The sequence below is a fragment of the Martes martes genome (genome assembly GCF_963455335.1).
Source record: "Martes martes genome assembly, chromosome: 6".
Lineage (NCBI taxonomy): Eukaryota > Metazoa > Chordata > Mammalia > Carnivora > Mustelidae > Martes > Martes martes.
Window position 1 is genome coordinate 74463058 of NC_137893.1, and position 205908 is coordinate 74668965.

Consider the following 205908-nt stretch of genomic DNA (forward strand, 5'->3'; position numbering starts at 1 on the left):
ATGTGGGTAAATCTCAATGAAGACTGACTACATAAAATCAATAGATTGAAGACTGAAATAGGGAAGACCCAACTAGACAAAAGGAAGCACAGGTCAAAGCATGAAAACTGAGAGCATCATTCAGGGAATGATGGGGATTCTCTCTTGGCTGCACTGAGGTGGGAGTGGGGGGAGACAAAGAACCATGCAACAGTGGGCTAATGCCAGACTAGGAAGTTTCAGCCTTGGAACAATGAGGGTGTAAAAGAGAAATGAGGGGCGTCTGGGTGGCTCAGTGGGTTGGGCCTCTGCCTTTGACTCAGATCATGATCCCAGAGTCCTGGGATCAAGCCTCACATCTGGCTCTCTGCTCAGCAGGGAGTCTGCTCCCCACCCCCCAACCCTTCTTCTGCCTGCCTCTCTGCCTACTTATGATTTCTGTCAAATTAATTAATTAATTAATTAATTTTAAAAAGAGAAATGAGCTTTTTGGGAGATTAAACTGACACCAGGGTAAGACACTAAGAATAATTTAAGACAAATTTAAGACAAAGAAACAGGTAAAATGTCCAAGTACTAGGGATGGTATTTTGAAGACTGCAGCCTAACCACTCCATTCTCATTGCACTGCTGGACTAAGGCACACAACCTCCTTGGCCTCTTTTTCCACTCCAGTATTCCTTCTCTGGTGCTCCAGAATTCTCCTTCTAAAACACAAATGATTACTAGTCACTTACTGGTTTAGAAAGAAAAAAAAATTGTCACTTCCTGGCTTAAGAGTCAATGGCTCCCCCATTAAATCTAAAATAAAATACCAATTCCTTGCAATGGTTTCAAAACATTCCAAACTCTGGATCCTACCCACCTCTCTAACCCCACTGCCCATTACTTCATCCTCACTCTCCACATCCCACAAACCACCATAATCAACTCCTTCCACTTGTTTTTGTTTCCTACTGAAGTGGGCTTTCCAATCCTCTTTATCCACAAAATAGCTCTTCTTCAATTAAGATCTATTAAAATATTACCTCCTCCATGAAATTCTACGCCTCTACACCCCTATCTTGCCAGTGCACCTGCTCAGCAAAACATTAATCCTGAATCAATGCCACAGCCTTCCTTCACTGCTCCTAAGGCCAGTGAATTGCACACAACTGAAGAAAACTAGAGAATCTCAGCACAATTACAAAGACATGGTCATCACCCTAGCTGGATTTCCAGCATTGCTCTAATACCTGTGTTCTCAACGTTTAACTTGTCAGCTCCCTCTTTTACTCTCAATGACTATTTCAAATTTAACTATTTTTCCCCAATGTCTCCACTCAACTGCTTGGTCCCTGATCTCTCAAGAAACAACCTTGACTCATTCATAACCTAGGAAACAGACCCTCAGGCAGCTACCTCATTTCCAGCTTAACTCTCCTTGCCCACTCCCCCCCTTCTAGTGAAAGGCCAACACCTCCCACTGTGCCTTTATATCCACTCTCCCCTTCTGTTCAGCCTGTGAACTCTGCTTAACCCTAGGCCTTCCTCAAACCGTTAACCAATCTCTACTTTCCCTTCTTACGCTCTAGGTAAGAGCAGTCTATCTCCCCTTCCTCATTTTCCAGTGACCATTAAATCAAGCAATCTAGCTCACCACCCCACTCCAAAACTCTACACAACAGTATTAGCAAAATTCCTAGAACTTTACCCTCCTGATTTCTGTGCCCACAAAGTCTTTCTCTTCTGACACCTGCCAATCCTCTTCATTAGCACCTCTTTTCTCACTTCCCCCCACTATCAATACTTCCAAGCTCCTGTATTTGGCCCCCCACTCTTTAAACATTATGCCTTCTATGAATAATTTCACTTCCTCCCCTGATGTTCATATGCAGAAGCTTTCAAACATCAGTCCAGACCACTCTATTGTACTCCATGCATAGTCCTAAATTCAATGCCCACCCCCCCGCCCAACGCCATCCCCGGTCATCTCCACTTGATATTACAGAAACACATCAAATGCAGCATAACCAAAATTTAAATCTTTCATCTGCCTGTGTTCTACATTTTAAGTGGAGATGCAACCCAGGAGTCATCCTTGACTGGCCCCTGTCCCCCCATATTCAAGCATCAAGTGATGATGATTTCATCACCTATGTATGTTCCGTCTATCCCATGCTTTTACCCCTGCCTTAATTCAGGCCTTCTTATTCTACTAACAAGACTATTTCAACAGGCTCCTAACTGTCTCTGCTTCCAGACTTATTCCTCTCAAATCTATCCTCATTATTGCTGCCAAAGTGATTTTTTTTCTTAAAAAAAATCTTCTTTGCTCAAAACTCTTCAATAAATTTCCCTTACAAGCAAATACATTTTCTCTTCCCTTCCAGCATACTCAAGGCTTTGCATTTTCTGGCCCCTATCTACATCTCCTGCTGTTTTTTTTGTTTTTTGTTTTTTGTTTTTGTGACTCTCAGCTACATATTTCATAATTCAGAAATACTGAATTGTAATTCTAATTTATTTATCCTTGGCCTGGCTAACTCCTACTCATACTTTAGTTATTGTTGAAGTGTCATATCCTCATGCAAGCCCTCTTAAAGGCCAACATCCCCCACTCTTCAGGTGGATCAGATTCCCCTTCTTTGCTCTCGTATCGCCCTACATATCTACCACTGCACTTACAAATGTTATTTCTTAAAATGTTCATACATCTGCTCGGACCTTAGCCTAAACAGTAAGCTCCTTGAAGACAGAAACCGTCTTTACCATCTCCATATCCCCAGCGCCCAGCACATGCAATTACAAGCACTCTGAAAATGTTCTGGAATGAATGAAACACTATTCCCAACTTCTCCATCATCTAACCCCTGCCACCAACCACCACCACCAGAAATCCCACCCTCCTCCACGGGCTCTGACCTGCATATTTGCCACTTAAAACACCGCACTGAGCATTTCCGTTAGCTGACTCTATTCTCTGCTGGGGGAAGAGCTCCTGGAGCGAGACGACGGGTCATACCCACCGGCCTAACTCCAATACCTGACGCATGGGCAGAAGAATGAATGAAAATGCTTGGCAAGTCTGTGAGAGTCTGTCTTGGACTTCTCTCTCAAACACCCTCCGCCGAGCTAGGATCCTTCCCAAGGCCCGAGGGACCAGGGACGCGTGATACCTCCGACAAGCAAACACCCCCGGATCCCTGCTTGCTCAAGCTGAGATCTCCGCCGCCCGCACATCAACCCCCACTGTGCCGTCCTCTCCCGTCAAGAAGTTGTGGAGGGCGCTGCGGGCTCACCGGCAAGCGGAACTCCAGGTGCTCTTGCGCCATGAGCAGCAGATACCTATTCAATGGGCACGATACCGCCATTGCAGCCGCCCACGGTGCGCCTGCGCGATGCGTACAGTTTCCCACCTCTCTGCCCCGTCCCGCTCACGGCCTTTTCCGCTGAGGCGGAGCCTGAAGGGCCGGAAGCGGAAGCTGGGCGAGGTGGACGCTGTCTCGAGGTTCCTCGCGCGGATACGTTGAGCTTGGAGGGGCAACGCCCACTGGGAGGTACTTTCTGGTAGAAATGCGGAAGTATGAGGAGCCGGTGTGAGTTGCCTTGCTGTGTTGAGCAGCAGGTTGCTATAAAACAAGTTCCCATTGGTCCTCCGACCAGGAACGTACTTCCAGCTTCCTCTAGGAACGCTTCAAATCCTAGTTCTTCAAAACTGGACTGGAATTTCACCTTTTCCGTATAGACCTCTCTGTCCACCTCAAGCTTGGAGGACCTGGTCCACTCATCTAATATTTAATATCCTTTTTGTATTTTTGCAATATCGTTTCAAGGGTACATGCCCCCTAAGCCAGTTGGAATGAGCTGTTGATCTAGGTAATCTCTTACGGTTCATTCTGTACCTCATAGAAAACAAAATGGCGTCCTCAATAATTTACTCAATAATTAGAAGGTTGTGATGTTAGGCTCAGGCACGGTCCATAGCCAACTCTATATTAATAAACAATGATGGAGGGGCGCCTGGATGGCTCGGTCCTTAAGCCTCTGGCTTGGGCTCGAGTCATGATCCCAGGGTTCTGCGATCGAGCCCACATTGAGCTCCTGCTCTGCGGGAAGCCTGCTTCTCCCTCTTCCACTCCACCCTTTTGTGTGCCCTCTCTTGCTGTCTCTGTCAAATAAATAAAATCTTTAAAAAATAAAACTGATGGAAATTGCTTCTAAATATTCACACTGGCACAGGTTTCATAGCACATAGCATACCGTAAATTTTTAAAATTTTCATAGTTATGTATATGCATTATTGCTTTTGTCTTATTGAGAGCAGTTTCTTTTGCATCCCATCATAATATTGCACAAACTACAAGAGTACTACGTATTACAAGCACCATGTGCTGGGAGCATACTCCGTGCTTCATAGTGGTGATTAAGAACATAAGCTGTGATGTCCATCTTGGGTTCAAATCTCAGTCCCACTATTTACGATCTATATGCTCTTAAGCAAATTTCTTAGGCTCCTTTAACAGCAGTTTTATCTAAAATGGAGTAGTACTGTCTCCCTCCAGGGATTGTTAGGATTAAGTAGAATAATGTACAGAAAGTGTTTAATATAACACCTGGCATATTGTATGGGGCCAATAAATGGAATTAAAGGAGACTTCTTTTTAAAAAATATAAGTATGAAAATTTCTCTTAACAAGCACTCTGCCTATGTTAGGAAAACTCTTGATAAGTCCACTTAAGATAAACAATAAAATGAGTCTCTGAGGAGTACAGATTTTTCTTGGCCCCAAGGCTTCAGAAAAGGGATAAAAGTATGAGACATGAGAGGTCAAGGTGGGACAGAGAACCAACGAAATATTAGGGGAATGATGTGCAGTGCTTGATATGCCCCATCCCCAAAGCTTGTCAGAATTACCAAACATTAATTTGTAATCGGGCAATTTTTTAGGGGCTATCATAGAGATGCTGATTTTCATGCCTGGATTAATAGGATGCTGTGCAGAGACAGCAAATGAGAATACACAGCCTAGGAGAACCCAGACAAATTCAAGGTTCTCTGATTTTTCCCATGAACTTCCTTTACTTCCTTAAAGCTAAGGTTCATGACTAAATCCCTACTAATTCTCCACTCTAGAAATGAGCAGATCACATACACCAAGAATCTCAAACCATTGGATACATAATCCGGGGAAGTAGAAATTAACCCTGCACAGGCCGGGCCATTAGGGTTAGTGTGAAACTACTTGTGAGATCAATTAAACGTTGAAGAAGTCACACCAGAGCTGTTCCATGTTCTTGAGCTTACTAAAGTCCTTAAGGAGCAGCAAGAGGGTATGGCCTTGATGTGGTTAAACTAAGATCTAGAGACTGGCAATTGTTTTTGTTTTTTTAATTTATACTGGAAGGAGCAAGAAAGTTCATAGTCCGTCCTTTGGGAACTGATCCAAAGCTGCATCCATGCTTCAGCTACCAGGGCAGACTTCATAGAAACTTGGCTCCTCCTGTGAGATTACTATTGTGCAAGCTTTTGAGTCTCTGCTCTAGCCTGATGATTACTGAAAACTAGAATCATTCCTAGATAGTTAGGATCCGAAATAAGGAAAACCTTGAGTTCTGGTTATAAGAGGCCCCTATACTGTTGAGACTATTAGGGCAGAGTCAGTGAAGAAAGGAAATGAGTCGAGAGTTAAGAGGTCCCAACAGTAGAAGTCATGTGTAATGTTAAAACTGTCTGTACCTCTGCCTCAGGCTGAGCATCTAATATTTGTCAGTGGGTTGGGTATCACAGAGAACCATAGACATTTGTGCACCAGTGAGGGGTAGGAAACTTCTCTGCTTATGTATTAAGACTAGAAGATTTTTTTTATTTTTTTTTTAAAGATTTTATTTATTTATTTGACAGACAGAAATCACAAGTAGGCAGAGAGGCAGGCAGAGAGTGGGGGAGCGGGGAGCAGGCTCCCTGCCGAGCAGAGAGCCTGATGCGGGGCTCGATCCCAGGACCCTGGAATCATGACCTGAGCCGAAGGCAGAGGCTTTAACCCACTGAGCCACCCAGGTGCCCCAAGACTAGAAGATTTTTTTTAAAGATTTTATTTGTTAGAGCGAGAGCACACAAGCAGGGGGAGCAGCAGGCAGAAGGAGAAGCGGGCTCCCCGCTGAGCAAGGAAACCAGTGTGGACTCAATCCCATGGTCCTGGGATCATGACCTAGGCCGAAGGCAAATGGTTAACCAACTGAGCCACCCAGGTGTCCCAAGACTAGAAAATTTTTCCAATGAGTAAAAAACAAGGTTTTTGAACAGTTTAAAGAATAAAATTTTGTTGGAACGAGTTATATAACAACTACAGGGACTTGGTGAAGTATTCTTGACTGAGTTCTAATTTCATGAAATGCCAGAAGGGTCTCCAGTATCCTCAATCTAAATGAAGATAATGGAGGAAGAGAAGAAGAGAGGACAAACACTGGGTGCTCTCGGCAAACAAACCTGAACAAATTGGGACAAGGTGCCAGTTCAAAATTAAGCAGCTGCAGTTGATTTAAATATGACTCAAGATCTCCAGAAGTAGAGAAAAGTAGAGCTTGTCCTCTGATCAAAAAATTCTCCCAAACAAACCTGAAATCCTAGTTGTAAACTAGACCTACTAATTTGCTACCTATGAAGTAGGTTCTGTGCATAGAAAAAATGTGAAGGAAAATGGGCTGGAGATTCATTGTGTCCTGGCCATCCTTAAACTCTAATGCTGCCACAATTCAAATAAACAAAAGCCATACATTTCCAGACAGATGTAAGATGGCAGCCTGATTGAGCTAGGCTAGAGAACAACTCTTACCATATCTTAGCAACTGACTGAAATAGAAACCGAAAGGAGCCTAACCTAGGGCCTATCAAAATTAGGGATGACTTCTCTCCTTGGGCGGGTACTTAATTTAATTCTTTTGATGGCAATGAGATTGAGATCATAAGATACCAAAAAATGTTTCACTCTACTTTTATTCCACTCCAAATACGAGGCCAAGGAAGACCTGTATATCATCCACTCTGCTCCAGGCTTCAGCTTTGTAGCTTACATGGCTTTGCACATTTTTGAATGGAACTCCATTTATTACTTCTCTTGGGCAGAACTTGTGAACCAGAAGTGATGTAAGTTCACAGTGCATTTGCCACATTTGAGCCAGGTCTTTGTCCTTCCTCCTTCCCCGCTTCCCACTTTCCTTCTCTCCCTTTCTTCTTTCCTTCCTAAAATGTAAATAGCAAACATGATTTCTAAACAAAGGAAGGCTCTTGGCAATATGCAAGTATTAACAGTCCCAAAGTAAGTGTGCAACTTACCTTCTAGGAAGGGACCCACAGATCCTTATTTAAGCACAATTCCCAGTAATCACCATCTCTTGATCTTATTTGCTTCTCATGAGAGGAAAAATTATTACATATAAAATAAATGGTCTCAAGTCCCATAAAAGGCATCTTCCTGAGAACTACTTTAACTGGGCCATTGGAAGAGTTTTACTCAATCCTACAGGGCACAGATTCTTAAACTTGGATGCATGTTGGATTACCTGAGGAATTTTCAAAAATATGAGGCCTGGAATCTGTCCCCAGGGGTTTGAATTTAATTTGGGTTGTGACCTAACATATTTTTAAAAACACTTCAGTTTTTTGTTTGATGGCAGCTATCAGAAACATCATCACCTAAGAACCACTTAGAAATGCAAAGTCTTGCATACCCCCAAACCTGCTAAATCAGAAACTCAGGATAGGATCCTGCAGTCTGCTTTAAGCAGGGCCACCAGGTGCTCCTAATGCACACTGCAGTTTGAGAATCATTGCTGGGAGAGAGGAGTATGGATAGATAGGCTTTGAGTCCCAGTACCACAATAAATAGCATGTTTGCCTTCCTCTTACCCATGCTTGGAGTGAGAATTTTATGGATAAACTGGCAAAATGCCACAAAAATGTTTCTCAGCAGAAGATGTAGCCAAAAGAAAATATTCCTCTCTTACCAGCTAGATTGAGAATCTCACAAAAATCTCCTTAGCTGAGAAAATATCTAGAAAAGCCTACTTAAGTTAGGTGATTTCTTGTGGGTCATGCATATTGGCCAGAAGAAAGGCTTTACAGAGAATTTTAAAAATTCTAATACAAAAAGAAGAGAAATATGTGCTAAAGGCAAAGGGAGAAGTCAAGAAAATCAGCAAGATGGCAGGAGCTAGCAGATACTTTACCATTGTCCTGCAAGTTTGGTCATTAAGTGCTTGAACTGCTGGTATGGGTGAATTCTTCTGAAACTCAAAGTGGTTTTATGCCTAAGTTATAATGGTCATGCATACTGCCATGAAGAACATACGGCCATGGAGACTCAGAGGATATCTAGGTTATACTCTTTATTTTTAGACTGAAAGTAGTTGGAATTAGGGATATCATGGTGCTCAATTATATTTTAGTTTGTTATGGTAACATTTTAAGTGACTCAGAGATTAAAACAAAATCTTTATTGACCAGTAATATAAATGAGTCTCTGAATTAAGGCAATGGGGATACAAGGTAAAAAAATTAGCTCCCCAGCTCATAAAAAAAGGTCAGAATCCAGTGGTAAGAGATATCCCCCTATTTCCCAGTTAGACTGTGTAAGGTCTGTGCTAAGAAAATAAAATATCACAGACTAGAGCTAAAGAAACAATAGTGCTGTGGTTGTGGGCAGGAGTATCAGGGAAGACTTCCAAGAAGAGATAACATTTTAACCCAGCTTTTAAAAGTGAACAGATTTCCTAAGCTGTGCTCTGTTTAGTTGGAATAGTAAAAATGGTTAGCATATGGGATACAAGAGCAGGAGATGAAGCCTGCACAAGCTGATGAATAATTTTGAGGGAAAACAGTGAGGTTTTCACAAGCAAGAAAATGACATAACGAGGTCATAATTTTGAAAGAACTCTGATGGTGGCTGTGCTAGAAAGGAAGCAACTGGAAGCATGGGGTCCACTTGAGTGGTTCTAGCAACATTCAAAGCATGAAAAGAGGAGTGTCTGAAAAGGCAGACACTGCGTATTGAAAGGAATGAATTGATTTTTGTTTCAGGTCCCTCAAGGTAACATCACGTCTGAGGGCAAAGTGCTTGGAAAATGTGGGCTAAGAGAACATTCAGACATACATGTCCTCTTTGTTGAATATACAAATGTGTTGAGAATAGATAGGGTAGACCCAGACCAAAAAACAAACAAAAAAAAAGTGTGGAAGCCAACTGCAATAATTTAGACAAGAGATGGTGAGAATCTGGCCAAGATGACAGAAGTACAAGTGGGGAGAAGTGGCCAAATCCTGAATATATTTTGAGAATACTGCTGATAAGGTTTGCTAAGGGGTTGGATATGAAGTGTGAGAGACAGGAGTCAAGAAGAACTGCAAGATTTTTGGCCTGAGCAACTGAAAGATTGCAGTTGCCATTAACAAAGATGGAGAAGATTGAGAGGAGTGCAGAGGGGAGAAGGAAATAAGCTCGAGGTGCCTGTTTTACATCAATAGGAAATATAATACATTTACCTGAAAGATATTTGACTTAGGGATTGGTTTAATTAATGGATGATGGTTGATTGTGGATCCATCTCCACCTATGTGACTTTAAATAATCATACAAGGATTTTTTTTTCTTTTTTAAAGATTTTATTAATTTATTTGAGAGAGAGGAGGGGGAGGAGCAAAGGAAGAGGGACAAGCAGACTCCACACTGAATGTAGAGCCTGACAGGGGGGTTGATCCCATGATCCTGAGATCATGACCTGAGCCAAAATCAAGAGTCAGACGCTTAACCAACTGAGCCACCTGGAAGCCAGATTGGATTCTTCTTAATCAGAGGTAGACATAAGCATTTTAATTAAGTTTATTTAAGCTGAATCAGAGATGTTTTTTGTATTTATATTGCAGAAAACAACTGATTCATAACCAGATACATCAAAAGGTATCATTTTCATTTTTAGTAAACTAGAGTAGTGGGCACTTAATGAAGGCATGGGCATCAACTTTTGTAGATGGTTTTTTGATATCAAAATCTAGAAGTGTGTGAGCACTGCAATAATAAAGACTATGCTCTTGACCATGTATTCTTACAGAAAGAAGTATGTCTACAACTCTGACAGTGAATCTTTCATACATTAGGTCCAACCAATTATTAAACACTTGGCAAAAACAAACAGATCAATGGAACAGAAAAAAGAGAGCCCAGAAAGAGACCCATATAACCAGCTAATCTTTGACAAAGGAGCAAAGGCAATACAATGGAGTAAAGATAGCCTTTTCAACAAATGGTGCTGGAACAATTGTACATCCACATGCAAAAAAAAAAAAAAAATCTAGACACATAACTTACAACCCTCACAAAAATTAACTCAAAATGGATCAAGGGCCTAAATGTAAAATGCAACACTATAAAACGCCTAAAAGATAACAAGAGAAAACCTAGATGGATCTTCAGTATGGCAATGACATTTTTAGATACATCACTGAAGTCATGATCCATTAAAGAAATAACTGATAAGCTGGATTTCATTACAATGAAAAACTGCTCTGTGAAAGATAGTGTCAAGAAAATGAGAAAACAAACCACAGACTGGGAGAATATATGTGCACACATGATAATGGACATTATTACAAAATATACAAAGAACTCTTATATCTCAACAATGAGAAAACGACTCAATTTAAAAATGGGCCAACAACCTTAACAGACACGTCACCAAAGAAGATACACAGATGGCAAATGACCATATGGAAACATGCTCCATATCATATTGGTATCATCAGAGAAAAGGAAATTAAAACAGTGAGACAGCACTGCACACTTAATAGACTGGACAAATCCCAAACACTGACACCACCAAATTCTGGCAAGGATGTGGAGTAACAAGAATTCTCATTCATTACTAGTGGTATTGGAAAATAGTATAGCCACTTTAGAAGACATTTTGGCAGTTTTTTATAAAACTAAACATATGCTTATCATGTGACCCAGTAATCATGTTCCTTGGTGTTTACTCAAAGGCACTGAAAATTTATGTCCACACAAAAATTTGCATATGGGTGTTTACAGCAGCTTTATTCATAGTTGGCAAAACATGGCAGCAATCAAGGTATCTTTTAGTAGGTGAATGGATAAACTGTAATATATATAGACAACAGAATATTATTTAGCACTAAAAAGAGATGAGCTATCACACCATGAAAAGACAGAGAAAACTTAAATGAATATCACTAAATGAAAGAAGCCAATCTGAAAAAGCTACATACTGTGTGATTCCAATTATATGATATTCTGGAAAAGGCAAAACTACACAGACAGTAAAAAGATCACTGCTTGCCAGGGATTGGTGGACTAGGGATGAACAGCCAGAGCACAGAGGGATTTTAGGGCAGTGAAAATACTCTGCACGATACTATAGCAATAGATACGTGTCATTATATATTTGCCCAAACTCATAGAATGTGCCACACCAAGAGGAAGCCCTAAGATAAACTACAGACTGGGTAATTATGATGTTTCAGTGGAGGTGGAGGTTTATCAACTGCAACAAATGTACCACTCTTCTGAGGAATGTTAATAATCAGAGAGGCTATAGGGGAAATCTCTGTACTGTCTGTTCAATTTTTCTGTGAACCAGAACTGCTCTAAAAAATAAAGTCTATCTCTCTCTCACACACACACATACACACACACAAAGTCCAGAGAGTCAAAACTTGACACAGTATTTGTCCATATTTATTTAGCTTTCTTTCGGCTAAGTAAGCACACAACTTACCAATCACTTTACAATTCTGCAGTTCCAAATAATATCATAACATGCAAAAATAATGCTCAAGATAGTACTTTAAACATTTTAAAGATAAGTTATAAATTGGTTTTGTGTTGAGCTAATGGTTTTAGGTAGCTACTGAGTTACCAAATACTCTTTAACTACTGAAAAAGCTGAGTGAATTTTAATTGTAGTAATTTATTAATCTTTACAAGTAAATGAGAAAAGCTGCTAAGAATGTGAAGATCAAGGGTTTTCCAACAAAGAAGGAAAACTTAACTATGACAGGGTATAAACCTATATAAATTAAATCAATTGGCTAATCATGTATTTGAGTAAGTTCATAAAGCATTTGAGAATTCCTTACATACCTCCATGTTATTATCATAATAGTGTCAGTTATATCATTTCAAGTTCACATAGTACAACATGTTGTACATATAGAAAATTCCTTTTCCAAAGCTGGTCATATTTGAGCTGATTTCTACAAACTTGCAACTGCTAATCTGTGTAGGTGGGTCAGTGAGCTACTTAACAAAGCAGTGCTGAAGAGCCTGGAAATCTAATTTTGAGAGCTCCAAACCCCTACTTCCACTTCCAGTGACTAAAACGGAATGTGAACATTCATTTCATTTCTTTTTTTTTTTTTTAAGATTTTATTTATTTATTTGACAGACGGAGATCACAAGTCAGAGAAGCAGGCAGAGAGAGAGGAGGAAACAGGCTCCCTGCCGAGCAGAGAGCCCAGTGTGGGGCTCGATCCCAGGACCCTGAGATCATGACCTGAGCCGAAGGCAGAGGCTTAACCCACTGAGCCACCCAGGCACCCCGTGAACATTCATTTCAATTGTAAAGTAAATAATAATGGAAGCAGAACTCAGGAACAGTACATGTGGGTCTCTTGGCCTAAACTTCCACTGTCTACCTGACAAACACTGAGTCTTAAATATTCAGTCCCACTGCCACCTGCTCTCAAAATTGTGTCCTTTCTACAGTCTCTTCTGTGAACATTACAGCAGTTAACACACTAAGCTGTAATCACTGGTTTTGTCTGACCCTTGTATTAGCATGAGAAGGCAGACTATCCTTTCTCACCTATATTTCCTGATCATCGCATATTAAATATTCAGCAAATGTTTGTTAAATGGATAAATGGATGAATATTTATTTTAGATGTTTTAACTAAATATCCCAGATGTTTAATTAAACATTGTAATAAGTATTTAATTACTTAAAACTATGTTTAATATCATGCCAAAAATAAGAACAAAACCTAATCATCTCAGCCTACTTCTAATATCAATACTTTAATCCTTGTGTTCCTCTATATTTATGCACATGGTGTTACTATACACTGACACAATGTAGGATCAGCCTTCAGTACCTTACTCTTTATTCACATTCGCTATTAGTGTAGATCAACACAATCCTTAAAGAAATATGTCTCACAAAATGATGTATCAGTAATGCTAACACTGAGCTATTAAATTTTCTCATCCAAGCTTATCTGTTCCTACTTTCAAATCAGGATTTCTTCATGATAAAAGCCAGGCCTAAAACTTTTTAATTCTACTTTTCCTTTGGTACAGTAAATCATAAAACAATAATTTCCACCAGTTTGTTATACATTACAATAACTGTTTTATGTTTCTTCCCCACTTATGTTCTTGCAGGTAAAATGCCATTACAGTGAATTCTCTTGGATAGCCAAATTGTTCTTATAAATCCACCATTAGAATTTACTTTATGTATATTTTATAGCTTTCAGGAACAATTTATCACAAAAATGTTAGGCTTCAAGAAGTGAAAACCAGCATCTGAAATCTGAGTAAAAAGTGACACAAAATAATTCTTTCAATCAACAAGAACATAGATCACTATGTAGTATGGTACTTTTCATTTTGAAATTTTGTGTGTAAACTTATATAACTGTCAAGAAATATTTTAATTTCTGTCTCCCCTTCATAGTAATAAAGGCTCCAATAAAGTACTTTCCATACCAGTTTATTCTTCATAAATAAATCACTATTATAATAGACTACTGAGAAATGAAAATATTTAAACTTTTTGAAAAAATAGCCCTTCCTGATTAACGGGATTTGTTTAAATGGGATTTAATCTACAGTATTTTATACCTTAAACAAGTAACCATTAAAATAAAGAAGCCAATGACAAAGTATCCATGGGATTGTATCACATATCTCAGGAAACAGACATTCAGAAAAGATTTAAGGCTAGCCAGTAATAGCCTCTCATAAAACCCAATGAACCTTACAATTGTAATTAGACTTCAAAAGAACGAAAATATTAGTTTATGTTGAGCCAAGATTAGGAAAATCTTCCACTGTTGACATTTTCATATTCTTAGTTTTTCAATCAAACAGTCAGCCTGTAATTTTGAAAAAACAACATATTTTAAAATTCTGGTTATTATAGCCTACATGAAATAATTCTACTGGCACCCGTCAGTCACAGCAGAAGAACTGGATATTACATACTCTGTTCCTAAATATATCTTATAAAAAATTTCTCAAGTTTTATAAACTACAGTAAAGGCATTCCAATATACACAGGCAGATTTTTATCCTATTTGTTAAAAAGCTTCAATAAGAAAAGGAAAATAAATATAATACTAACATTTTACAAAGTAAATTAGATGTGGAGGAACCTTAAATACATATTACTAAGTGAAAGTAGCCTATCTGAAAAGGCTAAATACTGTATTGTTCCAATATGACATTCTGGAAAAGGCAAAATTATGAAGGCACTAAAGACATCGGGGTTACCAGCAATTAAGGGAGAGGGAGAAATGAATGGGTTAAGTACAGAGAATTTTATTATACCATCATGTTGGATACATGTTACTACACATTTGTCCAAACCCATAAAATACAGAACACCAATAATAAACCCTAGTGTAAATCATGAACTTTGGGTAAAAATAATGTGTAACTATAATTTCATGGATTATAACAATTGTATCACTGTGGTGTAGGATGTCTGTAGTGGGAGACTGTGAGAATCTGGGGGACAGAGAGTATATGGGAACTCTCTGTACATTTCCAGTCAATCTGGATGTGAGCCTAAAAGTGCTCTAAAAAAATAAAATATATTTAAAAAATTAAAAAGTAAACCAAAGTCTGTTAGTTATCATTATTTCAAATACTTTTCCCAAACTTCTTATATATCTGAAACATTATAAAAGAGATTTTAAAATAAATCTTAATGTCTTTATCTTGATTTTTTTTCAAAGTCTCATAATATATGCTGACAGATCTAAGGAGATTTCAGATCCACAGAATGAACCAATAACAGATCTTATAACTTTGTTCATTCATTTTTTTCTAGCTAAATATTCATGTAAGGAAATATAGTTAAAAACATTACAAAAAATGTATTTTTAGTTACTTTATTATAAAAGCATGGAGCACATAGAAACTTAGAAATACAAATAAGGAAAAAAAAATCCCTTTTTTAATCACACTGAATTTTTAAAGAGACCACACCAACTGCCCTATCGAATAGTCTACTAATTTTTATTTCGGACACACACACACACACACACACACACACATAAATATCTCATTTTTAAATTAAATAAAATCATCTGGACAAGCTGAAAAGAGGGATAAAAGTTTGAAGCATGAAGTTTCTAGAAATCATGCTTTTTAATTTCTTGGGTACCATGACTATAATAATAATAACATGCATTAACAGCAATTATTCAATTTGTAATTCAGTGATTACTTAAATATAGCAACTACAGGTCTCCTTACCATCACGGATACATAGTGATTGGTAAATTATTAGTCAAGTGGCTCTGGAAGGACAGTCACTTAATAACTAAGGCTTCACTGTCAGGCAACAGACCTGTAATCAGCTTGAATTCGATTCTACTTTTGCCCTAGCAAAGCAGAATTCTGCAATTTTTTAGGTTCAATGGCTTCAACCTCAGATCTGACAGCTGATGCTACCAGGGAAGCCCTTTTCTAAACTAGAAAATTAGAGAAATTCAATTTCTACAATAATGTTGGTGATGATAACAGAGGCAACAGGTGATAATTACTAGTACTTACTATTTGCAAGGTACAGTTTTAACTGCTTTAATATAAATTATTTTATCAATCCTCTTATCCACCCTATAGGTGGGCAGTATTCTTTATAGGCAGGAAATAGATAAAGAACTTGGGTCTGAAAACATTTAAGTAACTTGAAAATGGGTCCTCAAGTAACTGATGGAGCCACAATTTCAATGCAGATAGGACTCTGGGTTCTGAACAGCTAATGCCACAGCTCTTCTATATCATATCCTCTGCTTGCAATGGAAAGACTTAACTGTAACTTCTCTTCCTACAGATTTGATAACCTGGAAAACCCCTTAAATTAAAAGTATTACTTTGGGTATGTGCAAGCAGTACATTAAAGGAGAGGATCAAACCTACGAAAGCTGTTAAGTGCCTACTGTTGCCAAGAAAAGAAGAACTAGACCAAAAGGACAACTACTGTAAATATTTTTATATAATGCTACTAAATAATAACACTTACTGTGATAAACCAATAGGAATTCACTCTATAAACCAATTTTGATAAGAAGCCAAGTTGATCAACAGGTGCCAGCACATGAAGGTGCAAGTGGGAGATGGAACAAAACGGCGGCATGTGGAAACCCATTCTAAAACAAAAAGGTAAGAGAGTTGACTAGTCGATTCTACAATAGTTTAAAGCTATTTTTTCATGCTAAAACATATAAATATTAAAGATATTCAAAATAGGTTACCTAGGGTAGACAGATTGCCACTCAATCATCACTTTTACTGCTTTATATGCTTCTCAGTATTTACACACTTCCTTGTCTTTCTGTGCTGAAGTTCACAGTAACAAACTCTTCATCAAGGAAGGGCTTAAGAGCATATAACATCTCAGTAAATCTTTTATTAATTCTGAGTTGGCATTATGTTTTATCATCTCAGTCCTTATCAATTTTAACCTTTAATTCTAAGATATGGCTCTGCAATGAATCTTTAAAAAAAAGTTACAGGGTACTTCTGAGACCTTTAACTTTCAGACTGTATAGCTGAGGCATAAAGTTGTTTGCTGTGTACTATGCTTGGCATAAATTCCACCTTTTTCTTTAAAAAAAAGATTACATGACACTCAAGTAGAAGGGTTTCTTTATTCCAAGACATAGCCAGTAGATGGTGTGCCTTCTCCTTTAATAAAGTAGTCATTTTCTCATCAACCCATCTTCCAGTAGTGAGATTACTTATATCATTATTAAAAAAAATCATCATCACTCAAATTTCTTGCTTAATACTGAAAATAAGTAAAATGATAATTATTCATAATTATCTGCTTTATAAAAACATTTGTAAGAGAATTCCTTTGACTACTAACAAATTTCTACTAAGGAATTTTTAAAATATGATTCTATATCTTAAAAATCAGTTCACAATTTTATAAATCCACTTAGAAATTCTGAGTGGAGCAAGGCACACATGTAACAATAATTCAAGCCAAAAGCCTGGAAATATTTAGCCCCTCAAACTATAAGTGAGTCTCAATTTAAAAAAAAAAAAAAAAAAAAGGAGTGCCTGAGTGGCTCAGTCGGTTAAGCTTCTGCCTTCAGCTTGGGTCATGATCCCAGGGTCCTGGGATCGAGCCCCACATCGGGCTCTCTGCTCGGCAGGGAGCCTGCTTCTCCCTCTCCATCTCCCACTCCCCCTGCTTGTGTTCCCTCTCTCGCTGTGTCTCTCTTTGTCAAATAAATGAATAAAATCTTAAAAAAAAAAAAAAAAGCAAAGAAGATTAAAAAAAAAAAAGACTACAGTGAGAGGGAGTGTAAGAGGGCATAGGAGATGTGGTCTATTGCAGCAACATAGGACTGATAATGGAGAGTCAGAAACACAACACATACTGAAAAGCTTCCCCCACTACAGGAAAAAGGCTGAGTTTTCCTTCTGGGAAACAGGAGTCAGGTAATGTACAATCAAGTAACCTAAAAGCTAGAAGCAATCCAAAGGTTCACTCAACCCTTTCATTTCAAAGATGGGAAAGCCAAGATCCAAAAAGTAGGAGACTTCTCAAGGTCACAAAGTCAGGTGGTAGTAGAGCAAGGATTGATACTCTTGGTCCAATGTGTTCATTCTTCTACTAAACACTCCTCTGACTGGGAAGGGAATGTATTGCTTTTGGCCAAAGGGTCTCAAATACCATCTGTCCCTTACACTTGAATAGCACTTCATAGTTTTCAGAGGATTTTCACACACACAATCTTATTTGAATCTGTATGTAGGCAGAACAGGTATTATCTTGGAGAGCTTAAATGCCTCAAGTATCATAGCCAGTATGAGCCCAGTACACAACAAGTAGCATGGAAAGCGTTAGAGCTCAGGTCTCTTTAAATTCCAGGTCAGATGTTAGGAGTAAATCTAACCGAAATCTAACCACTGGTCACACAGGACAAAGTCCGAAGTCTTTTAAAAAGGAAAACACACTACTTAGATTAAGTAAAATAACTGCCACATTGAACATTATATTTTTTTTTAAAGATTTTATTTATTCATTTGTCAGAGAGAGTGAGCACAGGCAGACAGAGAGGCAGGCAGAGGCAGAGGGAGAAGCAGGCTCCCTGCTGAGCAAGGAGCCCGATGTGGGACTCAATCCCAGGACCCTGGGATCATGACCCGAGCCGAAGGCAGCCACTTAACCAACTGAGCCACCCAGGCGTCCCAATATTATATGCTTTTTGCTCAAATTTTGGTGAATGCCAGAGATCAGCTCAGCAGGCAACAAATTCAAGTTAATTTCACACTAGAAGTATAATATTTTTAAATCACATAAAATAAAATATTTTCTAAAGAAAGAAATTCAATTTACATACAATTTTCATACAAATAGACATACCGAACAAAGAAAGGTGGGCTTGTAACTATGTTAGGTAACACTGCTTAAATAGTCTTGTCTGCCCAAACTCCAAGTGGTGATTATTAGATGCTGAGACATGAGACATGAGAGGAAGAAGTTTTATTTATTAAATTTATTAAATTTATACTACCAATGAACAATGTATGCTCACTTTCAGGAAAACTGTACTTAAGCCACCTCCCCATTTTCCAGGAGGGAACAACATTTCAGAAAACCAACTACATATATTGGTTTCTAAGTGGAAGTATACATACCTCGCATTTTTGAAGTCAGTGAAATTATTCCTTTCAAGAATAGTTTTTCCAACAGTCACCATGCTCTCAACTAAAAAACATGAAAGAAACTACATTACACCGTAGAAGACATTACTAAATTGTAATTAATTTTAACTTTTCTAATCAAAAGTCATGTTCAGTGGGTAAACATTTAAAGACCTGTTTAACAGTTCTAAGTTACTGAGAAGTTTGCTCATCAACACTGACATGAAGGTTCAAGCTATCACAAAGTACAGTGTGCAGGCTGACTTTGAACAGCTGCTGAAGAGTACTAATAAGTGACTACTTAGGACCTCTGATCCTACTGAGGTCTAATTCTAATCATAAGGAGACCAAGTAAGAAACAAAAACATGTTTGAATCAAAAAGACAGACAGGAAAACTGAATTTGTCTTTCAGCCCAAATTAAGGATATGATAGTCCTTTATGTCAGCCTACCTCTGACTAGCTAAATGTTCACATATTTGTTTTGGCTTCTGAACTCTATCTGCCTTAGCATCTTTATTATCTTGGTGCTTTATGGCCTTCGAATAGGAATGCATTTCCAGATGAGAAAAATTTGGTAACCTGCAATCTCCTAAGCACAATGCCAAACTTTAGATCTCGTTTCCAAATGGTGTAACCAAGTATTTGTAAGGGGGAAGAAATGAGAGCATCTATAGACGATGGTTGTTATAAAAGAAGTTCATAAAATTGTTGGGAATGTTTAGGTCTCTAAATCAGGCTTGAGCAAGGAGGATGACAGACTTCCATGACAAAGTCAGTACCATATAGTCTAAAAAAAAAAAAAAAACTCATTACTTCAAGCAAGACCGTATCTTGTTTTCTTTTAAAATATTCCCAAGATCCCAGACATGGAAGAAATGTTTTCTCTTATTTTTTTTAAAGATTTCATTTATTTATTTAAGATTTTATTTCTTTATTTTACAGAGAGAGATCACAAGTAGGCAGAGAGGCAGGCAGAGAGAGATGGGGGAGAAGCAGGCGCCCTGCTGAGCAGAGAGCCCGATGTGGGACTCGATCCCAGGACCATGAGATTAAGACCTGAGCTGAAGGCAGAAGCTTAACCCACTGAGCCACCCAGGCACCCTCTTAATTTCTTTAAAAGACATATGACTGGGGCGCCTGGGTGGCTCAGTCATTAAGCATCTGGCTTCAGCTCATGTCATGATCCCAGGGTCCTGGTGTGGAGCCCCACGTAGGGCTCCTTGCTCAGCAGGAAGCCTGCTTCTCCTTCTCCCACTCCCCCTGCTTGTATTCCCTCTCTCGCTGTATCTTTCTTTCTTGTCAAATAAATAAATAAAATCTTTAAAAAAATAAATAAAAATTTAAAAAAGACATATGACTGCTTAATGCAATAATTTTAACAATACCAAGATATTATAAAGTATGTAGATATAATATATATGACAACAATAACACAAAGTATACTAAAGTTTATCACATTTTTCATGAATTGATACAATGTGAATTCTAATTAGGCTATGATAATTATGCTAGTATTGTAATATCTCTAGAGCAACCATTTTAAAAATCTGAAGAGGCATACATAAAAAGGCAAGAAATAAATTAAAGTAGAATAACAAAAAATATATTTGATCAACCACAAGAAGGCAGGAAAGAAACAGAGCAATAACAACAAAAAATGGGACAAACAGAAAACAAATGGCAAGATAGAACACCTAAATCAAACTGCATCAATAGTTACATTAAAGGTTTATAAACTAAACAATTCAATTAAACACCAGAGATTTTCACACTACATTTAAAAAATAATAACAAATAAGCAAGATGCAACTATATTGCTATCTTCAAGTCTTTAAATATTAATATTCACTTTGGTTGAAAGTATAGAAAAAGACACCCAATGTGGACAGCAAGTAACAAGAAAGTTATAGTAGTTAAATTCATGTCTTACAAAATAGACTCAAGAAGTATTTCCAGAGATAAGGAGGGACATTTTACAATGATAAAAAAGGATCAATTCACTGAGAAGACATGACAATTGTAATTATGTATTCACTTAAAATCAGATTCAAAATACATGAAGCAAAACCTATTGTCTCCTTTGTATCTCACCATTATCTACTCTATTATTTCTTTCTTTATACTTATTTTGGTCTGATTCGCTTGCCTATTTCTAGCATCCTAAAGGAGAAACTTAGGTCATTGGTTTTAAACATCCTCTTCTAACATAAACATATACAGCTATAAATCTCCCCATAGGTATTGCTTTGGCTACATTACACAAATCTTGATATGTTGTATTTTTGCTATCAATTCTATATTGTTGTCTATACTTATTTGGAAATTATTAAAAAGTGTGTTAATTTAAAAATATTTAGTACATTTCCAGGTTTTATTATTTTTCTACTTTGCTTCCATTGTCATCAGAGAACATATGTTACAAGATTTCAATAATTTGAAATGTATTTAGACTTACTTTATTGCCTAGAATATGGGCTATCTTGGTGAACGTGTGCTCTTAACAAAATGTGGATTTTATAGTTGGGTGGAGTTCTAAAAATATCAATTATAATTACAGTGCTTGATGGTCTTATTGAGCTCTTCCACATTATTATTATTTTGCCAACTTCATAGATTGTATATAAATACTAATTGCAAGAAACTTTAAACTTATTACAGAAATATTAAAATACAAACAAGATCAGAAAGAACAGTATAATGAAATCCCAAATACCCACCATGCTGCTTCAAAATTGGTTAACATTTTATTTGCAACAGTTATAAAAACTTTCAATAAAATAGAATGCTAGAAAAAGAAAACCAAGCACATATTTCTCCCTCCTTAAAAAACATAAAAAGGAAATACTTAAGGCATGGTGGCTGCTGCTTGATACTAAATATTGCAAAAATACTGGCCTTTATCTGCTGGAATAAATATGAAATGTACTCACAGAAGTAAAGATGACTAAGAAATTTTGCAATATTAAGAAGAAACAGTTGAAAAACTGGTAATTCAATAGTCTAAATACTAAATGAACTACACATCAAAGTTTTCCATCAAAGAATTTCTTATTCACCTCCAAAAAATCTGGCCCAATCTATCTATCTTGTCAGCTACTTAAATTATTATTATTTTTTAATTTATTTGACAGACAGAGATCACAAGTAGGCAGAGAGGCAGGCAGAGAGAAGGGGGGAGGCAGGCTCCTCACTGAGCAGAGAGCCTGATGCGGGGCTCGATCCCAGGACCCTGAGACCATGATCTGAGCTGAAGGCAGAGGCTTAAACCACTGAGCCACCCAGGCACCCCAGCTATTTAAATCATTAACCAAACTAATCCCAGGCCCTGGAGACAAAGGCTATGAAAGCAGATATGAAGTGAACTAAGAAATGTCTTAGGAAATGATAACTGGTAAGTCACAGAAATCATGAGTAGGAAAATATAGGATAATCCTAAGAGACATGATTCAAACTCTTCTTTTCAGAAGCTAAAAAGTCATTGCTTAAATCTCATCACTAAACTTTGGTGTTAGCTCCTCTACACAAGCAACTTACAAGACAGGTACCAATATGGTCTCATTTTTGATAGCACCTCCCATTTTCAGAGTCAAGGAAAGCCATCATTTTAAAACATAAAGAGGCATTATCTTTTAGAGATTTTAAAGATTAAATAACATGATGTTTAGAATTCACTTTAAATCCACTGTGGGAGAAGGTTAATAGATGAAAAAGACTGGCCACAAGTTAATAAAAGTGGTACTTGGGTGATGACCACATGGAGATAAAACTATTTTCTGTATTTTTGTACATATTTGAAATTTTTCATAATAGAAGTTTCACAAAGTCATAATGCCCCTCTTTAGTTAACACCTGGCTAGGTTGTTTCTTTTTATTGTCACTGTCACTACTATCACTCATGCCAATTCAAGATGATATAACCATGAAAAATACTGTCCTCATCTTACCCAGTTCTATATGATCTTTCTTTAGCTCTCTACAGTTTCCAAGATGCTTCTTTGGTACCACAAGATAATGATGAGGTGCTGCTGGTCTGATATCTTTGAAGCAAACTAGGTCTTCATTCTGAAGGAAAAAACATCATTTGTCAGTGAATTTTTAAAAAAGAATTTCCTAATGCCATTCTGGCATGTCTTACACACCATAAATCTCAGTCTGATAGGGAAATGGTACTTATGTTATACAACTAATCCCAGCTGAGCATTAAGTTTATAAAGACATGCTTTAGCATTCTTCATGAGATGCTCATTAGTTAGCAATAAGCAATGTTGAAGCCTTATACAAAGCAATGTTGAAGACTTATATAAAGCTAATTTCAGGAAAACAATTATCAATGAACTTCAATAAGACTTCATTACCAAAGGGGTGCCAGGGTGGCGCAGTGGGTTAAGTGTCCCACTCCTGGTTTTGGCTCAGATCATAATCTCAGTATCGTGATCTCAGGGTTGCGAGATCGAGCCCCATGCCCATTTTATGCCCAGGGCGAGGTAGGGGGAGTCTGCTTGAGATTCTCTCTCCCTCTTCCTCTGTCCCTCTCACTCATGCTCTCTCTCTCATATAAATAAATTTTTTTAAGATTTTATTTATTTATTTGACAGAGAGAGAGAGATCACAAGTAGGCAGAGAGAGAGGCGGAAGCAGGCTCCCCGCTGAGCAGAGAGCCCGATGTGGAGCTCGATCCCAGAGCCCCGGGACCATGACCTGAGCTGAAGGCAGAGGCTTTAACCCACTGAGCCACTCAGGCACCCCCTCATATAAATAAATCTTTAAAACAAAGCACAACAAAACAAAAAAACTTCATTACCAACAATCCCAAGGTTTTTTAAAATTTCTTTATATATTTCTCCATCTCTACCTATCTAAGGGTTTTTCTTAATATGTACTTTTAAAGGTCTGACTACAGAAACATAGCAAATTTGACAAATTCTTTTTTACATTTAATTTTTTCCAAAGTGGCACGTTCCATAATTAAAACAGGAAAATAATCTAGCATCCATATATCCATAGGTTGCCTTTCTATACATTTTTTACAGCACTTATACACAAATACTTTTTTGTTCTGTTTATAGCATTAAAAGCCCTTGAAATGCTAAAACAAACTCCAGTATAGTACACTTAGTGTCCAATCCATTATATTAGTTTTCTGATTTACATTCTCCACATAGTTATGAGAGGAAAAAAGAAAAGAAGTGAAAAAGGGAGTCTTTCAACCTACTGACACTTGAGTTTCAAGCTTTTCCAAAAGAAAAATCAATATTCCCTAAATATCCTTATTCAATATCCTATATACAAAAATTTTCAATGGCTAAACCACACATGAAAAGATGCTCAATGCCACTCATCATCAGAGAAATCCAAATCAAAACCACAATGAGATGAAATTTCATACCAGTCCAATGTTAGTATTAAAAAGACAGGAAATATGTGTTGGCATGTATGCGGAGAAAAGGGAACCCCTGCACACTGCTGATGGGAATGCAAACTGGTGCAGCCACTATGGAAAACAGTATGGAGATTCCTCAAAAATTAAAAACAGAAATACCATATGATCCCCAGTTCCACTACTGTGTATTTATTTACCCAAAGAAAATGGAAATACTAATTCCAAAAGATGTATGCACTCCTATGTTTATTGAAGCATTATTTGTAATAGCCAAGACATGAAAGCAACCTAGGAATCTATCAATAGATGAATGAATAAAGGAGATATGATGTACATATACAATGAAATATTACTCAGTCATAAAAAAGGACGAGATCTTGCCATTGGTGACAACACAGATGGAATGAGAGGATATTATACTAAGAACAAACTGGTAGCTGCTAGAAGGAAGGTTGGGTGGAGGCAAAACAGGTGAAGAAAAACCTATGCATTTTAGTCAGCCAATGCAATCAATGATTGAATTAGATTTTCATTAAGCTTTCTAAAATATTGAAATTGGCCCTCTGATGTTACTCTCTTTCCTGTTGCTACTACTGAACTAGCCATTATTTAGACTCTTCATTTTAGGACAGACTTTCTCCTATTCCAACAATACAATGACAAAAAATATGAAATGATACATGTACAAAGCTATCCTTTGCAGCATGATTTGTAATAGCAAAAAAATGAAAATAACCCAAAGGTCCAAAATTCAACTAGGAGACTAGCTGAATAAATTATAGCAAATCCATACAATGAAGTACTATGTAGCTATAAAATATAGGAATGAAGATCTTTATATACTTAAAAATCATTTCTGAAATGTACATTGAAGTTAAAAAAATTAAGGAGCAGGAGAGTGTGGAAAGGCCATCTTTTATATAAGAAAAGGGAGTACAAATATAAACATACAAATGCAAATTCTCACAATGGAAGGATAAACTAAAAATATATTTTTTAGTTTCTTGTGAGGGAAGAGGAACAGGGTAAAGATGATAAGAGAACAGATGCTAGACTTTTCCAAATGTACTGAGCTTTACAATTCTGACATTAAAAACATGAATATTTAATACTCTTTTGGACTTCAAAATAATCCCTATGAATTGAAAACAAACAGAAATAAATAAACCTAACTATCTGTCACCTTTATAACATAACTACATAAAGAAAAGACATTTCTTTTTTTAAATATTTTATTTATTTGAGAGAGACAGAACTAGAGTGCATGAGAGAGAGAGCACACGAGTTGGCAGGACGGGCAGAAGGAGAGGGAGAAGCAGATTTCTCCTTGGAGCAAGAAGCCCAAGCAGGGCAGCTCTCAGGATCCAGGGACCATGACCTGAGCTGAAGGCAGATGCTTAACCAAGTAAACCACCCAGGCACTCCCAAAGAAAAGATACTTCAAGTGACTTTAAAACACAGAATTTTGGGGCGCCTGGATGGCTCAGTGGGTTAAAGCCTCTGCCTTCGGCTCAGGTCATGATCCCAGGGTCCTGGGATCGGGCCCCGCATCAGGCTCTCTGCTCAGTGGGGAGCCTGCTTCCTCCTCTCTTTCTCTGCCTGCCTCTCTGCCTACTTGTGATTTCTGTCTGTCAAATAAATAAATAAAATCTTTAAAAAAATAAATAAATAAATAAATAAATAAAACACAGAATTTTGACTACCCATCCCTAATGACAACTAAATGAAAACTTTTCACTCAATGAAAACTTTTCATTTATGCTTTCAATGCAGATCAGAAGCAAGCTTCTCAAATGTGGAACATGCCATAGTTATCCTTGAACTACAAGTGAATAACATACAGTAAACTTGAAAGATTGCTTAATAAATAAAAGATGCTTAAATAGAAAAATAAAGCTACCAATGCTCCCTTCTCTGCTCCTTAAAAAAAAGTGGTGTCATTATAGTTTTCACTACTTTCCAAGATCTTTCAGTCTGTCCTCCAAAACACATTCTTTTTTTTTTTAAGATTTTATTTATTTATTTGACAGAGAGAGAGAGATCACAAGTAGGCAGAGCAGCAGGCAGAGAGAGAGGGAGCCCTATTCAGGGCTCGATCCCAGGATCCTGAGATCATGACCTGAGCCCAAGGCAGAGGCTTAACCCACTGAGCCACCCAGGTGTCCCCAAAACACATTCTTAAAGTTGGAATCATGGCCACTGTTTGATTTTAACAGTGTTTCTCAGCCTTTTTTCATTACCATCCCCCTAAGGAAACTTTTTAGATTTTTTTCCCCTAATGTCTGCCCTCCCCCTGGATATTTTAATACCACAGCCAAATTGTACATGTGTTTCTATCCTAAGTGCTATACATACATTTTATATATATATAAATAACAAACTTTCTTTTGCCCCTGCTCCTGCCCCAGCCAAGAACATCAATTGTTACCCCTTTTGAGAATGCATGGATTAGACAAACAGCTAGTCCATCTTCATTATCAGCACTGAATCCAAGCATCTATTAAATATGACAAACTATGGTAAAAAGAGTAGATGGGCACTCAACCCCCATTCCAAATAGTTCTGTGTCTTTAGTACTGCAGAAATTTAAAAAGCTAAAGCTAAAACCCCAGATGGAATTTAGATCTTGCAAACTAGATGTACTTCAGACTTCAGTGTCAGTGCTTTGACAAGGCAACCTGAGAAAAAGCCATCTTTCTGCAGCTTCCGCTAGTTCCACCAGGCAAACATGGTCAGCTCTAAGGATACCGACATTGTTTTTTCTTTCTTCTCTGCCCTCATTCCAATGTCTGGTCAATTGCAAGAGACAGACAGGAGACATCCACATTTCCGGTGCCATGAGCTACCAGCGCAGACCCAGGAGGTACAGTGTAGCTCTGAACCTGTTATTTGCCAAAGCAGAAATATGTAGGTGCCACAAGCATTTAGCGCCCAGAGGTCAGAAATGGGAAACATCCTACAACAGGTGAAACAGCCTGCACAACAAAGCAGAATCCAACCTCAAATTCCTCAACAGTGGTGGTCACACTGCTTCCTCACCTCTGAGTCACATCTACAGAGACATCTTCCTGAAGTCTAAGTTCCAATGGCAGTCACCTGATTCCTAACTTCCTGGCTGTGGCAGAGGAAACGGGTCCTCACCATGCAAGTACTGTTCTGGATGTCTTTTTTTTTTTTTCTTTTTTTTTTTAGATTTTTATTTAAGGACACCTGGGTGGTTCAGTGGTTGAGCATCTGCTTTCAGCTCAGGTCATGATCCCAGGGTCCTGGAATCAAGTCCCACATGCATGTGCATGTGCGTGTGCTCTCCCTCTCTCTCTCTAAAAAATAATAAAATAAAATTAAAAATATATTTTTATTTATTTGACGGACAGAGTGAGCACAAATGGGTGGAGTGGCAGGCACAGGGAGAGGAAGAGAGAGAAGCAGGCTCCCCACTGAGCGGGAAGCCCAGTTCGGTACTTCATTCTAGGACCCTGGGATCATGACCTGAGCCGAAGGCAGATGCTTAACAACTGAGCCACCCATGCACCTCCTGGATGTCATTCTTCAAGGCTATTCCTTCAACCCTTGCAATGAATTTTTAGCAAATAACTCCCTATATTAAATCCATTTCTGCTTTAAATAGCTAGTTTTTCTTTCTGCAACTAACCCCATTGATATCTAAAGCAAGTAAGTAACATTTGAAAGAACATTTCAGTACCACCCCATCTGAAGTGAAGGGAAAATTTGGTTAAAGAAGAGGGAGGACTACCCTAAAGATACAAACGTGGTGCTCCGAAGGGGCACGTGCACCCGAATGTTTATAGCAGCAGTGTCCACAATAGCCAAACTATGGAAAGAACCTAGATGTCCATCAACAGATGAATGGATAAAGAAGATGTGGTATACATACACAATGGAATACTATGCAGCCATCAAAAGAAATGAAATCTTGCTATTTGCGACGACGTGGATGGAACTAGAGGGTATCATGCTTAGCAAAATAAGTCAATCGGAGAAAGACAACTATCATATGATCTCTTTGATATGAGGAAGTGGAGATGCAATGGGGGGAGCTAGGAAAAGAAAAAATGAAAAGATGGGATTGGGAGGGAGACAAACCATAAAAGACTCAATCTCAAAAAACAGACTGAGGGATGCTGGGGGGAGGGGGGACGGGAGAGGGTGGTGGGGATATGGACATTGGGGAGGGTATGTGCTATGATGAGTGCTGTGAAATGTGTAAACCTGGCGTTTCACAGACCTGTACCCCTGGGGATAAAAATACATTATATGTTTATTAAAATAAATTAATTAATTTTAAAAAAAAAGAAGAGGGAGGACATTAGAGTTAAACTAGTATTTCCTCTGTGTGGCCTCAAGCAAGGTGAAAATAAACATCGAGCCTGGTATTTCTCAACCATGTTTTCACTATCACCGCTTGGAAGACATTCTTAAGACTCTCTTTCCCAGTTCTACTCTCATGATACTTTAATGCCACAGACATACTCTTTATCTGTTTATGTCCACTATGTTTACTTTTGCCTGACACACAAAGAGTAAGATACTGTTACCCCAAAACCAACTTTTATCCCTCTCTGAGAATGCATGTCCTAGTATTAGCTTAGTTTCAACTCTGCAGTTGAATACACTATACGGATACACTATACGGATGCTTATAGAGTGAGGAGTCTTCTCTAGTTTTTGCCAGAAAGATTTCCCGGACTAAACCCACATGATGCTGGTAACTCCAATTATTCCAAATCACATTTTCTCCTCTGGACTTAATTATAAGTCTACCCTACTTTATAGAAATCCAATAGTTTCTAAATATTTACAATAAACATAATATGAATGAATATAAGAATAGACTATATATATATATAATGCAAAATACACAAATTAAAGATTAGATTCTCCTTTTAAAAAGATAAACCTTTGAGCTCTTATATACAAAATCATCTTAGATTCAATTTTAAGATCTGCAGCTTTTTGAGGCATGTACAAACATGTGCATCTTGCTTATTGTTCTGTATTATATGGACTACTGTATATATTCATCCTATGCCACCTATGTAGGGTATAAATTAGTTAAAAGTATTTAATGTGTCTAATTTCCCCTATAAAAATGTTCCAGGCTTTTCACATAGTTCACGCTGAGAATGTTCTTCATAAAGAAAAAATCCTGACCTTTGGCCTGGAAAAACCACAAAAGAATTCTGGACCATCCCAACCCCTACGGGTGACCGTTTTTATTTTTTATTTTTAAAAATTAATTTATTTTTTTCCTAAGATAATTTCTTTATTTGAAAAAGAGAGAGAAAGAAAGAAAGATCGATCATGAGCCCAGGGGAAGGGGAGGGAGGAAGGAGACTCCCAGATGACCAAGAAGCCCAAGGCAAGACTCAATCCCAGAACCCTGGGATCAAGATTGGAGCAAAAGGCAAACACTTAAGGACTGAGCCGCCCAGGTGCCTCCCTCCGTGACTATTTTTAGACAAAACTTTATACATTATTAGTACCTATTATTTACTAGTTTTCCTCAACATTGGTACTGGAGTGTGCATTTTTTATGTGGTGAAATCTTGACTCTGGCTCAGTTTCAGCAGAGGCCGGCTCTACAGACAACTAATGTACTGATCCCTCTCCCCGCCAACCGCTTCCTCTCTTCACTCCTTCCCCTATTCAAGCACAGATTTCAAGGTCTATCACTTCAGTCCTTCTCTCTAGCCATAAATTCTTACCTTTGTCTCCAACACTAGGTGGTTAGAACAGATTCAATTCACTTTTAACAAATGAATTAATGATTACTAACAACCAAAAAAACAGAATCTTTGGATCTGATCCTCTCCAAAGGCTGTTTCTTTAAAGGCAAGTAGAACCAGCAGATGAAAATGATTTCCAGATACCCGTTTTCAGGTACCTGAGCAAAATCTCAGTGCTCTGAAAACGTGCATACATCCCAACTGACAACGCCTGTGCGAACTTTACCCTTCAGTGGAAATCTGGGGCTTATTAAGAAATAGTTTGACCTCGGCTCCACCCCCGCCCCCTGCCTAACTTCTGTCAGTTCAACGAAGCTTTCCCCTATTATCATCATCTCCTTTCCACCAGTTTTTCTCCTCAGTAGCAGAACTAGAGTGTGCAGAATTGAAAAGCAGTGTCGAGAAGCGCAGGGGGTGGGGATGCAGGGGTGGGCGGAGGAATTCCTCCAATAACAACAGGCGACAAATGTTATTTTCTGCCAAATACCTCGTACCTGCAGACAGAAGTCCCAGTGTCTGGCTTTATCGCTACACTGTCCCCCCGCTCCCCACCCCATCGGCACAGCAACAATAATGCTGGAGACAGACCCCACTCGCGAGAAGCAAATCCGTCATTAACACCAGGACACCCCCCCTGCCCCACTCCGGTCCACACCTGCGACGTCTCCCTCCCGGGGGCCTGACACGACCCTACCGCGGTCCGCCACGGCGCGAGGCCTGCGTCCCTGCCCCGTCCCACGCCCGGTCCGCACGCAGCCCACCTCGCAGTACAGGAGCTCGGTGCCGGGTTCCTGCTTCGCCGCGATCCGGCAGAACACGCACTTGCTACTGTAGTCCTCCGCCTTCGATGACGTTGCGACAACATCGGCAGTCTGCGGTGAAGACACCTTAGATTCTTCAGGCTTCACTGCCTCAAAACCAGGTTCGGATTCGACTCTACCGCGCATCGGCTCCTCAGCCATCCTAGCCGCCTCAAGGTGGACAAGAACCTAGACTGCTCTCGCGCCGCTCGCCCTGGGCTGAGTCCGCCTCCTGCAACGCCTCACTTTTCCCTGGAGGTGTCGCCCTCCGCCTGCCGCTGGGAAGGGCAGGGAGTTGGGCGCACGCGCAGATCAGTCTTACAGTAGAGTGAGGGCGACGACGCGACCGGCCTCACAGCCAGAGGCCAGGAAGGGGAAGCACGAGTACGCACGTGGGCGCGACCTGGAGGTGCTGGCGGGGGCTTACGGAAGTCGCTCCGCCCCCTGCGTCTCCTTGGTAAAGACGCAGCACGTCCTTCGAGACGCAGGAGCGTGCACCGTCACGGTGACATCACCCGCGCGCCCTAGTGACCGGCCAAGTGGAAGCTGGTGGGTATGCTGGAGGTCTTTCGCCAAGCTGCAAGTTAGTATCTCCCAAGAGTGTATTGTGTTGTTAAAAAAAAGTTTTTTAAAAATTCATAGGTTTTAATAGAGAATGAGCACAATTTCTAGAGCATTCTTTTCAACATAGATTATGTTTGATGTTTCGTGTGTACATTTTCAGCCACGACAGTTTTAGGTCCCTAAGATCAAAATATCCAAAACTGAACCTCATATCTCTTTTCTTTGTTGTTGAAAGCATTAGCTAGTTCAAAATAGCGGCCTTTAGCTCACATCCCTTAGACACAGGTAAATGCGGAGTCGTTAAGTTTATAGTCTAATATTCCAGGAATTCGTTGCTCGTGCTTCTTACCTCAACCACTACAGTACCCTGTTCCCCACCTTGACTCTCTTGTCACTCAAAAACCCTTAAGTAACCATCGCGCCCAAAAGAAAAGTCTCAGTTAACTTGGTATTGGAGGTGGACTCTGATTTGACCGCAGCTTTTCATTTTATCATACTTGGTATTTGCTGAACACCTAAAGTGTGTCATGTATTTTCTCAACCAAACAAGAATGGTTTTACAGTCCTCATTACAGAGATGAAGAAACAAACTAAGAAAAAGGGTTGTCTAACTCCAGAACCCACCAGCCTTTTTGAACACAGAACTCTTTTTTTTTTTTTTAAAGATTTTATTTATTTATTTGACAGACAGAGATCACAAGTAGGCAGAGAGGCAGGCAGAGAGAGAGAGGGAAGCAGGCTCCCTGCTGAGCAGAGAGCCGGATGTGGGGCTCAATCCCAGAACCCTGGGATCATGACCCGAGCTGAAGGCAGAGGCCTTAACCCACTGAGCCATCCAGGTGCCCCAGAACTCTTTTTTAACACTGAAAAATTTCTTAAACTAGCTCATTGTAGTATCCTTGTTATTTGTTGACTTAGAAAATACCTAACAGCAAAGTCTTATTGTGAATTCGGTCCTGTTTTTGAATGATTTCTATTGTATTAATCGAAAGCATTTATATATTTTTAAAGTAGTTGTACATAGGTGTTCAAGACATTTTTCATTCATTTTGCAGTTTGCCAGTGGTGTGGGGGACCACTATAATAGCTTCGTACCCCGTTGGGAATCCAAGGCAGGGTTCAGAATCAGTATCTTACTTTGCCTTACTAACTATCCAGTATTTCCGTGCACTGTACTACAGACACCATATCACTTTTTTAATCCACGCTGTTCCTTCTGAAATATCTTTGTTTCCATCTCTGCACATCCAAGTCCACCTTCCAAACCACTCCTCAACTGCTCTCTACTTCATGACATTTTTTTTAAATTAACCAAACTGAAATAAGTACTTCCTCTTGTGAATTCACAGAGTAGTTTTTCAGTACTTTTCTTGTAAAACTTACTACTTTGAATTCTATACTATTTACATGCATATATTTCTTACTAGAAATCATGTTCCTTGGTAAAGAATGGGTGTCTTTGAACCTACTGTAGTGCCTCCTCATACAGCGCTTTGCATGTAGGTAGATCCTCAACAGTTGTCTGATGAATAAAAGAATCATTAGGAATAAGGTTCCCGCATGCATGGGACTGTTCAGATCGCACACTGTAGAAGAACACTATAAATAAGAATATGCTAATTTACATTGTAGATAAATATTACATTACATAAAGTCACAGGCAGGCCTAAGAGTTCTGGAGCAGTGAAGAACTAACTCCTACAAGAACCCACATTCGGTACGTGTGACCACATGCACACACTCCAGAGACCATTCATTCACCTACATATTGGTGCACATTTGCACAAGTTGTACCTATCCTGACTACATTCCTAGTGACAACTGTGATTGGTCCCTCACTTGCCTGGCACTTTCAAAGACTTGCTTCCCATTCACCAACTTTGAATTTGATATCGTTGTCTATCATGGAAGTGGGAGAAGCAACACAAACTATGTAAAACTTGTCTGAAGTAGTGGTGAGGGATCAAGCAAAAGCCTGGGCAGTTGTGTGCACACACAGGCACACACAGGCAGAGCTGCTACCTATTGGTCCTCTGGTTAGCTCCTCTGGGAAACCATCATTTGGGTCTTGTGACACAAACTACATTTTACTTGCAAAATGGAATGTTTTCTGATTTCATCAGGGCACCATATGGGCCAGTAGCAGCCCTGCTTCAAGCATGCTCTGGAGTCAGACAACTCTACAGCTTACCATCTGTGAAGATTTGAGCTCAAGTATTTCTCTTTCTGTGTAAAGGCTGTTTCTTCATCTATAAAATGAGGATAATAACAATGCTTAATGCACATATTATTTTGAGTACTGAAGCCTGGCAGCCTGGCACAAAACTCTCAACAAATGATAACAGTTATTACTGATAGGTAGTGATGGTATGTAAAACAATTTAAGGGATCAGATGGTTTACCTGAATTTAAATTCAGAAGCTTCAGTGCTCCAATCGAACACAGACTGAGTGAGAGTTTGTAAAGTCATTTCCTCTTCTCCCTCCTCCCTTCCCCACTCATCTCTCGCCCTGACATACAGAAAGATACACATATCTGGTAAGATTCTTTTCTTCAGCTACACTCACTGTCTTGGTAATCTCGCATAGTTTGTGGCTTTGAGCACATATATGCCAATGACTCCCAGATTTAAATCTCTAGGATAGACCTCTTCCCTGAACTCCAAACTGCCAATTCAACCACCCCACACATGTATCTACCAGATATTATGTCTGAAACTAGGCTATGGGGAGAGCTCTTTTTCCCCTCCCAAAACCTGCTACCATCTTACTTGAGGGAAAATTCCGTTCTGCCATCTACTGAGGACAGAAATTTTGAGACCATATTTGATGCTTCTCCTTAACTCTTCATATCCAATCCATCAGGAAATTTAAAATACATCCAGAATCTGATCTCATCACCACTGTCAACCTTGACTGAGCTACCATCACCTTTCATGTGAATTATTCAGTAACCTAACTAGTCTTCCTACTTCAGCTTCTTCCCACTCCCTTTACCATGTAGTCTTATCACAGCAGCCAGAGTGATCCTTTAAAAATGTAAGTCAGATCACATCTCTCCTCTGTTCAGCATCTTCCAGTGGTTCTGTATCTTACTGAGAGTAAAAGCCAAAGGACTTAACTATTAGGACCCATAAGTCTTGACATTGTATACCACCTACCCACCTCCTTCCATTCTGACATTAGCGACCGTCATTTCCATGGCTTACTCTGCTCCAGCCACACCAGACTCCTTGTTGCTTATGCCAGCCAGGCTTGTGCCCACATCTGGGCCTCTACACTGGTTGTCCCTCTGCCTAGAATACACTTTCTATTACTAGCCATGCAGATTTCTCCTCTCACCTTCAGGTCTTTGCTTAAATGTTTCTTCCCCAGAGGAGTCAATTCTGACCACCTTGTCAACCTACCCCCTCATTCTCACCCCTAGCTCTTCCTTTCCCTTGTTCTGTTATTTCTATTGCACCTATTATCTTCTAGATACTTATGTTTAAATATTTAATGTTACATGGTAATATTATTACAATAAGTGTTTAAATATTACATCATTAACTTACTGTGGTTCTTTATCATTGTCTGTTTCGTCCTCATTGAATGTAATCTCAACAGGAATTTTTATCATTTTTGTCGGTTTTTAGTTCATCAAAGTATCCCCAGTGTCTACATGTGGAGTATGAGATACCAAGTGTAACCAAGGACAACTCAGAGGTTCTTAGTCTGAAAACTGGAAGGTTGAAGCCCATGATTACTAAAATGGAGAACTCTGGAAGAGCAGGCTTGGGAGCAGGGAAGACCAGGCATTCAGTTCTGGGTATACTAACTTGAGATGCTAGCTCAGTCTCTTTAGACTAAGTCTGTTGCAGTAAGCAACTCCAAAAATTTTCATGCCTTAAAACAAAGGTATATTTTTTACTGACACTTGTGTCTGTTGCATGTTGGCTCTGACTCTGCGGACCTCATCCCGTGACCCAAGGTGAGGGAGCAGGGATGGTTCTGGTGTCAGAACAGAGGGAAGACAGAGTGCATTGGAGCCACATGATGGCCCTGATGGCTTCTCAGGACTAGCACAAGTCACTTCTGCTCCTATGTCTTGATCACAGCAAATCACACGGCCAACTCTGACATCAGTGGACCAGGGTTAAATATCTAGGACTGGAAAAGGCAAAAACTTTGGAACAATAATACAGTGCACTGCAGATACCTATTTGACATTTAAGTGGCAATATCATTAGGTGACTAGATTCTTGGGCCTTAAATTCAAGAGAGAAATCCAGGCTACATGTATGAATTTTAGAATCTTTACTATGTAGTGTTTACATTCCTGAAGTTAGAAAATACCACCAAAGGAGTAAGTATAAGCAGAGAAGAGAAAATTTCAAAGGACTGAGCTAGGGAAACTAGGCTTTTAGAAATCAGAGTTGTGAGGACAGGCCAAACATGCCTGAGAGAAAGTGGCCCCAGGAGAAAGTGATGTGCTGGAGGGAAAACAAAGATGGTCTTGGAGGAGGAGGAGGGAACAATTAGCTCTGTCAGAACCTGCTGATGGGATGCAAAGAGGACCGGGAATTGAGTGGAGCTTTTTGGTAAAGTGGAGAGAAGCAGTTTTACTGCTGTGTTGGAGAAGAATCCTTATTCTAGTGGGTTTAAGAGAGAAGGGTAGTAAATGAAATAAAGGGAGCAAGTATGAACAGTCCAAACAGATTATTCACAGGAAAAAGAAAGTACTGAAAGAATGCCAAAGACTACAGGTGCATGTAAAGATCAGAGAGGCAGAGATGCTGGAATGTCTGAGCACAGGAACAGAGTGACGATTGCCAACTCAAAGTAAATACACATCATTTAAGGTCATCTACTCAAGTGTCTCCATTCTTTGCAGTCTGAGGAAGTGACACTAACTCACCATCCTTTCTCCACCAATTAACTCTACTTTTATCACATGTTTTAACAGAAGGAGGGGGTTCCTGGGAGAGGGAGAGCCTGGGGCCCAACTCAAGGCTTGAACTCACAACCCTGAAATCATGACCTGAGTCAAAATCCAGAGTTGGACTCAACAAACTGAGCCACCCAGGCACCCATACCTGTACATTTTAAATTCTCTTTCCTTGTACATCTTTTCTAAACTCCTAGTGTTGGATGGAGTGCCCCGGGGCTTACTCCTTGCTATTCTTCTCAATCTATATTCACTTCCTTGATTTTATCCAGTCTCAAAGCTTAAAATACCTATACAACGGGGTGCCTGGGTGGCTCAGTAGGTTAAAGCCTCTGCCTTCGGCTCAGGTCATGATCCCAGGGTCCTGGAATCGAGCCCGGCATCGGGCTCTCTGCTCGGCGGGGAGCCTGCTTCCTCCCTTCTCTCTCTCTGCCTGCCTTTCTGCCTACTTGTGATCTGTCAAATAAATAAATAAAATATTTAAAAAAAATATCTATACACCATGGCTCCCACATTTCTAGCTTTATTTTTTTTAAGATTTTACTTATTCATTTGACAGAGAGAGCATAAGCAGGGGGAACAGCAGACAGAGGGAGAGGGAGAAGCAGGCTCCCCACTGAGCAAGGCTTGATCCCAGGATCCTGGAATCATGACCTGAGCCGAAGGCAGATGCCTAATGACTGAGCCACCCAGATGCCCCCATTTCTAAATTTATTCATACTTTTCTCCAAGTCAGAATCCAACTTCATATTTGATATTTCCACTTCGGTGTTTAGTAACTTGAACTGCTACTCTCCCCAATACAAACCTCTTACTCACAGACTTCTGACCTTGGCTGACAGCATTCTAATCCTTCTAGCTCTAGATTCTGTGACTTCACTGCTCAGAACTTCCATTCCCATTGGCAGAGTGATTAAGAAACTTGCCCTGTGCCATCCCATTAGTCAGCAACAGAGCTGAGACCCCCAACCCTAGCAGCCTGTTGGGAAACTGTGCTCCTCACCACGGTCCTTTGACACTCACATCTGTTCAGTAGCTTACACGATGTTATGTCTAGTGTGAGTCCACATTTGTTATATATACATAAGGATTTGTAAGAAGATGCTGAAGAGACATATACACCGATAAATTTGCACTGTGATCTCTGGATGGATAAATGATGGCTTGATGTTTTTCCTTAATTTTGTTGGTGTATATTTTATATCTTCAACAATGAAAATATATTACTTTTGTCAAAAGAAAAGCATCCTTGCAGATTTTTTTAAAATTCAGGATTCCAGATGAACTTCATTTCCTTTAATCATTCTGTGTTTCACAACATCCCATTCCATAAATTTTTGAGTTGTTCAACCCCGAGGTCAGAAGATACAGGACATTTTCAGCAAATTTCTTGGTATTTCTGGCAGAGATGGGCTACAGAACTGCTACATCTATGTGTCTGATACAGTGTAGTGTTTCTTTTCATTTTTCACTGAAATACAGAAATTGTATTGAGGAATTTATCTTAATCTCATAAAGTATCATCTCCACAGTAGATACCCTTTTTCACATCCTAAATAGAAATTTCCTAAACATAAATACAAAGACCTTCCATGACTTCTGTTTTGTAAATGGAAATAACTTTTTGTTATTTCACCAAGTCTCAAGAATGTTAGATTTTTCTGAAGGTAAAAGACAAGCATGAACACATTTCTCCTTTCTTAAGAAAAACAGTATAAAAGGAAATACAGGCTAAAGTGACTATTGCCTGGTACTAAATATTGCACGTGTATTGGCCTCCACCTATTAGAATGAGTGAAATGTCTAGGCAAAGGAAGGGGAGGGAAGAGCGCTTATATGTGGGAAAGGAGAGAAATTTCTAGTTTCTGACTATGAAGCTGTCTTACTTAGAACACTTTTTGAATAAGTATTGGCAAGTGGCCCAGAGTCCCAACTTGTGGCTATTTGAGCTTTGCTAAAAGACTTTAAGGAAAGATCCGAACTGTTGTTCTGAAGTGGAAACTGTGTAAATCATTTGTAATGGAAAGAATGACAAAAGAGAAAAAAAATCTTGCATAATGACTTTTGCTTCTAGCTATTTTCCTGATGAATTGTTTTATGTACAGAATATAATACAGACATTTCTGGTTTGTTTTTTTTTTTCCATAATGCTTTCCTGAAAGCCATGTCTTCAAACAAATTGTTAATAGTAATTCTTACTTTTATCAGGAAAGAGGCTACACTTGAACTTTGTATTTCTGGTAAAGAGTTCAGTATAAACACAGTTTGATATAATTAACATTATAACAGTACTAACTTACCTTCATCTGGCATTTTTTTTTTAAGATTTTATTTATTTGAGAGAAAGAGAGAGAGCAGAGCAAGAGAGAGCATGAGTGGGGAGGAGGAGAGGGAGAAGCAGAAGCAGGCTTCCTGCTCAGATGTAGGGATCCATCCCAGGATCCAGGAACCATGACCTGAGCAGAAGGTAGATGCCTAACTGACTGAGCCACCTGGGCACCCCAGTCTGACATTCTCGAAGACACTTCTTTTTTTTAAGATTTTTATTCATTTATTTGACACAGAGAGAGATCACAAGTAGGCAGTGAGGCAGGCAGAGAGAGAGGAAGGGAAGCAGGCCCCCCGCCGAGCAGAGAGCCCGACGTGGGGCTCGATCCCAGGACCCTGAGATCATGACCCGAGCTGAAGGCAGAGGCCTTAACCCACTGAGCCACCCAGGCGCCCCTCAAAGACACTTTTTAAACCTACATTAATTTGATTCTCTGACAACTCAGAGAGGTAGATATTCCTGTGCCTGTTTTAGAAATAGATAACATGGGACACAGAAGAGGAATCAACCTACTCAGGATCATTTAACTGGTGGTTGATAGAGGGGGGCATCCTGCAGTCCTTTTAGTAGCATCAGAGGCACGTTCTGTCCCCCCAAATCGACAGAAGACAGCAGGTGTGTAAATCAGTACACCCCCTCCATCTTGAACTTAATTTTAAGTCAAATTCAGACCTGCATTTCTTTAGAACTTCAAGGTAAAAAAAAATCTCATCTATACCGTTCATTCTTGTTCTTATTAGTTACCCTCAAACTCTTTATTCATACACAAATTACCTATGCTTCTTTTCCCCCAGCTTCTTTCCACTACCAACCTCTTTGAAATTTTCCACTGCAAAACCCACAGTTTCACTGTAAGCATTCTGTATCCTCAGTGTCCTCAGAGAATCATATCTTCTCTTTCTTGCCTTAAATGAAATCTGGCATTCCCCCCAAAGACATAACTTCCCCTGAGCCTTGACAAACAAAAACTGCTTTTTCTCCCTGCCTTTCAAAATGCTGAGAGAGATTTGAAAGGAGTGTTGGTATTCTTCTAGCCTATAACTGCCAGTTCGAGGTGATTCCATGCCTATCTGTTTGTAACTCCCCCACACTCTGCCGCCTTTTGAGTCTCATGCTGTAGCATGAAGCATAGTCATCATCGTTCACCAACTCTAGGTCACTTGCCTGGATTCATAGAAAGCTTTAGCACCTGGGCCACAAATGCTGCCAAACTCCCACTGTAATCTCAGACAACCTGAATGTCCATGACTCAGCTCCTCCAGCACCTGGATTCCATTCCCCCTTAACACAGCTGGCAAAACCCTAACTTTACATTTACCCAGATGCTCTTAAAACCTAGAGACTCTAGGTGACCTAGTAACTCTTCACACCTCTGGAAGCACTGTCCCAGAAACTTTGAAATTCTCCTGACTTCTCAGTAATTTCTGTTCTTGATCTTTCTTCAATTCCTTCAGTTGCCCTCCCATCTTCAACTTTTATCCCTGCCCAGAATAGAACCCAAAGGGCCATCAGTACCCTGAATAGTTTCTGGGCACCCACCATGCCCTCCCTCCATCTTTGCTATACTCCCAACCAACTCCTGCGGTTATCTGAGTGGTTAAAGGCATGTGCTAAGGAAGCCTTTTTCTACCATTTGAAGTCTATTTCTGTCATTTAGTAATTCTACCTTGGACAAGTCATTAATCTTTCAAGGTTTCCATTTCCTCAGTTGAGACATAGACATAGTAGTATCAGTCTCCTGACCATCATAAATTATCATGAAGATTAATTGAGATAATATGTGTAAAGTGCTTAGAATAGTACCTGACTCATAAGCACTCAATAAATGTTTATTATTGTTATAATCAAACTGCTTGCTGATGTTTCTTAAAAAAAAAAAAATCACAGGGGTGCCTGGGTGGCTCAGTTGGTTTAAGTGTCTGTCTTTGGCTCAGGTATAATCCCAGGGTCCTGGGATCGAGCCCCATGTTGGTCTCCCTGTTCAGAGAGAACCTGCTTCTCTCTCTCCCTTTGCCTGCCGCTCCCCGTTTGTGCCCTCCCCCCATCAAGTAAATAAATAAAATCTTCTTTAAAAATCACAAAACCAAATTAATAAGCACCGATACATGCCCAAATCTGCCAAGTAAATCACAATCCAACAAACATCCTCCTTTTTCACCCCTTCCCTAGATATTCCCTGTTGCAGGGAGACTTTTGAGAAAATACCCATATAGGACCTGGGAACCTCAGATTTCATCATATTAATTATTTGTCCTCCTCATCAGAAGCAGATAGGATTAGCAGGCTGACTAATGTCTATTATTTGTAAGGCAGGAATGGCAAAGATTTCATGTGACCACTTCCCAGAAGACAGACTAGAAGAAACAGGCATCAAATAGACATCTCACAAGAGAGAAAACATGAATGAGCAAGAAACATATTAAAAGATGCTCATCCTCATTAGTAGTCAGGGAAACGTAAATTAGAACTACAATGAAATAAATTTGCACACTATTGAAAATGGCAGAAATGAAGAAGGTTAATATAAGATGTTGAACAAGGTATTTTTAGAACGGGCATATAAATGATACAGTTGCTTTGTGAAACATTGTGGGGTATCTTGTCAAGCCAAATATTCACATGCTGGAGGGGCCAGTAGTTCCATCCAGTGAGTGTTTTGTTGCTAAAACAAAATAAAAAGCACATCCACTGACAGGAGAATGGATAAATAGTGGTATAGCGATACATTCACCAGAGGAATTTTTTTTTTTTAAGATTGATTTACTTGAGGGAGAGAGAGAACAAGCGAGCAGAGCATGCACACAGAGGAAAGCAGAGGGAAGATTCTGCTTGAGCGAGAATCTCAAGCAGACCCCCCACTAAGTGTGGAGCCTGAGGTAGGGCTCGATCTCACAACCCTGAGATCATGACTTGAGCCTAAATTAAGAATCCGAATGTTTGGGGCACCTGGGTGGCTCAGTCGGTTAAGTGGCTGCCTTCAGCTCAGGTCATGATCCCAGGGTCCTGATCAAGCCCGGCATCAGGCTCTCCACTGAGCAGGGAGCCTGCTTCTCCCTCTCCCTCTGCCCACCGCTCTGCCTACTTGTGATCTTTATCTCTCTGTTGAATAAATAATAAAAATCTTATAAAAAAAAAAAAGAAAAAGAATCCGGATGTTTAACTGACTGAGCCACCCAGGCAACCCCTCCCCAGAAGAATATTAAACACACTCAATAAAATATAGCTGCAGTAACAACCTGAACAAATCTGAAGGGTAAAGAGAAAACAAGTAAACATATCTGTTATAATGACACTTTACTTATATTAATCAATTTCATTCTCATAACATCTCTTTGAGGAAGGTACTATTGCTCACATTTTACAGATGAGGAAACTGAGTCACAGAGGAAACAGTTACAGGTAAGTGACTTACTAATAAGTGGAGGTTGCAGGATCTAGCTAACATTTACTACAGGCTTACATAGTATTGGGCACTGTATTAACTTGCCTAGATTATCTGTTTTATGAAAGATGCTCTTAAAAAATGTCCTTCTTGGGGCGCCTGGGTGGCTCAGTGGGTTAAAGCCTCTGCTTTCGGCTCGGGTCATGATCCCAGGGTCCTGGGATTGAGCCCCGCATCAGGCTCTCTGCTCAGCAGGGAGCCTACTTCCACCTCTCTCTCTCTCTCTCTCTGCCTGACTCTCTGCCTGCTTGTGATCTCTGCCTGTCAAGTAAATAAATAAAAATCTTTATAAATAAATAAATAAATAAATAAATATCCTTCTTGTTTTGTTTTTGTTTTTGTTTTGCGTGGGGAGCTGTTGCTGATAAATCTCCCTAAACCTAGGTAATAAGTTAGACTGAAGAATCCGGTTTATCATTTGGCTTTGCACTCTTCTCTCAACCCCTTTCACCTAAGTGCAAACTCAATGGATAGTTTGCTCTTCATTTCAATGGTCTTCTGTACCATTTTCTAGCTTTCACTTTTAGAAGTTTAATGTAACTCCTAGGCAATGTCCTAAATCACTGAAGCCCTGGAACTTCCCTTCAGTCTACATTTTTCAGAATGCCAATAACTGAGAGATCTGAAAATGAAGGCGTTCTTTCCCCAAGGTCAGCTACACATGCCACCATCACCACCACATCCCTGAAATCTCTTCTCCAGTCTTCTTTCATTTATACCCCTAAGACTTGAGCAGCTTGAGGAAGAACTTGAGCAGCTAGAGGAAGGATCATTCCTTTCTGCACCACAACCTTAAGAATCATGCTTGCAAGTTTGTGGCTGCATATACAAAGAATGCTTACAAATCAGTAAGGTGATTTGTATGGACATGGACGGAACTGGAGGGTATTATGCTAAGTGAAATAAGCCAATCAGGGAAACACAAGTATCACATGGTTTCACTAACATAAGGAATAGTGGAAAGGACAATAAGTGTGTGTGTGGGGGGGGGGAACTGAATGGGAAGAAATCAGAGAGGGAGACAAACCATATGAGACTCTTGACTCCAGGAAACTGAGGGTTGCAAGAAGGGAGGTGGGTGGGGGGATGGGGTAATTGGGTGAGGGGCATTAAAGAGGGCACATAATATGATGAGCACTGGGTGATATACCGAACTAATGAATAATTGAACATTACATCAAAAACTAATTATATACTATAAAAATCAGTAAGATGATGAAAACTTAATAGAAAAAATATAAAGGACTTGGATAGAACATTCAGGAAGAAAGACACAAAAATAGCCAATCTGTGGGAAGTTTTCAACATCATTGATGATTAGAAAATGAAAATGAAAAAAAGATACCCTTTTAGCAAAGATTAAAAAGAGATGGCCATAATCTCTAACTAGTGTTGGTCAGAGTATGAGGGAACTGGCATACTCATACACGGTTGGTGTAACCAAGTTAGTATAACTTTTATAGAGGAATAATTAGTATCCTTTAAATAGAATGTATGTAACTCTGACTCACTGCTAAAAATTATCTCAGAAATATGTCATTCATAAATGCACCAAGTTCTATATAGAGATGTTACTCAGAACTTTTTAATAGTCAAAAAAGTTCTATTAATGAAGAACCATTTAACAATGATAGACCCATGCAATGAAGAATGAGGTAAGTCTATATATACTGTTACAAAATGTTGTCCACAGTCTATTAAGTTAAAAAGACAACTGAAGAATGGTATATACAGTATGCTTCTGTTCATGTGAAGAATTTATAAATAAGTATATGTGTATAGAAATGCTCTAGAAGGAAACCCAGGAAAGTTTGATGGTTGTTATCTGAGAATATAGAGAGGAAAACGTTTGCCTTTTACTGAATTGCCTTCTGTACTCTTTGAAAACGTTTCCATAAACATGTATTATTTTTGTAATTAAGAAAGGAAACAAATCCTTAATAAAAATATCTTAAGAGGAAATGGGAACTATTGCAATGTGTCTGAAAGTAGTTTTCGTAACTAAATGAGTTGCTGTCTTAGAAAATGAAGTTTCCTTTGCAACTCTCACATTATTAGTTTTCTCCATTTGAAGGGGGGGAATTCCTTTCTTGTTTAGTAGTGCTTACTTTATGCTCAGCACTACTGTAAGTGCTCTAATCATCATACAATCCTGGGTGGTCATTATTATTATTCTCACTTAGTAGATAAGGAAAGTGAAGCACATGGAAGTTACATTACTTAACCAAGTTCACATAGTAAGCTCTAGAGCAAAGATTGAAACCCAGAATGTTCACGCCATGGGCACTATGCCAGCTGCCTTTTTGAAATGTTTAGAAGCTTTGAGTTCTACCTGGGTGATCTGATGATATGACCCATGCCAAATGCCCCCAATTCTTCCTCATGGACTCCAGGTCAAACCTATCCACTTTTCTGACCCTTTGGAGAACCTAATAGGGAAACAAGATGCTGCAAGAGAACACGACTAGGCCTTGCTGAGTATGGAGTAATGGGCCTTTTAACAACTCCCAAGGTTGACACAACACCTCAACACAGCCTGTCTTTGAAGAAAGACTCTTACTGTTAACTCAAGTCTTCAAAGATGAAAGAGCTGATCTCAGTCAGCTGTTAGGTAAAAATATCATTGACCCATCAGCTCGTGGAGAACGAGGTTAAGCCAAGAAGGATTGCTGTAGGGATTAAAAGCTGAACTGATCGGCTGAATTCCAGTGTTTTCAGAGTATGTCAAGGTAAGGATTTTTTTTTAGCTGTGGAGACATGAGAAAACATGCCTTATCATCCAAGTTTATTGAACATGAGTGTGTTTCTTGTTGGTGTTTCCTGTTTAATGTTGGGTTATGTTAAGAAGCTAAATCAGTTACTTTTTGTAACCCTAGAGGTGAAGTGGTTGATCAAATGATGGGCCCTTGTTGATGTGTACATAGGACACTAAGATTATCCAGTGGTCTTCAATGCTTTTTGATCATCCTTCATTCTAACAGGTTGATACTGAAAACTTTGTCCATATGCAAGCAGGTTCTCTCAGTGTGCATGTAGCTAGTGGGCATCCCAGTTGACAAGCTTAGTAAAGAAGATTGGTCACCAAGTATAACTATTTGGGGCACTCTTGGTGATTCATTATTCTTTGATGATTCAGAAGCTGGATATACAGTTCTGTGTAAGCAATACATTGTTTTTCCTTCCTGTGGTTCATTATGCATTTTGGACGGATGTCTGATGAGGGATGTGGCATCCTACGGGGCTATTATGAGCAGCAGAAATGTCCAGTGCAGGAACAAAACACATGCTAATGGCCAAGGCAGAAAATCCCAATTTGAAACAAGGCCTGGGAGAGGTTTTCATTATCTTTGGTTAGCAATGGAGATCAATAATCCTGTAGAGATTCAACTTTTCAGCTTGGAAAGATTCAGAGAACTCGGTCCTCCGGTCACTTACCTAAAACAGTAAGACACACACTGTTACTTTAGGTGGTGCCAAGTTGTGTGGATAATGGCAGAGATAAATAAAAGTACTCAGAACGCAACGTTCTCTTCTGGTGAAGGAATAATAGTCTGAGTTCATAGCTGATGAAGTACGATTTGGCTGTGCCAAATCTTGATCTAGAGCTGTGCTGTTCACGATGGCAGGGGCTGGCCGCATTTGGCTAAATTTAAATGAAAGTTAAAATTTCAGGTCGTCAGTCACTCAAGTCACATTTCAAGTGTTCAACACTAGTATGGTAGCTAGTAGCTACCGTAAGGGATAGTGAAAAATTCATGGAAACTTTCCATCATCATAGAATGTTCTATGGAGCAGCACTGACCTAGAAAAATAAATAATAGGTCCTCAAAGATATTCTATCAAGAAACACCATTTTGGTGGTTTGACTGACCACACCACGGAGGCCCTATCTACTTTTTATTCTGAATCACTAAATTTGAAATAGAAAGGCAAGCAGTAAATTGGAGTGAATTTTAGTTTTTGGAGTGAATTGTAAAGCCTAATTTTCTCAGTAAAGACACTTCTGTTAGGGGATCACTATGGATAACAGTCACAGGCAAGGAGGTAGGAGCAGAGGATGTGATGCTCTGAGGTTAGGGTTTCCTCTGAATGAGAAGAAGTATGTGACCTGATTGGGCAGAAGGAAGTGGTCAGAAGCACTTCTGATATTTGCATAAGGGGTGAATATAACTGACCTAGAATTTCTGGAACTGCCTTTGGTTTAGACTGCCTTACCTTTCTTATCTGATTATGTTGGTAAAAATAAGTTAGGCATCCTCAAAAGTATAGGAATCTTAGCTTCCCTTTCTTGTTTAAGGGATTCTCAGTGCCTTCCTCAAAAGGAAGGTAGTTCTTTTACTAGTCTTGTTTCGCATGCCTTTAGAAGTTTAGAGGTCATTAAAGAAAAGAACATCAAATGAAGGACAGTAATACTTCTCATGCTCATCAGGATGTCCCTGGTGACTCGTAGCATGGGGATATATCTAAATCATTTTCAACAGAGTCTAGTGAGCCATTAGGTTGCCCCCTCCCACTGTAGTGGTATTTTTTTGTGTTTTGTTTTTTAAAAGATTTTATTTATTTATTTGACAGATCACAAGTAGGCAGAGAGGCAGGCAGAGAGAGAAGGGAGGAAGCAGGCTCCCTGCTGAGCAGAGAGCCCGATGTGGGGCTCGATCTCAGGATGCTGGGATCATGACCTGAGCCGAAGGCAGCGGCTTTAACCCACTGAGCCACCCAGGCGCCCCACCACCATAGTGTTTTAATGTAGACTCATAAACTGAGGAATTGAGAAGCAGTGAAGATTGAGGTCTTCATCTTTAGGGCTAGAAGACAGGATGCCTGGGATCAGAAAAACTAAGAGGGTAAGATCCTTCATGGATATTAGGAGGTAGATCAAGAGAGATGTTAAAAAGAGGAGGTCACTTTTCAAAGAACAGCTAGAAGGATTAAGAACAGAGAAACTGGCTCAAGAACTAACAGGAGTTTTAATGAACTGATGAGAGAACAAGAGGGTGGCTAATGGGAAAAAAAAGGGGCTTTCCAAGGCAGCAATAAGAACATGAGCACTGGACCTTATTTAATTTTGGATATTTCATCATCCTCTCACACACAGAGAACCTCTAGCATCCAATAAATACCTGTTGAATTAATCCTCGGGAAAGAAATCACACTGGATGCATAAATTCCTTTATTGAAAATATTGGGCTAGCACTGCATTACATATACTCAATATCCATAAATGAAGGGCCACACATTTCTGATTGGACAATACTGTTTTAAATAGAGAACACAGCATCTGGATATGCTCTCACAAGTATAGTATCATGGACTAAAACTAGGTAGGAGTGAACTATATGCAAAATGACCATTTTGTTCGTTAATAGCCTATGGTTGCCAATGGCGTAAATGCTAAACTTGATCATTATGAGACATTCCTGATATCTCACACCAACACATCATTTAACAAGCAGATTAAGGTTAAACTGTCAATATGTTGTTAATCAAGAGTTCTCAATAGGAGAACTTGGGTGAAAGCACACCCAGGCAACATATTTAAGATTTAACAGAATTCATTTAAACTTGCATGGAATGTGAGTAGGATAAATGAGTTGCTGATCTGACAGGAGGCCACTTGGTAATTTTTTCTCTTTCATAAATATCCAAACATAAGAGAATAATCTAAAGGAAATTTTCTGCCAGCTTAAGGCTAACATTCTATAAAGATGGTGTTTTTTTTTTTTAATGCAGGTATATAAATCCTACTTGTTTTTAATTTTTCCTTTCAGAGATCACTGGGGATATAATTTATGACAGACTACTTCTCAGCTTTGGCTATTATTTGAAAACTTTTTCCATTAGCAGTCTTTGGCTTTCATAAAAGTTTGGCAATCGATAATATTGTTTAATTTTTAACAAGGTTTTTTAAATCATTTTTAACAAAGAGTATTTTATGATATGAAAATGGGTTTTTAAAAAATAGGGTTTTTAAAATTCCAATTTTGGTATGAATGTACTTCTTTGCATTGCTTTTTCTCAAACGAGTCTAGAAACCAAGACAATTGGGCTAATTTGACATTTTTCATTTGATATAAAATATGCAGAAATTAAAACATTCAGTTTCTTTTAAAACAGAGGCCTATTCATTAATTTAAGAAGTTGGGGGAAATTATGCACAAAACACTATGAAAATAAAGTTTTTGTTATCAATACACGATTTTGTGGGAAACAAAACATTTTCTTTTCAAAAGCAGGGATTGTTCTAAGTCTAGATTCAGAAAGGTACCCATTTCTGTGAATACCAACTTATGACTGTGAGAAATGGCTGCTGCTGCTGCTGCTTCACACTCAGAGTAAGTAAAAATGTACCTTTTTAATGACTAAATGGAAGGCTGGCCTATAATAGTCAAATCAATAAACATTGGTAATGAGTTTTTAAATTTCAGAATTATGCATATACATATGCTGCTTAAGACCTATCACCCTAAACAATCAGGGCAAAAAAAAAAATTCAATATAAAACTATAGAAATCAAATGGGTTTGTTGCCAAAACATAGCACAAAATGTATACATTTCTTTATTCCAAGATTTGCACATTAAAAGAAAAAACTGCCAACACATTTTCGACAATATACTAGAAATAATAAATAAGACAATTTTTTAAAAAATCATATATTCCCTTTAAGTGCCAAGCACTTTCAATTTTTCTAAATGAGACTAATCTTTTCCATGGCAAACAATAGTATGCTGTACATTTTGGTAATGAAAATTATGTTGATAAATACACAAGGCATGTATGTATTTCCACAGTATCTTTTTTTTTCACAGTTACCAAAAATAAAAATTGCATTCAACTCATACATCTATAAATATTCTGATTCCTCGCTGTATGGATGTGAAGGAAATGGGAGTACAAAGTCTTTCAACAATCTAGACTTCAACTCTCTTTCTTCGTTGTCTGCCCTCCACGTGTCCCTTTGAGAATCCCTCTGCGGTGTGGCCATGCTCTGAGACGATGGCGGAAAGAAAGCAGTATGGATGAGGCAGTCAGGGCCGGGGCTTGTCTTCCAGCCAGCTTTAGGAAGGCTGATGGAACCCGATCTTTTTAATGTGGCATTTTAAGGCAGTCTGAGTGAGTTTCACTCGAATGTCCATACCTCGAGGTCCTGAACTATGAAGTCTTCCTTTTTGGAAAGGATATCATTATTGAAAGTGCTGCAAGAGTTGCTCCGTCCATGGTATAAGTCAGCATCTAGCCATAAACCAAATCGTCCCCTGAAATAATCACAAATACAAAAAGGTGAAAACACTTCAGTCTCATGTGACACGCTTTCTGCCCTCCCTTCCCCCACCTTCTTTTCTTTATGCTACCAACAGACAAAACCCTAAACTGCTGGGAAAACAAAGAATACATTTCCTTTATTACATTTAAATGACCCATCTTTCCTAAAAGACAAATGATAACAGTCCCTCATTTAGACACATAAATAAATCATTTTATCTTTGACTCTGAGGTTCATGCATTGGGCCACTGTCCTAATGAAGCAGATGGCCTAACTGAAATCACCTGACACGAGGTATTGGTTACCCGGGTCAAAACAAACTCTCACAGGTCAGGCAGTGAATTGATAACAACAACAAAAACCTTACCCTCCACCACCAAGTTCCAAAGAGCTTATGTCTCCATTGATAAAGTATGAGTTTTCTCCACTCCACTTAAAGACCTTAGGATAGAAACACAAGACAGAGAACAGACACTTCAATCTGGAGAATCAGGGAAGAGGGAATTATTGGGATAGTACATCTGTGTGGAAGGAAACTAGCCCTTGACTGAGGAAGCTCCAGATTGCCAGACCTTTCCTATACCAGGATGAGATCTTCAAAGGAGTTATAAAGTAGGAAAGACCTCTTCAAGCACATGTTGGCTCTGACCTGCTATCATACCTCCCCAGATCCCAGAACACGTGAAAGAGCAGTTTTCAAGGCCCAAGGAGGGACCCTAAAAGCAGTCTGTGTGCTATAGCCATGAAGAGCAGACCCAACCTAGCGTGAGCCCAGATAAGGTTATGCAACAGCTGCTGCTCCAGTATCGTCCCCCAACTCCAACCCCACCCATGATCCTGACAACGCAACAGTGGGAGGTTGGGTATTTCTCCCATTTAGGTACCTTGAAATTGGGGCTAAATGTGTACAGAAAAGTTTCGCCTGTGCCATAATAGTGGTCACTGAACTTGAAAGGATGAGTTGCATATGCTCCAAAAATCTGTCAAAAGAAAACAGAAACATCTTTTTTCAAACCAAACCTCCCAAAGAATGGCTTTCTGAAATACTCCAACACAATCCTGTTCTGAGATATCATTAAACCTCTTTCAGCAAAGACCATTACTAAATTAGAGCTCTTAAGTTAAAAAGACAACCAACCAACCAACAAAATATCCTTATTCCTAACTGGAACTCAAGTGGCTCAGAGAATGTATTTGTCAAAGGCCAGCAACTGTTCCAATTTTAAAACACTTCTGAAGTTCCCTATGGGGTCAGATTTCCTCCAGTGAATACAGATGACATACCGGGAACATTAAACAACAAGATGCATCTTGCGCACAGAAGTGAGTGGTTGAAAGAACAAATCATGTGTCGTGTGTGTTTTGTAAGTGCATTCATGGCCAGACATTTCCCCAGAGAAAATAAATTTTTCTTTCAATTTATAAAAATGAGTTGGCAATATGCTTATTAAGATTGTGTCCTTGGGGCGCCTCGGTGGCTCAGTGGGTTAAAGCCTCTCCCTTTGGCTCAGGTCGTGATCTCAGGGTCCTGGGATCAAGCCCTGTATCGGGCTCTCTGCTCAGCGGGGAGCCTGCTTCCTCCTCTCTCTCTCTCTGCCTGCCTCTCTGCCTACTTGTGATCTCTCTCTGTCAAATAGGTAAATAAAATCTTTAAAAAAAAAAAAAAAAGGATTGTGTCCTTAACATGACTGATCTAACATCTCTTGGCTCAAGATGGCTTTTAAGAAAATAATAACAATGCCATAAGACTATGGACTTTCAGGATGATTTAGATGTATTTGAACCAATAACTTTTCTGGGTTTTTTTCTCACTGTCCTTGTTTCCTATCTTCCTGCTCAGATCCTGACCAGTGCTTGCAAAGGGTAAGAGCTGGCAAGAATGAACATATATATTTTGAAAACATCCCTAAGTGATTCTGATACACCTCCTACCTCAGAAACCCACTGGAGAAACACTGCTTTAAATGGAGGTTATCTGGGACACCTGGGTGGCTCAGTTGGTTAAGCAGCTGCCTTCGGCTCAGGTCATGATCCCAGGGTCCTGGGATCGAGTCCCACATCGGGCTCCTTGCTCGGCGGGGAGCCTGCTTCTCCCTCTGCCTCTGCCTGCCACTCTGTCTGCCTGTGCTCGCTCGCTCTCTCTCTAACAAATAAATAAATTTAAAAAAAATTTAAAAAAAATGGAGGTTATCTGAAAAATGTCATAACTTTTGAAAATTATTTTATTTATTTTTTAAAAAGATTTTATTTATTTATTTAACAGACAGAGTTCACAAGTAGGCAGAGAGGCAGGCAGAGAGAGAGGGGGGAAGCAGGCTCCCTGCCAAGCAGAGAGCCCTATGCAGGGCTCAATCCCAGGACCCTGGGATCCTGACCTGAGCCGAAGGCAGAGGCTTAACACACTGAGCCACCCAGACGCCCCTTTTGAAAATTATTTTAATTGGATTATCACCACGGTAGAATCTCTCTCTTCTTCACCAGTTACACTTAGTTCCTGGCAACTTGAAATACTAAAAATTAGGTAGGGGAGAAGTCTAGAAACTCTTTCTAACTAACGTTCTTCATACTTCCTGCTACTAAACCCTTCTCTACAGCTGCTAAGAACAAACAAAAACAAAACACTAACAAAAACATCAAAAATCCATTTTCCTTCTCCTGGTGATCTTTCAGTAAAAGAACTGAAATACAACTGAGATAAGCATCTACTTTTATTTATTTATTTATTTTTAAAGATTTTATTTATTTATTTGACAGACAGAGATCACAAGCAGGCAGAGAGGCAGGCAGAGAGAGAGGGGGGAAACAGGCTCCCCGCCGAGCAGAGAGCCCGATGCGGGGCTTGATCCCAGGCCCCTGAGATCATGACCTGAGCTGAAGGCAGAGGCTTTAACCCACTGAGCCACCCAGGCGCCCCAAGCATCTACTTTTAAAAGCATGTGCTTAAAAACAGGACAGGAAAGGCAATGGCCATAGGTAGAAGGAAGTGGGTCCTTTTCTGATCAATGAAAAGGAAAAGCCACCTTACTTTCACCCTCTCATGATTCTAAATATATTCTTTCTTAGCTAAAAAACCTTCTTAGCAATCATGGAAATCTATTTAAGGATTAGTGACTGGATGATACTAAGGAATTAATGTTAATTTTGTTAGGTACATAGCATTATGGTTATGTAAGAAAATGTCCATTTTCTCTTCTATTCATTTATCTTGAAAGAAATTTTATGTTATGTATATAATGATACTGTTGAGTCTAGACCATTAAAAATTTAATATATTTGTCAATAACAGAACAAAGGAATCCATGGAGGAAAAAAAGTTAAGACAGCCAGAAGTGGTAAAACAAAAACAAAAAAAAAGGTTCATATAACAAAACCTACAAATGTATATTTGCTCTCCTCTCCTCTCCTCTCTCAGCTTCTTTAGTAGAAAACATTACATGAAGTAGTAATCTTTTTATTTTTTAAACTTTATTTATTTGAATTCAATTTAATTAACATACAGCCTATTCTTAGTTTCAGAGTTAGAATTTAATGATTCTTCAGTTGCCTATAATACTCAGTGCTCATTCCATCAAGTGCCCTCCTTAATGCACAATTTATCATTGGGTTTTTAATACGTATCAATGTAATATGTATAACAAAATTACCACAGAAATGGGAAAATGTAACTGAGCAATATCAAAGTAACACTTCTGTACCTCAACTGGAATTAAGTTAGCATAAATCAGACTCCATCAATTGCCTGATGATTCTTTATTTTCCACAGTGCCTTGTGGTATAAGTTATTTCACAGTCTAATTTGACTAAAATTGGGCCTTCTCTGCAACGGTAGTTTCTTTGGCCAGTTTATGAAGTTTTTCCTCACTCTAGGAAGGCCCTCCTTAGCGGTCTCTTTTCCTGGTTCTCTCTGCTCAAGTAGATGCTCCTCAGTTTAGCTTGTTGTCTTCATGCAGTTACCAGCCTCCTCTTAATTGTTTACCCCCAAATTGTCATCATTTTCTAGGGTACCCTTTGGCTTGAACTTGTCCATACTCTTCTAAATAAAGTCCGTTCCTTTGGGGACAGCTTCAGAGCTCTATGTCCTTTTTTGTTTTTAAGATATGCCGTGGACAGGGGCTAGGCCAGGGCAAGTTTAGCTACTGTGTCTGACAGGGCAGGGGATGTGGCAGACAAGTACAGGCTGGGGGAGCCTGTGCAAGGGGTCTGGTGGGAGCCACAGTGGACAAGTAGATAAGTGCAGGGCTGGGGAAAGTCTGTGTGCTACGTCTGGAGAAGTTGTGGTGGATGAGCACAGAGCTGGGGCCAGCCTGAGGGCCGGGTATGGCGGGGCAGAGGCCAAGCTGGGTGAACAGTGGGCTGGCCCGGTGGGTTGGGGCCACAGGGGAACATGGAGTGAGCTGGTGGCACTAGCAAGGGAAATTGAGTGCACTAAAAATGGCACCCACCAGCACCAGGTTTGCAGTACCAAAAAAAAAAAAAAAAAAAAAAAGGCACCCTCCAGTGTCTCTATTCCCAGAGAGATGTCCATCAGACCCCTACCCTCAGGTATACTCTCTGAAACTAGTCAACAAGTCAACAAATCTCCCTCACATGCAGCCCAGGTGCATCTCAAGCTACTGCCTCTGTGCTGAGACTCAGTGCAAGTGAGTCTGTGTGAGAGCCCTTCAACAGTGCAATTTTCCCTTTCCTACAGCCCTCTTGCTCTCCCAAAAATCAACCTCATTTTCAAAATTAGCCTTTGTTTTCAAAGACCATTGTTCTGGGGGCTTGCCTTTCTGGTACAGGTCCCATGGGCTGGTATGCCTAATGTGGGACTTGAACCCCTCACTTCTCAGAGAGGAGCTGCATGTTTTGTGATCTCTCTCCCTTTTGTGGGTCGCTAGGAGGATGGGGTGGAGTCCTGTCAAGACTGCTTTTCTGCCCCTCCTACCCATCTTGATGTGGCTTTTTTTCTTTCCTTCCCACCACACTCCACCCCCCAGCCCAGTCCTATGTTATACAACATCTGTTTTGTTAGTCTGCAGGTCTTTTTCAGAGAGAACTGTTGTACAGTTGTAACCTTGGTGTGTTCATGGGAGGTGGTTAGCAGAGCTCTAAGTCTTACAATCTGCCTCTTCTCCTAGAGCTGGGAGCCAGGGGCTGGACAGTGGCTGCTGCCCTCAGAGGAACACTTTTATTTTATGATGAGGGTGGCAGGCAGGGGAACTAGCTCTTGGTCATAGAATTTCTGCTCTAAGAGCTGTGGCAAGGGCTTTTGATATTCCTTCATTCTACCATGCCTAAGGTAGAGCATCTCCCCTACAAACAGGTTGGGTAGAAGAAAATAATCCTCACCTCGAAGCCATACTTACCTGGAATTTAGCCTCTGAAACATAGATCCTGGGTAGGGGGTAAGAAGTGCTAGGGACCGACCCCTTGAGGGTATATCACAGCAGTTTTTTAGAGGCTTGAAGTGACTGTTGTTTTTATAATTTCTACCAGTTATGGTTGTTTCTCTGACTTTTGATTCTGCAGAGCTCCCTTTGCTGCTGTTCTGCATACATAATGCTTTTAAATTAGAATTTTATAATTTATTCCCAGATAAATTTACAGGTTTCATTCTACCCTGTTCTCAAACACAGCAAAGCCATATTCTTTTCTTGGGGGGGGGGTCACTGGGTACAGGTGAAATTGTGCTGCATTCCTGCTCTGTGCTGCCAACACATTCCCTAACAAACTTGGTATCTTTTGGTAAATCAGTAGAACTAATCTATACTTATGATGAGGGTTTGTATATGATAAAACCATCTAGCCATAGCTCATATAAAACAACTCTAACATTTCACTAAATCTCTATGTAATTCCATTTTAAACCTTTGTTATTATTATTTAAAATTTTTAACCTGACCGTACCCACTTAGATCATGATTAAATAAAGTGTCATCAATCAAGAAGTAATAATAACAATGATAATAGGTAAACTACTCCCCACAATTCTTTATCTATAATAACATAGCAATAAAGTCACAGGAAAGATCACAGTTGAGAAAGACAGTGCCTCCAGTACCCCTATCTCTCTGCTAATTTCTCCCAAGACAAATTATGATAGCAAAGATTGATTTCCCTAAAATGCCCACAATCATATAGCTTCAGAGCAAGCAATGCTTCATAGTGCCCCACATATAATAGGCACTCATACATTTTCTGAACATATGAATAAATGAAAGGTTGTTGAACAAAACCTGCTTCAATGCCAGAAAGAGAAAAGAATGACATCTACATCTTAAAAATGTAAAGAAATTTCTTCTTGATATAGCAGAGACCAAACTGAAATGACTAAATCTTGAAAGATGTCTTCCTTTTGTGGAGCAAAAACCTGAGTGGGTAGTATATGAAAGAAAACTGCCCAGATTCCACTCACACCCACGCTTACAGAAGTACTAGTGAGGGTGCATGGGGGTAATATCTAGAATTCACCACTGCCTCCAAGACCAAGGGAAAGGGCGAGGAGCAATGGTAGAGAATATCCCTTGCTATATCGTAACAGTTGGGTCCTTCAGGTGCAACACACTTCAGCCCTGACTGGCTCTCCATCTGGGCAACCATGCAGGCAAGGTTTGTGGGCACTAGTTCAGCTATCTGTAAAGAGTTCTGGTATGGCACTGGAACTTCTTTCTGCACTATCTGCCAATCCAGACTTGACTTCTGTCCAGCTTTTCCAGCTTTAGGTTGCAGAATATCATTATTGCTTCCTACTATATGGCGAGCACAGGGAAAAAAATTCCTATATGTAACCGTATTTGGAAATACACCCCATTTTTTTTTTTTAAAGATCTTATTTATTTGACAGAGATCACAAGTAGGCAGAGAGGCAGGCAGAGAGAGAGAAAGGGAAGCAGGCTCCCTGCTGAGCAGAGAGCCCGATGCGGGGCTCGATCCCAGGACCCTGAGATCATGACCTGAGCCGAAGGCAGAGGCTTTAACTCACTGAGTCACCCAGGCGCCCCTCCATTTTTTTCTATAGATACATTTGGAAGTATATTGGGGTGAGATGACATAATAATTGGGATTTACTTTAAAATACTTCAGCAAGGGATGCCTGGGTGGCTCAGTGGGTTAAGCTTCTGCCTTTGGCTCAGGTCATGATCTCCTGGTCCTGGGATCGAGCCCTGCATTGGGCTCCCTGCTCAGTGGGGAGCCTGCTTCCCCTTCTCTCTCTCTCTCTCTGCCTACTTGTGACCTCTGTGTGTCAAATAAGTAAATAAAATCTTTTTTTTTTTTTTTAAGATTTTATTCATTTATTTGACGAGAGAGATCACACGTAGGCAGAGAGGCAGGCAGAGAGAGAGGGAAGCAGACTCCCTGTCAAGCAGAGAATCCAATGCGGGGCTCCATTCCAGGACCCTGAGATCATGACCTGAGCCGAAGGCGGAGGCTTTAACCCACTGAGCCACCCAGGTGCCCATCAAATAAGTAAATAAAATCTTAAAAAAAAAATACTTCAGCAAAGAAAAACCAACAAAGACCTATGAAGTGTATGTGGCAAAATCCTGCTAGCTATGAACTCTGGATGATGGCGAGTTCTTACACTGGCCTCTCTACTATTGTGTAAGTTTGAACATCATCATCACAAAATGTTTTCTGTGAGATGAACAAGCGTTACCTGATTATCCATATCTTTGATGACCAACAGGACAGGACTGTCTAGCGACGCCGACTTCCGATAGAGAGTTTTCAAACTGGTCCCATGCTCTAATGTGCTGTATGCGAGTCTCCACGGATACCCCTGTACCCGTGCTGGAAGGCGTCGGGCCAGCTGCAAATCCAAAGATGAAGATGTAAATATACAATCTGCCCACAAATCTAATAAGTTTGTAGCACTAAGCAAGTACCTGAGGCTCAAGCTCAAAATCACACTTACTCACATGTTGCTCCTTTTTAATCTGACAAATATTTGTAACTATACACCGGGAAAGAGAAGGGAAAAATCTCTTCCTTGATGGTGCTGCCTTGACAGGGATGCCAGCCAGAGCATACACTCCCTCTTAGGGACTTGAATGAGGGGTCACTAGGCAACTATACATCTGGAGATACAGCACCTAGCCTGATAGGAATTAGATACCTGCTCTCCCTTTTACACTTCAACCTGACCTTCACCAAACAGTTCATGGTTCTCCACTTGTTCTTTCTAAATGCTCATAAGCTCAGAGCTGCTACAGACAACTCAGTGCAGCTTCCCACGGAAGTGAGAGCAAAGAACACAGGTGTTTCGTGCTAGTAGTCAAATGTAGTCTGTATTCACCTTGCTGTATCTTTCGCCTACGTTAACGTTTAGCTGAAACTTGGCTGCCATAAATACCAATAATGGCATATCTCTTCAAAAATACCAACAAAGGAGGCTATGAAATACTGAAGTCTTCAGAATGCTTAACATCAGTTGTAATATCAGCTGTTCTGCAATACAGAACCCCATTTCTGTAGCTGCTTGGTCAAATCTCTTGGCTTTCCTGAGCCTTCACAGATTCATTTGTAAATTGAGGGAGTTGAACCTGATTCTTTAAGGTCTCTGAAATTCAGGTTTCTAAGCTAACAGGAGACATGCAAGAGATTCCTTACTACAGTTCAAATACAGCACATTATAGTATTTCATAAAACTAAAGTTACAGGTTTTTAGAAAATATAAAGTGAACAAAGGAAATCACAGAAAAAGGAAAATTACTCCTAGTGGTTGGTAGTTTTCATACAGCTAGTAAAGTGTATTTGCTGTATAACCTTTACTGATCCCAATAAATTAAAACTATTGGAACTCTGTAGTAATCACCAGGATAAATCTGGATCCTTTTTTAAGTGTTAGGAATATGCATTAGGACTACAGTAGGATAATTTAAAAATTATATTGAAGACAAGAATGGGTTTTCACTCGGACTTAGAAGATGGATACAGTTTCTGGCCAAGTCCCCAAACTCCCGAAGAGGTGACAGGGAGAGCTAATGTAACCTCTCAGACGCTAGTACTGGTTAGGCTGCTGGTGTTCTTCCAGTAGAACTTGGCTCTTCCCTCCCCCTCCGTGAGAAGAGCAAATGCAGGCAGGGATGGGAAATGCTTCTTTAAGGCCTAGGAGACCCCCGTCCCGAGTCCCCTGGGAGAGCCCACCTGCTCGATGTGCATGTTCTCCAGGAGTGCGCTGTGGGGCTGCAGGACCGGCAGGGCGGCCTCCTCCTCGTCCTCATAGTAACTACAGGTGCTCTTCCTGCGCTTGGCCTCCTCAACGGTGATGATCTGAAATGCAGAGGAGAAGCCCCCCCAACCTGATGTATCTGCTTTTCCTTCACCTGCTAAAAATGACCTCAGGTACACAACTGCCTATAAAGGGTGGAGTTTTAGCAGTAGGACATAAACTGAACTAGGACTTTGGGAAAAGGGCTAATTTCAGCTATAATTTCTGAACAAATGCAGAATTTAACATAGTGCAGCGGAGACACTAAGTGCGTACAAATTAAAGTCACAGGTTTTCATCGGGCTCTCTGCTCATCAGGGAGCCTGCTTCCTCCTCTCTCTCTGCCTGCCTCTCTGCCTACTTGTGCTCTCTGTCTGTCAAATAAATAAATAAAATCTTAAAAAAAAAAAAAAGAATTTAAAGTCACAGGTTTTCCACTTTTACTACCACTGCTGAGTGCTCATGGAGTGTGAATTATGCCTAATTCCACAGGTGACTTATACCCCTGAAAAGCCCTAAATTATTCTCTTTTAGCCTGCATCTAAATTTGAATTGTTAAGGAGCTAATCAGCAATCATTCTGTAATCTTCTATAGATAGGGAAAGTGGGGAGATAAGGATAGATAGTTTTTTTTAAAATCAAGACTCCTAATGTTTTCTCTCAAGGCTATGGCACAAAGCCACAAACCCTGATAGAAATAACAAATGGTAACATCCACCAGAAGCAACAATACAAAGAAACACAAAGCTTTAGGCTAAGTTGCAATTAGGTTACATTTCTTTATGTACAATTCAGAAACTATCAAAATAACCTTTCCTTCAAAACTGAGAAACTTGATTTTGTACACATTTGTTATTTCATTGTAACTGTGCTTATGAATGACCAAAGTCAATTTCAACTTAAAAATCTATTTTTTGTCCCCCTTAACATCTGGATAAGTCACTAAATGATATAGTGACTAATTCAGCAAAATACCTGGGTACTAGTGTCAGTGGACTTTTGCATTATAGAGAAAAGGCACTTATGTACATCTAGTCAAAGGTGCCAGGTAACACGCCATTCAATTTGCAATATGTACAGTGACAGATATAAAGAAAGTACCTGCCACCCAGATTTACAGGTAAGGAAATTAACTAATATATTTTATTATCTTCTCATGGGGCTTTACCTAAAACCCTGTCAAAGAGTCACAAACATAGGATTTTAAATGTATTAAATAAAGCACATGTTTTTAGTGAACTCTACATTTAACAGAGGTACGAACAGAGCTGAATGAAAAAACTAAAATGTGGATTTTTTACTCTAAGGAGGAGGGACAAGCCACATCATATCCATCTCCCAAAACAAATAAAATACCTGCTTCAGGTGAAATGTCAGCACATTCTTTCTAATTAGGAGGCATTTGGAAACATACCCAGTGGCGGATCTCTAAGGAATCACCAACACCTCATTAGCTCTCGGGGACTCCCACATACCTTCACAAAAGGCTCTTGGTCGGGTCTGGCACAATAGAAAATCTGAACGTCCAAGGGCAACCTTCGGATTCTCATCCTGAGTGGGGGAGAACCGTCTGCTTGCTAATGAGATAGAAGCAGCGTTTTCCTGGCCGCCACACCACAGTTGCTGCCGGCCACGAGGAGCTACAATGGTTTGTGCTGCATCTCGTTTCCTGCATAATTGAGTTTCTGTTTCCCTCAGGAGAGGGTTCAGCATTTCTACAGGAACACACCCAAATTAGGATTTAGAGCAAACACACACTTCCTGTCAGGCATAGCTGTGAGGCAGTAAAATGACACTTTCACCTTTGAAACGGTAAGTTTCCTAACTGAAACAAAACTCCATTGGTTTGTTTGTTTGTTTTCTTTGTCTTCTTATATTTTTCTTCCTTATAGTCCTCTGGCTAAGCTAGCTCTTCCAGCCCTGCCTTTTCGGAGTTTTTTCCAGCACCTTCTCTAAAGCTAAATTTCCATTTTAAACTTTATGGATGTTGCCGGCAATAGGTTTGAATCTCAAAGGAAGGATAAAAGGAGCCTTTACCAGAGGTAGGTTCATTATACTTAGGCCAATGGTATTTTACTTCAATACCATACCATGTTTGTTAGATATGAGGAACTTAAAAGAATGGGAGAACATCTGGTTTATATGAGGCTGAGAAAAATGTTACTTTAGGTTCAGTTTTTCAAAAGAGCTGGCAAAGGAACATTTACCCTTAGTGACTAATAAACACGATGAGCTCTCCTCTGCTTTCTGGATTTGATGGCATAAGGGGTTGGGGAAAAAAATGCGGATTACCACTGGATTGATTTTTTTAGTGATCTTTCTGTGACTCTTCCACATCAAAATGGTGTTAGGTACTGCTGAGGGGGTCAGGGGCTGTGGCATAGCTTATCCCGAGGGTCCGTTCTAATGAGAACTCTGCCAGATACGCAGTGACCAGACCCAGGTGAACTAGAACTTACGTTCAGTACAAGAACCACGACACAACCTGGGGCAGAATCACTTGGATTTTGTGCCTGTGAGCATTCTCTCCTCAGCACGCGACACTTCACAACAGCTAGCATTTACTGGCTGCCTTCTCTATGATGGCACATGCCTGCTACTTTGCCAGACCTGGGGACACAAAGTAGTCCTCAGTCTCAAGTGGGTGAGGAGACAGCAGAGAGACTTTCTTTTTTTTTTTTTTAAAGATTAACTTAGAGAACATGATTGGGAAGGGCAGAGAAAGGAGAAAACCCCGAAACAGACTCCTTGCTGGGCACGGGGTTCAATCTCATAACCCTAAGATCACGACCTGAGCTGAAACCAAGAGTCTGATGCCCAACAAACTCCACCCCCCAAGTGTCTGAGAGACATTTATAAATAAATGAATGCCATTCCATGTAATACAAATGATAATAATAGCAACTCAAAGGTGGGTGGCCACCCAGAGAGTCTGGAGATGGCTTATTCACACAGAGGTGATGCGGCTTCAGTTTGAGAGCATAGGGTAGGGTGTGCGGAGATGTCCCGGCGGAAAGTACAGGAAGAAAACTGGGCTGTGTTCTAGGTTAACTGTGGCTTGCGAACAGAAAGCAAGAGAAGTTGAGATGAAGCTGGAGTGGAGAAAATAAAAAAAACAGTAATGCCATTAAGAAGCTTAGAACTTATTCTAGAGGCCACTTTTCCTAATACCTGGCTATTCTTCAAAATCATCTAGGAGCTTTTAAAAACACAGATTCTGATACTCCTCACTCAGACCTACTGAATTAACTAACGTCTTTAGTGGTAAAGGTGTAGGATTCAGTTAAAAAAAAAAAATTCACCAAATGGTGATTCTGACTGGCCAGTGGGTATGACAGCTCTAGGCAATGGGGAGGCACGGAGTGTCATAAGCATGGGAATATATGTTCATAGGCATTATTTAAGCAAGTAAAATAGCACAGAACATGTATAAGAGCCTTTTTTTTTTTAAAAGATCTTATTTATTTATTTATTTATTTATTCATTCATTCATTCATGAGAGACAAGAGAGAGAGGAAGAGGCAGAGGGAGAAGCAGACTCCCCACTAAGCAGGGAGCCTGATGCGGGGCTCGATCCCAGGACCCTGGGACCATGACCTGAGCTGAAGGCAGAGGCTTTAACCCACTGAGCCACCCAGGCGCCCCCAGTATGAATGCCTTTTACAAAAATAAAAAGCAAGACTCCCTACCCCTCACCCCCTAGATAACATCCTAAAATAAATGAGGGAGAAAAAAGGAATTGAATAAAATGCACAAAAGTGTTAAATGTGGTCACATATTATTTTTAAATGTTCTGCACTGAACTTTTCTGTAGTTTCTAAATTTTTCCACAATAAGCAGGTGTTACTTATATAAAATTAGGAAATAAAGCTTATTTAAAGAAACTCTGTATGGGAGAACAGGCTGGTGGTTGGGCTGGGACTGGAGGTGCCCTTGGAAGTCCAAGTGAAGGGTGCAGACAGGCTGACTGAGGCATGCTTGGTGGAGGGAAGTAGAGGTCCTGCACCATGCAGAATCACAGTAAGACTGACTAGATATGATGAAGGAAAAGAATCTAGGATGGTACCAAGGTTTCTAGCTCAGGACACCACTAATTAATATGGGAATATGTGGGAAGAGGCAAGTCTGGGGGCAAGAGTCTTTGTTTTGGACATGCTGAGGATCAGACACCTGCCAGCTTCTGGGGGAGTGAAGGTGCCTCTTCCCCACCCACAGAGGAGGAGCGGTGCCCTCACAATGGCTTGGCTTCACAGTAAAGCTAGTGTGCAGAGCTTGCTCCTGTGTGGGAGGGATCGTGGCCAGCATGCTTCTACTCTTTGCACTTTTGGACTCTCTGCCATATGGCAAGCAAACAGAGATAAGGTGGCCTGACCAGTCCAGCCGACTGTCTCTCCAGTTGTCAGCGCAAGCGCAAGGAGCTTGGAATAGGCCAATGAATTTCTTCCTCCTTCTCTATCCCTTCCTTTCTTCTTCCTCTTCCACTACAGATGTAGAGAGTATTCTCTAGAAGAGAATCTGCCCTCCCTTTCATTCTCAGCGGCTCAGTCTGAGAAGGCTTGGCCCACACCAGGTCATCCAGCAGAACTTTCTCTCCCTGCATACCTCTGTAGCTCCTTTTCCTCTGGTGCTGGTAAGTGTGGCCTCTCCTCCCACTGGGGTTGTCAAGAGCTGAGATTCAAGGATAGGATTAGTGGAAAGAGACAGAATAGCCCTTAAAGACTGCTGCTTTGGCTCAAGATACTCAGGCCTTCATCAGGCGAGGATTCAGTCCCCAATGCAATCTACACCTTCCCTCTGGGCCTCCATACTGGAGAGAGAGGCCACAGTCTTAATAAGAAAATGCACATTTCCTGGCTCTGCTTCATCTGTGCACATACCTTATGGGGGCCTCTTGAGCAGAGCAGATGAGGTGAGGACAGGACTTGATATTCCTGGGTGCCTTGGCCAGAATACCTGTTTATCAAACCACCTCTTCCACCAGGGCCTGTGGAGCAGCTATGAGCTCTAATAGAGACGCTGGGGGAAAGAAGTATGTGGTGGGGGCAGATACGGGGGTCAGCAGCACAAGCCACAAGAGCTGACCTCAGCCAAGGAAGATGTAACAGATGACAAGGTGGTCAAGGACAAACTCCTAGGGAACAGCACGAGAAAAGGAACTAGAGAAGTCGACTGGGAAAGACTGGCCAGAGACAGGAACAAAAACTGGAAAAAAACCATGAATTGAAAGAAAAAGCCAAGGGAGGAAGAGTCAGATAGGCTTAAATATCTTCAAACAGCAACCTGGTGTGCAGTACACAAGAGAGCTCTGCAGGATGAGCTGTGGGAAGATAGGACGGGGACGGACTGAGAGCACCACGGCAGTGACAAAGGGGCGGGTCCTTGAAGGAGGGCAGGAGTTTGCCACGGGCAGCTGTGTGTGCGCCCACCGCACATCCAGGCCACGAGGGAGTGACAAAAAAGGACGTGTCAGTCCAAGCACACATACAAAAGGGCCCAGCATTCCAGAAAGGATCAGACCCAAGGGGCAGGTTTATTACCCTTGCTCATCCCAAACTGGCAAGCCTCTGGCCTTGGAAGGATCCCACTGCCCACCTGAACGTAAAACCAGGCTGGCAGTGCTGGAGAACATCACCACTCACTGCAGCCTGGGGCCACGAGAAAAGTCCAGTGCCCTCAAAAGCAGACAGCCACCCCATGACAGTCTTCTGTTAGCATGTTTCCTAGTGTCCGTAACTGCTGCTTCATACCTCCTCCATGTTCCTCTAACTCCTCCTTCACCTCAGGAGGTGACCCTCCTTCCACTGCAAAGAAACCATTATTTGAAAAATGCCACAATTTACCACCACTGAAGCTGCATTTTTTTGCATACATTCTATCCTTTTCTACTACCGACGCCCACCTAAGACCAATCCTATCCCCACCCCCACATTTCCACCCATTCTCAGAGATCTGCTCTCCTGATCATTCCCTTCCTCCTGCCCTTATCTTCTGTAACTTCGACTTTGGCGTTCCCACTGACCTCATCCAAAAGGTTAAAGTCTCTCTCAGGAGCGGGAAAACATTCTCCGCCTCACTTCTTCCAGCTTATCATCTCATTTCTACTCTCCAAAACCAAATCTGAGTTGTTTCCCACCTCTATTAGTTCTACTTACTTATCTCCCACTCATTCTTTGAACCACTGGAATCTAAATTTTGAACTTACCACTTTAATGAAACTGCTTTTGTCAAAGTCACCAACTACCACCTCGGTTTTAAACCCAGAAAACATACCTCAGCTCTTAACGTCTGACTCCTCTGTGACATAAGCCACTCTGACTGTTACCCTCCTCTTGAAACATTCTCTTCCCTTGGCTTCTAAGACATGACTCTCCCTGTGTTCTACCTCCTTCGTGGCTTTTCCTTCTCAGTCATCTTTGTGGTCTCTACTGCCACTGGCCCCTTAAATGCAGGTGTCCTTAATGGTTCTGTTCTGAGCCCCGTTCCCTTCCTACTATATATACTCTTCCTACGATGACCTCATCTATACTCATAACTTCAACTTTGTTAAGGATTTCCAAAAGTGTATCTTCAGATCTTTCTCCTAAGTTTTATTCTCAGCTGTCTCTTGGAAATTCCAGACACCTCAAATTTAGATTAAATCCAGAATGCAGAGCATTTACTACTAAATCTAATACTCTTGCTATGCTCCTGTCTCAGTGAAGGGCAGGTACCACTATCCTCCAGTTCCCACTCTGAAAACCAAGAGATCAATCTTGACATCTTCCTTACTTTCCACATATAATAATTACTCAGAAAATCCTGTATATTCCACCTTCTAATTATCTTTCAAAAGCACTCCATTTTCTCCATCCCCACTGCCACTCTCTCAGCAACCATTAGCTTTCAACGATGACCGAAAAGAGCCTCCTAATGGGTCTTCGAGACTCAAGTGTTGTCCAACTCCAATCCTTGAACATCTGCCAGCAAGAAAGAGCTGTCTGAGATGCATATGCATGTATAATTCTCCAGAGTCAAAAGGGTTCAATGCCTTCCCACTACCTTTAGGAACATACACAGGGCTCATAGGTCCTTTGTGATGTGCCCTTGCTTGCTTCCCTTTCCTGCTTCGTTTCTTGCCCCTCCTTCAGCTCTGTACCCTATGGTCCAGTCAGACTGACCTTCTCTTAGTTTATTAAATGTGCTACATGCTCTGTTTCTCCCCTGGGTCAGTCCTCTGCAAAGACTTTCCTCTCTGGCCACACCAGGTCCCATGTCCCATGCCATCCCAACTGCCCAAACTCCCCCTTCTGATCTTCGTTCCATTCACTCCTCCTGGGTGGCTCTCCCTGATCCCCCGGCTCCATGCTCCTATAGCACTTGGCATTTCACCTACAACGGCAGTTATCTCATTATACTGTAAGGATTCATCTATAGTAAATTCTGCTTATCTCATCCATTGTGCCCCTGACAGGGGAAGAGTTGGTAAGTGCTCAAAAAAATTATGAAGGGCTTCCCGGGCCACATGAAGGAGCTTGAACTTCATCCTGTTCATAAAGGGGACCCATCAGTAGTGCTTAAAAGAAAAAGCGAAATGACTCAGCAGTGTGGCATTTATCTGACACATAAAACTAGCTCAAACACAGGAATGAAGCTTTTCCCCTGATCACTTCCAAAGTGCACAAGAAACCTAACTTCTTGCCAGCCAAGAAGTTCTTGGTATCTGGACCCAAGAAGACTTTAATTACATACTGTAGCTTAAGGACCACGACTGTTCAGCCCCTCCTGAGTGCTCACCTCCCAGCTCTTGGTGGTTGGCTCACTGAAGAAGTTGTCAATCATGTTCAGTTCTTCCTTTTCCACCACCACGAAGCCTTGCTCTTTGGCATCTTTCCCATAGACGTCAGGAGACCACTGAACAAAGAACGTGTACAAGTGATCCACCCTGAAAAACACGTTCGTCATAGGAGTCAACATCAAATCCACTTTCCTGGCAGGCACAAGGAGAGACTTGAGCACTTACAACCGTCTTTTCCCTCCTTGGCAAATCCATTGTACTAACTGGGAAATGTCCCACTATGAAGATGATCTCTACCAATGCATTCCAAATTTGGAAAGTAAGTCAAAAAGTGAAAGCAGAAGCCCACAGACACTGAGAACCTGTCTTTCCATCTGAGGGAAAGATCATGAGGTGGGACATGAAACTGAAAAAACACAATGAAGCATTTACACCAAATATTTACTCCTCATTTGGTCTTCGTTTATTGGGCATTTGTATTCAATGGGGAAAAAAACTGATCTGATCCTTTAGCTGGACAAGATAAACAATACTTCAATGGGTCTTTATGTGGTTGAAGCACTATTACAATTTCAACAGAATACCTTTTATAACTACAAAGTAAATAATACTAGTTGTTGTTTTAGTATTAGAAAGAGACCTAATTTTATTGACATGGGAATGTAGTTAGCTTCCTATTTTTCTGTTCTCTCATACATACTTAACATCTGAAGGTACTGTAGCATCACTCCAGACTTAATCAATAGATGGCTAATTTCCAAGCAGAGATTATTGCTCATCTTAAAAAATTATAATTACGTAAACAATTTGTAACACTGTTGCTATACCTTCAATGTTTGTATCCCCCCAAATTCATATGTTGAAACCTAACCCCAAACGTGATGGTATTTCAATAAAGGACCTTTGGGAAGTGCTTAGGTCGTGAACCCTTGTTATTGGGATGAGTGCCCATATAAAAGAATCCCTTTTCACCATGTGACACAGTGAAAGGACAGTCACCTATCAACAAGGAAATGAGCCTTTGCCAGACAGATCCAGCACCTTCATCTTGGACCGCCCAGCCTTCAGAACTGTGAGGAATACATCTCTGTTGTTTATAAGCCACTCAGTCAATGAAATTCTGGTACAGCAGCCCGAATGATTGAAGACAAATATTAATAGAACTAAAACAAAAAAGAAATGTCCCTCTCAATTCTGAAATCCCAATGGATCAAACGGTTTCTAGGTTTCTGTATTTTGATCTGTCCTGTCCATATATATATATATATATATATATACAATTTCCTTTTCATTGTCATCAGGACAAGATATAATTGTTTGTGATATGTCACATTAAATTATGCACATCTGCTATGTTGCCATCTTTGTACTGATTCTTAATGGCTAATTTCATGGAAGTAATAAATCATGAATAGCCTGGATTCCCGGGTTCTCAGGATATTTAGCTTGTTCCCATTTCTTCAAGTGTACAAATGTTACAGTGAACAACCTCAGGGTCTACGCCTTTCACCATCTTTTGAGTTATTTCCTTGAGATTAGTTCCCAGAAAAGGGATTACTGGGCCAAAGGGCATGATTTTATAGCTTGTGATTCATCCTCCCAGGTTGCTTTTGAAAGGCTTTCGTTCACTCTGACACCAGCCCTACAGTTTGCATTAAGAGTTTCTTAACACTCCTGCTTACGTTTTTTTCAAAAAAAGGGTTTAATAAAAATTAAAGTTGCCATTTCTTTGAGTGTTTGTATGCTGAACAATTTTCACATGTTCTCTTCCTGCTTCAGCTTTTCCTTCATGAACGGGCTCTTTGTGACTGTGGAGTCAGTGTTTTCCTTGTCAGTTTGTGGGAACTTTTAGAGAATGTAAACATGAATGACTATCAAATGTGTTTCAAAGTCCTTGTTTCCCTTTTATGTTAATCATATCTTTCATAATACAGGATTATCAATTTTCATATACTTGAGACGTGTATTTATTTCCTTGGAGATTACTCCTACTCTTTCAAAACATGGAGAGCTGGCATCCAAGATAAGGTATGTATCAGTGTATATGATATGGTGCCATTTTTATTAAAAAAATTAGATATAATTGTACATGGATGTGATAGTTAATTTTATATGACAACATCATAGCCATAGCCTAGTCTACATGTTGCCGTGAAGGTGTCTTTTTACCAAGATGATTAACATTTAAATCAGCAGACTTTCAGTAAAGCAGATTACCCGCCATAATGGGGATGGGTCTTGTGTAGTCAGTTGAAGACCTTAAGAGAAAAAGACTGAGGTCTTTTGAGCTGTCTCTAGACAGCCTTCAGACCTGAGATTACTTTATCAAATTCTCCCTGGGTCTCTAGCCTGCCAGCCTCCCTGACAGATTGCAGACTGGTAAACCCCCACAACCATGTAAGCCAAATTCCTTAAAATGAATCTTTCTGTGTATATTTACATACACATATCCTTTCGGTTCTGTTTCTCTGGAGATCCCTGACTAGTGCAATGGACTCTTCTGAAATGTTACGTATGAAGGCGATCAAAACGCTTACCTTTGGGGAATGGAATGGGATGGAAGAATGGCATATTTTATATCATCTATATCTTTAAGTTATTTTATTTTTTGGAGTAGAAAAGACAACTTTGATGATTCAAACATCAAAATTATATTTTAAAAAGCAAATAATGAGAAGTTTCCTCTCACTCACATCTCTGTCCACCACATCCTGTGCCCATCCTTTTCCCTTATAGATGACTTTATTCATTTCCTATATATTTTTGTAGTGTTATATAGATAAGTAAATATAAATATATATTCTTTTTGTCTTCCATTTCTACAAAAGACAGTACTATTCTCTATCTTGTTTTCTTCATTTAACAATATATCCTAGATATCGTTTCATGTCGTCAGTATATAAATGGTTTCCTCATTCTTTCTTTTATAGCTACCCAGTACTTTACTCTGTGGATTTACCAGAGCTTATGTAATCATTTCTATAGATGGATACTTGGGTTGTTTCCAAGACTGTGCTGTTATGAACTAAGCTGTGACGAGTCACTTCGTATGTGAGTCACTTCACACGTGTACAGGTATAGTTGTAAGATATATTCCCAGAAGTAGGACTGTGTTGTCAGAGGAGCAATTCCCTTACAACTTTGCTATATAAAACCCATGTTACCCTTTTAAGGAAAGACATCATTGTTTGTCTTCCTATCCTAACAATGATATCATTGTTGCCTTCCTTGAATCTTTGAAGTATTTTTACCATGTAGTATAAAATTTCCCATGAAAACTTAACTTAGAAAAAATCACTCCAGAGAGGTTTGATGAGTATACAATTCTAACTCTTTCAGTTTTCTAACACTTAAAATTTCGCCCATCTTAACTGTATTTTGTAATAGGGAACCAAATATGCTTCACTCTAACTCTTGGAAAAGAAGGCAATTACTGTGCACGTACCCACATTGAGTAAAATGACTTCCTAATTATTTGCTGGCAAGCGTACCCGTGAGAAAGAGAAAAGCAGTCCCTGACACCTGGAGCTAGCCTGGCACTCCTAGCTAGGCCCTGGCATTCTCCTGTTGAACATAACAATTTCACAAAACTTCAACATCAAACAAGACTGCTCCATGACTATGATGAATCATGACAAAAACAAGATCACTTCGAGATCTTATATCTGAACACAAACAAAAACATGAACATTGTTCAGCCACAAAAATGACCAAACATCCCTCCAATTTGGCTACTGTGAATGACTATGCTTCTTTCCTTATTAGAGCATTAACCTCCCTAGTCTGCCTCTCCAGTCTAGTTCCTCTCAGATAAGACTGATAAGATACCCAATCACAGCAGGACTTCAGCTTCCTGATAGCATCTAATCTAGAACAAATTCCCACTTCCTTATACCCTTCCCTGTATCACCTAAGTAAATCTAAATCCTATACCTCCTTTCTAGCACCCTCTTTCTGAGATGGCCCATGGTCCCATGGTGTGTGTTCCCCCTTACAGCAATCAGTCAACCCAACTCTTCAACTTTAGGTATGTTTCTCATGGTCTCTGGCCATCACTCCCTATACACCCACTATGTGCTAGTGACCCTGACCTCATGGAGATTACCTTCAGGAATATGAGAGTTGATGGGGATACTGGGTATAACTCTGCTTAGATATAAGGGAATGGGACTCTGTAGTATATCAGCATCACAGCCAGGACTAGATCTTCTGAGGTGACCACTGGGTTCTTTCAACCACACTACAAAACCCTCCCCCTTATCCCACCTTGATTTCTAAATTATTCCCCAGTTCACTTTCTGGTTATGACACTAGACACATTTTTATCACTTTGTGGACTGACTTTCATGAAGGACTGCTCACGTAGTCTCTGTTTACCCACATAGGGAAAGTCACTGTGTAAGCATGAACACTGAAGAAGCATTCCAAGAAATGCTAAAAGCTCATGCTGACACATATCCCTGTGTAAGACTTTCAGGGAATGAGGAATGAGGAATAAGGTCTAGAGTTTACATTAGGGGCACCTGGGTAGCTCAGCTGGTTAAGCATCTGCCTTTGGCTCAGGTCATGAACACTGTGGTCCTGGGATTGAGCCCTGTGTTGGGCTTCCTGCTCAGCAGGGAGTCCGCTTCTCCCTCTCCCTCTGCTCCTCTCTGTTCCTCTGCTCCTCCTCGCCCAACAAGTACTCTAATAAGTCAATAAAATCTTAAAAAAAAAAAAAAAGATTTCATTCCTCCTTGGACATTTTAAGAAAATATAAATTGTGCAAACTCCAAGTCAATAAAGATTTTAAGGAGAGACGCTATCCTAGCAATTACCAGTTACTTCTCTTTTTGGTGACAAAGACATTAAATTGCCTGAGGAGACCATTTAAGCAGTCCTTTTTGTTTTGTAGATGTAAGGTAAGTAGGATTTATTATTCTGGAGGGAGATATAATTGGACATTCCTTACTTGAAGACGACTTGTGCTTACAACCTGTTGGGAGGGTGGATGGGTTAGAAGGAGGGAGAGAGGAAAGATCTGTATAAGGTCCAAAGATTTCCTAGGAAGAAGGAATCCTGTGCCTAATACCCTCTCTTTGGAAGAGATTTTCAAGATTATTAGAGCATCTTTGACTAATTAAGGTGGTCTTAATAGAGACAAGCCCACAGCAAAGGACAATACCGCTCGCCCCACCCTACCCTTCTTAAAAAGAAACTCTTCAAGGCAGTGGAGGGAATGGTCTGTATTAATGACCTGGGATCCATATGAATGCCATGATTATTTTAGGAGCAGGTCAATTTGGCCAGAGTGTGCCATTGGTAAAACTTAGACCAAACTATCAGCCACACCGGGCATACCATGGAAGGGAATGGCTACTTAAGTTGTATGTGAACGGGTGAGTTTCTCAGGAACTTTAACAGGTTAAGGCAGAGGGGGACAAGGTCAATTTTGGCATAAAGCATTCTTGCCTGCCAATGCTATTCTCTCTAGAAGAAATATCTCAGCCTGGGGCAGGAATTTGGGGTGACTTGGTGAGAAGGCCTCTTCTCCCAAACCTCTTCCCTTGGGACTGCTGGGTTTCCAGTGGGTGGAGAAAAAAGCCTCTGGATTTGTTTGTTGCCAGAGTGAGTGTCCTATTCTGCAGCAGTCCATAGTGTGTAGTGCAGGAGCCAGAGCCAGTCCTTTAAATTGGGTAAGCACTGCACATCTTGGACTGGCTAGAGAAAGAAGTAACTAGAAAGGAGGAGAGAAGTATTCTCAAAATATCACAGAAAACAGGGTCAGAGTCATAAACATTTTTAATATCAAACACAGAAGTGGCCTTATGTTTTAAGTAATGCTGATGAACTGTATCAGTGACCTAAAGAGAAAAGATGTGATTCCCGTTTCAAGGACCTTCCATTGTACAATAATTCTAAGAGACAAGTATTATTACTATGTCCAACCTGAGGCCCAGCAAATTGAATGATGTGCCCCAACATCCCATCTCTGGGAATACTGCAGCCAGTCTAAGCTGACCACCTCTTCTCTTATGAACACTCAACTCCAAGGAGGACCCATCCACAGTCAGAGGTCTCAGACCATAGGTCAACTACTTCCTCAACTTCAGGTTTCATTAATAAAGCTTAAATAGTATTACCCAGATGCCCTAGGTGGCCCTTAAGGCACATGCAGCCACCCGTTTTTCCTCCTCCCACACCCTCTGTCAGGAGGCTCACAGCACTACCAAGACTGAGCTCCATGCTCAGGCAACATCACAGGGCAGCCGCCTCCCCTCAGCCACGCTTCTGGGAATGGTTCTCCCAGAACCATACATACAAGATACAACATACAAAACAGAATCCCTGAATGGCCTCTCTACTGTCTCAGGTGGTAGGCTCCATCCCTGTTCCAAACAAGGTCACCCCAACCTTGGGAAGCCTCAAGTAAGTTGAGATGAGAAACCTCAAAAGTATGTTGCACAAACAGGGCATCCTGATGGGGATGTTCATGTCCCTTTTCTCAGGCGTTCAGAGCACTAGTACACCCTGCTTGTCTCCCTCAGCAATAGCCTCCCACACAAAATCTCCTTCTATCATGTAGACAGAGTCTTCATCCTATGCCTCAAAAGGCAAAGAAAGAAGAACGAAGAATTAAAATGGCCTGTTTCACAAGAGAAAATTAAAGTTCATTTGGAACCAATCTGATTACTTAACTCTTAAGCCTCTGGAGACCAAATGGAAGGAATCAACGCCCCCTCTTTCCAGCTCCACTTATGCACAATTCTCCAGCCTCTGTTTATTTTTACTACTTGATTGGGGGGAGCAAGGAAGAGGATATGACTTCATCTTTTTTCCTTCTAGATTAGAGTGACTGTAAGTTTATTTAAGTTTATTTAACCTAATTCTTGGAATGGTTCTTTTTGGCTAACTGGGTTTTCCTGGTCATTAGTTCCCAGAAGTCAACCCTGCCCTCTGGAAACAAGCCTCGAAGTTCTGGAAATTCCCCTCCTTGTCCTTCTGCCTCCCCTGCACCCATTCCTTCCCCCTTTCTGTACCAGCTCTACTCTCACCTTGACCCATCACTCCCCCAATTTCTCCAGCCATTAGCCCCTCTGGGATTCACACACTTCAGGCCAATCTTTCTATCTCACCCTCAATGCTGCCCCCTAGAAGTGATGCTTTGCTCCTCCTACTCCACCGGTCCCTCCAAACACTTCACATAAACAGTCTTGCCGACTCCTCCTGCCTTGCGATGATGATGGATGTTGCGGGTTTTCTTATTTGTGCTTAATGGATTACTCAAATCAAAGGCACCTAACCTTGGCCAAGAAAACCCTCCCTCACGGGGCTCCCTACTCACCTCTAACTCACTTCCTGCACTACTCCAAGTGGTAGTTATTCCAGACCTGTTTTTGCAAGCCCTCCACCTCTCTCTCCTACCAATCTTCCTCTCTGAACACTCTCCATTGTACCATCCTGATAATGCACTCCCCTCCACTGTCCCTCTTAGCATCCTTCTCTTCAGAAAAAGACACTTTTCTTTTACCCATTTTAACCCTCTTGTCTGTATCTCCAACAGTCCTAACGCTTGGTGAATTTCCTCCATTATTTCCACCCTACCTCTCCATGCCTTTAGTCCTTTCCTCTTAACCCACAAACCTACTTGCATCTCCCCATCCTTAAACATAAAAGCCTCTGGATTTTGTTTCTCCCTAAAGCTCCCTTCCCATACTTCATCTTCCCTTCAGAACATATTGTTAACATTTGGGTTAGAATAACTTCCAACTTCTTTTCATTCCTGAATTCTTCCCTTCTGATTTTATTAACCTTTTAGTATACGCCGTTTCCTAAACCTGCCTCAGATACTATCTGGATGGAAGCAGTTTTAACCTTGTTCCCTTCCTCCCTATTTCAGTGAAGCTGATTTTTTTATTTTTTTATTTTTTTTAAGATTTTATTTATTTGAGAGAGAGAGAAAAAACAAAAACAAAAACAAAACAAAGGCAGGGAGCAGGGGCAGAGGGAGAGGGAAAAGCAGGCAGCTCAATCCCAGGACCCTGGGATCATGACCTGAGCAGAAGACAGCCGAGTATGCCTCCAGGTGCCCCTGATTTTCTTAAAAGTGACCTGTTGTCGGGGCGCCTGGGTGGCTCAGTGGGTTAAGCCTCTGCCTTCGGCTCAGGTCATGATCTCAGGGTCCTGGGATCAAGCCCCGCATAGGGCTCTCTGCTCAGCAGGGAGCCTGCTTCCCTTCCTCTCTGTCTCTGCCTGCCTCTCTGCCTACTTGTGATCTCTGTCAAATAAATAAATAAAATCTTAAAAAAAAAAAAAAGTGACCTGTTGTCAAACTCAACAGACTCAGTCATCATTTGTCTTCACTTCTGAAAGCCTGTTAATGGTTCTTTTGAAATCCTTTCAGTAATTCACCCTGTTTCTGATGAGTCACTGGGTTTCTCTGGCCTCACCTATCTCAGGATACCTCTGGTCCAGCCAACACAATTACCAGTAATTACTGCCAAACGGGCTGCTGTCATGTAGCAATGGGTGTGGTAAATGCATGTGAGCAGGGAAGGAGGTCAAGTGCTGGACTGTAGGAAAGCTGGTATTTAAGGAGGAAACAGTAAAAGTGGTCCTGAAAGGAAGCCAAGAAGAAACAACGGGAAGGCAGAAGTGATCTTACAAAATACAAATCTGATCACTTTCACTCAGCTGTATTAAAATCCTTCCAATGTCTCCCTGGAGGTTTTAGGGTAAATTCAAAGTCCTGGGGGTGCCTGAGAGCTCTGTCTTGTGCCTGTCTCCAAAACGTGCTCTTTGTTCCAGCCCTGTGTTCTCATATCTTGGCTCCAACAACCATTCTCATGCTGCTGCCTCTTTTCTTTATTATTATTATTTTTTAAAGAAGCATGATAACAAGGGTAAGCCTGGAGGAGAATCATCTCAGGCTGGGATCAGGCCAAGAGGCAGTTACAGGAGGAAGGGAAATGGCATTCCCCCCAGGGAACATGTGCAAAAAGACATGGCGCACGAGAGAGCAGGGTGATGCTAGAAGGAGGGCACAGTGAACGTGGTTGAGAGAAAGCAGCGCAATGCAGTTGGGTCACTGGCGCCTTCTGCCAGAGGGTTCTGTGATGAGGACAGGGCCAGGGGACCCAGACCCTGCCCTAGAGCGCTCAGGCAGAAGGGAGTAAGCAAAAAATCCAGACACAATTCCAACAGCACAGTGACGGAAGCCAGTAGGTGTCTGAGCTGGGACATGGGAGGAGGGGGAATTCCTGAGGAGTGCAATGAAAGAGCCAGATTGAGTCTTTGCCGATTAGAATGGCAGGAAAGGAGAAAGAGCGAGCCAGAGGGGCTGGGTCACGGGGTGGGTCAGGGAGAATCCTGGGCACGAGATAAATGGCTTGGACCTCTCATCCTGCCGCTACTGTTTCCCAAAGTGTCCTGGGGCGGTTCTAGCGACTTCAGAAGGTACACAGAGGACCGTATATTAATAGCTACACATTTACTTAAAGAAGATTGGCTAGGTAAATAAAAAAGGATAGAAGTCCTTGGAAGACCTCCATTAAGAAAACAGTAGTACAGATGGCACACAGATATGGGGCTGTTTGTGGAGGAAGCATGTGAACAAGGGAGGCATGGCTGTGGGCACTGTGGAGGCAACGGCCTGGGCCTTGCCAGAAGCAGCCTGGCCAGATCTGTGGTTCAGAAAAATCGCTGGGGAGCCAAGGACCGAAGAGCAGGAAAAGCTAGGCCGAGAAACACTGGTGATCCGCCAAGAGCTGGTCAAGACCACAGCCCACACGTGGCAGCGGACACGGTGTGAAGCATGCCATGCACACTCCTCCGGGCACAGTACTAGTGCCAACCCATCCAGCAAGAGTCGATATACCAAAACCCGGCTCTCGAGCTTTGTTGAAGTTTTCTACTGACCAATTTGGGCTTAATCAAATTTCTTCATAAACTTCAAAGGTCTTTATCATCAACACAAGGTTCCTTCAGGGATCCACCCCAAGGAGACATCCTACTCAAGTTACAAATCCCCATTTAGCCGTTAAAGTTGTCGTCTGTGGAAAAGAAATTCAAAGGTCAATGACACAAGTTTTTGAAGAGCAGCAGCCTTACCTCAGAGGCAACAAAGCATTAAGGGAAGGAACAGCAACAGCTGCAGCACAAGTGACTTTCATTAAGTGCATGGACAAGTTCATTTTTTCTTCATAATAACCCCATGAGGCAGCCACTATAGTCACCATCTCTGTTTAATGGAAGAAGAGAGGTGCTTACACAGACTGCCTCGACCAACACCACACAGTATGTTAGGGGTGGACCCGGGATCAACCTCGGGTCAGGTCACAGTCTCAGTCAATATGCTTTACCTTTTCCTTTACAGTTAGTCCCACTGTCATTTTCTTAAAAGCCCATCACTGACAAAACTGTAGGGTTGAGGGGCACCTGGGTGTCTCCGTCCATTAAGTGTCAGACTCTGGGTTTTGGCTCAGATCATGATCTCAGGGTCATGAGACTGAAACTGCGTTGGGCTCTGTGCTCAGCAGACAGTCTGCTTGAGTTTCTCTCTCTCTCTGCCCTCCTCCACCTCTAAAATAAATAAATCTTTAAAAGAAACTGTAGGGTTAAGGGATATAAAACCTCGTGAAAAATCTGAGTTGATGCTTGGAACAAAACACTGCTATTCATACTTTAAGTGTATGGGCTTTAGGCACAATTACAATCTATTTTCTCAAAATTAGCTATGGTGGGATTTTATTTACTGTTACCTTTTTTCTTTCTTCTTCTTTTCTTTTTTTTAACATAGTTGTGAGGTAAAGTGAAAAATCACACACATCTAAGGTAAAGACCTGAACTGGTCCCATGTGCTATTAGCTGGGGGCTTTGGGAAAGTTCCTTAATCTCTCTGAGCTTCTAAAATGAAGAAAACCTAGCTCCTCATATAGGTGTCTGGAGCATTAGATATATAAGGAAGTTCTATCTACCTTCAGAAGACCTTTTACAAAGTCTCTTTCATGTGATTATCTAAAATCTTGCTACCACATAGATCAACAAACTGGACCAAAATGACCCCGAAGCAGTTAGGCATTCTCATCAAGGCTCACTTCACTGGCAGGAAAAGAAACTGGGGCTACACATAGGAAGATATAACCCCTACACCTGCCTCATGATTTAAGCAGGAACCATCAGTTTCATAGCTATTATATTAGAAGCATACTTTAGAGTACATTATGGCACCGAGAATGGGAAATAATAAGACAAGGAAAGGGATGAAGAGAGTAAGAATGTGACTCTGAGAGTAAGGAAATACATGTATATGCAGTCCCACCATTCACTTGTATTGTTGATTATAAATTAAAGATATTCCAGTGCACTTCAATCTAAAACATTCCCAGGCTCCATTCTGAATATAGTCACAGAAGCCCAACAAGGCAAAGCACTCTGGACCTCCAGAGGTTGTTACCAGCAAACCATCACCTCTTAAACCCACATCAATGGCCAGATCCAAGGTCCTTGTATGATAAAGGTCATTTTCCTTGCCCTGTAAGGTCCCTTTCAGATTCAATATTCTACAACTCTAAATGAAAGCAATGGTTAGTAATGCCCTGGTGTAATGCCCATTGTTAAAGGGTCTTGGTGTGTTTATGGAAAGATAATTTATTGGGGCACCTGGGTGGCTCAGTTGGTTTAAGCAACTGCCTTCGGCTCAGGTCATGATCCTGGGATAGAGTCCTGCGTCGGGCTCCCTGCTCAGCAGGGAGTCTGCTTCTCCCTGTGACCCTCCCCCATCTCATGCTCTCTCAATCTCTCTTTCAAATAAATAAATAAAATCTTTTTAAAAAATTATTTATAAATTACCAACTAAATATGCTTCGTTGTCCTGATTCACCAAAAATAATAGGACAGTTCTTTTGAGAATCCTTGATCAGAACAATAAAAAAGGATCACTAAAAAATAGGTAAAAACTAGAAGTTTCTATTAATGTCAGTGCTGGAGGCCTTAGGCTGGCATGCCATAGCCTTGGACTCAGCATCTGTATTCTCTTTGTTAATTAAATAGTGGCTAATACTTAAAAATCGAGATTTGACAGACATAATCCATCTTTCAATTTATTTTGAAAAAGATGGGAAGATCAAGCAACACCAGGCTCACGTTCCCACACAGCAGCATTCAGCTGGAGGGACACAGGTACGCAGCAGCTGTTCCTTAAGACAGCTCATTAACACTGGCCCCCCAGCCTCCCTCCCTCCAGTCCTCCATCCAGCTCCTACAGGTATCCAGGCTTGCACTAATTACTGTTTCTGCATACTTACTCCCAAACAGTGTGTGCGGCCCCCATCGGCATTAACTATCCTGCAGTGGAGACAGGCCCCGAGCTACGCTCCACAGTGCGGGCGTCCACTCCTCCAGCAGAGAGCACAGCCACCACAGCGATGAGCTCCTCGTAAGGGGGTTATTTTTTCATGAACTTGGATCTGGCTACAGAGTCACTGATTAACTTGAGGCATTTGCCGAAGCTGGTTACTGAAATTACTGAAGGGTGGCTGCCTAATAGTGCTTCTGGAAGGGGATGATGAATTTCTAGACCGTTAAGTTAATGAGACGAAAGGTAAGGTGACCAGAAAAAGAATGAGAGGAAGCGGTATCACTGCAAAACATTTTAAAGCATGACTTTAAAGCATTAAAAAAAAAAAAATACTGGCATCAGTAACTAATAATTCTATGGCTTCTACTTGTATAGCAGTTTTCCAGAACTTCAACTTGTGTTAAATACAAAGGAAGATCATTCCTTTAGGATTTTGGAGAACCCCCCCTTTTTTTTCTTTAACAGTAACACTTTTACCTGAAACATCACAATAAGAATACAGTATGATATGTGTTATACTTGAAAATCACAGGGCTTATATTCTCAAGTGTATGTGGTTTGGGTATGTAGGGCCTAAACTGTTCTAGAAAGTACAGTACTTTAAAAGCTTTTTAACACTATGGTCTTACTGGCATTGACAGTTATTAAAGATTTCAATTTAGCCCTGACCCTGCTAAAAAACAAGATGACTTTGGATCAGAAAATGCAGCACTAACTGTGGTTAAAGATTTCACGCTAGAAAACTAGGTTAGTTTTTGATTCCTTTAATATATGCTTCTTTCTTCAAGGAAAATGCTCTTGAGAGCACTTTGCTTAGTCTTCATGATGGTCCTTATGATTTGGACATTTTTTCCTTATAAATCTAGTTTAATAAGAGAATCAGTTTTCTTTTTTATGATTTTGCTTGTTACCACAAAAGTAATGCATGCAAACTAAATGCATGCCCAACATTTAATGGCAAAGCAAGATGTGTTTACGTAAAAGCAGTTTACAAAATACATATATACCCACACATACACACATACCCACAATTATCAGATACAGACAGATACACACATGCTATCACTACATTCATTCATACATAGAAAAAAGGCCAAAAGTCTACAAAAATAAAAATAAATTGTAGTTAGCTTGGTGTAACAAATTTGAGTTCTTTTCTTTTTTCCTTTTTGTATTTCTCTAATTATATAAAGTCTGTGCATTATTTTAGTTTTAAGGAATAAGGTATTTCAATATTTAAATATTTTTATCTATGAGACTATAAGCTAATTTATTCATGCATCCATCCAATTAACATTTAGGGTATATTACCTACTAGATCCTATACTGTTTTTAGGGCACAGTGTCAAAATCTCTAAGTACTCCACACCCATAGAAGAGTGTAGGTAGGAAGTACTGTGACAGAGGTAGGGGTACACTACATCTAAACTAGACAGGGAAAGTCTCTTAGAGGAGACATTTGAACTAATAAATGTATATAGGTGAGGTGGGTAATGGGGCGGGACACGGGAAGGGAAAGCTGAGCATCCCAAGCACACCAGTCAGTATGTTGGATTCACCTTTTCTACCACTGAAACAGCCAGGTCCACAAAAAGGGCAGAATGGGAGCTAGAGATCCTAGTGATACAAACTGGATAGAATAAGCTAGATGCAGTAGTGGACCAAGGTGGGAAGATGACAAGAAGCAAGATTCTGTCCACATTCTGGCCTTGGGGACTGGGTAGCTGGTGGCAGCAGTGACTGTGATGGAGAAAACTGGAGGCAGGAGTTATAGGCATAGTGGCAGGGACAAAAGTAGAAATAAGAACCTCCATGTAGGGTATGATCTGCTTTGAGTTTGTTTGATCCTTGGATAATCTAAATATTGAGAACTGTCAGGTGTATATGTGTTTGGGGCTCAGTAGGAAGTTTTACACTGAAGATAACCGGACATGATTGGCATATAAGAAAGAATTAATTAGGTGCAGGCAATTGTATATATAGTGAGAACAGGGTATTTAAGGGGTAACACTGAATGAGGAAACAGAAGAAGAAAGGACTGGGAAGGAATGACAGAAGGAAAGAGAGTGTCAAGAAATGGATGATGGGAGGTGCCTGGGTGGCTCAGTTGGTGGGTGTCTGCATTTGGCTCAGGTCATGATCCTGGGGCCCTGAGATTGAGTCTTGCATCAGGCTCCCTGCTCTGCGGGAAGCCTGCTTCTCCCTTTCCCACTCCCCCTGCTTGTGTCCCTTTGCTGTCTTTCTGTAAAATAAATAAAATCTTAAAAAAAAAAAAAAGTGGATGATGGTCAATGGTATCAAACGCTATAGAATGTGAGGGTAAAAATAAGGACATAATAATTTCCCTTTGTTTATCACAATATGGACACCTCACAGATTCTGGCATTCCATTCCAAATCCAAAGCTGCAGGATGTTCAGGGAAGGATCTGAGTACTCTGTATGTTTAAAGGCTCCTAGATTATTTTATTACAAAGCTAAGTTGGGCATCCACCCATCTAAGCCATGAGTTCTTTGTCAACTCTACATACTTTCATCTCTATGCAACAGAACACATTCCTTCACAAGCTTTAGTTCTCAATATTTCTGAATTTAGAAACTGAGATTGCTCCTGTAAGAGGAAAAGGTGCCAGACTTCAACTGCTCCCCCGTTCCCCCACTCCCCCCACTCCCCAGTGGCTCTGCGTCTGTGGGTTGTTCACCAGTCGAGTGTGGGTTGAGAAAAGATGGTTACTGCCAGTCTAGGGCGATATCACTGTGGGGGGCACTATTCTGGGAAACAAAGGATATACACAGCTGGAGAAGAGAAGGGAACTACCCGAGTTCAGGAATACAGTTTTAAAAGGTGCCAAGCTAGAAACGTCCTAGGCCTCACAGGCAAAAACCCATAAAGTGACCAATCTTAGTAAAGTCACAGATTCAGGCAAATGAAGAAAAAGTGAGGAAGGTAGGCCATTCTGTAAATAGCTTTAACAAACAAACATGGGATTTAAACTTTAGTTCCAAAGGCTTAGGATTTTTTTTTTGTGGCAATGTGACACGATCAAAAGACCTTTTGAGAAGATTATTTTGGCCATAAGGTAACAAAATAGATTTTAAGGGGAGGAACTAGAGAATAGGGAGCTGTAGTTTAGGTTCAACCAATGTGTTCACAGAAGCATCACGTAATATAAAGTCACCAGACCTTGTGACATGAGCTTCAGAGGAAGGAATATTGTAGTGTTCTGTTTGTTCGGGACCAGATAACCACCGTAGCACATAAAAGTTCATTCTAATAATAAGGCAATGCTAGAACCAGCCTGCAACCAAGTTAAGCTACCTAATATTATGGAAAGGACACTGTAGCCAAGCTCTTCATTTCTATACAATGTTGTCATTAGACCACCTCAGTTCAATTAGTGAGCACCCACGGAGTAGCACCCATAAAATATCAGTCACTTCCTCTCCGCATCATTAGTGAAACACGTCTAGTCAGAGGGAGAGCACTTCGGCAGGGCCCAAGGATAGGAATCAATCCGGGGATGCTGCAAATTTTCATTCCCTTCCTAGTCAAGAAACGACCTTGAATGTTTGCAGTATCTCCCGTCCCTGTTTCAGTGATGTCTAAATAAAGGGTATAATTACGGCAGTTTCAGCTGCCTGCCTGATCTAGTTAGGAGAATGGGATTTGAAATCAAATGGATTTGATATCTGCCTGTTTGAGCAAGGTGTCGAAAACCAGTACCTCCCACTTTCCTCATTTCTAAAATGCGAAATAACACTACACACCTCACAAAGCACTCCTCAGTTTTAAGTGAGATAACCAGCCAGAGCACCATGCCAGGGAAGGGCTCAGGGGGCAGGCACTGAGCACTCCGCCTGCCCTTTAGTCCTCTCTCCAAGCTGGGGAAACTGAATGTTGAGCTCGTATTCCCTCCTTGACTTAAGAGTGGCAATCCTGCTTCGGATGGTGGAGGTATCACTGGAACGTCATTTAGAAGTACGTGTTCAACCACAATAATCTGATGCACTTTATAAAGCTGTGATTCAGGCACCAGAATTCTATCAGGCTCTAAAGAAGCTTAGACTAATGGTTTAAAAATGAATACAATTTCAGACAGATGGCACATCATGAAAAGCTCAGGATGGGTAGCTTTCAAGCTTCACTCTAAATATTCCAAAGCTAAGAGTGAACCCTTCTGAAAGATGAGAAGAAGACACACAGATAGTTAAAAGGTAGATCCTGACCAGGATCTGCCCTCAACCAGTCACTCCTAACCATACAGCATAGCTTTGATGACCAAGAGGTTACATATATGGTCTTTGTATGTGTGGCTGTTACTTCTGGAAATGTGAAAAAGGGAAATAAATCTCAAATTCTATGTACTACAGTAAAGACTTAAAGACTGATGGAAATCAGACTAATGTAGTCTATCTATATGTAAAAGTCTTTAAATACACACACACACACACATATAAAGTTTTTAAATACATATAAATCTTTATATATATATGAATACCCAAGTAATCTCCTAGAATTAAAATGTAAGTAGAGATAAAATACATGAACTATATTCTATTATGCCAATATCAGGAAAAATCGCAAAAAATTAAACTAAGAAATTCCTATAAAAACCTATCAAAAGAATAACAACTATGAGCCTAAATCTATTCTAGATAGAGATAAGCACTGACTATGGACCATATTTAACCACAAAACACCTATTACTTGTCCATGGGATGGGTTTCCATTGACTATCTTTGAGGGAAATGCGGACCTAAAGAAAAGGCACTGCTGCTAAAAATGGCGTCTCGCTCTTGCTTCCATGCTTTCGCGTAGGTGACCATGCAGAACTTGACCAGACAAATCTCTAACTCAGGCAGTAGTACTTACTGCCCACAGATGGGATGTGAGAAGCGTGTATCCAACATGGATAGCACCTTTTAACAGGACAGCTACCTGTGAGCTCCTGGGTATGTTATTCATTACAATTTTGAAAGAATTAAACAACTCAACTTTTATAAAATGCATCAGTTACTCTTGACATTACAGAAGAAAATATCATGCTTTCTAAAATAGAATCAACTTAACTTATACTTGAGGAGTTTGTTCTAAGTGTGGACAGGCACAAACTCTAACTATCTTATATAAATCAAAGTGCTTGCTGATCTTAATGAGAAGCTTATTAGAGAACATGGTATTTCAGAATAATTGTTAAATATATATTTGTACATCAAGGTATAAGTAAGTTTTTATTACTAAATAAAGAGCCTCAGGCCACTACTGATCTTATTTTTTATAAACAAATATCATATACGAATCACTCGGCTTTGAAACAAAATGTATTTATTTATTTTTGAAGATTTTATCCACCCGTTTGAGAGAGAGAAAATAAGAGGGAGAGATCATGCATGATTGGGGTAGGGGGGGCAGAGAAGAGGGAGAAGCAGACTCCTCCGCTGAGCAGGGGGCCCAAGTCCTGCTGAGCAGGGAGCCCAAAACAAGAATGATTTTAAAGAGGCACCGGGGTGGCTCAGTTGGTTGAGCATCTCCCTTTGGCTAGCGTCTTGATCCCAGACTCCTGGGATCAAGCCCCGCATCCGGCTCCCTGCTCAGTGGGGAGCCTGCTCCTCCCTCTCCCTCTGCAGCAACCCCTGCTTATGCTCTCTCTGTGTCAAATAAATAAATAAAATCGTTAAAACAAAACAAAACAAAAACGATTTTAAAGCTGCATGTGCTTCCTTACCAAACTGATAAAGAATCATATAACTTAGATTTCCCATCACATGGAGAAAAGGGCACTCCCATGCCGGTGGTATACAAATTGTCACACACTTCCACGTGCCCTAAACATATCCCGTGAAATGGTAAGACTATCTTAAGGATTTTATAAAGATGTTTAATGTAATACTGCTTTTAATCGCAAAAAATTTGGAACCACCTAACATCCAAAGCAGGAGCATCATTAAATCATCCAGGGAATGTATTAGGGGTGCTATGTTGTTCGTATATCTATAATAACATACTATTTCATGTAGAAAATGTGTATAACATTAAGTACAGGAAAAAGCAGATTGCTAAATAAATTCTGCTCCCCTCAAAATACCTGTGTGTTCAAGTGTAGCTAAGATTATCATAGCATAATTATTTTCAAGTATAAAAGAATTTTAAAACACCCACAGGCTCTCCCTTTCCGTTCTCTTATTAGCTTACTTATTACACGAATCACACTAACCAATTAATTCAGCTTGGATTTAACATTTATGCTTGACTTGGCAAATTCTACACAGTTCCTGCCATTTAATTCCATCTTATTTTAAAAGCTGGATAATATGAAATCAATTACTCTAAAACATTTCACGGGTAGAGATCATAAGGAATTCGGGATAAAAAGATGTTTCAAGGGTGCCTGGGTGGCTTAGTTGGTTAAGCAACTGCCTTTGGCTCAGGTCCTGATCCTGGAGTCCCGGGATCAAGTCCCGCATCGGGCTCCCAGCTTCGTGGGGAGTCTGCTTCTCCTTCTGACCCTCTCCCCTCTCTCGTGCTCTCTCTCTCAAGTAAATAAATAAATAAAATCTTTTAAAAAAAAAGGCTGTTTCAATATGAACAGGAATTATTGGTTCTTTCTAAAAAAAGAAATAGGGGCGCCTGGGTGGCTTAGTGGGTTAAGTCCTCTGCCTTTGGCTCAGGTCATGATCCCAGGGTTCTGGGATTGGTCTCTCTCTCTGTGTCAAGTTAATAAATAAATTAATTAAATTAAATTAAATTAAAAAAGAAATAATCTCTTAGTATTAAGAAAAAAGACAATTGCCATTTTTCACACAGAACAGGATCCAAATCTATGGAATACAATCCTCTCAAGTTTCTAAAAAGAAGTAGGAACTATTTCAAGAGCTTTTCATAAGCTTCTAAAGGTAGACTCCCAATCTCATTCATCTAGAACTAGCCCAACACCTGCCCAGTCCTATGCACTCAGTAAGTGTTCAAACATGATCTAACTACTTAATGCTCCACAGTGACCCATTTTCCAAATTAAGAAACTATGTTTCAAATGGATAAAGTACCTCATTCTAAGGCACACTATTCCTAGGGATTCTCATTCATCACTGCCTGATTCTGTGACTCACTATTCCACTGGCCAGAGCCGGGCAGCCCAAGACTCCACATGCCCTCCAGGGCAGGGCATGAGACAGTCGTCTTCTTACACCCGGGACAGCTGCTAGCACAGACTTGTGCAGAGTCAAGGGGCAAAAATACATGCCTGTCAACACCACAGACTTTCTCATTTGTATTCTATCAATTTTGGGCTTCCTTCCAGATAAATTATTTCTTTAGGAGCAACAGTCTTGTTTTTATAGGCATAAAACTATAGAGTAATAACTAAGTTCAAAAAATTTTAATGAAATTCTCTGCAAAAAATTAGGGTCGAGTAAAGGAAATAGAGTATAGGCAGATCAGTAAATTACAGTGAACGTGACTGAGTATAACGAAGTTTTAAGTAGTCAAAGCCCTAAATTATTTGGCTATTATGGTTCATAATCAGTTTCTGAATGGTGTATGGACCTGGTCTCATGGTCTCATACTTGACCAGTCATTCTCAGCGTGAGATTCTTTTGTCCCTCAGACAACTTCTCCCCCAGGTAACTGGAGACTCTCTCAGTTGTCACAACTGGGGAGGTAGAGGTCACAGATGCTGCTAAATAACCCATAATGCAAAGTACATCCGCTCAAAGAATTAAACAGCTCAAAATGTCCACAGTGCCAAGGCTGAGAAATCCTATAATAGATGATTAACAGAAGGTGAGACCATCCACCGTTCTCAAGTTTAGATTAGCACCAAGAGTGAGAGGAGGAAAAGGCTGGATGTCCGAGGCTCCAGACAAGGCAGATCTCCCCAGCAGACTACTGTCCTCTGCTGACTGAAGAGAAGTGTGTCAATCTGCAAGCTGCGATGGAGGCAGGGAGGGTGTCAAGCCGACAGGCACCTCGTCCTCAGTGAACGCACACGTCTCAAGTAGCAGCATACGGGGGTGCAAGGGGTAACCAACCACCAGCTTTGCTGGATCTGCAGTGGTCAGATCTTCTGATAATTTAAAACCGTTACTATGTAGTTAGGGAGTTCTATATCTAGAATTGAGTAACAAGGATTGCAGGGGGGAAAACCCCAACAAAGATGTTAAAGAGTGACTATATGATTGCTTCCCCTGGCTCCCGCCCTCCCCACTTTCTTACTTGGTAGACCATTCATTAGGCAATGGTGCCCTGGAAACCACAGGGCATGCTGTAAGTGAAGAAGGAAATATTTTGGTAGCGTTAATTTCTTAGTAATAATAACAAAAGGGGAAAGAATAAACATGTTTTAAAAATATCAGGAACAACAGAGAATAAGAGCGAAACACACTTGTGAAGCTACGTCGACATGAGAATATTATCTCCTGTGACGAGAAGCTTCGATGCTGGAGGAATGAGAGAGACCTCCAGTGAGAATACGGCACCACATCTGGAAGGTCTTTGAGAGGACACTTTAACCCTGAAAGGGAGCCACTACCAGGAGGACTTCACTCTGCTCCTGAAACTCTAATGGATGCAGAGATCCAGTAATAGAAAAGCAAGTAGAAATGCTCCATTTGATATAGCAAGGGAATCCAGAAATGATCATCGGAGTGAGGAAAGTATTGCATGCCACGTCTTAGCTCCTCAAGGACATGGTTGAGTCTGAAGTCCAAAAGATTTTCATAAACTGGGAATAAAAACAACCTTTTCTTATTTCTCACTCTGTACTTGGAGTTCTAGGTGGGAATTAACTATAGAGCTGCGCCATCTTTCCCAGTCATCTTTCTCAGTCAGTTGGAGTTTGGGACTTCTTTCTGTCTTTTTTTTTTTTTTTTTAAAGATTTTATTTATTTATTTGACAGAGAGAGAGTATAAGTAGGCAGAACGGCAAGCAGAGGGAAAAGGAGAAGCAGACTCCCGGCTGAGCAGGGAGCCCAATGCAGAGCTCAATCCCAGGACCCTGGGATCATGACCTGAGCCGAAGGCAGCCACTCAACTGACTGAGCCACCCAGATGCTCCTGAGTGTGGGACTTCTGATTTTGGCTCAGGTCATATTTCAGGGTCCTGAGATAGAGCCCCACCTTGGGCTCATGCCTAGCGTGGAGCCAGCTTGAGCTCCTCTCCTTTTCCCTCTGCCCCTACCCACCTCTCTCATAAATAAATAAATAAATAAATAAATTAATTAATTAAAAGCCCACAAATACCACCTGTGTAAGAGATCAAAGAGAAGTATTTCAACATTACAGATTTCTTCTGGGTTAAAAAATGACATTAATATAATAACTACATGTGTGGGATTGCTATACTTATTCTAGAAGAGTCCTTGGTGTGCACAGTTTCATTAAAGAGAATAAAATAGGGAAAAAACCATAATTTTCTTATATTTTAAATAATACATCTGCCCAAAGAAAAAGTGATATATAACAGGTGATTCTTCTGGTAGACTCTGTAAGTCCACCTCACCAGCAACATGGATGAAAGTTTCAGTGTTTTGTTTTCCTCATCTAAAAAATCAGGAGTGGGCTTAAATCTCTAAGGAATTGTTGAGTGTGAAATTCGATTTTAGAACTCTCATTTTACCAGGTCGTCAGAAACTTAACATTGCTTCTGTTAAACATTTTTAAATAAAAAAAGACATTCATTTTCCTTTTAATCTCCCCAATATCCTGAAAGTTTCCATGAAACACCGTGGCAGTTGCAGGCATGGGTAGGAAAGTGTAAGACATAAACACAAAAATTATGTTGAATGTCCCATGTTAACACAGCTTTGTATCTAATACAGGGAACAGATACGGGCAAATTCATTAATTAAAATCCTATTAACTATTTTTCAGGTTAAACTATAATTTATTAAAACAGGGCAACTCCCTTGATGAGAATTATTCTAGATACTAATCAACCAGAAGGTGTGCCCTTGCCTGGAGTTTAATTTTTCTTTATTAACAGTTCATGCCTAAGGAAGTTTGCTGAGTATATTCGTTCTTGGCAGATGTGTTAGCCAAGAGGTCTGCCCAGATGATAATGTTAACAACTAGGCAGAAAGAGGAAAGATATGTGAGTTTTACAATTTTGAAAACTAACTGCAAGACCTTTGTAAAGACATTTTTATTCTACCGCACATACAAAAGGAAAACACTTAATTTTTCCTAAAAATAATATCTCCTAACTATTTTCTACTACAAAGATATCCCTAATGATATACCACTAAAAAAATTCTGTACCATTGGGCCTGCCATCCTAGACTCATATAACCAGTAACACTTCTTCTCTGGCAGTTTTAAATATACAGATCTCTCTAGAGGGTACAGTCCCTTAAACCCACCCAGGTGATCCCAAGCCATCTCAGCTGCTGAGTCACTGAGACTCCCTCCTCAAGACCAAAGCGACCGTTAGTTCCCTAGAATAATAAGCACTTCAAGAATTGTACCCATGCCTGCCTCCTGCCCTTAGAGAGGTTTCGATCTGTTCCACAGCAGTCTTTTATTCTCGACAGAATTGCACTTCCAATTACCAGCACTTGAGAATATCTAAATCTTCCTTCATTTAAAATTCAACTGTGTAGGAAGTCATAAAAGGGTTTCAGCACAGATGACCTCAAATTTGCTAAACTGAAGCCACTCATTAGCAGAAAACGACTCAAAAAAGTCCTCCTAGAAATTCTAAAAGATACAATGAAGAGAAATGTCTTATTCAAAATTAAGATTAACTATTTAAAGAGCTAAAATAAAAAAAATCAAGCTGCAGTTAGAATCTAGTAGCCCAACATTTTCCATTTCAGCCCCCAATTACCTCTCCCGAGGAACGGCAAACCAGTACTCTGGCTGCTTTCTTCGTTTGCCATACTGCTGGACCATGGCTGCGCTCTGAGTGGCAAAGGATTTTCTCATTGGCTTTCCTACTTTAATGCACAGAAACATGGGTGGGGTCTTGCTTTTCTCCTCTTTTGAAGGAAGCATATCTGAATCACACGTGGGGGGAAAAAAAAGACAACCTTCCTCAATATCGACAATACTGGTGAAAGTAAAACCTTTCAACTTGTAAAGAACAGCTCCCAATCCCCTCTTAGTGACAGAAAATCAAAATATATGACAGAAATAGAATTATTAGAACTAATCACATTTTCCAGACCTCCTTTAGCACAAAAAGGACAAGGTTTGTAGTTTCGGTTGGTTCTGCATCACGTAAGATGCGACATGCTGGGAATAAGCATAAAAACCCACACAATGTGGCACTTCACAAGGATACCTCTCAAGGAATGACACTAAGGACCCACTTACACCATAAGGCAATCTGGCTTAGCACTGAATTACCTTCCACAACATTTCAAACCCCTTTAGATTTAAAAGTTCAAGGTGAAAAGGAAAGTCCCTTGAAATTAAAAAACAAACTACTTTTGACCTAAAAATCTAGGTCACAGTTCAAGTTCCAAAATAGATACTATATAATGCTAAGTTTTTCCCCAAATAATGTTATCAGTAAAGATACGGTCTATGGAGAACACGGTTCTCAAACAATTGTCCTAATTTCGCTTGTATTCACAAGTTTCAGAAAGCCAACTGTACAGCAGGATATAAAGATACTAAAGAGAAGTGGCTTACCTTCAATGGGTACCTGAATTCTCTTTAATAGCCACAGCTGAATTTCAGACTTATTATCCATTTGTGCGCCTTGGCAGCTGTTGTCCAGAGTAGATTCTGAAGAGGTGTCTAAAGACCCTTTATTCACATTTTCTTCTGTAGAAGACGCAAGTTGCAATGGGAGGGACACTCTGTCTTTCACCCAGGTTTTATCTGGCTCCTTACTGCCCTCAGTTGGGGGACTACCCACCTGGGGAAGAGAACTACTAAGGGTGATATCTATTCCCACTGGCTCAGTCTTTTTGGCATCACTTAATTCTGCCTTCTGCAAGTTTTCAGTTAACTGTGACCCTTCTTTGTTCTTATTAAGGTAATACTCAATGAGTTTAACTTTATCAAGATCTTCATGTATGTTCAGTGTGTTTTCCACCTGGCTTTCCGGGGAACCAGACTGCTTGTCCACCTCTGGCATTATATCTTGCTTCTCACAGGTTTCTAAATCTAGGGCCCCCTTCAGTTCAGCATCATTATCTCCTCCTGAAAAGTTCAGGGCTGGCTGCACCTGCATTTCTGTAGTAGAACCGATGATGTGGGACTTAGCCTTCCTTAGCTCTCTTGGGTCAAGAGAAAGGCACTCCTTTGAGGTGTCTCTTTTGTCCATTCCACTATCGGGTTGAGAAGAAAGTTCTTCCAAGTCCACAAAGTCATCATCTTCCCCTAAAAGGGAATTCTCTTTGGCTATAGATTCAAATGCAGCACGAGTGTCAGAAGGCTCCTTGCTGACCTTAGTCACTGTGGTAGATCCACTGGTTGCCTCTGTAGAAGATTCCAGTGTCTTTAACTTTCCTGACAGAGAGCTATCTGAGGGCTTCATGTATGTGTATTCTGTTGACTTCTCCAAAGGTCTTATTGATTTGGAATCTGAAGTGATGCTTCTCTCCCCATTCTGCTGCCGTTTTTCCTTGTTGAGAGACTTGAACTTACTGAAGGGGTTGATGTCTTTTTCTGAAGCCAAGTCTTCCCATTCTCCAGGCCTGTACAGAGGACAAAGATCCTGAGGTAGGTCACTGTCGGGGGAAAAATGGTGGGTGCACATGGAATGTTAAAAACAAAACCAAAAACAAAATGGAGGAAAGGCAAAAATTAAAATAAAACCCAACCAAAAACTAAAACATAAATATACAACAACTTAAATTTATGTTGAAATGATTTCAGAATAAGGAAATGAAATCAAGAAATTAACTTCAAAAATGAAACATAAATAAGTCACGTGAAGGGGTAAAACAAAGAACCATGAGAGCTGCATATCCTACTAGAAGGACATGAATGATTTTTGAAGTCATTTATGAACATGGAGATATCACCTACCAGATTTTTAATGATGAAACAATGTTTCTGATATTCATGAAGGAAAGGACCAAGGAAACGTTTTAGTACTATGACCTAAATTCTTTAAGTATTCAAAGCGGTTCCTTTTTATAAAATAGGATATAAACCAACTGCATTAATTCTGAATGGCTCATTGACTGAGTAGCTACTCATTTAATTGTTTTATAAATTACTAGCCCTGAACCCTAACTTTGAGTTTCAGCACTTGGACCTGATGTTTCCAATAACAGATTCCTTCTACTCCTGAGGGAGATGCAAGAATCTTTGTCCTCTGTATAGTGACTATACAGCACTTGCTCCATTTTACACTTTAAAATTTACAGAAAAGAAAATCAAGTAAGCTCTTATAATACTTAGGTTAAAATTCTTAACTTCTTGACTCATAACAACACCATTTTACTTTATGGCAATGGGCACCGGTTTATCAGCTGAAACATACTGTCCCTTAACAACAGATGCTTTTCTACCCAGATCTGAATGACACAAGAATATTGATTAGACATGTTTTCCAAAGTTTAAAACAAATGCTCAGGAAATATAATCTTTGAGCCTCGACTGGCATGACTTTGCATAACCTGTATTTTCACTTACCTTAGTACTGATATTGGGTTTAAACACAGATATATAAAGACCCTTTTTAAAAAGAACATTTTTAGATTTCAGAAATAATTTTGTTTTCTAAAAAGGCTAGATCACATTCGGGTACTACTTTATTACTCTGGCTGTCCAAAAACTAGGGCAAGAAAGCCACAAAGTACCAGGAAGTCCTCAGTTATAAGACTATCCCCCAGACTTATTTTATAAATCACAGGTGTGGAACATCCATGCTTTTTCCAACAGCAAATAAAAGCCTACATAATAGCTAGGCTCTGACAGATGCTTGAAAACCTTCTTTAGTTCGTAATTCATTGCAATTCAATAAGCATTTGTCGAGCCCCTACATGCCATATGCTAAACGATGATTCTGACAGAGTCTCTGCTCTGCAGGAACCTGCATGCCCAAGAATGTCCTACCCAACATTAGCATCCCGGGAGACGTGAAAGATGCTCCAATCCCAGAGTCAAATAAACTAGTATCATGTGTCCTAATTTCCATTTTAGGACCCCACATTTAATGTGGCACAGAAACTCGGCTCTTCACATGCTTGGTTAATAAGCCAAACTTTCTTCCATGAACATCCAAGACCCCATCTCATCTCTTCCTTCTCTGCCCAGTTGGCTCCCACGAACAGATGGGGCTGCTCTCTGCTCAGCCTCCTATATTACCCTGTCCACCCCTACCTTCCTCCTCATCTACCTAGTCCAAGTGGGGATTAATTTACCTGCTTTTTTGTGCTACAGCTGCCAAGCACTGTTGGGGCAAAGTACACAGTGGAGTCAACTGGCATGACTGTTAATGTTTTCTAGACTCAGCCAGACACCCAAGGGTGACCAGTAATCCCTCCAGTTGTCCCCTTCCTATTATCTGTCTGTGGCAGCTGGACTTACGAAATAGCCCACACACAAAATACAAAGCGTGAAGGGAGGATGAGGAGATCTTACACACACACACGCACACACACACACACTTAAAATGATTTGCATATTGCAGTCAGATCACTTGTACTTCTTGTTTCACCAGACAACTTCTAGCAATAATGAAATTTGAACCTATTTTTAACTTTTTTTTTTTTTTAAAGATTTTATTTATTTATTTGACAGACAGAGATCACAAGTAGGCAGAGAGGCAGGCAGAGAGGAGGAAGCAGGCTCCCTGCCGAGCAGAGAGCCCGATGCGAGGCTTGATCCCAGGACCTTGGGATCACGACCTGAGCCGAAGGCAGAGGCTTTAACCCACTGAGCCACCCAGGCGCCCCCCTATTTTTAACTTTTAAAGAATTGTTGGAGTGCTGAAGTCACTACTAATTTTATATCACACCGATCCCACTCGCACATTCTATTTTGCCCATTGGTACACAAACTGTTCTCTAGACTGAAAAATCTTCTTCACACACTCGCATCCAAGGCAGGAATCTGCACCATTCGGAAATAAACTGAACACAGTACGAGCCAATTCTTAACTCTTCCCTCTCCCTCCAGCTACAGCATTAACCCTGTACCCCAGGTCGTTAAACGCAGTCTCACAATGAGGGAAATCTTTCTGTAAAGACATACCTTCCTTTTTTATTATTAAAAAGAATCCTTAATGTCCTGAGCCAAGGATATGCCAGAGTTATGCCTCCATTAGAAGCCACCACTGGGCAAGAAATACCCTCCTGCCTGGCCATCCACTTCTAAACTGAACTATAGCTTTCTTCATTCGCATCTTCTTTCCTCTTGTCACAGAGAACCTAACGTTCATTCCTTAGTTCCAGAACCAATCCCTCACGTCCTCTTCTCTGCTGACTGAGACTCCAAGGTAGCTGGCCGCTCCCTCACAGAGGTCCACGTGGGACACTATGTGCCCTTCTGTGCACACGACACAATTATCACTTCTCCCCAGCTGTCTCTTGTGCCCAGTAGACTGCAGGCTCCTCAAGGGTGGAGGCCATGAGCCACTCCTCTTCATATCCTTGCCGCCCAAGAGCCATGCACTAAGATGAAGTAGAAACCTCAACTGCACGGACAACGAGAATCCCAGAACGATGAACAGGGTTTCCGAGATGAACGAAAGGTTCACGTAATAACAGCTTATACTTCGTAGGAATTACGCTATTTTCTAAGAGTCTGGGCGTATCAATACATTTAGTTCTTAAAACAGCCCTATAATCTGAAGAATACTATTCATTGCATTTAACAGATGAGAAAAGTGAGGCTCGGGACTGAGAAACCCGGGAAGGTCATGGAGCCATGAGTGGCAGAGCCAGAGCCACCCAGGCAGTGTTGCTCCAGACCTAGTCTTCAGGCAGAACTGCCTGGCCTGCCACACCGCCTCCTATGCTCTCACTTGGATACTTCTGGCAGAATTTAGAAGCTACTTCAGTGTTTGTGCTCTGTGCTAGCTTCAATGGCCTGGAGTCGGGTAAGGGCCGGGGGAGGGGGGTCAGGCCCCAAGGACTGTGAGGGTCCAGGGATTCCTGCTGGTATAAACCCCTAAGGACTGTGTGTCTGGGTTAGTTCTCCAACTACCTTCCCTTCTTTTACTAAGTCCCAGAGCCTAGCTTACCCTGCACAATTAGGACCCACTGCTTTTCCTCAACCTTCCTATCACTGAGGGTTTCTAAAGATTTTTACCTCTAGCAGACACAGAGAAATAGAAACGCTAACAAAGTGACAGTAAGAATCCAACCATCCCTCTAAATGAAACAATTCCCTGAGCTGTCTTAACGCTCTTTCTCTTTTTTTCATGGGGGAGCTTCCTTCTCTCTCTCTCTCTCCTTTTTTAATCAAAAAGGGCAAAATAATCAAGCCTAAGGTAATATTCACCTACTTTTCAGAGACAAACAGACCAGTATTCCTCCCTCTTCACACCACGGAGGGTGGTCTGGCTACAGAGGCAGTGGCCTCCACGCTGTCCATGCCAAGCTCGCTCCATGCAGGATTAAGGGAGAACGTGAGGTGGGAAGACTGCCTATCCTAGAATTTGAATGAGAAGAACCTAACTCTGCTCGACAACTAAATGGAGAGGAAAACACTATTCTCTGATTGGACCTGACTAGCATTTTTTTCAGAAAAACTTCATTTCTTCTTTCCTTAATTCATAAAGAATATGCATTGTTTCTCAGAAAAAAAAGAAAAAGAAATGCCATTTTAATGCGCTGGCGTTTTTGTTTTTCTCCTTTCATTTGTGTATGTTCAACCTTTCCCTTTATCTCCATTTCCTCTCATTTGTCTATTTTTTTAAAAAACTTTACTGCACCCATCCTCCGCCCTCGGATTCGCCTCTGCACAATCTCTCATTCCTGCCAATGCCCTCACTTTTTACTTGCATGTAATTCTCCAAACACCTGAGGTTCGTCTATTTGTTTGGTAAACAAAGAAATCTTTCTTACGATGGCAGGGCATCTTTGATCTTCATGTGGGAAATGTCATTGTAGAGAGCAATGGAAACCACCTCTTCCATGGGGCAAATGAGGCCATACTCCTCGCAACCATTCTCAATGACCAGGGGATCAGACTTGTGAGGGTCAAACATGATGTTGTTAGGAGTAACAATCATGACGCCTCCGACCACCCCCTGCAGGAGAAAGGGACAGGACAGAATCATTACTGGCAGAAAGGCAACCACCACAACCACTTTAATGAACTCCTGTTGCCTTTTGGTTGACTCTGGGGAAGCATGGTTATCTGATGTGACAGTCGTGTCCCCTTTCAGAGGGCTAGGACAACAGGCTGCAGGAATGTGACCTTGGGTACTGTGTGGGGAGGCTGAGAAAACAGAGCTGCCCCCTTGTTGTCATCAACTGAGCCTAGTTCTGGCATAGCCCAGCCACAGCACAACCGTGGTGGAACCTTGGCTGTAATGCCTCACACGCCACGGTTCCCTGTAGAATAGAAGGGGCTGTTCCAAGTGCTTTCCCACTTGAGAATTCACTCAGCACACATTCCCCACGCGTCCAACAAGTGCATGGTACTGGGCTCAGGAAGCATCTGTCTCAGAGCCGTGGTGCCAAATGAGAGTCCTAATAGTTTTCTCTAAAATGTTTAGAAAGGCCACTTTCAGCAAAATTGGACACAAATTAGAATATGAAATTTTTGCAGCCAGAGATAAACACAACTGAACTGTGGAAGTTAATGGCCAAACCCAGTAATTCAGTGGGAACTTCTGTCTGAAGCTTGGTCAGTTTACTTTTATCTCAGAGGCAGCAGGATACACAGGACGCCCTATAGGGAGACCATTTATCTTCATACTCTTAATAAGTACTGATTCAGCTTTGTGAAGAATTCTGCATTTCATAATGTATTTTTTTTTAAGATTTTATTTATTTATTTGACAGAGAGAGAGATATCACAAGTAGGCAGAGAGGCAGGCAGTGAGAAAGGAAAGCAGGCTCCTCACTGAGCAGAGAGCCCAATGCAGGGCTCGATCCCAGGACCGTGAGATCATGACCTGAGCCCAAAGCAGAGGCTTAACCCACAGAACCATCCAGGAGCCCAAGTGAATTCAAGCATCACTTATTCTTGGTTTCAAAAGCTATAAATGCATATTAATAATGTATTTTCCGACCACTTGGAACCTGGCATGAAGTCTCTACTACGAACATAGGAATTCACTTTGTATCAACATGACCCTTTCTTCAGAGGCTCACTAGAAGTTGGATTTGCTTTCTAAAACACACCAACAATCAAAAAACCACACATCACAGACATTATTTTTAACACCAGCATCTCCAGCAGCAAATGGGTTGAGAATCTCACATTTTCCAGGTTAGGTGCTAAGATCTTTACAGGGACCATTCCTTTTAATTACCACTGCCCCCAAGATTAAATTTTATTATTGATCCTATTTTATAGATGAGGAAAATGGAAGCTTGGGCAACTCTAATACCACGCTTGTGGTCTCAGAGCTAGTGGGTAGCAGAACTGGATTTTAAATTCACCGAGTCTAACTCCAGTCTTTGCTATCAAGCGTGTACTATATTGGCTCCCTAGCATTGGATGGGCCAAGAACTGAAAGAGGAAATGATAAATCCAAGGTCACAAGGAATCACATAATAAGTAAAATGCCAGGCATCCAACAGGTGAAAACAAACGGACACTTATGAAATCTTACGATGAAACTCTGGGAAAGATATTTTAATGTCTTGAGTAATCTGGAACCTACTTTATTTTTCCATGGAGTCCAAGGGAAGGAAACAAATTACACTGCCATATACCTTTCCATCGGTGAAGTATCGGCAATTCATTTTGAGAAATTTTACCACGCCTGGCTCATCTTCTTCAGAAGTGGATGATAAGACTCTTTCAATGGGTTTTAAGGCCTTTCTTGCTAAGTCAGCATCCTTGAAGAAAGCAAAAATCCCCAAAATCAAATAGAAGCACTGTTTAAACAGATTATTCATATAAATCAAGCCACATAAGTTTCCTGTAAGGAACCTGTTTCTATTTAACATGAACATGAAAAAGAGGCAAATATCCTTTGTCCTTCAAAAATTATCACAAATACAGTAAGTATCCAAATAGCATTAAGGTTTAAACAACAACACGAGCATATGTATGAAACCGTAAAAACAGCTCATCGAATGTTTTTAGAAAATAACCTAAATGAAGGAACTCATATTTGACTCAGGGCTCAAGTTCTCTAGAGAAGGGAGTAAAAGCCACACAAACAAACGATCAGTCTCAGTGAGAGTTTAACTTCATACTTTTACATAAACGAGGTGTGCATTTTTGCCTCTGAGATCTTAAATGTGAACAGGTTTCTTTTTAATGGGAATGCATTCTCTCAACTAACAACAAATCCTTATCCCCACCCCTCTGGGGGCATTTCAGATGAAAACCTGTGAAAAACAACATGTAAAATTCTACAACTCAAAAAATGTGTTTGATAAATATGTCAGCTCACACAGGACATACATACAGGCAGCTTATCATATTCTGCATCTGATGATGAAGGAGAGACAGTAGCACCAGGACTGGATGATGATAACCTTAAGGTACTGGAAGGAAAGTTGGCATCTGGCACAAAAAGGACCTGCAAATGGGAAAGAAAAGCTGAGGATGAAGAATCAGGCAGGCACACACTAGGCAGTGTTTAGAACTGTTGCTCTCTGCACAGTATCATGCTAAGTACATGGCTAAGACCTGGCTGGCCTTTGCAAAATGCCTAAGTACTTTGGGGACTTCTAGACTAATCCAGGAAACAATGCTCTACAATAGGAATGTGTGTAGTGCAAAAGGTATGGGACATACCTACAGACACTGCAGGAGCTCACAGAAGAGGAGAACAAGGTGGGTGAGCACCCTGGGCAGGTTGTAGATAGCAAGTGGGCCCAAGTGAAACTTTGAGCAGTATGGGAGATTTAAATAGGGAGGAAAGAAGCTTCCAGGGAAGGGTACTAATAGTACCAGGGAAGAAAGAGAGAGTAGCATGCGTGCTTCTAAACGTAACACCTGCATCAGGAAGAAATGGAACAAATCCACACTTGCTAATTCTAAGCAGGCCCTGAGTGCTAACATATTAAGACCATTGTAGAGTAAGTCGTACAAGGTAATTATCAATAACCTCAATACTTTCTCTTCTATCACTGTCAGCTTATCAAAAAACAAGTATTAAAATCTCCCAAATTGTACAAAATAGCCTCCTTTTGCAAAATGTACTGGTTCCTGAAATGTCATTATGATCTTGTCATTCAGCACACTTATAATGAGACATGTGACATTCTGGCATATATCATATACGGTATTAAAATGATGACTTCTGTTACAAAACATAATTAGCACTAATCATGTAACAACTGCTCAACAGTGTTTGTAATTCACTCTTTCCCATCTTGTCTCTGCTCTAACTTTAGTTATTCAAATCTCTCTTCAATCTAGGAAAAATGTGAGGCAACAACAAAAGATACTTAATGATAAAGATAGGGAAACCAACATCAGGAAGAAATAAGATGAAGACTAATTACTACTGAAACTACGTGCTCCAAGATTACCGCTCATTGAGGGGTGAGCCATTAAACAGGTTCTCAGTTTCCAAATAACCAATGCAAAGGGATGGACATCATTAGTCAACAGAATTCAACTACCATAAGATAAAAACCAGTTTCTCTTGAGTATTTTCTCATTACGTCTCATAAAGAGTGTCCCAGGCTGAACTACTTGTCTTTGATGACACAGCGATAGTTAATACAGTAACCAGTTCTGGAGGACTGTCCTTTACAACATCTTCAATGTGAGTGAGTGGCAAATGCCAAAGTGTAGAGTTCCATGAGAGCAACTTACAGAGGCCTATAATTACACGGTCTTGGTAGACAGCTCTTCTACTTACCTTACGTATCTAGACCAGAGGAATGAAGAGATGACATTTCTTCCAAGCAATTCTCCATGAATATTTTTTTGTATCTGAGCTCTTGACAAGTGTTAGGCAACACAGGTTAAGAGTCTACTGTCTGGCCTGTTCTAAATGTCCAAAGAGATAATTTCTGTGTTTACACAGTTTGTTGCAGTGCAAATAGAGGTGACCATTGGATGTTGGGAAGCTCAGTAGGAACACCTGCTACCTTACATGGAAATGAGCCTGGAACTCTGGCAGGGGTAAAGGTTGCCTACTGACTTCAGAAAATAATGCTAGGTCTGCTCCAACACACAGGCAAATGGGGGATATGAGGTCATCACGTTCTTTACTGTAAAACAAGCCTGTCATCATTTTAGCTTAGAAATTTTTGTAAGCGTGTGTAGCAAAGCCACCCAGTGAAAATAAAAAAAACTTAAACCATGTCTCTGCAAGGGAACTTCTGAGTGTGTTCAAGATAAACTACTTGAAAAAGTACACTCTTTTTCCTGAAATTTGATGTAAGTATCCAAACTAACAGCCAAACTCAGGACCTTCTAAAAAAATTTTTATGCCTCAGTTATTTAAGGTTTGTCTGCTATTGGTTTTGGTCTTTTAAACTATAAAAGGTCTACAGTAAGATTTTTGTTCAGTAAGTTACAGATTCCTTTGAAAATCACCTCTTACATGTACTCACCCAGTCCGACCAGTTTCCTTTCCTACCTCATGGTGACCATCAAATTGGTCTCTAGATGGGTGAGTCTCAACTTTTTTTGGAATCAGAGCAGATAAAACCAGCTTTGAGTTATGAGACATACTGAGATGAAAGGAATACCTACCCTTTCAGGCACTAAGACAAAAAATTATCTACAGTTTTTTAAATCCCCTCAATTTCACTCTTCTTGATTTCTTACCTTCGTTAGCAAAATCCTCATTACAGCTGGGTCCTGGGACAGCCAACAGCATGTAACTGTATAGTTATATGAGGGGCTAGACAGTATAGCAAAGGCTATCATAGAAAACACATCAGAGATATTGTGTCCCCCCATTTCAGGGATTAGAAAACTGAGGTCCCAAAAAGGAAGGGACTTGACCATCTCAAACAGCTACCATAAGGCCAGTCAGAAATAAAGCTTTAGGGCTCCTATTTTGGGTATTTTTGCCATTACAATCTGCATATTAAAACAGTCCTTTTACTTCCAATTGGCTATGTTTATGGACATAGTTAAAAAATAAGGAATCACTTTAAATTTTATTTCTGCATTCTACTGAGTATAGTCTTTAGCCTTGAATTAGTAAATATACACCCAGGTTCTCTACTATAGGTCAGTGATATGTAGCAGCACTCCAGATTATAAGAAACCCCAAGAAGGACAAATCTACTATTAATTTTCCTAGACATAAATTTTCATTAATTTTTAAAGAGTTTTAAATGCATATTTCCCCTCAGTTACCCAGTATTGGTAGTATGCTAATTTCTCTTTTAAATACTAAATACGAAAGCACCAAAAGTACTAAAGAGTAAATACCAAATACTAAATAGTAAAGGCACCATATACAAACTGACCAACTTAGGTCCTACTGGCTTCATATGGGGCCCTTGTACTTAAAAGTAGTAGTATCTATTCTGAAAGAAATCAAATGTCACTATCATATAGAGGGGCAGAAAGATGTTCAAGTAAGTCAGCAATGAAACCAGCAGGTGCTCATGGCAAGTAGACAGTTCTAAGGATGGGAAGGGAAACTTGGCCTCAGTTAGGACCTGCCAAAGACTAGGTCACTTATATTAATTGGCTAAATGTAGTTTTAAAGTAGAAATACAAGAATATCTTATTAAATATGTGGAAGGTACTAAAAGAATTTGATGGTTTAACTGACAGTGGCAAAATTACACAATTAGTCAGTTTCATTTGGTTTAATAAATAAAGCATTAAAAACCCGGGGAAAAATTCGTGTAGCTTTTACTTGATAGTCCTACTGAATTTCTCTGCTTTGGGCTGACTGACCATTTTTTTCGGGTATCAAATCAAGACAAAAATGACAAAATTCTATCTTATTTATTTATTTAGTTATTTTAAGTAGGTTCCATGTTCCGTGTGAAGCCCATTGCAGGGCTTGAACTCATGACCCCTGAAATCAAGACCTGAGCTGAGATCAAGAGTTGGATGCTTCATTGACAGAGTTACCCTGGTACCCCAAAATTCTGCCCAATTTAAAATCAAATGAAGGTCATTATGTATCCCAGGAGTAGAATAAACTGAAATTTGCACTTCTAAATTAAACATTCTAGGAACATTTGAGTTACATTCTACAGAAGAAAAAGTCAAATTTAACTTCTCTTGCTGCCACAGGGAACATCCACAACATACACTAATGATTAAGTAAACTGTGCTAATCATTTTCAAATGCAAAATGAGGAACACAGTTCCTCAGTTCCAGAATGCTTTTAGAGTTCTTGATCCAAGGGAAAGTTGGGACCAATGCACATTATCACCAATGTGGATCCTGTGACACTAACAGCGAAGCATTAAAAATGGCATTAACGACAAATGCAAAATTCCTAAAAAGTAATATCCAATAAGAAAAGAATTACCTGGCCTGGAACAATAGTGTGTGTGAAAAGTTTATTCAGTTCCACTAATTTATTGGGAGTGATGTTAAACTTCAGGGCTATGGAGTTTAGGGTGTCCTGGCTTCCAGCCTAGAATAATCAGACAAACAAGATTCAAAATATAAAGCAAAAACAAAAACAAAAAAACCCAAAAACCTTTCCTTGTAGTAGCCAACATTCATCTCTTTGCAATACGCGTGAATGAAAGTAGTTCTAGCCAGACATATCCTGAAAAAGAAAGTGAGTAGAGTCTCAAGTCTTAATGAAACCACCGAAGAGCGAGGTCTTAAATCAGTTCATTTCTGGGCTTCCTTATCTTCAAATTTCAGTGTCCACTAATTAGATTTCTAAACCTACTTTGGCACAACTTCCTGTATGGAGTAGAAGTCCATGAGATACAATACAAAACTGTAAGTAGAGAAGAAATAAAGCACGCACACCGTACCCACCCAAAAGGGAAGTCAGGGCTACTTTCTCTATTCTCAATGTTGTCTCTTGCCAGTCTCTTCGCTGCTCTAAAGGCTCCTAGAGGGTGCCCAGTTAATGGCTGATTTCCCCAGTGTCAGCACAGTGCCCAACACACAGAAGGTACTCAAACATTTGACAAATGAATACAATGGAAGGCAAAGAAATGGGAAAGAAATTCAGATTAGCTACCCATCACTGTTCATCATTAAAATGACAACTTCTCATGGTCAGCCAATTAAGGTTGTCTAAATCTGTGAAACCTGTGATACATGCCCCAGATGGAGGTTTCTTTCCTTTGCTAATAGGGGAGAAACGGGCCTAAAGACGGCAATGAGATGATGGGAAACTTCACAGTAAATAGCTCCACCCAAAAAAGTCTGCTGCCTCTGGGCAGGTCAATATCCCAAACTCCCTGTCTAGGGTCACTGGATGGAACTTGTTAGTGGGATGCCACTCTGGTGTGTGTCACTAAGAAGTTCCCATCTACAGTCCCGGGTCAAGACCCGTGGCTGTACTGATACGCAAAACTGGCTCCCCCAGGTAAACCCTGAATGAGGCAGCAATGTGAGGCAGGGATGGGAGGTCGTGGACCAGGGAAGATGCAGATGTAGAATGAAACTCATCACCAGTCTCAGCATCAAAAACCCCCTAACCAGATGAATGGTCTCAGACTAATCAAATTCACAGTTATAAATGACACCAGAATGACCTTGAAGCATTTCTGGAACAAGACAGTATTTTTAAAAAGTCATTGAAAATTTAATAACATATGCCCCTACTTCTACCCTGGGCAAAACCAGCCTTACAAAGAGTGTAAAAAAAAATGTTTTAAAGTATGTATTATTTTTTCAATATTAGATATTTATATAATATATTCAAATCTAGGAGTGTTCCGGGTATAGGAGTCAGTACAAGACACACTGAGAATGGAAATTAGAGCCAGACTGTTGGATCTGAATTGTGAATCTGCGACTTACTAGCTGTGTGACCTTGGGTCACTTGCTTTTAACTTTTCTGTGCTTCAGTTTCTTTCTCCATCAAAAAGATAATTGCAATTCCTACTTCATAGCACTTACTTCATGCCAAGTGATCAAAAAATTTGCTTCATATTTTTAAGAAAACACCTGTAGAATATACTGGTTAGGGAGTTCAAGGAAGGAGAAAAACATTAACAATCTGGAGTTATTACATAAGGATAAGACATAAATAGAGAAGCAAGCCATAGACCCTAGGACAGACACTGGAATCATTAAATGTTGAAAACTAAACGGATGCAAAAAACCCAAAAAACAAATGAACAAACAGACAGACAAAACCAAAACTGAACAGATGTTTGAACAACCACAGCTCTGGAGCAAAATAAGCAATCCAGTAAGTGGTTCTCATGGTTCTCTAAACACGAAGTTATGAATCACCTTTTATTTCCAATGACAAGTACAAAAAATAACTTGCCAAGTAAAACCAATCTCATAACCTGTCAATCAAACAGGAAGGCATGGCTGCATTACGAATCTGATCCCTTGTTTCTGTAAGTAACATGGGCGTTGCCGTGTGTCCTCGCTGCAGCAGTTAGTATATACTTTGTGAAGCATCTCCTGGCCATTAACACGTCTCATTTCTTTGGGGGGCTTGGGAATGATACTGCTGGATACACATGGCTTTGGACTTAATACCGTTACTAATGATATATAATCCAACACTTCTTGAGTACCTACTAGGAGGTTAGGCACTGTGCAAGGTGTTATGGGAATCAAAAACATACTGTAGACCATGGCAAAGTGAAATTAAAAAATCACCTCAAATCCCTTCTGGAAAGGCCTAGTCCTCTAACCCCCAGGAAGATGCCTGGACACGTTCACAGAACACCGAACATGAAATGCCTGTGCCAGGCTCTCCCGTGTGACTCTAGAAGGGCTTGGAGAGAACTTAGCATTCCAGAAGAAATGCCAGGGAAGGATCAGGTCTCGCTGCTCGCCTTATAGAGAGCCTGGCACAGCATACGAGTAATGAGTAGAAAATACATACACACGAGAAAATCACAACCAGGCAATGGCGACAGCACTTAACTCCTTGTTAGCAGTCAGAGAACACGCCTCAACCATGCTCCTTCAAAGTGAATTAAAATAAATCTAGACCCGAGTGTTCACTTTGTAGCAGAGCTGGGATAAATGCACGCAGCTCCTGGACTCCAGGACTTCATGCTGCAGGAGAGAGAGGCGTACATGGCACATACCGTGGAGGTACAGGAATGGACACATGCACAGCATTATTCATCTCCTGATTCAACAATATGGAAGCCTACACCTTGCAAGCCCCAGAAAAACAATGGTGACCAAAGAGGGGTCTTTCCCCATGGGTCCATGAATTAAGGCACAAGACAGACATTAAAATAATCATCACGGGGCACCGGGTGGCTCAGTCGTTGAGCGTCTGCCTTCAGCTCAGGTCATGATCCCAGGGTCCTAGGATTGAGCCCCATACTGGGCTCCCGGCTCAGCAGGAAGCCTGCGTCTCCCTCTCCCACTCCCCCTGCTTCTGTTCCTGCCTTCGCTGTCTCTCAAATAAATAAATAAAATCTTTTTAAAAAATAAAATAAAATAACAATCGCATTAGTGAATCAGTAAACTGAGATAAATTTTGTAAAGGAACATGAATCTATGAGAGGTAAAATGAAGGGATCTGGCTGAACGGTCACAGGGATAAGAATGAACATGGAGAGTCATGGGAAGAAGATGTCAAGGACGAAGTTCCGATTGTAGAAATGGGTGGCTGATGGAGCCATTGCTTCTTGAAAAAAATACCAAGCCCGGAGATCTAAATGGATATGATAAGCAGGCAAGTGACTCTCGTTATGGAACTCAGAAGGCATGGATGGGATGAGACCTAAAGTTGGCCATTGCTGGCACAGCAAAGATAATGCAAGTTACAGGTTTACATGACATTGTCTAGAGAGAGAATATGGAGGGAAGAAAAATGACCTAGAACAGGTCTTAAGAAGCTTCATTAATTAATGGGCACACAAGAGGAATGCAGCTAAGGGACAGGATGTGTCGTGGGGAAACATCACGTAAATCCAGTGGTATTAACAAATGTTCATACCTCCTGTTTATACTTACAGTATATTCCATAGTACCATGGGGCTTCTGAACCACCATCTTCTTCTCTTTTTTATCATGTGTTTTGTTTTGATTGTCATCTGAAGAATAAAATATGTACAAATGAATAATTTCATTTTCAGGGATCGAGGGTAGGGTAATCTACAGTACATTAAAACCCACTTTCAAGGGGCCTCTGGGTGGCTCAGTTGGTTGGGCTACTGCCTTCAGCTCGGGTCATGATCCTGGAGTCCCGGGATCAAGTCCCGCGTCAGGCTCCCTGCTCTGTGGAGAGTCTGCTTCTCCCTCTGACCCTCACCCCCCAATGGTTTCCTCTCATTCTCTCTCAAATAAATAAATAAATAAATAATAAAATCTTTAAAAATAAATAAAACCCACTCAGGATGTCTGGCTGGCTCAGTCAGTAGAGCATGAGACTCTGTTCTCAGGGTTGAGAGTTCAATCCCCACACTGGGTATAGATATTATTTAAAAACTAAATCTTCAAAAAAAAACAAAACAAAACAAAAAAACACTTTCAAACTGACTGAAAAAAAAAAAAAAGACACAACTAGAAAAATGGACTACAGGCACAAATAGACCATACTCTTAAAAAAAAAATACTATTCATCAATGAACACTTGAATAAATGATTTATGTTAACTATAATCAAATAGTACAAATAACAACGAGGCAATGTTTTATAGTTATTAATGTAATGGTTTAAATGATAATATATAATGATACCATTAAACTAGTATACTTATGATATACATGAGGCATCATGTAAATCAATATCATCCTTTCATGTTTTGTTTTTTCATTATAAAGTATAATTAAAATAACACTGAATCAACAGTTACTCAATTATTACTCAATGCTCACCATACAATGTTATTACACTATTACTGATTATATTCCTTATGTTGTACTTTTCATTTCTGTTACTTATTTATCTTATACCTGGAAGTTTGTACCTCTTAATCCCTTTCAACTATTTCACCCATCCTCCCTACCTCCCCTCTGGCAACTACTGATTTGTTCTCTGTATTTAAGAGTCTGTTTAATTTGTTCATTTGTTTTTTAAGATTCCACATATAAGTGGAATCATATGGTATTTGTTTTTCTCTGTCTGATTTACTGCACTTAGCATAATACCCTCTAGGTCTATCCATGTTGTCACAAACGGCAAGATTGCATTACTTTTTGTGGCTGAGTAATATTACACACACACACACACACACACACACACACACACAGTGTGTGTGTGTGTGTGTGTGTGTGTGTGTGTGTGTGAGACACAGCCACATCTTTAACCATTCATCTATCAGTGGATACTTGGGCTGCTTCCATATCTTGGCTATTATAAATAGTGCTACAATGTATCTTTTTGACTTCATGTTTTCATTTTCTTTGAGTAAATACTCAGTAATGGGAATTACTGGATCTGGTATTTCTACTTTTAATTTCTTGAGGAAGCTCCATACTGTTTTCCACAGTGGTTGCACCAATTTACATTCCCACCAACAGCGCACAAGGATTTCCAGCCCTTTCAGAAAGCGATTTGTCAATATGTACCAACAGCCATAGAAATGTTCATTCTTTGATTCAGTAATCTTTCCCTTAGGGATTTATCCTAAGCAAAAAATCCAAAGAGGAAAACCACCATATATTGTAACATACGGTTTGTGCAGTATTATTTATAATACTGAAAATCTGGGAAGACCGATATGCCCAACAACATATTGTAAGTTGGGCCACAGACTTTGCCATTTTTATAGGTCAAAATAGGTCAACCTAAGGTTTAGCAGCTGCATTATGATTTAAATGAATTCTCATGGTTAAATACATCCTTATATAATCAGCCCAGATATTGAAAACCAGAGAGACATACTGCAAAGGATAACAATTTAAGTGACAAAGAAATATACAACTGAATTAACGACATGAAAAGATGCTCTAACCTGCATGTGATCAGAAAAATGCAAACTAAGATGAGGTATCATTTCCCAGCTATGAGCATGACAAAAATCAGAAAGTTGGATAATTTTAGTGTCGGCGGAGATGTGAACTGCTAGTAGAAATGTAAGCTGGTATAACCATTACAACAAATTAAATCTGTACAGCCCTTATGACTCAGCAATCTGACAGACATACATCCTCTCCCAGGAGGTATATACTTTATAGGTATCAGAAAGTCACTTGCTGGAGGATATACCGAACAGCCTCATCGGTGGCAGCAGGAAGCTGGAGGGTAAGCAAAATTTAGTAGAAATGCTCTGGAATTCTAGGCAGTAATTAGAAATAACAAGCCAGAAGTATACACTGTCGTGTGTTTACATCAGAGAAAAAGAAGGGGATCTACAGAACAATACCATGAGGTGTATTTCAAACAGAGGCACACAAAGAAAGTACACATTTTTCAAGGTCACGTCCAAATACAAGTCTACACACCAAACACAGCAGGATGTGTGCAGTAGGGAGAGAAATGGGAGGGGGGGATGAGGATACAAGGAAATTAATAAATAAATAACGAGGAGCCCAGCTCGGCCGGTGATGATATGCCATGAACTAAGAAAATTAGCTCTGTGCTCTACATCAGGGGTCCTACAATGTCCCACAGTACACGTGGATCGCGGATCAACAAGATCACTGCATCCACATGACAAATAGGAGTGTACTGAGAACTGGAAGGTAGCACAGCAACATGAAAGAATTAATTCATGTGGTACTGATCTGCCTTTTAAATATTTCCTTTATATTAATATTAAAAACCAAGAAAAAAGGAAGAGGTGCTGTCATTAGAGTTCCTTTCCAGTCATTTCTATGTTCAATCGGATCCTTTTATAGAACCAAAGAGACTCTGGAAATTCCTCCAGACTATAAAGAAAGTGACCCCCCTACCCTCAGGTGGCCACATGTAAATTACTTCAGGAAGATGAGACAGACAGTGTTTTCTTAGATCTCCAGATCTCTAGATTCTGTAGGTAGGGAGAATTTACACAGCCCGATGAAAAACCCAATCACAGTACTTTATGACTCTTACGATCTGGTATTCCATCCTTTTAATATGTCAGCTCTACTCTCTGGTCCACACTCCTGCCCTTCTCTTGTCACTACAAACAGCTGTCACTGTAGCTGCTCTTGCTTTCAGAACAGGCCCTTCCCACTCTTTTGTAAGCACTTCCCATTTCTAGAACCTATCCTCTTCCCATCTGTGGCAGCTTCCAGTCCACGCCTGCACATCAACTGTGCATAATTATTTCTGGTCCCAGTGGATCACTGCTGGGCACCAAACCATGAGTTTCCATACTGCTCAGCTGCAAAACAAAAACAGGTGCTTGTTGAACCTTTCAGGATAAAGCGAACTTGTATACCTGTATTAGTACAAAAATTACTTTTCCTTTGTCACAGGTGGGTAGGCCAGAAAAATGTCAAACATAGTAACATTATAAATAAAGGAGGAGAAAAAGCCTTCCCTCCAGAATCCAAGACTTTGAAACTCTTGAGGTAAGGACCATGATGTCTACCCATCTTTGGATGTCTTGTGCCTTAATATGATACCCAGAATGTATGATTGAACGAACTTCCCAGTACAGGTCAATGAGCCTGACAAGTTAGATTACTGGCAACATCGTCACTGACAGAACATTGCACCAAGAATATCATATGAACCTATCAAAGCCACAAGCCATTTTTACAACTGACTCAATACAGACATCAAAGAACTGTCTGATTCCAAGGACCTAATTCAATTATCTTCACAATGTAATAGCACAAGGCAGGGTGTCTGGGTGGCTCAGTCAGCCTTCAGCCCAGGTCACAAACTCAAGAGACCTGGGATCCAGTCCCGCATGGGGCTCCCTGCTCAGTGGGTTGTCTGCTTCTCCCTCTGCTCCTCACCCTGCTCATGCTCTCTCTCTCTCTTTCAAGTAACCTTTTTCTTTTTATAACAGCACAGGGTGAAGGTTCATACTGCTTCCTAGGGTTTTGGGGGGGGGGGGAAGGTTAAGTTTTAAAGATGGCCAGTACGTGTCTCTGTAAGTGAAGGCCTGCGTACCTTACCTAGACAGGCTCTGCAGCACATAGCCCATGAAGCCCGGGAGAGGTTTCTGGCCCTAAGGAGAGTTGAGAAGGGACAGCAGTGGCCTTGGGCAAGGACTACTCGGCCTCGAGGCAGGATGGGGCTCCATCTCCTGTGTTTCTGGGGAGGGTCCATGACCACCTATAAGGACGGAGGACTCTCCCATTGTCAGTGTCACGTCCAGCGTCAGCCTCCTCAGACCCTTATATCTACACACATTCGGACCCTCCCCTGCTCAGGAGAACCTGGAGCCAATGATGGAATAGTATTTACTGCTGGAGGGGAGACCTGGCCAGATGTTCGTCAGAAACTATGAGAGCACAGCGGCCGAACCTCCGGCCTGCCCCGCCTCAGGAAAAAAAGTCTTCAGAGGCCGCGTTCTGGAGCCTAGTAAGGAAGAACTGTGACAAAATTGACAGGACCCCTAGACGAGAGAAATGCAGGCCCCTAGCCCATCCCATCTCATTTCTCATAAATTGCAGATGTGGGGCTACCTGCCTGGCCTCCGGTCCTGCCTCCTCTCTCCCACCCCAGAGGAGCACCAGGAGTGTCCCCAACACAAGGCTCCCGGCCCATGCATCTGAGATTCTAGACATAAGCTTCTTTTCTTTTTTTTTTTTTTTTAAAGATTTCATTTATTTATTTGTCAGAGAGAGGGTGAGTTAGAGAGAGAGAGCACACACAAGCAGGCAGAGTGGCAGAGGCAGCAAGAGAAGCAGGCCCCTCGCCGAGCAAGGAGCCCGATGCAAGACTCAATCCCAGGACCCCGGGATCACGACCTGAGCCGAAGGCAGCGGCCCAACCAGAGCCACCCAGGCGTCCCTAGACACAAGTTTCTTGAAAGTAGACTCCTCTCTCCCCGAGCACTGGGGCTAAACGCAGTGGGCATTCAGGAGACTGTCCAGGGCCCACAGGAGCACGAAGGCTGGATGTGAAGCAATCCTTTGCAGCTGTGGTCTGTGAAGTCTTGGATGGGGTTACAGCTGCTGCAGGAATGCATTCTTAGAGGATCTGAGGTTTGAGGGCAGACCCTAAGGAAAGCTTAGACGTGGGGAGTGGAGAGAACGGCGGCTCCTGGGAGTGGGGAGTAAAAGTGGGGAGCACACATGGAGAAAAGTTACAGGAAGATCATGCTGACAGCGTTTAACACTGCCGCTGCCGCACAGAGGAGGAGAAATGAACACCTGCAAATGGATCCCTGGGAGGCCACACAGTTCCTGCCGTGAAAACTGGAAAGATTGCAAGACAGGTGGTGTTAACCCTCTCGGTAAAGCAGGGAGAAGGCCTTTGGCTAAAGTGAAACGGGTCACAGACAGGCTTGGGAGCTTAAGGGATTGTGAAATTTGGATGAATTACTAAGGTTTCAACGACACATGATGACTGAAAGCAGCAGGAAGGCCTCCCGGCAGGGGGAGGGGGTCTAAGTGACGGGCCAGGTGTGGAGGAAGCAAACCCCATGCTGCCATAGCCACCTGGGGGGTGTCAGGCACGCACACAGGGCAGCGAAGCAAGGGCAGTGGCAGGTGAGGAGCCCTGAGACGCTGCAGCAAGGAGAGTGGCCTGACGTCTTCCTGTCCTATTGCTACTCTATTATCGCAAATGTAGTGCCTCCGCATTCAAAATAAACACAAATTTAGTAGGTTCCAAGTCTGACATGGGTCTCAGTGGGCTAAAATCAGTGTCTGGAGGTCCCAGGGAAAGACTAATTTCCTTGCTTCCTCCAACTCCTACAAGCAGGCTGCTTTTGTTGGCTCAAGGTCCCTTTCTCCACCTGCCCAGCAACACCCAGCAGAGTCCTCCCACGTGCCACTTCTCTGGCTCCCCTTCTGCTGCTCTCTCACTTTTAAAGACCCTTGGCTTTATACTGGGCACACCTGGATAATCCAGGATGCCTCCTTAAGGTCAGCTGATTAAGGGACCTTAATTCCATCTATAACTTTAACGTGACTTTGTTGTGTAACCTAGCAGGTTTTGGAAATTAGGACACATACCTGCCTACCACAGGTGGAGAACAGTTTTATAAGAAAAGATAAGGGCACCTTTATCAGTTAGTGAAGCGTCTGTCTTCAGCTCAGGTCATGATCCTAGGGTCCTGGGATCGAGCCCCACACTGGGCTCCCTGCTCAGCGGGAAGCCTGGTTGTCCTTCTCCCACACACCACCTCCCCCACCGGCTTGTGTTCCCCCTCTCGCTGTGTCTGTCACAGCGAGAATAAATAAATAAACTCTTTTAAAAATAAAAAAAAATTAAATATAGGAAAAGATAAGAGGCTCAAATTCAAAGAGGGAATTTTTGGGGATTCAAGTAGTGATCTGAGCTGTGAGTGCGCTGGGGGATGGGTAGGGGATGTTAAGGAATGCAGCACTGGCTAGATGTTCTGGTTCTGAGAAAAAAAAACACCCAAGAATAAGGCAATACCAATGTCATTCAAACCTGAGCATCTGTCACAGACCACTGGAGATGGGGTGAAGTCAGGACAACAGACATTGTTCACTACTGTCCTTGAAAACAGAGACAAAAGACAACTGTGAATTCCCTGGATCTTGATTCCATAATCTCTGTATAGATACAGGAAAGACAAAAAAGACAGTATGTAGCCTTTTTTTCTGCTATCAATTATCTGAATAAGCAGAAACAGAATGTGAAAAGTATCAGGGCCAATCCTGTACTGGCCTTACACTTAATCGGTGTGGGGGTGTCCTCTCCTCTTACTCTTCTTGAGCAATCCATTCTCCCCCTTCCTTCCGTCTCCATCATAAGACCATCTGAATGGGGTACATGAGCTGACAGCATAGGACCCACAAGAACTTGTCTAAAGAGGGAGGACAGTTTTCCATGGCATCCAAATGAGATGAATTTGTAGAGGCAAAAACTGTCTCTTGTCTCTCCAGATCTTTCTATGAAAGGGGCACCCTGATTGACAAGCAGAAGAATCTACTTCCAATGACAGGCATATCTCTATCCTAGGAACTGATGCATTTGGCTGTGACAGTTTGATGATATTAACCATAAAATCAAGTCATATGCCATCTCCCTTATGTCACTAAACATTTTTCTGATCACGGTTTGGTTTGGGGGTCAAAATGAGCTGAGTTCAACAAGCAAACCGGAAAAATTCTCACAGCGGTGCAACGTTAACCAAGTTATTTGAAATTTTTGTGCCTCTGTTTCCTTGTCTCTAAGAGGCAGAGCTATCTCATAATGTTGTTCAAAAGATTAAATGAGATGACAAGCACAGTGTTTCTCTCAGAGCCTGGCACAGAGTAAGTGCTTAACAAAGACTAGTATTAATAATAATGCAGTCAATGCAACTTAATAGGAATCTAAACAGAGTAGGGTATGAAAAGAATTCTAAACCTCAAGCAAAAAGATTTCATTTCCCAAACATAGGAGTGACAGAACATTGACAGATGATTATGAATTGTTTAAAAGAGAAAAACCCAATCCAATCACTTGGATTCAATGCCAAGGAAGCCTTCAACAAAATTAAACAGCCATTATATTAAAAAAAAAAATTAAAAACATAACACCAGTTAGAGGGGTGCCTGGGTGGCTCAGTGGGTTAAAGCCTCTGCCTTCAGCTTAGGTCATGATCCCAGAGTCCTGGGATCGAGCCCCACATCAGGCTCCCTGCTCAGCGGGGAGCCTGCTTCCTCCTTGCTCTCTGCCTGCCTCTCTGCCTACTTGTGATCTCTGCCTGTCAAACAAATAAATAAAATCTTAAAAAAAAAATAATAACACTAGTTAGAAAACTAAAAAACAGGAGTGAACTTCCCCTAATACAAAGAACTTTTAGTTACTCTTTGATATGCATTAAAAATATGCTCCTAATGGGTGCCTGGGTGGCTCAGTAGATTAAGCCTCTGCCTTCGGTTCAGGTCATGATCCCAGGGTCCTGGGATGGAGCCCCACATCGGGCTCTCTGCTCAGCAGGGAGCCTGCTTCTCCCCTCTCTCTCTCTGCCTGCCTCTCTGCCTATTTGTGATCTCTGCCTGTCAAATAAATAAATAAAATCTTAAAAAAAAATATGCTCCTGAAAAATCAACAGAACCCTAAAAACTGTATATTAAAAGCAATTTGCCTGTAAGAAAGGAAGCTGAACGACCTCAGGAGATCACTTCCTGGTCTGTACTGGCCTGTTCCTTGCTAAACACAGCCTGAACTAAGGCACCAGTGAGTCCCCACCCCCACCCCAACTTTCTAGAAGAAAGACTCCAGGGTCTGCAGCAGGAGAAACAGCCCCCAGGCATTGCGGGAGCTCCACCCTATTCTTCTTTTGTCCGAGTTGTTCTGTGGGAGACATAGGCCTAAGAGCAATTCCAGCAAAGCTCTAAGGCTTCTGGACGTAACATCTCCCACTCTGCTAAACTCTAACACAGAGGCTAACCTAAGATGATATAAGACTAAACCACAAGAATTTAAGGTCATAAAAATAAACGTTGTCATGGAGATAAAAGCACCAACACTGCAAAGACAACAGAGACCGGCAGGTTGGAACTCCCAAGGCTGAAGAGGGAATCTCCGCCACTCTTCGCTGCACTGCCAGACAACGCCCGCACCTGCCTAGAATGTGTACCCACTTGTTCACCAACTGTCTCTTTAGAAATCAAGCAAAGCTCTCCTAACACATACCTGAGGCAACAGAGATGAGCTCTTATATCAGAAACTGAAAGCAAATATTAAAACACCAATATAAATACAAGAATTCCTACTACCATGGTTTATACTCAACTGTGTTTTGGAATCCCTAGTCAAAGGAAAAGATAAAAGATTTTTAAAAGAGAGATAAAAGAGATCATATTTTGATTATTCACAGATGAATTGTCTACCTAAAGAACCAACATCTTAAAATATCCAGAAAATCATGAAATTGTTCAGTAAGGTGCCCAGATATGAGTCTTTTATATTTGTGATAGAAATGTATTACAAAGAGTACCAGGCATAATAGTAAGAAACTAGAAAATGCCTAGGAATAAATAGAATGAGACAATGGCTATATATATATATATAAATTTTAAAAGGTTTAGTAAAGTTGATATAAATGGAAGCTTGAATAAAGGGAGGGTATATAATGTTCCTAAACTGGAAACCTCATTCTTGTAAATATTTCACTTTCTCTTCAAATTAATGTTTAAGTTAAATGCAATTCAAATAAAAAGAATTTTTTTGGAGAAGGCAAACATGTCAAATTGATCATCATATTTCTTTGGAAGCATAAATAGATCATAAGAGTATCCAAAATTATTTTTAAAAGAAAAATGACAGTAGGAACCCTGTACTGATGTTCAAACGAATGATTATAAAGCCATAGCAATTAAAAAATGAGGTGAAGTACAAAAAATCAGGTCTATATTGAAGGAATTTAATTCAATACAAAAATGCTTTTATAAACTAGTAAGAAAAGGCTAGCCTTTCCCATAAATGTCATGTAACTTCATCTTAGAGGGGGAGGTTTTGGCATCAGACAGACTGAATGACAGTATTGGTCTGCCCCAGCTCACTGTATAATTAAGTAACTTTACTTAATCAAAGACAGTTTCCCAGCATGTAAAATGGGAACACAGGTGTGTCTGGCTGGTTCAGCCAACAGAGCATAAGACTCTTGATCTCAGGGTCCTGAGTTCAAGCCCCATGTTGGGCGTGGAGCCTACCTAAAAAAAAAAAAGAAAAAAATTAAAAGTAGATAAATGGGGATACCAACTGGACTCCCACCAAGACACTGGAAGGATTACATAAGGCAATTTGATTAAGGTAAAGCACTGCACAATGTGTGAAACAAGGACTCAGGAAACCTTAAGGATTACTATTAAATGAGGTTGGGTGAACACTGTTAAGATTTGGAGAAAAATCCAGACCACTCTTAAATCAATGCAGACAGATTAAAGATCTAATAGTTAAAAATATGAAGTTAGAAATGTTCTTGAAGAAAAATATAGGATTCGTATTTGCTTAAAGAAATATGTTCTCTTTTGGTGATACACACTTCTGAAATTACTGGCCTCACTCTGTCAAGAGTATAATGAAAATATTAAATATTATTATTTAGCATCCTAAGGGCAACTTCTGGAACACCTGAATCATAAGCTGTTACAGTAAAATTTTTTAAAAGGTATGCCATGAGGAATCTTCACCTCTTGAGGATGGAGAGGGCAGGGGTTGAGGAAGAACAGAGTACACTAAATATGAACTCCATGTTTCCTCCTCTGTTGACACAAAGGGAAATGCCATACAGATGTTGTTTTCCTTCAAGCATGCCACATGACCAACGTGAGTGGAGTCACAGTCACACTGATGTACAATCTAGAATGCAAGAAGGGTGGGGGAGTTGTTTATGGTGGAAATCTTGACCTCAGAGCCTAGTAGTGCCCTCAGCAGGAAGCTGGCCCTCAAGTACCTGTAGAATGGGTCAACTAACCTCTCGCTAGGTATGGAAGCAAACAAAGTACTTCAGTTATTGAGTCAGCTTCTGACACACCAGCCATAAAACCGGTGAGTGTGTTGACTCTAACTACATATATGACTAGGTCAAGCCCAGAGAGAAATTTCAACCTTATCGTCATTCACATTCTAGTTCAGGAGAAATGGAAACTCCATGTATAACCAAGTTTTTCTCCTTACTAAGAAACCACAAGATCTAAACTTTTTATTCAACCTTTGGCTTCTTTCTCCCTGAGAGCTGACTTTGGGGAAGCAGAACGATGTACAATGGCGTCGTTAGGACTTTCGTGCCAGAGCTGAGCTCAAATCCCTGCTTTATACCGATCCACAGTGGGACCTCTGGTTAAGTTACTCAGCTTCCAGATTTTCTCATCTGTTTAATAGGCTCCTACCACCTGCATCAGATCATGATTACTAGTAAATTAAATAATGAAATAAAGCATCTAACCTACAGGAGACACTCATCTAAAATAGGCTCTTTCATCCGAAAACTCAAGGTAGCTTTTTTTTTTTTTAAATAAATGGACCAAAAACTTAGTTGGGTAAATTTAAAATTTAGAAGAGAATAAGAACTATAAAGACCAATTCTGTACAAATACAAACTATAAATGGTCATGAAAAAATGAAAAACACCACTGAACAGGAAAAGAAGATACAGAATCACCCATGTTACTCCATTCAGAAAGCACCAATGTTTACATTCTGGTGACCGTCACACCAGCAGTTCTCCATCTCCCTTTTTGTATGTATACAGAAGAGTTATTTTTTTTTTCAACAAAAATGGAATCATAATCTATATACTATCGCCAACCTGCTTTCCTACCATGATAGTATTTTGTGAAAATTTCCCAGTGTTTTTCTTTTTTTCTAAAAGATTTTACTTATTTATTTGACAGACAGAGATCACAAGTAGGCAGAGAGGCAGGCAGAAAGAGAGAGGGGGAAGCAGGCTCCCCAAAATCATAACTTGAGCCAAAGGCAGAGGCTTTAACCCACTAAGCCACCTACGTGCCCCTCCCACAGTGTTTTTCTACATCACTTAAAAACAGCACACAGTCTTCCATCTTATGTCATTTATGTTATTTTTATTTTCCCACTATTTAAAACAATGCAATGAAGAAGATGTGGTATATTTATATAATAGGATATTATTAAGCCATAAAAAAGAATGAAATCTTGCTATTTGCAATGACACGGATGGAACTAGAGAGTATAATGCTAAATGAACTAAACCAGACAGAAAAAGACAAATACCATGATTTCACTCATATGCGGAATTTAAGAAACAAAACAAGTGAGCAAAGGGAAAAAAACAGACAGTAGAGGACTGGGGGAATGAGTTAAATAGATGCTTATGAAAGAGTACACTTGTGATGAGCACCGCCTAATGTATGGAACTGTTCAACTACTTTACTGTACACCTGAAACTAATATAACGCTGCATGTTAACTGGAATCAAAATAAAAACTTAAAGAATAAACAAACAAATAAATGTAGGAACAAAATAAATAATAAACAATGAAATGATAGTCACTGTATTTAAATCTTCTGATATGCTCATGACTAGTTTCTTAGGGTGAATTTCTACAAAAGTACTGTTGGGTCAAAAGGTATGGAAAAGATAAGTCTCTTGATAATAATGGTTACTGCCTTCTAGAAAGATCTGACCACATTACTCTCCCACTATCAACCTATTGGAGCGTTTTTTCCTTTGCCCTTTCCCCAGGTCATTCCTAATTTAACTTCTCAAAACTGCTTAAGCCGAAAAATCACTGACAATATTTAGTGTCCTTTTTTTAGCCCAAATTCCATCTGGATATTTCTCGTACACCGAGATTTTTCCCAATACAAATGTGATATGACAGATTAATTAGGGAACACTATTTGGACTACACTGATCAATTGTAATAGGACTAGATTCAGACCTAGCTCTAGGACAACAGGTTTTAAAACATAGCTGTTTGGTTCAGTGACTGTACTTTTTGCTTCAACAATGACAAGAATGCATTACAATATACTCCATTAATGGGAGCGCTGGCGTTGGAAAAGAAGAGGAAGGAATGCCCCTTGATCACTGTCAGGTTACCAGGGGCTGGAGGATGGGGGACATGGGTAGATGTTGGCTAAAGAGTCCAAACTTCGCGGCACCTGGGTGGCTCAGTGGGTTAAAGCCTCTGCCTTCAGCTCAGGTCATGATCCCAGGGTCCTGGGATCAAGCCCTGCATGGGGTTCTCTGCTCAGCAGGGAGCCTGCTTCACCTTCTCTCTCTCTGCCTGCTCTGCCTGCTTGTGATTTCTCTGTCAAATAAATAAATAAAATCTTAAAAAAAAAAAAAAAAAAGGAGTCCAAACTTCCAGTTCTAAGATGAGTAAGTTTTGAGGACCAAAAAGCATGGTACAGCATGGTGATCACAGTTAATAATACTGTATTAAATACCTGAAAGTTGCTAAAAAGTGGATCTTAAATGTTCTCACTACAAAAAAGAAATGGTAATTATGTGCCCTGATGGAGGTGTTAGCTAAAGCTATGGCGGTAATCATTTTTCAATATATACATGTATCAAGTCAACATGCAGTCTACCTTAAACTTAGACAATGTTATCGCAGTTATAGTCAATAAAGCTAAAAAAAGAGGACAGCTTTTTGTATTCATGCTCTTTAAATTTTTAAATTTTTTAATATTCATGCTCTTAACCATATTTGCAATGGTTATGTATTTTTAATTTTATGTTTAATTAGTTACAATGCTCATCACCAATTCTTTCATAAAATAACTTTTTCATTTTTGAGGATTAGATTTTTGATGTGTGTCTCGGGAAAAAATGTCTCTCCCATTCAGTAACTTTAAGAAAGGTATGACATAAATGGTATATTTCCTGAGACTAAGTACGTGGGAGAATATCCTGTTTCTTTGACCTTGAGAAACAACTTTTACTCCACAACTCTGAAGATTTCATTCTTTTGGTGTTCATCGCTGTAAAGTCTGTGCCTGACTCTCTTCTTTATTCCTTTGTACCTAAAATTTTTTAAAAGTTTTTATTTATTTATTTGACAGGGAGAGAGAGAGAAAGCAACAGAGGCAGAGGGAGAACCAGACTCCCCACTGAGCAGAGAACCAGATGCGGGGCTCAATCCGGGGACCCTGGGATCATGACCTGAGCTGAAGGCAGACACCTGACTGAGCCACCCAGGTGCCCCTGTACCTAACATTCTTTTTAAAAAAGATTGTTTTTACCATTTATCCATAACCTACAAACATGTGCCATAGCTTCTCTACATGCTGAGTCTTCCCCCCTCATTCTGCCCAAATACGGTAAGCTCTTTTGATTTCCAAAGTCAGGTATGAAAGCATTCTTCTTATGCTGTGTTTAATTACTACATCTCTTCACCAAGAACACCTTTGATTCTTAGACCCTTCACTCATGCCTCCCATATCTGTCATCTTCTCTCGTATCACTTGCATTCCTTCCTTAACCCTGTGCATTCTGGGGGTACCTGTCAGGTCTGTCTTGTGTACCCCCTGGGTTTTCACAGTATGACTTCACTTAAACATTAATCGGAGTTCCTTGATGGCCCCAAGAAGCACAGGTCCAATTATTTCCATCCGAATAATATCACTTTATTTTATAGCCAAGTCCCTCAAGTCTCTATATTCTGCCTGATTTAAAAAACATTAATTTGGGGTGACTGAGTCAGTTGAGCACCTGACTCTTCATTTCAGCTTAGGTCACAATCTCAGGGTCATGGAACTGAGCCCACATTCAGCTCAGAGGTCAGGGGCAAGTCTGCTTAAGATTCTCTTTCTCCTCTTCCATTGACCTCCTCCCCACCCCCCCATCACTGGCATGTGTTCTCTCTCAAATAAGTGAGTAAATCTTAAAAAAAAAAAAAAACCCAAACATTAATTTGGTTCTTGATATCCTCTTTCCACATTAAAGTCCATTTTAATCCTATATTCTGTGATTCTGTGAGCTCTAAAGCACCAGAATGACCATTACCCGTGAGGAGAAGGCAACACGATTCTATGTTGTGGTTTGACCTACTTTTATGTTTGGGAATTCATTTATGATAATAACATAACTTTGGCTTTCTGAACTTCTTAAGTGAAACAGAGAAATGACAGATATGAAATCGTCACATGTGTAGTTAAAACAACTCTATGAAAAAGTAATCTGTATAAGGAAAAGTGTCATGGTTGCATTGTGGAAAATAATTCATTGACTGGTAACTTTCATGTTGTGGCAAAACACAAAAATATTTAAAAAGGACAAGTAGAGAACTTCATTTATTATTTTATTCTTATTAAATTTCTTCTGAATTCAGGAGGAAAAGACATGATTTGAAATGATTAATAGAGACATTACAGATTCATTATTGAAAGCTAAATTCATTCTTTATCCTACAGAGGTTTTCTCTCTAAACAAATCTTTGACTGTGATTATCACAAAACTGGCTACACTCTTACTTAAGTGTTTTCTGTTTGAGAAAATAATCTCCCAATTCTCTTAAAATGTCTACTTCACTATCAGGATTTTTAGTATTAATCTTTTCTGCCAAAGCACTACAAAATCATAATAATATATTTTATTCCAATTTAGGCTTGCCTCCCTCATTTATAAAATTTCTCTATCTTTTTCAAATCTTGTACCTGCACACCTGTGTTTCAGTTAAATAACTTTCCTATGAGACATTACCCATTTTGTAAAACTCCCCTTCCCATCTCCACTTCGACAAAAGGAAGGATGTGTGTTATTCTAAATTAAGGAATAATTTATTCCTTTACTATGAAAGAATTTTTGATATAATTCATGCTGTTAAATATATTTGGACACTGTAATATTGATGAGACAAAAGATACATATGCACACATTCCAACATAACTGTGTCAATTTAATAACTTAATAGCTAATTTTGAAAAATATCCTGAGATGCACTATTACCAAACAACTCCTTAAGAGTTCACATAAATAAACACAAGTTAAGAAAGACTCCTATGTATCAGTAACAGTGCAAGCATGGAAGAGTTGCCTTCACATATTCTAGAAATTTTTGTGGGTTGGGAGAAGTCTGGAGATATTTACTGTGTGCCAGGTGCTACATTAGGTGTTGGATCTAGATTTATCTGATGCCATCTGCCTCCCTGTAATTACTTCACTTCCATTCTCCCGCTCCATTCTCTCAGAAACAAAACATTTTTAGCATCTGCACCATTTTGTTACAATGGGGCAAGTGCAGTGATTCGATCTTTCTGTAACATCTTTTATAGTTATCTAACTGTTGTGTTTGTCTAAATCTTAAGAGATAGCAATGAACTGTTACCAGAGGCTTACATGAGGCACAGATAAATCCAATTCAACAAGTAAAAATGTTATTTTGTTCCTTAGATTAGGTAGATGTTGGTGATGCGGAAAGAGATACCCATAGAAAGTTACTATGTTCCTCCCTTATTGATTATAGAACTTTACATTTGTTAAATGTTCTTTTTGCAAACCTCTTGGGTTTACTCTGTTATTCATTTTTCTGCATTTTTTGATTAACATTAAAAATAACAGTAAATATTTAATATGTAAAAAAAATGAAGAAAACAAAACTCCCTTGCAATTTCTGTACTCTGAGAAAACAGTTATCAACATATTGTTACAGGTTCTTCTAGTCTGTTTTTCTATATTCATTATCATTTGTCATCCATTAACTTTTTGTTTTTGACTCTGTACAGGTCCCTGTTTCTTCTCTTACATGTGTGGATTTATGTCATACCTTTAAGTAGCAATTTCTAGGCCTCTCACCTGAAGTGTAGGTCCCTTTAGACATATCCACTTGGTACCTCAAAAACATCTCCAAACACAAACACACTGAACTCTTTTTTCCTTCTTGAGTTTTCCAGTTTGTCAATTCTTAACTGTGTTCATTTTGTCCCTCACACCCTACAATGGTCACCAAATACTGCTGATTCTATGAGCAAAATCTCTTTGTCGGGTGCCTTTCTCCTCTTCCCCAGTCTCCAAACAGCATTACCTGATGTCAAGCTGATTTCTACCCAATGTCCTCAGATTTATCATCGTAAAACACAGAGTTAATGCAATTCCCCCAACAGTGCCCCACTGACTCCAGCTAAGTCCAAATCCTTAACGTGGCTGACGAGAACCTCCCATTTTAGTGTCTCTTCTCAGACTAGAGCCACCAAAAGCACTAGAAATGGGATTACTCTTGATTTGAGGTCTACTGCCCCACCTAGTGGTATGGAACAACACCCAGGATGGGACTCCGGGGAATACACCAGGTCAGATCAAGCAAGCCTGCCCACATGGGTCCAAACCAATTATCATCGCCATTCTTGAGAGATGAAAAGCTATGATGGCATCTCTACTTACCATGACCAAAGGAAATCAGACTAATTCTGACCTATATCCTCCCAGAATTTTCATGAAACTCAAGCTTACTGAAACAGTATTCATTCACCTATGTATTAATTCATGCCCTTGATGCACATTTAAAGAACACCCGTAACTCAAATACTACGCCAAGCTAATGATACAGGGTCCATGTGATGACAGCCCATAAACAGGAAAGCAGATAAATAAATCCATAATGACAACGCAGAAGGAGAGTCTAAGTTAGCCATGGGCAGGGAGGGCTTCCTACAAGAAATGATGACTGAGCTGATTTTGAAGTCAAGTGAGACTTGGATAGGTAAAGGCCAGAGTGAAGGGTGTCGTTTCGGTTTCACAGCATTACACATGCAACAGAGGGCCGCACGTTAAAAAGCTATCCTAACACAGCATCTACAGTTAGTACAGCATCCTGACTAAAAGAAACCTCAGTCAACAGGACTCTACCAGCATCTTCCAGGGAAATCCTACAGAGCAAATGTCTCCACTTCAAAATACTCACTAAGCAATAACATTTACAATAAGGGTGAAAAAAAGATAATATTTTAAGCTGCACAACTCTTCAAAACCACACGTTTCCAAATCTCCAATGTGCACAACTCATATGTAAAAGAAGATGAGAAATGCGATTTTCCTTAATCCTCTTCCTCTTTTTGGAAAGAAGGGATAATACTCAACACTTCAAATTTTAAGGGAAGTCTATTAATGACACTCACACAGAAGCTTCTTTCAGTAGGTGACAGTTACAGCTTTTTATAAAATACTAAGTGGCTTGAGACTGAAAGCAACAGTTAAGCTCTGTACTACACGATATAATCACATTACCATGCATACATGATATAACCCCAAATGGACCGCTACAAACCACACACCCGCCACAGCAGATACCTCACCTGCCTTCTGCTGGAGCAGTGCCTGCAAAGTCACCCTGATCAGCCCCCCAGAGGCAGCCCATTTTATCTCTGATGAGCACTGCTCGAAAGTTCTATTAAACATGGAGACAAGATCTGTCTTCCAGGAACTCTGGCTGGCATTAACTGCGACCAAATGTGGGGTCCCCAGGAGAATCTGCTATAAGAGCCCATATCACATACTGTCCTGCAGTCCGTTCTGAGACCCTGTCTTGTCTCTTAGCCTAGCGATCTTAGCACATAGTACCCAGCATGCCACAGCAAGGTCTGACTCCCACTTCCTGTTCCTTGCACCCTCCTCTGCACACACCCCAGCCCTGCATGTGACAGGACCAGTCGGTGTGACATGGATCCCTGAAAAGCAGGGCTATCGCCTCCACCATGCTAGCTATGCCACTTCTGTTAATATGGTTTCCAGCACAGGGAATATTCTGAGAAACTCTATAATATTGCACACTTATTTCAAAATTCCCCTTAACTAGGGGTGCCTGGTTGGCTCAGTTGGTGGGGCATGTGACTCCTGATCTCGGGGTTGAGAATCTGAATCCCACACTGGGTCTAGAGATTCCTTAAAAAAAAAAAAAAATCCCTTAACTAAAACTCCCAAGTCGTGGTATTTTTTTTTTCTAACCGATGGATGTTAGGACTTATCTCTGCCATTTTCTATTGCCCAGCTGATGCCAAACAGTTCAGACATTTCCAGCAACGTATTTACAGAAAAGTCTACATACATCAAGAAAAATATTTCTCATACAGGGAAGGTGACTGGATAGATATTTATTAGCACACACTAAGTGCTGGATCCTGGAAACACAAAGTCTAATGAGACACACCGAATTATGTCCCTCTTATACCTTTATACAAGACTATGTATGTAAAACAAGGGTACATCGTATATCATAGCTCTCAATAAGCTGCTGTTATTATTATAATGATGAGCAGTTATAAATTAACAGTCTTTTAAGAATTACTAGTTGTTTTTGTTTTGGGGATTTTTCTTAGAGAGAGAAGGGAGGCGGGGGCAAAAGGAGTGGGAGAGAAAGAACCTTAAGCAGTCTCCACGCCCTACAGAGCCCAATGTGGACTTGATCTCACAACCCTGAGATCGTGACCTGAGTCGAAATCAAGAGTCACACACTTGATGGACTGAGGCGCCTCTATGATAGATTTTTAAAATGAAAATACTGCAGCACTGCCACCGATACTCACCAGTACTATAGTATCTCTTGAGTTCTGTACGCCTGATCTCCTTTAACTGATTATTTTTTCTCTTTTTTTTCTCGTCAGTAATATATTCCTCTTCTACAGCAATGTTGCCCTTGTCTTGTTCTAAAATGACTGCTTTAGCATCCTCTTTTCCAGTGTGGGTCCTTGTAGCAATGGCTGAGGCTGTCTCTGCATTTTGTTTGGCTTGTTTTTTCTTTTTCAATCTAGGAAGGAGGGGGAAAAAAAGGAAAAACATTGGAGAAATGCTTTTCTAGGAGGAATTACATTAGTTTCATGCTGTTGGGCTTTCAGAAACGAATTAACTGATACAGAACACACTTTCTTTATATTACTGTCAATCACATTTTCCTGCTAATTTTTTCTTTTCTAATCACTTAAAAATTCTTACATGGAGACCTGTAGCATTTCCTCCACTTTACATCCTTAATACTTAACATCTCAGAAAATTATCAGGAAAAAATCCTCTGGGCCTGAGGAAAGACTAGATTCTTCTACAGACTATTAAATGTTGAAGATTTTCTTAATCAAAATATATGGCTGCCACGTTTGCAGTGTTACATCAAAAAACAAACAAACAAACAAAAAAAAAACAAAAAACAAAAAAACCAGAGAGAGAGAGAGTTTCCAGTTTTCAATGGGCAAACACATTTGTAAAAATAAATCCTTTATAATTGATTCACACACGGAGTTATATAAAAGTTTGGCAAGCTGGTTCAGGTCTGACCAATTCTTTTCCTTTACACATATCACAGTAGTACTGAAGGAAGAGCTGTAACCCCTGAGACAAAATGCCATAATGACACTATATGAAGTGATCATTATGATCACTAATGTACCAGCTGACTGATAAATTAGTTAACATATGTTTTTGATTCCTCACTCCTAAGTCAAAGAGATGAGGTTTACTATACTTTGCTGAAATCCAATAACTCATAATATTTTCCAATTGATGTCTCACTCTAATTGATGTGTCACTCTGTACTTACCAACCCTTCTGAAGAATACCTTCACCTTACCAGAACGTAAAGAACCAGGGTCTTGGCCTCTAGCATATGTGACAGTCTGCTCCTACATAAATATTTTTAATTAGGACTCTTTGGGCTCGCTCCCTTTCTGTTTACAAGTGGTCTCTTACACATGTGTGTCTAGTTCCTTTGCTCTCTTGAGCATCTATCTACACAATTCGATGTTGGGCAAGGATAAGGAAATGTTCTGGGAGAAAAATGAGATACCTATACGATAATAAAGGGACTAACTTGTTTGCTTTGTGACACTGAATAAACCCATTTAACAATTTGGACAGGTCCCTTGTTTAAATAAGAGACCCTTATTTAACAGGGTCTTTTACTAACATCAATTGAGATAATCTACGTCAACATATAACACAAATGAACAGAAACAGAAATAATAAAATATCCCCTCATATGACAAAAATCATATAATGACATGAGAACTAAGGATACACGACACATTCAGCTTTGGAAATAAGGTGTCATATTCTAACAAAATATTTCAACTAGGCTATCATTCATTGAACACTTAGCAGCCATGCTCTTAGATTTTCATTGGCTAATAAAAGAGTATATGACCTAGGAGAAAGGACAGCTGGACACAAACCACACATGAATACATTCCCCATCTCTCAGTTTAGCTATCTTTTTATGCTTACTCATTAAAAACCAAACCAAACCAAACCAAACCAAACCGAGGATTCATAAAAAGGACTTCTATTCAACAGACATGTTTTTATCTTCTAACCTCAGATTTTAAACTATTTATTATTATTATTATTATTAATTATTTCTGGTAAGAGTGGGTGGCTCCATGTTGAGTCGGTTAAGGTTTTTAATAAAACAATTTCTTTCTTGATCAAGATTACTATGTGGGGCTGAAATTAGTATGCAGTAACCTAGAAATATACTGAAACCAGCACTTCACTTAGGGAGGTCTATGCAAAGAGCTGACCCCTGTGTCCAAAAAGCTGGGTATGGCTGGCCTGAGCTTCTCAAAAACATGCTTGAGATGAACCTTATTGCCCACTTCCAAAAACCGTTCCTTCTAGGAAGAGAAAAGAGGAGTCAAAAAATAATTCTATGCAGCCTGAAATATACTGTTTCTTCCTCTCCTGGATTTTTCCACTTTAATTTGATTTAAATGTCCTCATTTCACGGTCCCCGTGATAATTAAACTCACTCAGATCTAGGGCACATGTTTTGATGAACAGTAGCACTGTCTGGGGACATCTCATTAAAGACTGATTTTCACACATGGAAATAACAAAATGGGATACATTGTTTTATTCATTTGACCCTGTTCTGCACAGACCATTACTCTCAACACTCACAGCCAAAAGTAGTTGTTTCCCCCCCGCCCCGCCCAAAAAAAAAGGCTAGAAAATAGCAATACCAAACTTGTTTAACAGAAAACAGAATCCAATGTAATACTTCACTAATTTTACAATCAGCTACATCTTTTGATTTGACTAGAGTACTCATGAGAACTTGTTTCTCTGGAGTTTATCAACATGACCAAAACATTCTGATCTTATGACGTGAGTTTGGGAAGCCCACTGTAAAATCCTTCCTTCAAAGCAGAGAATACATTTTTAAGGCCTTGTCTAAGAAGGAATAATTGCCATCTGACGTATGTGGTATATTTATTGCTCTTCAAACGTTCCCACTTAAGCCTTCTCTGTTTTTCTGCAAGTCAGTATCTATCATGGTAAGACAGTCTCAGAAAAGGGTTTTGTTATCACCAAATTAAGGTAAACTGAAAAAAAAGGTTACACAAGAAAATAAACCAAGTTTTTTTTTAATGACCCCAAATGTACATTTATATTGTGGACCAAAAAAATACTTAGCAAATCATGTTCAGCAGATGAGTAACTGTAAACAATGAGACATATTTATATTTGATAGCTGCGAATATGAGTCCAAAAACCTCCTTTATTTTGTTATGCTGCATTTATCTTTCTTTAAAAGAAATCATAATTACATAAAACAAGTTGTTTTTTTTTTTTAAAGATTTTATCTATTTATTTGACAGACAGAAATCACAAGTAGGCAGAGAGGCAGGCAGAGAGGGAGGATGGGAAACAGACTGCTGAGCAGAGAGCCCGGTGCAGGGCTTGATCCCAGGACCCTGGGATCATGACCTGAGCCAAAGGCAAAAACTTAACCCACTGAGCCACCCAGGAGACCCTAAAACAAGTTTTATTATTCAATCTCCTCCCACTACTCTACCCAAGCCCTATCGGTTCTGTTTCCTAAATCCTTCCCTCTCAAATTCACCTTCTCTTCTTGATCTCTGCTGCACCCAGTGAATCATTTCAGGTTTTCATCTCTCTGGACTATTTTTTACAAGATAATTATTCTTTATTTTATTATGAAATTCATACGTGTTCATATTAAAAAATATTGAGAATGCAGAAAGGTAAAAAGCATAGAACTTATATCAAATGAAATGCTGACACTAAGAAGTAGTCACGGTTTGGGAGAGAGACCAGGAAAGCCAGAAGGTTCGGGAAATCACAGACCTTCCCCAAGTGCAGAAGAATGTGGCAGAGTGGCTGGCAGTCAGGATTCTGAGCTGCTTATTTGCCCCTTCCCTACCATAAAGGAGTGTTAAAGGACTGATTCTGGAATCTCTTGGCTTTTTTAAATTGAAATTTTAAAATTAAATACAGCACCCAACCCAGAGTTAGCAGACTGAAGGAAAAAAACAAGGTGATTCTGCTAAAGAAAACACTCTTAGTGGCTGAATGAAAACTGTTTTCCTCTGAAGCTTTTTCCTTTCCTAAAGGAAATAAAGTTCACCGGCAACAATCAGAGCCAGGGCCTAGAGCAAGTTCCTTCCTTTGCCTCTGCAGAGGTCTCTTGCTGCTTCCGACATCCAAGGCAATGAAGCACAGAAAGGCTGTGAGCATTAGAGGGAGAGCTCCTTGAGGGCAGGGATTTGTCTAGGTTTTGTTAAAATGCCATACGGTACACATGAGGTAATCAGGAAGGATTTCTGGAATGCATGAACAAATGAATGAGCAGATAACCAGGGTTCTGTTCTGATCTGGTTGAGATCTGCACTCGGAGCCAGGGCTCTCCTACAAACATGACATTTCGCCATCTTCTTAATTAGGAGCATGTGTCAAAAAGAAACATCTTCTTAATTAGATACTTGACTTGAAAAGAAAATATATTTGCCACATATAATCTAAAATGTATTGAACTATAGACTTCTTTAATTAATATTAAATTAGTAGTTCTAGATGACTCTTTCCCTAACTCCACAATTTGAGGTCCATTGTTTCTGTACGTAGTAAGTGCGCAGACATAAATATCTAGCACAGCACTGACCAATATGGTCACCGCTAGCCAGCCACTTGCAGTTATGAAATTTAATTAAAATGAAACAGAAGTTGAAAATTCTGTTTTTCAATTGCAAGAGCCATGTTTCAAGAGCTTAACAGACTTATGGGCTAGGGGGCACCACAGTGGGTGACAAACATAGAGAACACTTCTTTCATCCCAGAAAGTGTTGGACAGTACTGACTTAGAGCTACTGATTCAATAGATTCAACAGTTAGCCCTATTAGAAAGAGACTAGAGGGAAGGGTGAAGACAGAAATCACTGACTACTTCAACTTATGTAGTTAATGCATAGACTATGTCTACAAGGGTACACATGAAAAAACGGGAAAGTGAGTTTCCGGCAAAAGTTAGTGGCAAGGAGGAAAGACAGAATAAGAAAATTGACTTTTCATTGTGTTCTCTTTTGTGTCTTTTGAATTTTACACCACATATAAATATTAGCTAGTCAGAAAAATATTTTTTAAAGTTATTGTTCTTTGAAATCTCTTCCCTACCATAATAATTTAACCCATATTGCCAAATTTTAAAAATCAAGTTTTGCTCTTTAAAAAAGATTATTGAGGGGTGCCTGGGTGGCTCAGTGGGTACAAGCCTCTGCCTTCTGCTCGGTCATGGTCCCCGGGTCCTGGGATTGAGCTCTGCATCAGACTTCTTGCTTTGTGGGGAGCCTGCCTCTCTCTCTCCCCCCTTGCTTGTGCTCTCTCTTGCTATCTCACTCTCTCTAATAAATAAATAAAATCTTAAAAAAAATTATTATGAGAAGTTTGAAAGAGTTTTCTTCTAACAGAAACTACTGTTGAGTTGACTAATGAACCAGACACCATGCTGTGTACTATACAAATACTATCTCTCCTTCACAAAAGCCCAGCATGGTAGGCAATCTTATCTTCCTATTACAGATAAGGAAGGCTGAGAAAAATTAGGGCCTTTTCCCAAAGTCACAGCACGTTGAGAGAGCAAAAGGCAAGCTGAGCATAAGCCATAAGTTAACACCTCCCCCCAACCCCTGTCCCCCCCCCGCAGGTGGGATACACGTGACATTCCTCAGGTACTCCTAGCTGCTCTAGAACAAAGGAAAGGGAAAAACAAATGGTTAACTGATAGAGATCACAGGCAGGCAGGACAGGAGTCTCCATCCGTTTGCAACTGTCTTAATGATTTACAAGCAAAAAAAAGAAGCAATCTCCAGCAGTCTAGAGACTCAAGTTCCGGAAGCCCTAACATCACCCTCTTCTCTCTACAAGAGAGAAAATCTTATATAATCAATCAGCTATCCTCACAACCCCAGTGCAGCTCCTTCTGCCCATCTGTGCTGTTCCCGAGCTTTAACAAAACCACCTTTTTGCACCAAAGACATCTCAAGAATTCTTTCTTGGCCCCGGGCTCCCAATCCCAACATTTCCATATCATTTGGCATCTGAACACGGGTCTCAGTCTTCTCATCTGGACTCTGAGCCACGGTGCAAAGTGGTGAATCCCTTTCTCTTCTCTTCCTTTACTTTCATTTGAGGGGCTTTTCAAGGAGTACAGTCTTACTGGAACACTTTCATGTCCATTGCTCAGGCTGCATGCAATCCACTAGCCCATGGCTCTATAGGGAGGAGAAAGTCTGACTTCTGGCTGGAAGTTAGTCCCCTGGCCAGAATGGTAGTAAGACCCAGAAACCTGATGCCCTCTCTTTATTCCTGTCCCTATACAAAGTTGTCTGTCTTGGGCAAGGGAACGCCACCTAAGTCCACCAGGACAGCCGCCAGTCTTGAGACTCCCATGTAAGGTTTCCTCCTCATTGGTCTAATGTGATCTCTTCCACATCTCTAGTCCAGCCATGAGCCACAGACACCCCCACAAAGCCAGACAAAACCAGTAACCAACTGAATTAAAACCCAACGGGGGTGGGGGGAGCTGGGTGGCTCAGTGGGTTAAAGCCTCTGCCTTCGGTTCAGGTCATGATCCCAGTGTCCTGGGATCGAGCCCCGCATTGGGCTCTCTGCTCGGCAGGGAGCAGGGAGCCTGCTTCCTCCTCTCTCTCTGCGCCTGCCTCTCTGCCTACTTGTGATCTCTGTCTGTCAAATAAATAAATAAACTCTTTAAAAACAACAACAACAACAACAACCCAACAGGGGGCCATTTCCTAGAGAACTCAGCTCTAAGGAATTACATGTGTTGGAAGGTCGCTCAGACCATCATGAATTTCTATCTTGACTGTTTTCCATCAATGTTCCCTACTAACTGCTTAAATTACAAAATTCAGTAATTTCTCCTTATAAAAGTTTTCTAGTGTTTTCCAAGGGTTATAAACAGTAGGTTCTTCAAGGCAAAGCAAAATAAGGCACAGACTTCAAGGCAAGGCAAGATAAGGCAAGGCCTTCGTGGCACTGTCTTCAAGACAAGACACAGTATCTCAGTCCACTTGTTGGCACCCATTTTGCAGTCTAGAGTGCAATGGGGAAGCAGACACAGGGGATACGATTCCCTCCTCCAGGACCTTTAATGGCAGGGCACTGATCACAGTGATTTCATTCAAGGGACACGTTGGGTTGTTCTAACACCGGGAACCTTGGACATTCTGCATGGGATGCCACCCAGGAGTCAGAGAGGGAGGGGCAGGGTTCTTGGTAATGGACCTTCTCTACTTTCCTAGAAGCATGGGATCTTCTCTCTTCTTCAGTTTCCAAGGATTCTCCCTTGGAATGCCTTTTAACCCACTGGAAATAATTCAGATTGCAAAATTTAAGAAAGGACTGATCTCCTATAGCACTGCATGGCCTCAGTACCATCCACCAGTTAGATCTCCTCTGTAGGAAACAAGACAAAGGCCGTGAGGTACCCTAGATCCAGGACTTCAGCGATCACCTTGACCAATTCTGTGTGGCTGGGATGACAAAATCACTCCTTAAAAGCCAGAGCATATCCCACTCCTTGGGGTTAACTATGGGCTTATGGAGAGAATGGATGACCCCACTTTCCTTATGACTAGACTGGATGATCCACTTGGGGATGCCCTTATCTCCTGAGACAAGTCTTCTCCCACTTGCCAGTGATTCCTTGTAATTAGGAATATTAAGGCTAGACCCCAAATAAAGAGAATTTCTTGATGGTTTTATTCCTTAATCATATTTGTCCCAGAAACCACCTCTATTAATGTAAAACTCCAAACAGAGGCTTTAGCAGAGCATGCAAGAGTCCTCCTGGTAGACACCACCTCAAACCTCATTACCGGACAGTCCCTGACTGTAATGACTCCATGTCAGGTCCAGAGTGTCTCAGAGACCAAAGGCCACCAATGGATAATGGGAGGCTAACTTATTAAATACCAGGCTATGCTTACAGATACACCTGAAATAATACTTTAAACCTGTCAAACTTTAAACCCAGCTACTCTCGGCCTGGACCTGATCATGGTACTTCCACATTAAAATATAACTGCTTAGAGATTAGTGATCTTGTTTAGTCTAGACTTGACCAGACTTGAGAGATTTCCCCTATAGAAATGCAGACAGCAGTTGGTTTACTGATGGCACTAGTTTCGGAAAACAGGGACAAGAATAGCTAGTGTGCCACAGTCAGTCAGTCAGTCAGTTTCCAGACTGTAGAGGCCAAGGTCCTCCCAGCAAATACCTGTGTCCAAAAAGAGTGCTCATAGTGTTCACCTGTGGTTTACAATTGGCAAAGGGCTTCAAAATTAATACCTATACTGACTCCAAATATGCCTTCCTAGTCCTGTATGCCCATGGAGCAATTAGGAAGGAAAGGGATTATCAAGCCATAACTCCCCAATCAAATATGGGCCTGAAATTCTGACTCTTCTTGAGGCTGGACGCCTGCCTACGGAGGGAGCTGTAATCCACCTCAAAGGACACCAAAGGTGTATGACCTCAGAATATAAAGGAAACAATGTGGCAGACTGTGCAGCCAAGCAGGCAGCATAAAATCAGTAAATATTAACTCCAATGAAGTCCGTAACTCCAGTGTCATCACACCGAAAAATTCACTTAGCCCAGGAATGAGGATATTAAAGAATGCATAGGACCGGCTTGTTAATAATAAGGGGAAAAAAAATCTTACACCTAAAAATAACCAATGGAAGGTAATACAGGGCTTACACCGGGCTACTCATTTGGGTAAAAGGGCCACTGAGGTGACAAAAACTTTGCTAAGAGAAACTGTCCCTAGATTTGGACTTCTTGGGGCCCTACAAAGTGACAACGAACCATCTTTTATTGCACAAATAGCTCAGTAAATAGCTCGGGCCTTAAAAATCAGTTACTATCTATATTCGACCTGGTATCCACAGTCCTCTGGAAGGGAGGCCCTCCAAAACCAAACAGCCCCTGATACCCGGACTGCACCTGGAGGAGGCCTATAATCAGAGGGTTGACTTCTAACAGGACCCAATGGCTAGGCAGCTCTAACTTGTGGCCTTGGCTCCCCCAGGCTGGCTAGGCCGCTGGACTCTGGGTTTTGCCTGGATGCAAGGACACATTATTAAAGCTATTAACAACACAGCCAACCCTCCAAATTTAAAACAACAGTGGGCATGTTCTGTGTTTTATTCCTACGACCACCTGGCATTCAACTTTGTTCCCTCTTTAGGACTGGAGATGTCATTTGGCACGCGGACGCTCTTAATAAGTACACAGTCAAAGCCCTAAATAACACTCAAAATGGCATTTCTCTATGAAACACTGAAAGAACTCAATCATAAAACAATTCTACAAGATAGAACGGGATTAGACATTTTAGCAGCAGCACAAGGCTGTACATGGGCCATTATAAAAACCCAATGCTATGTATGCATTCCAGATTGTCCCAAACATGGCACAGGGCTTTTGAAAAATCTGAATACCCAAATTGAGGCTCCATGAAATCCTTCTCTCCTTTTCAGGGATTAAGTTCCTGAGTCTGGGGGACGACTACAGTCAACTACAAAGGGTCTCCTTGTTGGACTTCTCATTCTTATAGCCATATTAATCCTAGTATGTTGCCTTTTTCAGTGTCTCTCTGCTTGGCACTAAGACTCCACCTCCAACGACTTCACGTCCGCAGATGATTCCCAAAGATTTAAGATGTACTGAGGTACTTCTTTACTAAGTTAGATTCAACTGCCTCCCCCTTTTGCAACTCCACTGTATGTTCCCTGGCTAATACTGACCCATAGGTAGGGATATCTCTACACCCCTACTCAGCAGGAAGAAGCTACAGAGAGTGAGACCCTCCACCTTCAACAACCTTAAAGATTTAAGGATCAAGACTGTTGGGGGGGGGGGCGGTAAATGATGAGGGAGCAAAAAGCAAGCTAAATGCAAAGCACAAAGCTAACACCCGGTACCCCTCCCCCAGGTGGGATACATGTGACATTCCTCAGGCACTCCTAGCTGCTCTAGAACAAAGGAAAGGGAAAAACAAATGGTTAACTGATAGAGATCACAGGCAGGCAGGACAGGAGTTTCCATCAGTTTGCAACTGTCTTAATGATTTACAAGCAAAAAAAAAAAAAAAAAAAAAGACAATCCCAAAAGCCTAGAAGCTCAAGTTCCAGGAGCCCTAACATCACCCTCCCTGCTCTACAGGACAGAAAATCTTATATAATCAATCACTCCTCACAACCTCAGTGCAGCTCCTTCTGCCCATGGGTGCTGTCCCCATGCTTTAATAAAACCACCTTTTTGCACCAAAGACATCTCAAGGATTCTTTCTTGGCCCTTGACACTGAACCCCAACGTTTCTATATCCACAGGGCACAGTCAAGTGTGCAGGAATTCACAAAGCTAGGTGTGAGCCAGAAGCCTCAGGGCCTCCCAGGTCCATGTCTACAAGTGTTCTACACATACATATGTATCTTGATTTAAAATAAAATTCACTGGACTTTGGAAATTCTATGAACTATCTGGGGGAGACATAACTGGCAATCTAGTGGGCTTCGATGGAGAACACGCTCGCAGGAAGGAAAGATTTCAACTCTAGGCGTGGCTCTCTGTGTAATCAGCTGGGATCTGCTTTGAAAGCACAATGAACCCTCCAGCACTTCTAAGGTAAAACCAAAGCAAGAGGCTGATGACAGGATTTTCAAGCTTTGGTCTGGCTCCCACAGTTTACACTTAGCTGGATGAGAAATGTGCTGAAGCAGTTTTGAGGTTAAAAAAAAAAATCTTTTAAATCCAAACTAAAGCTTCCCCAGACTCTGCACTTCCCTGTGCTCCCGCACATCTGAGTACATTCTCCTTTCACTGCAGCTTCCGTCCCTGGGAAAGTCCAGAGGCCAACTTGGAACCACTGATGCATGAACCACTGTACATGAACCACTGACATACAAAGGCTATTAAAAAAAAAAAAAAAAAGGCAAATAAAGCACTGCTCTATGATTTGAAGCAAACAGCTCCATGAAGAAAAGTAGAAAATGTCAGAATGGATGAACCATGAGAAAAATAACATCATCTTTTTACTTGTTTGTTTTTTGTTTTCAGTTTTGTGTTGTTTTTTTTCATCTTCCTTAAGGATACCCCTTCTTGTCCTATTTCATTCAGTTACAGGTGAAGAGGGAATGAGATTTGGTCTGTGGAACTCAAGAGAACATATTAATGAAGGAGAGGAAGCCACAGAGTAATAAAGGTTAGTTCAATATAACTTTCTGGGGCGCCTGAATGGCTCAGTCAGTTAAGCATCTGCCTTTGGCTCAGGTCCTGTGTCCAGGGTCCTGGGATCAAGCCCTGTATCAGGCTCCCTGCTCAATGGGGAGTCTGCTTCTCTCACTCCCTCTGGCCCTCCTCCTGCCCATGCTCTCTGTCCCTCTCAAATAAATAAACAAAATCTTTAAACATATAACACACACACACACACAATGTATGTATGTATGTATGTATACATTCTAACTGAGCAATCCAATAACAGAACTGACTGCTCCATAAAGTAGCGTCCCCATTACTGGAAGTATACAAGCAAGTCAGGTCCAAGTTCTGACCGAGAAAACTGTATGGGACTGCCCTGCATCATTTTTTTCAAGATACAATGAACATAAACACTATATTAATTTCAGGTGAACATCATCATGGTTGGCCATTAGTATATATTGTGGAATGACTGCCAAAAACAAGTCTAGTTAACATCTGTCACCACAGTGACAAAATTTTTTCTTGTGGTAAGAACTTTTAAGATCTCTTAATAACTTCCAAATAAGCGATATAATAGTATTAACTATAGTCGCCATGCCATACATTACATCCCCAGGATTTATTTATTTTATGACTGGAAGTCTGTACCTTTTGACCACTTTCACCCATTTTGCCCACCCCTCTAAAATACAGCTAACTCTTGAATGACTCAGGGCAGGGGTGGGGGCACCAACTCCCACATAGCCAAAAATCCACATATAACTCTTGACTCCCCCAAAACCTAACTACTAATAGCCTACTGTTGACTGGAAGCCTTACTGATAACATCAACATTCAATTAACATATTTTCTATGTTATATGCATTATACACTGTATCCTGGCAACAAAGAAAGCTAGAGAAAAGCCAATGTTATTAAGAAAATCATAAGGAAGAGAAAATGCATTCACAGTGCTGTGTTTACTGAAAAAATTGTGGGTATAACTGTATGCACTATTCAAACTTGTGTTGCTCAAGAGTTATCTGCAGTCTTCTTTAATACAAATATTTTTCCTCAAAATTGCCTCTGTAGGGAAATAGAGGAGTACTCACATAAAAGATATAGATGTCATAGTCTTTCATGAAAAAAAATTACAGAACAGTATTGCAGTTTGACCCTGTTTTTGTGAAAGAGAACAAAAAACAAAGCAAAACCCTTTCAAATCAGCAACTATCCCATTTCGATACATACATACATGCGTTTAGATATAAGGGTATGAGAAAATGGTCAACAGAGGAAGGGGGGGCAACTTTTACTTCACATTTATATAATTTGGTATTTTTGGTACAACAATCATACGTTGCTTCTGTAATTATCAGGCTAATAACATTTGTAAAATTAAATATCCGCAGCTATGGCAACATTTGGCCAAATCTGTTTGTGGTTTATTCTTTCTCCTGAGTCCAGCTATCACGGCGAAATCCTGCAATACAGCCCCTCTCCCTCCGTTACCACACACAGCTGGGCTGTTACCCTTGGTGGGGACTACCTCATGGGTCTTGCTCTTGGCTGTTCCACTGCAACCTTGTCATTGCCCTGCTCTCAGAGCCTGGGCTGTTTTCTCCTGGTTGCCGGAACCTGACTCTTGCCATTTCCAGACTCAGGGAAATGGAGTGTCATCACGAAATGAGCTGAGCCTAGGGGACAGAATCGTTTGTATTTGAAGCCTCATTTGTTCCTTCTTGGTGTGCATCCTTGGGTGAGTTACTAAATCTAAACTCAGGTTCCTTGGCTTCAAAGGGACAGAATGGCCTCAGATGGCTTTTTCGTGATGACTAAACTAACCAGCAGAGAGAAAGCATACAATGACTATTGAACACAACCTGCGCTTGGCCCACAGCAAGGGCTCAATAACCAGAAGTTACTCGTTTGTTGTGCTGAAGCTATTGCCATCACTTGGGGATTTCTCAGGATCCAAGAAAATAAGCTAACATCTAAAGCACTGTAACACATCAAAGAAGGTATTTGATAAATTCTAGATGTTATCAAGTGCTCACATTATTTTTCTTGCTATACATAAATATTAATTTAACTCTGCTATGAATTTAGTCACCAGTACAAGCTATTTATTATTTTTAGCAGAATATCCCTTCTAATATTTCATTTTGTATTTTCACAAAAGGAAGGTCAGTTTTCAGTTTCCACTGCGAATTCCCAACTATGATATGTGCCAAATAACATCTTAACTTCATGCCAGAGGGGGAAGACAGTTAAAAACAAAAACACTCACTTAATGAAAATTCCTCTTAGAATTATGATCAAATAAAACCAAAAAGCTTAGGAATAATCCCTAGAAAAGTCTATAAATGTACCTGATTCTAGGGCCAACCCCTGAGATGCACATTCTCTTTCTTGATTTGTCTAATTTTGACAATGAGATTTTCCCCCACCCCCCGCCAAAGAAAATTAATCAGTCAGAATGGAAATATTCCAGTTCAGAAACACCGATTCAGTTAGAAAAAGAGATCCTCCGGCTTTGAGTTCAATAACTAGCGATATACCCACACAGGTGAGCACACGAACACATAATGGAATTTTCCCTCGTCTCAAAAAATAAATGCATTCTAATGCAGATTGCTAAATGGAATGCCAATCATGGACAAAATACCGAAATTTCCCTTTTTAGGATTTCTATGAAAACAGTGGTGAGATCAGTAGCTCATAGGGGACTCTGCTAATCAAAGGGCAGGTGCCGGGAATGGATGCAAAAGTGTCACAATTTCAGAAGAGACCTGGCGTGGGTTCTTAAGGGACATTCAGAGAACCTTATATGCCCCTCCTCAGTACCGGGCTGACAATGGCACTGCCATGAAATGAATGTTTACTGTGTAGAATGTTTGCCTTGTGTTTATGAAACAAGACAGGCTTTTGTTGCATATATAGATCGCCCGTGTGGGAGTCTGGTTCCTTCTTCTAAAAAGTCAGGATGCTGAGTCACAGCCTGATAAAGTTACAGGGAAATCAGAGGCACTGACACAGTAATAAAGAACTCAGCTATAAACCGAGGAAGGGAAGCGGAAAAGGGAACTTGCTCCAGGTGATAAGAGAAGCGCCTTGTGCCAAGAGGAATCAGCAAAGTCCTGTAACTATGGTATTGACATTTTGGGAATTTTACTGCTTTTCCATCAAGGATAAGCTGATAAACACAGCAACACAGAACTTACCCAAAACCTGCAAGTAGAAACGTTAAGAAGCGACAAAGTATAAACTGTTAAATTTCTTTTGCTTTACCATGTATTGCATGTGGTTTATTTAATACAGTGAAACTAAGGGGTTCTATTAGTTCCCTATGTCTACTGTAAAAAACTACTACAAACTTGGGGCTTAAAATAACACACAATTATTCTCGACAGCTCTAGAGGTCAGAAGTCCAAAATCAGCCGCAGGGCTGCATTCCTCGTGGCCCCTTCCTCCAGCTCCGAAGCCAGCAGCACCGTCTCTGGCTTGAGTGTCTCCCTGCCTCCTTCTCTGTAGTCAAACCTCCCTCCACCTCCTTCGTAGTGGACACCTAGATCGCATTTTGAAGCCCACCCAGATAAATCCAGGATAATCCCCCCATGTCAAGATCCTTAATTTACTCATATCTTCAAGGTCTCTTTTGCTATATAAGGTAACACTCACAAGTTCTGGCATCAGGATCCGGCTATCTTTGGTGGTAATTATTCAGTCTGCCACACTGGCTATTTTAGCATGTGTGATATAGATAATTATAAACTCAACATTATATCCCATGTTCAAATCATTACTAGGTCTCAGAAAAGTTCACTGTTTGCAGGGAGTGGTAGTAAACATGTTATTTCTAAAGCAAAACCCAAAAGTCTACTTAAAATGATCCTGAAGTCTCAAGATGCAGTGGAAATATTACAGACGTGAGCTTTCACTTTGTGTTCGGGGACCTTCAGCCTCTTGGAGATGGGGATATTGGAAGGAAAATTTTAACAGGCTGGATTTCCAAAGGGTTAAATCTTGTTTTCCTATTTGATCACTTCAATCATCACTGAAACTCAGTCTTTCACTGTTTATAATCACCTACAAAGCTAAAGAAGTCTTCCAAATATTTTTCCTTTTATTGGAGCTCCTTACTGTGCCAGAAGTCATTTTTAATGACTATTAAAAAAATTTTTTTTTAAATTCAAAACCAATCACATGCTTGCACTCCCCAGTGACACCACCAGGATCTATTTCAATGACATACATATTTCAGCGTAGCAGCAATACATTTCAAAGACACGACTCTTCTGGAAAAACAGAAACAATTTAATTTCTTGAAGCTATTCCAGCAAAACAAGCAACTAACTAAAGCAGAGCTACTTGAAATTTTCCCAGCAGAAATAAAGTGATTTTATTCTCTGATTTTTAATCTATTCCCTCCTAACTGCTTAAATTATAGAAACATGGAGGAAGATAAAAGCTAAAAAATACAGTCCAGAAATAGCCAGTTTAGTATATAAGTTAATACTCTCCTAAAAGCCTCATGAGTGAAACGTAACATTTGTGATCAGCAGAAATGTCCCGCTAAGGAAAACAATTATGAGTGGCATAAAATTAGAATATGCTCTAACTCAACTTCTCTTCCTCCTTTCAACTTTTAAAATATATTCTAATAATTTTTAACTGCCTTTGAATAATTTTAGACACACACATATGCTTCCTCTTTTATGATAATGTTATTTCAATGCTATAAATTAGAAGCAGCCTCATAACTCTTCCTGTCATTATAGGTATTTTCAGAAAGAATAATGTATTATCAGGTATAAAATCTGAAAAATTATTCTGGCAGATGCTCTCAATTTAGTTGGCTCACATCCAATATGTCCATTCAATTTCTTATGAGTATTTTCTGTACTTGATACATACCGTCCATATCCTTGGGAAATGACATTGCTCGAAAATAGGATTCAGGGGGTGGGAGACTAGTAATATCTACTTTGAATTTTTTCTCTTCTAAAATTGCTGTCGAACTCTGAGGTTATTCATTCATATGTAAAGGCACACCAAAAATAGATTTTTAAAGAAAAACCTTGGCCTTGCTTTCATATTTCTGAGGGCCAGCCTCTGGGGCATGACCTTCCAACCACATAGCAGCCTTGGTTGGGCTTTTCAAAAAGCCTCAAGGGTGGTCATCTCTCAAGGGTACTAGTTTGCTCTTAACCAACCAAAAAAGAACCCCTGTGTTGTAATAAAAAATAAATGCCTTGTCTTTGTCCCTCCCTGGTCTGGCATCCAGCTCCTAAAACACTTCAAATCTCCTGAGTGATAAGAATATCTTTTGTGTGTTAATAAATGACTCCTGTTGTTTGGGGGGGGGAGGGCGGGGGCAGTTAAGGCAGCCTCAGGACAGGAAGTGGTCACCAGAAACACCAAGCCTTGATTAGGAGACTGGAAATGTTGGCCCCACCTCCAGACTTCTGGAGAGGGGAGAGGGGCTGGACATGGAGTTCAATCACTAGCGCCCCTGATTCAGTCAGTCATGCCTCTACAATGACACTTGCATAGAAACCTTTACATGACAGGGTTTGGAGAGCTTCTGGTCTGGTGATCACACAGAGGTGCTGGGAGGGTGGCAGGCCCAGAAGCTCTGCCCCCTCCCACTCCCACACTTTGCCCCATGCATCCTCTTCCATTGGGCTGCTCTGAATTACATGCTTTATAGTAAACCTGTAAATGTAAGCAAAGTGTTTTCCTGAGTCCTGTGACTTCTTTTAGAATTGTCAGACCTGAGGTGGGATCCAGGAACTCCCAAATGTAGAGCCAAGCTGGACGTAAGTGTGGGTTGACTGGGGATTCAGGACTTAATGAATGGCATCTGAAGCGAGGAGCGTCTCAAGGGACTGAGCTCTTGAACCTGTGCCTCTGACACTGACTCAGGGCCTGTCAGGGTCAGAATGGAATTGAATAGTTGGGATATCTAGTTGATGTTGAGAATCAGAGAACACCAGACTCTAGACTTTGCCAGAACACCAATCTTGAGCACCTCAGAGAAGATGAAAGTGAGACTGATGGATTTGTACAAAAAACAAGTAGGCAACCCTTTTTTCAATCAGAGATGTGTCTCAGTGCCTGCTGGTATGCTCTGCTTGGACCACAAGCACTTTTTAAAAATCCTAATGACTAAAAGATAGCATTTAAAATGAGGATATTTTACATAAAAAGGCAGATTTCAGGCTCACATTGAAGAGTTAGCAGACATAATAGCACTGGTCCTGGGCCCCGCCTGGCCAGCCAGGCTGAACAAAGCAACAGCAACTTCCCTCCTTGGAAAAGGCACATGCTGTCATCACCAGGCCCCAGTCCTCCGTCCCCACAGTGCACCAAAATCGGAGGCTGGCAGTTACCACTTACTGTCCACTCGTTTCCATCACCGCTTTGGTCTCTAAGATCAGTGTTCGCAATTTTTGCTCCAGACAGTATAAAGTTTTATTCTTGGGTCAATTCAGATCATCAGAGAGCTGCAGTCTTGGACCATGCTATGTGGGCCCACTGCAGAGTATCTTTTACTGAGTGCTATACTGGCATCATATCCTCTCTTGACATTTTCGCTGCAATAAACTGCATTTATGAATGTTAATAACAGACACTACTACCACATCTTTTTAGTGTTCCTTTAAATTGGATGTGAGGTCCTACATAATTTTAGGGTTAAGGGTGAGGAAGGATTTTGACACCTGGAAAACTAGTATGTGCTCTACTCATGAACAGGGAGAACTGTGGAAAGACGTCCCTTTGTTTTTGTTTTTTTAACGTACGTACATATGTGTGTATGTTTATTGGCTAACTTACCGACTGACTGTAACCTCTATACCCAAATCATGACCCCTGGGGTCATGAGTTGCATGCTCTTCTGACTAAGCCAGCTGGGTGCCCTGAAAATGGGATCCCTTCATAACACTGACCACAGAAGTAGTTCTGAACAACTACACAACTAATAGCATGAAGTTCAGGGTCAAGAAAAAGGAAGGAGTCTGGTGAAATAGCCAACAGCCATGCAGAAGTTCAGATGGCGAAAGAGGGTTTTAAAAAAAGTTCCATCAAATAGAATTAACTACCCTCTTGGAGGTTTCCGGAGAGTTGAAGTAAATATCTGAATTATTTTCTCTGTTGTGCTTATTTCTTTGAACGTGACTTAAAGCTGGGAGTGGACAAACAAGGCTGGTTGCATGTGGATTACACACATGTAATTTTTATAAGGTATCTCAAATCCTTGTAGAATAAGGTGGAACACGGATGAATGAATGAATACATAAACAAATAAGGAAATGAACAAAGATTAGTCCTGGAATGATAAAGTGGGCCAATGACAAGCTTAGTTTTATCTGTGTCAAATTTCAGAAATCGATAAAACCCTTGAATCTGACCATGCCACATAGACTAAAATGGACCTCATATCAAGGGAAGCTGTTCTATACCCTTCAAATGACAGAAATCAAACTTCACCCAATACCAATCTATTAATTCAAAGAATATAAGATGTTTTGAGAGGCAAGACCTAACAATTTCCCCACCATTCAAACACCTGCCTCCTTCCCCAAATAAAGAAAACTGGACTTCCTTATCATTAATTCTTCTTTGTACGGACTATGTCTCTCATCACACAGAGGTAAAAAAGAGTTCACTATATGTCACTGAGTCATCAAACCACCCTCTCCAATAGCAATTTTGTACCAAGAAACTTACACTCGGAGTTTTAATTGTTGATAAAAGGCAAGGTAATTTCTCATAGATTTGCATTTATTTATATAGTTTTAAGTATTCTGATCTCAGGGATTCCTTTTAATACACATTATAAAACTTTTTAAACCCTTATAACATTAGAATAATAATAGTCATCCAAAATTCCTGTGGATTCCCATGTTCCTTTGGTAAACCATAAGAAAACTCAGCTGGACCGTATTTTGGCTGAGATTAAAGAAGGTTTATGAAGAAAATAAAAATGTAATGGCAACGATATTGCATAAGATGGGGGAAAATAAATATGTTTTTAACTATTGTGGAGATTCTCTGCAGAGAGTAGATTAGCCACAGTTCAAATGAAAATCAAATAAAGAAAAGTTTCATTGCTGTTTTTATGGATTAGACAATAAAGCTCAAATCGATAAAAAAGCAAGTTTCAGTATTTAACCCATAAATACAATTTCACAGCGGCATGGATAAAAACTAAGTCAGCATTTATCAACTGTTATATCTTTAGTGAGTTACTATACACACAAAAAAGCAGGTATTCTCCATTAGTATATTAGTTCTTCTATATTCTTCCATATTCATTGTTTTACAGGAATTGTAACGTCAAAGAAAGCACTGAATTGAATTTTCAGAATTCTACATAAAGCTGTCACAATATTAAAAATCCTAAAAGGATAATTTAAAATGATAAGATAATTACCTAAGCAAAAAAAAAAAAATGTCTTTTCCAGTTTGTTTCCAAGAAGTATAAATTATAAAATCTCATGTAGGAAAGCTCCTTAAAACATATCTGATCAAATCATCCAATGATGGAATTAAGTACTATATTTACAGATTCTCTCAAAACTCTACAGTTCCTAGAAACTCAATGAGACTCAACATATATCATTCTTCTTTTTAAAAACTTTAATTGCAGTGCCTAGTTCAGTGTCTAACACCCTACAGATAATTGTAGCTGACTTTTGCTGGCCTCCCTACTATCTTTTCCCCTTGTTTTAAGATCAAGTTTCAATTTTCAGTAAATACACCCTCCCCCCTTTTATTACCATATCTGGGTAAGGCACCCCCCCCCCCCAGCTCCAGGGATGAAACACTCAACCCAAGCCAATCAAAGCACCGAGGCCCCTCGGATAGCTGCCTAGCAGCAGTGACTCCAAGAACCAGCACATGGCCTCGGCTGGTCCAATCACAGTAAATCCTGCGTCAACTACTGGCAAACACACTCGCTTTGCCTGATGTTGCACAAGGGACATCCTGAATCCGCAGTGTTTGCCAAGGAAAATCTGAGAAGACAAAAGAGTGGAAGAGCTTAGATACAGAGAAACTGAGTCATGATGACATTATTTGAGCCCCAATCCAGGCATTCCAGAAGTCAAATCTAAAATTTAACCTGGACTTAACTTACGTGTGCCAGTAAATCCCCTAATGCCTTCTTTTCTCTCCTCAGCGAGTTTTATCTGTTTTCTCTTACTTGGGACTCTTGCTCTCTGCTCCCAACAAAGGGGAAAAACGTCCTGACTATTATGGAAATTTACATAAGAAGTAAGGTTTGTTTCCTGTGAAGGATCCCAAAATGTGGACTGGCTGAGCTGGGGTTGGATGTCTTTGTCATATGACAATAAAATGGATGTCTTTTGTACCTTAAAACCAGATAGTGTGCCGATCAGAACTGCATTACTAGGGGACTTAGGAGAATTTTTAGGATTCTAGAGTGAACTCTCCATTTCTTTCAGCCTTCAGTAAGATCTTACAAGAAAGAGGCAAGTTTAGGCTATAATTTATCAGCTTAAAGGAGAACCAGATGAAAATACACCTTTGCTAAGAGAAAATTTTTGTTTGCGGCTTGCAGGCCTGGTGACCTGGAGTCCTGCACAGGTGGGAAAACCAAATTATCTGCCCCCAGCTAAAGTCAGTGCAAAAAAAGGTAGGGGACGTTGCTGTACTGAGATGAGGGTTTGTAAGCACCTGCTCCTCCTTAGGCTCTCCCAATACACCTCCACTCATTCCCTCTGCCGCACACACAGGATGGTGGCCCACCTGCACTGATGCAGCTGGAACACAGTCCAGGGCTCCTAAGCAGCAAATAAACAGCGTCTCCCCAGGTCAGACCACTGGTTTTTACTGCCCTGAAACAAAGGCCCAGAGGGCAGCGCTGCTCTGAAGGCCCACGGCATGAGCTGACTAACCAGCCCAGTGCTGAGAGACCAAAATTCCTGAGCCAGCTATCTCCATCCAAAGTTCCACGGTCCTGGTGACTAACCCATGGAGTGTGGCCAGTGAAAAAAGAATTAAAGCCTGCAAAATTTTTAATGAATTGTACTGCCAGAGAAACCCCTCATTTGTCAAACATATGAACTTGTAAATGCTCAACTCCAAAGTAATGCCCTGGTCCCCAAATCTATGCCACCAGAAAATGGGCTCTGAGGAAGTCCAGCTCCCAGAGGGGCCCCCTCCTCAGTGTCGTCAGGGAAATGGGTAAGAGCAGAAACAGTGGCTGCCTCAAGGGAACTGCCAGGGAACTGACCAGGGAACTGCCCCACTGGCAGAGCAGGGAAAACCTGCTGTTCCTGTTCAGCAAGACAGGAAGTGCCGAGGACCACTGGCCACTGCGCGCTCCCCAGCGCTCCCCAGCGCTCCCCACCTGTGTCCCCTCCCAAAGGGGTGTTTTCACTTCATCCAGTCAGAGCAATGCAGAGCTGGGCAACTGACAGAGCCACCAGGAGGCACTCCTGTTCGTTCCTACACAGGAAGATAGAGGCTGGCAGTCTGCTGTTACCACACACCAAGGGTCCAGAGCCCCAGGAGTAGAGCACTGCGGGGGTCTGAGGGTGAAGGGGAAAACAGAGCAGAACGTCACAGCATGCAAACCCGGAAGTCGGCCATTCTGAAGGACTCGCCTAGTCTCCTGGGGTTTTCTTGCCATTTGCATCAACAGGAGCACTCACTGATCTAGAAAACAATTATTACTCATAAATCTATAAATGGCATTTATAAAGTTCTTTGTGATGCTGAATGCCAGAATCCGCCTCTGAAACTTCCAGCCATTGGTCTGCCTTCTCTCCTCCCCTGTATCAGAGAACAGAGACTTTCAAGATGGGAAGCAGATAGCACGCCCACCCACCAACTTTTCTTCTTCAGGCTAAATATCTCCAGCACCTTCCATTTCTCTTCATACTGGCTGTGCCTGTGCTCCTATGTATTTGATGCTCTCAAATGAACATACAGTTCATTGCTTGCAGTATCCCGGCAGGCACCAGAGCTGAGCGGTGGGGAGCTCCATTATCCTTTCCCTCAAGATCAGGTGAGCTGCTTAGCGCAGTTACAGCACGCTCCCCGGTGTGGAATGGCCTCTGTGTAAATACAGACGCCCGGAAGGAGGGAGGATGGGAGGAAAAGAAGAAAGGGAAAGAAGGAAGAAAGGAAAACTAGGAAAGGGAAACAGAAAATGAGGAAAGACAAAAAGATAGGAAACAGGAAGGAAGGGAGAAAGGAGAGACTGATGTAGACTAAAACATCCCCAAAGTAGCAACATCTTACTTTATGTATGTATGTATGTTCAGTTAGTTAGAATATATATATATTTTTTAAGATTTTATTTATTTATTTGACAGTCAGAGATCACAAGTAGGCAGAGAGACAGGCAGAGAGAGAGGGGAAAGCAGGCTTCCCGTGGAGCAGAGAGCCCGATGCAGGGCCCGATCCCAGGACCCTGAGATCATGACCTGAGCTGAAGGCAGAGGCTTAACCCACTGAGCCACCCAGGCGCCCCTAGTTAGAATATTTCTAAAAGGATCGATATGATCCTATCCCCCAGATGATCTTTAGAGAACGGAAACTGCAGGGGAGAAGAAAAGAAAAGGTCAGGACTTTAAGTCTTTTACGCTACCCTCTTTTCACTGTTTCAATTTCTTATTACCATCACTTACTGTTGCTTTTAATCATGAAACATGGGTGAGCCCTGCAATCCGTAAAAACCGTATATTTTCTCATTTATCCTCTACTCCTCTGGTCTCTATTTTCTGTTTTATGGAGAACGACACTTCACTGTGCAGTTCCTTTGACCAACTGGGATTCCAAACTCCTTGGTGGCGCAGGATTCCACACTCATCCTGGGGGCCCTATGGTCCCAGAGCAGCTGGCTTCAGGAAATGCCTCACAGAGGGCGCAGCAAGGATGGAGGGAGCAGTGAGCCAGGGCTGGGAGGCCTCCATGGACATTTTCCAACTCTGATCTCACTTGACCCTTCAGCGGCAATCAACACTACCAATCAGATAGATATATTCTGGCTTTCTTGATGCCACACCCTGCTCATGTTTGTGTTCCAGGAGGAAGGCCACGTGGGCTGGGGGCGGGAGGCGGTGCCCAGGTGAACACTGAGAAGACCAGATCAGAGAGGTCGGCAGAGGCTGAAATTTGCAGGCTCTGTACCAAGGTAAAGAGTTTAGATTTTATTTCAAGGGCTATGAGAAGCCACTGGAAGATTTAATCCAGAGGATGAGGTGGTCTGATAGGTGTTTTGAAAGTTCTTCTCTGACTCCTATGTGAAGACTGGGATTGTTAAGGGCAAGAGTAGAAGCCAGGAGACCAGCTCAAGGCTACAGCAGCAGTCCCGGAGAGAGAGGATGAAGGAGGTGAACAGACTTAGCTTATGTTCTGGAGGTGAAGTCAACAGGGTTTGCTAATGAATCAGGTGTGGAAAGTGAGGTAAACAGGATTAAAACCAACTCCCAGATTTTCAGATTAAGCTAAGGGGTAGATGTACTTGCAGCCATGGGGAAGATCAGGGATGGGGCAGGGTTGGGAGTCCTCTCTTCCCGCTCTCTTTTCAGAGGACCCATGGCCCACAAACTCCATTTTTATTCCTAAACTGATGCCTTTTCCACTTTATACTTTCAGTTCAGAATTATGCTCTGAGCTTCTCCCCTATGTATCCAATCACATCTTCCACTTCTCCACATGCCCTTCCCGGAGGCACACCAAATTCAAGGTGACCCAAGTCCAGCCTGTCATTTATCTGCCCCAAACCTGGTTTCCCTGAGATGTATCCTCCCTTACTGGAAAACCACTGTCCATTCAGCTGTTTAAATAGAAACCTGGACTGGGCTCCATCTCAATCTCCACGATCCACCAGTGCTATTTCACCACTAATTTTTCTTTGCAGCAATTATCAATAATCTAACTGCATCACCACTGCTGCAATGTAGCTGTTCAACATCTGGTTCTCCCCATAGAATGTAAGCTCCCTGAGGGAAGGGACAATATCCCTCGTAGTTACATATCCCTGTATACTCAGTGCTTATACAATAGCCAGGATATACACCAGAAGCAAAATAGGTTTGCTGAATGAATGGGTAAATGATGCCCTCACTAGCCACTAACTTCGGTTCAAGAACTACTTTCTCAAGGCTCAGTAACTCAGCTCGAGCAAGAAGTCAGCTAAAGTAGTTTTTAAGATATTTTCTAGCCCTAAATTCCATACAAATAAACAACTAAGAGATAAATCTAAATCGCAGGAAGATTAATTTATTCAGAGAACAAAATTCTTCATTATTTTAAATGAAATTTTCTAGAGTTTTCTTATGTGTAGAGGATGAACTATACTATGTCCACATGTATTTAATAAGCATCATTTATATTTTCAAGTCACTTTAGTTTTACCTCGTGATGATTTCAGACACTCAGATAAGTATTTTGTGAGAGACTTCCATGATTAAAGCCAAACGTCTGCATTTACTAAAAACAAAAAAACAAAAATAAGCCACCCACAAGTTTCTTTTAATACTTCTCTCACTGTGCATTAAATTACAACTTATTTTTAAAGATTCTTTATCAGTTCTGCGGGGTGCCTGGGTGGCTCAATTGTTTAAGCGTCTGCCTCGGACTTGGATCATGATCCCGGGGTCCTGGGATTGAGCCCCACCTTGGGCTCCTTGCTCAGTGGGGAGCCTGCTTCTCCCTCTCCCCCTGCCTGCCTGCCGGCCACTCCCCCTGCCTGCCTGCCGGCCACTCCCCCTGCTTGTGCTCTCTCACTCTCTGTCTCTCTCAAAAAAAAAAAAAATCTTAAAAAAAAAAAAAAAGATTCATCAGTTCTTGATTAGCTCCCTACAAAAATATTTTTGCATGCAGTATGATTTTTAATAAATAGTGACAACTTCATGGCTTAACATGCCATTTTTTTTTTAAAAGTTCCATTATTCTCAGAGGAAACAATTATGTAGAACCAACAAAAAGGAAGGAAGAGACAGAGGCAAGAAGGCCTTACTTAAGCAAGTGGGGTCAGTCTCTAATTGTTCCAGGAGGAAGTGAGGAACAGAATTGAGATTTGGGAGGGTTAGGAAAGGTTCTGAGCCTTGCCTTAAAGCTGTATCTGCTAAGCAAGTAGACTTTTTTTTTTTTTTTTTTTAATCAGGACTACTATTTTGGAGTGGTATGTGAGGAGTGCTGATGACATGGTCATTGGGAGAGGGGAGAAAGGCTACATCCTGACTGACACCAAAGACCAGCCCCACTTATTTCTTCTAAGAGTTTTAGTTGTCTGCTTCATCAACTAAATGTTTCCTGTGTCTGTATATGGCCTTCACTATAGGCACATTTGTCTTTCCTGGTTTCTGATTTTTTCCCCTTAATTTCTTTTTTTCCCTTCAATGCAGTTAAACTATGAGAATCACTTAAAATTATGACCCCATATTAAGAAACCATCAGATTTCCAGAGCCAATAGTTTCACTCTACGGTAACACAAACATTTTTATTTTGAAAAACAGAAATATTTCCTTAAACAGCATTTCCAGAAATTGGAAAATAATTTATCAAAGATACAAGAAAGAAAATTAGTCTGAAGCTCCAGAGAGAAACTGAAACCAGTAAAAGAATTCTGGCGGCCAGAACGCGTGGCAGGGAGAAGGAAGCCTTGGACAGCATGCCGTGCGGGGAGGTAGCATCAGTGCCATGGATGGGAGAGCCACTAGTGGCCTCAGAAAACACCAAAGGTACCTGAGAGATCATAGCAATTCCTCACCAGTCCTGTCCGAGAACTTCCCACTCCCAGCAGCACTTCCCCAGGAAGTAAACTTGGTGCTGAGTTTCACTATAAATCAGTTGTGAATTTTGAGTAGGCTACCAGCCAAAGCTGATTTTTTTTTTAAAAATTGAGAACTTTGAGTATCTTTGGTGTGCTAGACCCTCATGGGCCATAAATGAAGGCTCTTTACTGACCAGTGAAAATGGAATTGGTTAAAGCCAATCATCTGTGGGCTTGTGGACTCGTGTCTCCTATCCAGGGTGCAAACTTTAATCCTTAGGTAGCATAACCAATGAACTGATATATGCTCTCTTGCCTGCGAAGTAAGAAAATTAAGTTGGTAATTATTTCCCTGACCCCTCTAATAATTAAAAGAAAAGAGGAAGGTATCTGGTGGCTCCTTGTCAGGGGGAATAAAGGCAACCTGAATTCACCCTGGTAGAATTAGGTTTAGCACATTAATTAAAAAAGTAGCAGAGAACAGCCTAAGAATGATCAAAACCATCAGTCAAGAAAGAGTAACTGGTCCAGACACCTGGTCAAGGGATTGGTCCCCAACAGAAGAAACATGAACGGACTCTCCAGTGACTGAAGTCCTAGGTAGGAATCTTAGAGGTTTGGGTCTTCAACAATGTTTTCCCCTTACCTTCCAATTGAAGATTATGACTGTGAGTCAAAAGAAAGTATGGAAATATACAGCAGATAATGAGAAAGAACTGACCCAAATGATAGGCTTTTCTTAACGAATATAAGGACTCCATCTCAGTGTCCCAGTCACATGTAAATCCCATGTATTTCATGCGTTACACACAGTCATCCCCCCGTGTGAAATGTCCTCCCTTCCCTCTCTCCCCATGACATCTGAAGACAGCACAGTATCACCTTTCTTATGATGATGCCCAGGCTCTTTTGGATAGTCACTTCCTCTGCCCCATACTCTTAGCACTTGGCAGTCCCCTTATCGGGTACTATCCCATTGTTGCCTCTTTTATAAGCATCCTGTTATGATACCAGACCGTACATTCCTACAAATATTTTTTTTATTTGCATATAGTTACCACACAATGTTACATTAGTTTCAGGGGTACAACACAGTAACTCAGCTTCTCCATATGGTGTGCTCTGCTCACCACATGTGTAGCTACCACCTACCACTATACAACGCTATTACAGTATCAACTGACTGTATTCCCCATGCTGTGCCTTTTATTCTTATGACTTATTCATTCCATAACTGGAAGTCCGCGTATCTTCCTCTCCCTTCCACCCCTTTTATTCCACCTCCCACTCTCCTCCCCTCTGGCAGCCATCAGTTTGTTCTCTACATTTATAGGTCTGATTTTGTCTGTTTATTCCTTTGTTTTATTTTTTAGATCCCCCAAGAATGGGGTGCCTGGGAGGCTCAGTCATGAAGCGTCTGCCTTCCACTCAGGTCATGATCCCAGTGTCCTGGGATCGAGCCCCATGTCGGGCTCCCTGCTCAATGGGAAGCCTGCTTCTCCCCTTCCCACTCCCCCTGCTTGTGTTCCCTCTCTCACTGTGTCTCTGTCAAATAAATAAATAAAATCGTAAAAAAAAAAAAAAAAAAGAAGATTCCACAGGAGCGAACTAATGAATGTTTGCTGAGGGAAAGGACAAATGAATATAATCTCATGGCCAGAGCTGAAAAGGAACATGGCTCAACAAAGATGAGGTTCTTCAAAACAAATTCTGTCAACTCCATCACAGATGAGCCTGTTGAAGAGGCAAAGCAGAAAGCATCTTGGGAACCAAATGTATCCTGATGAACTCGAGTTTTCGGCAGACATGTACAAAGAATGGCAGAAAGGAACAAAATGAAGCTCAGACAAAAGCAACAAGCAAATGACAGAAACCTAGAGGAACAACAGTGGACATCGGAAGCTCAGGATGAACAGATGGTTGTAATCAATGCAAAGGAAAAAGTCACAAGGAAATTTTCGGGATGTTCAGAGAATGAGGCTTCAAGAAGCAACAGGGCCACTGCCCATGGCACACCGGGTGAAGTTAACTCCTAAGAGAGAGAACGTGGATCTAGTCCATTCCAGCACGGCAGCTCTCTCAAACAGACTAAGGGAAAAACTACAGAGGATGAAGCATCACAGCTAAGGAAATGAAATCCAGGACGAAGTCTCTAGCCCTGTAAGAAACAACTCCCTGAGTTGTGAACCATTACCAGTAATCTCTGAAGAGAAAGACTGGAATTAAAAAAACAGGGGCGCTTGGGTGGCTCAGTGGGTTAAAGCCTCTGCCTTCGGCTCAGGTCATGATCTCAGGGTTCTGGGATCGAGCCCCACATCGGGCTCTCTGCTCAGCAGAAAGCCTGCTTCCTCCTCCTCTCTCTCTCTCTCTCTCTGCCTGCCTCTCTGCCTACTTGTGATCTCTGTCTGTCAAATAAATGGATAAAATCTTTTAAAAAAAAAAAAAAAAACAAAACAAAACTTGGGGCACCTGGGTGGCTCAGTGGGTTAAGCCTCTGCCTTCAGCTCAGGTCATGATCTCAGGGTCCTGGGATCAAGCTGCTTCCCCTTCTCTCTCTGCCTGCCTACTTGTGATCTCTCTCTCTGTGTCAAATAAATAAATAAAATCTTTTTTTAAAAATCTGGTTTTCAAAAGAAAAAGAAAATCAGATTCTAGAAATGACTCACCGAGCAGCTTGATAATGATTCCCCAAAAAATAAAATGACAGATATTAGTCCAATCAGCTGTGATTACTTGAAGAGAACTTACTGATTGCTAGGAACCACCACGGGTATAAGAAAATGATGGAAAACGAACTAACATAATTCTCTTTTTTAATAGTACTGCTAGATTTCGCTTATCAACGGGCATGTCACAAGGGACAGTATATCAAGATTTTAGTAAGGCCCTTCAGAATGTCTGACATTACCTTCTTAAAAAATAAGATGTAAACAGCTGGGCTAAAGAATTTGGTTAACTGAACTCAGAGCAAGATGATTTATAGCAAGTTGAAAGACTTAAAAGATAATTATTTAATCCACTGATGGTACTAACGTGCCATGATGGGTACAGCTCTCCAATTGAGCATTTTTATCAACTACTTGGATAAGGACACAGAAGGCAAGCTGCTCAGGTTGTTTATCTGACCCAAGTGAGGAAGGACAGCAACTATGTTTGATGTAAGAAATCAGGTTTCAAAATTTCTGGAAAATTAGATTAAGGGATAGAAAACAAACAAGATAAAATTAAAAGTCCAATTCCCATAAGGAAAAACCCTATTTTCCCCTCAGTGTGAATACAACCGTTATCAACAAACAAACAAAGTGTAATACTATATTAATGAAAACAAAAGGATAACAATATAAATGCATTAATCAGACCACACTGAGGTAGTGAAGAATCTGAAAACTGTCTTAGATGGATTTACTTTTTTTTATTTTTATAAAGATTTTATTTATTTGACAGAGAGAGAGACAGTGAGAGAGGGAACACAAGCAGGGGGAATGGGAGGAGAAACAGGCTCCCCGCTGAGCAGGGAGCCCAAAGTGGGGCTGGATTCCAGGACTCTGGGATTATGATCCGAGCCGAACGCAGATGCTTAACTGACTGAACCATCCAGGAGCCCCAGATGCAGAGATTTAGAAACTTGGTATATTCAGCATGGAAAAGAGAAGGTTCAGGAAGAACATGACATTGCCTTCAAATACAGACAATGATAATATATGAAAGTGGGACTCGATGTATTCTGCCTGGATCCTCAGTAACTCAGAATATAAGTAGGATAAGTTGAAAAAAAAAATAAATTTTAACAATAAATAAATAAAAACAAAAATAAATTTTAACAAAATTTAAAAACAACTTTCTACTAACAAGAGCTTTTCAAGAAACAAATGAGTAGCCTTTGGGCGGGGCGGGGGGGGGTAACCCCTGGTATGCCCCTATAGGTGGAAAAGCTCAAATCCAGGTTGAAAAAAGCCTATTTGTCAGATGTAGCAGATTCTGTCCTTGGCCTCTTGGCCCTGATGGCCTCGGCCCTACCCCTAAAAGATTTTATGCTTTTGAACTTAGACATGGTGCCCGTATTAAAATGATGAATGGAAGAATAAAAATGAAATGTCAAGTTAACATGAATTTGATGCTTACTAAAGAAAATGCTATCTTTTCTTTCTAATTTCTCAGTCACTTCTTAGGGCCTTAATGAATTACCTCATTACTTGGTAAACCTCTATATCCCACACCTACTGCTGGAGAGGGACGGAAGTCCCTCATGTGATGTGTCTACAAAATGAAGTCACTGTGAGACAGCGCGCGAAACAAAGGCCTTCGAGACACTCATTAGAATTCCGACTGCAGGAACAGAAATTGAACAGCTGTTACAAGAGCTGTGCAGACATGACCATTCCACTGTACGATGTTTACCTGCAAATGCATTTGCTAATGGCCTGCCTTCTGTAACCAGCAGAGAATACTACGACAGGCTACTACAGAACAGGAGCTGTGCTCCTCAAACGTATTGTACATCAAGCTCCTGCCCCCAGCATTTAGATCGGCATTCTTCATTTAAAGTATACATGAATGACTGATGCTCACTTATAACAAAAAGTTATGTTAAAACGCCAACAGTTTAAAACCCAGTCACTTATAGTTTATTTTTAAGATAAGGAAAAAGTCTTAAACACTTAGGAATTCTCCAGCTACCTTTGGACATATATTACAAAGAGGACACATTAGTCATTGCTAACAAAAAAAAAATTATGACAAAATTTCTATAAAGTTCTAAATGAATATATTACAACTGAAAATGTCTAATATGGAATAGACTTGATTCTACTTATTTTTATATTATACTTGGAAGGTAGTATGGAAGTCGTAGTTAATAAAGGCCTAAGAGCTGAACACAAAAGGAAGAAATCCTGACTTGTTACTTACTAGCCTATCTCTTGGGGAGTTACTGAACAGCTCTGAGCCTGCTCTCTTGCCAGTCAAAATGAGAAAAATACCACCATCTACCTCATGGGTTGTTCTAAGGATTAAATAAGGTCATATTTGTAAGCCTCCTGGCACACAGTGAGCAATCAGCAAAAAAGAGGGTAGAACTGTCAATACACACAAGTAAAACTTTATAGCATGTTATAGGCCCCAGTTGGACAGGGTATAGGAAATCTGGTGTGGCTCATCTCCTGCTTTATTGCTTTGTTAATGTTCCCATGACTTTACATAAGGGTCGGTCACTAAGCTGACCTCCCCAGGGCCCCCACCCCCCAACTCTGATGGACCATCCCCACTAACCAACAAACATGCTTTACCTCTCTTCCTCCTCCATCCTTATAAACTTATCTTTCCTTGACCTCCACATCTCCCTCCCACCATGGCCCTAATTTTTGGCTTCCCTTCCTAGCCAAGTTCCCAGAAGAAGTTGAGCCTGGAGGTCTGTGTCCATTCCCTTACTTCCCATTTGCATTACACTGTCTTCTCCCAATACTGCACTGAAACTACTTTTATTTAATCATCAGTGACCTTCAAGTGGCCAAACCTAATATATAATCTTCAGTCCTCATTTTAATTGACCTCTCACTGCCTCCAAAGCCTCTGATCGTTCTCTCTTTCTTGAAATGCTTGCTCTTTTCTCTCGGCTGCTGTGATTCCAACTCTTCTGGATTTCTTCCTACTAGACCACTAAATGCTGGAGTTATCAATTCTGTTCCCCATTCCTAAGTTCTGTTCTCTTTTCACGTTACATTCTCTCCCTATATGGTCTCATCCACTCCCCTGCTTGCTGGGGCCAACAACTCCTCAACTTCTACCTCAGCCTAGACCACTCTGTTTTCACTCTAGGCACGTATACCCAAGTTACGGTTAGCAGTTCTACTGAGATGGCGCATAAGCATCTCAAAATTAACACGTCCAAACTTAAATTCTTGAAATTCCCGCTCAAAACTGTTATTTTTCTAGTTTTCCCATTTCATTTAATGGTACCTCCATTCCCCTAGTTGCTTAATCCAAATTCCCAAACGTGGCCAACAAACACCTGCGTGACTTGTCACAGCACACGTCTCCACCGTTCTTGTGCTATCCTCCCTAAAGCACTCTGTTCCAGCCCTAATGGCTTTTCGGCAGACCCAGAAATCTGCCACGCCTCCCCCCCCCCAACCACCACCCCTTTAAGGTCTTGGAATCTAAGTGTTTCCTCTACTTAGAACAGACTCCTCCTTTCCTTTTTCCCCAGCCCTTCTCCTAAACACACAGATCATATGGCAAATCCTGCCCAATGCCAAGATCAGCTTAAATATCATTATTCTCTAAAGGTCTTCCTTGAGTATCATTCCTATCTGAAGTAGATACTGCCCTTACAGTTCTTTCATAACATCCTGTTATTATCCCTCATAGCAAACCCTGCAATTTCTAATGACATATGCATTTGTATTTCCTTATTTAATGTCTTTGTGAAAAATAATCTCTGTAAGAACAAGACCCATGTTTATTGTGTTCACCGTTGCACCCACTGGACTTAACAGATGCAGGCACATAAGGTCTTTCTGAGATATAGGCAATGTTCAAGTTTCTCCCCGTAACACAAGAATCTATTTTAAATCCAAGGATAAACATTACATGACTCAAAGTCTTACATTTGATTAAGTCAAAGAATTGAGAGATGTCTTAAGTATCTACTTGCATCAGATAATATAAAAACCAATATGGTCATTTACTCAAACTTAGAAAAAGGTTTTCCTGTGGGTTAAAAATAAACAGGAAGAAAGTCAAGATTATTTATATTAGGTTCATAACTCAATTAATTTTATAATTTTAAGTTTTCATTGATCTGTTAAGACAGTACAAATTGCACTTAAAGATTAGATATGTATTTATAACTTATCTTTTTAAAAAATCCGTATGTTCTTTTTTTGATACTTTTTTTTTATTTTAATAAACATATAATGTATTTTTATCCCCAGGGGTACAGGTCTGTGAATCACCAGGTTTACACATTTCACAGCACTCATCATAGCACATACCCTCCCCAATGTCCATTTCCCCACCACCCTCTCCCGTCCCCCCAAAAAATCCATATGTTCTTATAAAAGAAAAACTGTTAAATGTTTTTGCACTTTAAATCTATTTACTCTTATTAAAGAAAAATAACGTGAAATCCTGATTATATATTCAGGGCTGAGTTAGAAAAATTAAATTTCTCTCACTATGTAGTAAAGGTAGTCAATTTAGCGAAAAGAACCCCCCACACACACACTTTAAAAACAAAATGATGGAGCTACTGAATTGGAGATGACTCAGTCCCCAGTGACCTCACCAGCATCTGCTTCAATTACCTTCTGAAATTGCAATAACCAAATTACCATTCAGCTTTCTGCTGTGCTAACAAAATTAATCTGAAATATCAAAATTCATCTGCTTTAAATTATGTATTATACAACTTCTAAACCCAAGCCTCTACTGGCTCTAAACTGTGAAGAACACACAATGCGGTTGTGATAATCAACACTAACATGGTCTCACAGACACAGGAGAAATGAATAAAATGATTAACGACTTGGCTCAAACCATCCTTGACGGTAATTTGATTTAAATTACGCCACCTATTCAGGATGGGAATCCATCAACTTTGCATCTATTCTGCTTTGTACAACAGATGTGTTCTTGAAAATGTATGTGCAAACCATATTTTAAATGCTGTAGAGTGATTCAGAAATATAATATGGTTTCGTTTTTTGGCTTTTCTTTCTTTTCCTTTTTTTTTTTTTTTTTTTTTTTTTAGTATAGAAAAGAATATTTGAAGCATGCTGGCCTCTGATTTAATTCTTCCCTAAGTTCACATGATTGTATTTTGGTCATCTAGTCTGTCAAGTATTCTATAGATACACTAATAAAAACCATTTTAAAATATAGATGTAATCCATATTCTTGTTCTTTGGTTCTTCTGTGTCTACTTCATATGCTATACTCACACCTACACAATTCATGTCTCATGACTATCAAGCTACATTTCTCACTTTAGACAGGAGAGCTCCACCTCACAGTCATCTCTGATTCTTCAAGGGAAACTGGCTCTAGTAACAGAACTACTGAGAAAAGACCTCCTTTTTGCTGTCCACCATTCTCTGCCTCAGCAGAAGCTAATTCCTTCTTGCTTTGGGAAAGGGACCCAGGGTTTCCCAGATCCAACTAACTCATCGTGTCTTCTTACCCTACGACACCTGGGTTCGTGCTCTATGGTAGTGACACAACAGTCTGCCTTATTTGGTGCTGAATCACACCGCAAATCATGGAGTACGATGCGTCTCACTTGGTCTCCTTAAAGTTGGCCTGTTATCCTTTTCACGACCAACTTCATTTACACGTGAGAAGAAAAAAGCTAGAAAAAGTAGGCAGAGCTGTTGCACCTTCACTGGTATAATACACCACAAAATGAGTCCAGAAAAAAATGGGGAATTAACCATGTGGTTTAGGCAAATTTTATTTGAAATGGTAAATGATAGGGAGAGAGTGGTTGGGTTATGGACACTGGGAGGGTATGTGCTGTGGTGAGTGCTGTGAAGTGCATAAACCTGGTGAGTCACAGAGCTATACCCCTGGGGCTAATAATACATTATATGTTAATAAAAAATAAAAAATTTAAAAAAAGAAAAAGAAATGGCGAATGAAGGAAAAGGGAAGTAAAAACGCAAGAACACATGACCCATGGTTCAAGCACCAAGCATCTTTACAACAGAAATGCCCAAGCAAGGAGAATTTCAGCTTGTTAGGGCCTCCAACTTTGAGTCTAGAGAGGAAATAAGAGGGCACTTCTTGCCACATCCCCAAAAATACAGAGAAAGGTCAGGAGATTGGTGACTTTTTTGTTGGTATGTGAAGACTTTCAAAGTTTCCTTGAATGACTAGAGACTCCTAATTTGTTCCAAAGCTCTTAAGAACAATTTTGCATTGAAAATCAGAAAATACATGTTTAGTACTGTAACACATTTAATGATCTAGATCAGAGAGTCTCACTTATATTTGCCTGGAAAACTGATAAAGTTCTATGAGATTCCATTTAACATAGTTTACTGAAGAATATGGCATAATGATTAGAGGCATGGGTTGGGGGTCTGGCACACCTGGGTTGAGTCCTGGATCTGCCACTTTGTAGTTATGTGACTTTGGGCAAATTCCACAACACCTATAATAAAGTTTAGCATCTTTATCTATAATTAGGATGATAATAGGACCTACTTCAGGGAGTAATTAGGAGATTACATGAGTACACAAATGTGTCTGTTACACAGCAAATGTTCAACAAATGCTATCATTCACACTGAATTACCATTAGATGCAGGGCATGAAGTTATACCTTGTGCAAAATATAAAAATGAAAAAGAACCAACAATAAACAACAAAAAATAGGGCAGAGAAGCATTACGGGGACATCCAGAGACACAGTGTGTTAAGGGCCCCAGGAGGAGGCAGAATGAGGCCTTAGCAATGACCTCTGAGTCCAGTGGCAGGGAAGGGCACATCTAGCCGTGTGTGTGTTTGGGGGAGCAGTTAAGAATTAAGTGAAATAGGAAATGTGTCAAGGAGACAGTATGACAATTAGAGATGGGTTTGCCATCACTGTATACAGGGAGAGGACAGTGATAGCAAAGTTCATCATACAAATAAAGCATAAGACATTAAAGAAAAATCCAAGTAGGACATAAAGACAGAAAGGTAGGGATGAGCCATATTGTGCAGAACCTCAAATCTGAGAGAAGAATCTGGGAAGCAGAAGTGACATATCTGAACCTTGTCTCAGGAAGACTAATCTGGGAAGATGTGTGGGAAGATACGCAATTAGCATTTAACTTACGAGGGTAGAAGGGGTGACGACTGATGGAATTTTCAGATAAGAGTTTCGGAGAAAAAGAAAACTTTCTACTAAAATCACCAACACCTGGAGTCCCGGCATGAGCTAGGAAGTTCCAGAGCTGTGAGCACAAAGCGTTTTTCTGGTTCTGAACTCCATTTTCTCACACTGAAGAGTCACTGTAACAGCAATAAGGAAAAGTTTTCAAAGGCATGTGCCAAACTCTTTCCAGCTGAGACAGTGCCAAGTTTCAGACAAATTCAGAAGTCAGTTCAGTTGAAGTCTTCCTCAACTATCAGCAACAACATTAAAAAAGGAGGGAGGCAGCTTCTATCATTTACTTTTCGAGTGCTTTAATCTTATCTACGTCTACAGTCTTGGGTCTTCACTGAAGGACTACAGTCCTTCAGTGCTGTGACCACAGCATGCTTATGGACAAGTTTCAAGGGACATATAAACTCCCTGAAAATGTACACCAAATGTATGCCTATGTATTTATTCTTACTTTTTCTCAATTATTCCTGTATTCCTCATTTAGGCAGCATGCTTTTAGTCCATTAGTGCTAATTTTTCACTGGCATTTACTCTAGAGACTTTATACATTTATTTTAATTCAGTCAAACCTCCAACAATATCTTACAGTAGGTACTGTTATTATTCTCATTTTGGAGAAAACTATACCCCAGGCCCCAGAGCCAGTAAGCAGATCTACAGAGGAGAGGCAGACCATACACAAGTTCCCCAAGCTTCATGATCAAAATAGTTCCATTTGGTGGTTTTATAAGGTTATAGTTTCACCAGGTCTCACTCCAAGATCTAGGACAATCCAGATCAGCCTGAGATTTCGACACCTGCTTGTCACTGATCCTTGAAATCAGTTTTATAGGAAGCCATTATACTGCACTGGGGGAAAATATATTTATATAACAGGTACTTTATGTACAGCTGTCTTTGAAGAATTGGTTAACACGTATTAGATGAACAATTTTTTTTTTAAGATTTTTTATTTATTTATTTGACAGACAGAGATCACAAGTAGGCAAGAGAGGCAGGCAGAGAGAGAGGGAGAAACAGGCTCCCTGCTGAGCAGAGAGCCCGATGCGGGGCTCGATCCCAGGATGCTGAGATCATGACCTGAGCTGAAGGCAGAGGCTTAACCCACTGAGCCACCCAGGTGCCCCTAGATGAACAATTTTTAAAAAAATTTGTTGTTCAGTGAGGAAAATAACCTCACTCCCAGTATACGAACCACCAAGGACTCCTCCAGAATAATGAGTTCTTTTGATCATAGCTCACAATAAAAAATAATTTTAAACTCTGACTCAAGATATACATACTTATTTACATTTAAAACAAAATTTTTGTGAAATACTATATATTCTGACTACCTACAATGCATTCCAATCTTTTCTATTCAGTCTAGCTTTAGTCCAGACTAATCTATTCTGTTCCATCCCATTAGAAGAAATGCTAGTTCTTATCCACTAAATTGATTTCATGATGCCCCAATGGGTTGTAACCTACAGACTGAAAAGCAGTACACTACACGGAATTAAATCAAGTAACCCTGCGTGTTCCTTAAAACAAAGCATGAGTCTATCTGTAAATGTCTAAATGTTTATAAACGTTTTAAAAAATCTGTAGAAAAAAGTTAATGATTTCTTAAAAACACCAGCAGGTCCAACTTGACCACGGACATTTTTCCCATTAATGAGTGCCAGGCAATATGTAAATGTTCTCTTACGTGCTGCTTGATCTGAACTCAATAAAAAAAAATACGAAGCATAAGCCTTAAACGACATTACAGCTCATTCGAGAGTTTAATCAGCAATTAGTAATATTTTCAAATAAGGCACAAGCAACTTTTACAGGAAATGGTTTTAAAATATTCTTGATGTTTTTTAAGAGTAATAAAATTGCTGAATATTAAAAAATTTGTGGTGATAAAAATTAAGCCTTGGGGTACCTGGGTGGCTCAGTCAGTGAAGCGTCTGCCTTTGGCTCAGGTTATGATCACCAGGTCCTGGGATCAAGCCCTCATCTGGCTCCCGGCTTGGCGGGGAACCTGCTTCTCTCACTCCCTGCTGCTCATGCTCTCTCTCGCTCACTCTTTCTCTCTTTCAAATAAATAAATAAAATCTTTTAAAAAATTAAGACTTTAACTATTTAGATCCTACACTAAAGAAGCTGTTTTAAATACTGTCAGTAAAAAATATATATATATATATTTAACACTTGCCACATGCCAACCACTATTTACTTAACGAGGCACATGGAACGAGCACTGACCTATTGGAGAATCCCACCCCTCCAGATGGCCCATTTCGGGGGAGACTCAGTGCAAACCCATGAACAAGAGCTATGAAGATCATACATGGAAGTGTTCCTGGGCCGTGCTATGGATCACTGCAGGCACTAATGGCAATGACAGTCTTCTTGGATGGTTCTTAGAAATTGAAATCAAATACGCTTTCCAGTAAAACCAACGAAAACATTCTCCTTCCAAAGCCATGTATAATTTTTCCTACTTACATTATGATGCCAATAACATGTTCTAGTCCCTCTCTCAAAGTAAAAATTAATTCTTAATGCAACTGAAACCAAGATAATATGAATCAAGAAAAATAACCAGAGATACGGACAAAGCAGACTGGGATTCAGGGCTCCCCGCTCGTCCATTTAAAGGGTAAGTGATGTGAGGCAAGTTATTTAACCTCCTGAACTACAGCTGCGTCATCTGCATTTTTATCTACTCACGGGATCACTGTGAGGATACAGGGAGAGAATGCACGTGGAGGCGCTTTGTAAAGGGCCAACAAATGCTATTATTAACTTTTATTAGAATCACAAGACAGAGCGAAACTGAGAGAATAAAATATTCACCAAATATTAAGACAGTATAGCATTATAACATTTACCAAGCACTTAAACCCGGTCTGTATGCTTTTCATGTATCAGCTCAATGAAAACCTGTATTATGACTGAATATCTGAATCCAGCCACTGGTAATAATAAAGTTTCTCCTCAAATCTTGGACATGCTAAGGTTCTTCTCTAATAATCCTTGGCCAGCAGGAAAAAACAGTCTACAGACTGTTAATTAAAGGAAGGGCAAGAGTTCACATCCCACCACTCCACCCATGTGGTATGTTCATTCTTAGCACAGGCATGCCACAAAGTGTAGCTTTTCCCGAGGGTTCACAGACAGCTCTGTGAGGCTGGAGAGAGGGGGCCCTCCCTGTATCCTCAGCAATGCTGCAGACCAACCAGCCGGACCCGTCCAGTGGATACCTGCCACGAGATCTGGGACTCTGTGCTTGCCCAAAAGGGCATTTTGGGGTTTTCTGACCAAATGTATTTCTGCATGCATTTCTATTATAGGCAACTACTCTTAGATAAGAGGCAATCCTGGCGAGTAACAAGGGTCTCTGTAACGTAATCCTGACTTACATAGGTGGGCTACACAGACTACATGTTTCCTACTGCCTTAGTTGGTCAATTCTCTGACATTAAACTTGACAAAACATAGTATGGGATGTCCTCACAAGCTATAAACAAGTGAGCTTTTTAAGAAGTCACTTAGAACTTGGGATGCACTTCTGCACATGAATTCACAATGATGTGAATTAGCCTGTGTTCTACAGGCCCGCTTCTGCCAAATAGGTGCCCCACTGCCATGGGCTGCGCTGCAGAGCACAAGCTGTGGTTGCAGGAGGACAGAGCTGGGCTCTGATCCTGCGTCCCCCACCTGCTGTCTCATCTCACTCAAGTTTCTTCAACTCACTCAAGTTTCTCCAACTCCAACTCCAACAATGGAAGTCTGAACTTCCATAACAATCTAATCGTATTTGGGTATGAAAATTTTTATAGATCAGATGCTTGGTAGGAAGGTAAGGTGGACCAGTTCTCTCAAACTTTTTCACAGGAAAGCGCGCACACAGAAGATAATACACTCTACCCGGGATAAGATGCTACTCTTGGGTAAAGGTGACCAGCCTATGTGGTCCCACGTGGCCACCCTTAAGGGCTGAGGAGTCGGTGTCCCTGGCACGCACACCCAAGACGCAAGAGTGGGCCAAACCCTAGTGGTGAGGCTCTGATGACCAGTTACTATACATAAAGTGGCCTGGTGTGGGACAGCAGGTCATTGACAATTTCAACCCATGGGCCTGGGCTCCTACTACAAAATAGAAGTGTGCCTTAGAATTTGCAAAGCCCTTTGGGGGCGCCTGGGTGGCTCAGTGGGTTAAGCATCTGCCTTCGGCTCCGGTCATGATCTCAGGGTCCTGGGATCGAGCCCCGCATCGGGCTCTCTGCTCGGCAGGGAGCCTGCTTCCCCCTCTCTCTCTGCCTGCCTCTCCGCCTACTTGTGACCTCTCTCTGCCAAATAAATAAAATCCTTTCTAAAATAAATAAATAAATAAATAAAGAATTCTTAAAGCCCTTTGGACTATGTCGTTCCACTTTATGCTATTCCAGAGCCTGGCTGTGCTCTAACAATGTATCTTTGGGAAACTGCTGACTCCACTCTGGACTGCTGGGATTACTCCTGCTTCCCTAATCTGAACCACAGGAGCAGCTCATGGAATGGGAGTAGGGTACCAAGACGAAGATTTTTAGGTGAAGACAAAGGTGCAGGTAAGCACAGAAGCCAAGATCAGAGGTGGCTGACACTCACTGTGCCAAGCACTCTAGATATGTTACCTTCAACCTCACAGCACCGAGGTTTGGTTTTGTTTGAATGAGAGAGCCCCACAACTGACTCTGTATATTTAACAAAAAGGCTAATCAGTGGGTTCAAGTATCAGCCTCCAGGTCCTCCTCCCTGAAGAAGGGGCCAAACCTCAAATAGTGTGGGTAAGGGTCCAGACCTGGTTCAACTCTGGTCCTCCCTGCTGTGTCCCATTTGGACTTAATCACCTTGGCTCAGGCTGGGAAGCGTCCTTCTTCAAAGCCATGTTGTTAGTAGGCTATTATTAGCCACACTTAACAACAAGAAATGCAGGGTGAAATTTGGAAAACTTGGCCAAGGTCATACCCGGGAGTGCTTTTCAAACACAAGGAGCTCTGCTGATGGGTCAGAGGTTCAAGGATGAAGAACTACTGGGGTGGACGCTGGGGACGGAAGTGGGGAGTGTCAGAGGAGTGGGGATCGGAGCCAAGATGTGGTCTACGGTTTGCAACCTTCAGAGTCTGGGGTGAGAGGGTGAGGCAGAGAGAAGAGTGTCACCTCCCTCCACGCTGCAGGCTACTGGCTCGGCAGTGGCGTGGGGAAGAAGAGAGCAGGGGGCAGCAGCAGGTCGGCTCTTCCAGATAACCAGGAAGCAGTGGCAAGAGGGACCCATACAAACCAGAGTCTACTGCTGAGCCTCTACCACTCAGTGTCTATGTACAGGCCCCATCAGACCTCAGCAAAGGGGAAAAGTAAATCTCCCACAAAACACCACTTTAGGTTCACTGAAAATATATTTTTGATATCCTACATTACCCCTCAATCCTGAATGCTGTTTTTTAAAAAATGTTCAAACACACAAAGAACATAGACCTGCACAAAAACACACCAAATGGGTTCTAAATTCTGCAAAAGCCATATAATGTCAATGTGTGGAAGAAATAGTGTTTGGCACTACTGAAAAAAAAAAAAAAGAATGCATTCCAACTGTAAGGGGAAGGAGGGGGAGCAGGGGCCATAATGAATAATGAACACTGCAGAGGATCACACAGGGAGTACAATCTGCTTTAATAACTCAGTTTTTCATTTAGTTGCAAGATCTGTCAAGTATCATGGAATTAATCCACATATATAATACACTAATTCTGTATACACAAATTCTTTGCAAGAGCATGGGGAACGGTCTCATGAATCATTCAATCCGGAATAGACAACTGGTATAAAACAACACCAAAGATCCTGAAAACCAGGTGGACCAGGCCAGGAGATCCTGAAAACTCTTAAGCGCTTACGCAAAATAAATCTATCTGGTAGTAAAGCTAATTCACCCTTCCATTTAGAGTTATATCGGCATATTTCAAGATAAATTATAAGAAAGGAAGTATTGGGTGATCCTCAAATCACTAATTTCAATCCAAAAATGATTAAAATGGGCTCTTTTAAACTTGACTTTGCTTCGGTGTTAAATTCCGAGAGAGGGAGAAGAACCTCAGCAAAGGAGGTAGATAAAGGATTATTTACCAAACACGTGAAGCATACAATGTTCATGAAACCACATGGTAAAAAAAGTACACCAAAGAAATAGAGGCTATTTAATGACATGGAAGGAAAAAGGGATGAAGAGAGGGGGAACAGAGTTTAAAAGCAATTTTTGGGGTTTCAGATACATATTATGGTAACAGGTAGAAATAAGGACAAACCTTCTTTTGATCTCCTCTGTACACTAGTAGAGATTTATGTCAGGTGGTGTGATTTCATCAGTTCAGCCTTACCCTTGGTCTGACTCAACATTCTGCTGTGGCAATCTTGCTTGGACTGCCCTTATACACACTGCTCCAGGGAAATCAGCCCTGTTGTCAGAAACTGACTTTCAAGTAGGTCCTGTTGGTAATTCCATATTATGGTAATTCCACCATTTAGTCAGAAAGCATTTGAAAAGAGTATTAGCATTGGTTGCCTCTTTTCTGATACTGGAGGGTTTTCTGGCTTCCCTTTTGCTTTTAATAGCTTGACCATTTTTGGCCACCAATGCACGGTAACAACTAAACTACAGATTTGTCTGTTCTCTCTCTCCGTCTCTCAGTTCCTACAACTAATCCTGTTAGCGTGCTGTTGGAACAGCATCACTGATGTTTGTTCTTGGCCTGTTATCCTTATGCTTATAAGGTCATACTGAATTTTTGGACGTTTTCCTTTTCATTGTTAGAATACTTGTCACAAGAGGTCAAGGCAAGCATGACAATTAAATTTTGCATTTCTGAGCTGAAAAAAAAAAAATGGTGCTGTTCTTCCAGAACAGTTTCCTCTTTCATTCTCTGTTGAAGGGGTTCCCCTTATTCTACATCTTAGACACTAGAGGGATTAACTTTGAGTAGGTTTTGAACCAACCGTCACCCTTCCTGTTGGAATCAGTGTGCATTCAAGGTTGAGAAGGCACCGAAGCTTTCCAAATCACTATCTAGGGCATCTATAAGCAGAAAGAAAAGAAAACACGTTGACCGAACTTGTATCTCATATAAAAATTATTACCAAATGGATGACTGGCAAGTATAAAACACAGTATTATAAAACATGTAGGAGAAAAAAAAAAAGCAAATCTTTAGGACCTACAGCTGGGTAAAGCCAAAGCATAATCCATAAAAGTAAACACTAATAAACTGAATCGTATCAAAAGTAAAAACTTGTGCTCTTGTAACAGATGCTGCTAAGAAGAGGAAAACAAAAGCTACAAACTGGGAGAAAAGAGCTACAAACCCTCCATCAAAGGACTAGTATCTAGAGTGCATAAAGAAAAAAAACTCAACAATAAGGAAATAGGCAAAAGACATGAAAAGGCACTGCTCTGCAGCTAGAGAGACAACTAATAAACACACGAAAACACACGAAAAGATGTTCAGCCTCTCTGGTCATTAAAGAAATACAAATTAAACATACATTTATCAGAATGGCTAAAAATAAGAAAGAGTGATAATACCAAATGCTGAGGAGGATGTGGAGAAACTGGGTCATTTATGCAATGCTAATGGGAAGGCATATAAAGTGGTACAGCCACTCTGAAAAAGGGGATGGCACTTTCTTGCAAAATTAAACATGCCCTTACCATCTGACCCAGCAATTCCACTCCTGAGCATTTATCCCAGAAAAATTAACTTGTACACAAATGATCCTAGTGGCTTGATCTGTAATAGCTCTAAATTGGATATAACCCAAATGTCCTTCAATAGGCAAATACTTGAAAATTGTGATATAGGCACACCATGGAATACTACTCAGCAATAAATCAGAACAAACTATTGATACATGCAACATCTTGAACAGATCTCAAATGCTATGATCTGAATGTTGTGTACCCTCAAAATTCACATGTTCAAACCTAATGCCAAATGTGATGGTGTTGGGAGGTGGAGCCTTTGGGGGTGATTAAGTCATGAGGGTGGAGTCTTCATGGATGAGATAAGTGCCCTTATAAAAGAGGTATGAAAAAGCTCCTTGCCCCTTATGCCATGTGAGGTTAGAGCGAGAAGACGGCCTTAGATGACCCAGGAAGCAGCCTCTCAGCACAGAACCTGGCACAGTGGTCTTGGACTCGCAACCTCCAGAACTCTGAGAAATACATTTCTGTTGTTTATCAGCCACCCGGTCTATGGTGTTTTGTTACAGCAGTCTGAGTGGTCTAAAACACAAGGGAACCGCACTAAGTGAAAAAAATCTCACCTCAGAAGGTTACATGTCATAGGATTCCATTTCTGTAATATTTCTGTAATGACACATTACAGAAACTGAGAACAGATTCGTGGTTGTCGGGGGTGGCAAGCAGAGGGAAGGAAGGGAATGCCACTACAGGAGGGTAGCCCAAGAGACCTGTCTGATCTGTATCTCGATCTTGATATGGCCACACAACTCTGTACACGTGATGTGATTACACAGAACTAGATACACACAAATACACAAATGAATGCTTGTAACCCTGGTGAAATCTGAGTAAGGTTAGTGGACTGCATCCATGTCAACTTCTTAATGGCCATATTACAGGACAGTTATATAAGGGGGTCTCATTGTGGGAAACTGGATGAAGGGTATGGGGTAGCTCTCCATAATACGTCTTACAACTCTATGTGATCTGTAACTATCTCAAAATAAAGTGTTTTTAAACATCACTATATGGTCCTTATTTTAAGTGCCTTCTGTCTAATGTTCCACCCATTAGATGCCTGATTTCTTCCTTTCCCAATCTTGCTAATCTGTAGTCCTTTTTTTTTTTTTAAAGATTTTATTTATTTACTTGGCAGAGAGAGATCACAAGTAGGAAGAGAGGCAGGCAGAGAGAGGGGGAAGCAGGCACCCTGCTGAGCAGAAAGCCTGATGTGGGGCTCAATCCCAGGACCCTGGGATCATGACCTGAGCCGAAGACAGAGGCTTAACCCACTGAGCCACCCAGGCGCCCCAACTCTGCAGTCTTAATAGTGGAAAACATCACACTACAGTAAGTCGTTTAACTCTTGCTTTCCAAAAACTCTTACTCACGGTTTACTATTACTCACTGGGGCACGCCAATATTCGAATACTGACTTTTCTGCTGCATGAAATGGGCAAAATGCTTTCTTGGTCTTAGTTACCTCACTGGTAAAATAGGGGGAAATGTAGGTTAGGTTTATTGTGAAGATAAATAAAATAATAAGTAAAGAACTTTACACATTTTAGTTCCTTAAAAGTTTATTTCCTTCCTTTTCCTATTAATAATCTAGAACCTAGCTTTATTTCTGGATAAAAAAATATCAACAAAAATTTTTGGTTTTCAGTTTCAAAGGCTTACATTTGGAAAACAAGAAAAGCATCTTTTTTTTCCTTGGTGGGGCCTTGTTTTTTATTGACATAAATTTGACATATAATATTGTATAAGTTTCAGGTATACAACATACTGATTTTTTAAAATTATGTTCAGTTAGCCACTGCATAGTACATCATTAGATTTTGATGTAGTGTTCAGTGATTCATTCATCATTTATGCGTAACACCCAGTGGTCGTCACAACACGCACCCTCCTCAATACCCATCACCCTGCTACCCCGTCCCCCCATCCCCCTCCCCTCTGAAACCCTAAGTTTGTTTCCCAGAGTCCATAGTCTCTCATGGTCCATATCCCTCTCTGATTTCTCCCCCTTCAGATTTGCCTCCCTTGCCCTATGGTCCCTCGTGCTACTGCTTATGTTCCACATATGAGTGAAGCCATATGATAATCGCATCTTTAACAAGCACAGACTGGGAATGTGGTGAGGCTGAATTCAGTTCTTAAGAAATGATTCGATTTAGGAGACCATAATGATAATTTTAAGCCTATGTGTTCTCACTTTGAGTTTGAAAACATTCTATCAAAATGGTAAATGTTTTAGCATATCATGTACTTTATTGTGATGAGTAGTTGCCCAATATACGGCTAAATCTGTGAAGAGTAATTGATCATCTACTAGATTACATCTATTCACAAACCAAGAACTGCGTGTATGTTGCATGAGTTCAGCGTGAGTAATGACATGAGCTCCAATGGCAGAATTTCATCTATTCCACCTAACTACAAAAATACTTTTCAGGAACGGACTTCCAACAAGATAATAAGCTTTAAATAGGTCATAGACTTTTAGTTATAGCTAAACCAAGTAAGCTACTAGAGCAGCAGGAATGAAGCATTTAGGATCTAAGATTTCATGTAGGTTGCTAAATGCGGGGTCCCAAGCAACATGCAGCTCAGTGCGTAATGACCGGCCCGGGATAACCGTCAAATATGGAAAGACAAGCACCGAATGTTCTTCCTCTACTGCAAGCAAGAAAAAAGATGAAAACAAAGCCCACTTAACTCCTATTGGACACCTGCTTTCTTTACAAACACTCTCCAAACACAGACTGCCAACTTACACTTGAAGACAAAGTCCCTCCTCAAACATTTAAATACTGATGATAATTTTGCAAAGCAACGCTTACCGCGCAAAATAACTTTGTTTCCGTTCCTTCTTTTCTTCCTTGGTATCCATCATACACAATCACAACGCGAAGTATTTGGAGAAGTCCTTCTTTTTTATCAGTGAGTCATAACCCTGTAATAAAAAAACAACAAAGTGACTGTAAATTATGAAGTTTATAATAGCCGAGATGAAGAATAAAGCAGAGAGGAACTACATGGCCCACCGCAAACAGAAGATAAATTTGAACCAGTAAACGAGGTCACATGAGTAATACACAAAATGCAAATGTTCACGGTGTAGGGGGGATTAAAACCTACCATCAGGATGGAAGTGTTAAACTAAAAGGTAGCTGGAAAAAAAACTGAAGTATTTTCCTCACAATTAACAATTATTTCAAAATGTGCTAAAATGAAAATCACTGATTTTTGAAGATTTTAGGCTGCCTATGCAGAAGAGCTAATTTTTTTTGAAATTTATGAATTCATAATCACTTTATAAGTAATTGATCATGAATAGATCTCATACATAATTATGAAAAATGGATCACTTAGGTGTTTTACAAGAATGTTCTTTCTTTAAAAATAACATCAGTGTCCCATTTTATTTTCGGGAACATGCCAGTGACTACATCCCACTTGAGCAAATGTGGAAATGAAAGTACAAAGCCTCCGGAAGCTAGTCTTCAAAATGGCTTTATGCTTGTCTCTGCCTCTCCCTCTCCCCACCCTGCTACCCTCACCTAGGCTTCCCAGGAGCACCTAAAACCTATAATAAAAGGTTGTCTCCAGATCAACCTTCCTTAAATACCACTTTCATCATACCACAGCCCTGCTCAAAAATTTCCAATGTCTACTTTCTGCCTGATTCACTAACCTAAATTTTCTGCAAAGCATTAACCTTCCCTAAAATCTATCCTCTCATTCTGAGGAGTATCAAAGTAAAAGCAAAGAACGTTCATCAATCAAAACTACTTGCTAATTCAATTCAATGAATGATTTTTTTTTAAAGACTTTGAAGCAATTGCTATACCCAGTGTGGGGCTCAAGTCCCCAACCCTGAGGTCAAGAGCCACATGCTCTATTAAGCCAGCCAAGTGCCCCTTTGAAGAACAATTTAATTCACAATACACATTCCATGGAAGGTATTGTGTGACCAGTATCAGAGGCCAAAGATAAATAAGCCATGATATTTGCCCTAACAGAGTTTACTGCCTTACAAGGGAGATGCTTAGGGTTTCAGAGCATGGGATACTGACCACTATGGAGGAGACACCGGTGCCAGGAGCATCCAAAGGAAGCACTCTCAGCCTCATGCACGGCCCACCCCCTTGACTCCTCATGCACACCAAGATTGCAAGGATGAGGATGGATCTCCTACTAAGGGTACGGGGAAGCAGGTCTAGCATGAACAACACAAGAAGAACAGTACTTCTCTGCTGCTCCAGGATTAAATGTGAAGCAGGGCAATGGTGGGGGTGGGGATGAAGACAAAGTCAGGATTAGGGGCATGGCCGGCCGTTTATGTCCCACTAAAGAGCTTGATCTTAATCCTGGCTATGCATTATGTGCTGCGTGCCCCTTCGCGGCTCCTACGTCAGACATCACTAAGCAAGAGTGTCTTACTTGCTACAGACGTTACTGAATTGATCAACAGGAGATCAGATCAATTTTCTCATCCCTGATGTACATGGAAGGAAATCACCAAAGTGTTTTACACGAGGGACTGTGATACACCCACACTGGAAGGATGGACTTGAGAGGGTTGAGTGAGTGTGAAATAGATCTGTTAGGAAGAAACTACAGTAAAACTAGTTCAGAGAGGAAGCCTATATTAAGGCAGCAGTATCCAACACAGAAAGAGTGGGGGATGCACTCAAGAAAAACTTAGGAGGCCAATGAGTCAAGGTCTGGTGACTCCTTCAGTGTGGACAACATCAGAAAGGCAAGATGAAGAATGCCATCCAAGCTTCTGCCGCAGGGGCTGGGTAGACAGTGACACCACAGACTGAAACACCATCAACATGAAGGGGCAAACCGGGTGTGGGTCAGGGCGCAGAAACAGATAAAAGAACAGGTTTTAGACACATTGCCTTCAAGGTGCCCATGGGATAGTCAGCTAGAGACACTCATCAGATATTTGATTGCATTTCAAGCACATAAGCATGGTGAGGGCTAGGGCAAAAGATTTAGAAATCATCAGTGTATGGTTGTGGTTAAGTCAGAAAAAAAAAAAAAAGAAAGAAAAGAAAAGCAAACAAACAAGAAAGCAAAAATACAATAACACCCTGCAAACATGACAGCTATGGACAAAGCCCTCCATGGAAACAATGGATCACAGTCTGAACTGATGGCTTTTCTGCCAAGTCCCTGATGTCTCTGATGTGTCTTTCTAGAAGACTTTATCACACAATAGGGAAAATAAGATGTGTGCAAAACACTAAAATGTAAGGTAGTAACTTGGAGTTGTCCAAATAAAGATAGTAAGAATAGAGAAGACACAAAGTTCACTCTGGATCAAGGTGATAAAGTAAGTCTTTAAGGGCCCTGAGGATTTCAATAGGTAAAAAGAAGAGAGAGAAAATTCCAGAAAGACGGATCGGCTGGGTGTAGGTACGGACAGAAAAAGAACAAGACACGTTCAAGCAAGAAGGACAAAGTGGCTACCAGTTAAGAAAAGCAAACCATGGGACGCCTGGGTGGCTCAGTTGGTTAAGCAGCTGCCTTCGGCTCAGGTCATGATCCCAGCATCCTGGGATCGAGTCCCACATCGGGCTCCTTGCTCGGCAGGGAGCCTGCTTCTCCCTCTGCCTCTGCCTGCCACTCTGTCTACTTGTGCTCACTCTCGCTCCTCTCTCTCTCTGACAAATAAATAAAAAAAAAATAAAGAAAACCTTTAAAAAAAAAAAAAAGAAAAGAAAACCAATCATAATGCCTGCCTACCAGAAGTTATTTACTTCAACGTATTATCCACACGTTATCTCTTTTAATCCTTACAACCATACTGTAAGTTCAGTATCCTTATTTCCACTAAATGGAGGTTGAGAGATACTAATTTCCCTAGTTTCACAGCACCAGCTGTGGTGGAGAAATGATTTAAATCCAGTTTGGTGCACGCTTCGATGCCTTTCAATAACCTTTGGAGTCAGAAATATTTGGAAATGAGTGAGAAAAAGCAGTCTAGAATCAACAGCACCCAATGCCTCAGCAAAGAGTCTGCAGGTCAGAGCAAATGTAGCTGGGTGTGGGGGGAGGGGGCCACTGAGCCCTCCCACAGGACAGCACCAGGGGAGGGGTAGGGGTCGAAGCCATGCCTCAAGGAACGAGCGTTCATTCAAGAAGCTGGGTGATGTTACTGAGTATTTACCCTAAAGATACAAATGTGGTGACCCGAGGGGGCACATGCACCCGAATGTTTATAGCAGCAATGTCCACAATAGCCAAACTATGGAAAGAACCTAGATGTCCATCAACAGATGAATGGATAAAGAGAAGATGTGGTGTGTATAGCTATAATGGAATACTATGCAGCTATTAAAAGAAATGAAATCTTGCCATTTACAATGACAGGAATGGAACTAGAGGGTATTATTCTGAGTGAAATAAGTCAATCAGAGAAAGACAATTATCATATATCTCCCTGGTATGAGGAATTTGAGAGGCAGGGTGGAGGGTTGTGGGGGGTAGGGAAGGAAAAAATGAAACAAGATGGGATCGGGAGGGAGACAAACCATAAGAGACTCTTAATCTCACGAAACAAACTAAGGGTTGCTGGGGTGGGGGGCAGGGAGAGAGTGGTGGGTTATGGACATTGGGGAGGGTATGTGCTATGGTGAGTGCTGTGAAGTGTGTAAACCTGATGATTCACAGACCTGTACCCCTGGGACAAATAATACATTATATGTTAATTAAAAGAAGAAGAAGAAGCTGGGTGATGAAAGAAAGAAAAGACCGTGGTGTCCAGCTCTCCCGAGCTCAGTCTCACACTGTGGCCTGAACCCAGTGGGGTCCCTTTACCCTCCCCTGCACTGACTCTGCACCATAATCCTTACTCTTTCTTCAAGCTTCAGGTGACCTGACTACACTCCTCTATCTGAACAGATCTAGCACAAGGCCGAGTTCTGCTCTAAAGCCTTCCCTGACCACTTGGGTGCTCTCCTCTCTCTCTCTCCCTCAGGAGCTTATTTCCCCGTGAAGCACTTAGTCATTCACTGTGTGACCATGCTGCTTCCCTTAGCCTTCTCAGCCACAAACAAATCAAAAGCTCCTTCGGGTCACACAAAACCCACCATGTTTCACAATTTCCTTTTACATCCCTAAATACTTAACACAGAACTAGGCAGTAAACCAACATAAAAGCTAAGGGAGGAATTAATCCAGCTTGGGGTGAGGTCAATTATATGGCTGACTGATATAAATCCAAGAATTTCCCCCCACCCCAACCAACAATTAAGAATTACTTGGAGGCAAATAAATAAATAAAGTGGGGGCAAGGGATATAGATGCAAACCAGTCTCTCTCCGACTCCAGAAAAGATGAGAATCCCTGCCCTGGGCCAGGTGGTTTATTTTAAAGTACCTCTCCTGCATGCCGCCATATGTGATGATCCCTGTTTATTAGATTTCTCCTCATGAATAAAAATGAAGTCATAACAATCTAATTGGAAAATTTTTATATTGCAAGCTGAGCCAGAAACTAATATTTGGTTCTAGTGGAAAAATATTGACAAGAAGAAGCACAAGAGAGAAAGATTAAATGATCCAAGAATGGACATCTGGTGCCGCTGCGTCTGTTTAGAATTTGCGAAGCTTTTTTTATTTTTTTAAGTATTCTCTTTGATAAACAAAAAATATACTAATCTTTGATTTCTTTTAAATGTCTGGGGATTTTTGTATTCCTTAAACAAGACATATGCAGCCCTTTCAGGTCCAGACGCACCAACAGATTAACCAGGAAGAGAGCGGCAAAGGATGCTGTAAAAATGATTTGCACGGAGCACCACAGAGCAGCCTTCATGCTTCACCGAAGAACCAGAGCTCCTTAAATCAATCTCTAATGGGAACTACATTTTCCATTATAAGTGGTCATAATGGGCTTCTTAAAAGCCCTTCTTTCATTTAATGTTGACTTTTCTTCACATCAATAAACTCTAGACTCATCCAAACACTGAATTACAAGAGTCTCCTGCATTTATGGCACATAACAGACCAAAAAGAATTTCGTGAGGTAAGCACAAGATGAATCTTCTATCTAAATAGTTCTTTTTGTTATCTGAAATCAGGATGGTCAATTTCAACCCCAAATCCTTCCATTATGCAAATAAAAAAGGCACCTACAAAATCCTTACCTTATAAGCGCTGTGTTGAAGACAAAATATTTGCTGTTATTACCTGCGAAGTGCTCCCTGTTTGAGACCATGGCGCCACTCAAAAAGAATTTAAGCACAGAGCGACAGGCGACTCCTGGAGTACATCAAACCAGCGTGGACCCACGCAGCCCAGGGTGGCTTTCTGGCTTCAAATCTAACACCCTGCCGTTTCTTGCATGTTCAGGTATAACCAGTCTGAACTAGAAAAACACTGGTGTACCTATGATGTCCATCAACTGTTTTCCCCACAACATGTTTCCTATTATACACATGAAATAATGATGAAAACATGCTTTGAGGCTTGGTCACACTATGTTTGGCCCCTTGGGGGACAGACCAAACTGTACCTTTCTATGCAGACATTTCCCCCTCAAGAATACTTATACTTCTACAGAAATAGAAGAGGTGTTCAGTGTTTCTCAAAGCCACAGTCATCTAAACAAAGGAAGGATATTTAAATTTCAGCATTAACCAAGGTCTGAATTTGAATACTTCCTTTAATAAGAAACCTGGGAAGACAGACATAGCAACAGATAGGAAAGGCTGCCACAAACATGTAAGCAGAGCAACCAGGAGATAATGCCCCCAAGTAGACAAATGTGTGTCACAAAACCAAAACAACAGAAAACAGAATGTAGAACAGAACCAAGAGCTAAAAAGTTACGTCTGAATCAAGGTGATGATCAAGGACAGGCCAATGGTCTCGGCTACTTGGGACAATGGGGCAACAAAGCCAGTGGATGGCAACATGAATGGAGAACTCATCAGCTCTTATGGCACTATTCTTTGCTTAAGGAACTGGAATTAGCTGAAAAGAATTAAACAAAAGTGAGTTTGATTTAAGACAAGTATAAAGAGGGGCGCTTGGCTGTCTGTCCGTAGAGCATGCAACTCTCAATCTTGGGGTCCAGAGTTCAAGCCCCACATTGTGCATAGAGTTTACTTAAAAAGAAAAAAAGGAGAAGTAGAGAGATTTCATCAAAGTTCCTAGGTATTTTAAGATTTTATCTATTTGAGAGAGATATAGCGAGCATGGGAGAGAGGATGAGAAGAGAGAGAGAGAGCACACAAGCAGTGGGGAGGGGCAGAGGGAGAAGCAGACTCCCAGAGCAGGGAGCCTGATGCAGGACTTGATCCCAGGACCCTGGATCATGACCTGAGCCAAAGGCAGATGCCTAACTGACTTAGCATCCAGATACCCAAAGATCCTAGATAATTTAAATGAAGACCCATCTCTAGGCTAGTTAGATCATATTATATGTTTCATCTAGGAAGAGAATGTGCAAATGAGATTTCTAAAAAGTCACTAGTAGGGTCAGGAATTATCAAAGATGTGGAAAGTGCCAGCAGCATGACAACGGACAAATACATTTTAATTTCAAAAGTTAGAAAGAGATTGTGTAAATCACACACTGTAGATCACACAGATTCCCAGCAAAACTTTAGGAAATGATCACAACAGGCAGGTTGGCCAGGACTAGGAAGAAGAGGCAGTGAAACCTGGGGTGGAGACTGTTTACAGAAAACTAACCATTCAGTGGAACAATAACAAACAGGCAGACCCCTTCTTAAAGGGGTCTTATCTTATCTTATCTTGGACCAAGTACTCTGCTGGAGATAAAAGATGAACACCAACATTCATCGGCCTAGAAACTCAGGCAAACAGGCAAGCTAAACCCATCAGCTGGTATGGCAGGTGGCAAGTCCCCAGATACTGGCAGAGCACAGAGGGAAGCAACTAACTGCTAAGAAGGGAAGGAGAGTCAAGGAACCTCTGAAGGCAATGCCAGGGCTGGGCTATGAAGGAGGAGCAGGGGCTTCCCCCAAAGAAGCCCTAGTGAGGCTGGGCTCACTAGGCAGACCAAGGCCGAGCGAGCCGAGTCGGGGACTGTGCGGTCCCAGAGAATCCTGAGTGGTCTGGGGTGGCTGGAGTGCAGGGCTGGTGGAGGGGAGGAAGTTCAGGGAATGGTGGCTTACTCAAATTACATTGACCTAATTTCCCTCTTGGACATAGCTATTATTCTCGTACACTAAGGAAATGAAGTAAAATACAATATAACTGTACTTAAAGGCATTTGCTAAGTTTCTCTTGATCTGCTTGTGGTTAAGACGGAGAAATGTGGGCTGGACATGGGTGGATGCTTCGATGATTACACGGATAAAGAAAAGCACTGAACCCTTGTGCCGGGAGGTTTGAGCTGACCAACTGACTGACCTCAACCCAGAGCCCGGAGCTGACCTCCATCTTCAGCCTGGAGGGAGGACGCTAATAGCTTAATGCAATATTTGTTCTTAGCCCCTTTCCTCATCAGTAAATTTACCACCTACTTGAATGACAACAGGGACCTCCTTATTAGACTTTTGGAAGAGGGATCACTAACATCCCGGATAACAGCATTTGGATTCAGACAGACGTCAGCTATCTGTAGGAAGGTGGAATTCACCCCATATGAACCTGAGGTTGTACATCTGGGTGAGGAGCTAAGGAATGAGAGAGACGGCTCAGCACCAGCACAGCAAATATTACCTGCCGTCTTCGGTGACAGTAAACTCCATATACCCAGTAGTGACATTCCACCGCCCTGCCTTCCAAAAACAGAACAAGGCAAACAAAAAAACCCACTTAATCAACCCAGAATAAAAAAGATTAGAATGGTCTGTGCCACCCTTCTTGAGGATTAGAATCTATCAGGATGACTGCATTTAACTCTCCTCTTCCACTATAGGAGAACGAGAAGGCAAGTGGAGCGACCAGGGTGGTTAAGTGACATAAAACTAAGCTTTAAGACTAATAGTCAAATGACCTGGTCAGGGTTCGCCTACAAAGAGTTGGAGTGAATTGACATCTATATTCAAATGTCTGAAAGATCTTATCTGGTCATGGATTTAGGCTTGAACCAGTACACCTCTGAGGGGGAATACCCGGGACTGAGCATTAGATATGTAGGGAGAGGGGTTTTGGTTCAACATAAGAACTGTTTTACAGACAGATGCAAACAGCCACCTCAGGATAGGGCGGCTTCTTGATCTCCAAAAGTGACTGAGCTACAGATCCACAGTTCTCAACCTTATCAAAATCAACACCCCTCCTCTAAATAAATAGGTATTTCACAATATGCCCATTAACGATATTGAAATGAAGTTCATAGCTAATATAATCTACTTATACACCAAATTTTATGAAAGCAATATAATGCCCCAAAGGAAAGTCATTTATAACAGCTATTTCAATAAGCAAATTCTCGGGCACTAGTTCACTAAAAGACATAATGAAATACTCAGACGCTTGCACCTGTTTCTACAGGGCAAGTTTAGCTATAGGAGAGATGGGATCAGAAACGATTTCATTACAAATGAGAAGTATAAGCAAATGAAAAAGCTGAGGTGAGGGGCAGCTGGGGGGCTCAGTCGTCAAGTGTCTGCCTTCAACTTGGGTCACGATCCCAGGGTCCTGGGATTAAGCTCTGTGTCGGGCTCCTTGCTCAGTGGGAAACCTGCTTCTCCCTCTCCCACTCCCCCTGCTTGTGTTCCTTCTCTCGATGTGTATCTCTCTGTTAAACAAATAAATAAAATCTTAAAAAAACCGAGGTGAGGGGGAATAGGGAGAGTGGGTAATGGGGGGGCTGGGGTACAGAGAACATTAGAATAAGAACTAGTGCTATGAAGAATAACTGAGTATTTCTAAACATGGTAACTTAAAGCTATTCTCTTTTCTTGAGAATGTCCCAATAAATAGTCACATAGTCCTACAGAAGATATAAAATACCTGAGTGTAAGGGACAATCCTTATTGTCTAGAACTGTCCTGCTCATTACAGAGCATTTGACACGACACCTCTGCCTCCCCCTCAACTAAACGCCAGTAGTGCTCCGCCCCCTCCCATAACGGTGGGAAACAAACTGCATCCTGGTCAGGGGAAGGAGGGATGCTGGGCGGGGGGAGGATGGATACTAAACTCATGGAGAGCTACTATTACAGAGGAAAGTGAAGGTCTGTAGGGAAACTAATACTTAAATTTTTTAATTAAAAATGTTTAATTTCAAAAATTACTTCCAAGCTGAGATTTTATAAACTCCACACATGAGAAGTTCTGTTTCCAAGATGCCCGTGCTTCACCTGACCTCTCTGACCCACTCTATCAGGGCATTGCAGCACCACTGAACAGGACGGGCCTGGTTAACATCCAGACTCCGGCATCTCCGAAATATGTAACTTTGGGCAATTTACTCAGTTTTTCTGGTCCTCGATGTCCTTATCTAAGAGACTAAATGGGTTTCAAAGGTGTCTATTAGAGTCTAGTGCTCCATGGAACAGAAAACTCTATCCAGAGAGCCCAGATGTTCAAATATTCACAAACACCACCAGAAGAGCTAGACTCAAATTTGTCCCAAACAGAACAATCGTACAGGAAACTAACTGCAGCTAGACAGCTCCAGCGACTATAAAGATGACACCAATTGCAAAAGTTAAACATTTACTGAACATTAACCACATGCAGCAAGTTTTTTTGTTCGATGCTGTTACACTGCTTAATCTTTAGGAGTGTATGAGAGAGTTAATGTTCTTAATCCTTTCCAGATAAAGAATCTGAAGTTCAGAAAGGTTAAAGAACTTAATCAAGGTCAAACAGCCACAGAGTGAGAGCCAGAATAATTAGCTTTACCTGATTCCAAAGTCAAACCCACTAGTAATGGCCTCTAATGCTAGGCTAGATCTCTACACAGACTTTTCGCTTTAGCTGCCTGGTTCTTCCTACATTTACCCACCAGTAAAAAGAATAAGAGTGTGAACACCCAGCTTTCTGGCGAGCTGTCTTTTAGGATGTAAATCCTGAACTGTGTTCACACTAGTCACTACGATTTGTTAATAAAAGCACTGCAGTGAACATGTCTATGCGTTCAATAAATATTTACTGCACTGAATTAGACTTAAAGAGCTAACTGGAAAGCACACTCCCTTAATTCACTAAACTAAATGGATTACCTCTTCCGTCTTAAGGACAGAAGTAATGACATAACTTTGAATATGACAGAAATATTTCTTAGCAGTTGATCTTTCATTTGGTTCTGCTATGAAAAGTAATCTTCTGCCAATCCAAATATTTTTCCACTGAAAGTTAGTAAAGACAGAGGATCGGAAAGTGGAATTTATTAAAGACAGAGAATCAGAAAGTGGAAGTTATTCTTTTTAAAATAACATTTCTAGGTGCCTCCTTAGCACAGTACGTAGCACGTCAATCTCATAAAATAACATTTCTTTACTGATTTTTTTAAAGATTTTATTTATTAATTTGACAGAGAGTGAGAACAGGAACACAAGCAGGGGGAGGGGGAGAGGGAGAAGCAGGATCCCCCACCCCACCCCAGCAGTAAGCCCAATGCAGGGCTTGATCCCAGGACCCTGGTTATCATGACCTGAGTCGAAGGTAAATGCTTAACAACAGAGCCACCCAAATGCCCCTCTTTATTTAAGTTACAAGAGTCCTTTTTTCCTAGGGACTGAAATCATAGGTCCTTTCTAGAACTAAAAACCATGATTCTATAAAAATTCTATGAGAGGCTTTTAATGTACTGCATGCATTCTTTCATTAATATTCGTAAGAGTATAAGAGTTCCGTTTTGCAGTTTTCTACCATTGCACGAAGACAGATTAGAGGAGAAAAATATGCAGAAAGTCATATAGAAAGTTACTAGAGGCAATGAAAACAGAAGAGAGTCCACTCTGCCAAACTCATTTCTCATACACAGAGAAAACTTCCTCTTTCTCACCATCAATCACTATTTATTGGGCCTCTGCTACATGCATGATTGTCTTTCTCAAGAGTGGGGGGAAATCTGCTGCCTGCATCATCCACAGAAGTGGTTTCTGGGGACATCCCTACTGCCGTAGCACTGCCAGATCCCCCAGATGATCTTGAAGACGAATCTAAATGTGGTAGACACCACAGAGCATCAAGAAAGGAACGGGTGACATGGGAACAAAAGTTTATCCTCAATTACTTTTGGACTTCCTTTCAATATTCTCAGACCCATTGCTAAAATCCTAGGAACTTGGGCCTTTTGGGTTTTTTGTTTGTTTGTTTGTTTGTTTTCCAGACCTCTTCTGGACTTGGCCCAAAAGGAATAAGCTCCACACTCTTCTGGCGTCTCTCTACTGATACAGAACCAAAGTTCATTCCCCAAGGCCTTGCAGAGAATAGATGCCAACTTGAATCACTGTGCCAGCTCCCTGGGCTCGTGGCAAATGCTGTCACTACTGCAGGGGCTGTGGTCTTATATGCCCCAGCTCCTTCGATTTTAGGACAGAAATCACTGTGAGCTGTGGTTACTACTACTCATTTATTGTTGTTATTATTAGCAATTAGATGGAAGGTGCCTATTTGCTAGATCTGAAGTAGAGGGAACTGATGCAAACAAAACCAATAAAATTTAATAGATAAAAGATATCATAAGTGGCATGCCTTTACAAAGAACATACAGTTTATGGGCTTCAAACACTAGTTTTCGACAATTCGATTTGAGCATCTTTTGAACTATCAAGAGACATACAAGTTCACTCTACCAGGTAAACTATTTCACTACAGAAAGGGTGACACACTCCTTCATTCTCTTATGGATAGTATCTGCAACTGGATGCATTTTCAAAATACACCAGCATATGCTCATACTTGTAAAAATGCGAACTACAAAATAATTGAATTATTACTCTTCTTAATGTACTTTCAGTATATTTATTTACTTGGAGATTAAGGAGGCAATAAATAATTTATATTTACTTCAAAATAGTGCTTTGTCACATATTTATATGCAATCTCTTCAATTCAGTAAGCATTTACCAAAAACTTCTTTTATTCCTGTACCGCTGTACCATTTATCTAAAACCTATGAATACAAAAAAGGACTCAATAGACTCTTTAAGAAAACTTTGATTTTTTTTGACGAGACAAAATTAACATAAATAAAACAATCAGACAAAAATGGGTATGACAAAAATTAATGACTGATAAAATGTGTTTACGCACAGAGAAGCATTAGTAGAAAGAAAAGGGCCAGGTCACACAGGCCAGTGTTGTTAGGAAAGGTGCCTGAAGTAGGACCACATTGAAAACAACCATTCATGGTTCTATTTCAATGGTGCTACAAGATTAACAATCGTATCTGTAAACCAGAAACAGTTTTACCCTTAATGAAAATGTTCTCCATCAGAGCATGCTCAAGAGGACGATGAGTCTACTAGCTTCTGCCTCTGATGTCTCAAAGATGACAGAGAGGGTCACGTAGTGCTTTGGTCAGTACAATCGAAAATGCGCTGAATACACGAGTATGGTTTCAGGAACAAGGCATAATGAAAAGTGTCTAAGGGGCAGGAAATCTCCCCAACATAAAATTAAATCAGTTTTGTGAAGTACCATGACCTCTACTTGGAAGAAAAAAAAAAATGTATGTGACTTCAACTATAATTTTCCAAGAGACTGGGTTAAGAAACCAAGTCTATGGTTTAATACATTTTCTTCTGAAGGTTTATTAAGTTGCTGCACATAAAAGTTCTTGTAGAATTCACAAGAAAAACTGCCCTCTAGCAGACTGGACTGCTGTTCTCAATGATGTACCTGTTCCCTGTGAGAAAAATATACATCCACACTCTCCGCTATGCCACCTTGTGGTGCTCTGCACGACTATGCAAAGGGTGCATCTCCACCCACCTGGCCAGGTGGCTTGTTTTGACCAACAGACTGAGAGCTAACAGTGTACCTAATTGAAGTCGAGGCTCTAAGAGGCTTGGCAAAGGTCGGCTCTCCTTCAGAAGGGAATGTTCCAGGTACCAACTTTTCCTTCTTCAGCCCCTTCCCAGGATCAAGATGTGTGGAACAGACCTGCACTCCTACCTTCACTTTGGAGGCCAGCTCACCCCCGCCAAACCCAACCAAGAGCAGCCAAACCGCAGTCAGTCTGCCGATTTATGAATGTGAAATAAATTATTGTGGTTCTAAGCCACTAAGATTTGGAGGCAGTTATGCAGCGTTATCGCAACAAAAAAACCCAAAACATCCTTAGAAATATCCTGATCCGCAAATTACTTTGTGGATTTTTACCAGGGAGACCAAAGCCACATAGTTAGTACATACTACTGTCTATAAGAAGAACTCTACCAAGGCGTGGAATACCAAAGCCCAGAGACAGAAGCAGCCAATTAACACAAATAGCCAGGAAAGCTTCCCTTCCTTGCAGTTGTCATTCACCCCGTAACCAATGAGAGTGGCTATGGAAGTTAAGCCGTCAGAAGGCATCATCTGACACCAAGGGTAACTTCTGCACATCTTGGTATATACATACATCTGTAGACTTTGATGTTACTTTTTGTTATGAGGTGAACTGTGTTACCCTGCCCCCCAAAATGTTTAAGTTGTAGCCACAGTACCACATAAGAGGACCTTAATTGGAGAAACGGTACATGCAGATGCAATTAGTTAAGATGAGGTCATACTGGAGTATGGTGGGCCTCTAATCCAGTAAGACTGGTGTCCTTGTTAAGAAGATGGCCATAAAGTGGCGCCTGAGTGGCTCAGTGGGTTAAAGCCTCTGCCTTCGGCTCAGGTCATGATCCCAGGATTCTGGGATTGAGCCCCAAATCGGGCTCCTTGCTCAGCCAGGAGACTGCTTCCCCCTCCCCGCCCCCACTCTCTCTGCCTGCTTCTCTGCCTTCTTGTGCTCTCTCTGTGTCAAATAAATTAAATCTTTAAAAAAAAAAGTCTCATCTTTTATTTAGATCAATGGTCTCCATTTAAAAAAGTTATATTCCACATTAGTACAAGTATCTGAGCATAAAATCCTAATATGTATATAAATATATAGATTTTTTTAAATATTTTATTTATTTATTTGACAGACAGAGATCACAAGTAGGCAGAAAGGCAGGCAGAGAGAGAGAGGGGGAAGCAGGCTCCCCACTGAGCAGAGAGCCCGATGCAGGGCTCGATCCCAGAACCCCAAGACCACGACCCGAGCCAAAGGCAGAGGCTCAACCCACTAAGCCACCCAGGTGCCCCATATGTATATATTTTTACTTGTAAAAAACATGCCTTCTGGACTAATACATGCATTATAAAACATGTGACAAAAATAGAAATCATGAAAAGATGATACATTCTAGCAATTTCTTCCATTACCATCATGGGGCACATGTATCTCAGTTGGGAAACCACTGGTCCAGACTATGAGTAGATATATGAAAGCATTTCCTAGGATTTTTGTCCTTTCCAGGAAATGCAAGATCTATGAGAATCTATCATATTTATGAACTTTAAACACATTTTCTGGAAGATTCATTAACTTGTCTTGATCAAACAAGCACTATTTTTGAGTTGATGATAGAGGTATCCTTGCAATTAGGATTAGTTTGTATATTACTGGACCCCAACTGTAAATCCATTGCTAACCATGGTGTTCTCTGCAATTGAGCTCTTTAGTTTTTAGGCTTTAAGAATGAAAATTTATTATCAAAACTTCAGGTAAATATTTATAAGACTCAGAGAACCAAATGAGGTAACATTCTGATTTTGAAAAGAAAGTAAGAAGATTGGACAAAGGAAAGATGGAAAACTCATAAATCATGTCTTAAGAACACTGTCAACCCAACAACACCCAATCTTCCTGTGCCCCATGTGCATATATGTGAATAACACTGCTAGAAAACTGAAAGCCACAGAGTAATATAAAACACAGTCCTATCAGCTTACTGTAAGAACAACTAAGCCATAAAGCAGCCAATGTTTAATTTGTGTACAAATAGTTAAGTGACAAAATAACTAAAATTAGGGGTAGAGTAGATGTTTGGGGAAGTGTTCATGTAATTAAGCATCAACATTATGCAGAATGTTGGGTTTAAAGGAAGAAATGTGCAAGGAAATTTCAGATAAAGGGGGCAGTCAAAAAGCAAGTGTGTGAAAGGGGTACTGGGGCGCCAAGTTCACTCAGGTGGGCAGTGGGAGACAGGGATCAGTGCCTGAAATGTGGAGATGATACACAGCCTTAGCTGCATTTTCTTGCTTAAGCTTCCACAAGAAAGCCACCACCACCAAAATGTCATCAATCATTTTATTTGGTCTACTTATTCTTGAAGAACTAGCCTTGGGGCTGATCTATACCCAAAACAAGCAAGCGACATGCAAGAAAATATGAAGCAGATGGCATGTGGGTGAAAATGTTGGGGAAGTGAAATATTAGTAGCTTTGAAAGGAGGAAAAGAAAGTAAAATATGTCAAAATGAATATGCATTTGGTAAAGAAAAGTTGAGACTATAAGAATCCTAGGACACCTTAATTTTAGTAGTTTCTAACAAGTATCATTATAATATATATGGATAATACAAATGTGAAAAATAGAAATTGCCTATGATCCCATCAATGGGGAAAAAGCTCTACTATTTTGTCACTTTCCTGTCTTTTCTTCCATGCAGGTGCATTTTAAAATCAAATTAGGATCCTTTTGGGCATACAGTTTGGTAAACTATATACTATCACTTAAAAAATACTGTTGGATTTGTCTCAAATTCTCCAACTATCGCCCTTGATAATAATTACTGCAGTTGCTTACTCTGTGACAGGACTTTACATATATTAATCCATCTAATTCTCAATACCATGTGGGAAGTACATACTATTCTCTTCATTTTATAGATGAGAAAATCAAGGAGAAATTAACTTGCCTAAGTTCACATAGCTGGTAAATGGTGGGAGAGGGTTCCAAGCCAGACAACTCGCTCCCGTATCCCTCCTCATAACCCCTGACCATTCCACATGCCCCCTCCCCACAACCCCCCAGACACTATGCTGATTGCTGAAATTGAACCTCATTCCTGATTCCCTTAGGATGTACTCTTAGAACCACTGGTGCCAAAAAATTTAACTAGCTGAACTGTTCTCAATCTAAAGTATACCAACAGACCCTCTCACCATCCATGAGAAAGGACTATGACTCAACCTCAACTTTGCCAGCACCGTTATGGACTTTTAAAATCTAATTTCAACCTGCATTTCTTTGGGGCAATGAAGTTGAATATGTTTTCCTGTCTTGGCTATTTGCAGTTACTGTTTTGTGAATTTGCTATTCCTGCTGTAGACTGTTTCCCCCACCCCCAAATTCATACATTGGAAACCTAATGCCCAGGTAATAGTATTAGGTGGGGCCCTTGGGAAGTGATTAGGTCATGGGGTCACACCAGCCCCCTCATCAGCGGGATCAGTGCCCTCATAAAACAGGTCCTGGAGAGACCCCTAGCTCCCTCCACCATGTTAAGAATACGAGGAGATGTCAGCAGTCCACAACCTGGGAAAGAGGTTTTGCCACAGCTCGACCATGCTGACACCCTGATCTCGGACTTCCAAGTCTCCAGAACTGTAAGCAATAAATGTTGCCATGTATAAGCCATCCAGTGTATGGTATTTTGTTACAAGCAGCCTGAATGGACTAAAACAATTCCTTACTAGAATACTCTTTGAAGAGCTAAGGTGTGTTAAATTGAAACTACTTTGCAAAGTGTTACAATTTGAGGTATCAGAGAGCTGCTCACAAGCTGTTTCAGCGGGACCCAAAAGAGTGGAATCACCAGGACCTCGGGAGGAGGGCTCAGTTGTAACTCCCGGGACTGAGCAGGCCCTCCCAACACACTAATGGCCCAAAACTGCTTTATATCATCATACAGCAGGGACTGTTCTTATCCAACAGCTAGAATACTCTTTACTACCCCTCAGGACACCCTAGGATCAACATGCCTGAGGAAACAAATCAGTAAATCTGATGTTCGCTGAGTGAGGTCACAATTACAGCAAGAAAATGAAAGATCTTGAAGGATCTCATACCTACAAAGTCATCTCGCGAATTTTTCCTACTCTGCAAGGCATACCTGATTAATGACCAGAATCATCCACCAGTCAGGATTCCACATGAACAGTGCTGAACAAACACTATTATAGTCCTACTCTCTAAATTCTCTGTTAATCAGTCAACAGCAAACGACCTCGTGCCAGGCACACTGCAATAAAACTGAGCACACAGGACACCCTGATTACTCGGCTTGGAATTAAAAATACCTCATTTGCATGCATAGGAGTCACTTCTTAGGATAGACCATTCTCTCCAGATGGTTCATGTCATCTGTCAGGGTCAATGTTTAATGGCACCCTATTTGGACGTTTTTGCCACTCTGTGTACCAATTGCAGAGGGAAACACGAGGGCAGAGGCATAAAAGACACTCTCCGAGATGAGGGCCATAATAAATCCAAACGTTATTTCAAATGAGTGTTAACACAACATTTGAGAGAGAATTAGAGAAGGCAGGATGCTAGAGAAAATGATACAGGCATGTATTCTACTGGGGGGCTGAGGGGAAGAGTAGAAGAGGGATGAATGGTTAAATAAAAGCTTCAACCTGGGTGTTTTGGGTGGTTTTTTTTTTTTTTTAATCAATCTTAGCATGCTATCCAAAATCAGAGTAAATTTCTACTAGAAAAGCAATTTTGTTGTTTATGAGAAATCCCTATTCCCAGTATGGAAACTGATTTGGGGCACTAAATTACACGGGCAAGTCTCTGTGAGTTTATGGAGTCTCAACTAAAAATGGCCCCTAGAGAAGACACCAGACCTGGGTGTGGCTTGCTAAGGAAAATGGGAGCACAAGGAGCTCCAAGCAGAGGGAACAACAGCATGGAGAAGGAAAATCGTACGCTATGCATGTTCCAGAAGTGACAAGCAGTTTCGTATGACAGCAGAGATTCTTAACTTGCAATCCATACACAAGGATGTGCAGGCAAAATGGTGTGTGGTGTGTGATGGGACCGTGAACTTTTATCAGATTTTTATAAAGGGTCCATAATTTAGGGCAGGGGTAATGTGGCAGTGAAGAACAAATGCGGGTCAAAGCCATGACAGGGAGGTACAGGGGGCAACAGATGAATTCCTCAGAGCCCCAGAGACCGCTAAGATCTCCGGCAGACTCCTTCCCATGTAGAATGATCCTCAGAGGAAAGCTGAGAAGGAAGACTGGCTGGAAAGTGGAGAGCTGAGATGTGGCAGAAAGTAAAATGCAGGCAACAGTCCAAAGCATCTGAGGAGCCAAACAAGGGCAGTGGGAATGGAGAGAAGGGACTTCGAGAAACGGTAGGGAGATGTAACAGACAGGCCGAATGTTCTTATTTGCTTGTGTATGCATCAAATGTCACCGGAAGATTCCCACTTAACAGATAGCATTGGTCGCCAGTGGATAGCGGAAGCCTGTAACTGGGGCAAGGGGACGAGAGAGTCCTTTTATTATATACCCATTTGCACCTTCTGAATCACATGAAGGTATTAACTGCCACAAAAATAAATTTTGAAAAAGACATAGAGGTTACTGAAATGAAATGCTTCTGTGTAAAAATCTGCCCACATCTCTCTTCAAAGGACACTAAGGTTTCACATTCCCCTTTTGAATTCAGATTATTTTTCCTCAAAGTCTCCTGCACCACACCCATGAGTGAACCTTAAGAAGGGCCAATCTCTCTGTTGATCTGGGCGAATCCGTTATCATATAGCACTTGGCATCATATAAATGTAAATACCTGATTACATTCAGCCAACTTAACAGGTAGTTATCAAAATACCAGAATGAAGAAATTTTAGTCAATTAACTAAACTATTAACAATTCACTAACAATTAACTAACAACTAACTATTTTATGGTAAATAAATGAGACACAAAGAAGAATCTATTAATCTGATTCATTAAAACAGAGATGATACCATACGATGATAATGATACGAAAGAGGTCAGATTTGAGGTTTGGTGTGGTGAGTGTTAAGCAAGTTTAGGCTAGCCCCCGGAGCTAAAAATGACTTTAAAAGTTATATGGAATGAATCTCCTGTTCAGCCTAACAAAGTACATAAGATAGATTCCAGAAATAACTGACTTAAATTTAATGATCTGACCAATTTTTAAATTGGTGGTAAGTGGACATAATTTAATATTACAAAATAAATGGAATTTAATTTTGCAAAACTATGGAACATTGTTTTCCATTCGGCTATCTAAGTACAAATACACGTGAGTGGAACTTAGTTTTGCGAAACTAGAGAACACTGTTTTCCATGTGGATGTATAACCTCAAATATACTAAACTTGCAACACTTATTCAAAACATATTGAATGGAATTGATTAAACTTGCTAATCAAAAACATGCATCTAGAGATCAATTCTGCAAATGTTTTCATTTGGTTTTATGTATTATGTTTTGCCTTGTTTCACAAAGGATATGAGTCAGCTTTAAATAATAAATTCAATATAGTGGGAAAATATAATTAGATAAAAATCAGAATCAAGAAAAACAAAGTAGAACAGAAGCTCAATATCAAAGGTAAGTTAGAACATCAATATTAGGTCATAGGTTTTTATAGTTAAAATCTAGTTGCAAATTTGATTCTGCATTTGTTAGTTGCCAAATCAGAAAGGGAAATATAATCGATTATCTGATGCTAGATTTGCATTGTGAAAAAAAGGTACACAACATTTGTGCAGGGCAAGTAAAGCTTTTCTTTGTCCTCTATCGCTAAATGGAACTTGCCTGGGTCTTCACACAAGAGCTGCAAAAGGAACAATGATCTTGGTAACCACATCTCTTAAGTAACCCAACAGCAGGTTCCTTGTGACGCCTATTATTCGTAGAATCCCTCTGCATGTGCACAATTGGGGGTGGGGTGGGGTTACAAAAGATTCAAAACAAGGTCACCAATGTACTCATTTCTGAAAATTTCGCTAGACTCCCAGTCTAACATCTAGACCTGGAATGGAATGGGTGGAGTTTCTGGCCTTTATTCCGCCAACCTTCTAGAACCATCATTTCTCTCCATTAAGATTCAGATCAAATTTATGAGCTGACAACTGATATTCTCTGGCATGTGCAGAAATAAAGGCATTCTACGCCACTGTTCAGAAGAGGTTAGTAGACAACTATTCTTCAACCACCACCTCTCCATATTTGAAATTCGAGGTCATACAAATTTTCCTTTCCATACTTTCTCTGCAATTATAACAATTCTGGTTTCAACATATGTAAATTGAGTGGATCCCACCAGATGTAAAGAACAACAACAAAAAGTATGGGCTGGTATTAAAAAAAAAAAAAAAAAAAAAAAAAAGGACAGTAAATAACATTTAGCAAAGAAGGGATAGAGGTTTTGGCAACAAACCTTAGGAAAGATACAGAAAGAGAGGAGAGACTATACCTGGTCTTAGAATTGCATTCTAGTGGTGCATATGGAGGCGGGGTGTTGGGGGCTCACCAGACAGGGCCCTGAGAGTGAGTCATCCAATCACAGAGGCATTGCGCATTTGGATGAAGGACACACACAGAAAAATTCCTCTCCCATTCTGAGATTAAAAACTAGCTCTTAATTGACTGGTTTCAAGGCCAAGAGTGTCAGCACAGCCTAAGTACTCAATTTCTATTTGTCAAATGAACAAATAAGTGTTTATTATCTGCAACAAAGTAGAAAGAGTTTACTGTAACCAGAGGGGAGGGCTCTTTTGAGAAATTAAAGAACAAGTAAAACAATGTGAATTAACTGCTCAATATTCTTGATCACAAATGTAAGATGTATAAAATGTAACTATCTTTATCTGGGGGAGGACTTTTGCTGCATTTTAATAAATTGTAATGTTTTCCATATGTTCCCTCCCACTGTTGGTTCCCCCAATCTTACCACCTTTTACATAAAAGTGTGATTTCCTCACCATATAGGAAAGGCCCAAGCAGGATGGAGAAACAATAGTAATAAACTATGGCTACTGTCCTTCTATGAAAATAACTCTTTGGGGTAATATATACTGAGGATAGTGGCAAGGTATTAAAATGACAAAAAAGGGGCACCTAACTGGTTCAGTCTATGGAGCATGCAACTCTTGATCTTGGGGGGTATGAGTTCAAGCCCCATGTGGGGTGTGGAGATTACTTAAAAATAAAATCTTAAAAAATAATAATAATAAAATGACCAAAAAAGTAAAGAAAAAAGGGAAGAGAATAAAAAGACTGGACCACTCCCAGATAATTGTGTTACACAAAGTTACTGGAAAAAGGTTAATACTGATTCATAAAGCTTACATAACAGGGAAATAAAAACAAAATCAAAACAGGAAATCTCACAGTGCAAAAATAAAGCAAATGAAATATGATGCAGTGATCCTTGATTCTTCCAAGATAACATAGAATTTAAAAGCAAAAAGACACTGAATCTTCCAAAACCCTGATTTCCAAATTATGAAATGTGGAAGGCAGCTATGCTCACCACTATACCACCAATGCATGCAAACTATCAAATTTGGAAATTGATATGCTTATACACTAAGGAAAGCCTGTACAGTCTGAATCATTTAGGAACCACGGACACCCCTAAATGCTTTATTTTTACTTTTACCTGTAATAAAATACATTATAATTAGATCATCTACAACTCAAGTCTAAACAGAATTAATATGTCACTTAGTAACCAAAACACTGTTACCTCTGGAGTAACAGAATTTTCTTGTAAACATGAGTTGTATTTTTTTGAAATTGTGTTTGAGAGTTTAATAGAAATATGTTTGATTACCAACAAGACCAGAAAATCTGCAAGCTCAGACATGAAATGCACTTATATTAGGGGTTGAGGAGAATTACTTCATTTAATAACACAATTTTTTTAAAAAAGCATGTGGTCCTAAGAATGCCAAAATTCATATTTAAATGTAAAGACAATCTGACACTTTCCAAAAACAAGCAATTTTTAAAAATCCAGTTAAACTTCAAGAGCCACAGGACAGTGTAATCCTAAACTGTCTTTAGATGAAGTCTGAAACACAGTTCATTCAACAAATAACTAATGAGCACCCAGCATGGATCAGAAGCAGAGGATTACAGAACTGAACAAGATTCCGTCCTCCTGGAGATGACATTAGCTAATTTTCCAAAGCTCTAAACCTTAATGCGTTAGTATAAAATTAGAGTTCACAACGATCTACTTTCCAAAACTCTAAATCTTCTTGCTTAATATAAAATAAAATTTTAAAAAAAGAAGAAAGAAAGAAAGCCCGTGAAGAGATAATCTTGCCCAAAGCCCTGATGTATGAACTTCACACCTGGGGGAAAAGAAAGAATTCATAAACCAGTTTCTCAAAAAAAACGAACCGTAACACCTAGCTGGAAGCTAGGCTGTGCCCAAGGCTGCCTCTGCTGGCCGCCTGGGTGCATCCTTCCAGCAGATTCTCAACTCCCGACACCTGTATCAAACTTGCCACTCTAAAAACACATCCCTTTAGGAAAGCAGGAGGTTCCCGAGTAGGCATCACCAGAGTACTCCAGCCTCACGTAGCTCCGGAAAAATCTGCCTTCTAGAAGGGCCTTCCCTAACTGGCACCAAAACGTTGCCTGTAAGGGACTGAGCGATCACCAAGTGTATACAGCACACAGCGGGTTCCGAAATATACAAAAATCCCCGGCTACTTCTGCGTGCTGCTAAAATAACGCTTTGCGTGGCTACACGTTTAGCTAAAACAGGAAGAAAGCATCTGCTCATTCAGTCGAAACATTACGGTGACATATTTTTTACCTGAGCTGCTGAAAATCCAACGGTACTCCTCCCTCCCTCCCCCCCCCCACCCCGGCCCGCCCCGCCCCGGCCCCCAAATAAGCCACTAGCCCACCGGTCCTCCCCACCCCCGCCCGCCGCACGCAGCCCACCCGGGCGGGAGGGAGGCGGGCGGGGAAAGGGGTCAAGCTCTCCTTCGCCACCACTCGGCCTTACGAGCTCCAGGAGAGGTTGTCAGGTTCACAGGGTCTGCGCCCAGCGCCATTAGCACACCTTCGAGCGCTCTCCCGAGCCCGGGCGGGAGGCAAGTTTGGCGGGTCCTGGCCCCGGCTCCCCCGCCTCTCCCCAGAGGCAGCATCAGCTGCGGCCGGCGGCTGCAGGGCTGGTCCCCGCCTCACCCACCTACCTACAGGGCGGGGGCGCCGGCTCCTCGGGTCCGGGAAAAGGGGATCGGGCGCACGCATTTCTGGGAGCGCTGGCCTCTGCAGCTCGGCGCGGGGGAGCGCATCCTCTAGGGTGGGGGAAGGAGGGGTCGGGGGAGGTTCGTGCGGCGAGGAGGAGCAGGGGCGGGAGGGAGGAGCGCCGAGGCGCGTGCCCCCGGGGACCGGCGTCCGGAGCTGGTGGACTCCGGCGCCGCCAGGACTCCTCAGTCCTCTCGCCGAGCGCGGCACCTTGCCAACCCTGCAGCTGCGCCCGCGGTCAGGGCATCGGCCGCGACAGGCTCGCGGGCCCTGCCGGAGGCGGGGAACTGCGGGTGGCGCGACGCGGTGCAGACGCCCGCCTCTAGCTCCGCCCGGCCCGCGCCACGCTCTGCGCCCCTCCGCCTCGGCGGGGCCCAGGAAGCTCCGCGGCGGGGCTCGGCGGCTTGGGTTGCGGCATCCTCCCCGCCCCGGCGACCTCCGAGCTGGAAGGCTAAGTACCCCCGCCACCCCTCAGCTGCCGCAGCCTCCGCGGCCCGACACAGCCCCAACCCTGGCCGGGCGGCTCCGCCCCGGAGAGCTGCGCGCGCGGCCTCCGCAGGCCTCGGCCCATTGTGACGCGTCCAAGAGGGAGCTCGCTGCTACCCGGGCGGCCGGACGTCGGGCGGCGCAGCCTGGGAGGGTCGTCTTACCTCGCCCCGGGCCGCATCCCCTACCCCTGGCCCGCCATGGGCACCACTCTTCGTGGAAAGTGAGGCTTTGAGAGCAGAGCTGGACTTATAAAGCGTCTCTCCGAGTTTTAAAGCCTTGAGTTTCCGTCCAGCTTGGGGACCACTGGCCACAATAAAGTCATCCTTCTGTCCTTTCCGGCTTTACGTTTCTCAAAGGGGCCCACCATCTCCTCCCCCTCCCGCTCCCGACCTGGTACAGCATCCCGGATGCTGCCAAATTGCAATCAGTACAGCAGTAGGGACGTAGCTATTGGATTTTCCAGGCCGAGTCTTGGCAGAGACCCTAGAGAGCCTTGGTTGGGAGGATTTGCATCAGCAACGGGGCAGTGCTGGTGAGCTTCCCATTCCTCCTTGAGAGCTCTTTCCTCTTTGGTCCCATGACCAGCACTGCAAGATGACTAGGAGGATTTGGCCTTGAGGTTTACCCTTACACACAGGGGGGAAAAAAAGTCAAGGCATAGTCTGCAGCTGGTCTGATAACATTGGTATGTCAGGCCATACACACAAGCACACTAGATAGTGGCCTCTGGGTTGTTGATGCCGCTTATGGGCTTGGGCATTTCAGTTGCAAGCGGTCACGTTATACTATCTTGCAAGGTATGGAATAATTGTCCAATTCTGTACTGAACATATATAAAATTGGACATCCGGTTTAGGCATTTACAATTATTTGCAAATTATTTTCAAGGGAAAAATTAGACTCTTAAAATACAGAGAGCTGATTTTATTGAATCAAAAAGAACATTGTTTGCGATCTCCAGAGAAACTGAGCCATTCTCACACTTGTTTGATGAGTGCTTTTATGATGTTGAAATCTAAGATTTTTTTTTAAATGGCAAAGATAAGACATGTTCCATAGGAGTACAAACTGATAAAATCGCTAAGGCTTCTTGAGAGGAGTTCCACGTGGAGCAAGGTAGAAGCTGAACTGCTTAGGAGCCAGGAAACAGTGGCTCATGACTTCTCCACTTTGAGGACTCTGATCGAGAGCTACAGTTTATATTCAAAAGATACCTATTATTATTCATGATATTTCCCCCCAAATGCAGGATAACTCAATTATAGAAATGTTCATGTATATATGTGATGCGTAAGGACAGAATGAAGTCACTTAATGAGAATTTAGCAGTTGCTTACTCTAACAATGTTTATAAAGAAGTCTGCCTTAGAATGCAGTTTATAGGACATTTGTAGAAATGTTCATTGAGTGGCAATTCTTGACTATCTATCCTGGTATAATAGGGATTTCTGCTCCCCAGCTTAAAAGTAGAGAAAAATTACCCTTAAAGATTCATCACGAGTTTCTTCTTATTAATTTAGCGTTTATTGATTTGCCCAAGCCCTGTCCTTCTGGAGAGAGACACCAGAGGAAAAAAAAATCATTTCCTTATCCCCTAGTAGATATGTACTGTCCAACAGTAGCCACATGTGGCCACTTAAATTTAAATTAAAAATGTATTTTTTCATTACACTAGCCACACTTTAAATGCTGAAGAGCTACACATGGCTAGGGACTACTCTTTTATTTTTTTATTTTTTTAAAGATTTTATTTATTTATTTGACAGAGAGAGATCACAAGTAGGCAGAGAGGTAGGCAGAGAGAGGGGAAGGGAAGCAGGCTCCCTGCGGAGCAGAGTCCGATGCGGGACTCTATCCCAGGACCCTGAGATCATGACCTGAGCCGAGGGCAGAGGCTTAATCCACTGAGCCACCCAGGTGCCCGGGACTACTCTTTTAGATAGAATAGATCATTTCCAGTATTACAAAAAAATTATTCTGGACAGTGCCACTCTAAATAGAAGGTGGAATTTTAATTGGGAGATAAGATGAAATACATAAAGTAATTTGGGAAATCTTAGTACACTAAAGATTGAACCTCATTAGAACATGTACTGTTTAAGAACACGGCAGTCTCTTAAGAATTCAGGCTCTGATCTCAGACTATAGCTCTACTTGTGCTGACGTAGGATATGTTGCTTAACCTCTGTTGCTTTATCTGTAAAAGGGAGATGATAATAGTATCAACTTTACAGGATGGATATAGAGATTAAATGAGGTAATCCATGAATGATGCTTCGACTTAGAATATGACCAAGAAAAGTTAGCTCTGACTCTTATAATATACATTATTATAGTAAAGGTTTTCTTTCTTAAAAGTTGTATCCTTTGGGTGCCTGAGTGGCTCAGTCAGTTAAGTTTCCAATTCTTGATTCCAGCTCAGATCATGATCACAAGGTTGTGAGATCAAGCCCTGCCACAGGCTCCAGGCTCAGCCCAGAGTCTGTTGAGGCTTTGGGAAACATCAACAAACAATAGCAACTGACACTGCAAATGTGTGCAGTATTTTTCTTATGTATCTATCTAATGATCATTTTGTAAGGAGAGGCATGGAGGGATGGGGTAACTGGGTGATGGACATTGGAGAGGGTATGTATTGTAATGAGCACTGGGTATTATATAAGACTGATGAATCAGAGCTGTACCCCTGAAACAATACATTATATGTTAATTAATTGAATTTAAATTTAAAAAGGAAAAACAAAGAAAAGTAAAGATAATTTTGTAATGAAGTGTGGCTAGTGTGTCTTTTTTTTCCCCCTAGGGAGGGAGAGCGGATGCCCACATTGGGGAATGGGGGGAGGAGTGGAGGGAGAGGGGAGAATCTTAAGCAGAATCCATGCTGAGGCCAAGGTGGGGGCTCAATCTTATGACCCTGAGCACATGGCCTCAATGAAATCAAGAGTCAAATAGAAGCTCAACCAACTGAGCTACCGAGGTGCCCCTAGTGTGTCTGTTTTTAAGCACAACACTCACTGGTTACCTTTCCTTGAACTGGAATTCCAGGAACATCAGCAAATACTGCTCTAATAGTTTGCCAAAATGAAAGGCTCCTTGGATAAGCAATGAGCTCTCAACCACTGAAAGAACTGAAACTCCTTTGGAAGTTTTCTCCTTCAAGGTATCGGAGAGAAGATTTGTGTATTGGGTGATGAGTTTAGTCTGCTGGTACCAAGAAAGTTCACTCTTTAGTGGTTAAACCTATCCCTCTCTTCCTAGCAGAGAAACACCTCCTTTCACACTCCTGACTTGAGTGTGAGACACAGGAGTTCCACAGGAGGTAAATGCTAATGACATCTGTGGTAGCCATCTTGGACCTAAAGAGACAGAATTGAGTTCACTGTGTAATAGTGTTGAAGGTAGTAGTTCATTTTTACAGCTGCTGTCATTGGTCCAGCACATCACAGATACCCCTTGAATTTTGAGAAAAATGTAAATAGGTCTTTGTGGATGGGCCTAGGCTCAGTGTTTCTCTCAGTTATAAAGTCTAAGGAGGAGGTAGAATTCTCGTTGTCGTTTGAGAGGAGGAGGCTGAGGCTCCCAGAATGTATTCAGAAAGAAATACTGACATCTGTGGAAATGGACTGCTGTCTGGTCACCTGTCCGCATGCAGAACGAATGGCTGATTATTTATATCAAGCCCAACAAATTTGCCCTTTTTTAAAATTCACAGTTCATTTAAAAAATTATCTGCTCTTGGAGAGTTTCTGCTGTTTTATTTCTGCTGGAAAGTCTGTTCAGTAGCTTGAGTTCATTACATGTTTTTTACATTTTCTGGAAAACTTAGTCAAATAAGCAGGTACAAAGATATTGCAGCTAAGATATAATTTAAAATTCTGAAATGAACGCCTAAAATGAACTGGTAGTTGTTGCCTTGGATTCTTTAGATGAAAGAAATTTACAGTGCAATGAACTGAAAAGGGTTTTTTTTCAAAGGACGTAATTATAGATTCACAATTGAAAAAAAAATATGGAAGTCCCAGGTTTTCCCTGCCCCTCTCCCACAGCTCCAGTTGTCCCTCCATGGTAACATCTTGGGTAGCTCAGTAGAATATCAAAATCAGAAAAATGACACAGGTATGATCTTTCAAGCTTGTTTGTATTTCATCAGTTTTACATATTCTCTTTTGTGTTTGTGTGTCTTATGCAACTGTATCATCTGTACAGATTATCCCAATAAGACACAGGACTGCTCTAGTACCACAAAGCTCCCATGACCTGCTCCCTTATAGTTGCATCCATCTTCCTTTCCACCACATCTCTAATTCCTGCAAATCCCTCATCCCTTCTCATCTCTAAAATTTAAAAAACGCTATATAAAAGGAATCATACTGTATGTAACTTTTTGGATTTTTCTTCATAACTCCCTTGGGATCCATCCACGTTGTTATGTGGATCGACGGTTTGTTCCCTTTTTTGATAAGTATTCCATGGTATGGATGTACCACAGTTTAACTGTCCACCCACTGAAGAATATTTCTCTGGTTTCCAGTTTGGGGTTATTATAAAAAAAAAAAAAAGCTGCTATAAACATTTGTAGACAGACTTTGTGTAAACATAAGTTTTCATTTCTCTGGGATAAGTCCCCAAGAGCACAAGTGACAGGTTAGATGATAAGTGCATGTTTAGTTTTATAAGAAACTGCCAAATTATTTTCCAGAGTAGCTGTACCATTTTACAATCCCATCAGTAAAGTATGCATGATTAGTGGCACATTTTTAATCTATTAAATATATTTATTAAAGTATAGTCCTACACATCTCTTAATATTCACTACTCCACTGTAATTCCTTATTTACTTGAACCCTACCAGACTGAACTTCAAGGTCAGGAATCCCATTTTGTTCATCTTGATGTCTTTCATGCCTAATATAGTCCCTGCCTAATATAGTCCCTGACATATAGTAATGAATAAATTTTTCTTTAATAAATGAACAAATTAATGAACAGAAGAATAGCTGAGTCAGACTGAAATCAAATTGAAAAATAAAATTGTCAATAAATTATAAGTGACTTTGAATTGGATGCAGTGATTTTTCTTCCAATATATAGCAACATTTTCAAATCAGAAATCGGTACTCTATAAGTTGAGTCATTTCGGAGCAAATCTGTAAAAACTAAATGCTAAATTATGTTGGGCCAAGTTATTCATATTAGTACTTTGGTAAAAGAAAAAGATTGGAAATAATCTAAATGACTGATATGTACTGCTTTAATAAAATACCTAAATAGTGGAATACTATGTAGTTATCAAAAGCAATGAGAAAACTTTTTATGTAAAGAATGGCCCTCTTTTAAAAGAGATTAATTTTAAAAAGTTAGAAAAAGTATGCAGAGTATGTCCCTCTTTGTGTAAAAATAAAACAAAGAGATTAAAAAAGAAAAGATATATGCATAAAGACCTTAATTCTTTCTAAGCCAATCTATAAACTACAGGGTGTGCCTGAACCATCTTGGGACAGAAGGTAAAGAAGTGCTCAAAAATAAGGGAGACATATCAAAAGAATATGGGAACAAACTTAAAAGGACTCCTCTTGCCAAATTTGGGACAATTTAATTATTAAGAAAAATGACAGTGCTGGATTATAACACACTGAATAAAAACAGAAAAAGGATATATGAATCCAGACTGATATTTAAAAATTAGAGAATAGGGACGCCTGGGTGGCTCAGTTGGTTAAGCAGCTGCCTTCGGCTCAGGTCATGATCCCAGCGTCGTGGGATCGAGTCCCACATCGCGCTCCTTGCTTGGCAGGGAGCCTGCTTCTCTCTCTGTCTCTGCCTGCCACTCTGTCTGCCTGTGCTCGCTCTCGTGCTCTCTCTCTCTCTGACAAATAAATAAAATCTTAAAAAAAAAATAGAGAATAAAAAGAGAAAGGAGAGAAAGGGAAAATAAAACTAAAATACCACTTTGCAATCACCACGGTAATAATTGATTCAAGCAAAGATAGTCAGTGGGTGACAGTTTGCTGAGGAACAGAAGATTTATACATTCTCAAAGCATGGTGGACACCTTAACCAAATGCTCGAATTTACTATGTGTTTCCTATAGCTGCTGTAAAAAATTAGCACAAACTCAATGGCTTAAAAAAACATGAATTTATTATCCTACAATTCTATAATCCGTAAGTCTGACATTGGGTCTCACTAGGATAAAATCTAGGTGTTGGGAGGGCTGTTTTCTTTCTGGAGGCTCAAGGGAAGAATCTGCTTCCTTGCCTTTTTCGGCTTCCAGAGGCCACCTGAATCCCTCGGCTCAAGGTCCTCTTCCCCTTCTTCAAAGCCAACAAAGGTAGGTTGAGTTTTCCTCAGATCACATCCCTGGGACACTAACTCTCCTACCTCTCTCCTTCACTTATAAGGACGCTTATGATAATTTTGGGCCCCCTCAGAGAATCCAGGATACTTTCCTGTGTCTCAAAATCCTTAATCACATCTGCATAGTTCCTATTGCCATGTAAAGTAACAGATTCATGTGTTCTAGAGATTAGGACGGGGACATCCCTGTGGGGGCCATTATTCTGCCTACAACATTGACCATGAGAGACAATATGATACATCAGCATTATGCCATTCTGACATCATGTACTGAGAAGGACACATAACTTAAGGTTCTTTTCTTTTCAAAAGAGATATTTATATGAATTGATAAATTCAGTTCTGAAACAACTGTCTTTCACGATTCAAGAAGATCAATATTGTTAAGAAAAATTGGGAATTGTTCCAGAATTGTTCCAGAATAATGGTTTCAGAATTTTAAAAGTCTAAGAAGTCTTATTTTGACCACTGAAACATTAGTTTTTAACTGTATAATAAATAATAATATTGTATTACCTTTAAATTACCTAAATGTGATAATTGTTTTCCTTGTCCTTAGGAAATACAGGATAAAGTATTTAAAAGTAAAGTATTATGATGTCTGCAACTAACCCCAAATGCTTCAGAAGAAAGATGAAGAGAAAGCAAATATAGCAAAAAATGCCCCAACCCGATATATTTCTAATTTGAAAACGCAATCAATGTAAACATTATTGAGCTATTTTACTCTTTTTTCCTTCTATATTAAGGCTTAAAAAACCAGTAGGCAGGGGCACCTGGGTGGCTCAGTGGGTTAAAGCCTCTGCCTTCAGCTCAGGTCGTGATCCCAGGATCCTGGAATCGAGCCCCGCATCGGACTCTCTGCTTAGCGGGAAGCCTGCTTCCTTCTCTCTCTCTCTGCCTGCCTCTCTGCCTGCCTCTCTGCCTACTTGTGATCTCTGTCTGTCAAATAAATAAATAAAATCTTAAAAAAAAAAACCAAAAACAAAAACAAACAGTAGGCAGTCACCACCTATAGAACATCTAAGTTTGCGCTAGCTGCATTTCAATCCACAATAGTCACATCAGCTGGTCTTACTAAATTGGACAGCATAGGTTCAGATGAAGGGTATATGTGTGTTCATTGTCCTACACTTGCTATTTTCTGTAGGTTTGGAATTTTTCAAGATAAAAAGCTGGAAAAAAGAGAGAGATTAGTTTGTGTATGCATAGACTGTTTCTAGGATACAGAAGTAACTTAACACTGGTTACCTCTGGGAAGAAGAAATTAGTGACTGGGGAAAAGAGAGGGATGGTGGTGTTTATTGCCCCTTTCTGTCCTTTTGAGCATATTGTGACCAAGCCTATTAAAACTTAAAATTATTTTAAAAAAATAATATTTGCTTTGTCTTCGTGTTCAAAACCAGATCCTTTTCCACTAAGCTCTGATAACTCGCAATTCAGAGGAAAGAGCTCCACCTACTGAACTTGATTTCCTAAGAATTCCTTGATAGAGGAAAGTGTGTGTCCTATTTAAAATATAATTAAGTTTAGAAATTTGTTGTGATTTTTCTATCTTTATCAGCCCTTAAAAATCCATTTAATCTTCCTGCTTGCATATTATTATTATTATAGATGTTATTTATTTATTTGACAGAGAGAGTGCAAGCGGGGGGAGCAGCAGGGAGAGGGAGAAGCCGGCTCCCCACTGACCAGGGACCCCGACGTGGGGTTTGGTCCCAGGACGCCGGCATCATGACAAGCGGAGGACAGACGCTTAACGGACTGAGCCACCCAGCACCCCCCTTGCATATTATTAAACATTTTAGACAAATTTTATCAATAATCTAAACCATCTCAGGGGTGCCTGAAAACAAGAAACAATATTCAAACAGAGGCTCACCTAAATTCTACGATGGTGGATGACAGCGGGAACTCATCGTGGCGCCGGAGGTTGTGAGCAAGTTCATTATGAATTTCTATCTGCTTTAGTTAAGCCTCCTTCCATCTTGCGGCGGAGCTGGGTCTCTTGGGTTGCATTTGTTCAACTGGAACGGTTGGCACTTCAAAGTGGAGTTACATCCTGCTGCCTTCTGCTCCTGTGTCATGAGGGTTTCTGAATTGAGGCTGGGCCGTAAGACTGGTTGTTTTTTGTTTGTTTGTTTGTTTTGCTTTGTTTTACTCCTCTGGTAATTGCATCATTTCCTGGCCGTGTCTTGCACAGAACGCTGAGCCGTGAAGCAATTGCCCGGGTAATAACACTTAAAAAATATGGGGATGATGGAAACGCAGTGGGTCGGAAGGGTTTCCTCGGATCTGGGTGCAGATGCTCTCCGCAGTGCTCTAGGCACGTCTCCCCCAGCTCTCAGCTTCGTTAGCCTGGTACTTACTCAGTAAGTAATCGTCACGAGAGCCAGATAATCGCGTCCTAGAAGGCCGCGGGGCCCTTCGTCCCCACAGTCCCAGAGCCCGCGCGGCGTGCCAAGGTGGGCGGTGTCACCCCCAGCTCTACTACGCGAATGCTCTCCGCCGGTGGCAGTCCACCTTCAGATTTAGCACAAGGTTTAGTGGGACTTAACATCTGCCCGGGAGGGAAGGTCAGAAGGAGACCGAGGTTAGATTTAGAAAGAGCAGCTAGATGATTAAAAAAAATAACAAAGCAAGTGACAAGCTTCCCGCAGTACTCTAACATTTGTATAGGTACAGATATTTATGTTACATAATTAGCATGAACTGTATAATTAGTCTTTTCTAGCGGGGCAGTCGGACTTGGAGGGTCCAGTTCCCCCCACCCTCGGGAGCCACCTGGGTGCTGGGCCGGGAGCGCGCAAAATTTGCATCAGTTTAGGAGGCCGTGACCCAAAACAGGAACGGAGTGGGTGGAGCTTAGGGCGAAGAAGCTCTCTTTCTACTGGTCTGGTTGACGTAGAGATTTTTAAAGTGGCAAATACACTTCAAGGAGGTGGCGTGTTAACTTCCCTGGTGGTCTAGTGGTTAGGATTCGGCGCTCTCACCGCCGCGGCCCGGGTTCGATTCCCGGTCAGGGAAAATTCGTTTTGCAAAAATACTCGGAGTTCTTATTAGCGGTTTTGTTGTTTTTTAAAAATCATATTCATTTTATTCGATCATAAAAGTTGTCTTTTAAATCATATTCATTTTGTTCGATCGTAAAAGTTGAATTCGTTTTAAATGTTACTTAATCTAAGATTTAAAACACGCCTTCATTTCCGCCCGGGTACAGCAAGCAGGTTCTATCCCTGTTCCTCAAAGCGTCCGCCGCGTTGTTGGCACAGAAGAGAATGTAAATATCGGCTTCCACCTGCTGGAGCACCTGGTGAGACGCTTTACCTAGATAGGGACTGGAGGGTTGGAAGGGAACAAAGTGAGAGGTGGAGGTCCTGTGAGACATGAAGGGGAGGCCTGGATAGAGGAAGGTGCGCGAAGAAGAAAGTGAGGAGAGTGGTGAGTGGGGAAATGGGGGACATTTCCTGTTCCAGTGCATGTCTCCTTAACTAAACCAGAGTGCAAGAACGTTGAGGAAGGAGAAGCAAAGCAGTGAAGATAGAGCAAGCACTCCAACCCTGGGCTGACCAGGTCCTCTGTACATAATTAAAACAAAAATGGACGGAAGTAGATCGAGGGGAGCCTTGACCCCCACCCAGCACATAAAGGGGCAAATAAAACTGCCCATCACAGTCGTGTAAAAAGTCAAAGGAGAACATGTTTAAGGTTTTGAATATGGTCACTAATTTGGAAAGGGTGCTAACTGGGAGAGTGGTAAAGCAGGAAGCTGTGTTACAGTAAGATTTGGTTTGAAGAGGTCATCCAAGTGAATTTGTCCTGTATGTATGGAGTGCAATTTTTGACTAATAATGATAGATTTGGAGGAGATCCTGCTTTGAAAAGTGAGAAGTGAAGGACCCAAAGTGGAAATGCTTCCTAAGAGATTGAATGCAGCATAAAGAGGCAAGGTTTGCAGGCTTGACTTCCACTAGAGGAGGACAAACTAAGAAAGCCTGAAGGAGAAGAGTCAGTACAAGTCAGGGTTAAAGAAGCCAAAGAAGAGAGTCTAGAAATTGCAGTGTACCCACTAATAGGTATTTAAAAATATTTAAATATTTAAAAATAAAAGGTATTTTTCTTGCATGGTTAATTTTAAAAAATATTTTATTTATTTATTTGACTGAGAGAGAGAGAGAGACACGGAGAGAGAGAAGGAACACAAGAACAGGGAGTGGGAGTGGGAGAGGGAGAAGCAGGTTTCCCGTAGAGCAGGGAGCCTGATAAGGGGCTCAATGTGGGGCTCTATGGGGGCCTCAATTCAGGGCTCCATGTGGGGCTCAATGGGAGAACCCTGGGATCATGACCAAAGCTGAAGGTAGACGCTTAGCCACTGAGCCACCCAGGCTCCCTGCTTGATTAATTTTTTAGTGGAGTTTTATTTCATTTAGTCTTGGTGTCATCCTTATTGTGTTTCACCAATACAATTGCTATTCTTAGTTAAATAAGTACACTTTTCCTAAATAATATTGTCAATTAGACACAGCAGTACTATATCACATTACATACACACAGCACAAAGTTGCTGCTTTGTAGAGCCAGAATATTGTGCTCTGTTCCGTCCTTATGGAAAAGGGGGAAATGCTGAAGGACTGTTTGTAGAAATATTCCACATATGAGGAGTTTCCTTAAATATGA

General features: G+C 40.8%; 3 protein-coding genes across 8 annotated transcripts in view; all 3 read right to left on the minus strand.

Annotated features, from left to right (window-relative positions):
* Window positions 1-3432, minus strand: part of TRMT11 (tRNA methyltransferase 11 homolog) — a 65906-nt gene extending 62474 nt beyond the window's left edge. Inside the window, exon 1 of one of the 3 annotated variants that reach the window (XM_080806986.1) lies at window positions 3261-3412. In XM_080806986.1, the coding sequence (XP_080663112.1) occupies window positions 3261-3332 (72 nt within the window). In that variant the 5' untranslated portion in view covers window positions 3333-3412. Of the gene's footprint in view, window positions 1-3260 lie in introns of all 3 variants that reach the window. The other 2 variants (XM_080806987.1, XM_080806985.1) reach the window with 2 other exon arrangements.
* Window positions 3433-11688: 8256 nt separating this feature from the next.
* HINT3 (histidine triad nucleotide binding protein 3) lies at window positions 11689-31185 on the minus strand. Its single transcript, XM_080805564.1, has 5 exons — window positions 30817-31185; window positions 22873-22990; window positions 18921-18990; window positions 16288-16414; window positions 11689-14131 (listed from the first exon to the last, which is right to left on the minus strand). Exons 1-5 carry the CDS (start codon window positions 31015-31017, stop codon window positions 14099-14101), a joined length of 549 nt encoding a protein of 182 aa, XP_080661690.1. The 5' UTR covers window positions 31018-31185; the 3' UTR covers window positions 11689-14098.
* Window positions 31186-47268: 16083 nt separating this feature from the next.
* NCOA7 (nuclear receptor coactivator 7) lies at window positions 47269-204051 on the minus strand (the record flags this gene model as incomplete). Of its 4 annotated transcripts, none has more annotated exons than XM_080805533.1 (16): window positions 47269-49371; window positions 49747-49820; window positions 50264-50359; window positions 57019-57171; window positions 58509-58634; window positions 66346-66493; window positions 89505-89673; window positions 90314-91359; window positions 95653-95837; window positions 97477-97602; window positions 98181-98294; window positions 102184-102291; window positions 105786-105865; window positions 124794-125014; window positions 170986-171098; window positions 203114-204051. In XM_080805533.1, the coding sequence occupies 15 exons, from the start codon at window positions 171036-171038 to the stop codon at window positions 49236-49238; spliced, it is 2835 nt and encodes a 944-aa protein (XP_080661659.1). In that variant the 3' UTR covers window positions 47269-49235. The 4 variants fall into 4 exon arrangements, with proteins under 4 accessions (XP_080661659.1, XP_080661660.1, XP_080661658.1 ...); XM_080805534.1 differs by lacking the exon at window positions 203114-204051 and adding an exon at window positions 194331-194942 and having other exon boundaries at window positions 90314-91326; XM_080805532.1 differs by lacking the exon at window positions 203114-204051 and adding an exon at window positions 194331-194942.
* Between the last annotated feature and the right edge of the window lie 1857 nt (window positions 204052-205908).

Bases quoted from the DNA above. Each gene is read 5' to 3' on its own strand.
- HINT3 (XM_080805564.1), bottom strand. From the start codon at position 31,017: ATGGCTGAGGAGCCGATGCGCGGTAGAGTCGAATCCGAACCTGGTTTT. The intron at 18,991-22,872 runs GTAAGATGAGGA...CATGTTTTTTAG, and splicing joins GAAAGATCATATAGAACTGG to TTGAGAGCATGGTGACTGTT. The intron at 14,132-16,287 runs GTAAGTGTTATT...TCAAAATTACAG, and splicing joins ATTCCTATTGGTTTATCACA to GCTGACTGTTTGATTGAAAA.